The 236,983-nt window shown below is 46.4% G+C and overlaps 3 protein-coding genes across 7 annotated transcripts; 2 read left to right on the plus strand and 1 right to left on the minus strand.

Annotated features, from left to right (window-relative positions):
• The first annotated feature begins 7,174 nt into the window (after window positions 1-7,174).
• On the plus strand, window positions 7,175-215,706 carry GPC1 (glypican 1). Its single transcript, XM_059479216.1, has 9 exons — window positions 7,175-7,622; window positions 113,436-113,594; window positions 185,831-186,222; window positions 201,948-202,113; window positions 204,118-204,248; window positions 208,009-208,128; window positions 208,578-208,711; window positions 209,774-209,949; window positions 211,745-215,706. The coding sequence occupies exons 1-9, from the start codon at window positions 7,466-7,468 to the stop codon at window positions 211,966-211,968; spliced, it is 1,659 nt and encodes a 552-aa protein (XP_059335199.1). The 5' UTR covers window positions 7,175-7,465; the 3' UTR covers window positions 211,969-215,706.
• Window positions 215,707-219,133: 3,427 nt separating this feature from the next.
• On the plus strand, window positions 219,134-224,898 carry DUSP28 (dual specificity phosphatase 28). 3 transcript variants are annotated; one of them, XR_009419069.1, is made up of 4 exons: window positions 219,134-219,571; window positions 220,420-221,118; window positions 222,903-223,111; window positions 223,969-224,345. XR_009419069.1 is itself a non-coding variant. In XM_059479263.1 (2 exons), the coding sequence occupies exons 1-2, from the start codon at window positions 219,134-219,136 to the stop codon at window positions 220,552-220,554; spliced, it is 573 nt and encodes a 190-aa protein (XP_059335246.1). In that variant the 3' UTR covers window positions 220,555-222,174. The 3 variants fall into 3 exon arrangements, 1 of the variants encoding a protein (XP_059335246.1); XR_009419070.1 differs by having other exon boundaries at window positions 220,420-220,631; window positions 222,903-224,898; XM_059479263.1 differs by lacking the exons at window positions 222,903-223,111; window positions 223,969-224,345 and having other exon boundaries at window positions 220,420-222,174.
• Window positions 222,088-235,775, minus strand: LOC132077496 (claudin-15-like). Of its 3 annotated transcripts, XM_059479261.1 has the most exons (6): window positions 235,695-235,775; window positions 234,988-235,260; window positions 226,905-227,069; window positions 226,676-226,757; window positions 223,939-224,049; window positions 222,088-222,644 (listed from the first exon to the last, which is right to left on the minus strand). In XM_059479261.1, exons 2-6 carry the CDS (start codon window positions 235,205-235,207, stop codon window positions 222,545-222,547), a joined length of 678 nt encoding a protein of 225 aa, XP_059335244.1. In that variant the 5' UTR covers window positions 235,208-235,260; window positions 235,695-235,775; the 3' UTR covers window positions 222,088-222,544. The 3 variants fall into 3 exon arrangements, with proteins under 3 accessions (XP_059335244.1, XP_059335243.1, XP_059335245.1); XM_059479260.1 differs by having other exon boundaries at window positions 226,676-227,069; XM_059479262.1 differs by lacking the exons at window positions 234,988-235,260; window positions 235,695-235,775 and adding an exon at window positions 231,052-231,296.
• Window positions 235,776-236,983: the final 1,208 nt, after the last annotated feature.

The raw sequence follows: 236,983 nt of genomic DNA on the forward strand, positions 1-236,983 counted from the left end.
GAGCACCTTTGAGATGACACAGCCACACAGATGCATTCACTGTCTTTGTGCTACAAAATGCACAGGGTGAAAACCACACTGGCCCAAATCCATTCCAGCTGTTCCTCTGCTCAAGTGCAGCTACATCAGCAGTGAAGCTGGCACACATTACAGATGTGTGTCACCTGGTAATTATCTCACTACCAGTGCATGGGAAGGACACAGCTCCAAACTGCAGGTCAGATTTTCTCCCCTGTGTGTGGAAAGCTGCACAGCATTTGCTGAGCTGTCCTGCCAGCTACCTGTGCTGGGCCAGGCTTACCTGCTCTGACACCAGCTGCTGTTTATGGAGTGGGAGAGCCTCTGGTCCGAGCTGGAGCTGTTGGGTGCTTTCAGTCCAGCCCTGTCAGTGTTCCCTCACAGTCAGTTTCCCTAAAAAAACAGGTTATGTTGTACCTAACTGAATGTGAGGGGGAAAAAAAATACAAACTTGAGCAGAACTCAAGGTAATTTTTTATTAAATCATTGAAGTGCTTTAGTCTGTGGTGTTTAACATAGCAACAGCTGAGGATAAAGTGCCAGCTCAGAAGTTCCATTAGGGATGCCAGATGCCCATGTTGTGACTCCACACTTTTTATTTTCTTCACTTTCCAGTCTCCCCTATTTTCCCCTGTCAGAGTTAAACCAGAAAAACTTACAATATAACAACCTTGCATCCACAGTGTTCTGGTGTGACTGATGTTTGCACCTTCAGCAGACTTGAACACAGATTCAGGTTAGAGACTAAAATGAGGGCCAGATTTTGTGGCTTTGAATCCTTTCAATGACTGCCAGCTAACAAAGTATTCCTTTTTTTCCTTTCCCTTCTGTTAGTTTGTTCCCAATATGAGGTAAATATAAAACTAATTACAGCCTGACTGAGATTCTTTCAATTTCCAAGTGAAACAAGAGCATCCTTTCCTTTATAAAGAAATTTGGAAATGTTAATGTGGGTTATCAAAATGAGTTTTTCTTCTCAACTTTTTCTTCTCAAAGAAGTCTGGGCTGCTTATCCCACACCCATTTGCCTTGGAGCAGTGCTCAGGAACAGAGAGTGTTCCTGCTCGTGTTTTCCTTAGCCAGTGCCACAGACAGGTGGCAATGAGAATGAGGGGGGATTTTTTACCTGAAAAATCTCTTTCCAAACCAGTTAGCTTCAGGATACAACCTCTTGAATTATAAGAGGAAGTCTTCTGATTGCAACTTTTGCAGGAAGTGGGAAGGAATCTTCTGTACATCACCACAGGGGCATGCTGAAAGGACACATTTCTCATCAAGTTTTGGGGGCCATTTTGAGCCATTTCATACTATCAGAGTGTGTTCTGGGGTCCCCTGTGGCAGGAAGGAATGAATCTGACTCTATGTTCTTGGAAGGCTAATTTATTATTTTATCATATTATATTATATTATATTACATAAAAGAATGCTATACTAAAACTATACTGAAGAATACAGAAAGGATACTTACAGAAGGCTAAAAGACAATAATGGAAAACTCTTGACTCTTCCCAGAGTCCAACACAGCCTTACCATGATTGGTCATTAAGTTCAAACAATTCACATGAAACCAACCAAACAATCACCTGTTGGATAAACAATCTCCAACCACATTCCAAAGCAGCAAAACACAGGAGAAGCACATGAGATAATATTGTTTTCCTTTTTCTCTGAGGCTTCTCAGCTTCCCAGGAGAAAAATCCTGGGCAAAGAGGGTTTTTCAGAAAATATGATGGTGACAATTAAAGCTCTGCTTATCAAACATAAATCAGATTCCAGTGCCATGTCCATATTCTTTGCTCATTGCTGTGTATGTTTTCGGGAAACTTTACTGAAGTTTACTGAGTGGGAAAAGCTTTACTGAAATTTCCCAGAAAGGATGAAATGAACTTCCTGGGGCAGACCAAATTAACAGCAGTTTCTCTAACAAGTTTATGGCATTTATTTTATATTTTGGCCTTTAAGACTTCTTTCTGCTGGGAAATCTCTGACTCTTATATAATACAAGTACAGTCTAGTAGGGTGGAGTCATTAAGCAATACATTCCTTTAAGTCGCTGCTGTAAAATTGTGTGGTTCAATTCAAAACACAGCACAGAGTGGCAATTACCTGCATTAGCCCGTTTCTCTGACTGAAATTACTTAGTTGTTCCTAATATTCCTAGTGCTAGCCCCACTGGGGAAATGAAAATTCCATTTGAAGGGAATCTGTCTGTTCCACCAAAGGTCAAAGAGCAGCTTGGCCCAGCTCTGGCGTACACTGCTGCACTTGTGCTCTGTGCAGCCCCTCTTCCTCTGCTCCTCACAGCCAGAATTGGGATTTTCATTGCCCTGGGGCCTCACTCTGGCTCCCTCAAGACTTGGGAAGAATCCCCAGTTCTGTATATCCACTGAACGCTATCCCTGATTAATTAATCCTAGCACACAAATCCCAAAAGGTCTTGGTATTTTGGTGTCTTACAAAGTCAACCGAGATCAAGCTGGATTTATAGATGCCCCAGCAATTTGAAGGGATTGATCTGATATTTTTGGTGATCAAAACAACCAGGCACGTGCTGTTTGTGCACGTCAGGAAAGCTTCCTGGGGTAATGTGAGCAGAGGGGAGGAGGAGATGTCAGATTTCCACTGGAGGGAGAGCCAGTGAAGAAGTAAGAAGCTGCAGATAGCAAGGTGTAATCTAGTAAATCCTCTGAATAACTTAATTAGATTTGATTCAGCAAAACACATGTCCAGCTTCTGCTGAACCACCAGCCAGTGTTGGGGCGGCAGGGGCTTTCATGAATCCTGCAGGAAACAGCTACTGCAGGGATTAAAGGAACTGGGCAGAAGAGGCACTGACATAGTCCTGCTTTGATGAAGACTTTTAATCTAAAGGTGCCAGGTTTGTTAATGCTGCCAGAGAATCAAAAGTATAATGAAACTGGCTAAGGGGAAGGGGTAGAGGGTTTCATTCCATGAGGTTGGGAGGAGTGAGGGAGCTGTACCCCAGTCAGGCTTTGCCCATCTCTTTTCCTTCCTCTCTCCCCACTCTGTGAATTTTGCACTTGACACATAGGGGAAAAAGTAGAAACGCCACTGAATTCAAGGGAGAACGCCCTGTTCTTTTGTGGGGCATCAAAGATACAGGGCAATTTTGAAAAAATCTGTGCTTTTTCCTGTTTAGGTTTTGCTGTCAGACTCCAGGTTGCTGTAACTCAGCATAGGTCCATTTTGGAGCCAGCTGGAAGTCTGGTGGGCGTAATTGCATTGCTGCCTGTACAGTTCTTGACTTGCATCAAGGTGAAGAAGAGAGGCAGGTCCACTGCATTGCAAAAGTTTTGGAAAGTGCTAGAGAAACAAAGACATCCCTGTGAAAACAGAGGTTGTAGAAAGCTTCTCTGTTCACTTCTTGTTTGTTAAGGGTAGCTTTCCCCACTTGTGCCAGATGATTTGGCTCTTCTTCATCCTTCTTGCTTCATAATGCTTGGGTCAGCTTTTCAGTGGGCAGTGCTTTTGGTCAGGACTGTCAAGAGGTGATCTCCAGAGCAGGATGGATTTTCTGTCTTCTCCTGGCTATCTTGCTGCCTGGCTGTGTGCTTTTTGCCTCCTCTGCTTTTTGTCTACTCATCTTTGTGTTTTACTCTGCCTTTTCGTATCTTTCCCAGTTCTAGCTCTTTCTGACTGTTTTTGGACAATCTTTTGTTTACTTTTTGCCAAGTTCCATTCTTTTAGCTGAGGATGTTCAGAAACTGGATCTGGTCCTCAGATATAGACAATCCAATTTACAATGGATGCCAAAAATACATTTTCATCATGACACTTTGAAGACGTTTATTTCAATTTACTTAAAATGTGCCTAGGTCAAAACCTGCATGTGTATACAAACTTAACAGCAAAATGAGACATGACTCAGTGTCATATTTTCTGGAAAAATCCCTTTGCCAGGATTTCTTCTCCTGAGAAGCCTCAGAGAAAAATGAAAACAATGTTGTCATTTACTTCTCCTGTGTTTTGCTGCTTTGGAATGTGGTTTGGAGATTGTTTATCCAACATGTGCATGTTTGATTGGTTTCATGTGCATTGTTTTTACTTAATGACCAACCACAGTCAGGCTGTGTGAGGACTCTGGAGAGTTTTTTTATTAGTATCTTGTTAAGCCTTCTGAAAGTATCTTTTCTGTATTCTTTAGTATAGTTTTAGTATAGCTTTCTATAATGGAATATAATATAATATAATATAATATAATATAATATAATATAATATAATATAATATAATATAATATAATATAATATAATATAATATAATATAATATAATGTAACGTAACGTAACGTAATGTAACGTAACGTAACGTAATATAATAATAAATTAGCCTTCTAAGAACATGGAGTCAGAGTCTCAATTCCTCCTCTGTCTAGGGGACCCTGAAAATAGCACACCTCACCATCTAAGATTTGTTTGCTCAGGACTGGATCCTGCACAGACTTGCAGCTATCTTTTCTCTTGAAGAACTCATATCAGCTTGGGTTCATTTTAAATTTGTCTACTTATTAAGCTCCTCATTATGATAGTATGTGAGCATCCCAAAGGCAGATGGCTAGGTAAGAAACACTCTTTCTGTTTAGAGTTAAACGACCTGCTGGTGGTCTCTTGATGGCTGAGGTTTGCAGCAGAGCTTGTAGCTCAGCTGTAGCTGTGAGAAGAGCCTGGGAGCTGGCAGTGTGGCTGTGCTGGGGCTGGAGCCTGGAACAGCAGCTAGGGTGGAATCCTGTGCTCTCCCAGCAGCAGTGTGACCCTGGCCCTGCCACACGCACTGTCACCCATCAGGGGAACTGAGGGGTATGGGAAGAAGGGAAGTAGTCTGGCCTGTGAAATGATCTATAGCTCAGGTGATGCCTCCAAGGGCAGAACCCAAGGGCTGCAGTCCCCAATGAGCAGCTGTGTGAGTGCTCATAGCTTTGTGCTGCAACCTTGGGGTGCAGCCACAGCTCACAGCTCACTACAGGCAGAGCTGAAAGCAAGCACTCCGTATACAATGGCAATAAGTATCCAATCCCTGGCTTTGAGAAGGAAAAGAGGAAATTGGGAACTATTTTGGTCTCCTGTGTCACCCACCCCAAGTCATTCTGTGCAGCCAAACCAGATAAAAGGTTTATGACTCTGCCTTTCTTCTCTATCAAGTACTTTGTCTCTTTGGAGTTTGCATTCCTGGAGTTCATTCCCCTCAACAGACTCAAGTGAGACTGTTGTTTGTTACCCGTGTGTCTGCAAGTGTTTGATTTTCACTCTGGTTTTTCAAGAGGAGGAACAATGTAGATACAGATGCCTCTGCTGCTTGTTTTCTGCCCTTGTTGTACTCAGATTAGTTAGATGAGACCTCTGACATGGGTCTTCAAGTGAGATGTTCAAAGCCTGGGGAGAGGAAAGGGCTATGGCTATAAAATTAAAATAAATCCCCAGGAGTACAGGCTGCAATAACCTCGTGCCACATAACCTACTTGGAATCTCTTATGTGTGCAGTACTTTTGCATTTACAAAAGAGTTTTCATTTAAAAATAGGGTAAGTCAGGCTTCATCCAGGGCAGATTTTTCCTCACATATCTCCAGGAATAACAGTATTTCCACATTCCAGAAAGCTCCCAAAGCAAGCTCCAAGGTGAGGTGTATTTTGGGACTCTGTGAGCCTCGGGTTTCTGAACTGTGCATCACTGAGAGATGATGCCAGAGGCCAAAAGGCACAGTGTCATCTGTGAGAGAATTCAGATTTGGACTGTATGGGTGTATCTGACTCAAAGCTGTTAACTTTTGGTGGTAATGGTCTGTCACCTCAGTCATGACCTTCATTACAAAATTCTCCCTGCCTTTGCAGGGATTCTCCCTGTCCTCTCCATCTGCTTTGTCGTATGTCATAGATAAATCTAATTTGGAAGATTTAAGAGGAAATCATAGGGTAATTTCATAGAAAAGCAACTTTTCCCTACTGCCACCCTTCCACTCCCCGTGGCTCCTACTTTACAGTCACTTCTCCCATCCCTCAGGAGAACAAGATGTTCTGAAGCAAAGGGGTGAACAACACCACTTTCCCGTGTAGTTTGGCACATCTGGGTGACTGACTAGTCCAAAAGCTACAATCTCTGATAAAATTTGCTGCGTTTTGGGGGGGGCGCACTGTGATGGTGTTTATGTGTGGGGTTCCTGCTCTCTTGTAAGGTTTAAGCCCACACAAGTGCTCCAGCCGAGGCATGGGCAGATTCCCTCCCCTTTTTTCAGAGAACAACTGTTCTCCAAAGGCTCGGGAGCGATCGCTGGGTCTTCTGTCTGTCGGGAAACAAGTCAGACGCTGGCCAAAACCCTGCGGGCTCATTTGGGGAAGCACACGGGCATTGCCTGCCACACAGGTGACCACACACGCCTCAGTTCCGTGGGAAGCAGCTCTGAACGCGGCTGGCAGAGCTGCAGAGCACCAGGTTCAGGAGCTGACAGGCTGCTGTATGAAGTAAACTCCAAAGCTGAGAATCTGCCGTAGAGAATTTCCTCTCTTCCCACATGTGCTTTTAAAGGGGCACTTTCAGTCTGCCCAGGACCTTGCTGGGACTCTCCGGCTCTCAGCTTCTCCTCGGCGGTCCAAGTGTGCAATGGTTTCAGTGTCCTGCGCGGCCGTTTCCCAGCCGCCGGGGGAACTCCGGCTCCTCAAGCTCAGCCCCGGGGCTCCGCCGCAGACAAAGAACGAACGGAGGGTTCCGTGAGCGCTGTCCTTGCCGAAGGACGGGGAGCGGCCCCGCGGCTGAGCGCGCCCCGCTGGCCGGGGATGTTCGGTGATGCTCGGCGATGCTTGGTGATGCTCGGGGCTGCTCGGGGCCGCTCCGGCCGAGGCTCCGGCGGCTCCGGGCGCTGCGCAGCGCCCGCGGCGGGGTTGCGGGGCGGGGCGGGGGCTGCCGCGGGATTGGCGCGGGCCGCGTGATGCCACGTCCGGCGGGGGAAGCCCTGCCCGCCCGGAGCCGCCCCGCCGCCGCTCGGCGCGCAGGTGGAGCGGTGCCGGCACGGCACAGCCCAGCCCAGCCCAGCCCAGCCCGGCCCGGCCCCGCCGCCGGAGCAGCCCCGCAGCCCGCCCCGCGCCCCGCCCCGCCGCGCTCCGCCCGGCCCGGCGGCGCCGCAGCCGGCAGCATCGCGGCGGGACTGCCCGGGGATGCAGCCGCGCTAAGAACAAAAGCCCTCAGCGCGCTCTCGCTCCGGGGCTTTGAAGCGGCGCGGCCGAACTTGGATCTCTGCTCCCCCTTCGGCCCAGCCGCGGCGGCGTCCGGGGCTGAACTCGGCGGCGCCTTCTCCCCTCGCGCCGCGGGCAGCCGGGGCTCGCCCGCCCGCCGCCCTCGCCCGCCCGTCCCGCCGGGGCTGCCCGCGGAGGGACCGCACCCCGCGCCGCGGGACCTTGGCTTTGCCCTTCGCTCGGCAGGTGGCGGGGCCAGCGGAGAAGGATGCGTGTCTTCCCGTGGGGATTTTGGCTGCTGTGTGTCGCCTCCGCCCCGGCTCGCGGTGACAGCGGCAGCAAGGCGAGGAGCTGCGCCGAGGTCCGGCAGCTGTATGGAGCCAAGGGCTTCAGCCTCAGCGGCGTGCCCCAGGCCGAGATCTCCGGTGAGTGCCGCGGCGCCGCTGCCAGCCGGGGGATGCCGGGCACGGCTCGGGAGCCGCGGGCGGGAGCGCTCCGCTCGCCGCCCCACGCTGGAGTTTGGCTCGGGCCGTGGGCGGCAGAACTCGGAGCGAAGCGGAGAGGGTTCCCCAGAGCCGGGCGGGCTCCCCTGGCCCCTCTCGGCACCGCTGGGAGCCTGCCCGCGGTCGGACGGTCTCTGCCGGCGGTGGGGATGCGAACGGAACTGTGAGAGCGGGGGGTGGTCGCACCAAGTGTTCGGCGGTGGCTCTTTCTTTTTTCTCATTGTCTCGTTGCTTCTGTTCTGAGTGCAAGTGAAACGGGTTTCAGGGTTTTGATTGGGAAATCAGGATAATCGGAGTGTAATGGGTTTTGGTGTCTGAGCTGGAAAACGCCATGAGGTTGTGAGAGAGGAATTGATTTATTTAAATCTTCTGGGTGGGAAGCAAACGCGTAAATGGTATTTGCCACTTACTAAAAATGAAGCAGGAGTAAAATGACTGTGTCAAACGTGGAGTGCAGAGGAAACCCGTGCAACCTACATTAGAGCGTGTCCTCTTGCCTTCATTCCGGCTTTGGATGAATCTTGGTTGATTTCCTCCTCTTTGTAGAAACAACTGAAATAGCAAAGAATATTCAAGGTCTGGTTTGTGTTGGGTTTGGATTTGATTTTTTTTTTTTTCTCTGAAGGCTTGGGGAAAATATGCTGATGCATTGTAGAGTTTTTTAAATTCTCATCAAAGTTTTGATACACCAACTTGTGACCCATATTCAAGAGCCTTCTTCTCACTTGTGGGGATCTTCCTCCTTCAGACAAAGCATAAAACATGCAGGCGTACGTGCCAGAGCCAACCCACAGGGACACCCCAGTATAACTGCAGTTTGTACTGCACATCTAAGCTACACAATGCCTTATGTTGAATATTTCATCAGGTAATTTTTCAGAGAAACCAATTTGTTGTCTGACCAATGAATGGAGAAGGCTGAACTATATATATGCCTCATAAATGTGAATAAATTAATACCTTCTTTGTCAGCTTACAACTGAGAGTAAATTTCCAAAGTAAAACGAGCAGCCCTCAAAGTTAAACAGTGGGGAGTTTCAGAATCGTTTGAACATCACTATTAATGGAATAGCGCTTGAGCTGAGCAAGAAAGCGTCTTTTTATGAGTTTGCATCTAATTATTGCAGATGTGAATACATTAGCTGTGGTGTTTCAAGTGGGAAGTTCTTGGAAGGCTGAGTGTTTACAAACAGTGCTGGAGGTGGCTGCAGCCTGCACACGGGATAGTACTACGGGCAGGCAGCGAGCTCACGGCAGCAGCTGCGCTACCAGGAGCGCGATCGCAGGTCAGCAGCCAGCTAAACACCTTGTACCTGCGAATTGCTGAGTTCCAGGAGTGTCAGGACACGGATTTCCAGGATCCAGGAGCTCTGGTTCCTGCTGTGTGTTGGTACAAGGATGCACACTGGTGGTCTCAAGGCACAGTGGTTTTAACTTCTATCAAACCGGGCGCCTCTGGCTGTTTCTGTAGACAGGGAAACTCTGTAGATAAATGCCATGAAAACTCGAGGAGTACTGCATGGAAAGTAATTCAAAGAAGGTCCCACACGTAAACCTGCTGCTGCTGCCATTAGCCTGGTGTATAAAACAGCTGCCAGACTTGATGATTTTCATTGGTAATTACCTCCTGACCCATGCACGCTCAGGAACGCACTTCTGTGTTGCTGTATTACTTGCCCAGTGCAGTTAAAGCATCAGTGAGTGTAGATACAACCTTAGAAACCCCTGACAAAGCGCAGTGTTGTGTATCCTCTGTGCTTCTTAGCAGCTGTGCAGGTTAGTGCAAAGGCTGGTGCCAGTTTTGCTGTCTGCAAGAAGAGGAGTCTCAAGAGCCCCCTTGCAGTATCCCCACACGTACAAGTACAGGATCATGCAGTTGATAATTCCACATGTGCTCGTTGCTTCAGGCTGGTTTCAGTGGCAGCAGTTCAGCTTGCTGACCGTGGGGGTTGTCACCTGCATGGAGCCTTGCCAGGTGACCCCACTGACACCTGTGAATGCATCCCTGGGCACACACCTGAGGAGGGGCAGGGGTCTTGTGCCATGTCTCAAGTGAAAGGAGAGGGAAGGGTCTTAGGTTGTGCCAGGGCAAGTTCAGATCAGATATTGAAATGAAATGTTCACAGAAGGAGTAGCCATGCATTAGGATGAGCTGGTGGAGTCACTCAGAGCTGTGGATAAGAGGTTGTTTTGGTAGTGACTGGATGAAATTATATTGAAAGGTTCTTCCAACTTTGGTGATTCTGTGATTGGGGAACTTTTGGCAAAGTGAAGAGATGTTGATGAAGTGAGTTTAGTGTTGTCTCCAGTTGGACCTGTGCTGAACTTTCCTGATAATGGCCTTCTCCATGTTTTAAGAGCTTCCCCATGAACCATGTTTTTATTTTATTTCTGAGCTGTCTGGAGACAAAAGCCCTCTCCTTTGTCCCTCTCCTCGCTGTTCCTTCCCTCCATTGCTTGCCCTGAGGCAAAGGGGAACGTTAGTTTTTTAGCCCTGTGTCCTTGTCCCCAAAGCAGTGCTGACCCTGCTTCTGTCTGCCTGTCCCTGGCTCCAGGCACTGCTTGGTGTGTGTTGGTGTCACAGCAGGCCAGCCCAGGAGCCAAAGCCCACAGTGCACCCAGAGCTGCCCTGCAGAAGGAGTTCAGCGAGCTCCCACAGGCAGGCTCTGACTCACACTGACATTGGCTGTGTTTGTGTTGGGTTTAGAACACTTACTGCACGCTTTACACCTTCTAATCTGTATTCTTAGTTATGATTTAAGGGGATTATGAATAACCTAGTGTCTCCACAGCTCACCAGAAGGTAGTCCCTGCTTGTGGCTGCACGGATCAGAAGAGTCACACAGTTATTAGCTGGCTAATAGATAAGCATCTGATGCAGGGATAGACTCTTGGCTTACCAGACTTCTCATGAACCACCTAGACAGGGTTTCCTGGTTTTTTGCTAATGTTGTACAATGCCTTTAACATGTCTAAGCACTTTAAATGTGTCAGGTGCTGTTATTAAGTGTGTTTAGGGAATACACAAGGTGTTATATCTCAGTACTTTGAAGTCAATGGCAAAATTCCCAAACATGAAAGCAGTGTCTGCTCGTGTTAGCAGTCCTGACAGACAGCATGCACCCAGAGTCTTGGGTAAAGATCTGCCTACCAGAAAGTTTCTAATGCTGGGGGAAAAGTCCCCAAACTTGAGTTTGGGAAAGTTACACCACTTGCTCCCATGAGATGTACTACTAAGTCAATCACAGCTTTCCTGCGTGCTGGGGAGTGTTCCCACTCTCCTTTTTGATGACCCACACACCCTTTCTCTGATTGCTGCAAAATAAGGGAAACCAGTTTGAGAACTTCCAGTTTTTCTGTTTCCTCTTCATTTTCTGGAGGCAGCAGCTGTTCCTGCTGTCTCTGTGTTTCTGCTGAACTGTCTCATGTTCCACCATCACCCCACTGTGGGTCCCTGCTCCAGGGGTGCTTCTCAGTGCCTGTGTTAGGGGCTGGTTACCTCAGGCTCACAGTGTGCCTTCTGATGGAAAAGAGTGAGCCTACACCACCACAAAATATTGCCTTGTGGAGGGATATCCAGCTTTCTCTGACTGATGGGAGTGTGTCGGGGTTACTGATGTTGGATGGGTGACTGCTCCCCAGTGTCTGGAGCAGAGGTAGTTCCCTCATGAACTTGAGAAGAGCTGAGGGTTCTGATTTCATGTGAATGTGCTTGGCCTTTGTTCTCTGTTTGGTTTGGACTTCTGCTTTGGTTTGTTTATTCCTCAGACTAATTGTCTAGCCACTAGACCTGGCTTGCTGTTAGGTTGATCTTGTTGACATGGGCACTGGGTGCAGGGCAGCCAAGAAGAGGAGGGTACAGAAAAATCCAGCTGGACTTTGCCAGGCTGTCCATCCAGTCACACATCCCACGCAGATCCTTCCCTGGCTCCCCAGCTGAAAGGAGTCAGAACAATTGTTTTAACCTTTTAGTCCTTTTAGGCTGTGTAATTAGGTTTTCTGATGAAAATATTGTCAAGTGTATGTGTTTGAGCCCTTTAGAGAAGTGTTATCTAAGTAGAGAACAGGTCTGGCAATCAGCTGGGACTTGATCAGGCTCTTGGAAGGGGGTAATGGAACCTCATCTCTTGGAGGATATTTCAGCTGCTGGCCCTTCCAATAGGGGACAAGCCTACATCTATGGTTTGGAACATAAAATCTGGGGCTTCTCCTTTCCCAAGGAAAGAGCTGTACTCATGACTAAAAGGGGCACTCTAGTGCTTTTTGAGGTGGTCATTCCATTTGGGTTGTGATTTCTCAGGATCAGCTCCACAGAGGGCTCCCAGATACAACAGCATCCCGTGAATGAGCTGAATTCCTTCGGGTCAGATCAGAACGGCCTTTGTAGCCTGCTGGCTTTAGAGTGCTATTTCTGATGAGGCAAAAGACAGGGAACTGTGCCTTGTCCTCCATGTGGGAGGTGTTTTGGTGGGACTGTCAGGGGAGGCAGTGAGCAGTGCCCAGAGCGAGCCGGGCGATGTGTGCGCCCTGTACTGGTGCTGCTCGGGCAGGGGATCTGTGCATTGGGATCCCTGCACAGAGCATGTACACTGGGATCGCTGTACATTGGGATCCATCCCTGCACAGAGTCTGTACATTGGGATTGCTGTACATTGGGATCCATCCCTGCACAGAGTCTGTACATTGGGATCGCTGTACATTGGGATGGATCCCTGCACAGAGCGCTGCACATTGGGATCGCTGTACATTGGGATCCCTGTGCTGCACATTGGGATCGCTGTACATTGGGATCCCCATGCTGTACATTAGGATCACTGTACATTGTGATCCCTGTACACAGCCTATGCATTGGGATTGCTGAACATTGAGATCCCCGCACAGAGTGCTGTACATTGGGATTGCTGTACACTGGGATCCCTGCACAGAGCCTGTACATTGGGATCGCCATGCATTGGGATCCCCGCACAGAGCGCTGTACATTGGGATCCCTGTGCTGCGCATTGGGATCGCTGTGCTGTACACCGGGCTCCCTGCACAAAGCCTGCACATTGGGATCGCTGTGCATTGGGATCGCAGTGCTGTACATTGGGATCCCTGCTCTGCACATCGGGATCCCCGCACGGAGCGCTGCCCTCTAGCGGCATTCCCGGCCCAGGATGCTCCTGCCGGCACCCGCACACTGCTGAGCACTGCTGGCGTTATTTTTAAGAGAATCTGCTCTTCTGTCGCTTGTGAGATGGATGACTAAGCTCTCCACCACGTAATTATCCTTATCAGCTGTGTCTGAAAAAAACCCCTCTATTTCAACAGCTTCTTTTGTTGGTGAAGCAAAAGCCTGCTATTTCTTTTTCCAGAGAATTTGCATGGATGTATTGCTGGAGACACCCACCAGCACCACTGTGTGAAGCTCAGAGCTCACCTCATCTCTCCTTTTCCTGTTCCTGCCCTAAAAGTGCCCTGTTTTATTTAAGAACACGTGTCAGTCAGTGTCTGGGTTCTCTGCATGGGCCTGATAGGAGTTGTGTGGCTTTTGGCAGAGATTATAAAACAGTTGGTTTGATGTTCTAGTGCTTTCTGTAGCATTGTCTCACATGGAGGGGACCAGATAGATGTGTTCCTCTGTGTGATTTCAATGATTAAGTGTGCTTTGACTTAGCCAAAGGCAGGGTGTGAGCTGGTAACTTCCTTATCAAAAATGTGTATTTAAAGCCAGAGGTTTTCCCTTGTAAGTCACAACAACGGTAAGTGGAAACAGAGAAACAGAGTCCCTGGAGCACCTGCCCATGAGCAGCAGCTGAGCACAGGCTCTGTGCCCAACCCACCAGTTCCCCCTGGGCTGGGGAAGGGGGGTTGAGGATCATCTATTTTTATTGTAGCATCAGATTGCATTAGGCACAGTGTGGCAGGGGAAGGCAGGATGAAAGGATGGCTCCAGCCTCAGAGAGCTGTTGGTCTGAGCAATGTCCTGGCCCTGCTGTCTGCAGTGGCCTCAGCACAGTGCTGCAGTTCTGCTCTCTGGCAGCAGCTCCTGTGTTCCTCCCCTTGTCCTGGGGGCTGGGGATGTGAGCAGCAGGGTGGTTGGGGCAGTGACTGACAGCTGTCACTGGCACAAGGAGAGATTCTGTGTTTGCTTCCAGCATTCAGCTGAGAATTTCAGGGGAAGACCAGGGAAACAGACATCTCAATTCTGTGGAAATCCACAGGCTTCCTTGGGGAGAACAGCTTTAATTTCTGTTTGCTGCCCAGTTCCCTGCTGAACGCTGCATGTTTCTGTATATTGGGTTTCTCTCTTTGCCCCATGGGATGCTGCTGTGTACATGCAGCAGGCAGGTGGCCCCAGGGAGGGGATACTGTCAAAACAGCAGGCTGCTCTGGCACACAGCTGGCTCTGCTGGCTCTGCCCAGCTCCTGTGGCAGGGCAGGTGCTGCCTCCAGACTGTGCTGCTTCCCCCAAGGTGCTGAGTGCTCCTGGTGCTCCTGCTCAGGGGAGCCCTAACAAAAGCCCTGCACCGAGCTGCCTTCAGCGAGCTGTCCTGTCCTGTCCTGTCCTGGTGGAAGCACATCCAGCCCCACAGCAGCAGGGCTGGGCTCTGCCTGCCCTGGCACAGCACAGGGGCCTCTCCTGTCCCTGCCATGCCCTGTCCTGCAGAGGGCACAGAGCAAACCCAGAGTCACCTCCTTGGCTTTTCCTCTGCAGGTGTGACGGTTTTCACAGGGGTTCTTGGATGAGGGAAGAGATGAGAATCTGACTCCATGTTTCAGAAGGCTTGATTTATTATTTTATGGTATATATTACATTAAATCTATACTAAAAGAATAGAAGAAAAGGTTTCATCAGAAAGCTAACTAAGCTTAGAAAGAATGAATAACAAAGGCAGCTGTCTCAGACTCTGTCCAAGCCAGCTGACTGTGATTGGCCATTAATTAGCAACAACCACATGAGACCAATCACAGATGCACCTGTTGCATTCCACAGCAGCAGATAACCATTGTTTACATTTTGTTTCTGAGGCCTCTCAGCTTCTCAGGAGGAAAAATCCTAAGAAAAGGATTGTTCATAAAAGTTGTCTGCAACACTGCAGGAGCTGCTGCTCAGAGTGTTAATTCAGAAAGGGACTGGACGTGCTAATTCTGGTTGGGTGGCAGGAAAGTCACCATCAAGTGTTCTCCTCAGCTTTCAGCTGCCCCTTCTGAACTGCTGCATGGATCGAGTCTTTCTCAAAATCCTAAATCACTCCTTTCTACCTCTGTCAGTTAAGCAAGAGTTGGGCCTTCTTTTTCAGTTTTCCTCCAATATTGACTCCCAGGCACAGCTGTGAGAAGGAAGGAGAGGTTGGGTGGGCAGCTGGTGGGACAGACACCACCTGCATGAATGGTGGCTTGGAGCAATCCATAGCAATCCCTTCATCTTTAAATCTACCTGGGGAAAAGTGACCCTTTTGTTTTGCTGTCTGTGTCCTACCGATGGCTGTGAGGGTAACAGCCCCAAGGGGAGAGACCCAGGGAGGGCAGATGCTGAAACTTGCAGGAACCATCATAGCAGTTGCCTGAAGTGTTCTGTAGTTTGTTTGTTTGTTATTCCACCGTGTTTTGTAGTTGTTTGCACAACAATGCTGTAACTGCCATTGTGTTAGAAAATTTCCCCTCAAAGTTACAAAAAATAGATAAAATTCAAAACTCAGTGAAAGCAGAAAATTCCTTCCATTCTGTTAGCTGTGAAGGACAGACCCCCTCTCCTCTGATGTCTGTGTACCCTGACACTCTGTGGCTCAGAATATGTTTTATCCCTGACAGGTGAAACCTGTCTTTAAGTAACATTTGATTCCCAGGGAATCAGGTTACCTCCGCTGCCAGATTGTTCTGCAAAATATAATGAAGCTTTAGACTGCAGGCACTTAAAATTCTTGTCTGAACGTGACAGGGCTGTGAGCTTGGTCAGTCCCTTCTGCCTGGTAATGTGTTCCTGTTTTACTTGGAATTCTTCAGATATGGAAAACCTTTCTTAAAGTTCAAATAAGCAGAGTGCTGTGACAGTTTTTCCCAATGCTCTTGCTTCTGAGTTTTAAAAAATACACTCATCACAACTGTGTTGCCTGTACAGAAATTATAAAACGAATTTGATTTTATATGCCTTTCTGTATAGTGCAGCGTGAATCAGAAATACAGAATTACCCAGCTGTTACAGGCTCCTGTGCTAGCAACATGAGTAAAACCAGTTTTTCAATTGCCATGCATTCTTCTGAAGTATAAAAAAAGAGAAGAAAACAACAACAGAAGTTTTGCTGTGGTTTTGGGGAGCAGCATGGTAGTACTTGTGTAGACAGTCAATCTTTTATATTACTAAAATGCAAATATTCTATGACAAATAGTTTTGGCTTGCAAAAAATTAGTATCTTATAGGATTGTAAAACTATCCTGTATAATTCAGTTGGACAGGCATATTTCTAAAATACGAGTGTTTTAGAAATCCATAGCTGTAGTTTGTCACTATAGGAGACGAAATAGCACAGCATGGAAACGGAGCTCTCTCGAGGTAATAAAGGCATTTTTCATTTCTGACTCCAACATTTATGGATTTCCCAAAGTGACAGTGGATTGAAGGGTGACAGTGCCACCTCTCCAATGACACTGGACAAACCAACAGTCCATCAAATTTCTCCTCTTCCAGAAAAGAATGCAAAACAATGAGTTATTTACGTAAAGTGTGTGAGAAAGTTTGTCACAAGAATGTAAACATCTGAAGGCTTAGAAAATGTTAAAAAATCAGGGCAACAGTAATTTTCATTCATAAATAAATCACAATAAAAGCGCTGTCAGAAATTAGCATCAATTTTAAGTACTGCTACAAAGAGGCTGCTCCAGTCTCTTCTGCTCTGGGTTCTTGTTGATGCATTGAGGTTTGCAGTGATTCCATGGTGTCATTGATGCTGAGGTGAGTGCCCAGCACAGCAGGCTCCTGGGTGAGGGCTGCTGTCCCAGCCTGGCTGTTCCTCCCCAGATAAGCTCTGGGTGCAATTGGGTGCTGCACTGACTCCTAGTCCCCATCTGGATGCAAGTTTTCACTATGGAGCTGGGAGAGCCACTTCACTTTTCTTGTTCCAGCAGTTTCCTCTGCCATAAACGCTAAATTGGAATGAGGCAGCTTGAGTAAGACACGGGAAGTTTGGTTTATTAAACCCCCGTCCCTCGGTGTGAGAGCAGTGGTCTTCTCCCCTGATGGAGCTGCTCACTGTGCACAGCTGTGTGAGTTTAAAACAGTTGTAGAACCAGTTTAGATTTTTACAAACATCTGTTTGGCTTTGTGACAGAACACCAAACAGCCCCTGCTAAAAGCCCCTCTCTGTCTCCCCTTGCATTTGCGGGAGGTCTCAGAGAGGCTTCCATGATGAGGAAGGAGGAGGAGGAGGTTGGTATTTTTATTAGAGAGGCTCTCAAGGCCAGAGCACAGCTAAGGGACTCATCTGCTGTGCATTTGGGGAAGGGCTGCACAATGGTGGGAACCGCAAGTCCCTTGGGCTCAGCTGCAGGCTCCCCCAGCCTGTGCCCCATCCTGGCTGATGGCAGTGCCCCAGCTGCTTCTGGCTTGGGGATTGGTGTGGAGGAGACCTTGGGAAGAGCCTGGGGAGGTCAGAAGAGTGTTCCAGTTTGCCTTTTGCCAGTGCTGGGCTTGGCAGTGCTGGGCTCAGTGATCTTAGAGGTCCTTTCCAGCCTAAGCAATCCTGTCACTGGTGGCAGGTCTGTTCTGTGCCCCAAACACAAACATTTACAGGTGTGTGTGGCTGCATGCTGAGCTTGTGAGGGGTGATGCTACCTGGAGTGTGCCCAGTGCCCACAGACATACCTGGAGTGTGCCCAGTGCCCACAGACACCTCTCAGGCAGGCAAAGCCCTCTTTGGGGCACAGTGTGATCCCTGGGTTTGATGTAGCTGGTACCTCTGCCTGGTGTGGCTCTAAATGTGTCCATAAATGGAGGAATCCCAAAGCTGGGATCCACTGCTCTGCTTTCACAGTTGGTATCAAAGTGCCATTGGCATCCAGAGCTTGCCTCTGCCACCCAGCTGCTTTGTGCCACCTGGACAGCAGCACAGGGCACAACTTGCTTTGCCATATCCACATGTCCTGCAGTGCTCAGCTGTGGGGTCACTGGAGCCCCAAATGTCTCTGTGCCTTTTGTGTCAGGATGGCCCAGTGTGCTGACTGTGCTGCTCCTTAGGGCAGTGCATTCAGGGAAAAGCTCATCCAAACATTGATAGCACTTCTGCAAAACTAGTTAAAATGAAATTTTAATGGTGAATGGTGAAATTTTAACCTAGTGAATCTTCACAGGTGCCAGGAAATATAAATAAGCAAAGATTAAGCTATGACTTTATTCTTAAAATAAACAGAGAGCAAACACCTTTTGAGAGGGGGCACATTTTACTTGTAAAGCAGGGGAGAAAAGGCACTGTGTTTTAATGCAGTATCACTTCTCCCACTATCCTGGATCAGCTGTCTGGGAGCTTGAGTTCTGGTTTAATTAGTAACACTGCTGCTACTGTTTGTGTTGCACTGAAGACATCTCCTGTCACAGTCGTAAATTAAATATTTCTCACTGTTAGCAAAACACTGTGTGCCAGGTTTTAGGACTGAAACTCCTAAATATGTCTGCTGATGTATGTGTGTCCAGCAGCATGCTGTCTTGTGTTATCCTGCTGTCACTGATATATTTTGAGCACTTTACATCACTCTGGCTGACCTGGCTATCCTTTTTGCCAACTACAAAAAAGACTTGTGCAATGTCCCTTTGCAGGGTTCTTTTGGGGAGCAGTGGTTGCTCTGGGAGCCTGGTGTGCCTGCACATGCTGAGACCCCTGGAACAGCAAACGTCCACAAGTAGTGTGCAAAAATAATGTTGTTTTGTAAACTGGAGGCTGCAGGGTTTGTGTAGTGTGGAATGCATAAAAATACAATAACTGATAAAAGAAAATTAGGTATTTGTATCCTTTATTTAAAAATGGTGTGAAGTGCTGTGATGATGTTCACAGGGGTCCCAGGATGAGGGAAGAGATGAGGATCTGACTCCATGTTTCAGAATGCTTGATGTATTATTTTATGATATATATTATATTAAAACTATACTAAAAGAATAGAAGAAAAGGTTTCATCAGAAGGCTAGCTAAGCTAAGAATAGAAAAGAATGATAACAAAGGCAGCTGTCTCAGACTATGTCCAAGCCAGCTGACTGTGATTGGCCATTAATTAGCAACAACCACATGAGACCAACCCCAGATGCACCTGTTGCATTCCACAGCAGCAGATAACCATTGTTTACATTTTGTTTCTGAGGCCTCCCAGCTTCTCAGGAGGAAAAATCCTAAGAAAAGGATTTTTCATAAAAAGATGTCTGTGACAAAGGGCCTTGCAGCCTGTATTTGGTGGCTTTGGGAATGCATCTGGAGCACAATGGTCATTTCAGGGTATGTGTCCAGGAGAGGCATGGCAACAGAGCAGACAGAGCTGGACTGGGTGCCTGGCAGCAGGATAGGAGTGCTGGACACAGCTGGAACTGGGGAAATTCTTCTTTTGTACGTGGAAGGACTTTTTCACCCTGAGTGGTTGAACACAGGCACAGAGAAGTGTTGGGATTTCCACCTCCATCCTTAAGGATACTCAGAGTTCATGTGGACCAGGCCCTGGAGCATCTGCTCTAGTTTGTCCTGCTTTGAAGGAGGAGCTGGACTAAAGGGCTGCAGAAGACCTGTAGGCTTCAATGATTCTGTGATTCTGTGCAAATGCTGTAATTGTGCCAGATCAGGTGTAGGCAGAGGCCTTTTGTTAATGATGGTCTTCTGAGGAGGGAGGGATGAAAGAAAATCCTTCCAGTACTGCCATGTAGCATTAGCAAATTTTCAACTTATTTATTAGCTTATGGAATATGACATCTAGTGAAATCAAAGAGGAGCAACAGCATTCTCCTACATGAGTAAAAATCTGTGCTGGTACTCCAGAGATCAGTTAAATTTCTGCTCTGGCACATGTGTCTGGCATGACCTTGGGCAAGTTACTTAATCTGTCTGTATCTCCAATCCCCATCTGTTCATTAGTGTCTTTAAATTACGATACCTTGTTTTTGTAATTTATCTTTGAATTATCAAGTTTGGAGTACAGATTCTCACTATTTCTCTGCATTTCGCTATACAGTACTGAGCACAATGGGACCATAAATCTCCATCAGTCCTGTGATACATGAATAATAAACAGTAACAGCATCATTTTAGGCCACATTCTGCCCCTGATCTTGTGATGCATAGAGACAGGAGGGTTTTGTTGATGAAAATGCTGTGCTGTTCAGCCTAATGAAGATACATGGGCCTTGCTGAGCAGATTTTTACGAGCCTGTTGTTGGCTCTTTGGTTTGTTAGGGTTTTATTCTGTTTCATCATTACTCATTGATTGCAGGTATCTAAACTATTTGCTCGGCAGATCAGGGAATAATAAATTCCTTTAATCTGTGTTTCTTTCAGTTTAATTATTGTTAACTCATTACTCAGTGTTTAGTTCAATGGATAATGAACTCTGTTCACTGTGTGGTGAAACAGAGTTGGGCTACAGAGACAGAACTGCCTTCTCTGGTTCTTTTGAAGGCACAAACCAAAATTGCAGAGTCACTGAGTGTTTAACTCCAGGCTGCATTGAAGGTTACCAGCAGGCACACTGTGGTTGCATTTGCAGGCTTCATCTAGGTTAACATTATTTCTCTAGGTTCCCTGTCTGGCACTGCATTACATTTGTCACTTTATTTTTAGACAGTTAAGAAACTGGTAACTCCAATGTAGGCAGCTATTTTAGTCTTGATTATAAGACAGTGTCTAATAAATCATATGTAGTACAATCCTAATTACTGCAGACAGGCTTTACATTTGTGACTGTGGTAATGCTGTGTTGGACTGCTTCCTGCAGAGTTCAGCACTGGGCTCAGGCCTTCCCACTTTGGCTGCAGCAGGGGGAATAAATCCAATAAATCCTTCATTCACTTGGGGTGCTGTGGTCTCTAGTGCCATGCCACTGGGTTCTTTTAGGGCATTGCCCTTTCTCTTGTTCCTTTATCCTGGAGTTTTGATGTTCTGTGAGCCCACAGAGCAGGTGGGCCGTGCAGCACTGAGGAGGGCGCTGCTGCTGCTGAGGGCCCTGTCCCACCCCAGGGAGCACACGGGACTCAGGGTCACCCCTGTGGCTTTGCTGCCACATCAGCAGCTCAGCTCAGCCCCAAAACCAGCACACACTAGCACAAACTGAAATACACGTGTGTGGGTTTAACCCAGCAGGGTTTGGGGGAGAGTGATGCACCAGTATGTGTGGATCCCTTCATGCATCCCCTCTGCTCACACAGCAATCAGAGTAAAAATACCACCAAGGCTTTCCCCTCATCACCAGGCTGCCTCTCTGGAGCAGAGCATGCAGCCTGCAAACACAGCTGCCCTGGTAGAAATGTAACTTTCCTACCATCAGCTAAAATGAAGTAAAGAAAATAGGGGTTTTGGTGAGATCCATGCTGAATGGCTTCTGAGGGTTTGGCAGCATGTCATGGAAAGCTTGAGTATGGCTATATGTCAGATATCACTGTTGAAATGTTTATTTTGGGCTTGCTGCTGTATTCTGCTCAGCCATCAGGAGAAGACAGTTTGTAGCACTCACACTGTCTGACCATTTCCTGCACACATTTAATGCAATGAACTTTCTTGCACAGTTAACAAGGAACCAAAACTTGAGAGCCCCAGATGACTGAATTGCTGCTCTGGAGATATTTTTCCTCTCCTGGGGAAGGAGTTGTTTTTTGCAGTGTCCCCCACAAAAGCCCTTTAATACAAATGACATTACCCACATTTGCAGAGAGAGAAAATGGCACTTGCCAAATCTGCAAATCACAGTTGTGTTTCTGTCAGCTTTGGCAGCTACATGGCTTCTGGTAACACTAATGAAGGCAATCTGCTTTTAATTTAAAATCCTCCCTGCAGAAAAAAAAAAAGTAGCTGGCAGTTGAGGGATTCAGCAGTATCTTTGTGTGAAACTTCTCTTTCTTTATTTTCTATGGCTTGCTTTAGCCAAGGAGAAACTGTTAATTAAAAAATATTCCTAATGTAGCCAAATATGCAGGAATGTACTTATGCAACAACTACCTGTACCAGTTCTGCAGTAAATCACTCCTTTGTTTTCATTTGATGAGCAATTCTAATTAACCAAATAAAAATACTGCTTACCTTGCACTTAACTCAGCATGTTTGCTGCCTCTCAGTGATTGAGGGGCCAGGGTGGCAGGTTTTGTTTGGATGACTTTTGGGTTCAGCAGGGCCAGGGTGGTCAGATGGCACAAGGAGAGGAGCAGCTCCTTCAGGGTGGGAGCACCCAAAAGCCCTGCCCTGGCTCTGTGCCTCCTGCAGGAGACAGCATTGCTCAGACCACCTTTAAATGCAGTTTCTTTGAAGGCATTTTTCCTTAGTTCAGAAGGCACTGGACCAAATCATGGATCCAGCCACATTATTTGGTGCTTTGCAGAGCAGTAAAAGTCTGTGCTTGGAGAAGAGTGTGAGGAAGGTGCCTATGTGTTGAACATGTACAGAGTGGTGGTGATGTAGGCCTGCAGCAGAATCATCTGGAAATGATCCAGGTGTGTTGTGATCCCTTGGTCCTGCCCTGGATCCTTTGTGCAGTCCAGAGGAGCTGCAGGCAGGAGCTGCACCCTGGTGTTTTACTGGTTTTGTAGTGCTTAGGACATCTCTGGAGCTGTAGGTTCTACAGAGAGGGTTGGGCAGGAGATACCAGAAGGCTTCCTGACAATGTAAAAGTGATCAGGCACAATTGGGGTGCTGCAAGTGCAATATTTGCACAGGTCCCACTTAGCAAAGCACCATCAGCTGCAACCAGGCTCCCACATCTGGGAGCAATGCAAATTTTATTTTTTTTTTTTTAATTTATAAGGATACCAAATTTTCTCTAGCTTTAGGAAAATCAAAGTTAAATCTACTGTAGAGTTGTCTTGAACTTGTCTATAACTAGGGTGAGCATTTATATTGTACAATGATGAAAGCATTTTACGCTTTATTGGATTGCAGTAACTTCTTCAGCACTACATTTCATGTGTGCAGGAAGGAGGGGTTTGGCTTGTTTCACAAATATTTCACAATGATTTGAAACTGACTTGTTCCTTTTTTCATCACAAATGAAAAATGGCCAGAGCTGTTGGGCCTGTAGCTTATTAGCCCTGCACACAAAAACTTGTTTTGGAAGGGATGGGGAGCTGATGGAGGCACTGAGACACCCTGAAGCAGATACTGCTGCCCTTTAACAGGAGTTATTCTATAGAAGGAGTTATTCTAAGGTAATAGAAGGAGTTATTCTATAGAAAGACTTATTCTAAGATAATAGAAGGGGTTATTCTATAGAAGGAGTTATTCTAAGGTAATAGAAGGAGTTATTCTATAGAAGGAGTTAATCTAAGGTGATAGAATGAGTTATTCTAAGGCAGTAGCTGAAGCTGATGCCCTGTGAAGGCTCTTCTCTAGAAGAGAGACCAGACAGAGTTAAAGAATAAAGTAGGGATTTATTAAAAGCCCTCAATGGATCCACCTTGGGCAGTGCAAAAATGGGCACAAACTGCATGAGCGCTCCCAGGGTCTCTCCCTTTGATCAGTTCTGCTCCATTTGCACCTTGCAGTTCATTGTCCCATTCCAGCTTTAGCCCAGGCAGTCCCACCCTGCTTGTTTTTCTCTCTCCAGCCCACGGTGTTTGTGCTCCTGGGCTGAGATTTGGATCATTTGTCCTTGGTGCCCAGCTGGAGCAGGAATTGTTTTGTCTCCCTGCTCTGTGCACAGAGCTCACCATCCCCTGATAGGAACCCAGACCCACACACTAAAGCAGCACAGAATCTGAAAAATAGAAAAGCTAAACCTGAGGCATCAGAGCCATATTTTCCTTCCCAAAGTCTGGGTGTTCAGCAGGAGCTGTGACTGCCCTGTCAGGGATGGTGCAGCAGCAGCTGGTGCAGGGGGCTGGAGCTCCAGCAGTCTTCAAAGAGCTGAAAAGTTGGGCACAGCCTCTCAGGGCTCCACAAAAAGTGGTTTGCTCGACAGAACTGACTCCCTGCTCCCATCTGCTTTGAGGCTGTACACCAGGGACAAAAATCTGGCCTCAATGCTTCCTCCCAGGGGATTTATCTTGGAACTTTGAAACCTAACCTCCTGCTCCATCCCTAAATTTAAATCCAGGGTTTCTGACTGAAGACAGAACCATATGTCAGGGAAGCTCTGGGGCACAGCCGTCCCCTGTGTATTTATAATCTGCTGTTGCTCTGGGAGTTTGCTGTAGAAACAGGAGCCAGAAGAGGGCCCAGCTTGGCAGGAGGGGATTTTGGGATGTGCACTGGGGCTGCCAGAGCGCTGCCCTGGTAGGGGCAGGTGAGGAGCCCCCTGGGCTTGGCAAATGAGCACTGGGAGGGGACAGGGATGCTTGGTGTCTGATCCAGAGGTCACCTGAGGTGATCCAGAAGCACTGTGGGAGTGCCATGGTGATGTTTCCAGAAGCAGCCGTGCTCCTGGAGCCTGGCTGCACAAAGGAAGTCACTTGAGCAGAATGCTCACACCCCAGCACAGCCTGCTGGACACTGCAGGCCAGCTGCATCTGCCCTGGCGACCCTGGGGAGGCAGCAAGTGATCCAACAGATGGAGAAGATCTATCCTTGTGATTAGTGGGTGATGGGCTCCTCCTAAGCAGAGAAGGTCTGTTCTCTTAATTAATTAGCTGGTTAATAAGTTTGTGCAATGGCATGCCTAGCTAATGTGCAGTTTCTATGAATACACACACAAATGGCACTAATGGGTGCAGATGGCTCCAATTACCCAGGTTGGTTTCTGCAGTAATCACACATGCAACACATCAAGTTGGCATAAAAATTGACGTGGATTGGGTGATTTGTTTCCCTCCCCCATTGCATATGGAGGTGCCCTTGTCCACACACCCAAATTCCCTGGGCTGACCCCCCAGCTGAGGGAAGGCTTTGGAGTTTGGGCAGAAGAAACTTGGGCAGGGTGATGACAACTCTAAGTGAGGCTTCCTCTGCAGTGTCCTCCACCCTGTGCTTTGCACTGTGTATTTTGCCTGATGAAGGTGCAGAAGCTTCTGAGCAGGGCTCCAGAGCCTCTGAGCTCTGCAGGTTCCATCTGTGGTGTTTGGTGCCCTCCATGGCAGCTGGTTCTTGCTCTGAAGCCTAGGAGTGGTGTGTGAGGGGTTTTGGGGGGCCCTGCAGGAAGGTGGGAAATGTCTGATCAAGCTGCAGGCTGTGTCTGACAGTGCTTCCAGGGACACATTTAGGAAATGAGTGTGGCTGTGTCACCTCTTCTGTGCCATCTCTCTGAAGGCTGTCACTTCATACTCCCAAACACCCTCAGCTCCTCCAGAGGGGAGAGCAGGGGTACATGCCTGCCCAGTCCTGCACACACCTTTTGTGCATGAATATTATCTAATCTCTTTTTAAACCTGCTGGATGAGGTCTGCCCCACAAAGTCCCAGGGCAGCAAGCTCTGTAAGTTCATCTCCTATATAAAATAGCACTTCTCTCTTTTAAACCAGCAAAGCCCTTGAACTTGCACAGCTCTTCTTCACTTGGATGAATCTGTAAAAGGGCTTTTATTAATAAGCCTAATACCAGGGAGGAGTTACATTCAAAAGACAATTCAAGATTTGGGGAAGTGATTGCATCTTCTTTTCTATAAGGGGTGCCTGGAGTAAGGGGACAATATCAGAGAGCTGTAGTGGTGCAGTTTGAGAAGGGAAATTGAGCTGCTTGCAGTGACTTGAGGACCTGGAAGATCCTGGCTGGCAGCAGCAGTGGGAGCTGCCAAAACCTCTCTTTGCATCCTGGCTGAGGAGTGCTTACTGGAATTGGCTGATGGACTCCCTGTGAGCCAAGCGACTGAGGAGCTACTAATCCATGAGGCTGAGCTCTTCTTTAGGGAAAGGCAAAGACAATTGAGGGGAAATCCACATCAGAACAGAGCATTGGTGAGGTTGCTGAGCCCTGCTCCAGGTACAAGCCCTGAGCACCATCTGCTCTGGGGCTGCTCAGCAGGAGCAGGAGCTGGGGGAGCTGCTGTCACTCCTGCAGCCTGGATCCAGGGGGAAGCACCTGGGGAGGCTTTGCTGCTTTCCTGCCAGGGTCAGGATTAAATGTGTGAGACTGAAGTTCTTGTTCAGACTCAGATGTTTATTAGTTCTTATCTATGGTACAGTCTCACAAACCCTGAGTTCTGCAGCACTTCACTCTAACAAGCTAAAAATGGAGCCCCGTCTCTCTCTCTACAAGGCCTTTTAAGAATTAACTTAAGAAATTAAGAATCCATTTCCGTCCAATTTTTAAGTCCAGTTAAGAAATGACACCTAATTTGTTTTTACTTTTTACCCAGTAACCATCCACCCTTGACCAGCAATGGGGACTTTTTTATCCAATTACACAAAACCACCCAAAGCCATGGAGAACAAGGAGCAGCCTGTGCCATAAAACCTCCATCTTGCTTTATAGATATTACTATATTCTAAACCCTTAAACTCTTAAGTTTTCCACCATGTGATATCACACACTTCTATTCAAACTCCACACCCACAATCCCAGTGCTGTCATTCCATTTTGGAAGTTTCTCCATGGCCTCAGGTGAAATGCAGTGCTCTCCAAGAGCAGTCCTTGCAGATGCTGCCTCTGTGAAGCCCCTGGGAGCCCCATCTCTCTCTCTACAAGGCCTTTTAAGAATAAACTTAAGAAATTAAGAATCCATTTCAGTCCAGTTTTTAGGTCCAGTTAAGAAATTACACCTAATTTGTTTTTATTTTTAACCCAATAACCAACAACAATGTGGACTTTTCTGTCCAATTACACAAAACCACCCAAACCCATGGAGAAGAAGGTGAAGAACAAGGACCAGCCTCGGCCCTAAGTTTATATATATTACTATATTCTAAACCCTTAAACTCTTAAGTTTTCCACCATGTGATCTTACACACTTCTACTCAAACTCCACAACCAGAATCCCAGTTCTATCATTCCATTTTGGAAGTTTCTCCATGGCCTCAGGTCAAATACAGTTTTCTCTTGAGGGTCAGATTCTGTCAGCACAGAAGGTCTGAAATTCTCAATAACCAGGGTTTCAACAGGCACCCACAGAGAAAATCTGGTGGCTGCAGCCCTGCATCCCTGGGCATCTCTGGGGGATGGGTGTGTGTGTGTACCTGTCTCCCACTGCTCTGGGCAGGCTCTGGCAGAATGAAAGACCTGGGGATAATTCATGTGTCTGCATTTCTTTGTGCAGTGCCATTAATCTTTGCATCAGGAGGCCGCTGCTTTGTCTCCCAGCACTAAACCTTGAAGGCTTGTGATGGCAGCTAAAAAGCTGGGGGTACAAAGGGAAGTTTAAAGAAGCCTTGGAAGAGCAGTTTGTGTCAGGGAGTGAATAATCGGAGGCTCTGTGCAGTGTAATGCAGAGCCAGGCTCAGGCTGATGGCTCTAACGTGGTCAGTAGTGCAGAAAAGAACTGTGAGTACTTCCAAATCCTATGGCCAGCCTTTCTTTCTGCAGCAAAAACCATCTCTCTTGTGATCAGGGCTTTTTTCAGGCTTTTTGTCTCTCCCTTAGCAGGTACAGGCCCTGTTAAATATTTACTTTTCAACTAACGTTTTCCCTCTCTGGTTCATTTGTTTTGGGACACTATTTCTCGTTTTTTTTAAAGCTTGTTTTGTTAGGCTGCTAGGTAAAGCCTTCCTTTTTTGACAGCCTTTTTACTGCTTCTTTAAAGCTCTTCTTTGATGTGAGCTCAGAAACACAGATCTTACTCTTTTATCGCTTTCCCCTGTCAGTTTAAAACCAGTTATGAGCAGCACAAACTATTAAAAACAATCTGAGCTAAGCTCTCAAGTGACAGATACTCAGGGCCTGGCTCTTCTTTCCAGGCAGACTTTAGTTTTGGGGCAGCAGGAAAGGATGCTGCTTGGGAAAGAAACAGGATTGGGGAGGCTCAAAAAATCGCTTTGGAAAATTCATGTGGAAAAAGGAAGAGCAATGGGATATCCTGGTGAGTTTAATATTCCAAGGAACTCACTATCCATGTGGTCCTGCCTGTCCTGATCTTCTGTTTTCTGCACTAATTTAATTGATCCTTTGTTGGTAATTGAGTTACCTGAGTTCATTCCTCCTTCAGCAAGAAGGAATATTGGCCTGACACAGAGAGAGGAGTTGGAAAGGATAGCTGGGCCATGGCTTCAGGTCTCTAAAAACACCTCATGCCCTGAGCTCTGCTGAAACACCTCCATGAGTCCTCAGGTACCTGAGGTGCTGCAAAAGCCAATTGTGAGGAAAAGTCAAGCAGAGCAAAAGATCACTGGGGTCCCAGTGCGTGTTAGAGAAGGAACTGTAAAGAAGAACTCCCCAAGCTTTTTGTTGTTCTCCATGAGAGAGCAACTTCAGGGCTCTCTGAACAGCCCATCTCTGCACCCCATGAGGCAGAAGGCTCAGTAGGTACAAACTAAGTGATGTTTTGTCACTTGTCTTGTGCAATAATGGTGTTGCTGCTGGTTTCTTGCAAGCAATTCCAGCCTGGAGGGAGCTGTGTGCTGGCAGCCCTGATCCTGCACACCAGGGGCATCTCCTGGTGCTTCCACCTGCTCCAGCCCTTGGCTCCTCATGACATCCACCCAGGAACCTGCCAGCTCAGGACAGGCCTTGGTCCTGAGGGAGCCAGGTGGGAGCAGAACTGAGGAATCCCTGGGCTCTGTGAGCCTCAGTGACACTGCCCTGTGTTTGCAGCCCTCGCAACTGGCCCTGTCTGCCAGGTCTGCTCATGGGTAGAAACATCTTGGAGAGGAGCACAGGAGGGGCCAAGCACAGCCCTGGCAAAAGGAAAGCAGCTGTTAGAACTGCTGGGAGAAAACCTGGATACCTCCTTAAGGATTTTTTCTCACTTTGGCAGCCAACTCTGACATGGTAGTGCAAAGCACTGGTGGGGCACACAAAAGAAGGAAGCCACCATCACCTTCTGCTAACAAGGTGAAACTATTTAAAAATGCCTCACCTTCACCTCTCACAACACTCCCATGATTTATATTTTAAAAATAGTATTTTTCCAATATGTAACTATTCCCAAATAAATCTGATTTTTTTCTTTGTAGCTGATGTTGTACAATTATCTGGCATTGCTCAGAGGTCCCTGATGTGCTGGGAAAGCTGTTTCTCTGGTTCAGTGCTCAGAGGTGCCACTGTAGCTGTGAACAGCAGCAGCTGGGCTGAGCTTGGCTGGTTCAGGGCTCTGACAGGCCCAAATTGTGTCTTTAACTCCATCAGATTGAGTTTCCCAGATCCGGACTTTCAGTAAGGGGGGTTTGTGACTTTGCCCTCAGAAGATCTGCCAAGCCCTTTGCTCTTGCCTTTTTGGTCTGAATTAACCATTTTCTTATGGGCAATTTCCTCATCTTCCTTTTGCACAGCTGCCTGCCAGTCCTTCAGACATCTGCAAAAGCTCCATGTGTTTGTTTGCAGTAATGCAGGCACTCGAGCCACCAAATCCCACAGAACCCTTTATCTTTGGTACCAGCTGGGGGATGCTTTGTGAGCCTGTGTCATCCCCTGATGGAGATAGCATGTTCTGGTGGTTTGCATGCCCTGCCTGCTCCTTGGGCAGGGTTTGCAGAGCAGCTGGCAGGGGAAGGGGCTGGCCCAGGCTGCAGCCCTCCCCAGTGGCCACATTTCCCTCTCAGCTGCTCTTGTCTCAGCGTGGGGTTTGCTTTGTTTTGTTTTAATCTGCCCGCTTCATTATGTGCCTGAATTAGAGGCCTGGATCTCTCTTTGAAGATGTAGCTGCTTGTCTGCAGCCTTATGGGGGTACTTTGGCAGTGTGTCCTTCGGCCTCTGAAAGTTTTTCATTGTGAACTCACAGCAGATTGGGAAATAAGGTGTTTGCATGGTTTTTCTCCCTTCTCCTTTGCATTTAGCTGAGCATCAGTGTCACCCTGTTGTTCTAAGTTCTTCTGAGGTTTACATTATTGTAATGAACTTTCTCACACACTCTTCTGTAAATATTTATTGTTTACATTCTTTTCTGGAGGGGGACAAATCTGATGGACTGTTGGTTTGTCCAGTGTCATTGGAGAGGTGGCACTGTCACCCTCCAATCCACTGTCACTTTGGGAAATCTGTAAATGTTTGAGTCAGAAATGAAACTTTCCTCTTTTTCCCTTGGAGATTCCAGTGTCCACGTGGTTTTATTTTGTGTCCTATAGAGGCACATCAGGGTATCTGGCACTTGGGTTTATCTATAATTCCTGAAGGAGAGCTCTCTACCTTGTCCAGCCTGAGAGTTAACAACAGTGCCTTTTACAAAATGCTGCTGGGATGCAGCCTGTGCTAGGTGCTGACCTCTGCTGAAGCTGTCCCCACTGCAGCCTCTGCTTTCCCTTTGTTCATGCAAACACCAGCCTCTTGCAAAGGAACCAGGAGTCAGGACAAACTGGAGCAGCTTCCTGCATGTCCAGATCCCAGGTTAAGGGCTTCCCAAGCCAGCATCTGTCTGGGCTCCTCTCCTTTCAGCAGTGCTTGATAAGGCCCATGAGAGCTGCCCGTGGTGTGCAGTCTGTAAAGACTTTCCTCAGGATTGACAAGGTGAAAATCAGACTTGTCACACCCAGGGGTCAGGGTGCTGAGGTTTATTGAGCTTAGCATGAGGAAAGGATATGCACCAGTGGCTCTGGGGCTGGGAATCTCTGCAGCAGAGATGCAGCCAGGGGGTTCTGACTTCCCTGAGCAGAGCACAACCTCAGTCTTGATGCTGCTGTTCCATCCTCCATCAGGCAGCAAGGCTCAGGCCAGCCAGGAGCCTCAGGGCCCACAGCAAGTGGGGAGAAGCAGCTTGGGTGAAGCCTCAGGGATTCCCAGCTGGCCAAGGAGCAGCTGCCAGCATACAAAGGATTTTTAGAGTGGGATTTTCAAAGCCACCTGTGTTGACTGAACTGCTTCCATTAAAGCTTCTCTTAAAGCTAAACCACTGGGCTGGTATTATATTTGCTGGGAATGTCCCAACGAAGGCAGGAATGATGAATCTGACTCCATGTTCTCAGAAGGCTAATTTACTACTTTATGATACTATATTATATTAAAAGAATACTGTACTAAACTATACTAAAGAATACAGAAAGGATACTTACAGAATGCTAAAAAGACAATAATTAAAACTCCTGACTCTCTCCAGAGCCCTGACACAGCTTGGCCCTGATTGGCCAAAGAGTGAAAACAACTCCCAGCAGAATCCAATGGAACAATCACCTGTGGGTAAACAATCTCCAAACACATTCCACATGAGCACAACGAAGGAGAAGCAAATGAGATCAGAATTGTTTTCCCAGGAGAAAATCCTGGGTGTAGGGATTTTTCCAGAGAATGTGAATGCCACAGGCTGGGAACAAATGCTTTTGCAGTTCCCATCCAACCACAGTCCATTACCCTTGCTGCCCACTGGCTGGTCTCTTTCTCATCCACTGACACCCCAGATCCTCTCCTCAGGACTTCTCTCAATCCATTCTCCTCTCAGCCAGAAAGGGAAGGAGTGTAAAACCCTGACCAAATGAAAGCTGCTCCTCACCAACCACCCTGCCAGGGACTCTGCCTTGCTGAATGGAGAAGAGGCAGCCTGTGCCTTTGGGTCTGTGCTGTGAGAGGCTCAAAATCACAGTCAGGGGCTTGCAGCAGCAGAGGGCTGGTTGTGATTAGGAGTGAGCTCCCCCAGAGCAAGCTGTCTGTGGTTTGGGTGCGTGTGTGTATCCGGAGTGCATTTCCTCTGCCCTGCTCAGTGACACAGGGAAAAAAGAGTTGTCCCAATTTGGTGCACATGTCTACCAGTATGTCCCCCTGTTTGTCTACCACTATGGCCCCCGTCTGATCAGCCTTTGTGGTTTGCAGCTCTTGGCAGCTGCTCCTCTCCTGGATGGGATGGAGCAATGGACAGGAATTTCTCTTGTCTTGGGAGAGCCACATCAGTGCTGCTGATAGCACTGCCTGGCTCTACAGCACACACCTGCCCTGCTCCAGGGGCAGCAGGATGAAAACTGGGTTGAATTGGGCTTGGTGCCACCTTGGTCCCACCAGCTGGGTTGAATTGGGCTTGGTGCCACCTTCATGGTGCATCTCCAGAGCCAGCCATCGCTGAGGAGAGCTGAGGAGAGGGGATAACCCACCAGAGCAAACATCTGTGTGGCTTGGCAGTGCAAGTGCAGATGTTAGAGGAAGAGAGGAGGACAAGGGTGAGAATACTGTGATTATTTGCCCCAGGATGCTTTCCATGCCTTAAGAGGTCTGTGGCTTCAGGTATCTAAGGGTTTAACAGCCCTTTTGGACTTTTTCTCTTCAGGGTTGTGCAATGAAGAACACGATGGGAGTTTCAAGCACCTTTTCTGTACTTCACCAGGATGGAGAAATGTAGCACGATTTTCTGCACAAATTCTCTTATCCTGTCACAGAGTAATGAGATGAAGGGCTCTGCCCATCTCAAATATCAGGTCCCATTTTGTCAAGCGGGGCACAGGAAATAGCAGTGTGGTTTCTGCGCTCTGCTTCAATTTCAGCTCTCCTTGAATTTCATTCCCTCTCACAGATAAATCTGTTGCAGAGCAGCTCAGCTTTCTGTGTGCTGGGTGCTGGCTGCCCACAGCCTGACGGGGCCAGGGCACTGCAATCACACCTGGCAGTAGCAATCCTCAGGCTCTGTGCTCATGGCTTTTAAGGAACCTCATCATGTGCCTTCTCACCTAAATGGAAAGCGTTAAATGGCCCTCTGCAGCCAAAAGGGGAAAGGAAATAAGGATAGGCTCCTCAGGGCACTTCTGACACATGCTGCCTGCCTGACTTTTTTATAATTCACATTTCTTTCATTGAGGAAATAGTCTGTCTGTATGCTGTCATTTTGCCCCATTGCCTGCAATTTCAATTTCTTCATTCACTTTGTGCTTTTGACACTCCAGTTTCTTGGAATTATTCCTTGGGTAATGACTTCCGTTGCTAATTTAGTTCTAAGTGATCCCTGGACAGCCACAACCATAAATGCATGTAGGTGGCTGGGTGATTTGTCAGGGCTCTGCTCTAGGAGATGCTCAGTTCCAGTACTTTTATGAAGTATTTTAAATAGTTATCATCTCTTTTATGTCTGAGTTATAAAGCAGTCCTGAAGTATTGCCTTCTTCATTTTGGAGACTGAACTTGTTGATTTCTGTTAGCAGTCCCAATTCTCTGGCTGGCCTAAAACATTGCCATACTTTAAGTATTTCCTTGCTGGGGGTTTTGCATGGATCTGGGCTGCCTGTCTTTAATGCTTTAGCAAAACACAAATAACTCTTCTGGGAAATAATTTCACAATTAAGCATTTAGGAGATGGGCGCCATCCAGAGCTAACAGTTTTATCTGGAGACATTTATGCAATGTTTTGCAGACTTGTTAGGACCTCTGTTCCCACAGGTCATAAAACAGCATCTCCAGTCTTCTCCCTTGATAAGATAATTTATTTTCTCCTGTTTGTCCAGGCCCTAAAACATAGAAAAGTGTATTGCTAGTGACCAGATAGAAGGATGAACTGTTCATAGCTGGCAAAATGAGGTCCCACCTCACCTCACTTACCCAGGCAATTGCACCTGTGGAAGGAAGGAAGGAACTCATGCTGTTTTACTTCTGAAAGCTGCCATCATGAGTTAAATGATATTTTCCACTTTCTCATTGCCATTGCTGCTTTGCCATGTTGGAAGCTCAGCACACTGGGGCATATGAATGTTTCATATATGCATATATATATACATATATATATATATCTCCTCATCAACTTCTCCATCTGCGAAGCATATCCTAAGAGACTTCAGAACAGCCTCTCAAATAAAGTAACAGCACAGCATTTGCTCTTCTGTTTTGTGGTTGGGGAAATCAAGTTGCTGTGAAGTAGAATGATTTGCTCAAGGTTGCTCTGAGAACTCATCATTCAGAATTACATTTCCTATTTTCCTTGATTTTCATTAATATGGTTTCACTCTTTACTGTATTTTAAGAGCGACACAGGATGGGGAACAGGGATTGATTCAGCCAGGCTAGGAACAAAATAAAACTAAATTTGTGATATAGACAAAAATGTGATTTTTCTCTCTCTTCCTCTCCTCCTCCACTGCAGCTTTGGGCTTGCTTTAAACTCGTTTTTCTGAGGCTGGCAGCATGGTTCTTGCTGGCCATGTCACCCTACACCAGAGAGCAAAGTTTGCTGAGTGAATCCAGCTGTTCCCAGGCTGCTGATCCAGGAGAGGCTGACTGGGCCAGAATGTCAGGGGTGCAGTAAGGAGCCTGAATGGATAAAACCTGAGCCACAAACTAACATACCACAACCTTAAAAACCAGACATCATACACTTATGGGGGTGTCAATTCATATTAATTGAGAATCAGCTCTTTCATGGTTTCGCATGAAATTTATATTTTTTAGTCCTTAGTGCAGGCCATGAATAGAGATGATCAGAACCTGGTTGTGTCCCTGGTGCCTTGGCATGGTTGGTGTGAGGACAGGAGGGGAGTCTGCAGGTAAATGGTTGAGTTTCCCACTGACCCTGCATGGAGCAGGTACACATTAAAGCTGAAGGTTCCTGGAGACCCACTGCCTGGATGAAATACAAATTTTGTGTCTCTGCTTCTCCAGGAAAGGTGGCTCTGTACAAGGCTGGCTGCTCTGTCTGCAGTGAAGTGTGGGGAAGGCTGTAAAAACTGCATGTGCAGCCTGTAGAGAAAGGAGGGGACAAAGGTCCTTGTCAGCCTCACATAATCCTCAGTTCAGTTCCCCTCAGACTCCAGACAAAGAGATAATACACCACATTTTCCTGGAGCGTGAGAAAAGCAGATCTTATATCAACACAAGTGTTCAATTTGTCATGTATCTTAATGGGATATCCCCTTTGGAGGAGCCCAGTCCTTGCTTCTTCCAGCTGTTGAGGCAGCATGTTATGAAATATCATTTTTGTAAAACAAACAAACACAAAGCTGTGTGTTTCCCTGCATTCATATATCCACTATAATGTGTTTCAAATGGACCTCCAGGGCAGCACCTTGGTGGGAAAACATCTGCTTTTGCACATGGACCTCTAATGGAACAAAATCCACAGCTTGGAAAATCCTTCTGATAATGGGGGAAGCTCTGAAGCCCACAGGAGTCAAATGTTGGGTTGTAGGGAAATGACTCCGTGTGAATTGAAATATCAGTGTAAGAGCTAACAGATTTTTAAGGCCAGAAAGATTGTCTCCATCTCAGACTGTGCGTTGTGTCCCCTTTGAGAGCTAAAACAAGATTTAAAGTACAGTGGGCTGTGATTTTTTATTAATAACCTCATAAGGTGGGTTAAAAAAAAAAAAACAAACCAAAACCAAACAGCCAAAAAACCCTTGCCAAGTATTGTGAAGGAAAACAAGATAAAAATCAATAAAGTTAAGTGGTTGCCTGCACCTTCTCTTTCTTACCCAAGTGCTGATTGTGAAATTTTACCCATTGTTTCAGCCTGCAGTGGGTTTTATGAAGACAGGTGAGCCATGAAGCAAATCAAGCTTTCAGAAAGTTTGATAAATTCTGCCTTTTTTAATCACTTGGCATAGCTCTGGATGTAAAATTTACACAGAATACAGTTTGTAGGTTCAGGATCTAAGTAATCATTTTTCCAGAGCTGTAGAGGAAGCCCAAGAGAGCTGTTAGACATCCTAAAATAAATAAATATTGAGCCCAAGGGAGAGATGAGTATGTAATTACAGGAGGTCTGGCTTTTGTGCCCTCTCAGAAAGTTAATTTAAACTTTGGTTAGCTGAAAGCTCTCTGCAAGAGGCAGCACCAGAGCTGGTGAATTGTTTGGTGGGGCATTTTTATCTGTCTGCTTTTTGACTGAAATCCATTCAGATGAGGAAACAAGATGCTTTGGACGGGAGCCATTGTGGGGTTTAACCAACAGGTGGGGCCATGAACGACAGGAAGGAGGAGGAGAATAAAAGGCTGGCTCTTCACAGCCTTCAACAACTTCAACGTTTCTGTTTGCACAGCAGTTTTTGGTTGGTTGGTGTTCTGCTTGGGTTTTTTTGGTGCTGATTCCCATCCTCATGCTTGGGAAAAGATGAACATGGGATTGCTGGGGAGATTCAGGCTTCAAACATTCAGTTAAACAAAGGCAAGTCAGTGGCATGATGCAGGGGCTGAGGATAGAAACAAAAAGTACTTAGTAGAGATGAATTGTAGGTCAGGTCTGAGGGGGATGTGTTTTACCCAGTTACTCTTTGCTCTGTCTCACATCATTGTGAGCTCTCTTGCCCTGGCAATCCCATGTGCTTCCTTGGGGTTGCCCTTATCTCAAATTCAGTAGCACATAGGGAGGTTATAAAAACCACTGGGTGTTTATTTTCAGTCTCTTTGTTTTTAAAGATCTGGTTTTAGATGTGTCTGGCAATGTACAAAGTGATTCCTCATAAATCTTATGAAAGTCTTCTGACTGCAGAAGTTAACCCAGAGCTGAAAATATGAGTAGAGAATTTAGGGTTTTATTTTTTTCTCTTTTCTCACTGTTTTAAATCCCTCTACATTTGCAGTACCCAAGGATGTCCCAGGCACGCACAGGAGCCTGTACAGGTTGTGTTCTTTGGTCACTCCCTCCGCCTCTGTTCAGCCTTCCAATCTTTTTATATTTTGTCTGCTTGAGGCAAGTAGCAGCTGTAGCTTTAGCCCAGTGTGGAGGAGGTGGCAGTTTCTGTATATTGGATGTATAAATACTTGTGATCACTTCCCTAAACATTACAGCAAGCCATGAGTAAGTGGTGTCGTGACTCATTGCTGCTGCAGCTTTTGAAGCCGTGCCCAGGCCTGTGAATCACAGCAGAGCTGGGCTGGCACCGGGGCCGTGTCCTTGGGGCACGGAGCCACCGCTGCCCTGGGATGTCTCAGGATTTCAGCTGCTGTATTCTTCAGATCCTGAACTGCATTAGTGTGTAACTCCATACAGAGAGTTAGTTAGCTAGTTAGTTAGTTAGTTAGTTCGTTTGTTCCCGTTTTGGTCACCCAAAACAATTCCTCTCCAGGCCTGAGAACCAAGGACACCCACAGCTTCAGGCCCCAAAAAGTATAAACAAAAGTGAATGGGGGGAAGCAAACTGGGAGTAAATGACTTCATTAGGTGAAGGTGTAATTGGATTATTAACCCCTGATATGCAGCATCAGACTGGTGAAGCTCCATCTGCACACCGCTGCATGGAGCACGTTTGAAGGGTGACCCAGTGCTTCCTCAAAACTTAAATATCACAAGAAATGCTGCAGCTTTCCTAAGGCACAGCAGCCTGCTGTTCCTGGTGGCCTGGGGGGATATTCTCTCCTTCTTCCTAGCACCCAGCTCTGAGCCCTGGGCTGTGTGTGCTGTGTAACCCCTTTGGTGGAGCCTCTGCAAGGATTTTGCACTGCCCAAGGTGCACCTATTGAAGTCCTTTAATAAATACCTACTTTAATTCTGTCTAGCCTCTGTTCTAGGTAGCCATTCCAAGGCATCAGCTGCAGTGGGGTTTGGGATTTCTCTGGAGCTCCTAGGGCTTAGACCAGGGCTAACAATAAACCAGATCTTTCTGGGCAGCACTCTGCCCCCAGTCTAGAAGAGGTTACACAGCACACACAGCTCAGAGCTGGGTGCTGGGAGGAAGGAGAGGATGTCCCCCCAGGCCACCAGGAGCAGCAGGCTGTTGTGCCTTAGGAAAGCTGCAGCATTCCTTGTGATATTTAAGTTCCATGAGGAAGCATTGTGTCATCCTTCAAACATGCCTATGCAGTGGTGTGCAGATGGAGCATCACCAGGCTGTTGTTGTTTCGTTCCTCATGCTAATCCCATTTATCTTCTGGACAACAGAGCCTTGCAACCCTACACAGCCTTTAGAATCCCAGTTTCTGGGAATGTTGCACAAGGTTTGCCTGTAATTTTTTGCTTTAAGCTGCTTGGGTTTGGAGATTTTCCAGAGGTGTTCTGGTAATTTTGGATGTGAATGTTCTGTACCAACAAAAGAGAAAAGGACAGTGAATCTGCCTTTCTCTTTCAGCTACTGAAGAAAGTGGCAACAGTCCAGTACCTCAGCAATGATACTCAGAGGAGGATGTTATTTTTACCTTTTTGCATTTCAGAATTACCTTGGCTTTTGGAGGAGGTAGCTAAGTCATTGTAAGTAAGGACCTCAGATGCAAGCTGTACTTTTTGTACTATGTCATTTGTCCTGGACCATTTTTGAGTTATTGCTCATGAGGTTTCTTTTTAGTGCCTTTGATTGCTAATGAAACTACATTAACACCTGCTGCAGTGGGTTTTAACCTTAGACTTGAACACATCCTAAATCACAGCGAAATATCAGAAAAACTTGGTAAAAACCCTGTATCTCAACAGGCCTATGCAACAAAGCTGTGGGAGATCACTTCTTTTGCATTTTATAGTGCAGTAAATCATGTGAAGTTGCTCTGAAGACAAATCCAGAGGAGATGTTTGTGCTGTAAGGATGCTTCTCTTGTAGCTGCTCACTGTTGCTCTTGAAGGTGCCCTGTGCCCTTGGAGAAGTAGCCCACAAATCCCTGTGGTTCCACGCTGCCATCCCCCAGGCTTTAACCACTGAACCTGGCTGGGATTTTGGCACCCAAAGACACCTAAGCAAACCCTGGTCTTAGAGAATTAGTTATGGAATTATCTATCTCTTCTACTTTGTATGTAAACAGTCAGGACTGGAGAAACTAAAAAGTGCATGTTTTTCTGCACAGATGCTCCTGCCCCTCATTAATACATGCCCTGAATTCGCAGATTTTTAAGGCATTAATCCTGTAGCTCATAATGCTCTTGGATCTTTCTGCACACCTTCCTTGTTTTTATAAGTGAGGATTTTGAAAGAGTTCTTACATTGTGTGTTGGGTTTTGCAGAGTGCCTCCTTCACCTGAAAAACAGCCTCAAGTTAAATTCAGGGTGACTCTACTGAGTTGCATAAAACCTTCCTTTTAAAATGCACTTCTTCTAGGAGGCACTGGACTTTAAAACACTGGACACAGACACAAAGCATGAAGGGTTATAAATCTCAACATAATCACTGTACATAACTGTGCAGAAATAAGGGCAGCTCCAAATGTGTTCTTCCATGTAGTGTTTGTGACTGTTCAGTATTGTTTCTGCTTCACTTACAGTGAAATCTCTCTGGGGAAGAGGCAGTGTCTTCTGCTTTTCCACTGCAGGAAGCACAGCATTGTGGTCTATAAATAATAACAGTTTATATAGTGTTTGCCTTTCACCTTTCCATTCCCTTGCAAATAATTACCTGTACTGCTGTCTTTGCAATATTCTTTATATTAAGTATAGGGGAAAATAGCATTATTTAGAGAAAGGCAAATTGCAGCATAAGGGTGCAATACATTTAGTGTGGAAGACCACTACAATTGTTCCTGTGTCTGATTTCTAATAAAGGCAGACTAGATTTACAGCTAGTGATTGATGGTTAATAGAAAACTATTGCAGAAATCCTGTGGTTAAAGTGTATGATTTGCATAGATCTCCCTGGACACTTTCCAGGTTTTCACTTTAGAAGGCAGCATTACTTCCCTGTAATTAATTTTTCCTGGCATCCCTCATTAGAACATAACAAGGTGCTTTGCAGCAAATATCACTCATCAAGCTCATGGCCAGTACGGAATTGTGCAGCCAGCACAGACTTTGGCTCCAGGGGCTGCAGCAGGAGGTGATGTGGGTTTGTGGTGATGCTCTGCAGGGACATCCCACCCTGCCTGCCCTGCTGGGCCCCTGGTCACCATTGTCACCACTGTCAGCATGGCCACCTCCAGCAAGGTCACTCCTGTGCAGGGGGGAGCCCTGGCTCTGCACAGGCATCCCCTGCCCTTCTGAGCTTTGTGGGCTCCTGCTCAGAGGGACATTCCAAGCCTTTGTGTCAAATACCTGGAGTGAATATGTGTTGTCATTATATTGCAAAAGTTCCATATTGCTAGAGTTTCATACCCCCTTGATGTTTCTTGTGGTCATCTCCTCTAGGCACTGACTCTTCCTTGTCCTCACAGGAGCCAGCTGACTCCAGGACCCCTCAACCACCCAATCCACTCTTTTATAACACTCTTCTTCTTGGCTACAGCTGTGGCCTGTTAAAATCAGACCTGCTCCTCATCTTTAATAATTGGCTCATCTGTGACTCCTTAATGGGGTAAGATTACTTTCTATACTACCTTATAGTTTATCCCCCTACAAATATGAAAGCAAATGGCTGAATGATAAGTTTCTCCAAGTGTTTCCAGGCTTCTCCAGGGGGCTTGGGAGTTGAAGAGAGCTGATATGTAAGTGATTTATCTGCCTTTTCCACATACACAGCTTTGGAGATTTTTAGAGTTTGACCAAATGATGATATGCCCTGTATGGGTAATGCTGGAAATACTGAGAAAGTATGAGCTCATTTCCTTTTGCAATAATGCTGGAAGTGGGTGCCCAAAATATCCTTTTGTATGTGGAGTTTCTGCCTTATCAGAGAAAGTAAAACTTCAGGCAGTCAGACTTTGGAAAGCTGATCTGGAGCTCATGGGACTTCATGCAGTGCCTGCAAAATGGCACTGCACAGAGGGGTATTCCCAAGGCCAGCTTCAGGTATTTTACAGAGGCCAGCCTGTGTTTGTTCTTGCTCTCCAAGTTCTGGTCTGTCTGCATCACTTATGTAAGGAGAGTAGCCTCCTCAGAGAGCCAGGGTAAATATTTATGCAAGTAATGTGTCTTCAGCCTGGATTTAATGTGCACTGCTTTCACTTGGACTTATTTCTTACCTGTGAGAATGAGCAGTAGCAAGGAAATCTCTTCTCATTAGGTTCCCATGTACGTTGTGTAATGTGGCTTGCACAGTAATTTCAATGTGAGCATAAATTTGGACTCCCAGGCTTTTGAAATGCTGAAATTGCTGCATTTCTACCCACACAGAGCAATCTAAGCCCCCTTGGTTTGGGGAAGACTCCTGGAGGTGTTTGTCCAGGGGCTCTGTGAAGCAGCACATAAAAAGTGTTCTGTTAATTACCTCCAGCCTGCCCTCCAAGGACATTATCCCATCTCCCAGAAAGGAACTTACTCACTGTGATAGAGCACTGCAGCTTCAACATCCAGCCCCAAACTGCTGAGCCTGCACAGGGGACTCCTTGTGCCAAATACTCTGAGGTGGCTTGAGCCACTGAACAGCCCTGGAGCTAAACAGACTGTCTTGTTTTAAAATATCAGCCCAAATGAACTCTCTGTTCACCCAAGAGCAATCTCTCCTCACTGGCTGCATGTTATATCCAGTGGCATTCGTGGCAGGCACACAAAGCAGGAGAGAGGTATTTTACTTTGAATTCTTGGAACAAATGTTGGGAATTAGTGCTTGCAGCTCATAAATAAAATAGTTTTATTTTATATGCGACTTTATTCATTGGATCAAATGTCTAAAAAACATGTGAAAAAGGTAACTGGTGGCACATACCCAGCTTTCTGGGGGAAATTTCCATTAAGATGAATGACCACATAAAAATCACAGAGGAGGAAAGAAACCAAGAGAGCTGAGAAGTGACAGGAGAGAGGTTTTTTGAAGAAAGTTTGGAAGCAGTTGGAGGATTGACGTGGCTGACAGATAAGAGGCTGTTCCAGGCAGCAGAGGTAGGCGAGGGGGGATGCAGTGTTATGAATAATGTTAAAATAATCTGAGGGGACAGCACAGGGAGTGGTGAGACCTGAACTGGGAGAGGAAGAAACGTGCTTTGCATTGAGAACAGTGACCCAACTTCCACTGAGCAAACAGGAGCTTCCTGCATGTGCTGGAAGGTGATTTGTCAGCTGGCACTGATGGCAGATCACTGGAGAAGAAAACACTGCAAAATCCAGAATTCTGCTCTGATACTTTGCTTTTCTGCATTGCTGGAGCTGTGTGATGTGGGTGGAGAAGAGCTGGTGGCTTCCAGAGGGCACCTCTGTTTCAGGGTGGTCTCATTGCTGGTCATTAGTTGGCTGGACACAGCTCTGATAGAAACACACACACAATAATTCCAGAGATCAAATTCAGATCTGTCAGGGAGGATAAAACAAACCACCTCCCTCTCTCCTCCACCCATGAGTTGGGCAGCAATGAATAAAAAAACCCAGGTGTCAGGCACAAACCAAGCCAGTTGTGGTGCTTGCTTTTTTTTTCCTTTCCCTTATGCATGGCTAACTCCCAATTTCAAGTATTAAAATGCAGTTTCTAGTGCATAGGATGGTATTTTCTTGCTGCTATAAAACTTGTAGTGAACTATTAAAGTGCAGCAGCTGCAGCATTTCATCCCTGAGCAGCCCACACCTCAGTGTTGGGTGAAGTGACCTGGAAAGAGAATGTGTACTTTATCTTGTTAAATCCATAAAACACCAAGATGTTTTTTGAGACCAGAAGTGCTACATGAGTGCAGGATCTGATTATTTTGGAAGAGGCGCTGTGGCAAGTGATCCTGATGTGTATTAGCTCACCTGAGGGCAAAGTGGACTTTGTGAGGGTTTGAAAGAGTCTGTGCAGGAGACCTTGGTGCTGTGGGCAGAGATGCTGCTGCAGAACACCTGAGCTGGTGATGGTGCTAACTGAAGTGCTAACTTGGCTGATGCAGCTGCACAGCTGCTCCCTGTAGAACAACAACAGTGCTTCATTTAGTCTTCTCCCCTCCCAAAACTCTGCCTAGATGAAATGGGGTGACCCATAGCTAAATGTGCAGTGTGATTCTTATTTCTGTGTATCTCTTCCTCCTCTCCCTTCCTGCTTGTTTGCACCTGAATGTGGCATGTGAGTGAAATCCTGCCTGAGCAGACTGGAGCAGGGTTTGCTCTGTGGGTTTGCCAGGCTGGCTTTAGCTGTGTTTGTGCCTGTGTGATAATGCACTGGGCTGGCAGTTTCGGTGTTTGTCTGAAATCAGGTTTTAGAGATCTCTTCTTCTTCTCAATTACACCATTTTATTCACTTCAGCACTGGATTTTTTTTTTTTAATTGAAAATATTTTGGTTTTGAGACTGTTGTCTAACTGGCAGGAACAAAATGGCACTCCCAGCTAGGAGAGGAGAAGAGAAACATTTTTTGGCTCAATGAGTTGCACCTAGGAGCTTTTCAGAAAATTGCACTTATTTCCTTCTAACACCCAAAGCAGTGCACTTTGTGCTGACACATAGCTTGAAATGAAGGTGAATAGTACCAGATGTTGGTGTGGTCAAAAAATTAATTGTTATTTATTATTATTGATTATTTGTATGACAACAGCATGTGGTGGCTTGGTTCAGAGTGGGTGGTGCTGTGGGAGCTCTGCCACAGGGAAGGAGGCACCTGGGGGGTGAGGATGACAAGAGACACAGAAATCTCCAGATGTGACTTGCCCGAGCTATCAGCAGGGCTGGGAACAGAAATCAGTTCTCATGAAACTCAATAGGAACAGTAGGTAGGTGATAGCAGTTTTGTCCCTTAATCCCAGTGTAGTGCACTGGTTTATGGGTTTATAAGGTGACCAATCAGTTTGATCCTCTTTAAAGGTTCAATATCTTTTATCTCAGTGTCTGGCACTTTATGGGGAAAGCTGGAAATGGAACAGGAAAGTGACAGTCACTTGAATTTGTCCTAATCCCACAGGTTACAGTGAATCAGGGGTGGAAGCATATTGCCCATCACTGTGCCATGCATGACTGATCAGCTCTGTCCTTCAAATGCTATTAACTCCAGCCTGCTTCATCCATATTCCTGTGTGCTGAACACAAAGCAGAGCTGGCTGAGGGATTAGGGGAGAATTAAGTATTTGTTCTCTAATCCTGAATGTTTATAAATCAGTACTAATTACTTAAGGTGCTTTTAGAGAGTTTACATCCCAGTTCTGCTAATAATTTCATGATCCATCTGGCTAATAAAAATACTTAATTGCTGGAGAAGAAATAAAATCTGTGGCTGTGAAGTGTAAGCATGCAGATCCTCTGCTTAATGGGGACTAATTGCTGTTATTATGGATTCTGATAAGTTAAAATTAATAGTGGGGGTAGCCACATCCCACATCACTGTCTGTAAACATGCTGCAGAGATTGGGAGACAGGAAAAAGCTGAACCCAGGCCAGTGGAGCCCTTCCCATTTCTAAGAGTTAAATTTATGCTTTTGGTGCTTTTAAGGGTATGTGGGGATTTTGGGAGTGGCATTTTGGGGCTGGGGTGTGTGAGAGACTGGAAGGATTGATGTCTGGGGACACTCAGAGGTGCACATGTTGTGGGGAGGGGGCAGGTTTGGTTTTTTGGGGGAAGAGATGTTGAGTGATGAGCACAGGAATATGGAATTGAGAAATAGGGAGTTGAGGAGCAGGGAATTGAGGAACAGGGCATTGAGCATCCTGCAGGGTTTGTGTGGCAATGGCATTCCAGGCACAGTGCAGCAGGGCTGAGGAATGGGGTGTGTGGGCAAACAAAGCCAGACCTTGTCTTCAAAGGATCATCTTTCCGCTGATAAGGACAATGGTCTCAAAGCAAAGAAAAGGGGGTTTGACTGGAGCAGGAAATCTTGCACTAGGCATTAGCAGGGCTATTGATTGCCCTAGATTCAGCATTTAATCCTTCCTTTAATCACAAATCAATTCCACTGTGTCTTTGAGGGTTTTAAACTTTTCATCCAAATGCTGCAGAGGAGCAGAGTATCCTGAGCAGGGCTTTGGGGTCCCACAGCCCCCCAACACCCTGACATTGCTGCCACTGTTGGGCAACCAGAAAAGGGATATTTGGTGCAAGTCAGGCCCTGCTGTGTTTACATCTTTATCCTGGAAGGGAGGCCTTTGTAATACTTTGTCTCCTAAAGTCCTTAATCAACTTGGAATTTTGCTAGAAAGAGAGTTTGTTTTTCCTTCCTTTGATCTGTGTGCAGCTCACAGAACAGATCCTCTGACAGGGGTTACGCTCCTGTCTGCCTAACACTCCATTTTCTGTATTGCAATCATGCACTCATTTAGCTTGGAAAAGACCTCTAAAATCATTGAGTGCAACCACCAACCCAGCACTGCCAAGCCTCCCACCAACCCTGTCCTGAGCAGACATCCCCTGCATTTAGCCCCAAAACTCAGCTTTTGGGCCTGCTGAGAAACAAAAGGAGTGGAAAATAGCAGGGATATGTGTGAATGAACACGGCACACCAGGGTGGTTCCATCATTGAGAGGGACAGTAGATCCTGCTGGATTCCATCATTGAGAGGGACAGCAGATCCTGCTGGATTCCATCAGAGGGACAGCAGATCCTGCAGGATTCCATCATTCAGAGAGACAGCAGATCCTGCTGGATTCCATTATTCAGAGAGACAGCAGATCCTGCTGGATTCCATCAGAGGGACAGCAGATCCTGCTGGATTCCATCATTCAGAGAGGCAGCAGATCCTGCAGAATTCCATTATTCAGAGGGACAGCAGATCCTGCAGAATTCCATTATTCAGAGAGGCAGCAGATCCTGCAGAATTCCATTATTCAGAGGGACAGCAGATCCTGCAGAATTCCATCATTCAGAGAGACAGCAGATCCTGCTGGATTCCATCATTCAGAGGGACAGCAGATCCTGCTGGATTCCATCAGAGGGACAGCAGATCCTGCAGGATTCCATCACCAGAGGCACAGCAGACCCTGCTGGATGCTGCCCAGCCTTCCTTGGCATGAGGACAGTTCCATTGTCACTCCAGGGCATGGCATGGCTGAGCCCAGGTCCCTGTGTGCATCCTGCTGGCTGCACATTGCCACCTGCACAACACCTGCATGGTTTTTGGGGTTTTTAGGGTGCAATGGCCCAGCCTGCTGATATCTGGCTTTTAGGACCCTGCTTCCAACGGGTTGCTTAGCTAGCATTGCTCACACATTGAAATGAAAATGGCTTGGTTGTGCGTGTATGTCACAGAAGTGCTTTTAGCAGCTAAGTAATAATCTTCACACAAAAGAGAAAACAAAAGGGTCTGAGAGAGGAAAGAACTTGAAAGCTTTGGGGCTTCTTCTTCTTCATTAAATGTGTTTTGCATAACGGTTTAGGGTATAAATTTGACTGGAAGAACATTACACAAAGAAAGAACTGGAGTTCAAGGCTTCTGAATTTAATAACTTTTTTGTATAATTTACTTCTTCAACTACATCTACATTTTTCTCTTGAACTGTTGGAGTTGTTCAGTGGGGCAGCTGGATTGGTGGCCAAAGGCCCAGGTCTACAGCAGTGCCTTAAATGTTAACAGAGCTCTTGGGGGTGTCCCTGCCTTCCTTTCATCACTGATGCTTTGTGTGATCATTGCACTGCCAGTCTCATCTGAGCTCTCCTCCAGCCCCACCTCTATTTTTGAGCTTCTCCTGAGCAGGTTTAAGCCACTCTTTTCCAGGATGGTGAAATGTATCAGCCTACCTGCAGAAGGAGGCAGGGGAGAAGGGGGATGTGATAACTGTGGGTGTTAAAAAATGCTGGTTTTTTGGCTTTTACTGCCATGGCTGACAATGGCACATTGCTCACAAGCAGGATGGCCACTGCTGACTTAGAGTTGCTCCATTGTAGTAAAACTCCAGAAATTTCACACTGCCTCATGCCACTGGGTGTGTTTATGCCACATCTATTTGGTGAATAATTTATCACCTGCTTTTAAAACCTCCCTCTGGTCTCTGTCACCACAGCAGCAGGCGTGCTGTTTATTGGGCAAACAGGAGTGCTCCCATAAAATTATATTGGAGATAACGTGTCAGTGAAAGGAGAATTATAGGTGGGTGTGGGGGGCTTTTGCAGGTGTTTTTAGCAGCTGCTGGCACAGATGGAATTTGGACTGCTGGATCTCAGTTGCAAAGCAAGATCTCATGATGGTCCATGAGGATCAAAGGGCTTTCTGTGGCTGTAGTGTTACTTTTGGTTTACTTCTTCTCTGGTTTAGTTTAAAGAAGATTATCATCTCTGTCTTTTATCAGGTTTTGAAACAGCCTTTAAATGTCAGTCTTGACATCACTGGACATGTCCCAGCATTTTCTCATTTCCCACTTCTCTGACAGTTGTGCCTGTACTTGCCATATCGTGGTGGCTGGCACAGGGGACACTACAGCACATCCAAGGTGGGAATAAATGGTTTTGGACATGGGGAGGGTTTTTTGGACTTGGCATGGGACTTGATTTCTGTTTCATTGGGATTTTTATATCCAGTAATTACTTTTTTTTTACATAATTATGTTCCCTTGAGGTGTTACTGGCTCAATCCCTGAACCCCAGAGAAGGGGATTCTTTCAGTGCCTAATCCAGAGTCAGGATCAACAGGATTTGGTCATGGCTGTAGTGAGTTTGATACTGTCCAATCCCAGCACAGTCACCTCACCAGGGTCATTTTAAGAAACACCAAATTGACCCCAAATATTCTCATGTAGGTCAAGGCTTTGCATTCAGTGATCGTTTGTTATTTCCTCCTGAGCTCCCTCCAGTATTATTGGACAGTATTATTAAGTTGCAGGAGGAGAAAGTGGGCTCTGAGGATAGGCTGTTCCTCCCACAAAAATAAACAGGATGGAGAAAAGAAACCATCTTTAGCAAATAGCCAAAGAAAATGTGAAGGGTGATGAAGGCTGGAAGGTATGAAAGGCTTGGTTGTCAGCTGCTGAATTACTCTACTAGCATGTGGCACCGTGAGAGAAGCAATGTGATACATGAAAATAAAAACATTGACGAGCTGAGCTGGAGACTTCGCTGGGAAGCAGAAAGCGAAGGGCGCCAAATCCTGTTCAATTTTAATGAGATTTCAGATACCACTTCTCGTGTGTCACTGCTGGAAAATCAACACTTGAGACTGATAAAAGCAGAGAGCTGGGAGCTGACACCTGCAGCCAGCAGAGCTGAAATATTGGCCACTCTGGAAGGCTCCTTGGTCAGGAGCGGTGGAAGCAGCTCCTTGGGCTCAGCATCAGAGCTGCTCTGCTGCTGCTTTTGGTGCCTCTGAGCTTTGTGAGGGGCTTTCACCATGAGAAGGGGAAGGCTGGCAGAGCTGCTGTCCTTGCCCAGCCCTCTGTGCCCCAGTGCCCTGGAGCAGAGTGGCAAGGAGGTGTGGTATCAATCAGGATGATCCCTGACAAAGGGGAGAGAAATGAGGAGGACTCCATCTTGTCAGAAGGCTAATTAATTACTTTATTATACTATATCATTCTATACTATATATTACATTACATCTAAACTGAATCTGCCAAGCAGTCAACCCTGCACAGAACTGCCCAGAATCTGTGGCTGTCACCCAACAGCCCTGACACACACACACACACACACACACCTGGCCCTGACAGGCCAAGGGAACAAAACCCCATCACTGTGGGTAAACAATCTCCACATTGCATTCTGCTTTGGCACAAACACAGGCACAGCAAATGATAAGAATTGTTTTTCCTTTCTCTGAGGTTCAGAGAATGTGAATCTCAGAAATATTCTTGGGAAGAACTGTGCCTTGCTTTTCTCTGTGAAGAGGAATGTGGCTACAGTGTGGAACCCTAATTGTACGTGAACACAAGAGTGAAACTTTGGGGTTTGTTTTACTGCTGTAATCATAGCTTGGCCAACAGGTGGTATTTCAGGTTTTGCTCTTGTTTCTGGGTGGTGTGATTGGGCATGCCTCCATCTCCTTTTTGGGCATGTTTTCTTAACAGGGTGCTATTTTTGTACCAGGCCCATCCCTTCTTCTGGTGGTTGCAGGAGGTGAAGTGTTGCTTCAATCTTCAGGTGTAACAAGTAGCATAAGAGCAACAACATCATCCAAGTGGATGGGATTTGTGAAAACACCTCTTTTTTTAGTAAGTTTTGCAAGCAAGCTTTCATGAGGACTGAGAGGAAGGAGAAGGGGCACAAGAAAGCTAAACCACCTCAAAACATGACTTCAGAATCTTTAAAGTACCAGTACTTGTTCATTCCTTTGGCATGTATTAGAATAATATTAATCCTGATGAACTGAATTGGTAGTGCAGATGTCATAAGCACTTCTACAGGCATTCAGCTGCAATTTAGCATCAATTAAATAGATCATTATTTAAAAGTGGGTTTTAGTACATTAAATTTCCTAGTGTGTCCTCAGGCAGTTGCTGGAGCTGCTGGTAGCTTCTCTTATCACTCCATTTTTCTTTCTAGCCCTTGCTGCTGCTGTCCCTTCCTTGACAGCTCGTGCTTCCTGCAGCCACAGGACAACTCTGGGAGCTTGGTTTCTTTTGTCCATGCACAACTCAGTGCATCCCACGTTCTGTTAACATAATTTAGCTGCAGGAAGCTGCTGCAAGGGACACTCCTGCCTTTTTCCACACTCCCTCCTGTCACAGACATTGTTTCATGAAAAATCCTTTCCTTAGGATTTTTCCTCCTGAGAAGCTGGGAGGCCTCAGGAACAAAATGTAAACAATGGTTATCTGCTGCTGTGGAATGCAACAGGTGCATCTGGGATTGGTCTCATGTGGTTGTTAGTAATTAATGGCCAATCACAGTCAGCTGGCTTAGACACAGAGCCCAAGCCACAAACCTCTGTGATCATTCTTTCTGATTCTATTCTTAGCCAGCCTTCTGGTGAAACCCTTTCTTCTATTCTTTTAGTATAGCTTTAATGTAATATATATCACAAAATAATAAATCAAGCCTTCTGAAACATGGAGTCAGATCCTCATCTCTTCCCTCATCCTAAGACTCCTGTGAACACCAACACTCCCTCCTGATACTCTTTACTTCCAGAGGTAGAATTTTGAAACTTAGCATTTTTTTTGGTTGGTTTTGTGACCTTGAACACGTCCTCTGAGCCCCACAGCTGCTGATGGGAGCAGTGCTGAGCTCCTGGTTGTGTAGGCAGCACCCAGGAACTGGCATTTGTTTTTGTGCATTTTTCTGGCATTTTTGGTGGCATTAGTTCCTGTCCCTGCCTGGAGCTGTGTGGAGATGCTGGTTTGGATGCTGGCAGCCCTGCAGCCATGAGCACCCTGCCTTAGGGACTGCATGGCCTTGTCACAGTGCTGTGACAAAGAGCTGCTGTTCAGGAGCTGCCAGGGGAATGCCTGTGCCCCAGCTGCACAGCACACATGGGGATTGCTCATTTTATCTCCCCTTTCTTGGGGAATGCCCTGAAAACAGCTTCTGCCTTCAAAAATTGACTCTGATGATGTAAAGCGCCCCGGACAGCAAAGCATTTCTATACATCTCTGGAGCACGAATTAACACAACAAATCTGATATTGGAGAGTGGAACAACCTTTCCTTCCCCCACATAATGTGTAGGAACTACCCTGCAGTCAGTCACTGCTGGGAAGCAGAAGTAGCCCAGTGGTTTGGGAAGTGTTGGTTGGTGTTTCCATCTCCAGCAGCAGCAGCTGCTGCCTGGCTCTTTCCCCCGGTAAGGGCTGAAGTGCAGGGCAGCAGGGCCAGGATGTGCTGCACAGGGCACTTCAGGCACCTGCCCTGGCCTTGGATCCATCTCCCTGGGGCTCAGGATGCTCCCCAAGGAGCAGAGGAACGAGCTGCCCCTGCCCTGGCAGCTCCCACCCAGCCACTGAGCTGCATCCAGCTCCCTGCAGCGTGTCAGGACAGGCACAGCTCCATTTGTACAGAGTGCTGCTTACAAATGCTTCCTTCAACTTCCGCCTCCAGTTTGCCGCTCTCATTTACTCCCTCTGGAAGGCACATCTGTGTGTCCTCTGCAAATGACCTTTAGGACGTACCCTGGTGCCTGCAGAAGGCAGGGAAGGGGCTCTGTGGCAGCAGCAGCCTCTCAGCCATGGGGACAGACCCCTCTGTGCCTCACCTGTCTGGAGCAGTGTTTCTGTTTGCATTTTTCTCTCATCTATTTTGGACTCAGGAGTTTTATGGTATCTCTTCCCCAAGCTTTATGGTCTTTGCAGTCTTGGTGCTCTTATGGCTTTGTGCTCAAAGGTTGGCTGGGGAGGCAATAACTCCTGTTAAAAGCAGCTGGTAAATTGAGACAAGCTAGGTCCTAGTCCTTTCCTTGGACAGAAAGTAGGAGCTCCTCACCTCCTCACCCTCAGTGTTACTACATTAAGCAATTTTTCTGCAGACTAACAGAGGCTTGAGTGTGAGCAGATCATGGCAAATTTAAAATTTCTGAAGCAGCTGGCAGATCACTACCAAAACCTCCTGAGTACAGTAGAACCACCAGTCATTGAATTAATATGTCCCGTAGTGCAGTGTATTTTTGGTTTTGTACAAGATGCTTTTGAGAGATTGATGTGAATTCCAGCAAATGACTGAAGAGCTCTGAAGTCACTGTAGAGCATGGAAATACCCATTTACTAATGGGAGAACATTTATCACCAAACATCCACATCATCTTACTCCTTTCAATAATAAACCTCATGGGAGAGCAATCAAACAAATCTGTAAATGAAAATGTAGAGCTCCACTAAGTCTCTGATTTTTAATTGAAGTAAAGATGATGGGGTTTATGTCACAACTGAATTTTCCACACACACTCCCCAGGTCCCTTCTTTGTCCCAGATACACAGGCACTAATTGTAGGCCTCCCTCCTCCTTCTCCTGTTCCACATGCACTTTTCTCTCAAACTAGATCCCAGTAAGTAGCATTCTTCATTTGTACTTTGCTTGATTTATGGCTTCAGTTTTAGTCTGTAAGGAAGACCTGTGGCTGTGAAGTTTGTCATTTTCCAGCAGTCAGACAATGATACCTCTCCCCACTGTGTATTCCTGCATTTAGTTGTGTTTCACTTAGGGCCAATGTTATGACTTCTACACAATAAAGATTTTCCCTTTCAAGCAATCAGAATTCTTTAAAGTGTTTTTCAAGTCTTCTTTAGCAAAGCAGATGATTGGTACGTCCTGATGGTTTTGTTGGCTCTTCTCTCTGTCTGTCCCTGTTGGAGTTGGCTCTGTCGGACACTGTTTAACCCCAGGGCTGTTCAGCAGCCTGAGACTTTGATTTGCCATCTGGCTGCCACATTTGACTGTGCTTTCTGCACAGTGATGTGGCCTGAGATGCCTTAGAAATGATGGCTTTTTGTGTTGTTGTGCATGGATATCTAATCAGTCATTAAGTGATTAAACTCTTGTGACCAGTGCAGTGGGTTTTATTTATGCACTTCTTCTTGGCTTTCATACAAGCTTCTGTGATGTGTTTGCTGAAGTATTTAAGGGTTTTTTTGCAGCCCAGTGGTGTCATCCCTGCATCTCCCTCCCTCTGAGGTTCCTCCTCCTGGACCTGTGTAGCCAGAAAAGGGCTGACATCACAGCTGGTGCAGATTTCATGGCAGAGCAGTCATTACCTTCCCTCTCCTGTCTCTGTGCACATCAAAGAGCTGCAAGTCCCAGCAAGTGAGGTCCCAGGGAGTGAGGCTGGTTCAGGGCTCACCTGCAGCCAAATTGGCAAGTCTGGTTGGGTTTCTTTTGCAAACTGAACCAGGAGTCTGGTTGGACATGGAGGCAGAGCAGCCGCTGCTCTCAGACTGACCCACCTGGACCCAGCTGCTCTGGGTTCCTGCTGCTGCCTGGAGGGGCTGGAACAGGAGCTGCCAGTGCAGCTTCTGCTTCCTGAGGATGGAAAACTGACAGAGGGAAACCCTGGGAGCTGGGTTAGCACTGAGATGCCCTGTGAGACAGCACTGCCCTGGCTGAAACCATTGGGTATGGCCTTCACAAATCCTGAATAGCACAAGGGATCAGGAGGTCAAACCCAGGTGTTTATGAGGGCAAAGAGTGTGAGGAAATCAGTGATTTATATAAGTAAGTCAGTACCTAAGGCACAGGGTACAGAATTAAGGGATTTTCTAGTTTTATTGTTTGAAAGCAGAATTGATCTTCTCTTCCATTTCTGAAAGATGTAGTCAGTTGAGATGTTATTTATTTATTTTGACATTGGGCACAGGCTGTAATGCTCCCTGGAGACATTCAGCTGTCTCTTGATCTTCTCAGGTTTGGATATTGCTGTCACTGTGGTTCCTGAGTACCTTCCAACCACGTGTTAAGCAATATGACTTAGCATATGTCTCATTTAATATCTTCTCTGATCCTTCAGGATGATACTGGTCTGGATATGTTCTGCTAGTTAAGCTTTTTTTTTTTTTAATTTCTCATTTTAATGAGCTACAGATGTGGTCATTTAAGCCAGTGAAATTTAACAGGGGCCTCAACAATGTCAGTCTTTGCTGTGCATTTGGAGAATCCCTGTTCCTAACAGTCAATCCCGAGGGATGCTGAATGTCCACAGCTCCTTAACTACAGAAACAAACAATGGGTGCTTGACTCTGAAATTCAGCTCCCAAACTTTGCACCATCCCACAGCCAATTTGCTGAGATGCTTTCATTATGCAAAATTCATGATATGTGAAACTCATATTGTTCTGAGGGCTTGTTACAGATCATTGAGATGAAACCAGCTGTGAGTTTTTACCTTTGAAGGACTCCTGGGGTGCCTGTTCTGTTCACCAAATCCAGGTGTGAACAGTGCTGTGACACAGAGTGCAGCTTGAAAATGCTGGGCACAGGGAGCTGTGCTGTGGTCCTGTGTCTCTGCTCGTGTTCTTTTCTTTACACAGTCCAACAGCTTTCAAAGTTCAGCTGCTGGAGCTCCTGCAAACACAGCAGGCAGAAACTCTGCCCAGCCCAGTGAAGGATGTTTTCCCTCAGCCCTCTGGATTAGAGATTGCAGAGTTTGAAGTTGTGTTTGAACTGCTTGCGTTACAGTGTCAGAACAGATGATATCAGAAGAAAATCATCTCTTCCTGATAAAATTTGCTGCCTCATTGATACTCAGCTTGAAATGGAAGATTCCAGGGAGCTGTGCAGGTCTGGGCTCTGTGTTTGAACACGTCTGTAGCCAGATGTCTGTGCTGGGAGACACCGTGGGTGGGTGCAGGTTGCTCCACCTCTTGCTGGCTGTGGCGATATGGAGTCTGCACCTTGTTAATTTTGGGAAGATCCCTGAGCTGTTGGCTCTCTGGGGTTGTTCTTGCACCAGCTGAGTCTGGTTCTTGTTACAGAGTCAACGTCACTGCCAGATCTTCCCTGAAAGCACCCTGCAGTCAATGCTGCGCCTGTTACTCACTGAGGAAATAGGGGTGCTGGCCCCAGTCAGCCCTGAGACTGGGCTGGTGCCCTGAGGAGGGCTGGGGACGCTCAGGGAACACCACAGGGTGCTGGGATGAATGCATGGGGGTGTTGAGGCAAGGCTCTCCCTCAGGGATTTGCCTGGAGCCATTGAAGGAAGAAGGGGATTTGATGGGACCCTGGTGTGCACATCACTAACGATGGGGGCAGATGCAGTGCAGGGAGGGGGAGCCCGTTTATGTCTTGGTTCCATACAAAGGATGTTTTGTTTGATGTTTTCTCTCAGCTCTGGGGCTGTGTGAGCAGGCTGAGGTTCCTCTAGAGGCAGATGAGCTGGAGCTGGCTCATCTGGAGTCTGTAGTTGGTGCTCACTCACGGTGTGCTCCAGGAAGATGCTGGATTTCAGTCAGTGATTTTCCCCCTGGTTTGTGAAACACATTGGGGTCATCATGTAAAGACCCTGAAGATGACAACTGATGCTTCATCATGTGGAGGGGTCTAGGTGGCCACTAGATCTGCACCTGCTGTGGTGCTGCTCTGAGCCCATCAGATACTGCCATGGAATTGAACTGGAAATGAGCTGTGGGGTGGAGAAATGCTCTTCACTCTCCTTACAGAAATGTAGCCCAGACAAAACTCCGCAGGGGGAGGCTTTATAATTAAATAGCTAAGACTTAGCACCTGCTGTCTTTACACAGATTAATTTGTGTTTTGAAAATCTCAAATGACTTGCAGCTATTAGGTAGAAATCCCCTCCCAGGAGCTGTGGCTTGCACCTTTCTGTGTGTGTCCTGAGGTGTTTATTTAAATGCATCAGTACATCAGCTGAACAGACACTACCTGTGGGAATGTCCAGCCAGGCAGTTCTGCCTTTTGGGCTCTCCAGGGGTCTGGGAGGGCTCAGCTGTGTGGTGGTCCTTGCTTAATGCAGTTGTTCTTCTCTGCACCACCTAGAAATGCCTTCAGACACACGTGCCATGAGAACAGAGGTGCAGGGGGAAGGAGAGTGGCTGATTAATAATCTGTGTGCCTGGGACACCAGCACTGGCATGAAACTGTCCCAGGCATGGGAGGAACCCACAGCTCCTCCTCAGGGGCTGCTGCACCAGTTTCCCCTGATCCCATCAGTGCTGTTAGCTGTGCATTTCACATCAAATCATTCACTCAGTGTGTTCTGGATTGCTCTTTCCAATTAGTGGGTTTTAACTGCTCAAACCCAGACACCTCCAGTTTGAGTTGTGTTTGGCTTTTCTGTGTGTGTTGGTTCAGTTTAGCATTGTTAACCATGGATGGGGTTTATTTTTCAAAGAATGCAATCTAAAGCATGCACTTCAACTAATTGATTGGGTTTTTTTCTCTTCCCTTTTGGTTTGGATTTCTGGTTTAGGTAATATAAAAATATCTTGCCTCATATTTTATTGGAACATGTTTTATTTTGGAGAGCTCATGAAGTGCCATTCCCTAATATGACAGGGCTGTTATTAGGCAAAATTCCTGTTGCAGGTGCCTTGTTAAGGAAGCCCTTCTTGTCAGAGTAAAGAGCAGCCATGGGAAATTGTTGTGTTTTACATAAAGTGGCAATATCCACGTGCCTGGAGGCTGGCAGAGCACAAGGCACAGAGAGCAGCCCAGATTTATTTGTGTGTGTGACCAATGGCTTTGTCACAGCCCTGCTGTGGCTGAGCTCTGAGGGGAAAGCCTTGCACTGCTGCTGTAACAGATCCCAGTGCTGATAAGTCATGAGGTTTCATCACAAGCCCGATGATAGGGAGCATTTGGCTGCCAAGAGTGGGGCTTTGTGAGAAGTTTGACTCCAATTAAAAACACACAACCTCACACAATAGAAAACAAAACCTCTTCAGGATAAAGAGATAAAAGATACAACTCAAAGCACTAAACTCTGGAAGGCACATACAAAGGATATGTATAAACCATACAATGTTTTGGTTGTTTGCATTGTTTTTAGCAATTTCTTTAAGTCTTGTGGTTGGGTGCTTTAGTTGTTTTCAAGGTCTTGAAGGGGTGACTTTATTTTTTGAAGTTTGGGTTTGGTTTTTTGGGGGATCAGACTTTCTGAAATCACACCTGACTATGTAAAAACACCTCTTGGTGCTTTCCACTGGACCTATTTGAGAAAAACAGCTGAGGAATTAACAGAGCCAAGCAAAAGGTTTCAAGCTGATGGGCTCAGGACTTGGTTCAGGTGCCTTTTGCCTCCTGCCCCTCTCAGGGATGTGGTTTGGAAGAATTGGCAAAAACACTCCCCTGTGGCATCTCTTGCTGATTGTCTCTGTTTACTGAATAGAGAAATTCTCATTATATTCCTTCGGTTTTGATCACTGCAATCAAGTGAGGATAATTTTGAAAAGAAAGAGCAGCATTGTGCACTGCAGAACAAATAATGAGAGACTACTAGATGGGAATAATGGATGGTAGAAGAGAGAAGTTTTTGGGAAAAAAAGGATTCAGGAGCTAAGTACATTTAATGAAAGCTATCTTTCAGAACTCTCTGACACAGCCTTAAATAAAAGGCATATGAAGTAAGCAAGAATTTAATTTAAAAGCCCATGGAGGAATTGAGTTGGACTTCAGATTGTATGCCTAGATGTGACACTCTTCCTTCATTCTTTCAGACTTCCTTTTATTTCTGTCTGATCCTACCCTGAGTGCTGCTGGAGTGGGATCTGCCCACACAGCAGACTGCAGCTCCTGGTAGTGTCAGCATCCATCCACTTTGAGTCTGGCTGGGAGGTGGGGGAATCCCTTCCTTTTGGGGAGCAGATGTCAGTCTCCTGCTCTCCCACAGCTCCAGGAGTGAGCTCTGCCTGGCTGGTGTGGAGTCAGCATGAAGGAAAGGATCCCCTGCAAGCACAGATGATCAATGAGTGTGAGACCTCAAACTCCCTTGGACAGCATTAGCCATAGCTCTGCTCCCAGGGCAGCAAATGCCAGCTCAGGTTTCTGTGTCTCCTCTCATGTTTTTTGCTCAGTTACAACACCTTTGGAATGGGTGCCTTGGTCAGGAGCAGCCAATGCTTCCATCCTCAGCTGCAGGGTTCGTGTGGCTCTGTGTGGGACCTGGCAGTGTGTGTATGGCTCAGGTGACAAGGCCACTGTCCTCAGTGCAGCTCAGGAGCAGCTGGCACTGCAGTGCTGGGGCTGCCTAAGGGCCTGGAAGCTGGGAAGGAGGGACAAGGATTGTTAGAGATGCACTGTTGGCCTTTCTCAAGTGCTTTGCTTCAGATTGCTTCCCACTCTGGGCACCTGGCACCCACAGGTGCTGCTGGGCTGCAGTGGATTCCAAACCAGTGCTGCTTGCTGAGGTGCATGGGCTCTCCTGTGGAACAGGTTGTGCTTTGGGAAGGAGGACAACGTCTGTAAATGGGCAGAGTGAGTAGGCTGCGGGCCAGGAGAAAAATTGGAGTGCTGGTCACCTGCCTCACCTGCCTCACCTGCCTCGCCTGCAGGGTGCCAGCACCAGGACACTGCTTTCCCCTGGCACAGGGCCTGCAGGAACCTCCTGACAGCACCCCTGAGCCAGCAGGCCAGGCCAGCTCTGCTCAGTCTGTCCCAGATATCATCCATCCCCAAGGGTCCCATGGGAAGGGCAGGGCTGGTGGGAGCAGAGCTGCAGCCTGAGCAGGCAGCAGTGACACCAGGACACCGAGTAACAGGAGTGTGGCCCAGCAGTGGCACCAGGACAGCGAGTAATAGGAGTGTGGCTCAGCACTGTCTGTGCCAGCACCTTTGCCCAGCTGCCTCTGGGCACCAGGGACTGCCAGGGACTGGTGCCAGGCTGAGCATTCACCACTCATTGTGAGTGTCAGGAACTGTCCCATGGCTGGGAGGTGTGACAGGAGGCAGTCCCTGTGGGCCTGTTGGCAATCTGGAAACCAGTGGCTCGTTGAGTAGTGTCACTACCCCAAAACCAGGTGTGTTTGGAAATGAGAGCAGGCATGGAGTATCATGGCAGCCCTAGTGACACATCCAGCTCAGAGTTTGCACCAGAGCTGTGAGTTTGTGGTAGTGCTGCCTCCAACAGGGAACAGAAAGCTGGGGTGTGAGATGTCACTGTCACAGGGTTCAGGACATCGTGCTGCAGTCCCACACCTTCAGTTTGGGTTTGATCACTCATAAAGGGTTGCCACAGCCCTTGTGTGGAGTGCAGCCTGCTCATGGCTCTGTGGTGATGGTGAGGGCAGAGGTGCTGAGGTCTCCTCGTGACCCCCAGCCAGCCCTGCAGGACAGCTGGGATGGCCTGGCCCTGCTCATGGCCTGGGTCTGGCTCTGGGAGGCTCCTGGGCTGGAGCTGGGCTGAGGCACGGCCTGGTTCTGCCTCAGCTCCTGAGAGCAGGGCTCAGTCCCTGTATCCTGGTGCTTCTCCCAGAGCCAGCCAGCACTGCGCCTTATTGTGTGGGTCAGGAAAAGGTCCCTCCTCGTGGGAGAAAAGCAGGATTTGGCTCTTTTGCTGGATGGACAAATGCTCCATTTCTGAGGAAAGCAGCCACATCCCCACTGCCCACAGCCAGCCTGGAGCAGTGCCCAGCACAGGCCTTGAGGACTCCCAGGTGTCCTGTGCCTCAGGAAAACCCCCCCATTCCAGTCTTTCAGCACAGGGAGTGCTCTGCCAGCCCTGCTGTGATTTACAAGCTGCTTTGTGGGTGCAAAATTGCAGATGACTGCATATTATAACTGCACCAGAAATGGTGTTTTTTGGAACGGCCTCTGGCTACAGGGCTGAATGGAAAACCCTCAAAGTGCTGTGGGCTAGTTCAAAGAGGCAGGGCTGAGCCTGTGGCAGCCAGTGGGACGCTCCTGTGGGACCTCACTGGCCCAGGCAGCTTCCCCTTCCCTCCCTCCTTCCCCTTCCCTCAGGAGAGCACTGGGTGCCCTGCAAAATCAAAAGGGAAAGGCAGAATTCCTACCTGCCGGGTTTGGGGCTGGGGTTGGGTTTCCCCCCACCCTTGTAACAAATCATGCCCTGAAGTGGTGAGGCCTGGGATAAAATTACCTGTGATCTTAAAGACTTGAAGTTTTAAAAATTAAATTCTAGCAGCAATTGATGTGGCAGATGTAGTTTCTTCAAATAAGAGATGATGAAAAGTAAAGAAGGATGAATAGATTACTGTTTTTATTAAAGGTATTACAGAGGAATAAATTCTTCTCATGAGCAGGCTTTCTTTGCTTATTCCCATCCTCTCAATAAATCATTGCCACGGTGTCAGTTAATGCTGTTTGGGGATCTTACTCAGGAATGTTTTAGATTGGAAGAAAGAAATTCATATCACAAAGCAAACTGTCTCTGCGATCACCATAAGGGTTACTGTAGTTTAGAGAAAGTAAAATATTTACCATCTGATTCACATAATAGGTAAGATAAAGATTGATGCTAAGGTGGGGAGAACAGCCCGAGGGCACGAGCCACTCCTACCAATACCAGCCGGGATTAATGAACGGCTTTCAGCTCCTACACGCTTTTGCTTTGCTTTGTACTTGAAAGTCTTTGCTGCTGGAACTTCAGACTATAATTAGATTGACTGGAAAACTGAATTATCTGCAAAGAGCTGCTCAGATCACAAATGAGGTGCGTGAACTTTATTTGTCCACCCTAAACGTGTGTCACCTTCAACGAGCAGCAAAACGATTCCAGCATTTAATAAAATAAAAGCAAGACGTGTCTTAGGAAGTTGGGTATAAACACGCAGCAGCATCAGTCTAGAGAAGGACAAAGTGTCGTGGCTTCTTCACATGACAGTCTTAAATGAATGGTTTTGATAAGGGAACTTGAGTGGCAGCGTGGCTCAAAGAATAGTGTTTACCTGCCTCAATTGGTGCACTTGCTATGAGGATGAATGGATTTTATTGAGCATTGTTCTTTGAACTGATTTAAGCTGCAGAAACTCAACTTTTTAGGCTTGTTAGGGCTGTTTTGGTGATCAGCTCAGTTTCCTTTTAATGAGCCTATTTTTTATTCTGGCTTTTCTTTTGGATTTAATGCTCTCACAGTTTTAGTGCAGTGTGTAATAATGCTGGTAGACAAACGTGGAGGGTCTGAACAGCCCTGGCTCTGGCACTGTCAGTAAGGGCACCTGATGTTGCTCAGCAGCTGGAGAAGATGGACCTGTAATGGGTGTGTTCTGGAAGCTTTGCAGATGTCTCTTGACACTGAACTGTGGTGCTGAGCTCCCACAGGCCCTGGGGAAAAGAATGAAGCTGGAGGTAACTCAACTAAATGTTCTGAGCAGTCCATCTTGCAGACTGTGATCCCTAGGGGAGCTTTACCCACAAGTAATCCAATTTTTGTTTGAAATGAGCTTGAGTCAGCTGCAGAGCTGCAGTCTGCCCTGGCTTTTCTCTGACAGCAAACCAGAGGGGACCACCAACCTTTTCAGCCCACACTGCACGTTCCCCATCCCCTCTGCCAGCATCACAAACAGTGGGAGTGAGAAATTATTTATTGAAAAAAAAAAATCTTTTTGTGGGGTAAATTGTCAAAGGGGAAGCTGAAAAATAAGTTTTCTTCATTGTGTCCCTGTGTGGTGGGGCAGGCTGGGGTGCTGATGCTCTGCAGTGTCCCTCTGCCTGCAGCAGTACAGTGCCAGCACGGCTGCAGGCTTGGGCTGAGCTCTCTGACAAGATCTGGCAAATAAGGGCAAGAATTTTACAACTGAATAAAATGTGAAGTCTATAAATTTAACAGGGCTTGCATTTTGAATTACAATGGAATAAATTTTCCTCTTAAAAGGAGAAATTGTCTCACTTGTGACTTTCTCCAGTGTTTTACAAGGTTATGAAGGAAACTTCTGAGCATGTTTTGGCAGTTCACATTCTGTGGTCTCTACTCAGAAGATATTTTTTAATTTTCCTCTACAGTTAAGTTTCTCTTGGGGCATGTCCCCTGGCTACCTCTTTGAGTTAAGCACCTAGAAAGTTGGCAGCACACTTAAAACTTCAAATGCATTTGCAGCAAAGGCTCTTGTTGGGACATATGAGTGTGATCAGATGTGAAGCCGAGTTTGACTGACTTCTCTCGAGATCTGCTTACCTTCAGTTTCAGTGAGACAAGTTGTCGTCCGAGGAATCCTTTGAAGAGTTTCTCCTGCATGTTCAGATGAGGTACCTGCAGGAGGATGAATTACTTGGTGGCTGGGAGCCTGAGGTTAGCAGACATATCATATGTCACTGGATTTTTTCTTTTTTTTTTCAATAAAACGAGGGTGGAATGCAGGATCGAAATTACTTCATGTGCTTTTAACTTTGAAGTTCATGGGGTTTTTTTGGCTGCCATGACAAGTGCCCTGTTAATGAGCTAACCAGTGATGGCACTGGCACACACTGATGCCCCCAGCCAAAGGCTGAGCTCTGTGGAACACGGGGGACATGGCCTGTCCTCCCTAATGCAAACTGCAGCCTGGCCTGGGGGAACACAGGCACAGCACATTCTGTAGGCAGTTGGAGAAGGTGACAGTGATGGTTTTGCAGTAAGCACCAACGAGGAGGACAGTGAGTGCTGGGTTTCAGGAGCTGCCACCACTGGTGAGCTCCCCACAGCCCCGAGTAATGAATAACCCCATTCACTCCTGCTGCTTGTGGGCTCGGCATTTCCTATTCTCTTTTGCTCTGAGTTCAAATATCAAAGGTCAGCGTGAGTTCATGTTACTGTTTTACCACAGAAGTGTTATATGGTTATTGAAAAATAATAAGAAATACAAGGGCATAAGGTTCTTTTTAATACCTGGTTTGCTTCAAGGAGGCATCAGTTGTTCTTGGAATCTCTCTGGTCAGTCTGTGGCAATAGTTTTGGTCAGTATGCTCTTAACACTTCTGTAAATCTTCTAGTCGCTGTGCTTGCTAAGCTTTCCCACAGTGTTAGGTTTTAGAGTTTGCTTGATTTATTTCTTTTCTTTACCTTTTTTTTTAAATTTAATTTTTCCATCTAGTTTGCAATGCCCCTCCTCTCTGTGATAAAGCAGAAACAAAAAAAAGTGTAACTCTCATACTGCTCTGGTAATAAATTTTTAGTCTCTTATGAATTGCAGCAAATTTGAAGGAATTAAAATAAATGTGGAGAGCAAACACCTGTTTTCTCAGGAGGCAGCAGTAATTATGCTGCTCCTTCCTCTAAGTCCAGTGCCATAGGGTACCTATGGAAATACTGGACTATTACACCTGTGGAACATGCTTAGCATTAAAAGCTGAAAGAGAGAGCTGACCTCAATATCCACACGTTTCTGGCTGGCCTTTAGTCACAAAATCTGCTTCACTTAAAGACACCCCACCTCATCCTCCACCCAGCTGTGGTAGAAAACCTCAGTGCCTTGCCTAAACACAAGTGTCATTGTGTGGCTTCTTTGAGAGCACACTGCAGAGAGGAGTGATTGTGCAGAGGCAGAGAAGGGCTAAGCTCAAGTATTAAAGTCCTTGTGGAGGAGTGAGCTGAGTGCTTCATCTCAGTACAGCGCGTGGCACTGTGAACCCAACCTCTGACTGGGGTTCCCTAACGAAAATTGGTCACTTTAAAGCCTTTCTCATAAACAGCTGAAATAGTCCAGAAGAGGTGATGAAAACAGGAAGGAATAATAGTTCATGGGCAAAAAAGGCAAAGACCCAGAACTGAAAGGGAGCCTGTGTACTAGGGGAGTGCTGGAGAGAACAGGAAAGCTATGAGGAGAAGAAGAGAAAATGAGAGCAGGACTAAATGAATGAAAAGGTGGGTAAAAGATGGATATGGGAAAGGAGAAAAAGGTGTGAGCAGGAAAGTGTAAGAGTAGAACTACAGAAATAAAAGCAGAGAGATGGGCAGAGCCCATATCCATGTGTTGTACCCTGCAAGAGGTGCTGTCCAAGTTACACATCCCATGAGTCAGATGGGCAGGTTGTTGTTTCCAGCTGTGTCCAATGAGGATGAGGGCTATAAAAGAGTGGGTTAGCTGGTTGAGAAGAGAGCTGGAGCTTGTTGGCTGTGTTGTAAAGGAGTCAGTGCTGTGAGGAGATGTCCATGAGAAATCACCCAGAACATATGGAACTTTTGTAATAAGATAACACCACCAGCTTAGTTAGGTGAGGGAAGCTGGTTGTAAAATGGTATCCAGGTCTTTAAATAATTGCTTTCTAAGTGTTTGTAAAGTAGCAGCATGTAAAGGTCCCAGACCCATACTCCTTATAATGCTCCTTATTGTTTTGTTCCCCTAAGTGGAGTTCTAGATCTCCTGGGCCAATACATTGGGAATAGGTTTGTGTACAGAACACTCAGACATCTCCAGATGCATTGCCTAGTCCTCTGCTCTTCAGTTTGACACAGGCTTATTTTAGGAAATAAATGTTTGAAAACTAACCAACAAATAACACTATTGTGTAAAAATTCTCTGGAATGAGGGTTTGTTTTTATTTCTGTGGGTGTGGAGCTAGGGATCAGAGGCAATAATATTCCCAATTATTTAAGATTATTCATTTTGAGAATTTCCCCAGTTCAGCTGGGTTTCTAGTCCTTAAAGGTCACTGCTATGTCTTTTCCATGGGTTATTATGTGATCAAGAAGCTAAGGGCCAGTATTGTGTGTTGGCTTTGTCCAGGACTCTGCCAATCTCATTTCCCATCCTGGGCTTGACTTGAAGCTTATTGCAAGTCAGGTCACACAGTCCTGTCTCGTTTTTTCTGATGGGCCAGAATAAATCTCTCCCAGGCTGAGAGGTGTAATGACTGCACCCAGCTCGCTCATCACCTCTGCCTGCCTGGCTCTGTAATCATGCAGGACAGCTGATCTCCAGTGAATATTGGATATTTGCTTCCTGAGCTCCCAGTGTGTCCATGGTAGAAGTCCACATTTCAAGCTGCCCTCTCAAGCTGTGTGTCCCATTTCCTGTGGAAGTGCCCCAGTGCCAGGTTTATGAGCCTCTGCTGGGTGTGAGCTGTTTTTCTCAGCCAGTGGTTTGGATCAGATTTGGCTGTTTGTGCCAAGTACAGAGTGTCTGTCTGTGTGTGTGTTTGTAGGAAAAGCAGCTCCAAGCTGTTGACTGGCACTTCTCCCTTGTGTTTGTGGAATGACACAGAGAGCTGGGGTCAGCCCCAGGTGAGGAGATGTGAGGTGGAGGAAGACCCACCTCACCCTGCACTAAGTGGCCTTGACAGTGACTTTTATGGAGGGGTCAGAGAGCAGATGGACAAGGGGAATGCACACTCCACAGGCTTCAGAGGCACAACAGCATCCTGAGACCTGCAGGCCACGGTGATTTGGAGCAACACAGAGCTGTCTTTTCAACTCCTCTCCATTCCAGCTCTAAGCAGCTGTCTGTTAGCACTGTTTGGGGACACTATTGTGTTTGTAACATCTCAGCACCACCTTACCCCAGTGCTCAGTCTAAGTTTACTTCTGCTGCTTTCCATCACACTTTACATCTTTATGAGACCTGCTGTTCCTTCTCAGCTATTCCTGTGAGCCAGCCCAATTTCCATCCGGGATGTGCTGTGAGAAAGCAGCTCATGGGGGCTCTCCTGCATTTTACTGATCACTCTTTCAGCACTGGTTTGGTGAGCTGTGGCATGGGAGCAGACCCCTCACAAGAGGCTGCTCTGATGAGGTGATGCCACTCTGAGCAGGGGTGAGCCAGTGAAGATACATGCTACCACTCTGGCTCTATTTCTGCCTTGAATAAATAGTACAGGGGCAGTTCACTGACAACTATTTTGTATTGTGCTCTGTGATTAACTGCAAACCACTCTGCTGGCCTCTGCCCCTATTTATATAGAGCAAAGCAAACTGCTAAGAGCACTCTTTGATTATTATGGTTCTGAAAATGAGTGTGTGAGGGAGTGCTACATCCTGTAACTGCTGGCTTTTAGTTACCACCATGTTTTTGTCATCAGGCTCACTGGCAGGCACAGCTTTAGTCAAAGCCTTCCTGCCATGACAGCTCTTTACTCTGTCCCTTGGAGAGGGAATATTCTTCAGTCATCAGCACAATCCTGCTGTCATGCTGAGGAGCAGCCAGCCTACAACACAGCTGAAAGTCCAGGAGCTGGGCTTAGTTCCTGGCAAAATGCTTCAAAGGAGAATGAATATAAAAGAGAATGAATATATATATATATATATATGTATGTATGTATGTATGTATATAGATGATAGATAGATAGTAGATAATAGAATATATAGATAATATCTATCTATAGATAGATAGATAGATATGTGTATATATAGATAGATATGAGCATGTATATAATAGGTAGATAGCTAATAGAATATATAGATAATATCTATATATATAGACATATATGTGTAGATAGATACATGTGTATATATATTTCTCTAATAGATATATAGATAGTTGATAATAGAATATATAGATTATAGATATGTGTATAGAGATAGATAAATGTGTGTGTGTGTATGTATATGCCCACATTTCAGTGTAAGGAGGTCTCTTCCCTAGCTAAAATCTACACCATTCTGGAGTGACATGGGAGAAGTTGTGCCTTGCATCGCTTGAATACAAAAGTGCTGCTTGTGTTCAGGCACTGCAGCCGCTGGCTGGAATCAGAGTCAGGCTGCTGGTGCCACAAGCTTTGCAGTAGAAAGGCAGCTCATCTGTGCCCGGTAAGAGCTCTGATTTATGGACCCCACTGCAGTTCCCAGCAGCCAGCCTCCCACATCACACCAGTGCCCAGCTGGAGGTGTTACTGGGAGCCTCACATGGGAAGTCTGGGAATGGAAGAACCTGGAAGCCCAGAAGCCTGTGGGCATCAGAAGCAGACCCTGTGGATCAGGGTTAAAGCAGAGCTTTGCAGAGAGCTCTGAATTGGCCCTGGCTGTGTGTTTTGTGTCCTGGGTATCAGTAACATTGCTGCTAACATGCTGCCAGGGCAGATTTAAGGGGAAAATAGTTTTTAAAGCAGTGACTAACATGTGAAATTTCACTATTCAAAAACTTTATTGTATGCCTTATATTGTTCATCTCTGCTGCACTTTTCTGAGCAGGGCTCATGCCAGTGCAGGGTAACCTGAGCCAGGCTCCCCTCCCAGGCTTCCTGTGCCCACCCCAGGGAGGGCAGAGGGGAGATGGTGTTTGGTGTTCCCCCTTGGGCTGGACCCCAGAGGCTCTGCAGCAGCTCCTGAGTGCCAGCTCATTCCAAGAGAGGGGCCACTCAACTCAAACTCGTTGTATCAGTCCCTCTGTGGAGTGTTTTACAGTCAAAAATGGCTTGTTTGGTCTTTCCCTCCTTTTGTAAATTCCTCTAGGGTCAGCTTCTCCATGTTGGGTAGCCAGCCTTATTTTCCAGACATGCATGCAGCAAATGGCCCTGCTCTGTGTAATTACAGTGCTGTGGCTTCTTCTCAGGAGCTGGGGCACAGGACAGTCCTTTAGTGCAGAAAGTGTCCATGATGCCACACAGAGTGGAGGAGAAGCAGCCCAGCCCTTTCCACTTCATCTTTTCATCATCAGCAAAACTAATTCCAGACCCCCAATAGAAAAGTCTCAACCCTTTGTTCAACATTCCCTTTTATTATATTATTTTTTTTTAAAGCAAATCTTAAGAAACGTGCAGGCACTCACACATGCATAGAGTTAGATTTCAAGTCCTAACAGGAAATGTGTAATCTGCTTGAAGATTAAAGTGCCAAGTGCTTCTCTTAAGATTGGGAACCTGACACGGATGTGATTATGAATTAGAGATTGCTTTGTGGTATCAGTGAGGGAAAAAAATGAACGGAAAATAGAAGGGTCCAGACTTGTTGAGTTCTGCAACCATCTTCAAACAGATACGGGGAGCCTGGAGGTTTTGGATGTTAGGAGATATGTGGAAGTTAAGCCAGAGTGTTACAAGAATATATTTTCACTTTTGTTAAGCTTCTGTGATAGGAGAAAAATACTAATTTTTAACAAAATGTTGCAGAGTAGATGTCTGAACACGTGTCCTCAGAACTGAAGGTTAAAGGTGTACTGTGTAAGTCTTCAGAGAGGAATTCTTTAGTGCTGTATCTTGGTGAGAAAAATGAATCATCCCAGCTCTCAGAGCAGGAGTAACAAGAGAAGAAATCTACATCCTGCTACAGGCAGAACTGCTGCTTTTTGAGGAACAGAGCATAGCACCTGCCAGATTATCTGAAGTTTACTCCTACTGCCAGAAGACATTAAAAATAAACATTGTCAAAAAGCACTCCAGCAGAGTAAAAGTTTTGTACCTGGCTTACAAAACTGGAAGCAAAGAAGCAGAGAGGAAAGCCAGCAGATTAAGGTGCTCTGCATGGTGACAGCTCTGCTCATCACTCCTGGATGCTGATCCCCAGTGCTGGAGGTTTGCCCAGTGCAGCTGCAGCTCCTGTTCTGCCTCTGAGGGTGCCTTCCCAGGGAGAGCAGCTCTCTGAGCTTACCAGAGGTGTTCCTTTAGTTTAGGAAGTGTACAACTACCTTAAAATAACCCATTTAACTTTTCTCCCATTCTGTTAGAATAATGCAAAAAGTGTTTGGCTTTACAGTTCAGTAAAAATGAAGGGTTAGTTGGCTTTTCTGAGACCAAAGGTAACTTCAGGCTGCAGAGTGATTTTCCTGTTGTAGCTGGGCCATCAGTGCTCATCTGAAGCCCATCTTTACCAGGCTGCACTTCAGCCTGTGACATAATAATGTCACAGGATCCTAGAATGCTTGAGGTTGGAAGGAATCTCTGGAGGTGTCTTCTCCAACCACACTTCTCAAGCAGGAACATCTTGGTTGTTTAGACAGCACCTCCTGTGTTTGGGTTTGTGCCCATTGCCTCCTGTCCTGTCCCTGGGTGCACTGAGAAGATCCTGGTTCCATCTTCTTGGCACCCTCCCCTCAGGTGTTTGCACACACTGGTGAGACACCCCAAGCCTCCTTCCCTCCAGCACTGGTGCTGTGAGGCTGCACCTTCCTTCCTGCCATGGCAGGGCCTCGAGTGTGCTTGATCTTCTTACTAATCAAGATTTTGTGTGTGTGTGTGTGTGTGTGTGTGTGTGTGTGTGTGTGTGTGTAGTTTAGATATATAATATATAATATATAATATATAATATATAATATATAATATATAATATATAATATATAATATATCTAAACTATATCTACAAATATATTATATAATACATATATATTTAAATAATAAATATTTAAATATAATTCTATTATATATATAGTATATTATATTGAAATGTTATTTGTACATTATATATATTTTTAATATATTTCTATATTTATCCAGATCCATTACCTGGATAAACTGGAAAAAAACCTACTGTGATGCATAATTCTGTCACATGGGAGAAGAGAGAAAGAGAGGGAAGGGAAAAGGGAAGAAAAGGAAGAAAAAGCCCTCTTATGCATTTAGGATGAATTCAAGCCTGGTCAGGAAAGCTTGGGGCCAAAAGAAGCTTTGGGTGTGTTGATGCTACCCCAGAGGCAGCTGTGGGCGCTGGGGCAGTGCTCCTCCTCCCAGCTAAGAGGTGTTTGGGTTTGCAGAAGCCCCGTTCTGCTGATCATCTGCCTTCACTGCAGCACTTGCCCATCCCTCGGGGCTCTGTGGGCACACAGGTGGTGTGGCTGCCACGGGCACAGCCCCGTGTGAGCAGCACCAGGTACACCCTGCCCCTCAGAGCTGTCAGCAATACCACAGGTACACCCTCCCCTCAGAGCTGCACAGGTACCCATGTGAGCAATACCCAGGTACACCCTGCCCCTCAGAGCTGTCAGCAATACCACAGGTACACCCTGCCCCTCAGAGCTGCACAGGCACCATGTGAGCAATGCCACAGGTACACCCTGCCCCTCAGAGCTGCACAGGCACCATGTGAGCAGCACCCGTGTACACCCTGCCCCTCAGAGCTGCACAGGTACCCATGTGAGCAATGCCACAGGTACACCCTGCCCCTCAGAGCTGTCAGCAATACCACAGGTACACCCTCCCCTCAGAGCTGCACAGGTACCCATGTGAGCAATACCCAGGTACACCCTGCCCCTCAGAGCTGTCAGCAATACCACAGGTACACCCTGCCCCTCAGAGCTGCACAGGCACCATGTGAGCAATGCCACAGGTACACCCTGCCCCTCAGAGCTGCACAGGCACCATGTGAGCAGCACCCGTGTACACCCTGCCCCTCAGAGCTGCACAGGTACCCATGTGAGCAATGCCACAGGTACACCCTGCTCCTCAGAGCTGTCAGCAATACCACAGGTACACCCTGCCCCTCAGAGCTGCACAGGCACCATGTGAGCAATACCCAGGTACACCCTGCCCCTCACAGCTCTGTGTGAGCAGCGCCCAGGTACACCCTGCCCCTCAGAGCTGCCTTATAATTTTATCTCCCAGCACGTGGAGCACCTGTGTCGGGATGGTTTCTGCTTCCCTGAGTGCTCTTGGACTGTTTCCTGAGCAAAGGGCACCAGGCTGGGCTCTCATGCTCAGCTGATGCCTAGGGATTTTAGCTTTGGTGTTCTTCATGTATTTGTAATCCTGCAGTTCTTTAGTGTGTAACTCTAAACTCCACACACAGTGTGAGCTGCTGCTTTCCCATTTTGGGCAGACACAACAATTCCTCTTCAGGCCTGGCAATCGAGGACACCTCATTGATTCAAGCCCCAAGAAATGTAAAATAAAAGTGAGCTGGAGGGAGTGTTAGCGTTCAAAAACACATAATCACGGAGTGATTATATGCGGTGCTTTTTATTAAGAGCTCTGGGAATCGGGGTATATTTAACCCAAATCTGATTCCGACCATACATCCGAAATGATCATGTTTTATACTCTATCGTTACATAACTTTCATGTTAATTATTAAACTTATACTGTTCTATTGTATACATAAATTTAGCCCCTCTCTGAATTTCCAACATAGTTTCTCACTATTCTTCTTATGGTTATATAATAATTACATTTAATTACTAAACAATCATCACATCTAACAATTATATAATTTATCATACTGCTTACGCAGGTGCAGTTGATCTGGGAAAGCACAAAGCCTAACATTTTAGATTCTATCTTTAACTTTTTCCAGGGTTCCACTATCAGGAGCAAACTTGGGGTAAATGACTTCATTACCTGAAACTGTAATTGGCAGATTAACCCCCAATATGCAAATGGACCAAACTTACAAAGTGTGCAAACCTGTGAGCCATGGTCCATTTTTGGGTGTAGCCCCTGGGGGGCTTCATCTGTCCTTAATGTAGCTGAAGGCCCTTCAATAAATAGAACTGCTTTTTATTCCCTTAATTCTATCTGGCCTCTGTTTTTAGCTAGTCCCTAAAAGACATCACAGCCATGCTGGACATTGCAGCAGGAACGTGGCCAGGCCAGGAGCAAGGGCTCTGTCCAGGCTGCCCCATGGAGCAGCAGAAGCAAAGGGGAAAAACTGACAGCAGCTGTCAGGCAGTGCCCACTGGCAGAGCAGAGCTTCTCTAGCCTCTGGGGTACCTTTGGAAAATAAATGTTGTTACCACATCAGGCAAAAGCACAAGAGAGGTATTTCATCATTAGTTCTGCTGGTTACCAGGTTCCCTAAGAGTTCTCCTTCTCTCTTCTGTGCATAATTCATAGCATCTGATTTCTGTATTCCCAGTCTGCTCTTCCATGGGGGATTTCTGGGATCTGCCTGGATCAATGGGGTGAGAATGGATAAGCTGTCAGTGGGTGAGGTATGAGGGTATATAGTACTGCAGTAGTGCAGAGTCACTTGGAGAGGTTCTACCTTTGCAGTTATTTCAGAAAATAATTTCCAAATAGCCAAGGATTTACAATACTGCTTGTTTCTTTTCTTATGGCTTTCTAAATGTGAACACATGTGCTAGCCTCAAGGCCTCTTTCTCTGTGTTTGCTGGCAGTACTGCTGTGGGCTATGGGGACAGATTGACCACTAATTTTAGGAACTGGAAGAGTTCCAATTTAAAAACAACAACAACAAAAAACAACCAAAAAACAACCAAAAAATAAACAAAAACCACCCAGCACACACAAAAAGGTTAAGAGAATTAGGATAGCTATTTCTGAAAGAGCAAATGTATGATGGAAGGTCACAGGACAATTTCTGTTGATTTCTCAAAAGCATTAAGGCTGTCTGTACATCTGTGAGGAAGGAGTCACAGAAATAACATTTAACCAAGGAACTTGGTTCTCAGGCAGGTTTTGGCACTGGTGCTGCTCAGGGACAGGCAGTGCTGCATGGTGGCTGTTGGCAGCAGCAGGACACCAGCCCGTGCCAGAGCTGGGGATGAGGCAGAGCTCCCTCACACTCCTCTGCTGGGCAGGGGGCTCCTTTGGCCGCAGGGAGTTTCCCCCTGTGGTGGCACTGGGCTCAGCGTGGCACTGAACTGTCCATTGTTATGGCAGGAGCAGCCCCCAGATAAATGCACATCCCTGGATTAATTTTCTAGAGCAGTTTGTCCACCACAAACTTCACTTAGGGGCCTTCTTTCCCTTGGGGTGCCTTGGTTTATTTTGCACTTCTGGATTTTGCCTTTCCCTGTAGCCCTGTTGTGTTCTTGTCCAATTTCAGCCTGCAGCAATCCCAAGCAGCACCAAGCAGAGGTGGCTGTGGGTCACATCTGGCATGGGTATGATCCATTTTGGGTTCATTGTGCCATTGTGGCCAGGCTGCTGCCTCCCTCCCTTGCTGATGGATCACCTGGGGATGGGCTGGGCAGTGGGCAGGAAGCCTGGCAGGAGAAGGCACCTTCCATGGTCCCCAGAGGGCTGGAGCCCATCCCTGTTGCACTGCCTGGCTCAGGGCATGAGGATGTCACCACCACAGCCCCTCTGAATGGCAGGGGACAGCCAGCTGCTGGCTCTGTCCTCTGCTCCCACTGCCCTTTGGCATCACACCTGGGAAAAACCAACTTTCCCCCTGCTTCAGGTTCTGAGTGATGTGCCTGTTATTGCACAGGTCCCATCCCCCAGGATCTTGCACTATTTGTTCTCATAAGGGTAGGATGAACCCAGTCAGCCCCAATAATAGAAATGTCAGAGGCTGCCGAGGATTTGCTGAGATAAATGCTTATTGGAATTTCAACATGGCAGGAAGCATCAATTTTGATAGTAATTTCCTTTGTGGAAGAGTTTCCTTGGTTTTTTTTCTTATTCAGATATAATTTTGTACCATCTAGGCTTCTTTATAGCAAGAGTTTGAAATGTAGAATTTTAAAAAAGATATAATAAAAAACTTTATCAATATTGCAACAGGCCAATGAAAGTTTGCTGAAGCTGAGCTCCAAGGCAGTGTTGGAGCTGCTATCATGACTGGGTTTTTTCCATTTCTTTTTTCAGTTTGTGAGAGTATTTATTTACGGAAGCAGCAGCATAAATAATTACTGAAATTTGCAGAAAACATTTAAGAAAAACAAGACGTGTCACACTTCTTTTCTACCTTGATTGTATTTGTGAGAACTGTTGCATTAAAATAGTTTTTACTGTTGTAAGCTTGCAATATTTGTTATTCACTTAGATTCCCATTGCAAGAGCACCTGATTAGGGAGGTGGCTTCTTGGATTTTTTGAAAATTTATTTCTTATGGTTTGGTTTGTTTGGGTTTGTTTTTAAGAGACAGACTCTGCTCAGAAATATAAATCCTAATATCACAGCTCCCTTCCTGCAAAATAAGCACTTGTTATTTTATCACCTTACACATTTGGAAAGCAAGTACACAAAGTTTTGATGGTAATTTGTGATTTTGGGGCAACTGGAGAAGCAGACAAGGAGACAGAGTATCTGCCAGAGTGGAAAAAACCTCTAAAGATGAAAGAAAACTGATCTCCCTGGACTGGTATGTGCTAGTAAGTTGGGCTTAAGGCCAAAGTTGGTATCAAAGTATCACACTTCAGGACTAAACCCACCAGAGAGATTTTTAGGATGGCTCTATCAGCTTTCACTGGGTTATTTTTAGGGACTTTCTATCCTGTTGGAGAGAGGCTCAGGAGTTCCTTCTGCAAGTAAATGTGCCAGAGGAGCCAACTGAACTCTTGCTTTTTGTCATCTTCTTGAAGGACAACTTTTGGGGTTTTTTCTTTATCAGGCTGCTTTGTTGCTAACTTAACTGTACAGAAACAGCCTCAGCCCTTGGCAGAAGAGTTCCAGGGGAGTTCTGGAAATTCTCTTCTTGTCTCTTGTGATTTTTAATTTTGATTTTTTTTGTTGTAAGTACTTGGACACAGCTGTGGAAATTGAATTAAACAGCTGCAGCACAGACCCACAGCATGTGCTGTGTGGTGCAGTGTGAACAACCAGCTGTGGAGCTTTTGTGGACACTTCTCGATTCCTGGGAGCACGAAAGAAAAACAGGATCAGTTTGGAATCTTCTCTGCTCCATGCTGAATCTCCTGCTTGCTTTTAATGCATGGTTTCACTCAGGGGCTGTGGTGTCCCTGATGTACGGGGAATCAATGGTGGCAGCATCCTCATGCTTGTGTTTGCATTGAATCCCAGGGAGCTGGGAGCCATCCTTGCACAGTGATGACAGGATTTCAGTGTCACCCTTGTGGCACTTCCAGGGTGCTCTCACTGCCCCTCTGTGTGGATGTGGTTTCCAGCTGCCATGGGATGTACATCCCCCACTGTGCTGGTGATTCAGCTGCCCATGGATGGGGCCTGGGAGGTTCTGCCCTGTTTGCAGAGCTTTGTCCTTGGAAGAACAGCAAACCCCCAGGAGCTGCTGCTGCTTTCCCATCCTGATGTACGGTGCTCACATCAAACCTCTGTCCTGCTGTGCTGCCCCTGCCACCCTGGAGGTGCCCATGTCCATGGGCATGGCCCGTGTCACCGTTCCCTCCGTGCTGACCCAGCCCAGCGTGCCCACAGAGGGCACCTCAGTGTTTGTGCCACACCTGAACAAGGCTGATGTGTTCTGTGCTTTGCCACCCAGCTCAGGTGCCTGCTTGGATGTGAAGGTTAAGTTGCAGCACCAGAGGATTGATTTTTCAGAGCCTTGCCAGGGAGACATGCTAATGGCTTGGTTGGGGATTTTCCTGCACGTCTCTCCACACAAGCACACCTTAATCAAGTACTCACTTGAACATAAGAAGTGCTTTCATTAAGAGGGCTGGCATTTCAGAGATGCCCTTTGCTTAATTCCAGTTGTCTGCTTAATTAGAGATTTGAGAGTGCCGTTAATTGATTGATGAACAATTAAAACAGCTCCAGCTTCTCTCCTGACTAAGATGCATTCAGCAACTAACCCTTCTTGTCTTTCCCTCTGGGAATTTGCTGTGTGTTGGGTAGCCGTTACCTTGCCTGTTTTGGTCTGTAGCTCTAGAAACGCACAACACAAACACATTAGAGAGGTCTCTAAATAAACACACATTAACGTGCTGGGCTTATCGTGCACTCCGAGCCACAGCTATGCTCTGGGAAAAAGAAAGCTGGAATGGGAAAAAGTAAAAGCTGCAGAAGACGGGGATTTCTTTGCTAGGATCTTGCATTTGCACTTTCACATTATATTTTATAATTAGACTGAGGGTCAGGGGGCATTGTGACAGTTATGCCAGCTATAAATTGCCCTTTATCAAAACAGGAAAAAAAAAATCGGAGCGAGCATGTATTAATTAACTCTGGCCCGGGCTATCCGTGACCGCCAGCCTCACCCCAATTTCTGTTGCCGGGCATGTTGTAATAACCTTTTTTCATTTAATATTTAGAATCCCCGAGGGAGCTGGCAATTGGGAGACATTCAGCAGATGAAGGGGTGGCACTGGGGGATGTCTCGCGGGGCAGCGTGCGCAGAGCGAGGCCTGCTCGGCTCCTGCCCCGGCGGGGCCTGTGCGGGCACGCTGGGCTGCCTTCCCGGGAGCAGCACGTGCACAGGGTACCCCGGGCAACACAGGGGGAAAAAGCTCAATTAAAATTCAGATTAGATAACAGAGAGAGCAGCTGCTCTGAAGTGTGCTCTTCACAGCAGCCTTGGGGGCATTTATTTCTTCTTTCTCCCACACAGCTTTGTAACAGAGGCCTTTGCTGTGAAACAAACCCAGCTGGAAGGCTTGTGGTGGTTTTTTGGAGGAAGCAGTGGGCTCCTTGCCAAGCTGTGAGGAGCCTCTCCACTTCTCTGGGTCCTTCCTGCTCGCACTTGTAGCTCCGACCTGGAGCTGCCATATCCCAGCCTGCAGGGGAGAACTGGATGTGCCCCATGTTGGAAGTGGGGCTGCCACATGAGCACTGTGTCCTGCAGGAGAGGCCACATCCCCCCTTGGCCTTAATTCTCCTCAGCACCCCTTGGTGCTGTATCACTGGCTGGGGTCTCTGTACAAATCACCAACAGGACAGGACTGCTGGAAATGTGCCTTGAGCTGTTTGATTTTCCAGCATCAGCCTCATTCCATGGTTATGACAATGGAAAGATGCCAGCAGCTCACATCCCAGGCAGCAGATAAAGAACTTAATGTTACAATTTACTTTAAAAGTTTTTTGACCAATCACACAAAGCAAAAGCATATTGACAGGAGTTCTATCCAATCACTATAAGCACAGGTACCTTTGGTTAAAGAGTGCTTGCTTATTTCAAATACAATACCTGCTTGTAAGCCTTAAAACACAATGCACAGAGGTCTATGATTAAGCTTAAAGCTTCCTAACATCTCACTAGATAAACTTTTCTGTAGCTTAAGGAGTTATTCTAGACAAGCATTAATACACAGACCGTTGTTCTATTTGTCTTTGCTTTTCTACATTTTACGTAATTTTCCCACTGACCTATCTCATGGCTGCTGCTTAGCTCTAATCACAGTTCTGCTGTCTCTGAGGCCTGCCTTTTGCAGCTTTCCCAAAACCTTCTGAATGTATGGATTCCCACAGTGGTGCATGTTACTTTCAGCAGAAACATTGCCCACCTAGCAGGCAGGGGATGTGTATATATTCCTTTGTTGTGTGCAGGCCTTGGGTTTGCAGCAGGTTCTGCTGTGGTGGTTGAAGGCCAGAGGAGCAGATGTCCTGTGTGTCCATTGCTGTGCCATGGTGTGGAGCAGAGCAGTGACCCAGGTGGATGTGGGCAAACACAGGCTTAGGCAAACACAACACACATTTCTTGGGGAAAGCTTGTTGGAGCTGTTCTTTCTCACAGAAGGGCAGCAGACACAGCTGAAGGGCTGAGCAGGGGTTGGAGAAGGGGCAATTTTCTTCCTTGTGGCTCTGCATATTTCCACCCCTCTGTGTTTCATATGGAAACAGCATTTGCAGTTTTGCACAAAGCCTTGCTTCTGGAGGCCAGCACGCCCCTCTGGCTGGCTCCCCAGCAGATTAGAGGTCCTTCCATCTCTGACAGCAGTGTGAGACTAAGTGAGCTGTTTGTTCTCCCTTTTCCAGCAGGGAACACAGTCAGCCACTGTTTGTGTTGCTGCCTTTATCTCGGGTTCTGAGCAGATTCCCCGTGCTCTGCTGCTGCAGGAGGCGCCGTGTGGAGCAGCTGTCAGTTTGGGAATAGCTGTTAGCTTTGGACACAGCTTGTGAGTGTTGGAAAATCATCACCTCTGCCTTCTGCTGTGGCACCCTGGCTTCAGGGGTGGTGTCCCTGTGCCCTGGAACCTGTTCACTTTTGGGTTATGGCTTTTTTCCTGCAGTGATTCTGAACAATATGTTAAACCTGCTTAGGTGCTAGTAAAAGGCAACATGAGTCGTAGGAGACTTGATTAAAACATCAAGCAAGATCAGAATATGTTTCAATGAGTTTCCTTGTTCTCCCAAATGTGATTTAAGTTGCTTTTAAGTGAAAAAATAGATATATCTGCCATGCTAGGGAAAAACCTCTTAAATTTCACAATGTTCTTGTTAAAGAGAGGAAGAACATGCTCTCAGTGGTCAGAGGTGTGATGTTACAGTCTCTGTGTAAGGTAAGAAGAGCTGGCATTTAAAGGTGTTAATTTAAAAGCACAATAGAAGATAAGACAATAAAGCTGCTGTCTCTCCACCTCTCCTGGCTCCTGGGAGCTGGCAGGGGCAGAGCACTGCACACATGCTGGCTAATGATGCTTTGAAAGCCTCCCTGGCTGCTTTGATCCCCTCCTGGCAGCCTCCAGGAGGTGAAGCCTTCACCAGGGGCTTGCTCTGCAGCAAGGTGTAAGGTTAGCTGTGCTGGGTGCCCTGCCATGCAGGAGGTGGGAGAGCTCATGGGAATGTGGAGCTGCCTGTTTGTCAGTGAGATAAATTAATATTAGGTTCATGCCTGAAGTGTTGCTCATCTTTAGGGCTCACGAAATCGTTCTTTTCCAGTGACGTTTCAGAAAGTCCAAAGTTGGATGTGGAACCTGGTTTTGATGAGCAATACTTCCCACTTCTTCCTGCCAGGTAGCTGCACCACAGGCACAGCCATGGCATCATTACCTGATTTTCTTTCCTTTTCCTGGTTCTGTCAGGCCATCTTCCAGGCTGAAGGAGTTCTGGTTTGTGGGAGGCTGGAAGCACTGAAGGAGGGAGTGATGCAGACTGACACAATGCCAAGCCCAATGAATGCTCTCCTCAAGAACTGATGGATATTTGTGTTATTCAAAATATCCTGTCAGAATTCCCTTCTCACAGTACTGATATGATTGTAAAACTGTTAAAGCGTATTTCAGCTTTATATGTAGTCTTGAGGATCTTGTTTTTTCAAGCCCAGTTTTCTGATATCTCTGGTATTGTTTTCCCAGAGGGGTGAGTAAAATTGTCACCATTGCTGCTGGCATTAACACAGTGAGGCTGGGGTTTGAGTCTGGGAGGATGAGCAAAGTCAAAAGTTCAAAATCCAGTTCCTGTATGACTCGAAGCCATTCTTAACACTGCACTGGGAAAGCTTGCAGCAGCCTTGACATAATGAGTATATAGAAATCTTCAAACAGAGGAACCCAAATATGGCTCATTCAGCCCAAATTGAGGTATTTTCTCAATTTCAGAAGGACAGCTCAACAGCTTCCAGAAATCTGTACACACTTTGGTGTGACTCTGATTGTAGAATTTTGCACTCAAAAACCTTCCCTGTTCATTTCTGAAACTCTGAGCACCCTGCAGATGACTGCCCTTAGGGAATTAACTTTGTTTTAGCTACTGGAATCTTCTGTTTGCTCTTTCCATGTGTGCAATGGCCCATGCTCATGCTGGAACCCCATTTCAGTGCCTGGATTTCCAAAAATCCCCTGAGACACAGAGGGCTTCCTGTCAGTCCAGAGCTGCTGTGGGAGCAGCCCTTCCTGTGGCCCTTGAGTGAAATCCCCTGAGATGTGTCCAGCCATATGAATGGCTCTAATGTTTAATTCATGCTGTCAAAATGAATCATCCTGTGCAGACAAACGGTGCTGGAGCCAGTTCTGAAGGAGCTCCAGTGCTTCCCAGACAGACAGATTCCCCCTAAGTTCTGTGGAGTTTTCCAGGTGGGTGCTGGGTGAGCAGATGTCCTGGTGGGAGGTGGTAGCTTGCTCCTAGCATGGGATATTCCTTTTCTTCAAAAGGAGGGGATATTGATCTTGAACCACCTTTCTCTGTCAACAAATGGTCTCCAGTGCCCTCCTAGGAAGATCACAGCTATCTCAGTGGATATAATTTTCATCTAATTATCTGATGCCACTTTGTACCACGGTGGAGAGCTCAGTAAATGGTTTTCAACAAGCTCAAGCTGCAGCCTGTAGTGCAGCAGCAGTAGTGCTAACAGAGTCAGCAAGGGCTACTTTGGAACAGTTTTATTTATTTGGATTTATCAAGTGGCTTATGCAAAAGTAAGGAACAGTTTTACAAAGCGGTTGTCGCAGACTAAATACCAGATTCCCCAAACATCTGTTGCAAAAGCCCTGTTAAATTCTCATTCCATTCCATGGGGAAAGCCTGAGAAAAAAACAAGCAGACCTTTCAGAACAGCTAAAGGAAATTAGTTGCAGACTAAGGAGGAAGGGAGTTGAGGTTCCCAGGAACGTGTATTCTCATTTTTGCTACGGTGAGCTGTTAGCTGGAAAATTCCAGCTGCCACAGACAGGACTGGACAGAAGACAGGTCTATTAAGCACATGCATCTTCCAGAAGAAAATAATTCAGTTAAGCTGTGTGTAGACAGGCAGTGTGTAATTTGCTGGGACAGACACCTGCCCTCCCAGGTGTTCCAGGTGGAGCTGGGGTGGCCAGCTGTGTGCAGGTGTGGGTGCAGAGGCCCTGCAAAGGTGTTTGGGCTGCCAGGGCAGAGCTCAGCCCTGTGCATCTCTGCTTTATGCAGGTGTGGGCCCTTTGCTTGCTGTTTGGCTGCACACTTCAATCTGCAGCCCTCATCCAGCCTTTTCATGGTTGTACTTGTTTTGTCTTTCCTTAATTTTCTGAGGATATGGCAATAAAACCAACTGTTCCTTGAACTCAGATGGACACACAGAATGTGCAGAGCGTGCCAAGTGCAGGCTGGGTGGTGCAGCCCAGCCAACTGCATCTAAATGTTCTAAAATACCTCCTTTTTTAACCTGGATGTCCTAGAGTCATTTTTGGAATTTAATAAATAGCATTAGTCTAGTAAACTGGTCCAGATAGTCCCTTTCTCCAGCTTCCAGCTTTTAATCATAGTCTGTTTTCACATTAATAAAAGAGCGAGTTATGTAAGTAATTTCACTAATATTAGCCCCAGGCTCCTCACTGCTGAGAGTTTTGTGGTACAGAGCTATTCTCTGAATCCCAAAGCTATGTGTAATTGTACAATACACAATTCAGCTCACCATATGCGCTTCACATAATTGAGAAAATTTACTTAATTTTATCCACCATTATGCCCAGCTTTAAATGAGAAATGAAACTAATTAATACAATGGACAATTCCTCCTGCCTCTAATAAACCCTGTTTGTATTTTGTTGGTATATCAAGCAGGGTTTATTTTATTATGGAACAATAAATATGTCTGAGCATCCAGTCATTTGTCAGTGCAATCAAGGACAGACATAATTAAAAGGTAGAGCTGACTGACCAAATAAAGTTAAAAACCCAAACAAACACACATTCATATCTTCTCAGAAATCTCTGGTGGGTGTCAAGTCATGCCCGCATCTTGGAAGGGAGAGGTTGGGAGTTGCACAGCAGCTGCTGTATGGCTCATGTCCAGTGCTCATCTTGACAAGCATTTATATCATAACTTTCTGGCTTTGTTGCTTTGTTGTTTTTATATCTTTCATTATTCTGATACTGCAGAATGTCCTTCTAAGCAGAAGTGTAGCCACAAGGCAGAATGGGTATGATCACAGACTTAGGATTGAACAGATGAAACTCCTGTTGGTGTCACTGTCAGTCAGACCACGCCCAGCATTCTCCCTGCCAAAAGTCACTGCAGTCCATTGGCACAAGAGAGCAAAGTGTTGGGTTTCCCTTGACCCTTTGAGGTTATGTCAATGTTCAGTCACTGGGATTTGGAGGTACCTCCTGTTTGGCAGGGAAAACAGTGGAGATAAATAAACCTGGTTCTTCAGATGTTCTCTGTGCTTTGACCCACCTTTGGAGTGAGCACACGATGCTGTTGTTGCCCTGTGGATCACCCAGACCTCCTGGGGGCTCCTGTACAGCAACTTCTGCCTCAAACAGCTGCTCAGATCAACATCTGCCTTTGCCCCAGAGCATTTCTGCACTCTGGTGGAAGTGCAGTCTGTCCCACGGGCTGCAGGTGGGTCACATCCCACTGCCTGCAGCAAGCAGAACCATTTCCTTGTGGGACCTTTCTCTGTAAGGCTGGCCCATGTTCCTGTGGGACTGCAGGATGGATCAGGAGCTTCTCCCCATCTCCCTGTGTGTGAGAAGGGCTGGTGCTCCTTCCTTGCTCCCTTGGTGGGCGCTGGGCAGATGGGAGAGAGCAGATGTGCCAGAAGCCACCTCTGTTTCATGTGAATCTCCTGTGCCCTCATGACAAACATTGCACCTATGGGTGGGTGCATGAGTGATGTATGCTTGCAGTTCTTACTGCTTAATTAAACAATTTAATTAAGATATCAGTCAAAATACATGCCAGTGTTTACCTGCAGTGCAGGGGGAGCTGTTTCCGACTGCTGGGATGAACAATGCAGTCACTTTTCTGGTAACTGTAAGCAAATAAAATGGGTGGTTGTTTATGGTCTTTAAAGTTTTCCCCAATAAATTAATTTCCTGTGTTTCATTAACTCTGACCCATTAACAAGGGGGCACTGGGAATCTTCTCTGCCCAATCTGCTTTAATTTTACATGTCATGTGAATTTACCTCTCAGTTAGGAACTGGTATAACAAGATAGTGGAAATAATATCTTTGGCTGAAAAATGTTCAGAAGAGGTTCACTGTTGAGAAAACCCTCAAGTAATTCAGTGCTTGTTATTAAAGCAATAAGAAGCTTAAACAAGATTTCAGATCTATATTTGACCTTTAATTTAACTTAGCAAGGCAGAGCTGAATTAGCATCCTGCATCTAAACAGAGATTTTGATTTCCAGAATGATGTGTGAGCTTTGATATCATTCTCAAGTTTTGCAAACCATGATGTAGAAATGAAAAATGTGGGTTTTTTCCAGTGTGCCTGTTTGTGGAGTAAATGTTAATGACATATTTTCTCCTCTTTTGTGGGCTTTTACATGTGAGTGCTAGAGCTGATCCCTTGCTCTATGACTCTACTCACTTGGCATATAAATGAGGATTTATAACAGAGTTTAACTCTTCCAAATGGTTCTGGGGTCAGAGGTGACTGCTGCTTTATGGTATGGTCTCAAGCACAGAATGTGATGTTTTAGTCTGGCTAGGAGAGTTTATGGTATGGGCTTCCTGTGGTAACCCAATTTTTAGGAGGAAAATGATTTTGTGCATCCTGGTGGCTCTAAACAAGAAAAAGAGCTTTGCTGAGCAGTGCCTACGTGGCTGGCTTAACTCTTTGGTACCTCAATAAGGCTTAACTCTTTGGTACCTCAATAAGTACCTGATATTTGGGGCAGTGATGCATGCCATGGAGAGCACTCTGCATGCAGGATGGACTCCTCTGAGGTGATCTCAGCAGGTCCAAGGAGAGCTGCAGGAAGGTCAAGAGTAACTTCTTTCTTCTGGATTCATCAAGGCAGGCTCATGGCATTGCAGGTATAAATCTTGCACCAGTAAATGGAATATAGCCCAGTCTCAGCCCTCTGGTGCACAGATCCAGGAGGTCATGGCAGGGCTTCTCTGCACTGGACTTCTCTGCTGCAAGAAAATGTTGTTTCTGCAGAGCTGAAGTGCATGGGACAAAGTGTTGCTGGTTATGGGATCCGGATGTCTCCTGGCATGTTTGTGCAAGCAGGAGATTGAGTGAATTTTCTTTCTTTTCTCCCACTTTTTTCTGTTGTTTAGTGGGCAGAGAAAGTGCTGTGTTGCAATTCTGAAGCCAACCTGTGTCACAATCACCCACAAGGAAAACATTTGCACTTTGTAACTCACACGTGCGTGATTGCTCTTTTTTCACTCACAGGCACTTCTTTAGGTAGGAAGCCTCCAAAAAGGTTTTTTAACATAGCAGGAGGTCCTTGGCAGAATGAAGGGACAAGGAGTGAATTTAATGCATACTGGAAAAGCCATTATTCAGCTGCTGGGTAGCTGGACAGCTGATCCTTGCAGTGCCTCTGCAGAGCCAAGCAATGCTCCCCACACTGGGCACTAACTGGGAAATATTCTGGGTGTGTTTCAGTCCCATCCTTCCTCCACAGCCTCTTTCCCTGTGCTTTGGTTTTCTTATTCCTCTGTCGTCTTCTTCTGCTGTCATTCCTCATTTGCCCTTTCTTACCTGTTGGCTTATTCAGGTGTGGTGGTGGCACTCTAAAGCTGGACAAATTTTAGCAATTCTTGTTGGCCTTCAAACCATGCCCTGACAGCAAGCCCAGGGCAGAAGTGTTGAAAATTAACTTCCAGGACTTGTCAGTGCAAGGAGGGGGATTGAGGGATCTGAATCAGGGGGTTTGATTCTGGAATAACAGTGGGACAGTGCATGGCACTGGTTCCTAAATGAAAAGGGATTCTGAGCCAGCTTAAGTTCTGTAAGTGAGGAAGGAAATGTAACGGGCTTGGTGCATGCAGCAACATGGTTATTGTGTTGAGCTGATTTGTGATTTTTATTTTGGGATAAGAGAACTGATAGAAGGCAGCTAGAGGTGGCCTTTGCAGAGGGATTATCATCAGAATTTCAGATAGGAGTCCTGCCTCTGTCTTCATAACTCCTCAGTTTAATTTGCCATCCTTGTGGAGTTGCTGAGCTCGTGTTTAAGAACTCAGGAGGATGTGAATGGTTATGTAGCCAAGCATGGAGAGGTTCTAAAAATTACTTTCCCAAGAAAATCCCTTAAATATCAGGAGCAGCAAACCCCACAAGGAAGATCACTTTTTTTATGATTACTGCAGCTTATTTGGGTCAATGAAGAATGCCTGCTTTTATTCAGAGAAAGTGTGACTGGGGCATAAAAAAACATTACAGGGACTGTTGAGGGATTTTTAAGTTCCTTGTGATATGTGAGGCACACCCAGGAGGCTCTCAGAACTTTTTTTATTATTCTGCAGTTGTTTTATGTTGTGCTTGGTCTTTGTGTGGAACACCATAACTGTCAATGCTCCGAGCTCTAATTGAGTGGAAGGCAGTCACTGGGCTCAGCAGGGGAAATGGTACTTTACAGGTGGTCACATTAAATGATCCAGTGGCCCCCTTCTGGCCATAAAAATGTAGGATTTTTCCCCCCATTATCCTCAAATGTCAAATATGCACCGAGCTCTTTGTTGGCCTTTAAATCAAGCTACAGAAGTTGTTGAAAGCAAACCCAGAGTTTTACACCAGATTATGAGAAATACGAAGAGAATGAAAACAGGAAACAAAGCGTGTCTAAAATAAGCCAGTGTCCAGCCCAGGCAAGCTAAATCAGAGTGTTACAGTGGCAGAACATAATACAAAGCACAGCAAAGTGTTTGATGCTCTGCAGGGCCTTCTGCTTGCTGCCCTGCTCTGATGTTGTGCGTGACAGTCACAGCACAGTCTGTGCAAGGACAAACCCAGGAGTGAGGAGCACCCTGCACTGCTGGGACAGCTCCTCACCTCAGCTCTGGGGCTGTGGCTGCTGTCACCAGCCCCTGCTGTCCCTGCAGCAGTGCCCAGGGCTGTGCCATGGCTCCACACAAGCTGCCACAGCCTGTGCTGCTCCAGGGACTGCAGTCAGGGCTCTCTGAGGGCTGGGGCTTTTGCAGAAACACAGCAGGAGGAGACTCCACTCAGCTTTTGTTATGTACAGGTGGGTGCAGAGAGAGTGGGAGTCAGCCTGAGGTTGGGGCTCCTGCCCCACATGGAGGTTGGGAGTCTTGGGGTTCACCCTCCTCTGTATGGGGTTCACAGAGGTCCCAGGATGAGGGAAGAGATGAGAATCTTGACTCCATGTTTCAGAAGGCTGATTTATTATTTTATGATATATATATTAAAATAATACATTAAAACTTACTAAAAGAATAAAGGATTTAATCAGAAGGCTTGAAAGGAATAGAATGGAATTATAAAAAAAATCTTGTGACTGCTCACAGCCTCAACACAGGTGGCTGTCATTGGTCATCAAGTAAAAACAATTCTCTAGATCACATTCCAGAGCAGCAAAATGTGGAGAAGGTGAAGCTTGTCACCTTCTTAGGAGAAAAGATCCTGGCAAAATGATTTTTGATAAAATATGTCTGTGACACTACTCCTTGGGTCCACTGACACTCCTTAAGTAAGAGGGGGCTTTGGTTATGGGACTGGAAACATAAAGCCTTTTACAGGGCACAGAGCTGCATTAAAGATCAGTTGCATTTTTTAAGCATTTTTTAATACTTAGTGAAGGTGAAGTGTGTCCATAGGGGTGTCCATGTGGAGAGTGTGGCTCTGTGAGGCTGAACAGCAAACATCAATGACATCATTTCAGCCAGGTATGATTTAGCCACAGCAACAACAGAAAGATGTGAAACTGCATGCTCTGGATCGTTGTTAGCTCCCAGCTACAGCAAGGGCTGACCTGATCCATCTCCTACTGTTCTTGCTCACTCACTCACATTTCCTGGCTTTTGTCCCCCATGAATCTCCAGGAAAGCTTGTTTCCTGTTCTGTGCAGCTCCTAGACTGGGTAAGAAGATGTAATCCTCTTTTCTCCTTGCATCATCATTATTTTATTGGAAGCCATGAGGTGTGTCCAGGTGTGTGTGTGTCACAAGCCATGTACTGTGCTCACACCACTGAGCTGGCCACTTACCCACAGGGGCTTTAGTTCTTGTGGCACTGAGTGGTTCCCTCTGGACCTCCCATCCCAAATGGCTCAGCTGGTATTTCTGCTGGTACTGACAGGTCAAAGGCTTTGCTGCTTTGAAGTGGGCACTGAAATAATGCTGAGTGCAGTCCAAGGTGTGAGCAGAATGATACTTCACTGCTGGTTGGGTCTGCAGACAGTGGGGACAGCTCACAGCATCAATTCCCACCTGGGGACAGAGGGGACAGCTCACAGCATCAGTTCCCACCTGGGGACAGTGGGGACAGCTCACAGCATCAATTCCCACCTGGGGACAGAGGGGACAGCTCACAGCATCAGTTCCCACCTGGGGACAGTGGGGACAGCTCACAGCATCAGTTCCCACCTGGGGACAGTGGGGACAGCTCACAGCTGTTCTCACTTGGGTTGCTGCCTGGCTGGGATGGGTCCCTGGTGCTGCAGATGGCACAAGTTGGCCTCTTGCAGCTGCTGGGGTAGGAAATAATTTTGCCTTCTCCTTCCCTAATAACTTTTCCACTCAAGAGAGGCTCAAAAAACTGAAAGGCATCTTTAACCTGCTGTTAAAAGCCCTTTGCAGGCATTAGGGCTGCCCCTGTGTTGGGCTATTTTGGCAAAGACTTCTCTTTAAATATAATGGCATTACCTTGAAGGCTCTATGCTGCCCTGATGAGAGACAGCACACAGATATTTCAGGCAGCTTTTAGAAACTGGGAGGGGAGGCAGGAGGAGAAAATGCTGCACAATTGTTTGATGTGCTGATCAAAAGATAAACTAGAATCAAATTAAACCCCAAGGGTTTGTACAACCTTGCTTATCTTTTATGCAAACCTTCCTCTACCAAAGGAAATAAAACACAGTTGCCTTTCAAGGCAGATGGAGTGCAAATGATGAGCAATTTTTCCCTGTTTTATTCCACTACTTACATTGTTGTTTTACAATTTCTCCTTACCCCTACCACATCATTTCTGATCATTAGGAGTGTGGTATTTGCTATTCATTCTACCACTCCGAGTCCCTCTCTTGTGCTGGCTGGAGAAATGGAGCTGTTTGTCTCTTGGTTTCTCATCAAAAGGCCAAAGGTGGGCAGGCAAGGAGCCATTATTCATTTCATTCCCTGAAATCAAGGGAGAATTCAAAAAACGGACCCTTTCAAAAGGCACGGACAAAATCTCAAAATATATCCAGGTATCTTCTGAAATTAAACACCTCTCAAATGTTCTAGGTCACCTAAAAAAGCAGAGGAGAGCGTGTAAGAAGCAGTTTGTCTCAGGTATGAACAAGCCCCAAAATATCTTAGAACAAAACCTGCCAGTGCTGCTGGCAAACGTGAGGCCTCTAACAGAGCAGGAGAGCTCTGCTCTTCAGCAACAAGCACAGCTCAGCTCTGCCCTGCTCTGTCGGAATAATCCTGGGAACAGGGGGTATCCTGACCTCTGGGACTGATTCTGTCACTTTGGGGTTTGTTTTCTTTGGCTCCTTTGGCAGTTTTTGAGCCAGCAGAGCTCCCCAGGGCATTGGTAGGTGCACATACACAGATCTCATGTGGGAGCACAGAGCCTTGTTTGGCCTCAGCTGGACTGAAATCACGAGTGAAGTGTGCACAGACCCTGCCACAGCTTCAGGAGGTGCCAGCCACTGTCCTGCCCAGCCCAGAGGAATGGCCTGACTGACTCTTTGTCCCCATCCCTGCACTTGTTCAGCAGCACCAGAGGCATTTCCATTTTTCTTTCCAGGGTGCACATGCTGGCTGCCCTGTGCTTACCTCGTGTTTGCTCCCTGCTGAAGTGTTTATCTGTGGAAGTGAAATCAAGAAATTGGCCTGTGCCAGGAGAGCCAGGCTGAGTTCACAGGGTGGTTTCTGTCTTCAGTTTGGCTTCCAGCAGGTCTGCTCAACTCATGTTTCCAAATAGCAGGAGTCAGTGTTTTCCTTGGACAAAGGACAAAGTCAGGCAGCCACTGCTTCAAATTTCTGCTTCTTTATCTTATCATGAAGGAGTGCAGGATGGTTTTTAGAAGGTGGCTATTGCCATAACCACTATGATCATGTTACTTGCTTGGCTGTATTCCTGGCCTTTTGTCTTTGGAGAGCTGACTAAGGAAATGCTAAAAAAGCTACTGGTGGTTGAATCCACAAAATGACAATGCTGGGTGCACAGGCAAGGTCTCGGGGCACTGTCTCATTTTCATGATCCCATGTTTATCCTTTCTCCTGCTTCTCACCTCTGTGCACCTGTGCAGGGTGACCCCACTGTGCCAGCAGTGACACCTGTGACATTTGGGAGCTGTGGGCTCTGCTGGAGCTGCCCAGGCTGGGTGGCTGTGATGTCCATGGGGGTTTTTACACAGGGTACAGGACACAGCCCTTGCCTGGGCTGTGGTGCTGTGGGGACAGGCAGAAGTGCATCCTTGGGTACAGCACTTCCTAGCATCTGAGTTTGTCAAGTGTATTTAAAAGAGAACATCAGATGAATGGAAAATGATGAGGGAGGCAAGGCACTGAAACTCCTCAAGACTATCAACTTTAAACCAGTTTTTATCTTTAAATTTCTTTTTTTTTATCTTTTAAATTTTCACTGCCATGGCAATCTATGTACAGATGGTGATAATATGGAAATGCTGACATTCACAGAACCTTTTTCTATCACAAAACTTCCGTATAAAGATGGAGTTTTGAGATTCTGGAGCTGGATATACTGCATTTTCATGGCCTATGCAGATGGCCCTTCCTGCTACATGCCTGTCAGTCATAGCACAGGGACAGACAAAGAACAGACTGGTGGTTCAAGGGCAAACAAGAGATGCAGGAGTTGTAGTTACAGCTTCTGGTTCTGTTGCAGACTTGCTGCACAAACTTGAGCACGGCAGTGCTGCAGTTGCATGGAGCTTCCTTCACCTGCCCTTTTCCTGGAGTGTCCAATGAGGCTGGAAATTCTTTAAATGTGGAAAGACCTTTCCCAGAGCTAAGAAAGCAGCTCTGTCCATCCACACAGCATGCAGCCAGAACCCACATTACACTGATGGCTATTAGCAGTAATTGCTAATGAGGAGTGAGCACTTCCCCATCTGCCTCTCCTCCCAGGGTCTGCCCACAGCAAGAGCCTTGGAGCAAGTCCTGCAAGGACCAGCAGCACCCCAGCTCCTTCCAACCATCTCCCACCTGTCCCTTGTTCCTCCAATACATGCAAGGACATCAAAAGTTCTTCTTTGGCAGTAGCATGGAGGAGGCTTGCTCAGGGAGAGCCCTTTGGGGGAAGTCTGTGGCAGCAGAAGATGAAGCAGTGCAATTCCTGCATTTGAGCAGCCCTTACACAAACTCCTCTGCAATGAGGGTAATTAATGGATGCCAGCTATTAGCAAATGAGGCCCAGTTCAACTGCTCTGGCTTACAGCAGCCAATTCCCTGAATCAGAGCTACATCCATCAATCACAGGCTGTTGCTTTACTTACCGTAATTGAAGGTTGGATTCAGGCCTCAAATCCAACCCAGCTCATCTGACTATCCTTGACTATCACTGTTATTAAAACTGTATCATAGAAGTCTTATCAACCCAGGTGTTCCTTGAAACAAGCACAGGAATGAATTTTTAAAGCAACAACAAACACACACGACTGATGTGCTGAACTTCCCACACCCAGTGACTCTCTGCTGACCTTACCTCTCAGCTGGGACTCACATGGTCAGCCTGCTTCTCCTCTGGAACAGGCAGCATATTGAGATGTACAAGAATTGTGCTCCTGTAGCCTTCAGTGATCTGTCAGAGTCGAGCAGACAGGCCAGGAAGGCATGATGGAAACCAGGGAGTCTGCTCACCAGGAGAGAATAAAAAGAAGGCCACAGGGTGGGAGTTGTGGCAGAGCTCAGGCTTTTGGGAAGGAAGCTGGGGAGTTTTGCTCTAGTGTGAGTGGTGTGCCAGCTGCCAGTCTGCTGCTTCTAGGTGGAAGGTGCAGAGAAAGGTGTGCTTGAGAAGGAGGGCATGGCAGCTACCCAAGGCAGGAAGGCACTGTCATCTTTCCTTTTGGGCTCACTGTGTGTTGTGTTCCTACTGATGTTAACCAGTAGCTTTGCAAAGTAAAGAATCCACTTCTTAGATGGTGTTTTCCAAGAAAGAAGCACACACTGGTTTCAGTGAAGTATTTAATGGTCTGGAGCAATCACAATTATCTATCAGCTGTTGTCCTCTTTGGGTGGGGTGAATACAGAGCACAAGCCCTGCAGTTTAGCTGGGTTGTGTCCTGTCCAGGCTGCAATGAATCCTGAGGTGTTGCAGTCCCTCAGAATGGCACTGTCTGTCTTGAAAGAGGAATGCCAATTCCCAAGGAGAAGCTGTGTAACCAGGATTCAGCTTTGCCACTGATTTGTGGACTATAGGATAGTTGCTGGCTTCAAGCTGGGCTGTCAGGCTTGGTGGTTGCAAACAGCAGCAGGATGTGGGGCTCATCCAGCTGCATTTAGGTTGGAAACATTGAGCCTTCTATGCCCAAGCTTGTGCTACCAGGCTGCCTGCTGTGTCTTCTCTGCTGTCGCGTTGTAATGGAGTTTGACAAGGATTTTTCCCTCTGGAAAACTCGGAAGAACTTGGCTTCCTTGCACATTCATGGAGATCATTTAGTGACACCAGTACCAGGGCCCTGGTGGAGTTGAAACAGCAAGTGAGTAACAGACTGTAAGTGACTGCAGCGACGCTGCCCGTGCAGGGAACTCTTCTGTGATTTTAAATAAAAACAGTTTGTAAGTTGTGGTTCATTGAAACAGTTGATCCTGAAGAACAGTTCTCCTCTGGAAAATGACTGAGCACAATAGATGTGCGGGTGGCCTGTATCTAGTGTGGTTTATTGAAGTTGCAGCCAACATAAGCAGTTGTTCCTGTTACCAGAGGGTGTGTGTGACCCTGTGCAGGCTGAGCATGAGCTGTTTGCTGTGCTCTTTCTTGCATCTTCAGCTGAAGGTTCACCTGGTTCCTCACAGGGAACAGTGTGACTGCACCAGGCCTGCTGAGTCCATATTTAATAATTAGTAGTTTTTGGCAGTGCCAGGGAGCAGAAGCTCTCCCAAACTGAATTTGCAGGGTGCCAGTTAGGGGAAGGACGTGTGTGTCAGCTGCATGCATGCACACAGCCATGCACATCATACATACAGGCATCATATCATATCATATCATATCATATCATATCATATCATCCATGCATATCATACACATGCACTTCTCCTCCCCTGGTTCAGTGCAAACCTGCAATCACTGTCAAGGAGATCTGCCCCTAATTGTTTTCCAGTTGGTGCACACATGGAGCACAAATCAGTGGCACAAAGGAAGCACAAGGCAGACTGAACAGCTGGGGAGGAAGGCAGAGGTGTATTCAGCATGGATCAACTCTGTTCAGCACGTGGAAATTGGGGAATGCAAATGGCAGCTTTCCCAGTAGCCAGGGAGTGTTTGGGACTGGGAATTGAGCAGGCAGGCTGTCTCACTCGCTGCCTCTGGGTTGGTTTGGATGGAACATGAAGACACCCAGGCTTAGCTGCACAATGTGCCTTTTCAGTGATAGGGGCTGTGAAACCATTCTTACCATGGCCAACCCAGAAGACAGTGACAGGCTGAAGGCAGGGAGGAGGAGGATGATGATGAAGTATTGGTTCTTGAACTTCTTTAGCTGCCATTGTGGTGAATCAAAAAGGTGTTTTCCTAGTTGGTGTTCTCAGGCATGGCTGCATGTGCTGCTGGTTGGAAACTGCCAGGGAGACTATCTGAGCAGGATTTATTCTCATCTCTAACCCAGTGGAAAGAGACAGTGTCTCTGGAAACATGGATGTGTTCAATCTTCAGGTCTGCCATGGGCTGGAAGCACAGGGTTGCATCTGATTTTGCATGCAAACTGTTCTAGCCCTGTCCAGACCTTGGATGGGAGGTGGAAAAGAAATTCCAGATATTGTTGGCACATACCAAGGAGTCTTGGGGGAAGAGCTAGACCACAAAAATGAAATTAGTCTCAAGGTTCCATTTTGGGTATTGTGGCTTCTGCAGACAGGTGGTAGGAAAAGGCAGCATATGCTACAGTCTGAAGTGCCTTAGGTGGTTTAGACAGGGCTTTTCTGGCACTTCTCTTTCTTGTGTTGTTGAAGGTGCAACTGAATTAAAAGTCCAATTACTGACTTAAATGCTCTTTCCATGTAAAGTAAATTCTTTATATACAGACAAAGCAAAGAACTGATACAAATATTCAGATATACAGTGTGCCTGTCACACACAAGAACCCCTGTCCAGTGGACATCTGCTCTCAGAGCTGTTCTGCAAGAGAAACCTAAACAGCAAATGGCAAACTATCCCTTCTGCATCCTATTGCACCTTTTCTCCAAAGGAAACTTAGAAAAACTATTAATATCTTCTACTGCCAATGGCAGATATCTTCAAAACAACCTGGGTTCAGGAGACAGCTGCTGTAATGTCAAGAATGCTGAGTTTATGACTACTTAAACCCAGCTTGTTCCTAGCTGTGTGCTATTGTACTGCATGTGCACTATCTTTGCAATGTGTTGTAATACCTACTCTAGCTTGTAATTGTCTATTAAAACATTAACAGCAGCATAAAATTAATACCCAGTGTATCTAGACTCCACCTGAGGGCTTTTCATGCTCCAAGGAATAGGGGGAACGGCAGGGGTGTGGAACTGACACACCAGAGAGCATTTCTGGTTTCCAGAGAGCATTCCCTCTCTCTCCTGGAGGAGCAGCACCCAAGGCTGCCCCAGAGGACACTTGGCAGGGGCTCTGTGGGTTTGCCCCAGGGCAGGGGCTGTCCTGCTCCTGTTTCCATCAGATTTGCCCTGGGTGTGAGGAGGGCAGCCTGGGCAGCCAGCAGTGCTGTTCCTGCTGCTTTCCACCCACTCCTCTGCCTCTCCTCCTGGCATGGCAGCCACAGACAGCAGCGTCAGCCACTCCTTGTCAGGGGGAGATCAAACCCAGCCCTGCTCCTGGCAGGGGCTCTGCCACCCTGGCAGGGCACAGCTCCTGCACTCAGTCAGCAGATAGGAGCATGGAGCATGGACTGCAGGGACCTGGCAGTTGTTGGGGGAAAGTTTCAGCCTTGTCACAGAAAAGCCACTGGGGGCTTGCAGCATCCACCCAGGGTGCAGTGGGGAGCTGAGGGAGGGTGGGTAGGGAAGCACACTCTGGCTGGCTGGGTTTGTCTCTGTGGGGTGGGTGATTGCTTCCTTTGATCCCACAGCTTGGTGTTCTCTCCCGCTAAGCAAGGCTGGCTGCTCAGCTCGCTGCCACGTGATCTGGGCACAGCAGCATCCTTATAAACCTACTGCTGTCCTTAACGATACCATTTAGCTCCCTGGTGTTTTCAAAAAGGCTCCATGTGGTGATTCTGCTCCCATCTCAGAGGAACATCTGCCGTTCTGAATAAATATAAACCCAAAGCCTTTGCTCACCCCAGGAGCTACAGCACCCTTGCAAGGCTGAGCTGTGCAGCTCTCAGCACCATCCTTGTCCCCTCTCTGCTACCCACTGCCCTGGTGTGTCCTGGCTTGCAGGCACAGTGTGAAGTGCTTTGTAGCCCCCTTCATGCTCAGTGAGGTTCATTTTTACCTCATCAGAGGGACCCCCAAGTTCTCCTCTGTCAGAATAGCTGCTGCCCTCTGACGTGAGGGAGCCGGGGAACTTTCCTGCAGGGAAAGCAAGCTCCTGCTGGGAAGGCAGGCTCCTGCAGGGAGCTTGCACCTGCTGGGGTTTTGGAGAGGCCCAGAGGAGTCACCTGCTCCACAGTGACTCTGGGGAGTCACAGCTCTGGCTGCAGCTCACTGGGGAGAGCTGGAGCAGGTGCCTCAGGTAAAGCTCAGCTGTGCTGCTGCTTTGTCCTGCTGCCCGTGGCTCCTGTCAGCCAGCCAGGACGTGTGGAGCAGAGCTATCAGAGCTCTGTGATGGCCTTGCTGAGCCCCTCCCCAGGGACCCCCCTGTGCTGCTCTCAGCCCCCACTGCAGCCCTCTCCCCTTCACCTGGCACTGCCCCACACCAGGGACCCAAGAGTGCCACAGGCCCAGCCTTGTTCTGCCCCCGGGCCTGCAGCTGGCACCAGGTGTAGCTTGGTAGTCAGTGTTTTCTTCCTCTGTGGCTTCCTCATCACGCCAGATGAAAGAGAATTTAGAAAGAAATCCATCTGGATTTGAAACATTGGAAATGTGAGGGAAAGGGTGCAGAAAGATGGCTGCTCCTGACTAGCACATGCTCTCCATTTGCTAACAGATTTTCATAGTTACTTCCATTGCCTTAACTTGTTCACTTCACAACAGGAGAGACACTGGATTTAGGAAATCAAATCTCAGTGCTGTTTGAGAGCTAGGCTCCTAAAGATGCCTGGAGTTAGGCACTCAAAATAACAAAACATTCTTGAAAATATTAATCAGATTATTTTAATAGTTCAGCTCCCTGGGGGATGATGGCTGGAGTGGACAGGAAGATACCCAGACTAAGGTATGAGCCTGATCTCAAGAGCCAGGTTTAAGGACTGCCACATTTCAGGGCCACTCAGCTGCTGGTCGATGGCAGTAAGTACATGGTACAAACAGCACCAGTTTGTGGCATTCACATTTTCTGAAAAAACTCCTTTGCCCAGGATTTTTCTCCTGGGAAGCTGAGAAGCCTCAGAGAAAAGGAAAACAATTCTGATCTCATTTGCTTCTCCTGTGTTGTGCTCATGTGGAATGTGTTTGGAGATTGTTTACCCACAGGTGATTGTTCCATTGGATTCTGCTGTGAGTTGTTTTCACTCTTTGGCCAAGCAAGGCCAAGCTGTGTCAGGACTCTGGAAAGAGTCACCAGTTTTCATTATTATCTTTTTAGCCTTCTGTAAGTATCCTTTCTGTATTCTTTAGTATACTATAGTATTCTTTATTATAATATAGTATTATAAAGTAATAAATTGGCCTTCTGAGAACATGGAGTCAGCTGCATCATTCCTCCCTGCCATGGGGCTCCCTGCAAATACAATACCAGTTTCCACAGATCCAACTTCATAGTCTTGAGCATGCTCTGGAAGCAGACCCTGCTTCACAGGGGGACACATCCCTCTCACAGCACAGGTAGGAAATTTTGGGCAAAGCAAAGAGGAGCCCACATGGATGTCCCTGCAGTGTGGTCCCAGCTGGGGCTCTGTGCTGGTCTGGTCCCTGGGTGTGAATGTGAGCAAGGGTTTGTCAGGGTCCAGCCCTCAGCTATTGATGCCACTTCAGCTGATGCTGAACCAGATTTGCAATGACTGAAAAATACAAGGGATAAGCACATGAGCTGAAAAGGCTGAGGGTTAGTCAGGCCCTGGGGGAGAAAATATCAGTGACCAGTGGGAGATATAAACACCAGACACTGCTTAATTTACTGGCACAGAGGTTCATGGGCTGGGAGCTGAACCAAAAGCAAAACCGTAGCTGTGCTGCAGGGAAAGACAAGGGCTATAAGCTCTTGTAAGAGCCTCCCACAATCTTACTTTCATCAGTTAGTATAAAGAAAATATACAGCCTAGCTGACAGCAGCTCTTTACTGCTCGGGGAAACAAATAGCTACTGCAACTGGGAATGACAGACAGAGCAGAATTGTGCTTTCCAGGCTGAATAGAGCTGTTAAGCAGCATCTGAAGGGCTTGAGCAGAGGTGATTAAAGAAGATGCTATCTCCCAACCCCAGCAGACTACAAAAGGTGTATTTTCAGTGGCTAAATCCTGAAACAATTATGGCCTGGAGTGTAGTCAGGTTATTTCTTATCTTTCTGATGGCCTGCTGGCAAAATCTGTTTTCTTAAATGAGGTTTGTAATGTCTAGTACTTCCAAGGGAAGATGGTATTGCCGCTGCAATGTGTGTGGTAGTGAGGATCAAAATAAACATAGCAGGCATTGCTGGAACTGCGTGGGCTTGTAATTAATATCCCATTCCTCAGGGAAGTGATATTTTCATTTCGGTTGTGGAGAGACTTGTTGCTGGTTACGCAGGAGTGCTCAGGGTTGTGCCTGCTCCACGTTCCCCAGTGCTCCCCCAGCACAGGCAGGTTTGATATTTGCATCTGAATTGCTGGGTTTGCTCCTGCAGGGTTCTCCAGAGCTGCTCCTGTGGAGGGGAGGTGGCTGCAGAGGAGGCTGTGGTGATGCCCCGTGTCTGTGTGGGAGTGTGGTGTGTGTGGATGGGAGCTGACACTCAGCCCAGGGCACTGCTAGGTTTCTATGGGTGAGCTTTGATCACACATACAATAGGTTTTTTCTCATCCTGGCCCTTGACCATCTTGCCTTTTGCTGGGCCTGTCCAAGATGGACAGAGTGCCATAGTCTTTCACTGGAATAATTTGTCTGAGACAAAGGTGGCCAGGTATCAGCAGGCAGCAGGACCCTTCAGGATCTTCCCTGAGCCTGCCCAGGGCTGAGGGCACAAAACACTGCTGAGCTTTAGGTCTGCAGCTCATCCTGAGGGAAACAGTGCCTTTGCTTTAGTGGGTCTCTGAAGATAAGCACAAATTATTATTGTAAGCTTTAGTGCAATACACACTTACAGAAAGGCTGCTTCGTTAAGGGTTCTTCTGACATCCTGAGAGCTCTGCTATGAAGAGTTTGTTTTTTTTTAAAAGAAACACCAAAGGGATTCCCATTGTGCCTTGCAGAGACACTGAATCCATGGCACTGCAGCTGATGGTGTTTATTTCTTCCCACTGTAACATCCAACCTCACCATTGCATTCAGGCAGTTAAAATTCCCAATTGTCACACTGCTTACTTATGAGATGGGGGAGAAGGACATGATGGCAAAGAAGTGTGAATGAGTGAAGTCAGAGGAAGAGAGAACAGACTGCTGAGAAGAGCAAAGCCTGAAAGGCAGAGCATGTTTTAACACTGAGCTCTCCCAGCAGCAGGTCCCCAGAATTTAACTGGTAGGTGGTGAAGCCACAAGGCATTGTGATCCTCTGGAGTGCCCTTCTGCATAATCCCTCCTGTATGATCCCTGTGCATTCATTCCTTTATAAGGCAAAGCCTCCCCTTGGGCAGCCCATGTCAGCTGAGCAGGAGAGGGCTGAGGGAAGGGGGCCAGGGCTGGTTCTGTGCTGGCTCACAGAGCTCTTTGGGCTTGGGGCTTTCTACCCCTTGTGCTCAGGAGCTTCCTGGCCTGCTGCATCAGGGGCTTAGAGAGAATGTATTTTCCCTCCCTCCATTTGGTCAGATAGTAGAGACTTTTTCAGAGAAACATCAGAATTGGAATAGTGTTGTGAGTTTCTTGGGGTTTTGTGTGAGTTTTTGGTGTTTTTTTTTAAATGAAGAGGGAAGGAGTAGGATATTCCAAAATGGCAGCTATCCTGAAAAGTATCCTGAAACAGTTCTGCTGGATTGCAGGCTGCTCCATTTGGCTTCTCTGATTACAAATCAGTAATGAAAGTGAAATTTGCTAGGAATTGAAGTAGATAATATGAATAAGGGACACACTGAAAGCTGTCCATGTTTTGAATGTGATGAGGCTTTGAGATTATTTTCCTCTCCTGGTACTGTTCCACTGTTCTTGTTTTCATGTGAAATCTTGGTAACTTTGAGCTGCCTCAGGAAGTATACACTGGCTGGTCCTTGTGACCCTTGGGCCCCTTCTGGAAATATCATATGTCAGGCTGGGAAAAAACAAACCCTATAATTCATCCAGAATCTTCTGGCAGGCTAAAGCATGGAACTGGAGTATTTTCAGGACTTGTGAAGGAAGCTTGTCTTTGGACAGTACCTTTATTTACAGTCTGAAGGCCTCAGCTAGCAACTAGGTGGGCATCTGGCACAGATCTTTCAAAGCCCACCTTGGAGGAGATGTTGATTCAAGTCAGTAGTGTCTGTAAGGCATCTGACTTGCAGCACACCACACTTCTGAAAAGCAGCATTTGATTCTAGCTGCTGACCCAAAGGCAGTGGCTGCGCAGTGGTTGTGATTAAAGTAATGGAGCAAAAGCCTTGGCCAGTGCTTGGACGGACCTCTCTTGTCTGCCCAGAAGATGACGTGAAAGCTCTTCCCATCTGGGCTACCCTGCTGTTAAGCACACAGGTGGGTTACAGGAGTTGGAATCATTGGGAGTCCAGTCCCTCTGCTTTGAAGGCAGTAGGAGTTGTGCCATCAACTTCAGTGGGAGCAGCTTCAGCCTCAGGTGGCCAACAGCCTGAAGTTAGAGCAAGTGCTCTGCATCACACTGAAAAGGATCTGGAATTCTAACAGCAGCTCCTCTGCAAGGAGATCTGATCCATTCCCTTTGTTCCCCCATCAGATGCTGCCTCAGAAATTGGTAGTTCATTGTCACTGCTGCTTTAAAGCAACTGCTGATCAAAGTGCAGGTTTTGTTATCTGTGTGCCCTAGTGAATATCTCAAGGCAGATGCAGAGCTCTGGAAGCAGAGGGGAAGGAGCCAGTTGCCAGTGGGAGGCCATGCTGGGATGGAATCAGGGACACTTCCTACATGTGCTCTGTGAGCCAGGTGATTGCACTGTTGTCTTGGTTTGGAAAAGGCAGGAGTCTGCTAAGGAAGGCAGGAGTCTCCCTGAAATGGAGAATGTAAACCCTCCCCACCCCTCCCAATTGCTATAAATTTTAAATTAAGGGGCTCTCAGGCAAAAGTATGGGAGCAGGAAATAACAGTTCTTTAAAAGGGAAAAAGAAAAAAAACTAAAAGGATAAAATAAACAATGCAGTACACTACACAGAACAGCACTGACAGAGTCAGAACCCAACCTGACTCCCTGTGGGTCAGGGTGTTGGTGGCAGTCCCATTGGAATTGTGGCTCAGCCCTCCTGCAGTGTCAGGGGTGGTTCTGCTGGAGCAGGGATCCTGTAGAGAAGGATGGATTCTTCCTCTGAAGATCCAGTGGAAGGAGAAGCAGCTGCTGTTCCTCTGGGAATCCAGTGGAGAAGCCGTGCTGGTGTCTCAAAACCTCTGGATTATATCTGGGTAGGAATGCTTGGCTCCTCCCTCTGGGCTCACATCTCCCAATGGGATGCTGTAGTTCTTATCAGCCATGCAGTGACATTCAATAGCTGTTATGAGCAGATGTCCCCTCCCCAGGGAGGTGTGAATGTGGTCACTCAGAGAGAGAGATAAGGCAAACTGCCCACTTGACAAAGGTAATCTGCCATACAGATGGTAATGGAAAACATCTTGCATGCAATCTTCAACAGGTTTGCTGCAAGGGATATGACGACTTTGAGGAAAGCCAGGATTTTGTCTCTCAGGATCCATGGAGTTTGGAGCATAGCTACTGCCCTTTTACTGAGCACAAATGTGGGAAACCAAAGATGGGAGTGAAGGGGGTCAAAGAAGGAGTGAGTGGATAGTCTGTGGGAACAGACTGGAGAGGAAAAAGAAGAGGTGACAACTGAGCTGCCAGTCCACCACCTGGTCTCCTTTCTGCAGGAGTGCAGTGTGGGCACAGCTGTGTGTGTGAGGACGTGTGGAATTACATGTTCATCATCTGTTGGTCACAGGAGATCAGTCATGTACCTTTCATCAATGTTACAGGGAAGTGTTGTGGCTGAATTTCAGAGATGGGGTCTGAAAGATACCTGGAAGACAGTGAGTTTGTTTTATTAAAGGGTGAATTTCTGTACACCAAGGGAAGGAGGGCAGTCTGGAGTGCTGAGGGAGCTGAGTGAGCCAGTCATACTAAGAAAGGAGGGAAGGGGGGTATTTCATGCAGGGGAGGGGTACCCACAGCTGTCCTCCTGCTAGCAAGGCTGAATGATGGGCATCACAAATCCCAGGGGGCTCTCAGCAGGAATGGGACAAACATCCTCTGCTGATGGTTGGAATTTGAAGTAGATCAAAAATAGACAGTGTATGAAGTGTGTTAATTAAGGGGGTTTCAGCTGTCACAGGGAGTGAGGATGCAATTAAAGGTGCAGATCTTGTTGCACTTTCTTATTTCTGATGCTGGGTAAGTGCAGTTTCATGTCACTCTCACACACTGACAGGTCTGTTGTCCTGATTCCCAGATGGGGGAATGATCTCTACCATCTATATCACTGTCTGACACCCTGGCCAGGGAGATGGGCAGGTCATCACATCCTGGGAAATGAAGAATGAAAAAATCATGAGACCACATGGTTTCAGCAGATAGAGCAATGAGAGAGTATCAGTGGAGTCTATTTAGAGCCGTTTGCCCAGCCTGTTTCTAAGCATCCCCAGTGACAGCACCTGTTCCCATGAGATTTCCACTTGGATTTTCTCCAGTGCAGGTGCACTGAGGCTCACTGTGACTGGCAGGAGCACATATGGCAGGAGAGCAGCAGTCCCTCAGCAGTACCCTGAGTAAGCCTGGAGGCTGGAACATGACTTACTTATAAATACCAAAACCAAGAGAATTGCACAATTTACTTCCATGAGTGCTCAGAGGATCAAATCCTCTCCACTTTCCTACCAAACTGGTCAGCAAAGGCCACTCAGTTAGCTGGTGGGAGGCAAGCAAGCTGCACAGAATTGTGATTGCTCTACAGAACAGTCTTCTGCTCTGGAAGACTGCTCCACTTCCAGGGGGCACTTGGTTTTATGTCAGTAGCTCAGAAACAAGCCCAAAGGCAGGCAGGGGCAGGGGAAAGCATTCTGCAAGGCATTGCTGAAAAATGTACTGGCTGTGGTGGTAGTCACTGTCACTTACTGGTCAGACTGGTATTCAATTTTCCCTCATTGCTTTCAAAAGGAGAAAATGCTTTTGAACTGCATTCATCATTTAGGCAAATACGGGCCAATCTGCTGAATGTCTGGAGGCCACATCTTTAGGAGTGCCAAGAACATTTCCCACTGGCATAGCTGAATCTGGAAGTGGAGTTGACTTCCAGACTTGATAAACCTCCCAGGGATGGTCCCTTTTTTCTTGTGACAAGAAAGAAAACTTTGGTGACAGTACTATTGTGCCATGATGCACAAAGGATGTGATTATTCAAGAGCAAAAGCATCTCAGTGAGTAAGAGAACAGAGGGATCAAAAGGAGAACTTGCTGCTGTGACTGGGGTCCTGGGTTTAGACCAAGTTAAGTACCTGGGACCTGATGCACTTGGAAGCAGAATGGATTTTCCCAGGTGGGAAGAGCATAATTACTTGGATACACAGTATCAGGAGAACTAAATTCAGATTTTAAAAGTTGTGTTTTTCACTGACTCGCCCTTCTAAGGTGGATGTAGAAGACCTATTGCTTGCATTCAGGGGAAAGATGGTGAAGGAAAAAACCATGCCGTTTGCATTTAATGTGAATCTACCACTTCTTAGCAACACTCAAGAAAAAAATACCCAATAACCAAAATGTTGAGAACGGACCTTTTTCAAATGATAAATTCCTGAAATTGCAGAACTTTTCCTTGAGCAGTCTTTCTGCATTTAGCTGAGTGCTTAATGAGTGACAGTTTCTCAAAGATATTCCCTAATCATAACCATATTCTAGGGAGACCAGTTACACCATCGTTATCATCTCATTCTCTATGAACATGTTATGTCAGGTTAATAATGGTTGCAGCAGGAGAGTGTGATCCAGCCCTCTGAAGCACAGCCCTGGCTAACATTCCTGTAACTGATTCAAGGTACACGAGTAATCTTACTGAGTTCATTTGCCTCTTAATTTCTAAGCACCACCTTGAAAAGCAGATTCAGGCAGTATAGGTAGAAAGGCTGCTTTGTTCTGTTTTTAAGACATGGCAGGAGTTCAGATCCTCCTTCTTGCAGCATAAATACTGTGCTTGCTGCAATTTTTAGCAAAGATGAAGCACATTCACTCTAAAGGGAGAATTTCTCTTTTATGGCTTTCACAAATCATAATGGTCAAGGTAGTGGGGTGTCTGCAGAGACAGCTGGTGTTGCTGTTCCAGTGCTCTGAAGAGTGCATTGGGATTTCAGGGAGCTTGGTGGCAGCTGCCCTCAGGAATCCTGCCTGGTACCTTGCAAGCACTCTTATCCCTGTCACTCTGCCAAGCTGTCCAAGGGGAGGCTCATTAGTGCTGGGATGGGGAGCTCTGAGGAAGGCACGAACCTTGCAAGGTGTGAGAAGCTCACAGGTGGCCCAGTTTCCCATATGCCAAGATCACAGTCCAGGAAAAGAGGGTTTGAAGCATGGTGAGGGTAAATGGTGCCATCTGTTTCACCAGAAAATCAAATTGCCTGGATAAACTAGTCTGTTCTTTGGAGAGCTGCTCTGTTCTTTAGAAGCTGTGCACCAAAGACGTTGCTATGAACACTCAGGCCATTCACAGTGATCCAGCTGCAGACTGAGGCTTGTAAGTCTTCCAGCTCATGGTTTTACACTCATTTTTTTCAAGCTGTGTAACTCTGCCCCACTGAGAGCTGGGAGTGCACTTGAGGCAGTTCCTTCTCGTGCTGCTTGTGGCAGGCAGTGACAGCCAGGCACGATGCCCAGGGGCTGCTGTACCTTTCTGCAGTGTGGTCCATATGTGTGAAAGCAAATCTCATTCATGCCCAGGCATGCTGAACACTTAGGATGCTTCAGCCAAAGCTAGCTGGAAAATAGTAGATGCATTCCTCTGATGTTCTTAAAAATGCAAACAGCAGTCTGTTTTTCTTGAGTAGCTGAAAATGCTGTGAAATGCTTTGTTTGGCTCTGTCTGGGATAAAATGTCCCACAGGGATGTTTCTCCTGTCCCTTTCCCTTCCTCACAATCCCTATGAGTGGTCCCCACCATATTTCTTGTTCATGCTTAAATGTGAGCCCTAATGGAAGTGTCAGGCAAGGAGGAAACAGGCAGGTGAACACACAGAGCTTAGGGTTGAGTCCAGCAAAAAGTAATCTCTTATAATCCCTGGAAAATGTTCTTTCAAAGCAAAAAGGTGTAAAGAAATCCAACAGCTCAATCCCATGAGATATAAACCCATCTTTGGCATTAGATGGGTGTGCAGGTTTACTCAGGATGTCAGGGCTCCTTACTGCATTAAGTTAACAGTGTAGGTACAAATGTTCATGGGTACATCCAGAGGAAAGTTGAGTTGTACCTGTTGTGGGAGTCAAACTACAAGTTTTTAAGACTTCTGTTTGAAATCCCCTGCTAAATTGATAGTTTTGGTCCCATTAACCACACAGAGACATGCACAGAAACCAAACATCAAACAGCACACAGAAGTGATTTTTGTTTCTATCATAAGTACTTCTACAGCCTCAGAAGTAAGAGGGGAATTGAAAGTGGGGGCAGAAAAAAAGATCTTTAAACGTTTTCAAAAAAAAAATCCTTGCTCTAAAATGTCTACTGCCAAATTTCATCACAAACTAATTCCTTGCAGCTGAGCTGCAAACCTCTATGAAAATAAGGGTTTACAGTGGAAACACTGACTAACTATAGCTGTGCAGTGCCATGAATAATGACGCCCTAATTACGCCTTACGATTTACCAAGACCTGCTTTCTGTATAGCTGTTGCTGGTTTGGGGAGCAAGATTTTTTTTTCTTGACTGTGGTTTGCTTCTTTTTGTTCATATTGTGTTGGCACATAGTTTTTGAAAAGCTTTTCTCTGAAGGGAGCTGGGCAGACAGCTATGATTAAGTATGAAATGATTGGTTGAGCTGTTTGTCAAAGTTATAAATAGGATACCACACAAACCCAACACTAATCTCACTGAAAGACAGATACTGGCAACATTTCTTAGTCATCTGTTCCTGACGCTCAGGGGAGAACAGCTACGCTTCCATTAAGTTTTCAAACAGAAGTTGCCTAAAATACATTTCTATGGTAAAATTTTGGGCACATGCACTGTAAGCCACACTGAGATCTAGCAGGGTGTTGGAGTTTTAAATGTTCATCCCAGTTTAAACATGTCCTCTGGATCCAGCCCTCTGTGTGAAAGGCGATGGTTTGATGTGTGTGGAAACAAAGATCTGTTCATGAAGCAGTTCTGGCAGGACCAGACTGATGTCCTTATCCCCTCTCACCCCTGGACTAATTTTAAGGGCAGAGGAGGAGATCCCTAGGGATGTCCTCTGCATCTTCAGGTTTACAGGCAGCTTTCTGTAATCTGCTTTTGGAAGATCAGATGGAGGCATAAAAAGAAGAGCAATGGCACAGGTTTCACTTATGTGCAACCAGAAGGGAAAGGCAGCATATTGAATTCCTTCTGCTGCAGATCTCTCACACAGCAGCTTCTGCAGGCTCCAGCCTGGATGCTGCTCCTTGTCCACCCCAGTTCTGCATCAGCTGCACCCATTCAGTCAGACTGGAAGTCTGCAATTCCGTGTTCCCACAGGATGACCCCATGTTGGCCGTTTGCTTTCATGGTGCCTCAAATTGTAGGGAAGGGCTCCACATTTGGCACTTTTACTGCTGGCCAGAACATTCATGAGACAATTAAAGCAAAGCAATAGCTGAAGGAGAGCCAAGCATTTCTGGGGCTGAAAAAAGCTTCAAGTTGCAAAGTGAAAAAGCCCACAGCAACCAGAACTTGCCCCTCCAATCCTGCACCTTCCCACATCCCTGCCAACACATACAGCAAGGAATTTTAGAGGAAGTATAAGCACTTCTAATTTATGGCATAAGTCAACAACTCCTCATAGGTGAAGTCTCTTAATTTTTTACAGAAATCTAAAAAAGGAATTATCTTGAATTTGTGATGTGTAGACAATTCAGACATGCATATTTTTATTTTTAGCTTCAGTAAGTGTACACATGTCTATGGAATTTCAGATTAATGAGCTTCATTTAATCTAAACTCTTTAATTTTGAGGCATGGACATTTTGTAAACTCTCAGAATCAGATTCATGTTGAAAAACTTTGTTTAATAACTACTTAAAAAGAGGGTTTTTTGCAAATTCAGGAGTCAATTTCATTCTTACCAGCAGACAGAGGGATTGAGGGGTTTTTTAGCTTCCTGATTTTCCCTTGGGAGATCTTTGTTTAGAGAGTAAGACCCTCCTTGTGTGCAGAGAGCAGCTCACCTGGGCGAGCTGGCAGCCAGTGTGGGCTCATCAGGGTGGGCAGCAGTGCCCTGTGCAGCCTTCCCAGCCTTCTCCTCTGGTGTGGTACACCCTGCTCATCCCAGGGTGCTGCAGGGGTGGCACAGGGACAAGGAACAGGGGGTGCCTTCCAGGAGCCCAGGGCTGAGCATGCAGCTGAAACCCAGAAAGATGATTTTCATGGTTTTCACACCAGCGTCAGCTGCTTGAGTTTTGCTGGGGTTGAAAGGAAATGTTCTCTAATTGCTGACTCCTCCATGAGAGGTTAATACAGGTGTGTTCTTTGCATTGGAATGGCTGGGACCAGCCATGAGCACTCCTCATTCTTGAGCAGTGCTTTTACAAGCTTGCTGAAGCTCTTTAGTCTCTATCTCAAACCAATCCCAAGGGCAGTACCACTATTTTCCTTGCAGAGCTTTAGCAGGTGAACTGGAAAAGCCTTTTGGTTTTGTCCCTTCCTCAAGTTCCTGACATGGATTATATGAATTATTGCCCCAAAGTTTGGGGTTTTCTAATGGAGAATAATCCAAAGGCCTTCATCTCTAAAACTTCTTAGTCTGAACTACATCTTTAATGCTTAGTTTACTACTCAGATTCCTTTTGCAGTCAGATCCTACTGGCAGTGAGTTGCCAGGCATGAGGAGGAGCTTACAGTGTCTCCAATAGATATTTTTTTCTGAGAAGAAGCTAGTAAAAAAGATTCTGCTTAATGAATTGCTTTGTCTCTTATGTAATAACATATTTATGTTGTTATGAAGCCTGCAGTGAAGCTGCATCTGATAAGAGTGATAGGTTTCCAGTTTGATCTTATTTTAGATTGCAGCAAACTGAGGATAAAAAGACTCTTTGTTCCAAGAAGAAAAAACAGAACCAAACATCTGGTGAGAAGCTGATGTGCTCAGGACAACTCTGAAAGAGGTTGATAGTGATGGATTGCGACACCCAACTTCAGTAGGTCCCCACAAGTGTTATGTGAAAAGACAAGATAATTCTTTCCTTGTCTAAGATTCATTTTAAAAGTTTTCTGTTTTTCAGGGGAAGGGGAGAGGGAAGAGTGTAACAGTGCACTCCCTGTGTGTTTCTCCATGATTCTTGCAACTAGTCTAGCTTGGACTGAAGGCTTCTTTCAGGATTGGTTTACTTGGAGAGTGCTAATTGTAGAGCATGTCCTGACTCCCAGTGGGAGCCTTTCATAATGGACCATCTCCTGGAGCAGTCCTGCTCAGAACACCCCCACTGTGTGTCCAGTGCCCATCTGGGGAGTGCTGGATTCAGTGTGTGTAGTCAGTTCTGCTAGCTGGAGGTCTTTCACTGCTTGTGGTACATGTGGATTTGGCCCTTGTTCTTTCATTCCTCTCTGAACCACTGGAAAAGATATTTTCTACTGCAAATTATAAAGCATTTCCTACTCTGTCCTTAAATACAGGCTTGGATTGTTTCACCCTGTGCTGATTCCTGCTGTGTGTGCACAGCTCAGAGGCAGAGTTAGGCCCATGTAGCTAAAGGCAGGTCCTGAGAGAAACTGGGGCAGCAGAGTGATGGGAAGGGTATTCTGTTTCATTCAGAAAGACACTCCCAAAACCCAAAGGAGCAATGCGTGGGTGAAGTGCTTTCATGCAGAGCTTTTCACTGAGAATCAAGTCTGTTGTCAGCACTTGTGACATTTTCTCTGTTCCCTTCCTCTGGGCAGTTTGCCACTGTAACATACACAGATGACATTAGGATTTGCAGACTGTCATTTCTGAAGGCACTCTTATCTAATCTGTACTTAGTATTTTTCCAGGACACGGAGGTGGCTCTTTCTCCTCTGTTAATTAACTTTTTTTTTGCCCATGTTTGCCTGTCTTATAAATTCCTCTGACACCGGGGTCTAGGATTAAACAAATTGATACCACACTTCCAGTGTGTGTGAGCTTGACACTGAGCTGACAGCCTCAGAGCCTGAAGTATTTTGACACATGAACAGAGCAAATACAGAGGGAAGTGCTGCTCAGCCTCCTCCACATGCTCCTGCCAGGCTCCCTGCTTGAGCAGCCCCTGTCAGTACTAATGGGGCAGTCCCAAAGTCCTCCCACCCATCAGTGGCTTTCTGCTCGAGGTGCCAGTTGTGACATTTCTCACAAGTACCTGTATTTATTCACTGTGTCAGGCTCTCACTGTAATGCAATTACAGAACAGCACTAACCTGGTAGGGAGCCAACTCCAGGCAGTAGCCAGATTAAGTTGTCTTATTTGGTTAACAGTATTTTGATAGTTTATTAAATCCTACTAGGAGTAGAAAGATAAGAGTGGAAAGAACAAATCTTATGGATTATCTGCTCTTGGTTGTTCACTCCTGTTGGTATAATCCTGGTCTGAATGATGAGCTGTGGGAACAAGCCTTTAATGTTTTGCTATTGTCCCATCTTAAACATGTGCATTGCTTTATCAGAGTAAGCATATTCTTTAGCTATTTTTTCCAGTTTGCTGTTTTTATCACTGATGTGGAACATGGTGCTTGTTTTCTTTATCTGGAACGAAAACATTAGTTCATCTCAGATAGCACAAGCTATTTGATCAGCCTTCAGATGGCAAGGCATTACAAAAGCTGCTGACATGGGACAAATCCAGACCTGTGGTGTGCAGCTTGGAAAGGCTTCATGCCCCTGTTTTCAGTCCCCTGAGATAACCAGCTACTCACCCAGCAGCAGCAGAGAGACAGGATTGATTGTGCCAGAGACAAACCCCTCTCTCCTTACTGAGGCCAGGAGGCAGCAGGGATGTGTGTGGGATCACCGGTGTGGATGCAGTGGTGAGAGAGAGAGAGAGCCTCTGCCTCCTGTGCAGTCCTGTGTCAGCTGCGACTGCCTGTGGTGGCCTTGGGCCAGCTGAGATTAGCCTGGGTCTTGCCACGTAGCAGGAGCTGAGGTCCATGAGTGGTTCCTGTGGGTGCTGTCCTCTCCACCCTGCTGCATTAGCTCCCAGGCCAGCTCATCCGAGATGTCCCTGAGTCCATGGCAGGGCTGGTTTCCAGCTGCACCCTACCACCTCTGCTTCCCATCCTCAGAGTGCATCTTCCTAGGAAGTGCAGGAAAATAAGGACTTCATTTGAGCACAACTCTTCCTCATGACCATATGCTTCCTCCTGTCACCGTGATATTTTCTGAAAAATCCCTTAGCCAGGATTTTTTCTCCTGGGAAGCTGAGAAGCCTCAGAAAAGAATGAGAACAATAATTATCTGATTGCTTCTCCTGTGTTTGGTGCTTTGGAATGTGGCTTGGACATTGTTTACCAACAGGTGCATGTTTGATTGGTTCCATATGAATTGTTTTTAATTAATGACCAATCACCATCAGCTGTGTCAGACTCTGAGTCAGTCATGAGTTTTTATTATTCATTCTTGTTAAACCTTCTGTCAGTATACTTCTCTTTCTTTAGTAGTATAGTTTTAGTATAGCATTCTATAATATCATATCATAACATATGAAATCAGCCTTCTGAGAAATTGGAGTCAGATTCCTCATCTCTCACTTTGTCCTGGGGACCCCAAAAACTCAACAGCAGCCCCCTCTTTCTGGGCCAGCCCACAGCCCTGCCCCACCTTGCTGTCCTCAGCCTACAGTATCACTGGGACCAGGGAGAACATGGTTCAGTGCATTTTGATCACAGTGTTTGCTGTATGATACTTGATATTCAGGCCTGCTGTGACTCCCCTGACATTATGTGCAAACTGAAGCCAAAATGATGATACTCTTAATACACAATCAGAAAATAGAAGATATTGTATTTTGCCAACAGTTGACTGCAAATCAAAGAAACAGGCTGCACAGCTAACATCTGCCTTTGCAATATGAGTAAAGATCCGATTGTCACTCTGCTTAATAGAGCAGTCTGGTCTCTGGTTCAGTGTGATGGCAGCAGCTAGAGCAGGGGAGGAGCTGTACAGCTGGGCACCTTACAGGTGTTATGGGGTGTAGGTGCTTGGCAGAGCTTGCCAGCAGGTGGTTCTCAGTGAAAAGGGCATGAAGAGCTCTTTAGGGTGGTCAGCCAGGACTATCTCCTAGTCCAAATGTTTTTTGGGTACCTCTGTTTCCTCCTAGGAGTTATCTGAGGCAAGACTGGGATTCCAGGTAGCATCATGGTACTGGTGCTGGCTGTACTGTGTTCTCTGTAAAGATGTGTATTTGAAGATGAATGGGGACAGGAGCACTCGAAGCAGGATAAGCTGGCAGGCATAAGGAAAGGAATTTACTTTCATTGCACTACCTCTTTGCAAGGTATTTTTAACATCTGTACCACCTCCAGGCTCATGGTTGTAGACACTCTGACATGGTTAAAAAAAAAAAAGACAACCCATATTCTAAACTGGTGTTTTGTCCTCAGTTCCTGGCTGTGATGCTCATTAGCCTGGATGGGATGTAGGTGTGAGGAGGGACAGGCCAGCAGAACAGCAGTGCCTACCAGGGACAGCAGGAGAGGGCTGGAGCTCCTCAGCTGCCAGGTGCTCTCAGGCTCTCTGGCTGCCCCTGGCCAGGGGCTGTGTCCTGGCATCCCTGCCATGCCTGGCACGCCTTGCACTTGAGCAAACCTGATTGCCTGAGACATGGCCACCCAGAAACCCCCCAGGAGGGAGCTTGGGCTGGAGTTGTTCCTGGCATGGGGGGCTGGACTGAGGCTAGGAGCATGAAATGAGCTGTTGGAACAGTTTGGAGAGCGAGTGGGAGGAGGGTTGCAAATATGAGGGAAGAATTATGATGGATTTATCACAGCCTGAAATAAATTAACCTCTGGGAGGAATGATTTTGTAATAATTTGCATTTAGATACTCTGACACAGCCACATAACCCCAAACCTTCTGCAAACATTGTAATTAATTCAATCTCCAACATCCTGTGAGAGGGATAGAAATAGCACTATTTACGTGGTTAAAGGAGCCAAGGACTCTTCTCTCAGTATTGCATTTTACACCCCTGTGACAGTCCTTCTGTCTTGTTTCCAGAGCCTCCTGGTGGGGTGAGAGGCAGGAGCAGTGAACAGCTGGAGAGCTTTCCTGGGCACAGCTAGCTGAGCTCCTGGGTGTTACAGCACACAGCCCGTGGCAGGGAGCCCATGGGCAGGGCAAGAGGCTGGGGCACACAGCAGAAGAAGCAGGAGCTGAGCCCTGTCAAAGCTGAGCCCTGTCTCAGCTCCTAGTAGTGGTGGCTGTGGGCAGGGCTGTTCCCCTGCAGGGACCCTGGGCCTAACTCCATCCCTGAGTGGGAAGTGGTCAAGTGATTTAATATTCAGCACTCTGAAGTGCAGTAATGAATTTAATAGCCAGAATGATCTGCTAACCCAGCCAGCTTGAGAGGGTGTTTCAAGGACAATCCAAGCCTGTAGCTATGCAGTGGGATATTCTCTTGTCATCAGCCTCCTGCCTATTCCTTTCCATTCCAGGACAGTTAATCATAAATGAGATCCTTGTTTGATGCTGTTTTCCTGCCTGCTCTACCCTGTTTCCATTCCATTTCCATGGGACTGTGGGTGGGTTACCTCCCACCCCAGCTTCAGCAGCTTTTGCAGGACAGCTGGCTCTTCCAGAAAGACCCACATTGAACCTCACACTGTGACTCTGGAAGGCGTGGGCAAGCTGATTGTTTTCAGAGCATCTCAAGGTGCATCTTCTCTTACTTACAGATGTGTTGTGTAAATCTAGGGTTCTCTGGGCATGACCCAGAGCTGGCCTTGGTCACTGGAAGCATATCCATCATCCTCCAGGAGATTTGAGCAGCCCCCTCTTTGCTGCCAGTTTGTTTTTGCCATGCCTGTCTGCTTTCTGCAAGGCTTTTGCAGGGGTGGGAGCACATGCTGTCCAACAAGTGGTGAGCAACAGGTCAGCTGCACACAGGGAGAACTTGTGTGGCACAGCAGCAGGCAGAGGACGCACCCTGTATCGTGGGCATTTACTCCTTGGAAAACACCTCTGGCTCTCTGTAGTTATCTGGAGATATCTCCTGCCAAGTGAACCCAAAGATATTTATAGTGCAAGCTTCAGCAATAGGACAAAGGCAGGTTGGCAAACAAAGGGACTTTGAAATATAAGGAGAACCAAAATATGCTCTGGAGCACATTTATTTTGGAATCAATAGGAAAAGGTTAAATAATAATAGTGAATGTTTCCAGGGTGGGTCACGTTAAAAAGCAAAGAAAGCAGAGCATGTTCACAGTGCTGTGAGACTGTTCTCTGTGTGGTGAGTTTGATTTATAGAGATAAATAATAAAAACTTTGCTTCCTACTGAGATAGAGTGTGGTGGCGCTGAGCACCACTCAGCACCTGCTGAGTACCTTACAAACACCTGCAGAAAGCTGAGATAAATGCTACTTCAAAAGGGATTGAAGCTGCTTGGAGCTCAAGAATGGAAACAATTCTATATTCAATTCACAAAGTTGTGTAAAATTAACCAATTTCAGCTATGGGTGTGATTTCTCCCTGCTTTCTGCCTGTGTTTCCCCAGTCCCCCTGAGCTGTGTGGAGGCTGTGGTGTCGCAGCAGGGTTGGGGCCATCCTGCTCAGACACGCTGTGCCTCGCCCGGGCTGGGAGCGCACAGAGCGCTGTATGGACGTGTCCCAGTTTAATTAACACAGCTCTCCCCACTGCTGCTCCTCAGGGAGCTCAGGCACGGGGCTCTTCCTCCCCTCCTCTACTCCTGGGGGCAATCCCCTCACCTTCCCCTTGGTTTCTACAGCCTGTGCAGGGAGCCTGCCTGGAGGGCAGCTTTGGTGAACGCATGGTGTCTCCTTGCAGGGACGTCCATGTTTCAGGCACACCTCCTGCCTGAATCCTGCTGGCAGCAGGCTGGGAGATCAGAGATCCTCAGGGCTCCACTGATTTGACTCAGTTTCCCACAGCAGGGTGTTTGTAAAGGGCTGTTGGAGGCTTTGCCTGAGCCTGCCAGCCCTGGCGGGTAATGGCGCCCAGAGGAAATGGCGGCAGTGCTCGTGTTGTGGAGTGTGAGGCCTCTGAGCATGGCCAGGACCTCACCACCAAAATTCACCATCAGCTGAGGAGGTAAAGGCACTTCTGGAAATGGCTGAGATCCCCTGGGATCCATTTCTTTGTTGATTGGCTTTTTCAGAGAGGCCAGGCCCTGTAAAGGCCTCACTTTGTCCTGAGGGCATCGAGGCCCTCATGGACAGATGCATCCCACAGTAAAATTGCTGTGCACAAAACTTCCGTCCTTGCCAGAAATCCTGTGGCAGCAGAAATGGGATGGAAAAGGTTGGACAAGAAAAAAGTTTTTATAATTTGCCGTGACAGGAATCAAAGCCATGTCTTGTCAAAAAATTCCAGCTCCCTTTTCCTGCCTGTCTGTCACATGTCAGCAGCCCTGACGCTGTACAGATAAATAGAGCTCTACAGAAAGGAGCCCAGGGAACGACTCAGAACAATCCAGTGAGGGAAGGAGAGGCTCAGGCAAGCCCTGAAACTGAGCTTGCATTTGGTGTAGCATGTAGCCCCACATTTCTCTTCACACAGAAAAGCAAGGCACAATTTTTCCCAATATCCTTACCTCATTTGCTGTGCCTGTGTTTGTGCCAAAGCAGAATGCAATGTGGAGATTGTTTACCCACAGTTATGGGGTTTTGTTCCCTTGGCCTGTCAGGGCCAGGTGTGTGTGTGTGTGTGTGTGTCAGGACTGTTGGTGACAGTCACAGATTCTGGGCAGTTCTGAGCTGTGGAGTGCTTGGCAGATTCAGTTTAGATGTAGTGTAACATAGTGTAATATAGTATATATTAGAATAATATAGAATAATAAAGTAATTAATTAGCCTTCTGATAAGATGGAGTCAGATGCATCATTCTCTCCCCTCATCAGGGGTTGCCTGTGAAATTCAGTAGTGGCAAGCATGGAGCCACATGATATTTATATTTGACTCTTGAGGTTTTACATTGAAGCAAGTTGCTGCTTTTCCTGCTGATTTAGGCACTGGTGGGGACAGAGAGTGGGCACGAAGGGAGACAGGCAGCCCCAGGACACACCACCCTGACACTCCTCTCAGCTGGCAGCACAACACAGGGCTGGAGATGGGAGTTTGTCTCCTACAGAAGGTGGTGAGCAGCAATTTCTGTCACATAGACAGGAGGCCTGGCAGTGCAGATGCCCACGGTAACCCGTTTGCCAAGGACAGGCTCACCCCACACCCTGCAGAGGTTGCTCAAGGGTCATCTGTGAGCAGGACAAGGGCCAGCACAATACAAACTCATCCTGAATGGCTTCTGCCTAAAATGCATCAACTACAGAACACTCCTTTGGTCTAAGGCTGCTAATGAGATAACTTTAACAAGGGTAGGACACATACCCAGTTTCAGAGACCCTTTACCACCCATTTGCTAAGAGCTTTACATTGGAAATAGCTAAGGACTTTGTGGGTAACTCTGGAGGCTGTGCAGGTTCAGGATTTGAAGCTGTTTAGACACACAAGATAAAACAAAATTTTAAAGATGTTTGGGCTCAGCTGTGACATTAAGACAGCAGTCCTGTAAAAGTGCCAGCAAAATCATCGGCAATCCCAATCAAATTATCTTAAATATGGTAACTGCTTGGTAATTGGTTTATCTCAGAACATGCTTGGAACAAGAGGGGTATTTTATTTAATTTTTTAAATAAATGTTTGATTTAATTCAAATGAATTCTTATTGCTTGGGTAAGGGGAAACATAGGGTGTGTTTGCATGTGGATGTGTTTTTGTAAGGACTCATAAGAACTTGAGCAATTATTTTTTAAATGTTGCTGACTTTGCCTAGGTGAGCACTTGCTTCTCCACAGTAAAGAAATTGCAGAGGGCAGGAGAAGCTCCACACTGGAGAATTTTTCAATTTGACTGCTGAGTCTTCTTACCTTTCCTGTCCTTCCTTATAGCAAAGGGTGATTTTCAATCAGTGATTGTCAGAGCAACCTTTTTGGGGTGCTCCTGTCTCTTTCCAGGAGATAAATTTTTCACTGAAAATTTCAATACATGTGGAAGGGAATTAGCCACCCAAATTCCACTGACATTCATCACATCTCTGTCTCTTGAAAACTTTCCACTAGCTTCACCTCTCTGCTTAAGGAAATGCCTTCTCAGGCTACATTTGGTAGGGCAGGGAGCACTTTGGAGTTGTTTCTTTTTTTCCTTACAAAGCAGTTTCAAATGGCTGTGCTAATGTACATATTAAGTCTAATGAGTACAGCTGTCATTTAATCAGACTTTCATGTCTTCTGGGATTCTAGGCAGAGATGGATTCTAGGACAGACTTTGAGCAGGAGATTTTCCCTTCTCCTTGCTCCAAATATGATTTTTTTTTCCCTTGCTTTTTCTTCCCTCACAGTCAACAATGAGAAAATTTGTGCCTGCATTGATACCAACCACTGTATCAAAGCAGAAGAACTCAAATTAGGTGGTAAATTTGACAGAAAGACCTGATGCAGATCCAGGTTACCAGGGAGCTGGGATATTTTTAAGCTGAGATTGTCCAGCATTAAGTTCTCCCTTTTCCAGACCTGGCCATTAAACAGCATTTTCTCTCATTTTAGGGGAGCACCTGCGAATCTGCCCACAGGGCTACACCTGCTGCACCAGCGAGATGGAGGAGAACTTTGCAAACAAAAGCCGAAGTGAATTTGAAGCCATGATGAAAGAGGCTGGTCGCTCTGTGCAGGCCATCCTAACAGCACAGCACAGGAGCTTTGACAGTGAGTAAAACCTGCCTGCTTCCTCTGCTCAGGATCCACACACTGCTCACTTTTCCAGGCACTGTTGGAGCCAGGAGTTGTGTTTGACACGTTTTTCTCTGCATCTCACTCAACACTTTGTGTGAAGCATTGAGTTGCTGGAATTGTAGGAGTTGTACCTCTGGCAGGGTTTCTGTAAGACCAAGGCATTTTGAGATCTCCATTTCAGAGCAGCCACTGGAGGAGCCTGGCAGACCCTGGTGTGCCTTGGCACTGACACAGCTGGGACAGGCGTGCTGAAATCAGCTCCTGCCACAGCACAGTAGCATTTGGGGCAGTGATGTAAAACCTGGCACTGTGCCTTGAACTGTAAGCTGAACAATATTGCAAAGGTGACTGGATAGGCCTCAGTAGGTGGGGAGAGTTTAAGGAGACATGCATTTTTCTTGTCCTTTCCATGTAGGTTGCAAGTGAAAATAAGGTGAGTACGTATTGGATCCTGTAACTGTCAGTTTCATACAAACATCAGGAAATGTTACAGAGCAGGAAAGCTCTTAGAGATTGTGGTACATAAGATGTTGTGGAGAAACATTCTCTCCAAAGTCCAGTATCCCTCCTAACCTAAGCAAAGGCTAAGGATGGCTCTCCTACTTTTATTGTTCCCTGAAAAATCCATTTTGCAGTGCACAGTGAGCCTGGAGGTCTGAAGGCCACTGTAAATAAATGGTTTACTGACAAAATTGAGATGACCTGTGATTCAGCAACTGTATCCATTATCAGATTTTGAAGACGGTCAGACACTTAGAATCATGGCACTCCTAACTTTATCAAACAGTCATCATCACGGAGTTACCGTGAAAAGGAGTTGGGAAAAGAAGCTGTAATAGCCAGAAAGGTGGAACTGGAAATTCAAGTAGTAAATAATAGATCTAAAGAAATAAGCCTGACCTTCAGGCTTATAACCAAGATGATGAAGTGCTTTTACACTAAATAGGAAGAAAAGGCAGTGCATCTCTGCAAAAGGCATTGTGTGTGTGGCCGAGGTTGGCCACAGCAAAGGCATTCCTTTATAAGCTCAAAATTAATTGATTTTCACCTGCTTTAAAAGGTGACAATCAGGATTTTTCAAAGAGCCTGACAATGGTGGTTGCTCAGACTGATGTCTGAATGGGACCTGATGTAGCTGCTGCTGAGCACAGTCCCCAAGCTCTGAAATCCAGCCCTCCACAGGGGTTAGTGCTTGGCACCCTCTCTCTCCACTCCCTGTCACTGCACTGGCTGCTGTATCTGCTCTTTATTTTCACCACACCCACTCCAAAGAGCAGAGTTCTGCATCTGACATGTAAGGGAGTGCAAAATTTGATGGAAGTGTTGAGGATTATACTAATAAGCAGAAATTTCCTAGTGGGGAACTGGCTTAGTCTAAGTGTGATGTTTTGGTGGATTAATAATAATAACAGTAGTAAGAGTAACAGTAAGCAAAACAAAGTATATAAAAGGGGGATGCTTGTGTTGTCAGTTAGAGCCATTTGGTTTTATTCCCCAGTATTTTATTTTATTTTGGTTTTATTCCCCAGAATTTTACTAAGATAGAGCTTTATTTCTGTGGTGCATACCCAAGTTTCTTCTAAGTATCAAACAAAGTAAATGTTCAATAAGCCAAGTATTACTTTTACAGACCATAATGCACAGATCATTGGTGTTCTGTAGTGGGAACAACCTCACTTGAGCCCACAGGCCAGGAAGATGTCTCCTGCTCCCATTATACCCTTTTCATGTGCTTAACTACCCTTGTAATCAATGCAGAGTTCATAATTTATGCAAGACATGATTAAAAAAATCATCATATTGTGTCTCAGTTTCAAGCATGATTTTACCTTTAAATAGTACTATTAATTTTTCTTTAGCTACTGCATAAATGGTTTGAAATTGAGGGAGTTCTGGTGATGGGACAATGGGATCACCTCAGCTCCTGAAACAATGCCACAGAAACTGCCCTAGCTTCCAGGAAATGTTATTAATCTCACAGTTAACAACACTTTTTCAGGTAGTGCTGCTTAGAGCTGTTCAATAAAGGAGTTTTTTATGTCACATGGATGAGTTCTAGTCTTGCTGGCACTGGATGCCTGATTTTGTTGGATTTCCTCAGCAGCAGCTTGGAGTGCAGCTTTTGGGGTTTCAGAGGTATCAATGCACAGCTTGTCCTCACATTAGTGATTTCATTTGGCCTTAGGAGGAGGCGGAGAGGCTCCACTGGATGGGGATGTCCAACCCTTTCTCAAAGTATTGTAGCCTGGAGATCAGATTATTCATGTATTCTCTGCTAGCAGGTGTGGCACACTGAACTTCAGGCCTGGAGCTGTCTTATTTTTGGATTGATCACAGCAAATCTCGTGCCTGTAATCTCACTGCTGATCATGGCAATCATCTCTACTTGTAAATTCCCCAAGCTCCAGACAGAAAATAGCAAGGCCACAGCAATCTGCCTCTGAAGTAATGTTCTCCATGCCTGTGGTCAACATTTTGCTTTGGAGAGTAATTCATCCTTGCAGGTTGTGGTCTGTAAAGCCCTAAATTGTCAGCACGCCTCTGCTCTGAGCTGCAGCTTTGTGTTGTTGCAAGGAATTACAGAGGCTGTGGTTTCAGTCTCCCTGGCTGCTTTTGGGCAAACATTCTGTGTCCAAGAGCTGAGTGCCCTTTATTTCATACAATAGAGAAAATGCACGTGTGAGAGACAGATGAGATGCAATAGGTGCAGCCCTTTATTCAAAATGAAGTGTGTGGAATAGGATCTACAGTCTGAGTGCTCTCTCTGCACAGCAGAGGACACATGGCTGGAGATGCCCTTCCTCCAGGATCTGCCAGGGCTAAATTTAAACAGCCTATGCTATTGCTTAGCTGCTTACCAGCACATTTGTTGGTTTGCTTTATGTTACTATAGTTAGCAGAATTTGGAGACATCAGTTGCAAGCTCTACATGTGGTCATAGGCTTGCTGTTAACCTTTTAAGTGAAAAGGTAGCATTTTGCTCTACAACCAATTAGCTTTATTAAAAAAAAAAAAAAAAAAAAAAAAGAGCCAAAAGCACAGACCATGAGTGATGGGAGCATATGCTTTTGATAACTCAGTGCTAGGGAGGATGTTGTGGTCAGAGTAGAAGTATTTCATTTAAAGGATTAAAGGCACAAAATCTTTGTTAATTCTGATGGCCCAGGGCTCTTGGTCAGACAGGGAGGGAAATGTAGGTACTTGGGAGCAGGGCCTGTACCAGAGTCCTGCTGTTAGGTTGGTTTTGGTTGACATTTATTTGCCTGAAAAAAACCTATATATAGCCTATATTTAGAAAGAAAAACATGAATAATAAAATTAAAAACAAGCTAGGGGTCTTAATGGGAGCTGGAATACAGCCTCTGTTGAGACTCATCCTAAATACTGTTTTAAAGGTGCTTCCAGCATTGATTGCAGAGTGTGCTTCTTTTCAAACTGGTATCTTGTCAGTGAATGGGGAAATTTCAGTATCTATTATTAAAAAATTAAATACCTTGACAAGGAGCTTTGTCCATGCAGTGGTTCAGGATACAGATGTGAGCTGGCTGTGCCCCGTCTGACAGCTGCAGAACAGGACTGGCTCTTCAGGTGTGCTGGGACAGAGTTACAAACATTGCTCAGGTCTGGGGGAGATTCCTGTGGAAAATGAGCTTTTTTTGCTTATTAACAGCTGCATGTCAGTGTTGCTCACAGTCATCAGAATTCTGAGCTCCTGTCCTTCCCAGTACAAATTAAACTCGTACTGCCATACTCTGTTGCAGCAAGGAGCCTGGAAAACCTTCTGGGCTGTTCAGGAAAGGCTCTAGCAGTGATTTGTGGTGCGTGGTCAGAGCAGTCCCTTCCCAAGGCCGGGCAGTCAGGGGTGGCTGCAGAGGGCTGCAAAGAGGGAGCAAGAGCAAGCGGTGCTTGGAGTGACACTGAGGGGCTGCAAGCAGCAAGGAACAAGGCTGTTTTTCTAATCTTTGTGAAAGCTCAGTTGTTGAGAGTATAATCTTTGTCTGTCTCTCCATTTTCTCCCTTTTCCTCCACTTAAATCACTTTTTAATAATGCTGCAATGTTGCGCCAGTCTTTCCTTTTGGTGCACTTAGCAAGCAGTCCCTGTGTGACTGCTGACCTTTAGCTGTGAGCCAGGAAATCTGTCCTTTCAGAATTGTTTCATGTTTTCAGGAAATATCAACAAGCCAAAACAAAAAAACCTTGGCTTTAAGTCCACACTGCACAATCTAAAAATGATTTGTAGCTCTCATAAAATCTGTGATTTTTAAGCTGTGACAATCAAATGCAGATTAAAAATTTTGTGGTTTATATCTGGCTGGTCATTGGAAAGCTGATGCCATGTAAAAGCTTTCTTAATGCTCAGTCTTGGTAGCTGGAAACTGCATATGCAGAAACACAGACCATGCAGATAATTAACATCATTTGAGAGTTAGTTTCAAACAGTTACATATTTCTTATGAAGATTGTTTTAAATGTTACAAGGTGGGAAACGTCCTAGAAGCTGTTACACACTGATGGTTAAAATTTTACAGATTTCTAAAGGTCCCTTGTTTAAAGTTCAACCAAATGTGTCTTTGTCAGAGGAACTGAGTTATATAACCCTCAGTACCTACAGCTGCAGCCCCTAAGAGCACTGTTGGAGAGAGGCATATATAAACATTTTTGTTTTACATTCTTATATACTGTGAATGCTTAAGGAGTCTGATCAGGAGGTTGTGGAGTAAGCCCAGCAGGCAGAGCTCTGTTCTCGACTACAAAATCCAGACCTGAATCTGAATTTTGCTGGCATTTTCTCAGTTGATGGGACCATGGACCAAGCCTGATGACCTGAAATTTTAAAGTATCTGAATTTGGTGGCCCATGCATGAGAGATGCAGGACTTCTCTGTGCAGGAAATGATGGACACAAGACCTGAGCAAGGGTTATCTGGGCCATCAGGGCTGCAGTGCCTGTGTCCCCAGATGCGTTGTCCCAAAATCACTGCTCCACACTTGCCATGTCCTGCTGCCACTGCTCTCGGCCCTGGTTGTTTCCTGGAGGCATCACATGGTTTGGTGAGGTGCTGTCTAAAAGGTACTGTTTATTTAGAAACAGGGAAGAAGTGTTGTGCCTTAAAATGTGCAAATGCTGATGTGATTAGAAATCAGCCCCTTTGTTTCAGAATCTGTGGAAGGGAGCACTTGTGGAGTGAGCAGAATTGCTCCAGCAGTCACGGGCTGCACTCTGTGAGCTGCCTGCTCCCTCTGCCCCTGGCACCAGCACTGGCTGCTCCCTAGGGCCAGGAATTTGAGTTAGGACTTCAAATGTATTGCTTTTGATCCAGAAACCCCTAATTGCCCGTGAACACTCTTTCTTGTGGTGACTCCCCAGGCCAGGGCTCTGCCCTGAAATTGTGGTATGTGGCTCAGTTGGTGGCCTTGGCCATGGGCTCAGCACTGTGGGAGAGCTCTGACCTCTGCAGCATCCTTGGGCAGATGGGAGGCAGCAGGCTCAGCTGTCCCTCTGCATTTGTGCTGGGGACATGGCATGGCTTCCATAGCTCACCTGAGCTTGGTCTGTCCTAGCATCAATCTTGCATTGGCTGCCTGCTGTCTCCCAGCTGAACATCCACTATGAAACAGTGCCTGTGCATGGGCATGTTTTTCCAAATGGAAAAGAATGAGTGGGCCTAGAACATTTCAGCTCCTGAAAAAAAGCTGGTAGAGTCAGGGAGACTGAGTTAGGGGAGGGACTTAAGGACAGGAAGATGTTTGATCATCTTTTTTTAGTGGCGTGACAAAGGAATAGGAGGAAAAGAAACCTGGGAATGAGTCTCTTTCACTGAGCTTTCATCACCTGCACTGCATTTTTGTGACAGGCCAGGGGCAACCTTTTTGGTAAAATTGCACTACTAAAACACCATTGTTTTGTGCCTCTTTCTGCACAGTGCTTGGGCAGCATCATTCAGAAAAAGCCCTTTTGTCCTACAGCTTTACCTCTGGGATGTGTTATCAAAAGGATTTAGAGTCCATCACAGATGATTCCTCTGGCTCCCATCAACTTCCTTGCCTTAGGGTTGATTTGAGGATGATACAGACAAAGAGAGCACCTCCTTTAAGCTGAAATAAAAAAGCAGAGTCTCAGGTGGATCCAGGATAGAGGAACAAATATGGGGGTTCCCTTGGAGGTGTCCATAGGAAAAAGGCAGCAAACAGCCATGCTCACTTCATACATTGTTCCCTGCAAGGAACCACCTTAAAAACAGCCCAGCACAAGACAGGATTGATGCTAGCCAGGCTGTCACTCCCCCACAGTGAGAGTACAGAGAAAGGAGATGCTTTCATGTGTGGTGCTGAGCATCTCATTTGGTATTTATGGGTTCCTGGAATGGGGTGTGGTGTCTGCAGAGGTGCATTCCTGGGCAGACAAGATTAATCCTGACAGGTCTCTGCCTCGGGGAAGCAAACGTTTAGGCTCACCTGTAACAGCTCCAGCACCTGGAGTTTTCTCTCTCCTTACAGCCACTTCTCCTCACATACAATCTGGAAGGCTCTGCTCTGTGCTGCAGGGTATATTGCAATGTTTGTGCAGCACTTTGCTTAACAGATGGCATAGGCACAATATTTTCTTTTATTGAAAGAAAAGAAAACAAAACTGGAGTGGCTGGGATGAGAGCACTGCACTGGGGTGCCTCATGCAAGGGCCTGCACACCCCAAGAGATGAGCTGCTTCATCCTTGCAAAAGTCAGGTTAGGTGAAAAAGGTACATCAGGCATCTGAGTTTCAGCAGCTGTCACCATGTTCTGTCACACACTCAAAAAATCTGCCTCTGAGTGCTCAGAGAACAGTGAAATGTGCATCTGCTTGGGGGCATAAAGGAAAGCACCTGCTCTTCTGAGATAGGGATAACACAGGCATATTTTGCAAGAAATTAGTGATGCCCAGATAGTAATCTCAGAAGAAGGTGTTGGCAGAGTTTATTTTAACATTCAGGACACAGTGCATGAATCTCTTTGAAAGCCTCTGATTTCCCAGAGCAAGCAGCCAAGCAGGCTAACTTTTATCCCAGGTGCTGGTGTTGCCCCCAGTGGCTGCAGAGCCACACTCCCAGATGGCTGGATGGAAGTCAGGGCAGGGAAGGGGAGATGAGCAGCTGAGCTTTCTCTGCAGAAGAGCCTGAGTCTTGAACCACTTTGTGCTCAGCCATTTTCTACCTGGTTTGCTGGCTTCACATGAAGCAGTTGTCACCCTTCATCTTTCTGATGCCCAGTGTTTCTCCTAAGAGGAAAATAATGGGATTTCCTGGGCTGCTTTTATTGCAAAGAAGTTTAGGTGCTCTGAATCAGCTCTTGAGGGGATATTTTTGCTCCAACTTGATGTTTGACAAGAATTTAGTCTCTGTTCCCAGCCAGATGCTGTGGATATTTGGGAGCATGGGGGGCTCCAGCAACAAGATGCTGTCCCCACCTAGAAATCAGCAAACACAATGAGCTGGGAAATATGCTACTGAAATATGTGGCATGTCCTGACATAGGAGCTTAGTTATTTTGAGTACTTCAAGGTATCTGTTCTCATTTAAGATGATAAAAGTACTTTGTTCTGTCTCACCAGAAGGGCTTGCAGCAAACTGTTGATTCTGCTTTATTAATTATTGCCATTGAAGCAGCCTAGAGCCAAGAAGTGCTGTAACGCACTGCAGGGCATCCTGCCTGTCTGAGCCTCAACCTATGATCCAAGGACTTGGTTTGAAAACAAAAATAAACAGACAAACATCTGGTTTGGAGAAGTGGAGGGAAGAGATGAGTGGAAGGTCATAGCATAGGTTTGTGCCAGAGATGGGAACAGAGCTCAAGTCCCTGGGTGTTGAGTGAGGTGCAGGAGCACCTCTAGTTCACAAAACAGTGATTCTTTTCTAGTAAGACACCAAAAAACATCATGTCATTCCCTGTCTTACAGGGATATCAACTCTGTTCTCAGCACCCCAGCCTAAGAGGGAGCAGGCACTGCCTCTAAATGCTCTCTGGTCATTGGTATTTGTGTTTTTTCTGTGTAAGGCCCCTTCTGAAGTGGAAGTAATGATCCAAATCATGAGGGAGGTCTGCAAACAGCTTGTCTTAATGGGGGCAAGTGTATAGGAGTTTTTTGGTGTCAGGTAACCTGCTGTGATTAGAGGAGTTGATCTGGGTTTTGGAGTGTAATGTGTGTACCAGTAGTGCCAATAAGAGCTTGAAGGTGATGGCTGCCTATGAAAAACAGTCTGAGAATTGATTGTCTGCAGGGAGACTCAAAGATAATCCTTTTTTGTGATTACAAGAGGCTGAATACCTTCCCTGATGAACATTTCACCTTTGTATTTTCTATAGCTGCTTATGGATGTAAACTGTTCACTTATCCCCCCCCCCCCCATCCTTATTTTGTTTTTTCCCTTCAGGCAAATACAGCTTCTTGCATTTAAAAGCACAGTTAAACTGGTGTAATGTGTGCAGAGCTTTTTCCAGTGCCTCACTTCCTGTCCAGACAATGTTGGGGTATCTTAATTCTATTTCTCGTATTTTCAGAAATTACCCATGGTAGAGGGAAAGAAAACTCTCATTTTACCCAGCAGTTCATAGCTACTTCTGAAGAAGCCAGATGGTGTTGCATAATTCTCATTAAACCTGTAGACTTGGCCAAGACACCAATGGGCTGAGTTTGTTTCACTGCAAAGAAAAGTAGAAATCAGGAATCCCAGCTTCTCTCAGGCCTGATACTACAAAATGTGAGTGCAGCATCAGGTGCTCTGAGGTGGTGACCCAGGCAGGATTAACAATGGGTTTTACTTCAGCTTGGTTGGGATCTTTAGGAGAGTGCATGGGAAAAAAGATTGAGGGATTTTAAAGATTTGTCTTTAGTAATACTCCTCCTAATCCACAGCTTTCCCAGCAGGATCTCCCCTTTGCAGGAAGTTGTTTGACATTGCTCAGCAGTGATTCCTGCTGACCAAGGGGTAACATCAGCACACTCTTCACCCCCAGGCTGGAGAGAAACAGTGAGCTGTTCATTAGTAGAGAAAATAAAAAGGATTCAGTTTTTCTCTCTGAAGCACTTTGTTATTGATTACCCACCTTTGTTTTTGCATGTAGTGCTGGAACTCGTTTCAGTTTGTCTTAGCTCCATCTCCAAGCTGTACATTTTCACTTTAGTCACTATATCTGCCTTTTATTTTTCAAAGCAGTACAGTTAAGATTGTGAATCCATTTAAACTCAGTGGCTTAGAGATGCTGATAAAGGCAGAGGGTTATATAAAGGAATATATATTTATATGTATGTATGTAATAGATGTGTGTATTTCAGTTGTGTTCTTTTGTAGGTGTTGCTGGGAATGAATATTATGGTATTTTTACATGTTGAGAGGTAACAAGCTTGTTAATTGGATGTTGGAATACCACAAATATCTAGTTAAATGTGAATGCTAAATTGTGGGTCTCCAGCTGTTCTTAAACAGAAAGGAAGCTCCAAATGAAGGAGACATCAGATACAAAAAAGAGGAGCAACCTTACTGTGAGTTTGAGGGGGATTCAATTTTTTGGTTTTCACTTCCAGTAGGGTTTATAAAGAAATGCAGCCCATGGTGACTGTCTGTGCTCTGCAGGGTCCCAAGCTGTATGGTAATGATAAAATAAACAAACCCCAGCACTCCCAACCTCCCTCCCAAAACCTGAGCCAGCTGTGAGCTGGGGATCAGCCTGTAGGTTAATCAAGGCTTGGGGAAATATGTTTGTTACAATTTGAGTATAGAGTTTGGATTCAGCTTTTAGTATTCTGGAGATAATTGAGCAGCTTCCTACAGCCCCAGCAGTAGAGCAATTCCCTTGTAAAATGTAGCCTTGTTTTACTGCTGCTAAAAATGAATCAATTAGTCCTCAAGGAGTAATGAATGCCAATAAAAGTATTGTGTGGCAGCATGTAGTAAACTTCTTGTGGAGGAAATGGCTGGAATTGACTTTTCTGAGAGCAGGATTTCAGCTCTCTTCTGATGCACCCATCCGTGCCTGTGACTCTGCTCCTGCCCTCCAGGTCATTAAGAAAGGCAAGGACTTAGGTGGAAATAACCAAGAATAATGGATAGCCTCAATTTGCTGGCCTTGTGCTTTATTTGTGACATCTGAGGGCAAAGTGGAGCATCCTGTTTGTCATGGTGCACTGTAAATAAGGACTTGTCAGTGTCTGCTCTCCAGTTCTGGCTCACAGGTAATAATGAGAGGGGTAGGGTTCCTCCTCCTGCTCTGGTGCTGAGTGCTTAGGCTGGAGCAGGGGCTGATCCTCCTCCTTCCCACCTGCAGGTGAGCAGCAGAGCTGTGCAGTTGGCTGTAGCCATGACAAATACAGCCAGTATTTTACATATCAGCCTGGATTGCTGCAGCTCTGAAAATACACGGCTGAGCTTTGTCCAGCTTGATGAGCCCTTTGAGAGCAACATTACCTTGTTTCTGCAGGATGGCCTCCTGTGCCTTTTGTATCTGCCATGCAGCTCTCAGCCAGGTTGGAGAGGACAAGGCTGAGCTAAGCCAGCCCAGCTTTCCTCTCATCCCCCTTCACTGCAGGTCACAGTGAAGCCCATCCCAGTGGTGCCTCTGCCTTCCTGGTGCTGCCACCACCAGGCCCCTGAACTGCTGCACAGCCCAGCTTCTGTTCGATCATATCAAACACTAATCAGCAGATAAGAAACACTAAATATTTTTATGTTTCCGTACTCCATATCAAGAAAGCCAGAAGGCAAAACACAAGAACTGAGATTTTTTTTTTTTTTTTTTTTTTTTTTTTTTAGTTAAATTTGTGCCTCCCTCTCTGGCACAAATAAATTACTGATATTTACTCTTCATGAATGTGATCCTACACTGTTTTTTTCCCTCCCAGGCCCCATGCCTCTTGCAGGACACGAGAGATGATGTCTGCTGAATCATCACCATTCATTAGGTAGCATGGTGCATTATTTACTGTACATCAGCCAAATCCTACACTCAGAAATAATTATTAATTTCCTCATAAGCTAATTAAAGATCATATCATAAAGCATGTGCATCAGGAAGCTGAATTAAGGTTTCATCAGCAGTTTGAATTTTCTCAGATCCCTCAGTCTGGGGGTGTTTGGCTTTGCAGTAATAAGGCAGCCTTGAGTGGAGTCTTTAAAATCTCATGTAAGGCCCCATTTGCAGCAGGAGGTGCCAGCCTGGCTCCCTCCCTGCCATCACTGCCCACTCCAGCATGCCAGGGCCCAGCAGCTTCTGGGGGAAAGCAAAGCAAGGGCAGCTGGTCCTGTTGTAAAGCACCAACTCCTTTCCCTCATCTCAGCCTCACACACAAGTAATGTTTTTGGCTGATCTTCCCTAACATTCATCTCAAAGCAGATTCCCAGCATGAAAGGTTGGTGTAAGATGTGCCAGGTAGGTTTGTTGTGAGGTGTATAATTACACTGGGAGCTTTTCAGTCTGCTCATCTGGAATTTGCATCGAGTATGATTAGTTAAGTGGAGACCTCTTTATTTGATTACCCCTTTTTTGTTGTTGTCTAAAAGAGAAAATGACACAGTTAGGCAGGAAAAGCTTTAGAGAGGGCTGATCTCTTTATTATATGTTTCTTTGGTGTTTGGCACAGTGTGGTTGAGAGCTTCCAGTTCTATAATAACAGTTATAATGAATGTGCATTGCCAGTGAAATTGTACTTCAAACATCACAGGTGAACTGATACAGACTCAAACTGTTACCTAGGAAGAAAATAGCTTTTCTTTGTTGTTGCCTTTAGACTGAGATAAGCGTTTCAGCTGGAGAAGGAACAAGTACTCTTTTACATTTTTAAAGTTAATGCACAGAAAGTCTTCACTTGATTAGCAGAGGTTCTGCATAGGATGGCTGCTTCATTGCTAAGAGTTTAAGTGAGCTATAAATATATTTTACGCCCTTGTACAAGTTCAGAGGACCATGAAATATAATTAAAAGATTCTGGGCGCTGCACGCATAGGAGCAACATAGGAAATAAACGTTCGACCTTTCTTACCTTTGGTCACCAGTAAGCAATTGCTCTCTGTGCTTCTTGCTGCATTAGTGCTTTGGCTTAAATACAAGATTCAGATGCCTACTGAAAATGTTGAGTGAACATTCACAATTCAGTAGTTCTTCTGTCTGGATTTTTCTCTTCTCTGGAAGGTGCAGTGAAAAATGCCAAGCTATTAGAAGCTAACAATTACTTTTAATTATGCAGACCAGCTTTGGGTATGAATGAGAAAGAGATTTGGAGTCTATTGTTATTTCCTTTTATCTCTGAAAACGAAACAAGAAATGCTAATCAAGACATTTTATACAACTGAAGCCCAGTGTGTCTGAAGCAGTTCTGTTCTATTCCTAGCCAAGGGAAACTCCTTGTATATGTATCATACAGAGTAGGATCTGCCTGTGGATTAACATCCCTGAAGATTTACTGGGAAGCTGACTCACCAAACAGACTTCTCTGTAAAACTGAGCCAAGTTTTGACACTGAATAAGTTGATGTAACTGGGTTAGGACATGGCCCAGTGATTTTCAGGTTTCCACTGGGGAATACAGCTGTGACAGACTCATTCTGAAAGAAACCCAGAAAATTAAATACACAGTAACAAATATAAATTTTATCTCTTGGGGCCAAAGGAAATAGAACAAGTCCTCGTCTGCTGTGTGTAAAACAGAGGAAGAAGACAGTGGCTGTGGAGCTAAGGGAAATGAGTTTGCAGGATCTGATTGTCTGTTATTTGAGTCTGTAGTCACTGAGCTGGGAGCCAGCCTGTTGGACTCAGCCCTGCAGTGCCATAGCTGCATGCCACAGTCTCCTGAGCTCTGTGGGATCATTTTGTTGGCTCATCCCCCGTGCTGGTGGTGCAGGCTCAGAACTGGGAGCCCTTTGGTCTGTGATGCTGCCATCAGTAATGCTCCTGGAGGAGCTGGCAGTGTCTGTGGCAGCAGTTTGAAACACTTTTACTGGAGGTGTCCACAGTGGACTGTCATTAGGCACCTGCTCAGGCATCTTCAAAGGGAAGGGAGGAGGCAGCCAGCATGAAAAGCTCCCTGTAAGCCTGCCCTCACCACCCAGATAAGAGCAGCCTCAGGGAGTGTGCCCAGGTGAAGTCAGGGTGGAATGAGTCACCCTGAGAAATCAGCTCATCAAACCCAAGTGCTGAGTGAAGAGCAGAAGTACAGCTGTGGGAATAGATGTCTTTATTAGAGCAGAGGTAAGCCCTGAGCAAGGCTTTCTAAAGAATGGATCTCTGACTTCTCTCTGCAACAGGCAGAGATTGACACCACCAAAAAAAATGCCATTGATACAAACTGGCCTTTTCTCACAGCAGCTCCTTCCCTGGTGTCTCTGCTCTTCATTGCAAGATGAATAGAAGATGAATAGACACACTCCTAGTCCCATGGCCCTTCTTATGGAGTGTAAAGCCTCCCTTGTGTTTAAATAAACATACACATGGCAAGGATCTGACACAGAGACTGTTGAAGTTGCTGGAGGGGCACTTCCATGGCCACTGAAGTGGACCCCATGGGGATATGGTGTAAAACCACCTTGAGACATGGGTGTGAAAAAGCTGGAGAGGCTGAGTTTTACCAGGCTGTCCCTCCTGAGTGCAAGGACTGAGAATTTTGTTGCTGTGCAGAATCCACATTTGCAGAACAGAAAGAATCTCTGCAGAAGGTGACCTGGCTTGGAAGATGGGGGAAGCTTATCACCAAGAGAATATATAAATAATGGGTAACTTGCATACCCTCCATTGAGGCATGTTCCTGAGCACAGAGGAGGGAGATTTGGGCAGACAGCAGTCAAGAGAAAACAGCCTGATCAGCAGCAGTCATGTCTGAGCATCTTGGGGATAGATTGGGATATAGAGGCAGAGAGGGAACAGGGATGTTTCTTACAACATGAAAAACACATTTGAAGAAGCCAGGAGTGAACACTGTCAGCAGACACAGTTTAGGTTTAGTCTTTTTCCATTAAAAAAAAGTATGATGGGTAATTTTCATTAAAAGGGCTATAAAGATTGGAATCTCTGCTGTCATAAAACTTACAGGTCTCTGTAGTGCAATATATTTTAAAAAGGCAGGCACTTGAGAGAGCAGGTGATGCTACACAAACCACAGACCACAGCAAGGATAAAATACTTCCCAATCATAGCTGAGTGATGGGACACAGCACCTTGACTGCACGCTTCCACCTTGGGAATTGGGCTGTAATATTTGTTGTGCTCTGTACTAGAAGCTTCCCAAGCAACCCAGGAAGGAAGCAGCCACCAACAGCACAGTTAAATCTTTTCAGACCTTTTCTGCAGTCATAGCACTGCAGTAAATCTTGATAATTATTTCACTGGAGTTTTGTCCTCTTTGTATGTAAGGCCAGACATTTATCTGTAGAGTTTCACATTTAGGGTGTTTTGTAGTGATGGTAAACTGAAAATAGAGTACATATTCTCCATAATTCCAGAGAGTCACAATGAACTGAAACAATTTGGAACCTGAAATCAGGTACTGAGTTCTTTTTCTTCCGATAATAGAAATTCACTGTGTCAAGTTAAGCTGATAAAATACTTCCATTTCAGATTGCTGCAAACAGGCAATTTGGACAAGGAAGCAGTTTGAACTCCTATTAGGAAGAGAATTAGTTTTCAGCATGGTCAGATTAGCAAAACCAGTATCTAAGGACCAATTTCTAATTTCTTATTTAAAGTAATTGCTGATGTGCTGAACGAGACCTGTGTTCATACTCTGAGGGACTGCAGTCGTGGCCATGCTAGCATGTTAACAATTAAGGCAAAGTGAACAGTACAAGCCCCAAAACACAATATAATCCTTTATGGAGGCAGTTCTCACCTTTATCCCTAAAGGAGTTCTCGGCTTCATCACTCCCCCCCTCAGTGCACATGGCTGTTGTGTTTCTTATTTATACAGAATCCCCTTTTCACATTCTAGACCACTTCAAGTTTATACAAAAATCCACCTAAAGTATTAATTTGAGACTGGAAATAGATAGTATGGTTTTTCTCAGCTTCCACTTTAGGGAATTTAAGTGGTCAATTTTCAGGCAAAAATCTGTGCCTTTAAAGTAACAAGCATTAAAGACTGTTTTTAAGACGCTGAAAGACATTGAAAATGTTCAGGTAGTTAGCTTTGGATGATTTAATACTTGGCTTAATTTAAATCCTGGAAAGATTGAACTAATGCATATCTTAAGAAGTAATTGCTTTGAGCAAGTGGAAAATATCATCTCTTCTTTATTCAAAGGAGTGTGTCTGTGGCAATTAGGATGGAACATTATTTTGGGCTTACTGTGGACTGCTGAGTGACCATGGAGGAAAAAATCACATCTTCCTGTGGTCACAATTAAAAAAATACCCACTTGTGCTGTCCTGATGAATCTTTGGCCACCAAAGGTCATGGTAGCGTTGCATCAGGAGGCCAAAGTGCTCATGGTGACACCCCCAAGGCAGGAAGGTCAGGAGAGCTGCATGTGTGACCACCCAAAGGTGCCCATGGAATGCCCAGCTTTGACACAGGGAGGTTTGTTTCATTATGAAAATTGTGTACTATTACCTTGTCTTAGACTGGTTTGCTGTTTGCTTTTTTGGGAATTTTGATGCTGGAAATAGACGCCCATGTTTGGAAGCAGACTGTGTTTAGACAAATTCCCAGGCGTGGAGGACAGGAGCTACACTGCTCCTGTTGTGCCATGTGGGTAAGTGGCTGATGTGTTTTGTGTGTCTGTTGCTCAGAACAGGGCAGGGACCTGGTGGAGTCCCCCAGGAATGGTGGAAATTTCCTTTGTAAGTGTCCATGCTGGTGAGAAGGGGGTGTACAGACACTGCACACTGCCCAGCCCTCACCTCTGCACTCTCTGCTTTGCAGGAACAAATGCAGAAGAACAGGTGCTTCTGCAGAGCAAAGTCAGGTGCAGAGGGCAATAAAAGTCTGTTTGCTGCTCTGTAGGGAAAGAATCCAGGAGTGCTGAGCTAAATAGGAGATTTGGTCGTTACTCTGGCAGTTTTATGTAGAGCTTTGTGAGAGAAAACTGAGCTGGAGTAAAGCAGAACACACCAAAGTGCTTTGCAGCCTGTGTATGCCAACAGTGCTGAAAGTTTTTCAGTTATTCACAGACAGAGGAGAGCAGGGATGAGGTTTTACCTTACCTAATACCTTCATTGTTGTGCAACATAAGACTAAATCAAAATGGGAAAGCTGGTCCAGAAATGAGCCCCCCAGCCTAGGTAGTGAGACACTTAGGAGTGGTTCCCTGCTTCATTTAAGATGTCCTTTGTGATTTTAGGGACACAGTGGAGGCTCTGAGCCAAAAAAGCCATGGGGCAACTAATCCCATTTATCTCAGTGGCAGGTCCCTAAATATCTGTGATGTTCTGAGCCTGAGACTGTAATAGGACTTTCCCAGCTCCCACAGGTATTACAAAGATAGATAGACCAAGGAGGTGCTCACATCCTTGAGTAACAGCAGCCATGTAAGTGCCTTGAATGCACTTTATTATGCACAGAATGAGTAGGCTAGAGGAAAGATAATGTTATGTGCTGAAAACAATTTGGCTCTATTAAAGAGGAGCATTTGAGAATTAAGCAATACCCTGGAGAAATCATTTTTGTAGACAAATCTTTACCTTGTCTTTCTTCACTCTCATTCCTCTTTATTCCAAAATGAAGTGACTTCCTTTTCAGAAAGCCCTGAACCCAGAAATTAGACTAAGAACTTGCTGCACATAACGAGGGAGATACCAAAGCACATCATCATAACTCTGAGAGGTAATTTCCAGAGCTAGATGGCCCTACATTTGCAAATGTTCATCCATCAAAGCCATTCACTTTCTGCACTTCCCAGGATTTTCTGGGTTACTGGAACTTTGCAGCACAGCAATTGGTTCTACTCTGCCTAATTCCAGGGCAGGGTAACAGAGCTGATGTTCTCCAGTGTCATCCTCAGTGCTCTGCACTCCCACCAGAATCAATGGACATCTGAAGGAGGCTCAGGATGGCCCAAGGTAGGTGCAGTAATGACCATTAAAGGATGTTTCCTAGGCTTTGAAGTGCTTGCAGTGATGGTATTTTGAAATGGATTTCACTCGACATAAGCATGCTGGGAAGATGAAACTGTGAATTGCTAGGAAATACAGCTTTCTATGTGCCTAGCATTTTAAAGTTATTTTGGGTTTAAAAACGACAGATTTACACATTAGGAAGGAAGCTGTACACAGCCAGGCCTCTTTACATAGCAGTGCTTCATGGGACACTTCTCTGTCTTGTTTCCATGTACTCTGAGAAGTGATAAAATGAAGAAGACATTTATTTAACATTAATTCTGGAAACAAAACAAGGACACTTTAGTATTTTCATGTACATTTACTTTTTGGGCTCTTCAGACTGATGGAAATTCTATACAGTCCTATTGCACTATTGCCTTATAGAATGGAATTTTATGCAAAGATTTGCAAAGCTCCCACACCACAGGCTATATAGACTTTTTCTTAATAGATGCAGAAATCAAGCCACAGTGAAGGTGTCAAAAAATAGCCCTTGAAATATTTACTCTTCCAGCTTCGAAAGTAATAACATTTCTACTGCTGCTAAGCCCGAGCCTGGCAAATATTTTCCTGTCATTAAAATAAGCATTTCCCAATGCTATTTCCTTCCTGTCACAGTGAGTATTGGGCTATAATTCTCCCTGCTGCTGCTTTGCTCTGCTCTGGGAGCGGGTGGAGGAGTCTAGACGGGACGTGGCTTTGAAGGCACACCCTCAGCCCCACTGTCCTGGGAGTGGATGGGTTTGCTCAGTGCTGGTATCTCTTTCCCTGCTCATTTCAGGTTACATAGCTTTGCTTTTAGAAATAGGCTCTTGGAGCCAGCGAGAATAGTTGTGTGCTTGAGGCAAACAAGATTTAACTTTAAAAGAAAATAATAGCAAATAGAGGGGTTCAAATGGATGGCTGGGTGGATGGAAGTACTGAAAAGGACCTGCTGCAATTAGTTGCTCACAGATTAGAAATTTTATCCTCTGCAGCCCTCATTGTAATCCCATTTCTTCTTTCACATATTTCAGGAGAGGTACCATTTAGTTTACATTAGCATGAATGATGAGTGCTAATCTGAGATGACAGAGCAATTTAAAACTGGCAGGAAGTTGCTGAGGTAATATCTAAAATATGAAATGTCTCATTCATTAGGAGAGGTGAAGATGAGGAGCTTAACTGCACCCTCCCTCAAACTGGTTTTATGCCAAGGCTGTAGAGCTGACTTCAGTTCAGATTAGAGTCAAGGTCCAAATATCACCTTCTTCACAGTAGCTCAGCAAGGTGGGTATAGAACCAAGTGCTGTATATACATGTCAGTAAAAATCAAGCAAAAAATGTTAATAGGGACTTCAGCCTTTCTTTTCCTAGTGACAGGTAGGATAATTTAGAGTGATCCAAGAAAAATTAGTTCTCTTAAGCAAGGCAGTGTGCTTGCTGTCTTCAGAGAAAAGGAATGACAGCTGTCCTTCTCCTTGAAAGCACAAGTGACACTGTGGCACAGCTGGCATAATTCAGATTTTTAGGAGGATATGCAACTTTTTTCATTACAGGCTCCACTAAATGATCTTGGCCAGAAATGTATGACCAGATGGCATTAGAGCTGCTTTTCCTGTAAGATTACAAAGTGCCACTGTTCACAATCTCAGCAGCTGAGAGATTATAAATCGCTAGTGCAGGCGGTCATTGCTTTTTCAAGCTCATTTTCTCGGTGCATGGGGAGTCTTTAGGTTTTTTGTCATCACACCTTCAACTTAAATATGTCAGGCTTTATTAGTTGCCTGGTTTGGCTCTCAACCCCCACCTTTTCTTTGTTGTGAAATTGGCGTGATGCTGTATCCTCATCCTTTACTCTTTCTTGTGCCACATCTGTGGTCTTTGTCCACGTTGGCAATGGTCCCTGTCCTCAGGGTGCTCTTCTGATCTGGGTGTTGGCTTGGGTGAGTGTGTTTGACACCTGAGAAACAGGCTGTGGTGTTCCTGTGGGACACACATGCTGCTGAAAGGGTAGAAGTGCATTTCTTGCTGTTTTCTTCTGGTCTTTGTCCATCTTGGGCGCTAGGGCTGTCAAAGGAACAGTAACTGCTCTGGAGCCAGGAGGTGAGTGAGTGGGATTGGGGAGTGTGCTGGGTGAGAGGAAGGGATGCTCACTAACCCTGGCAGTTTGTGGGCAAGGAAAGCAGCATTGGGGAGTGAACCTTACTGAACAGTATTCTTCACATCATCTTTGATATCAGCTGCTGTTTTAGTAGGGATATCTATCAAATGAGCCCAGTCTACAACGATCCATAAGATGTGGATCTTTGTTAGACCATGGAAGGCAGTGGTGAAAAAACTTTACTATTGTAGACTCCCAGCAATGTCCATTTTTTGAAAGTCAGCTCCAGAAGTGTAGCATGATCCTAGAGACTCAAAGAACCTCATTGGCTGAGTGAAGGAGGATCTGTGGATGCAACCTGTCTGTTTGGAGGGACGCCCACTGTCCCTCTGCTCTTCCACTGGCATTCCAAATGACATTTGAAATTTTTTATGGTGGGTGATACAATTAGTTTGTCTTACAGGTTTAAGAGCATCAGTATTTTGCAAGTGCAATGTTTGAAAATATCTGCCTCTGCTGGAATCCTTTGAAATGGAAACGATAAAACACTTTGGTGCGGGTCCACTAACCTCTTTTTAGGTACAGAACTCACTAAGTCTTAAGAAAATGGTTTTAGAGGATCTGAAATAAGTTTCTCATTAAGCATTCCAAAGAATGCTTTTCAGATATGTATTAAAAGACATCCTCTATCTATATACACATTTATTTATTGCCTGTAATTTTCTCTGCACCGTAACTCTGCTTGCACGGTGCAGCTGGGCATAAATCTCATTTTTAGGAGCACTGCTCATGTTATGTTTCTTGACTTTCTATAATAGCAAGAAATGGGATGCTTTGAGATAATCTAAACAAAGCTTTGTGCAATATAACAACATCTAGAGGCATGACAAAGGGATCTTTAAGGCTGGGGAACCTAATGACTGAAGGCTGGTGGTCACTGTGATGTGAAGGTGACCTGAGCTGGAAATCAGTTGCAGTTGTTGGTGCTCCAGAGCAAGGTGCAAGGCTCATAGTGTGAAAGAGGATCAGCTTGGCCAGCATTCAGGGGAAGGTGCTGTCCTGTCCAGCCCATGCTGCCTCTCCTTAACTCCTGTGGTATCCAGGGAAGAACTGGCTGGGTGGAGGAACAGCTCACCAAGGAGGGAGGAGGACAGTGAGAACAGCCTCTGGAGCCTGGCAGAGGCAGGGTGGGCAGGGATGTTGTAGAGGGGTGTCAGAATCTGTTCAGAGGTGGATCCAGGAAACCAGCAAGAGGGATTGACTCCAGTCACAGCACTGCTGAGCACGTAGGTACTGCAGGGTTAGCACTATTGCATTATTATTGTTATTGTTGTTGTTGCTATTATTACTGCTATTATTTATTGCTCTGAGCACTGCTGAGCAGTAACACACTGTACTGTGTTCTGGGCAAGAGGGGAATGCCAGACTCTGAGGGGATCTGGCCCCTGTCTTCACCCATGCTGGCTCTGTGTATGACCTAAGGCAGATTTTAAGCAGAGAGAAGAAAAGCAGCCTTTAAATTTGCAAACAGTGATTAATTCTAGCTGTATTTGAACTGATTATGGATGGAGAAGGAATCAAAGCTGGGATTAGAGGCTTAGCAAGCATGAGCACATCCTTGGGCAGCTACTGCTCTCTTACAACTCTGTAGCACATGAATGTCAGTGTGCTGGTGTAATGCCCTTGTCCCAGGGAACCTGCAGAGTCCCAGTGGCTGCACCCAGCAAAAAATCATCTTGGTGCTCTGTGGCTGCTGGAATCAGACTTGTTTATTTCCTAGTAAGATTCTGTGTTACATTTTATTATCCTCACCAGATAAGGCTGATATTTGCCTGCTGTTGAATGTGAAGGATCGTAATTTCATGCATAGGTGAAATTTCAAAAGGCTAGAAAGGTTCCTTGACAAGGTGACATTTCTTGGCTGTGCCTGTAGTCCTGGGCCTGCTGTATCTTTGCAGTAATATTTCTTGCATTACCTTTAGAGCTGATCTCTCCAATATTAACTTGGAAAGGTTGTGGCCTCTTTCTCCTGGACTCTCAGTGCCTCTTTCTATTCCAGTGCTGAGCTACTGACAAATCACCAGGACAGGCAAGGTCTGTCTCTCAGGACATACCTTGGAGCCCATGTTACTGAAATGCTGTGGCACTGCTGCCTGGCCAGGGCCATGTGGCTACTGTGTCAGAAAGCACACAAGCCACTTTTTGGGGACACATTTCTGGGTTTGGCACATGGGCATTAGTTGTTTCCCAACCCAGTATTTGTTGGGGTGTAGAGGTTTCCAGGCTTCATTTGCCTCCTACTCTCATCTTAAGAAAATTAACAATTGTCACATTGGTCTTTGTTCTTTGCAAATAGTTCTTTATCAGAAAAGTATTAATAAAAACTTAAAAAGAAGTTTGCTTTGTCAGGTACTTGCCAATAAATGTTGTGTATTTATTTTTACATTTGAAGAATATTAGCACTCAGTGTTTCTTTGTACAGCATCTCTCTGAAGTTGGCCTGAACATCTTAAAACATTACTTAAATAGGATCAAGAATATTGAAAATAAGATTTGTTTTAAGCTTTCTATTGTTGCCTCTCATACCCTAGCATGTCTGTTTTTCAAGCATCACTTTATAATCTGCACTAAGCCCTAAAGGATGCTTAGTTGTTATGGTTTGACTTAATATAATCTAAAAATGGCTAGCAATAAATCCAATCATTTCCATGTAAAGGAAACATGGGATTGGACTGGTGGAACAATTATACCTCACTCAGGGGAAGAGCCAATAAATCCAATATATTTGTTCAACTCCAAAATATCCACCTTAATTTGGTGCAAAGGGGGAAATTAAAAAGCACAAGCCTATATTTTGAAGTACAGTACAACAGTCGTGGGAACCATGTCTTGCATTTCTGAGAGTGGGGAAGGCTGAGAGGAGTGGGATTTGACGTGATTAATGCTGTCCCAGGGATGGGGAAAGCTGAAAGGAAGACAGAGCTGTCTCCTGAAGGCTGTTGATCTCTGCTCTGGGCTCCTGGCCAGACTGGCTGTCCGCTGAAATGACTGTAATTTCCTGAATTACACAGAGCCAAACTTCCATTTTTGAAAAGGACAAATTGGGCCATAGGACAATCACTTGTCTTTACAGCTCATGACAAAGTGCTCCCAACTTAGAGGTTGGCCTCACCTTTCCTTGATTTTATAGAGCTCTTATTGGCAAGTACTAGTCTTGTTATGGTTTAATCAATATTAATCTCAGTTGGAAGGATACTTCTGGTTGCTAATTGAGATCAGGTTCAATTCCATCTCGTCATATTTGCTGTATAATTATTATATGCTTTACATCATGTCAAAAGAGCCCTGGCTAATAGCATTGGTATGACATTCCCATATGCCAGCACAATGTACAGCACAGAAAAAGCTTCCATGAGCTTGTTGCTGTCTCTGCTCAGGGTATAATTCTCTGAAGTTCTCCAAACTGTGGAAAGGTTCACAAAACCTAGCAGCAGCTCTCCTGCTTCTGTTCAGCACATGTTGATCCTCTCTCATTTATAGTTTAGTCCTTCCAACACTTAAACATGATGATATGGCTGGATATTTCTGGAATGTGTTAAAATAAATTACACCCTTTTCGGTGTGTTTCCCTTGACTGAGAAAGAATTTGCTGTTAGGAGGAAAGATCAGTGACCAACAACACCTCTAAAATGCCTGTGATGGGAGAGATGTGAGCAATAATACCCATGTGAAACCATTTTTTCTGTCCTTTGAGAAAGGCAGGTCCCAGTGGGGAATGCACTGAGCAGCACACACAGCAGAGATCACCCACTCCCCACTGACCATCTGTGTATCCCAGGCCATTTGATTGTGCACAGGTGGTAAATTCTAAAGAATTTTGGCGTGTCAGGAGCATCTGTTCCCTGGGCTGCACACACACTGCAGGACTCGCTCCCCTGTCCCCACGCTGTCCCAGCTCTGGCCCTGCAGCATTTCTCAGGATTGCTGCCTTTGTGCAGATGGCTCCAAGCCCTTCCCTTGCTGTGGAATCAGGAGCACACAGTAGAAGTGGCTGTGCTGGCAGGTCTGGGCACCCACAGGCAGCTGCAGGAAGCCCAGCTGGAAAGGCTGTCCCCAGGAAAGCACAGCTCTGTGTCTTTGTGACATGGGTTGCTTGGAAGTGCACTAGACTGATTAAACTCCCGTTCCTGGCAGCAGTTCCTGATGTTAGTGGGATCATTTCAGCCTCTGGAGATCAGGACCAAGCCTGGGAACGGGACATGGGATGGGAGGAGTGGGTTTCTATACTGGGATCAATGCCCTTGATGGAAGTGTGCAGTGTTCCCATAGGAAAGGGAGTCAGGTCTGGGAACTATAGGAGTTGGTGAAAAAAATAACCATTCCTTCCATTCCTGCTCAGTGTCCCACACTGACAGTGAATGGCCTTGTACAGATTTAAAAAAAATGTGGGCAAACATCAGTGCACTGAAAGGTTTCAGTGAGAATTGGAACATTTTGACAAGAGTGTGATTTGTTCCCCTCTTTGGCACAGCTGCCTAACTGTGATTGTGCCAAATGCCAAATGTGGCCTCTGCCAGGTTGGCTCCAGCCAAAATGGGTGAAAGTGACCCAAAAAAGGGAGCAGAACTTCTCATCCCTGCAGAGCTGGGTGCAGCAGGAGGTGTGCAGGAGCCTGTGGCCGTGGTGGGTGGATCAGGGTGTGAGTGCCAGGGCTGGGCAGCAGCTGGGGCAGCTTTTGGGAGAGAGAGCCACGGGCAGTGCTGCTGGGCTTGGGTTTGATGTTCAAGGATCTCCTGGGGAACCTGCACAGCAATCTGGCCACAGTTTGGGGATGTACATGGGTATTTTTAGAGTTTATATTGCAACATGTGCAAATTTATTAGAGCTTGTTAATTAAAATCACTGTGGTGAGTGCTCGTTACTATATCTGACCAAAAAGCTTGCACAGACAGTTAAAAGAAAAACCACCAACCCCACGTTAGAATAAATAAGGGTTACAACTAAAATGGGGTATCTAAAAATAGTCACACTGCAAATGAATTTAGGCCTTTATGTGGTGCAGTTGCTGCTTTTTCCTGCCTGTCATTTTATGAGTTTCTTTAAAGATTTTCTGGTTCCTTCTTTGTCGTATATATTTTTTTAATTCATATGTCCAGAATCCATTTTTATTTCCGTGCTATTGATCCAGATGTACAGCACACAGCATTGATTTCTGCTTGTATGTAATACATACACATTACCAATGGCATCCACCTCTGGCAATAGTGAGATCCTGGCCAACTGTGGCCTGCAGAAGGATAGGAGTGATTTTCTGGGATCAAATCTAGGTGTAGCAAGGACTGCAGAGTGTGGAGTGAGATTTAGCTCTGCAATGTGCAGGATTTTGAGAGTATCACAGCCAATTTCTAAGTAGATCTGCATGATAAACAAAAGAGGGTGGTAAATTTAAACTGTGAAGAATAAGGAAGAGAATGTAAACGGATTAGAGCATCGGGACAAAGAAATGGCATTGCAGAAGAAGCTTAGAAAACTGAAGAGGGTGTAAAGAGGCCAGAGGATCCTCCCTCCAGCATCCTCCCAGCCCTTGAGTGTTTCTGTGCTCTTGGTTCTTTTCTGCAGCAAGGCATGAGGAGTTTTTAAGATGAGATCCAGACTTCATTGCTCCAGCACAACTGATGGCCAGACTAAGAGGCAAGGGAGAGATTTTCTTTTCTGTGTGGTTGGACTGGACTCGCCCTTCCTGTGGTGGGGATTTCAGTTGTAGCTTGTAGAGCAGGCTGGTTTTACCCTCACAATTAATAACTGTGGCTTAATCCTCTTTACCTTCTTGTTACTGATTATTGACACTACTTTTTTTCTGTCAAAAGAGCTGTTTGGAGACAATTCCCTGTGTAGGTTTGACAGGCTGCTCCTAAGTTACCATCTTCCTATACTTCTTTACAAGTCAAACCTCAGGTCAGACAGGGCGCTGGCATCAGGCTGGCAGAGCTGCAGCTGCTCATTTACCTTCTTCAGAATTTGTACAACATTCACAGTTTTCTTCATCTGAAATTTGTCCAGTGCTTTATGGGTTACTAAAAGTAACCATAAAAGTTACAGCAGTTTTAGCACTTGCAGATACTGAGTAGCTGAAGGGTTTGGATTTTTTAAATGTGCTATTTCAGTTGTTACTGCTTTACTGCTGGAATGAGAAATTTGGTCATCACCCTGTGATAACACTGCATTCATCTGAATTTTTTCTAAATAGTGAGGAAATATAATTATTCTCCCCCTTGTGTTATCTTTGGCAAGTCTGCTAGTTCTGCAGAGAAATAGCTCCATGTAATTGTAAAAGCTCTTTGCAGTATCCTTAATTTTTTTTTCTTAATATTCTTTCCTTGTCCATTTTGCTTCTGGCTCTAGAGCCTTCTTTGTTTTATTCTGCACTTGAGAATGGGTCTGTCTGGGCTATGGAGTATTTTTCAGAGGTTCTCCAGAAAGAGCACTTTGGCACAGCTGTTCTGTTCAGGTTATGTTGTGCTTTTTCTACAGGAAGTCCATGTTAATTAATATTTTTAATAAGCAACCAGACAGAAGAGACAAGAAAGGAATTTTCTCACTATCAGCTTCAGGAGGAGCAGAGAAGATGGTTTTCTAAGGTCTCTCCTACCCCAAGGTGCTGCTGCATTTTGACCCTAAGTTTGAAGTCCATTCTGTCAGTGGTTTTTGGTTCTGGAGTGCAGAGATGTGATGCAGACAGGCTCAGCACTGGCTGTGTGTGACCCTCCTTAGAAACCTCCAAAAGACAATGTCCCTGAGGGAGCTGTGTGTGACCCTCCTTGGACACCTCCAAACGACACTGTCCCTGAGGGAGCTGTGTGTGACCCTCCTTAGAAACCTCCAAAAGACAATGTCCCTGAGGGAGCTGTGTGTGACACTCCTGGACACCTCCAAAGACAATGTCCCTGAGGGAGCTGTGTGTGACACTCTTGGACACCTCCAAAAGACAATCAATGTCCCTGAGGGAGCTGTGTGTGACCCTCCTTGGACACCTCCAAATGACAATGTCCCTGAGGGAGCTGTGTGTGACACTCTTGGAGACCTCCAAAAGACACTGTCCCTGAGGGAGCTGTGTGTGACACTCTTGGACACCTCCAAAAGACAATGTCCCTGAGGGAGCTGTGTGTGACACTCTTGGAAACCTCCAAATGACAATGTCCCTGAGGGAGCTGTGTGTGACACTCTTGGAAACCTCCAAAAGACAATGTCCCTGAGGGAGCTGTGTGTGACACTCTTGGAAACCATCAAAAGACAATGTCCCTGAGGGAGCTGTGTGTGACAGTCATGGACACCTCCAAATGACAATGTCCCTGAGGGAGCTGTGTGTGACACTCTTGGAAACCTCCAAAAGACAATGAATGTCCCTGAGGGAGCTGTGTGTGACACTCTTGGAGACCTCCAAAAGACAATGTCCCTGAGGGAGCTGTGTGTGACGCTCTTGGACACCTCCAAAAGACAATGAATGTCCCTAAGGGAGCTGTATGTGACAGTCTTGGACACCTCCAAACGACAATGTCCCTGAGGGAGCCCTCCCCCTGACAGCAGGAGAGGCTGCTGTGCCCTGTGGAAAGCCCCTGGTGCTTGGGCAGAGAGAAGGGAGGTGTCCCTTTGTTTTTAAGGCATGCATGAAATATGAAAGGTTTTCCTTTTCTTGAGGAGTAAGAAGCTAAGACAAGCCCTAATCAAAGCCTCCAGGACTGCATGACCACAGAACCTGGGAGAGGTATGGCTATAAATACCAGCTCTGTGGTGAAGCTCAGCACTGCTCCATGGGAGGAGCTGGGTGGGGAGGTGCTGCAAGCACAGGTGGCCTTGTGGTCCTGGGCAAGTCTTTGTCTTGAGGGAGTGGGACCTTTGGAATGAAAATCTGAGAAATGTCTGAAAAGATGTCAAGTATAGGCTTGTCTTGCAGCTATGGAGTGTTTAAAACTCCTTTCTTCTTATAGTACCCTGACACACTCCTGACATTTCATGCTGGACTACCTCACCTGTGCTGCAGCAGAGCAGGAAAACAGGCTGGATGCAAGAGAGACAATGAAGGTCTGTCACATCACCTGGGAGCTCACTGCAGATCCACATAGGCATGTACCCAGTAGGGAGTGAGTTTTGAAGAAATAAAATGAATTCCAGAGCAATGGGAGAGGGAGGAGAAGAGGTGGAGAAAGGGAGCAGTGAGGGAAGAAAGCACGAGCCAACTGTGAGAGGAGCAAACATTACTTTGAGGATTTGTGCTTTATGCCTTTTGTGGGGTTTTCTACATTGCCTTCAGGCAGTTGACGATGTGCAAGAGAAATCAGGAGATCAGAAGTGGTTGGATAAAAGTCTGCTCAGCCTCCTTCATCACTAAGCACACTCCTTGCTGGAGATGAAAAACAAACATTGGGTGCACAACCTGCTGTTTACATGTCTGGTGGATCTGTTCACACAGGGCTCTTCTTGCAGCCACGGAAAAAGCTTTTTTCATGGCTTCTTTCTGAGGTTTCTTGTTATTTTCACAGAAAGGAGAAATGTGCGATCTGAGAGAATGACTGGGGGGCTCGGGGCTGGAAGGGCAGGGTCTCTGGGATGGCAGATGGCTCTTACAGCAGCACAGGCTTTCTGAGAGCAGTGCAGAGCAGCCCCAAAGCAAGAAGGAGCTGTGGGTGCTGCAGGCAGCCCAGTGGAAGGGCTGGGACAGCCAGGGCACCCTGCCCGTGCCATGAGCCATTGTGGAGTGCAGTTCTGGGCTCTGCAGCAGGGTATTTCCAGGGTCACTGCATACCTGTGTGCACCATCCTGGTGTCACCACATTTCTCCTCACAGAGAAAAGCAAGAAACAGTTCTTCCCAAGAACCTCAGAGAAAGGAAAACCAATTCTTATCATTTGCTGTGCCTGTGTTTGTGCCAAAGCAGAATGCAATGTGGAGATTGTTTACCCACAGTGATGGGGTTTTGTTCCCTTGGCCTGTCAGGGCCAGGTGTGTGTGTGTGTGTCAGGGCTGTTGGGTGACAGTCACAAGATTCTGGGCAGTTCTGTGCAGGGTTGAGTGCTTGGCAGATTCAGTTTAGATGTAATGTAATATAATGTAATATAGTATAGAATAATATAGTATAATAAAGTAATTAATTAGCCTTCTGATAAGATGTAATCAGATGCATCATCCTCTCCCCTCATCAAAGCTGCCTGCAAATTCTGTATCCTGGCCCATCCTGGGGCTGGGCTGTGTCTTGAAGCAAACAGAGATGGTGTTGTGATGCAATGGGTGGTGTTTAGAAGTTGAAGTAGTTTCTTAGTGCAGCATTTCAGAGCATGGACTCCATCCCTGTGAGGTGGTGTTTTTGGAGGAGGTTGCTGTGTGCCAGGCACAGGTGTCCTGTGCAAGGTGGGCAGGACTTCCAGAGATGTGTACAATAAATATACCCTAAAATTTAGAGCTACTTATCAAAAACAATTGAGAAAGAAGAAAATTCAGAGGTAGGCAGTGTTCCCTTCAGCTGTGTCAGCATTGTTTCAGTACTCCATGGCCTGGGAAGCATTTGCTATCACTGATTGTTAGTGTTCCATAGCAGCCTTTCATTGTCAGATGGATTTTCAATCTTTATTCACTGCTCTGAACATGTTTCTTGTTCATGCCCTTCATCACACTGTCTCCTGAAGAAGAAATCCCAATACTACATGTATTTTCAGAGTTGAAAAAAAAATACTAGTAGCTGGAAATACAATGCTGATTTCAACTTCTAGTCCTGTGAGACATGAGATGAGCAGGTGTGAGGAAGCTTTGCTGACACGAGGCTGGGTGTGCCAAGCCTGGTGCACTCAGCCTGCAGCCCCTTCCAAGGGTGCCAGCAGGGACAGCACAGCCCTGCTTTGTCCCTTTAGCTGCCCCTTGGCACCCACAAGGTGCCTCAAGCACCTTTAATTTAAGCCTGTAAACACTGCTTTTGGTGGTCATTGACAACAGGCACGAACTGATGGAATATTACTGTGAACACAGGGAAAAACCTGCATCAGGTTTCTGTAAACATATTTATCTTTTCAGCTGCAAATTAAACATTACAAATTTAATTGCAAATTAAACATTTGGGCCAAGACCCAGAGTTGTTATTTGGAAGTGATGCCAGGAGCTGTGGGATGTTTCCATCCTTGCTGCCTGGGCTGCCTGTGGGGCTGCAAGGCTCCACTGCTGTCTCAGGAGCTGGGAGCATCCTCAGGAATGTGCTCTGACCCAAACCCAAAACCCAATGGTTCCCATGAGGGACTGAACTGTGGGTTCCTCTCACAGGCTGCCCAGACTGAAATATCTCAGGTTTGGTCCCTCCTTGGAAAATGACACTTTTGGCAAAATGCTTTTCTTAAAAACATTTTCCCAGCCATACAAGTTTCCATAGAAAATATTGGTCATCTTTTCCTATTTCAAAGTAATTTGCCAATTATAGTAATCGATACTTGCTATTTAATAGAAGGTAATGGTCACACCAGCCTTAGGCTACATACCCACAGATTGTCTTTAAGGGCAATATTTCTTTGTGTTCTCTTAGTTATAAACTAAATAATTTTTCTTTGTTAGTATAATGATTAACAATACAACAAATTTCAATTATGACAGCAAATCATTACGGTATATTGAGATAAAATCAAGCTAAATAGTGTTGTAAATAAGAATCCATAATTTACCAGAATTGCATTGCTAATACATTATTGGATTTTTCCCTTAGTCCCATGGCAAAAAGATAGAGATTTTATTAAATGTCTTTTTGCTTTTGAAAACTTAAAGTTCACGCTACTTTCATTTTCCACTAATAAATTCAAGATGTCCATATTAGTTTAACCTGAAATGAATTTAGTTTATTGCTGAAACTGAAATTCCCTGTGAACATCTCTGTGGATTAGATATATGTTGGTTATGTTCTTCTATGATTAAGTTTTTATTGATTTTTTTTTAAAGTCAGCCAGTTTATGTATGTTACTCCTCATTGCCCACCAATATTCTGCCATACTGCCCTTGACATGTCAAAAAGGATGATATGTATTTAATTTACTTGGTTTCTCAGTAAGTTATTAATGGCTGTTTAATATCCTTGAAGGTATGCTAATTTGGGCTCAAAAATAGATGGTGTTTTTTACAGCAGGATTCAATGCTGCTAATCTGCAGAACAGACACTGTGGCCTGCTATTTCCTTGTCCATTTTATAAAGTGCAGCCCAGAGCAGGTGCTTTGGGTTTTGTTTCTTTGCTGCAGGCTGGGTGGTGGTGCTGCAGCAGGACAGGGCACGGGGCTGTCTGTGACCATGGGGCAGAGCAGGCTCTGTATCCTCCAGTCACATTTGGGCCATGGGTTTGAAACACTGGCCAGCCTTCATGTCACTAGGAACAATTCCCATTTTAGGGAAATAGGTAATTATTTTAATTTTTTTAAATTAAAATTTAATTTTTTAATAGGTAACTATTAAAGTAAGCAATGATCAATCTTTTGGAAGGGAAAAAAGATGGCTTATTTTGTTGATGAGATGCTGAAATCCAGACCCAGAGAAGCTGGATCAAGTTTAGGAGATTTTGAAGGAATGACCCATCACAGTATTGCATACTTAAATGCAAGAAATACCAGACAGAGTCAGACTTTTCTCTGTGTTTGATTTAGATAATCCCTGTTTATCCCCAAAGGCTGAAATTATTTTCTTTCCAAGCATGTGAAATAGCTAAATTATTTTTATCCATTGTGTCATGACTCAGTAGCAAGAACTTTCTGATCATTTTCTTTCATCCCCACCCAGCAAAATTCCCAGCTTTGCTCCAGCACGGAGCCAGGCAAGGAGGCTTTAATCATAACAGGGTCACACCTTGCATTTTGCAAAAGTGAAACACTGCACTTCTCCCTTGCTGGCTGTGTCACACAGTGTGAGCCCACACCCTCTGAGCATGGGGCACTTTTGGGTTGGGTGGTGCTTTTTGGGGGTAGTGTTAGTTTGGGGTTTTTCCCTGCTGGAGGGTGATGTCAGAAAAACTCAGTGACTTGAGCAGATCAGTGATCCTAATCATCTTCATCACATTCAGTGATTCAGAGGGAGGGGGACTGTGTCCAAAAGTACAGCAAAATCCATTTGGCTGGGAAGAAGGAATATTAGAAATGCAGATATTGTTTTCCTATGGTTTGAAGGTCATTTTCACACTGCATGGAGATTTTCAAATGCATCCATGTAGAACACGCCTGTTAGCATTTTGCTGGCATAACTTCATATTGATTGTCCTCTGCAAAGATTTTTAATAACAGCAGCAACGTAAATTCACTGAATGGGAATAGAGGCTAATTAAGAACAAATGTGCTGGTCCTGTTAGGAAGTTATTTATCACTAATTATGTAGCCTTCATCTGTGACTTGCTATAAATACTCTGGTCCAAGCTGATGCTCTAAAAAGGCCGGTCCCACCTGTAGGTGTGTGGGTGCCTGTCCTGCAAGGGCAGCAGGAGGAGGAGGAGGAGGAGGAAGAAGAAGAGGGCAGGGGCAGCCCAGCCCAGCCCAGCCCCTGGGTGGGAGTGGGAGTGTTTGCCAGAGGAATCCAGCTCTGCTGGGAGAACTGGGGGAAGCTCCAATGTGAAGCAGAAAGCCTTTTGCAAACTTTCATGTACTTTGGCACTGTAAACCCCTGGGAAACGTGCACAGGTGTGCCTCAGCCCACCATGAACACCACCAGGTGACTCCCTGATATCTGAGTTTTGACATCATGACACTTCAGCTGTTTTCTCTCTGCAAGTCCTTTGCATGGCTGAGGAAGAGGGCTTGATTTGCAACAGGTTGATGCAGAGGAGAATTTTAAATGTGCCCATTTGAGCATTTGCAGTGGTGTTAGCATTTCTGTGTGCATCAAGAGATCCTCTGCTTGAGGAGCCCTGGCACCAGGCAGTTCAGGGCTGAGAGAAGCACCCAGCAGCACCATGTGTAGGCAGGAGCACACTGGCCCCTGTGACAAGGGAACAGGGCAGTGGTGCATGTTTACAAGGGTTGGGCACTGCTTCCCAGCACCAGACCAGTGTTCCCCACCCTCTGGCAGCTCAGGCTGTGGTATCACACAGAATCCTGAAACACAGAGTAAACCCAAGCAGTGGCTCCTAGCTCTCATCCCCTTTCCCTTGGAAAGGTGCCTGTGCCACCTGCCTGGCTCGCCCTGACACAGGTGCAGTTACCTGGTGCTGCTGCTTCTCCACCTTTCACTGAGCTGTGGGAAAGCCCCAAAACGTTCTCAGAGCTTCTCATCCAACTCAGGAAACTGAAACTCACTCCTGGTGCTGCAGAGACTGGCATTCCTTGGAGCTTATGATCCAGAGCAACAGTTGTTACTTGCAAACAGTTGGTGCTAAAGCTCAGAAAATGAAAAGAGCCTGTGGAAATCATTAGGGTTCTTCAAATAAAAGGTTGGTTCTTAAGAACAATGATTAATTAAATAATTGACTACTGTTTCTTTGCCTGTAACATGCATAACCATCCCATATCACAAATTATTAACTTAAACCAGATTTTCTAAGGGAATCAAAGCCCTTGTTCAGTTTTTCTTATGAATAGGCTTTCTTTCTTGGGAAGTGATGTGTTATTACAACGTGCCTTTTGCAACCAACTGCTCTATATTTGCTTTGAGGGGAGAGATTGTATTTGCTGTTCAAGGCATGGTTTATCCTCGTGTCTGTCCTACCTGCTCCAGGATTTCCCACTGCAATGGGCAGGATTGCATTTCATGCTGGGGAAGGCACCCCTGGCAGCCCCAGCAGCTGAGGGGAGCTGCCTCACCAGATGGATTCTCCAGCCTTTCCCACCACAGCTGTCGTGACAAGAAGCTAAGTTTGGGTTTAACAATGCTGTTCTGTGTTCAAGGGATGATATACAGTCACTGGTGCAGTAACAGAGTGATATCATATTGTCCAGTGAAATCCCTTAGCAACTGACTCAATATTTGCAGGAAGATAGTTGGAATGGTGAAAGCCAAGGCTGCCCAATGAGTGACAGAGCCCCAGCTTGCAGAGCTCTTCCGTGCAGACTGTTCTGCACATTGCATCCTCACAGCTTCTGGGATGGGTTTCAGAAGTAATGATTCAATGGTACCTGTAGATAACAAATTGATTATTTCTTTTTTTCTTTTTTTTTTTTCTTTTTTTTTTTTTTTTAACTAACATTTGTGTAGTGCTTGAAGCTTGGCTGGCAGCTGCTTGTAGCATTTGAAGCACTCTGGAGCTCACGTTTCAATGACATAAATTGGGCAAGGCTGAACACTGGAGGCTGGGACAGTGAAAAGCTCAGGTCTGGAAGAAGTGTTCAGTGTATGCTGCTGACATTTGCCTTAACAAAGAAGCACTGTTCTATCAGAATAGCCCAGAAGACCATAATAATGCTGCTCTGATGTGCAGGCTGCTGTTGTACAGGGTTTCTCTCTCTGTGCTCTTCATGTGTTATTTTTTTTTCTTTAGTGAAGCCTATAAGGGGAGGGGAGCAAATTTCACATGAATCCACTGGGACCTCAGCAACTGGCTGTGTTTTAGCAGGCTGTTAAGATTTATTGCACAAACCCTTCTGAAAGCTCTGAGGAGATTTGCCATGCATTTTGGTGTCAGAGGAGCTGTGGGAACAGAAAGGTTGGCATTTAGCTCTAAATGACTCCCATAAAAAATGAACTGTTCTCTCCAAGTAGATGAGAGCTCCTGCACTGGCTGAAGGCATTTGGTGTGTTCATCACCTCATGGGGTACTGAGCAGGACTGTTAATGTGTGATGAGAGCCCAGCCAGGGTCACACAAACTGAACGAGCAGGGGAGCTGAGCTGGGGAACAGGAAACCTTGGAGTCAGCAGCTGAGGCAGCTACAGGGGCACAAGCTTTTTTTTTTGAATACACATTACATTACATTTAGTTCTTTTTTGGAGGTTTTGCCCTCAGAAATGTTCAGGAATGGTGCCAGAATTGTGATACATAAATCCTATCCATAAATTTTCACCACGAACTGTCTTCCTTGTCTTTCCTGTCATCTGCTTCTATATTAGTGCTGTCAGCACTTCTGCTTTCCTTGACCTCCATTTTGTTTTCTTTCTGACCTACTCTTCTTTATCTCTTCTCCTCTCCTAAGCTTTCTAAGTGCTTGTCATTCTTTTTTCCCCCCCCATCCTTTCAAACCAAATCCATGATACAATTCAGCTTTACCTGATTTCTCTGTGGTGATATCTGGCTGAGGCAGCTGTCAGTAATCCCCTTCTATCAGTGTTCAAACTCTTGGATACAGCAACCGGGCTAGAGTTTTGTATTCCTGAGTTTATATTCTGTCCAGTCACTTGGACTTTGAGCCCTTTCCTTATCTACTGGTTCTGAAAATGCATATTCCCCATTATTATGGGCTTGCTTGCAGTGTCACAATCTGGAATCCAGGAGGAAAAGTAATAAATAAAAAAAGGTCAAACATGAGTATTTAACTATAAAACTGAGAGTAGAAAAAAATACATAAAACTTTAAAATGGACTGTTTTCTAAATGCTTTATTCCTGACCTTATCTCTTTCAGCTATATGAGACTGTAATTTGGTTCAGATGTGCCTGTTCTGATACTGGAATTTGATGAGGTTTTTAATAGCATCACCATATAGAGGCTTGAACTTTGACAGAAAGGAAGGTTTTGATCTTATCATGAGGCTGGTGTAGTATGGGAGATTAGTTCCTATCCAACCCACATCTTGCTAGATTGTAGAAATGTTTGGGCACATTCAGTATTCAGGCTTTTTAATCAATTGTCCTTGATTGCAGCCTCTTTAGAACTCATGCAAGAGTCATCTGGAGGAATTTAGTTTACTTTTAGTGTAATGAAAGGGAAAGCCAACCAACAGATAATATTTTTATTAGATTTATTTTGTTTCTGTGTGTTTTCTTCTGATTTCATATGATGTTGTTGAACCTTTGGTGTTTTTCAACAGTCTGACGTTTTCTATCAACCCTTTAGCTGGCTTAGGTTGGCAGAGGTACTGGACATCAGCAAAGCTAAGCTGAAGATTGGCCCTCTGATCTAAGCAGCTCCACACAGCTACAAAAATTCCTGTTGCACACATATGGGGAGAAGGCATATTTTTAGTCCTGTCCAGCTGAATACCAGCTGCTTTGATTTTGCTCCAACTTCCCAAAAGCAGAGAGGGTTGAATGATGAAGCAGAAATAAAGCAAGGCAGGAAGGCTTGGTCAACCAGAAGCACCTCAGGCATTCAGTTTGTCCCTGCCATGGCCTCTGAAGAGCCTGTGCTGTTGCAGGGATGTTCAGAGAGGGGAATTAACCTGTGCTGCCCCTGGCAAAGCTGTGCCTGTGCCTTCTGCCTTGGAGCCACTGCCCAGAGCAGGCACGAGTGGGGAATGGCCTAGAAAGAGCCCTCTGAGGTGTCCTTCCACAGAAACACCATTTCTCAGTGGGAGAGAGGGTCAGTGACTCCCATGGGCCATCCTCAGTGGCTGGGCTCACAGAGGAGCTGGGGAAGGCTGTGCCATTCCCTTCATGGCCACTGATGTTGGCATGGTCTTTAGCAAGCTGGGCCTTGCCAGCCATGGCAGCTGCCAGGCAGTTTGGTGAGCCCAAAACAGGCTTGTGCAGGCTTATCTCTACTAGCTGACGTCCTCTCTCTCTTCTCCTAAATTTTTTACGGATATGTTACGAGCAATTGGATTATAAGTTTCTGGTTTGGGAAACATGCTTCACCCTTAACTAGAGTTCCAGGATCCCAAGTTCATCAAGACATGTGTCCCTGTGCCCTTTTCTGTGTGTAGCTCTACTGTAATTTGCACTTTGAGGACTTAAATTTGCAAACCACCCCCATACTAGCTTCTTTTGCCATGTCCTCTCAGCTTTTGGTGAGTCCTTGGCATCTCCTCACTCCCAGGGCCACTCATCAGCTCACAGCATAGCCAATGGCAAACTCCTCATTTCTCCTTCTGGCACCAGATCCTTTCCAAGCCATTGTCATTGAAGTCACATTGCTCTCTGTGCAGCGAGCAGGGGCTTTTCAGGTTGCCACAGCATTAATATGTGCCTGAAGCTGAGCAGATGGAGCAGGGATGTTTGCACAAATAAAAGCAGCATGGCCAGAAAACAGCAATTTGCAAGAGCTTGCAGTGTGTTGTGGTGAGTCTCACTTTGATGGAAGGAGAATTATAGTGCAGAGCAGTTTTCAAGTTGGACAGGAGAAGGGTATTCCTGAACAGTCCAGGCACAGTCACCAGGTGGGTTCTCCATTAACAATGTACCCTGTTTGAGGTGGCACCACCTGATGGCTGTGAGTGATTCCTCTGCTCCTGCTTGTTGAGGGAGGAGGTGGCAGACTCGGGGAAGAGAATGGTCTGCCTAAAACCAGGCACACTGCATGAAGATGGAAAGCTGAGCATCAGAGATGAGAAGTGCAGTCCCAAATGTTGTGCACAGACAGCACTGAACCTGCTCACTGAGCAGTGTCTACACAGGTAAATTCTGAGAGAGTCCTGACAAGTGCCAGTGCTTCCCCAGCCTTGTTTTCACTGAAAGCTGGTTCTGTGGGTATGAGAGCACAGCTGTGTCAGAGAGACAGGGAAATGCTGCCCAGCATCCAGCCTGCATCTGGAAGGGCCAGTCCACCATGGGAGGAGCTTACAGGAGTTTTACTTGTTCTCCCTCTGCAGAGGGGTGCAGTGGTCTAACAGCTTAAGCCTCTGCTTAAAGTTGTATTTTCAAAAGGTTTGATTTTTAAACATCACATTTCTACAATAACTTCCAGCTTAAAACCAGTTTTCTTGCTTGAGGATTCTGTGAAGTTGAAAAGAGAAGGAGAGGAGAGCTCATCCTTGCACAGAGCATGTGGTTGGTTGGTTGGTTGGTTGGTTGGTTGGTTGGTTGGTTGGTTGGTTGGTGGGTTGGTTGGTTTGCCCTGGCCACATGCTCTCCATGTCTGCAGTGACTGCAGCCTGTGCTGACTGGGAGCCAGGTGTACCCTGGGCTGTGTCAGTGGCACAGGGGTCCCTCAGAGCTCCCAGGGCAGGGCTGGGGACAGGAGCAGCCTCTCCACATGGCACCTGGCCCCAGGGCACAGGGGGCACATGGGCAGCTCCCATGGAAGCCTGCACACCTCCTGGGCTCTGTATTTGGCCAAGTGTTCTTCTTCACTCCATGCCTGAGAGAGCTTTTCTTGGCACTTCTGTCCATCCCTCTCTAAAGATACTGGGTCATTTGGGGGGAAATCCCAGTTTTAAGACCAGCCACAATGAAGGCAACTATTCTTGGCTGTTTGAGAAATAACATGGTTTTTGGTTTGAAGCACTGTTCCCTGGAGCTTCTTTTTGAAACTAAAAATAATATCTTTTCACTAAGGATAACAGTGCACATTTCCAGGAGAAATATAGGGCTGGTGTGTTTGTTCATTTTCTTAGAGAGTAAAGCTGTGTATTTAAAAGCCTGAATAACCTCCCTAGAGGAGCCCTGATTCCAGTGAGGTGACTCCAGGTTTTTAAGCAGAGGTCAGTGCAGCCTCCTGAAACAAGAAGGGGTCTTGTCAGCCTTGTGGCTGAGGACCTGGTTATTTTTGCTGACTGTTCCCTTCCATTTTGGGGGGTGTTTTCAGGACAAATAACTGCAGTTTGCCATGGCACAGCATGGATGGGGCAGCCTTCCCTCTGTCTGGAAAAGCAGGTTGGGGTGCAGTGCCCAGGCTCACAGCCAGCCAGGCCTGGGCTCCCCTGGCCTTGGGGTCCCCTACAGCATTCCCTGGGGCTGAGAGGGGGGTGGGCACAAAGCCAGGCTGGGGGCTTTGTCCTGGACAGGCACAGCCATGTGGGTGCCCACTGCCCCTACCACACATGGGGGGTGTGCGGTTAAATGGAGAGAGGTGATCTGAGGGGCCAGATAGTGCTCATGGAGCAAAGGAACACTGCTTCAGCTGGGAGGGGAAGGGAGGAAAAACCACACAGACATTCCTTTCCCTACAGGGCTGCCAGTCACCAGCTCTTGCTTTCTTCAGGGGGAAATAGTGCACCTTTGGATTTGAATGATTAAATTACTACTTAGTGAGATCCTATGGGACTTGGGTTGGTAACATTTCCTAGCATAAAACTGTCTTGTCGAGAGATTTTTATTTTTGCCCCATTGGAATTTTTTCCTTTGGCATGCCATGTCCAGCTGCTTCTCCAGATGGAGGCAGGGGAGCAGTTGCCAGCTCCCTCTGGGATGAGGGGAGGGATGGCAGTGATTATGCAGGAGGCAGCAGAGTGCAGCTGCTGGGCTGCAGGCACGCGAGCCTGGGCTGCCCTTGCTGCCCCTGGATGCTCACACACCCTGCTGGATGGCCAGGCTGGTCACCTGGCCTGTGTGCCCAAGCCCAGCTGGCAGGCAGGGATTTTTGGAGGCACAGTATTTTTGCTGGCTCCCCTGGGTTATTCTGTATTCCAGCTGCTTTCAAAAAACAAAACAAAAAAAAAAGAAAAAAGAAAGGACACTAAAGTTCTCTAGAACTTCCCCAGATGCTTCTCATGTTTTCTATAGTATGATTTCTGATGTGGGGAAGTCCATAGGATTCAGTCTGTGTGGGCAGTACATGGGTATTTTATCTAGAACTTTATTTTATCTAGTTTTCTGTTGGTTTTTGGGACCCAGCAAGGCACACAGGGTCCAGCAGACCTCCCTTGCTCATCCAAAGCCATGTGGCCATGGTCAGTTTGCCAAGGTAGTGCTGTTCCCCTTCAACTTGATCCTGTTTCATCCTTCTGGTTCCCAAAGGGCCAATTTCAAGGTGAAGCTTCCTCAGAGTTTGCCATCAGTTTTTACCTGTCTAATCTTCCCTGTTTAAAGGCTTGCATTTCAAAGGCTGCTAATAGCCTTTCTAGCAGAGAACTCTGATACAGTTCTATCATGCTCTGTGTATCCAAGCTGGCTAACACTGTTATCATTCTCAGCACCTTTTGGGAACAGGAGCTCCATTCCTCTGAGGCTCCCAGATGCACAAGAAATTCCACTCAAAATTCTGCCTTTGCATCTGGGTACGTGAAGTTTGTACTGAAACCCAAGGCACAGAGAAAGGGATGAGGGCAAGACAAAGCTTGCAGTGATCAGCCAGTCTTCAAAGTCAGCAGGCTTTCCTCTTGCATCCCTGATTGGGAGGCTGGAGCACACGGAGCTGCTGAGCAACAGTTTTGTGTGGGAGCTGCTGGGGGAAGAGCTTGGGTGTTGGGACCAGTCTTGCAGATTTCCCTACATGAAATCAGTTTTATTCATTTGTGTCTCCCCATTACAGTCTGTAGATTGAAGATGGCTTCAGCTGGAGACATGCTTTAATTACAGAGAGGCACCTGAAGCCTTTAGGACTGTGATGGAATTACTCTCCATTTCCAGGTCTCTTTCCCTGGCATTATTTTCCCTTTGATTTTGATTTCATGATCTGCGCCACATCAAATTTTGCTCATCCAGACTTTATGGGTGCCTTTCCCCTTTGATTTAGCTTGATTGCAAATCAAACATGTCTGTGGTGTCTGCCTGTAGTGGTCTCCTGTTACTCCAAGCCCAGCCTAGCCTGGATTTCCCCTCTCTGGCACTGCAAGCAGGAGGTTCAGGACACATGAAATCCATCTTCACTCTCAGGCTGCCACATTTTTAGTGTGTCTCATCTCCTCCGCTGACGCAGTAGTAGATTCTTTGCAGGTCACTGTGATTCATCTTCCAGTGTTGCACCAGCTAGAGAAATCATTCCTGGGGTCAGGCAAGATTCTCACTTGCCTGGGATCAGCCAAGATCCACAGAGATCTGCTGAGCTGCACCCAGCTGGGAGCCCTGGCTCTGAGGCTGGAGTGGCATCAAGAGGGTTCAGTGTGGTTAGTGTATGTGGGTATGGACACAGATGGTACAAGAAGCTCAGAATTTCCTTTAGCCAAAGGCACTTGACAAACAGGACAGCTTTTCTCAGCATGTCTTGTAATATTTATTCATTCTACACATGTGAGATGTTCCAAACTTTCATCTCCAAAATAGCAGGAACAGTATGAGTAGCACTGCCAGCCAAAGGAAAAATAAGTAAATCCCCAAAGAAGTGATTTATAGGATGTAAATCACTTACAATAATGAATGTAATCCCGTTGAACAAGTTCTTCATTGTAACAACTTAACAGGCATCTGTTGATTTTTATATCAGATCATAAATGCAGTCCCTGCAGTTTTATAAAAGCATTTATTTGCAAATGATGTTGAAAACTGTTTGACAAAGTAAGTCTCATCTTCTAAACAGAGGGCAGAGCTCTGCATTCTATTTCAATGTGGAGGTATCAGGAGCTGGTGAGCCTGCCCTGGCTGGCTGTGAGCAGAGGGGCTCTGGCAGTGCTGCTCCTGTGCTGTGACAGCAATCAGGACACTTGTCCCCACACTGTGCAGCTCCCGTGCAGCAGCTCCATGAGCTCAGAGCCAGCCAGCACTCCCAGCACAGGGGATGTCTGTCTAGGGGGGCATAGAAGTAATTAGAATGCTGAGAGCTACAATTAGAAGTTAGATATTTATTTTGCAGGCCTTGCTGTGATGTGCTAATCCCTTTCTTAGTACAGAAGAATATTTATTTTCTTCTGTACTTAGTGTTTCGCTTTGAAGTTGTTCAATAACATCTGCTGGTGACCACAGTGGATGTTACAATTCTGGTACATCAATTGCAGTTTAGGCTTCATTCTGTTAGAGGCCCTGGGTCTCTGTCAGTTCTCTGGTTCAAATCAACTCTTTTCCCTCTGAAGACCCCAGCCCTTTAAGGCACTGGATAAAAATCTCTGACTTTTGGTACTGCACTAATTAGTTGTTTCAATGAGTGTTAATTACCTGCCTGCCTAAAACACTGTTTACAGTGTCAGAAAAAGCTTTCAGTAAAAAGAAGAAAAAACAATTTAAACAATATAAGAACCCATGCCCAGTTCCTAATCAAGCTAAGCACAGGCAAGATCTGAGAGTTAGGAAGGGGCTGACACCCTTATGGCTGTTGTGTCAGTTTGCCTTGCCACACTTCACCAGGAAGCAGAAACAGAGATCTCAAAAGAGCGAGCAGGAACACAAACATAAACAACATAAGGAAAGCAAACTGGATGTGCTTGGATAAATGGGCAACAAGCAGTGATTTTTCTGCCCATTTCTCTAAACCCAAACTTTTGAATAAGGTTTTTGTGCAAACCAGGAAGCCAGTGGTGGAATTTAAGTGTCTGAGGGTGTGAGAACCTGAAGCCACAGCTCAGACTTCCATTTGCCTCTGAGGTGTGTTTTTCATCACCATATTACATCATCAGTCTCAAGAGCATTAATGATTTGCTTGTTTGCCTTTTCTTAGCCTTGAGCTTTTTCTTCATGAGTTCGTCTTGCATATCTCCTCTTTTTGTACTCTCCTGTAGTTGTCTGCTTATGAAGTTTGTAAAAGGTGACATTTTGAGTATTAATGAAATTGTATATTCACATTCATCATATGATAATGGACAGCATTTAGGATCTGGTGGATGTGATCCAAAATCCCACTGAATTCAGTAGGAGCATTTCTTTCAGAGGGTTTTCAATCAGACTATGAGCTGTCAATGTGGCCTGCCTTTCAAGAGAAATGCTGAGTAGGTAACTCATTTCATTCCACATGTTACACTTTCTTCTATGTGTTGCTTTTCTTTCCTTTCTTGAGGTGCATAAAGGATGTTCATTGTGACTTGGTGAATATTTCCTCCTGCTGGCTTTGTGTGAGGCAGTGTCCACAGTGCAAATACAGTTGGAGTGGAGCAGAGTACACGTGCTTCACACGTGGGATTTGCTCATTTCTCAGGGCAGGTTGAACATTTTTCTTCTACATCTTTTCCTGTGCTGCAATTAAATTCAGATTTTGCTGCAAAAAAATAACCTTATCTGGAGAGTTCATGTGGTGTTGAGGGAAGCATCTGAAATCTGCTGTTAACTTAAATGGGTTCCTCCTTGAATACAGAGTTGATCTACAACAAACTGATTCATCTCGACAGACTGACTTGTACAGCAGCTCATCATCCAAGTGGTTCCCACTGTGGCATCGCTTGGGTTTAATTAGAAAAGACTGTTTTGAATGGTGCAGAGTGGAAAATGTTGGCTTAAGTAAAAGCTCAAATCCCAGAACATTTCTGAAAAATTCAAAGATCTGGGTTGGCATCGGAAGATTCGTGTGCAAAGAAGTGTTCCTGAGGTTTAGACCTCAGTGATCATCTGTTAGACTCCCAGGAAGGAAGCTCTTTTAAGTCTTTAGATAGAATTAGTTTTCTCAACTGGGTACAGGGAATGAGTCCCAAAGAGAAGTCTGATGCACAAGCTGAATTATATTAAATACTGTGGAAAGTAAGTGATTTTAATGAAAGCAACCCAGAAATGTTATTCCCTACTGTGCAGCCCTGTGTGCCCTTGGTGTTCAGTGTGGACAGTGTTCATCTGGCAAAGGAAAAAATTCCAGATTTCCTGCTGACAGACGAAAAAATACTAAATGTTGCTGTAGGCAACTTGCCACCACACATTATTTCTTATGAAACATGTTTTTGTGGTTGGATTTTTGAGTCATAGCATTTTTAAGGCACACAGAGGGTGTGTCGGGGTGGCAGGACGGGTGCTCCGTGTGAGGCTCCCAGCACACTGCCAGGCTCCTCACCAGCTTCTGGGCTCTGTTTCTGGCCTGTCACTTGCCTGTGGCTCATGATTCACTTGCTTTAAGGGGTATTTTATAAATCCCCCACAACAGGTGTCTAAAACTAGATTTAAGTATAATAGGGGTTTGTTTTGGTTTGGTTTTACTCTGATTGGTTTTTCTCAGTAGCTTTAGGCTTAGCAAGTCCCTTAATTATGCATCATCACCTGGAGGCTCCTCTGAAGGTTACCACAATGCTTTAGTCATGGCTTTGTATGGAACATATATGCATTATGTATGGAAGCAGCCCCAATTCCTGACTCTTGAAGCCCAAATACTTTGTTTACTTATCTCTTTGCATCTATGTATATAGTAAATCAAACAGCATGATATGTATAAAGTTTAAAAAGAGGAAATAACATGAAAAGCATATCTCATGGGGAGATGTGACTTAGTTATTGACATGGCCAAACCTTTCTGTGTATGTACAAACCTCACTGAGCACTACCAGTACCGGGACTGTCATCTCACCACTGCCCTCCTGCCAAAGGACTCACCTTGGCCAAACCACACTTGCAGCTTTGTGTGTAAGGGATGTCTGGGTACACAGTCATTCTCTTTTTCACCCTTCAGCAAACACCTTTCATTCCTGGCTCTCCAGTTTCTGCTTTGCCCAGACAGGTGGGGCGGGCCTGTCAAAAGCATCACGTTGTGCTCTTGGGGAGCGGGGCAGGGAGGCAGCAGGAACGCTGAGCAGGCATCACACATGCACAGCCACAGCCAGGCAGGCTGCAGGGCCCAGCAGCCTGCGTCAGGGCAGGGATTAATTATTGAGGATACATAAAACAATAGCTGCAATTAACATTCTTCCATTTTGAAGGTCACTTTCAGTTGATCTTCTTTAACTTCGTGTATTGGCTGGGTTGTGAAAGGCAGTGTGAAAGGGGAGTGCTTGGGAAGCCTCTGTGGTGGTGGTAGCCAGGATTTTGGAGTGTCTTCAATACAGAGTTGTGTATTGTACATTCAGTGATCTGCCTGAAGGGAAAAAGATCCACTGGAAGTTTGCTGTCTGCCTTCAGCTGCTGCCTTCTCTGCTTTTGTTTGCTGGGTGTTAAAGTCAGCCCTCAAAAAGGCTTTTTTGTACAGGTTAGTTCACTGCTTTCCTTCTGAAACTCTTTCTGGAGCAGTGACCTAGTAAAAAAGAGCCAAGTCTATGTGGTGCATGAGCTAATCTAATGCCTTATCAGTAAGGTGGCAATTCCCATGACTTATCCAAAGTTTTGTAGCTGAATGTTAAAATGAAATAATGAAAGGTACCTTTAAAAAGTAGGGTAAAGGAATGAGTGATTTCCAGCACTGTTGCCCAGTCATTAGAAGTTACTCTCATCAGCTCTAAATTTACATTTCCCTTGACAGAAATACACACAGGTAACAGATGAAAATGGTTGATTTGTTGTTTTGGATACACTAGCAATTAATTTCAGAGAATTCCAACTATTTTGTTCAGACCTGCCTGCAGTGAGAGGAGACAAGCATGTTCTTATTTTGATTTACTGTCATTTATGAGGTTTCAAAGGGAGTGGCTCTTTATTTTCCATTTTCTCTTTTCCATTCAAGTTAGCCATTGGTTCTGGAGTGTACAAATCTTGTATAGGAGCCCATTTCCCCCTAAATAGAAAATCACTGCTGTTTCATACTCTTATAGTCAGGCACTGCCATGGTACTCTCCATCTCCCAGCCTCTGGAACCTTCTGGAAGCAGCACCACTTCTTTATCCTCTGGAAAGGATAAGTAGAACTTAGGATCTTGCCTGTGCAGCTCCTAGAGAGCACAGTGCTGGGCACAGCCAGTTAAAATCCAGGTTAATGCAATGGTCCTGGACCTGTCTGCTGGGGAGAAGGGAAAGAGTGCTCGCTTCTCTCCAGGCCTGCTGACAGAACAGCTCTGAGCACCCAGTCCTGAAGGAGGTGGCTGGGCAAGCCCAGTGTGCCGTCAGCAGCTGCAAACAGAAAAGACTGATCATGTTTGAGGGGTTTGGGTTGATAGAAGAGGGCACAGATTGGAAGGAGTGGCATCAGCGAGACCAGAATATGCGCGTCGGCCTTTTGGAGAAAACAGCCCCTGGCAGCTTCTCTGGCTGGAATATGTTTCAGCTATTCATGGTACTTAGAGGTGGCAAATACTCACTAATAAACAAATGGGAGTTAATTTCTTGGAGGGACTCGGTTTGGCTTGGCAGATCTCTCTGTTGCTTCTGAATGGCTGAATCTCTTTTTTTAGAGTCGGGCAGGAATTTGGGTTGGTTTCAGCTGACGGTTCTTTCTGTGGCAAGCGCTCTGCAAGCTGCCCAGGGAGCAGCAGGGACTGGGAATTACATGTGTCAGCCCACCACCAACCACCACTGTGGCCAAGGAGGGCCTGGAAAATATAGGTTTCTTTCATTGGGCTCCAGAGGGACTTGCCAAAAAGCCACACTTTTCAGACAAAACATGGAGAATTACATCAGTTCCAAGGCATGCCATGCTGAAACCTCCAACACAAACCAGCTGACTTAAGCATGGCAACATATCCAATTGCACCACGATTATAGAGCTGTCATCAGCTGTGGCAGGCACCCTGAATACTTCTGTAATGGCCATGGGCACCAGTGCTCCCAGGGCTCAGAGAGAACAGAGGCTTGTTGGGGAGGGCAGAGAAATGTTGAAGAGGTGTAGGGTGAAGAAACACATTTCTGCGTTTCTTGGCACTGTTTGCCGAGGGTTTGGTGTTTTTTTTAATTTCTTGGCACTGTTTGCCAAAAAAACATGACAAGCACATGGTCTTTAAAAAAATTAATAAATATCCTTTGAAAGAAAATAAATACAGTTTAGTAAATAGTCACTCTGTTGCTGAGGAAGACTCAGGACCAACAGGACTGAAGAAATGCCTTGACAGAGGTTCAGATAAGCACCTTTGGAAGCTTCAGATCAGAGTCAGTGAGTGCTGTATAAATATGGGATGAGGAGACAGTCCTTGGCCCTAAAGATCCTAGTGGCAAAAGTTCCTGTGAAGGACAGACAGAAATCACAAAATCACTGAGATTTTTGTAGGATTGGTATGTTTTAAAAAGAGCTCATCCGTGCATGAGAGGAATGACATGGATACCTGTGCAAAACACGCCTTCCTCCCGTTCCTCCTGGATGCCCAAGTGTTTCACATGGGATTGCTTCAGAGTTACAGTTGTGACTCTCACCTCTGGTGTCTGAAATACTCCACTGCACCCAAAAGAGAAGGAAGAAACTCCATGCTCCCTGCTAAACCCCTGAACAAGCATTTTGCCACTGGAGCTGCTCCTGTCTGGTTTCAATGAGCCTGGCTGGGAGGTTCTGCTCTCCAAGGCTCCTGCTGGTGTCACACTCACACTTTGCTGGGTGCTAACATCAGTTTGATGTAAACTAAGGCATGTGCTTTAGCACCCAGGAAGGTTAACTGCTGGAACATATTTCTGAGAGGAGCAATGGAGTCTATTTCTCAGAAACCCTTCTGGAAGATGTGTATTCCCAAAATGCCAGTTAGGGTGCTTCTTGTGATGCTGCCTGTCTCTGGCACGAAAAATCCCTGGTCAGCCTGCATGGCCCACAGGCACTTCTGCACTCAGGCTCTCTCCAGGTGTGGCATTACCACACCCAGAGGGTAGATGGGCACTGGAACAGGCTGCCCAGGACAGTGGGCACGGCACCAAACCTGACAGAGTGCAGGAAGTGTTTGTACAACGCTCTTGGGCACATAGTGTGCCTCTTGGGATGTCCTGTGCAGGGCCAGGAGTCAAACTCTGTGATCCTTGTGGGTCAGCCTGTTCTGTCATTCTGTGAAGAGGATCACATCTGTTGTTGAGGACATCTTCTCAGAGATGCTGTGCTTTCTAGAGTCCAGATTAGTCCATGAGACAGGCTGAGTCTAAGGGAGCTGTGTGGCAGGGTAAGAATAATTAATGCTCTGAGAGACCTTCCTGTGACAGCTTTGGAGGCAAGAATAGGATCTCTAATGGTTTCGGTTCCTGCACATTGAGCATTCAAACCCATGCTATCCATACAGCAGGGAGGACTAGTTGCAAGCCTGACCCCAGAGATCCTTGCTCTTTATAAAATATGTCACAGCATCTCCAACTTTTACCATATCAGCTTTTATGTGAAGGAGATCCTTTCCAAGAGCTCCTGGGCCCTGTGGGGTTTGGCTCACATGAACTGGTGTTCTTTGAAATTGTTCTGCTCTAATCAGCATTGCAACGTTTCTGTGATGTGTTGATTTCATCTGTGGAAATGCAATTTATTACTGCCACCACCTTTGGAAGAAACAGAGGCATTGTTCTGAGAGGTGCCCCATGGATCAGGCGAGTTTGGGAATGCAGAAGATGTCTCCTGAGGTTTATTAAGGAAAGGGAGTGGAGCTATTGAAGTGATGAGCAATGTGCTGTACCACAGCAATGTCAATTCTGTATCAGCACCTTGTGGTTAGCTCCTGTCCCAGATGGCAGCACTCAGGAGAATGAGTGCAGTGAGTGGACCCCATCAAACCCCCAAGGAGCTGCTTGCTCATTTTCCTGCCTTGCAGAACATGTAATGTTGTACTACAGTGTGAAGCTTTGGAGTAGAGCACAAGCTGGGTGACACTGCCCTGGCTGGCACTGCTCCTCAGGAGGAGCAGGACGGGCACAGGTGGGGCTGCCCAGGCAGAGCTGAATCCCACAAGTCAGAGTTGGGCCATTTTCTCCATGGGTCTGGCAGATTTCACCTCTATGGAAGAGGAGCTGCTTGGTTTTGTTTGCACCTATGTGTCTGCCATTCTATCAGATGGGAGAGAGGTCTCAAGGTGACTCAGCTGATTCTGTGTTTTTTAGGGTGTTGGTGGGACCAAAGTTCTCCATAGATGAGGGATGATTAATAACAAAACTGAGAGTATTCTTGAGTATTTCTGCAGAAGCAGCTCGTTGAATGACACAAACCATGTTTTGCTGGTTCTGTTGCAGAGAAGGAAACCCCTTTGAGCTGGTTCTGTTGCTTTATCAGGCTGTGATGTTGGTTTGTGAGTCCTCCACAGGAATACTGTCTGCAGATTGAGTAAAGGACATGGAGTGTCAAGCATAGAGGCATAAAAGTCATGTATTTTTAACTCAGTTAGTTCATGCAAAGTCTGGGATGGAGGAACTGTTTGGGCTTTGTGAAAGAGTAGCCTGCATTTGAATTTTAACTCTGGATGAATTCACACTCCTTTACTGAACTGCCTGCTGGCTTTTGGCATCATGCCCCTGGGATCTCTGTGCATGTTTATTTCATTAATAATTTGAAGTTGACTTTAGCTATTGCTGCATGGAGGCATCAAAGCACAAAGACTAACAATAAAATTATTGTTGAGCTTCTTTAAAGATCATATAGCAGGCCCTCAAATGCAGAATCTTGTTTCTTAAGATAGAGGTATGCATATGTAAATTATCTGGTTTTATATCTGTAAAAAGTTTTCATGTGATTAAGGTAAAACCTTGGCTCAGGGGTAAAGCATCTTACCAGTTATTGCTGGAGATGTATGTCAGCTGTACAGTTTCTAACATGTTCACACTGGTCAGGTTTGAAGTTTCCAGCTCATTTCTTCAGGGTTAAGTTTCTTGAAGTGTTGTCATCCTCCCCAGTGAGTTGCCCCAGGGCAAGTAATATTTTGCAGTATGTGGGAATTGAAGTGATATGCCTTTATCCAGTGTTTTGTTAGCTGCATTGTTTGTATGCATTGGATTGCCTAGGAAACCATAATAATCTTGTTAAAATAAAGCTTTAATCTCTCTGTGGCATCGGGGCTAGTTCAAAAGCCACACCAACACTGGCAGCTCGTCACATGGCACATTAATTTAGGGCATTTCTCTTTCTGGGAGGTGGCTGAGCTCTGGCACTGCCCAGAGCTGGGCACAGCAGCAGCCCCATGGTCGCCGTGGTGCAGCAGGGCTGGGCTCCAGGGCAGAGCACCTGCAGCCTTGTGCAGCTGGAGAGAGCCCTGGGGCAGCACCTCCTGCAGGATCAGCCACAGAGACTCTGCACAGCGAGGACACCGAGCCCCCTGCAGCAGGCACCAGCTCAGAGCTGCCTCTCTCAGCCTCTCTGCACCCACCAGAGCTGGGAGTGGAATCACCTGCATTTCCCTGTGCTTGATTGTGGCCAGCTCACTGAATGCACTTTTATAAGCTCTGTTCTGCTCAGTGTTTCCCCAGTTACATGTGCTGTTAATGGTTTTTAGCAAAAGAGAAGGCTGCCTTCTCCTCCAGCTCACTGGGAGATCCCTCTGGTGGAGGCTTTCCAGGAGGGAATCTCCTGTGGCCTCCATCATCTCTTCCACAGCACTGTCCCAGTGGCTGGGGCTGGTCTGGCCTGAGCCATCCTCCACTGCTCAGGATGCTGAGACTCTGGAGTTGGCTGCTCCTCCCCTCTTGCTCACAACTTCCAGTTTTGGATTGCATCAGGTCATTTGTATATATCTAGTTAAGAAATTACACCAAAGTATTGACCTCTGTGGACATCCAGCAGCTCCTTCAGACAGCTCCAGCCTTTCTTCTCTTCCCTGGTTCTTAATTTGCACTTCAGAGAACAGAAGGCAACTGAGCTGCTGATGGAATAAAACCTGTCCCAGTTTGAAGATAATCAACAAAGTTAGTCCATGAAATAATTTCTAAGATATAAACAAGATCAAAGCACTATCAGATGTGGACACCAAAAGAGTAGGCTTTGATAATTTAATCTACCAAATTACCAATTTTGGGGCATTTGATTTGTTATTTCTTCAAACTAGAGGCATGATGCTGCTGCTCTTAGTTTTTAATCTCTTAAAAATAGAAGAGATTACTGCCAGAGGAATGTGCTGCTCAGGCAGAGTGATGCTGGTTAACCCTTTCTGTAAATCATTTTAATTGCAGTTTGCTTTTTCTGTGACAATAGAACCCTGTGCTCAGTGTGATTCCAGACAGGTGAGCCCATCAGAGCTGCCTGTGCAGCAGAAAAGATTCCTCATGGTCTTGGCAACTTCTTCCTTTGGTTTATACATTTCTGTCTCATATTTTCCTGCTCTTACTCCTGCTCTCAGCCCAAGCAGGTCCATCCTGCATTTTCACAGTCATTTCATTTCAGGAGAACTGGCTGGGCTGGTGCTTCTCCAGTATCCTCTGGAGAAAAGATAATGAGTCTGGCACTGATAAAAGCTGCTCACCTCATGGCACTGGGTGGAGGAGGCTGGATTATGTGATGGGCAAGTCTGTGTTTATGTATTTCTGATGGGATTAAAGAGCCTGTGTTTGACCTGGACAGTTCCCATGCTTTGGGCTGTTTGAAAAACCTCCCTGGGGGAAGGGAGGTGTCTTCAAGGGGCAGAGAGTTTTCTATTATGTAAAATAATACAGAATAAGCTCTTGTGGTTATAAGTATGTTTTACTGTCTATATTTGCACAGCCCAAATTAATTCAGCATGTTTTCAGGCCAGGAGAACCTAGCTGAGCCCTGCCAGAAGTCAGCAGCAAATTTGGTAGTGGATACATTCTTTTCTTTCAGCAATGAATACATATTAAAGCTCAGGAGAGCAGCCTCTGGTGGGGGAAATTTCATCCTGAAGGGAGATTTGGAAAAATCCCTAATTGTGGGGCAGAGAGCCTGCAAGAAACAATGAGATGATGCATCTGCTGCTGCTGCTCTGCTCTCTTCTGAAAGCTGGTGTTGAAACACTTTTTCCTCTTCTGCTGGCTGACAAGTGCTTATTATGGCCTGATTTTTGGTGAGAGAAGGTTTGGAAGCGAGTATTTTTGTTTCTCTTTATCAGAGCAGGCCCTTCCCCAGCTCCCCACACCCAGCACCTTCCTCCCAAGCACTGCTGGCATTTCATCCCCTGCACTTGGTGCTGATGAGGCAGCAGAGTGTCACCACACAGCTGTGGCCTTGCAGAAGGACAAGCACCAGCTCACACAGAAAAAGGGAATTACTGTACCCTGCAGTGGTGCAGGGCACACCAGGAGAGCCTGGCCTCCTTCATCTCATTCAGTCATTTTGGACTCAGTGATCTTGAAGGTCTTTTCCCACCTTAATGATTCTCTTTTCACCTGTCTACTGATTAACACAGGGCAGAAGAAATGGGGAGATATCCTGGCGAAATGTGATCCACTTTCCTCTTAGCAGGAGCAGGACAAAGCTGGAACAAACACGTGCTCAGGACAGCACCTCTGTCCTTCCATCACTGAAGAGTGTGTGCCACCCATCCCATTTCCCATTCATTTAACCACATCACCAGAACTGGAAGCAGGGAAATGTGGTGTTTTGGAGTTTTTTAATTTAAAATATCCAGATAGTTAACAGGCCTTTGGAATTTGTCTCACCCATTTGTTAAACACACATAAAAATAACAACCCTGCTGTTTTTTGAGGTCCCAAGGGAGCTGCCTGAGCTAAGCCCCAGCACAAGGAAGGCAGTGCAGGAGGAATGCCTGGAAGAGTTTCACAGCAGGAAGAAGAAATGATTAAGCACCTCAGCTGATGGTTGCTGGGCTCTGGCAGCCTGCAGCTCCGTGCCAAGCTGCTGGGTTTATATCAGAGGAACTGCAAATTGTGCCTGGGCTGAATGATGGAGCTCTGCTGCAGTGTCATCCCTTGGTGGGGTGGGAAAACCTACTGCCCCATCCTTCTTGAGATAAGAGAAATGCAAGCCCAGCCATACCAGCTCAATTAGCCTTCAGTTTTCCATATAGCCATACAGTCAATTAACCAGAGATGAAAACCTGAGAACATTCATTTTTCTGTCAGGATCCTCTCTCACACAGCTGTGGTGCTGTGAGAAGCTTCCCTTTGTTCATGCCTGGAGGGGCAGCCCCTGCTGGGTGTCTGGAGCAGCCACAGCTCTGTGTTTTTCTGGCTGGGTAGAGCAGGGAGTGCCATGCTCACTGCACTGGCAGTGGCACTGTTGCAGGTAGCATGTAAAGCACTACAATTAGCTCCAGAGGGGCTGAACATGTGTTTTACAGTCCCATTAATAACAACCAGCTATTTGTTATTGCAGCATATCAACAGGGCTGCAAGCTCTCAGGTGTATCCAGGACATGAAATTATAGATCAGAGGTGTGCAGAAAATAGGAAGAAGAGAAAGGAATTATTTGTAAAATTTCCTGATCTTACAAATACATGAATTTTCCTGGGGGCAGTTTGTTATCTACTATTTGCTGTGTGCAAACAGCAATGTACCCTTGGGACACTGGGGACCTCTCACCTTTCATGCTTGCCACCAGAAACCTTTTCTGTGTGTTGCTGAGGGTGGATGTACAAAGCCACAGCACTTTGTTCAGCACTGCCTGGGGCTCAGCAGGATGAGCCCTGATGAACAGGGAGAGACTGGCACCAGCAGCGTGGGACAGTTAAAGTCAATGCTCCTAAAAATTGCCTTTCAAAAAAAAACACTTCCAAATCGGTCTGAAGTGATTTAGAAAATGTTTAATGTTTCATGTTCAACCAACAGCTGAAATACAAAGGCTGAAATACAAATATCACCCCTAAATAATTCCCACAGGAGTCGTGACACTGAAGAAGCACAAAACCCACGACAGGCAAAGGCAAAACAAAAGAAAAATGCAAACAAAGACCCCCAATCCCACCAAGTTCAGTTCTCAGAACTCGTTTAACTTGTGTGACCTCTCCCTTTGACTCCTGTAAGACAATCAGCATGCTGCAAATTAAGCACAGGCACAGATGTTGTTCCTGAAAATGTCTATTTGTGGAACAAATTATTTATAATGGGAAATGGCATCTGTGTCAATTGAAGAAAGCACCAGGCGAGGATAATGGGTGCTTTATAGTCTGAGGTGCTGTGGGGCTCAAGGTGAGCTCCCCATGGGTGGGGGGTGGCTCTGCAGCCCTGGGGAGGCACAGAGGAGTCACAGCCTCCCTGCTCCTTTCCTCAGGATGCTCAGTCTGTCAATCTATGGCCAAGTCTATCACTCTGCTAATTTTAGTGGGAGCCTTTTTTGCTTCACCAAGCCCCAGGCCTGCCTTCTGCAGTTTAAGGAATATTTTATATGTAGAAGTAGAAATCCTATGTGATAATCCTGAAATTCTTTTAGGAATTACTGGCACTCAATTGTAAGATTATGAAACAGCAAAGAGGAGGGAATAAAACTCTGGAAGTATAGGGAGAGAAGTTTCATATTTTAAATTCTAAAATATTTAAGGTCTTTGATTCCAGTAAAGTTTAGTTGGGGTCCTCTGCATGCCTTCCTGACCTCATCTATAGAGTAACTCCTGAAGTTGCAGAAGTCTCTGAGCCTTAATATTAAATTTAAATATTTAAATTTAATATTAAATTTTGCAACACTTCTGACTGCAAGCAGCCAGAAGCTGCTTGTGAGCCACAGGAGGGGAAAGCTTTTGGTGCCATAAAATCATTCTTATTTCCTCGTTCCCAGAAAATAGGGCTGCAAATGCAGTGTTCACACATGGGCACTGCCAGCAAGGGCTGTGAGATTAACCTTCTGTGCTTGGGGGTATTTACTGTTGTGCTGATGAATTCTAATAATTAATAGCAAAAGCTTTAAGAAAAACAGGAATTTTGGTTTGGAAACAATGTTTATGTGTGCACTGTTTAAATCAATAGCTTTTTCTTAGTAATGGTAGCACAGTGGAGTAATTGCAAAACTCACTATTGTGACGAATTGATGTTTTTCATATCAAAACAAATGGAAATCTCAAAGATGACTGGATTAAATTGAAGAAGCCAATATTACAGCATTTTTATTTGCTTTTATGTGTGGAAATTCAGTGTCATCTAATTTTTGCTACTTTTTGTGCAATCTCATATTTGTTGAAACCACCGCTTTCCAATCTTCTTCTCCTTCCCCAGGGATAGCCCAGTGTTAAAACCCTAAAACACACATAATTTTTCAGTAAAAGCAATTACTGGTTTTGCTTTGTTTATGGTGGAGATCAGCAGTACTTGATAGCCTACCTAAATTATCACAGATTCGATTTTTATGTAGTGTGAAATTATTGGCGAATCAAACTCCCCACCGTGGCAGATGACTCAAGATTGCAATAAATACTCTGGATGAAGAATTCTACTACTAAAGGATGTTCTTCATGCCCTCCTCTTACCTACTAAACACTTCCTCAGGATCAGTGGGTGTTGTAGAAGTCAGAAAACGTGCAGGCAGCTCTGATCCCTGAGCCCTGCAGTGAGGGAGACGTTCAGGTGGTGCTGGTTGATGTTTCCTCACACTGGGGCAATAAAAAGGAGTTTTGTGTTGGAAAAAGGCTTTGAAGTGAGACACCCTGGGATGGTGTGCACTCTTATCTGTGCAATAAATTTGTGATTTTTATATTCAGTGGCACATGGTTACTGAAAGGTGTCTGAATTGCTGAAGAAAAGTCATTTAATTGAAGTCAAACATCAAAATATAAGGCAGACCCAAATATAAAGAAATTAAGTATATTCAGCTGATCTTATTCTAGCAAGGGGTTTATTTTTAACTTTATGATTATGTATTTTTATAGTGTCACATCAACATAAAGGGCTTTTCTTCACAGCAAGAGCAGAACAGAGGAAGTTCAAATAAATGAGATCCAGTGTCCTTCAAGGAGGCAGTGGTAAACAAGGAAAGATGGAAAAGTTCAAATATAAACTAACTATTCTTGCTGTGGAGAGAGAAAAGAAGCCATGGATTATGTTTGAGAAGACAGCTGGTTAAAGACCAAAATCAGTATTGTTGTCCCCAAAGTCTGCCACAGTGATATTTGAGAAAGCCATTCAAGCCTCACGTGGCACAGACAGACAAAAATAAATCTGATAGAGCAAATTCAGTTCAAAACCAGACTGCAGAAGGCCTTCAGATACATCAGAGCCTCACTAGGAAAAGGAAAAAGATGAGGGAGAAAGGAAGAAGAAGAATATTGTAGGGAGAAAGTTCCACAAAAGTAAAGCCAGTGGCTGTGGTTGTGCAAGTGGCACTCCCAGGCGGGCAGGGCACTTGCCTGGGGCCTGTGTGGGGTTCTGCCCTCTTGGGAGCCATTGTCCCACCTCTGTTAGCACTGCCTGTGCCTTGGTGGCCTCAGGAGCTTCAGATCAAGTTAGTACAGAGCACGAGTCCTGTGGTTCAAGCTACACCTGTCTGGCAGCTGATTGTCACCCTGCTAATGAACACCAAATAGTTTTCTTTTTAATAACAGTGCTTTAGCATCATGGTCCAAGTGTCAGCCTGAGCAAACCTTTAAAACAGCCTATTTTAAGGGGATTAGAAACAGGAGTGCTGTTAGATCAGACCAGGTGATAGAAATGCCAAGGGCTCAAGCAGTAATTGGACTTAGTTCAAGCTTTCAGTGACAGAACTGTAGTTCCAAAGTGCACGCTCCACTTTTGATAGTGTGTGTGTTTTTCAAGTGCTCTCATCCCAGTTTCTGTCCCACAGCCCTTGCATGCAGAGGCAGAGGAGCAGAGAGGAAGGGCATGGCTTGCTCTGCTTGGGATTGAACCCCCATTTTTGTCTCCCACCTTCAGGCTGAATCACCAGGATTTGTGGTGTTGGTGCTGTGGTCAAGGAGCCCTCAGGGACCAATTGCCCCATACTGAGGTGCAGAGAAGCTCCACACCTGTGCAAGGGAGATACAGGCTAGAATTAAGGAGGATGTTTTTCACAGAAAGAGTGGTCAAATACTGGAATCATCTACCCAGGGAGGTGGTGGAGTCACCATCTCTCAATGTGTTTAAAGGAAGACTGGATGTGGCACTTGGTGCCATGATCTGGTTGAGGTGTTAGAACATGGGTTGGACTCGATGATCTTAAAGGTCTCTTCCAACCAAAAAATTTTGTGATTCTGTGATTCTATTCACAGGCAAATGCAGGTGACTTCTGTTCCCAGTCACTTGCATTCAGGTGCTTTCCCCTGAAAAGTGTCAGGAGGAGTGGAACGGGTCCTGCCCAGAAGGTGCCTGTTAGACTGGAGAAAGTAGTGCTGTGGAATTTAAAATTAAAAAATCAACATGAAAATGTTCTGCTTTAATATTGTTACAGATTAGTTCATTCTAAGGCAGGTCTTTAAGGAAACAGCTTTTGCTTTCTCATTTGTTAAGGATGAGTTGGTACAGTAGTTTCCATGGGTACACTAGGGTCATTTATTCCATAGATCTCTTATAAATAAGTTGCAGCAGCTATTTGGCATCTTGTTCAGGACTCATTTTAGCTTCTGGATGTGCAGCACCATTCTGCTGATATTTTATGACCATATTTGCTATTATTTTTTAACATATTGTCCAAGTGGTTCCATGAGCACTAGAACTAATGAAATCTGTTTTTCTAGGGCTTTGTATTTCATGCACAATTGACTTGCATGTCAGAGAAGGTGCAGGATCCCACTGAAGCTGTTCCTGAACTCCGTGTGTTTGTAGTGGCCGCCCCTGCATATTCTTGTAGGAGTCAGTGAGACAAAGGCTCTCTGAGCCTTTCCCATGCAGAAGTTCTTGGCTCAGAGGGTGCTGAGGCCCTGGCACAGTTGCCCAGAGAAGCTGTGGATGCCCCATCCCTGGAAGTGTTGAAGGCCAGGCTGGATGGGGTCCTGAGTGACCTGATCTCTGGTGGGTGCCATCCCTATCCATGGCAGGTGGGTTGGAGCTAGATGATATTTCAGGTCCCTTTAACCCAAACCATTCTGTGATTTTATGACTCAGGACAGCACACTGAGGGTGTCTGTCTCCTCCCTGGCCTGCACTCCTTCATTTCCCAAGACTGGTAGGGGTGTGTTAATGCCCATCTCATTCAGACTCTTTGGCAGTCCTGCTTTGAATCCACCAGCATGTTCAGGCCCACCCTAGAGGATGGACTAGCATAGACAAGAAACTCTGCTCTTTTTTCCCCCTTTCTTTTAACTTGTTCAGTCCACTTGCACAGATTTCCACGTGCACATCTGGGCTGGTTCCAGAGATGTTACAGACACATTACACACTGCCAGCTGTGTGAGACTGCACACAAAAAACCTCACCAAGGAGCATCAGCCTCTCTGTCACCAGCTCAGCAGCTGCAAACACCTGCAAGGACCTTTTCCCTGTTTCCAGCCCCACAAAGCAGCAGTGCCACTGCAGAACACTGATGAAGGGAGCTGGAGCAGGAGCAAGCTCCCAAGTACCAGGAGTTTCCTTCCCCAGGCATTTGTTATGGAGGGTCCCATGAGAGTAGCATGTTAATTTAATTAATTGAGGGGAGACACAAGCTTGAGGCCTCCATTTGTGTGATGTAAGCAAGTAGAGATGCGTGAGTGAAAGAAAACATCTCTGGGTACGTGGCAGAACTTCCACAGGGTGCAGAAGGAAGGCCTGGGCAGGTGGATCATGCAGGGCAACTCCTCTGTTGGTTGTGTAGGAGGATGATAACAGCCAAGGATCAAGGCAACAGGGTCAGAAGCTGTGAAGGATGAAGGTTTGGTTATTTGCAGTGTGAAGTGGGGTGGGGGAGAGTCTCCTCATAGATCACTGCCTCACTGATATTGGCACACAGATGCCACCCCTTCCTTTTAGTTCTTGTCCTTTTCTGTGTGCAGAATGCAATGCTGTGGGCCCTACAGAGTGCCAGAGGGACACAGAGGGACACAGGGAGCTTGGAAGGAACTGAGATTACCCTGCAATTTGCTAATCAACAGTTGAGCTACTCTTTCTCTCCTCAAAGAGATTAGAGCAGCATAAACACAAAGTTGCCGAGCATGAAGCTGAAATGGGAATTAAAAGAGAAGGAAATCAGCTCTGTAAATTGTTGGTTCTGTACAGCAGTTCCAGGGTGTAAATGGGGATTTGGGAAAAGGCACTGTGACAGCATGTGGCATCAAGGTCTGGTCCTCCTCCAGTCAGCTGCTTCCACATCTGTGGTTTTTAGGGCTGGGAGTGCTCTTCTGCTCCCCCAAACATTGGGAAATGTCATTCAGTTTGCTTTCTGCTATTTAAGCTGCACAGAATTGTACTTATGTCCTTTTGAAAAGCTCACACAACCCAAAATTGGTTCCTCCAGACACAGATTGGCTCACTCAGAGACATTCTCTGGGGAATATCCATCACCTCACCACTTGTATTTTCTCCTGAGCACACCAGGAATTGATATGGCTGTTTTACAGTCAGCAAGTTGAAAGCAGAGTTCAGCTGAAACAGCTGGGTGGGCCATTGATCTGAACCCAGATGGAGCATCCTGAGGGAATTAAAGGCAAATTGTCGAATTACCCAGCACCACAACAGGCATGGAAAAGTCAATTTATAGGATGGGCTCTCCTTACCAGAGAGCCTTAATGAGGGCACTGCTCAGGCTGCCTTGTTATCTATTGCCTCTGCCCAGGGCTGACACTGAGCTGCATTTATTACAGTTGTTGTTTCAGTGGTAGTATAAGATAACTCTGTAGGTTTCCATGGATTCACTGCCAGGCAGAGGAGATGTTCAGGTCTCACTCACTGGTGTGTTTGTAAAGAAAAAGCTGGATCTGTGTCACCTGGAGAAGCTGTTACTGAGCTGGGCCATGCCATGATCTGCTTCACCCAGTGTGAGCTCCTGGCCAGAGAGCACCTCTGCACATCAGCAAACAGTGGTGCAGCACTCAGCTTTTCATTGACAGGAGATACATAATTACTGTCCTAATTAAGTAATCACTGAGCTTCTGGGTTATGGAAGATCTCTGGAGATGCACTGAGGCACAGCAAGGTCACAGGAGGGTATCTGCCTCAGGAAGGGGGGCAGTGCTGGAAAGAGGAGCTTGGCCAAGCCCCAGTGCTGTTTGTAGGAGGCTGCAAGTGCCCCATCCCTGGTGGGCCAGGCAGGAGCCAGGGGTGGCCCTGGGTTGGGTTTGCTGGGCCTGTGATCTGAGCCTTCTTTTCCCACAGAACAAAATTCACTCTGGTTTTTACCTTGATCTTGAGAGTATCCTGGGCCAATTAGTGTAATGGCAATTAGTGAGGTGCACCCTGGCTTACAGAGAAAGCTCCAAAGGTATCCTGTGTGCCTCTGCCCCAAGAATGTTCTGTTCTGGTACCCTGGATGTCTTGTTGGCTTTGTTTCATGTCTACCCAATGGACTTGGTTGTTGTTTTGGTTTTTTTTTTTTTTTTTTCTGATTTGATCATCTTCTGCATTTATTTTAGTCCTCAGCATCCAGGACAATTTTTAACAGGAGGCAGGCTTTCCATAGTTTGGCTGTTTAAAATAGTATTTTCTTTTGTCTGTTCTAAATCTTCTGCCAGATCTGAGATTATTTTGATTGGCTTCAAACATTTGTGGTTAGAGGAAAAGGTGGATGACAGCTGCTTGTCAACCTCTCTGCATCCCTAGAAATTCATTAATTTATCAAGGTGTTTAATGAGGATTTTAATCTATATTCATAGGGGGATATTTTAAGGAGCTCAGGGTTTGTTACTCATGTCCAATTCACTGGTGCAATGTACTTCGGATAAAAACCTGACAGGAAAAAAAAGAAAGTTTTATGTTGGTTAAGTGAATCAAGCCCATGCTTTTAACAAGTATCCATTTCTCCCATCATCCACATTTGGACCAGAGCCAGAGATGCTTCAAAAGCAGCAGAAACCCCAACTCAGGCAGGAGGAGCATGCCAGCATCTCAGGGTAACCAAAGCCTTTTTTTAGTTGTTGTAAATGAATTTTTAAAAAGAGGAGCACGTGTAATTTCCTCTCTGCTTTTTCCCAAGTGTAGCTGCAGCCAGAGTTCAGTTAACCATTCCAGTTCCCAGCTAATGTTTTATTTAAGTTGCATTTTGATCTCTGTTCCATAATCTGGGTGTCAGCCAGGGATGGGTGCAGATGTCCTCAGTCACTGATGTGTCCAGGGACAGTCCTGAGAGGCACAAGGCACCCAGGCACGTTGGCTTTTAAGGTTTTATTGTGCTTTGAAATGATTTATGTTTGATTGACACAAATTTCAAATATGTGTGTAATGTGTAGATCTCAGAATGGAATTTGTGAGGATGGGAGATGAGACATTTCTCAACTCTGCAGACTCTTTCCCAAGCCATTGTGTTTCCTCCACATGAAGTTGAGATGAGTTTTAAATGTCCATTGGCAGTGTGGAGGTGACTGCCAATATCCCAAAGCAAATCGATTTTGTGGCAGATTTTCCATGCTGGGACTTATACACAAGTAATAAATCATGCCAGTAATATGTAATGTGTATAGTCCACAAACTAAAGAAAATATGTGTGTTAGAAAATATATTCAGACATAATAGTAAAAGATCTAAGTACTGGACGAGGTATTTTTTCTACCTCAATGAAATTAAGCAAAATCAGCCAGCAGTAATTCAGTAGATGTACAGTACAGCTCAGGTGGCTGTAGGTTGTGGTATCTCAGTGTTTAACTCATTTTGCTTTTGAGCTGATTCTCTTCATGAAGCTGCAGCATCAGCTCAGGGGACAGGACACTGAGCTAGGGCTGGTCTGGTGCCACGTCTGCATTTAGAAAGAACTGTTCCCACTTAGGTGCTTTTCTGTGATCCAGCACTCCCTGAGTGCTCAAGCACCTCCCCTTGGCTTCAGCCAGCCCTACCTGGGGTATTCAGCAAAGCTCCCAACTCAGAAAATCCACTGGTTTTATCCCAGGCTGTTACAGCCACTATAGGCCTAGCAACCTTTAAAAAAACCAACAAACGCCTTGAAGGAAAAGGTTGGATAAGCTGAGCTTAAATCTCCCTTTAGGATTGCTTTTTAAGTGACTTTGTATTTTAAAACAGAAATAGGTAAATGGTGCTAGGGTCTTTTGAAAATCTGTCTTTATCTAGATTTTTGTCTTTGGATAAGGTGAAATTAGAGGTGTTTAACAGAGCAGATGCCATCTGATGGAGCAGAAACTAAAATTTGCTAATGAATTTATTATTGTAATATCTGCCAGAGAACATGAATTTCTTTTCCTCAACAACTGGTAAAATTTGCTTCTTTTGAAGCAGTCACCTGGGGAAAGAAATACCATGTGGTTATCCCTAGGAAAAATCCCCATGCATTGAGGGGGGGCTTTGTTACCCACATCCTTCTGACTGTTCCAAATTTCTAAAAGTGTGCTGTGATTAACTATTAATAATAAATATAGATATTTTTATCATTAATAAATATAATAATATATTACTATAGTATATTAATATATTGGTAGTATATGTTTCTATTAATTACTAATGATACATATAAATAATATTAATTACTATTATTTTAGAGGATGTGTGTATACGATATCCCTATTTCATCTCTATTAAAATAGCCATTGAGACTAATTTTAGATTCCAGGAACAGATGTGCATGTCTGTATGTACATTCTGCCCACTCCCAGCTGTCAGAGGTACACCTGTGCTGCATTCTTCAGGCTGCCTCTCAACATCAGCTGTCTGCAGCCATCTCTACCTATTTCTTCTTTTCATGCTGGTTCCATGGGAGCAAAATATTTTCACAAAGAGGCAAGTTATTTTCTGAAGGCACTGAAGGAGAGAACACTAGAGCTTAAGGGCTTTATACAGACTTAGATAAACTCCTGCAATAATAACAGGGGAACTTAGCCTGTCTGGAATATTATCCCCACAGCCAGTAATTCCTGTACTCCTTTTTTCCTTTGGGAAAGCCCACATGTCACATACTGAAGATTTTTAGAGATTCAAGGACCATGTGTCTTAGATACTCTAGACTGCAAAAATGCAGTGCCAAGCATAGATCCAAATGATCTAATTAACCCAACAATAAATAGTTTGTCTAGAGGCCATTCAGAGCAGAGGGCAGCACTAATGAAGAAGATAAAAAGCCAGTTCTCACTGCCACAGCTTTTGCAAAACTCAAACAAGGAGTTTTGATCTGTAAAACCATGTAATGGGGATGCTCAAGCACCTCTGTGAATGCAGAAACAAACCATGGGGTTGTTTCCTCTGCTTTTGTTGCAGAGACAAATACATTTAATTCTAAAGAAGTGATAATTCACCAATATTTTTCTCAATTAAAATAATACTGCAAAGAGCCTGACTGAATGACAAATTGGTTCATGGTATATTTAATAAGGAAGGAAGAAGCTGAAATATATATATTGAAATGTATAAAGGCTTCATTACTTTTAGCCCAAGCAGTGCAGATGGGAGCAAGGGCAGCACCCTGAGGTGTTGTGCAGGTTAAGGTGCAGCTCTCTGGAGCTTGCTGAAAGGGGCATGTCTTGGTTTGAACAGCCAGGTGTCTGCTAAGGAAGGCAGGAGCCTGCCCTGAAATGGAGAATGTAAACCCCCTCCCTAGGAATTGTTATAATTTTGAAATTAAGGGGCAAAGGTATGGGAGAAGGACGGTTCTTTATTAGGCAATAAAAAAAATCTAAAAAAAAACAAAACCAGAAAACCCCAAAAACAAACAAACAAACAAAATCCTAGTAATATAAAACAACCCTGACAGAGTCAGGATAGGGGAGGTGTCCCAGCCCCATGCCAGGGGGGCTCAGCCCTCCTGCAGTGCCAGCTGTGGCTCTGCTGCAGCAGGGATCCTGCACAAGGGGGGAGTTTTCCTCTGCAGCTCCAGGGCTGCTGCAGATGGGCCTGGGCTCCCTCTGGCCATGCAGGGCAGCAGAAAGCTGCTCCTCTGGCAGTGCAGGGGGCAAAGGCTGCTGTGCTGTGCCAGGCTCAGATTGGATCCAGGCAGGAATGCTTGGCTCCTCCCCTGGGCGGAGCATCTCCCCATGGGATGCTGGCATTGGATCAGCCCTGCAGGGACACTCAGTGGCCATGGACAGCAGAGATCTCCTGCAGGGAGGGTTGGCTGGGGGAGAGACAAAGAAAAAACTGCCCCAGGGACAGCAGAGAACTGCCCCAGCTCTGACAGGTGGGGGTAGAACACAAACCCCCATTTCCAACCTGAGACAGGGCAGAAAGTCAAACTCATCCTCACTGAGGCTGGCTGGGATGGTGTTCCTGGGAAAGTGACAACCTTTGTGAGCACATCCCAAGCAGATCCACTGCTTGTCTCGTTCCTGCCACATCTCTGCAGCTCCTCACCAGCTCCAGTGCTCAGCTGGAATAAAGGAGTGAAAAATCCCTTTGCTCTAGAGGTGTGCTGTAATCCAGGTTCTATATCACACCTTTTAAAACTGCCAGCAACCCTCAGTATTGTTAAACATCTGAGTTTATTTTACCCTTGGAGAAATGGAGCCCTTCAGGTCTTACTGAGTAAACCTGGAAAGGAACAGGCAGTATTAGCAATTAATTTTAGTGCCTTTATGTTCCTGTCAGTGATAGCTGTGGTGCTTATTGCTTTGCCTTTAAATGCAGGCTTTCTTGGAGGAGAAAAATGAGAGCTAAATTTATCTCACAAAATTTCATTTATCCAAAAGTTCAGCTTGCTCTGGCTCAGTTATCCCAACTCCTACTACAGTCCAGAGGGAGAGGAGTGGCTGTAAAGAAGAGCTCAGCTCATGATAAAGAGGGAGGTGCCTGCCCTTCCTCAAGTGAGGACTGAGCTGCCAGGTCAGACTTGACTCCCAGGTTATGAATCCCACCCACACATCTCCCCAGTCCTTATCTAACAGAGAGGTTGCTCTGAAATCTGTTTGATAAGAGCCTGCTGGGGCAATATTTGCAGTTCATCATTTGCTGCAAGTCTCTGGTTGTAGCATAGGTATATTTAGAAAGTGCCATGCTTAAAATCCCTGCCCAGCTCAGATCCCAGGAAAACACATGGGTAAAATAATCTTCAGATTCACATCTCTTGTATTTGCTTATCCCACCCTGGATGCAAACAGAGCAAATCCCCTACACAAGGGCTTCCAGTCTGTGAGGAGATTTCCTCACAGCAGCACAGCTCTTCATTCTCTGCCAGGCAGGCTGGAGAGCAGGGTTGGAATTAGATGTTTGAAAACCTTCTGTGAACAGTCTGGCCTAGGAGCAGCAGTGCAGCCCTGCTGACCCGCTCACAGCCACACAAACTGGGCACACCTCAATGCCACCTCCTGTTCCATCACCCCACCCCTGGAGCACCAGTGCCCTCACCCCACACTTTTCCCAAGTTCCCAACATGGAAATTCCAGGCCTAAGCTACCAAAAACCTACCAAGCAGCTGGCAGAATGTGTTGTGGCATTTGATACCCCAGGGGCTGTGTGGTGCCTGAATTCCTCTCCAGGCAGGTGCAGGCTGCTTGCTCCAGCTCCCTCCTCACCCTTACACTGCCAGGCAGGAGGGAATGCTGGAGCAGGCTCAGGTGCTCCAAGGGAGGGGAAATGATGCCTCCGGTTTTAGTTTTTATCTTTTTCACATTCTGTGCTGCTTTATTGTGTACTTCGGAGCTTCATATTAAGGAATGGTGAGCTCTGTGCACAGAGCAGGGAGACAAAACAGTTCCTGCTCCAGCTGGGCACCAAGGACAAATGATCCAAATCTCAGCCCAGGAGCACAAACACCGTGGGCTGGAGAGAGAAAAACAAGCAGGGTGGGACTGCCTGGGCTAAAGCTGGAATGGGACAATGAACTGCAAGGTGCAAATGGAGCAGAACTGATCACAGTGACAGACCCCGTGCCCAGTTGTGCATTTTGGGACCATTTTGGTTCATCTTGGGTGCAGCCCTGGCTGGGCTCTTGTGCTGCCCAAGGTGGATCCATTGAGGCCTTTTAACAAATCCCTGCTTTATTCTTTAGCTCTGTCTGGTCTCTGTTCTAGGTCAGCCTTCACAAGGCATCACTGACTCCTGTTAGTGCTGCAGTCTATCACAGGCTTTGCTGTCCTGCCCCTCCTACAGATCATTTTGTGTTCTTTACCCCCAGCTCCAAGTGTCTCTTGTCTCTGAAGATTTGTTGAACTTGAGTTCAGGGGTGTCTTAAGGTTTGCCCAGAGCTGTTTCCAAGGGTCATGAGGATGGAAATACTGAGTACTGGGATTATCAAAGCCTGAAGTGGTTTCTTCACCAGCCATGTTTTAGAGAGAGCTGCTGCTGGGGCTGGAGAGGCTCTCTGTGGCTGTGCTTGTGACACCCAGGCTTGTTGCTGTCACCTTGGGTGACACCCTGTTGGGCCCTGGTGCTTATCAGGACAAGCAGAATATCCAGCTTCCCCCTGTTCCTGGAGTAAGGGCAGCTCTTTCCTCTGGGGAGCTTCCCTGCCAGGGAACATCCTCCACTCCCTTGCTGTGATAGCTGCATCCAGTCTTGCTTCACTTAGATAAAAGCAACCTGTCTTGGAAAACTGTACAGACAGAGGAAAGGCAGTATGCAGAAGAAGAAATAGCTGCACATTATTACATCTCTCTGCCATTGAACACCATGAAATGAAAATGTTGTCCAGGTCCTGGCAGGAAGAGTGCAGATGCTTTGGAGTGGCTGGAGGTGCTTCCTCCCAGGCAGAACTCCTCTCCTCACCAGCAGAGCCCTGCTCCAAACAGCATTTCCATGCAACAGCATCTCTCCTTTGCAGGGGGAGGTTTTTGTTGTTGTCTCAAAAAGCTCTCCTTTTCCCTGCCACAAGAAGCAAGCTGTCTGCTGTATGTCCCAGTCTAAACCAGTTTAAGAAAGACCAGCTTTTGCTCTTACCCAAAGGCAGCTTGAGTCAGAGATTGCAGAGATTCTGTCAAATCCTATATCCAAAGCTGCTTTCACTGTTGCTCATGTCTGTTCTGTCAGCTAATCCATCTCAGGAGACTTCAAAGACATTTGCATCTGTGCCTTTAGTAGTTAATTAAGCTGAAGAAGATGGAAATTAGTAAAGGAATTATCAGGTGAACTAGCAAAGGGGGAGGCAGCAATACACTGTGTTGAAAGATGAGCTCCTGGCCTGGAGGGAGGTCCCAGTTGTGGCTCTCAAGACAGGCCTAGACCCCATCCTAGTTAACAGCCCCATTAAAAACTGGCACAAATGGTAGGAAATGCAGTCATGAGATTAATTGGTGGCATAGTGCTGGGAAAAGTTGTCACTATTGAAGAGGATAGTGGATAACCATGACAACCAAAATAATAGAAATAGGATGAAATTCAATATTTCAGAGTTAGGCATACAGCTAGGGATTAATTGGTTGGAAATAGCAAGGGGGAGAATTAGGGATGTACCAGTTGGTGGCAGAAAGTCTGTGAAATGCTAATGTGATGTGTTCCTAAAAAAGGCAAGTGCAGTCCTTGCAGGATTCACAGTGTTATTGCCAGTGAAGGAAAGGAGTTGTTCTTTGTGCTTCTGACCACCCACACCTAGGAAGAGTTAATGCCAAGCAGGAGAGGTGCTGGTGGAGTGATCCAGAGGACTGGAGAGCCTGTCAGGTGTAAAGAGGGGAAAGTACCTTCATTTCTGTAGGAAGGCAACATAGATGCTGAGAAAGTGTGAGACTTGGTGAGTAAATGTCTCAAAGAGTGAACTCCAGGGGAAAAAGCCCAACAATTGAACTACAGCACCATATTGGCAAAGACCAAGTGGATAAAGAAGGAACTTTGACCAGAAATTGAGAAAAGAAATCCTCCTATCAGACGAGGTGCCCTGGACCAACCTTCCAGCAGGACTGAGGTCAAAATCTTGAAGTGCTTTTGTGCTGTGCACTGAGCAGCTTTAGGAGAGTACAAAACTGATCTTCCATGGCAGAGCTGGCACTCTGTGTCTCATTGACCCACAATATCTCTTCAGTTCTGTGTTCCCACCCTGTTCTCAGCTCACACTCCCAGGACACACTGTGCAGAGGAAATATCAGTCAAGTGGCTCTTTGGAGCAAATCTTAAAAGTTTTGAAGTTGTATTACCTGAAGGCATCATAATTCTTGCATCCTAGCACATTCATAATTCTTGCTTCCCAGCACATTCATTCACACCACTCATTCTTTGACTTCTAGGGAAAAGCTGGTTTTATCTCCATTTTTGGGGGCTTTTGGTTTGGTTTGGTTTGGTTGGGTTTGGTATTTTGCAGTGTGAGTCTTGGTTTATCTTGATGCCTCTTTGGTCACAGCCACCAAGCAGGGGCGTTGGGAGGGATGTACATGGGAATGATCCAGAAGAGAGCAGAGAGGGATTGTGTTCTCCAGAGGGGCTCAGGACTGAGGACACAGCCCCAGAGCAGCAGTTTTACAGGAGTGTGCAGCCGTGAGGAGAGAGGGAAACGGCACCAGCATTGCTGCATCCAGGGCTGTCTGCTCGTGGAGCTAAGTCTCTCACTGGGGTTATTTCCTGTGGAAGGACACAGCCAAGGTGTGAACAAGAGTCAGTCACTCCTCTTGGATTGATATCAGCTCTTCAGCACAGCCATGGCTAGTGCTTAAATTAGTAATAACAATTTTATAAATAAAGTGTCATTGTACTGGCTGAAGTGAATAAAATAGGCATTAATGCATTAGATTTGGATTTTAATGGCTTAAACCTGTTGCTGAGTTATTCCCTCCTAATAGTAGGTTAACTGAAAAACAGCATTAGAACCACCTGGAGAAGCAAACTGGTGTTGGGAAGTGCAGCAGGGCATTAAAGGGAGCTCACCCAGGGAAAGACTCTTCCTCAGACCAGCAGGGCTGGCACTGAGCAGGAGCTCTGCTGTAGCAGACACCTCCATCTCCTTCTTTCCCTGCTCTTGCTGGGGCTCAGGACAGCACAGAAGCAGCTGTATTTCCTCTCCTGTTTCAGTCCAGTCCTGACACACCACAGTTTGTTCACAGAGTGTTTGCCCAGCCTTCCTCCCGAGCTCCATGGCTCTGGCCCTGCTTGAATTCCACCACAGGCTCATGTGCTCACTCAAAACTGAGAAATTGATCCTCCAGACTGAGGATCTGATACTTCCTCCTCCTCATGGTGCTGCCCCACCTCCATCTGTCCTGGCAATTCATGGCAAGGCCCTCGGACCACAAACAGAGCTCACCAGGCAAAGCTGTCTGGGCAGCAGGAGGGTTTTAATTTTACCCATTGCTCCAAAAGTTCTGCAGCATTTCCACAAGAACACCATTGGTGTTCCTCCAGTCTCAACTCTTCCCTGTTGTGTGTAAGACATTTTGTACTATAGCTTTCTGCTTAAAATTCTAATAATATTGAGATTGAAATTCAGTCACCTTTCTCCATTTCTCATATTTCCTCTAGCATGCCTCTCAAATTTGATGGAGCTTGAAGGAAGCCAGCTCTGCTGCCTGCCTAAAGGGCATTTGGGTCTTCCTTCAGTGATCTCTTTCCCTCCTGCATCCATTCCCATTCCATCATTGGATTAGTTGAAGAAACCCCAGAGTGTTCCAGATGTTGAGTGATCAAATGGTAGCAGAGAGCTTGGATAGATAGAGGGGGTCTGAGGAAGGAGAAACTCAAAACTTTCTCTCTTCAGAGAGGAGCTGCCGCTCCCTGCTGTGCTGTTCACAGCTTCCCAATTTGAATCCAGAGTTGTGAAAATGTGGAAACTGTGAAAATATGAGCTGCGAACACTGGGAAGCTGCGAAGCAGGGAAATGGGTGGGGATTTGCAATCTCTCTTGAATGCAAAGGTTATAGATTCTGGTTGAAAACTTAATTCTCTGAGAAGTAAGTTTTTGTCACTACAACAGCAAGAGAAAGCCAAGGTGGCAGAATTGTTTTGGTTGTAGAAACCTTTCATTTCTTTACTCATAACTTCTGGCATCTTTGCATTTGAGGCAGAGTTCTTGAGACCTGGCCTCTGCCAAAAGACAAATTTCCTTTGAGCAAAGCCAGTTGTCTTGTTTCTGAGCTTGGAAGTGAGAAGCAATAATAATAGTAATAAAACAGACTTCCATTTCATTTTATTTTTCTTTTGAATACTTTGCAGCAAAAGGGTGTGAGAGGTGATGTTTCATGTAGGAGCAGCCTTGGTTGAGGAGCCGTGCCTTGCATTGGCCCAGGGAAAATTGAGTTTGACTTGTCTGAAGTACAGGTGTTGGAAGCCACCTGCTGGGCCTGGCAGTGTTGTGTCCCTCAGCTGGCAGGGCTGAGGAAGGACTCACCTGGCAGTGGCTCCTGAAGGAAACTTTTTGAAAGAGGGGAAAGCCAGTCATAGATTTAGCAGGTGACTTGCAGGGAGGTGACTCTGGCTAGTACTGTCTAATTCCCAAGGCTCCAAGAAGCCAAGAACAGCCATAAGCTTTTCAGCACAGGTCCACAGAATCTGTAGCTGCTTTCTTGTGACTCAAAGTGGAAGCAAATCCATCCTTTCAGAGGGAAGGACCCTCTGCAGAGCCACCTCAACTGTGCTGCTGCCCCCAGGCATGGCAGGGCAGTGGTGCCTCCTGGAGCCAGAAGGGCTTTAGAGCTGCAGCACGGGCTCCTTGGGAGCCTTTCCCTGCATCCCTGCCATTCCAAAGGTGACAAAGCCCTGTGCTGCAGTGCCACTGAGCCCTTTCCTTCCATCCCTGCCATTCCCAGGGTGACAGAGCCCTGTGCTGCAGTGCCACTGAGCCCTTTCCTTCCATCCCTGCCATTCCCAGGGTGACAGAGCCCTGTGCTGCAGTGCCACTGAGCCCTTTCCTTCCATCCCTGCCATTCCCAGGGTGACAGAGCCCTGTGCTGCAGTTCACGGCTCGAGCCTGCTGCTGGCACAGAGAACGTGGTGGCACCAGAGCTCAGGGGCTCAGGGCTGTGTCCCGCTGTGACCTGGGTGATGCTGTTCCATGGATTCGTGCCCTGCCTGAGCTGAACACTCCAGTGGTGCTCTGGGAGCCAGGGCAGGCCCAGCAGTGGTCACCAGGCGGGAGCTGATGCATGCAAAGGGACCTGCTGGCCCTGTTACTGGCAACTCCTGGTAGCAGCAGTGGAGACTTGCAGCACCCCATTACCTGAGGGTCCCCCACCCTCCATGGCTGCAGATAATGGGCTGCTCCCCCTCAAATAAATCATTCCCTCCACCTGAAATCAAGGTAGAATGGCAGGAGCCTGAACTGTGCCTCAGCAAGTTGTCTTGTCCCAAGGCCCTGCACATCCTTGATCTGTGACACGTGCCTAAACTCATTACAAGGCTGGACATCAGCAGGCAGGGTGTTCAGAAGATGCAGTGCTCCTGGGAGATCTCAGCTGACACTGTACTGAGGAACAGGGACATTGCATCCCTCCTGACAAACCTCACTTTGTGCTACCTTCTGATGCTGCAAAATGGACATTTAAATTCCCTGCCAGGTCAGCCATTCATCACAAACACGTGTAGACTTAATTGCTAATTAATTTTCCCTGACTACTGTAGATTTTTTTCCCCTCAGTGTGTGAAATCTAGAAGAACTTTGTTAGAACCAGCCACAGATGAATTGGCTGTAATCAGTGTTCCCTCACTTGGGTGAGAAGTAACAGTTCATCAGCCCTTAATTAGCTCTGACTTTTTTGAGAGCAGTCTCCAATTTTTTGACAGGGAGATATATATCTTGTTTCTCTTGTAGCAAAACAAAGAAAGTAATTTTGCCTTGAATTGACAAATTGGGCTGTGTTTGTTGGTGTTTTCTTCCTCCTGATGGTGAGAGCAAAGCTGCATGTCTTACCTTGATTGCTGAGCAAATTGTTCAGTTGGTGTCTCTTGTCACACAGGAAAGAACAGTGATTGTACAAGGAAGGGAGTTTGAGCTCAGTTTAATTAACTTGTGAATGGGCAACCAGCAGTGTTTGTGTGATATATTAAGGTAGGGAAGAGCTTTTAGATTCCTCTCAGCATCAGAGAAACTTTGTGTTTTGTTTCTGTCGCATGTGAGTGCAGCATCTCTTTTTATTAATCTGATGGGATCAGCTTTTGTCTTTTTCCCCTATTGAGAACCCCCCCATTGCAAGGTCATAGGTGACTTTGATGCCCTGATACCTGGTGTCTGTAGGGAGAAATCCAGTTTTGGTGGGGAAGGTGCATGATCAGTCATTTGAGAGATGGAGGGATCCCAGTAAAAATGGTTGGAGATACAAACTTCCCACCCAGTCATGTGGAATAAGAATAAATTTCTGCCCAAAGTACATTCGAAAACCAGTTTTTATTCAACTTTCCAGATAACAGATTTTTACTTTCTACTTCTGCATAAGTAATTAAACCAGACTTCTGCTAACACCTAGTTTGCTCACAGTCTTTTAAAAACAAAAAATCTCTTCGATCAAATTTTAATCTCTTAAGCAGCACATTGTAGGGGGCTGGAGAAGGCCAGGCTATTAATGTTCAGTGTTGCTTTGTTAAAATAGCACAGGAATTTTCAGTGCTAGCAACCTGTGGAGCAGATACAGAGGGTTCTTTTCACTTGGTCAATTTACCTGTTAAGTTTTAGCTTCATTCAAATCTGAGAAACCAGTGAGAGGTTATTAATATAGGAAAGCTTGTAGGGCCCTTCTCAGTCAGTGAATATGAGCAAGATTTATGGATCTGAGCTTTACTAGTTCTACAATTTTAGAGATCTTTAATTGTAGTCAGCACCATTCCCTCAAAAATTTGTTTAATAAAGCTTTGTACATGCAGTATGCATTTTTCAGGAGCTTCTCTTTCTTTTCTTATATGTCTAGCACCATGAAGTTAATTTATGTACCTAAATACGTGCTGTTTGATTTTAATTGAATAACAGTTTCTTTCCAACTAGAGCTTATCACACATCACCAAAAAAAATTAGTAGCCATTTAGATTTAAAGAATAGTTTAATCAGGTTTGCTTCAAAAAGACCCTAAAAGTACAAGTGTAATGGAAATTAAAATTATTATTTAAATTATTTTTCCTCTGACTGACTTCAGTGATGATTAAAGTTGTTTATGTAAATCTATTAATTGGATCAGGCCAATCCTGGTACGAGTTCCCTACTGTGCGGTCTCAGCCTGAAGGTAGCAGGCAGTTGAGATGATGGGAATACCTAAAGATGCTGGTAAGGGAGGAGTCAGATCTGTCATTCCTACCCTGCTGTGTGTAGCAAGAGTCACATTACTGTCACATCTGAGACCACCGAACCAGGGGTGTAAAAGCATTCTGTTATTTATGCTGGAACAAGAGCAGGATGCACACCCAAGTAAGCAAATGGGATGAGAAGCCCAGATAATGTTGGCCTTGGTTAAAAAGCACTGCCTTGGAGTCCCCAGGAAGATGTGCCTGTTCCTGACATTCACCTGGGCTCTGGCTGTGCCCAGAGTCAGCCTGGCTGCCACCACCAGGGATGTCCCTGGGCAGGCTTGGCATGTGCTGGCAGCCCTGCTTCATCTCACCAGAGCTTTGGGAATAACAGGTGGCAGCTTAGGGTTTGTGTAAGCAATGCCAGCTGTGAGGAAAACTTTTGAGTGACACTGTGACACCTTGAGGATTCAGAAAGAGACCCCAGCTTTGCTTCCAGGTGAGGCTGCTAGAGAGGCCCAGACCCGTTCTCCAGCGTGAAGGGGCAAGGGGAGGTTCCTCCTTCTGTCTTCATGGCTAGGGCTCAGACCCGAGAGTGTGGGTAGAGCTGGTTGGAGGAGAAGCTCTGTTAGGGCCCTTCCCTGTTCTCAGGGTATTCAGTTGTGCTGCCCAGTAACACAGCCTGCTGGATTCCAGCTTGTCTGGCTGATGCATCACCTCTGCTTTTCTCATCTTTCAGGTTATTTCCAGGATTTGTTGAACAAGTCAGAGAAGGCCCTTTATGATGCCTTTCCAAGCCTGTACGGAGAGTTGTACACTCAGAACGCGAAGGTGTTCAAGGACTTGTACAGCGAGCTGCGCCGCTACTACCGCAGCTCCAACATCAACCTGGAGGAGGCCCTCAACGAGTTCTGGACACGGCTGCTGGAGAGGCTCTTCAAGCTGCTGAACCCCCAGTACCACATCACAGACGAGTACCTGGACTGCATGGTCAAACACGCCGAGCAGCACAAGCCCTTCGGGGAGGTGCCCCGGGAGCTGAAGCTGAAGGCGACGCGAGCCTTCATCGCGGCGCGCTCCTACGCGCAGGGCTTCCTGGTGGGCAGCGACGTGGTCAGAAAGGTGTCCCAGGTATGCTGCTGCTCCCCTCTCCTCCATCCTCACCTGTTGGGAGGGGGGGTGTTTCCCTTGTTTTCATTGCAAAGCAAGCAAAGGCTTTCCAGTTCTAAAAAAATAACTACTCGAGTATTGTAAACCAAAGGTGACTCCAGCAAAGGGGAGAGATGTGACCATGGTCACAAGGGTTTGCAGGATGAGAGAGAGGCGAGAATGTTGACTCCATGATCAGAAGGCTTGATTTATTATTTTATGATGTATATACTACATTATTACTATACTAAAAAGAAAAGGAAGGAAAAGTTCTCAGAAGGCTAGCTAAGAATAGAATAGAGAAGAATGATAACAAAGGTCTGTGTCTTGGCAGAGAGTGAGAGCAGCTCCCCTGTGAGTGGTCAGTAAATCCAAACATCCACATGAGACCAATCATGGATCCACCTGTTGCATTCCACAGCAGCAGATAACCATTATTTACATTTTGTTGCTGAAACTTCTCAGCTTCAGCAGGAAAAATCCTAATGAAAGGATTTTAATGAAAAGATGTCTGTGACAGAGAGAATAATGCATCTGACTCCATCATAAAAGGCCAATGAATTACTGTATTATACTGTACTATGTACATTGTATCTAAACTGAATCTGCCCTGCATTCACTCTTGCTCACAGCTGCTCACCCTGCACTCACCTCTCATTCTCTGGTGACTGTCCCATGACAGTCCCACACACACACCTGGCCCTGATGGGCCAAGGCAACAAGGCATCCTCACTTTGGGTGAAGCATCTCCACATTGCATTCTACTTTGGCACAACACAGGCACAGCAAGCGAGATCAGAATTGTGTTTTCCTTCTCCTCTGCTTGTCCCACAGCTTCTCTCTGCTCAGAGGGCATGTGAATACCACACTCAGGGGTTACCCATCAGTGGGAGGGAGCAGCAAACCTGGACTTCTACAGGCACTGCCAACAACACTCAAACACTGAGATGTAACTCACCCCAAATCAGTTTTTGCCTCATTTCAACCCCTGCAGCAGAGATGTCGCTCAGCCAGGCTGTGAAGCCGCTCTGCTGCCTGCCCAGATCCCTTGTGCTTCCTGATGTGCCCCTAAATCACACTGCCTTGTTTTCCTCCTTGATGGGGATGTGTGCAGAGCTGGATGGCCACAAGTGTGCTGGGAATACAGGCACAGGGATGTGTTTCAGAGGCTGGCACTGGGATCCTGTGGCTGTTTATGTAGCCTGTCTATTTGTACAGCTTCTGTGTACAGAGAGGGGGAGTTTGTAAAGTGCATTGGGATCTTCAGGGATGAAAGGTGCTATATAAATGTAAATTAATATGACTGAATCCAGGGTTGCAGAAGGAAGGAAATTGTCTCTATTCTTTACTGCAGAAACAGCCTTTCAGAGCCAGAAGAAAGTGATTGTCCTGAAACAAGATAGTCAGGCTTTCCACACAGGTAGCAAGGAGAAAATCCATCATAAAAAAAAAAAGGCTTACATGCCTCATGTGGAGATGGGAATCAGCAGGTGTGAGAATCAGGGTGTGATGAAGCTGTGGATGCAGAAATGCAGAAGCACAATTCATCTCCTCAGGTGTGGTGACATGGAGCAGGGGACGGTCCCACTTAATGCAGCAAATCCAGGCTTTGATCTCAGGAAGAAACATTAATGTGGTAACAGTGACAAATGCTTTAATTTATCAATGTGGGACTATAAAACTGTTCAGCTACCCAAAAGCCTTTGTACATCTCATTACATCACACTCTCCTGGTACTTAAGACAGATAAAAGAGGAGAATGATGTAATTTCAGGGGGACAAAAGCAAAATACTTTTCATAAATCCTCTGAATGGCAGAGATTTCCAGCTCAATGGGCATGATCCTGCCTGTAGCTGAGGCTGGTGGTTAAACAGCTGGCAGGGAAACTGCAGGCATGGCATCAGCCAAGGGGAAGGACCTGAGATACCAACACGCAGCAGATTTTTCCCCCACCTTCATGTAGGCTTCTGGCCCACTGGATTTTGATTCTGGTTGCCCCTTTCTGAATTTTCCTTCTCTTGGGCATCACTTGTCAAACAGGATGTGGGGAACATGACAAGTCACAGATCCTCCTTTTCCCTCAGCTTCCCCCAGTCCATTCCTTCAGGATGGGGGTTTTCCAGGAGGGTCCCAACCGTTCCTCTCTCACTGGAGCCCTCCCTGACACTGCAGTTAACCCAGTGTGTTGCTGTTGCATGAACTGAGTCAGAAAACCTCAGCACAGCCTTCTTGAGAGCTGATTTCATAATGAGGACCAAAAGTGGCTCATTTTCCGTCTTCTTTACTGCCATTTTAGTTGTGGATTTACACTTGTGTCAAATAGATGTGAAGTGCTTGACTCAACCCACAACTGGTGCCTTGGTTCTAGTCATTTTTCATGTTGTACTGTACTTGTGACATCAGAAGAAGGTCAGAAACTGGAGTTCAACTTTCCTGTCAGCTGGTAGCAGCAGTCTTTAAAAGTATCTTTTTGAGTTGGAATTTCATATGGGGCACTGGTGAGTGTTTTGGTCCGGAGGACTGAGGAGGCCTGTTGAAATGAACACCTAGAAATAAATTAGCTAGCTTTGGACTTCAGAAAAAATAGATTTTATTTATTTATTTATTTGCAAATCCCAGGAAAACTATAGATTTCTATTCCTGGTTTCAGCTTCTGGGACACTTCCAGTTCAGTGTATCCCCTGGATTCTGTCCCTGTCTCGGGTCCCTGTGCAGAGGCAGTGTCACTGGGCACTCCAGAGAAGGGCTGATGCTGTTTGCCAGAGCTCCTGGCTGTCTTTAAGTGGAGGAGAGCCTCCCTGAGTGAGCTACAGGCGTGGATTTCATGAGATCTCTTTAATCCCTGCTCCCTCTTCACTGTGCCCACAGGGTGTTTCTTCCCCAGCCTTCAGCTGCCCCAGTCTCAGAGGCAGCCCAGGGATAGGAACAGGAGCCACGTGTGGGAGCAGCCCCTCTGAGACCTGCTGGGCATAAATAGTTTGAGGGCAGATGAGGAGAAAATGGCAGAACCATTTTTCATCTTTACTGCCATCCAAGCTTTCAAGGCAAAGTCACCCTGAAAGACTGCAGGCTCTGACACCAAGTCCTAAAACTTCTGATTGGTGCTTGCTGCACTGACCTGGCCTGGCACAGAGAGCAGTGGCAGTGCTGCCATCTGGGCTGGGACCGGGCTGGGCTTGGTGTGGCTCTGGCAGGGCAGGATGGATGTGCAGGCTGGCACCCTGCCCTGACACACAGTGAGGGCAGCACCTCTGTGTTCATGGGCAAGTTCTGTGTTCCTGTAGCTGTGCTTTCAGCACAAATTGCAGGATTTCATCTAAGTTGCACAATGCCAAGTGAGTTTTTCATCGCTGGCATTGACGCAGCAGCCACAAAATCCCCAGTGCAGGGCACTTGAGGAAGGAGCTCCCCCAGGGATGCTGCGTGCCAGCGTGAGGGACAACACATCTCCCAGTTCTGTTTAGGATCCTGGTCGTTGGCTGTGAGATTGGCAGCTGCCCAAAACCAGCATTTGCTCCAGCTCTGAGCATCATGCAAACAGGAGAGGGCCTCGTGCTGGTGGAGTCACTGCCTGCCAGCTGCTGCCCTGAGACCCTCCCTGCCTGCTGCCCTGAGATCTTCCCTCCTGCCCTGAATCCTCCCTCCCTGCTGCCCTGAATCCTCCCTCACTGCAGCCCAGAGATCCTCCCTCACTGCTAACCAAAGCTCCTCACTGCTGCCCCGAGCTCCTCCCTCCCTGCTGGGAGCAGCTGCTGTGCACACTCCTGGAACAGACGTGGTAGAAGTGACCTGGGATACTGCAGGAGCAGGAGAGCAAAGCTGGGACAGAAGGAATGGCAAGGGCTGAGAGGTAACCCTTGATAAGCAGCAGCAGAAAGCCCTGAGGGAGAGGCAGGGTGACAAACAGTGGTGGCTGTGACCCTGGCTGGGTTTGTCTCGTGATGCTCTCACTGCTCAGCCCCCCTGGGTCAGTTGTGCTGCAGAGTGCCCTGGGGACAGGGGCACACAGGGCACTGCCCAGTCTGTGCTGCATTCCTGCATCCCTGGGCACTCAGGAGAGCTGCCCTGGCAATGCCAGAATGCCCAGAGCCCTCCAAGCCCCCTGGCAGCCCTGACAGCAGCCTGTGCCTGTCAGGAGAGCACACACATGATGTTCCATTTCCAAAGGCAGCAGGAGGAAGTGATTTGAAATGAATTTTGCTCATCAGTCAGAAAATGAGTTATTATGACAATCTTTCCTTTGATGGGTCTTCATTGGTTCTTGTTTCTAAATTTTAAGCTTTCCCAAGGTAGTGGAGATTGATGTGAAGCAAGACCAGCTACATAAGCAAGAAACATTTACTCAAATAATCAATTTTAATAGCTGTTTGCATTTCCTTTTCTCAGTAGATGTTCTTAAGGCTAATTCTCACTTGAGTTTGAAACAAAATACAATTATTTTCTTTATAAGCTTTTTCACTAAATGCTGTATTTAATTTCACCAATGAATGTACTATCAGTACATTTTTAGTTAGCCAATACTATGTTTCACAATCTATTTCAGTCTTATTTTTTTAAACTTTTCTGTATAAGGTGCATGGCAGCTTTTCTATTTACCACATGAGTAATTTTTAAACACATGGTGGGTCAGTCTGGAAACCAAATTCCAATTAAAAAGTCCTAAAAATAGATTTTTAGAAATGTTTTTAATGGTTAAGTGAAAGTGCTGATAGGACATATGGAAAATAATGTTTATCTAAACATGTTTTGCATTTCCAACAAGTCAATAACATAACAAAGACAGTATGGTCCTCATGTCCTTTAAGACTGCAGCCGTCTTTCATACCCACTGTTTTCCACAGCTTGAAAGGACATATTTCACTTCTGTCTTTCAGCTTTCAGTTGCTTTTCTGGTGAAGTAGAAATAAAATTGATCTTACTGAATTAAACAAAGATAAAATCTTCTTTTCCCACCTATGAAACCTCTGTGCTAAAGCATCTCAGGAGCAGTGAACTCTGTTGCCATGGCTTGGTGGGACATCTCCATCCTTTCAGTGGCTGATCTTTTTTTTGAGAGCATCAGCAGCAAGCACACAAATCCATAAATAACGTTATTTCTTTTAAAGGATTTCACTTCTGTAAAAGTATTCATCATTTATCTAAATTGGCTTCCTCTTGATCCTGAGAAGTCAGTGTTAGTGTTTGTAAGTAGATGTTATGAGAGTGTTGTTCCACAGCAGTGTTGAGTGGCAATACCCTCATATCCCCACTTTTATTTCCTTGTCCCTGGCTGTTATCCCAGCTCTGGCTTTGGAGCTGTATTGTGGCAATGAGCTCCCTGAGTGGGGAATAATGTGCTGTGACTCCATGATTTCAGAAGGCTGAACAAATGCTTTATTAAATTATACTGTATTATACTGTACTAAAGAAAGACCTGTGACCCTTACAGACAGCCACAACACAGCTTTCACCTAATTGGTCAATCAATCAAAACACCATCACCAGAGTCCAATTAAGAAATCCCTTTTGGTAAACAATCTCCATAACACATTCTACATGTGCCAAACAACAGATGCAGCAAGTGAAGATAAGAATTGTTTCCCTTCTTTGTCTGAGCTTTCTCACAGACTTTCAGCTTCCCAAGAAAATCTGGGAGAGAGAATTATGTCTCTCCCTGTTCAAAGAATATGTGAATGCCCCCGAGCTGTGCAGGTTTGCATGGCAGAGATGTGTGGGTTTGTGTCCTGCAGAGTTTCCCTGTGGCAGCAGGGAGCAGCAGGACCCCAGGTGCTGGTGCCAGCAGCAGGAGGGGATGTGGGAGTGTGCAGCTCACCACAGCCAGGTACCAACAGCAGCTGCTGGAGCAGCTTGGGCTTTTCTTTGGTTTTCCTTCCTGTTGTTGCAAACCACTGGTGAGGCTTTCCAAAAATGAGCTGTCAGTGCCTGTGCTGGAGGTCTGTGGTGCTGCAGGCTCAGCAGCAATCCACTGGGTGCACAAAGCCCCAGGGAGCCTTTGCAGGACTGGCTGTGCTCAGGAGGAGGGCAAGGAGGGCTGAAGGGCCAGGTGGGAACCCTGCAGTGCTGCAGACACCCCATCCTGTGACCAGCTGAGGCTCCAGGCTGAGATAAACCCTTGACCTTGAGGGACAGGTCCTGCAGCAGCTCCTGGACTGGCTGCCTTTTGTCCCTGCAGCCTCTGGCACAGCTGCCCAGCCCGGCCCACAGCTGGGTGACCTTGAAGGGTGCTGGACCTGCCCTTCCTTGCCAAGGGAAGTGTCCCCTCTGCTGAAGTGCCTCGTGTTTTCTTGCCCAGTCAGCTGTCCCTGGCAGTTTGTATGTGAGATTGCATGGCTGAAACCATTTTAGAGCTAAGTTCCAGTCAGCCCAATTCCCCCTGCAAACCCAGGAGCTTAATATCCTTTTCCCTGAGCTGGCTGTGCTGCCTGCATCATCACCCTGCCACCAGCTGCCTTCTTGCTTTAAACACCTTGGTACAGCAGCCCCACACACACCACTGCTCCTTTCCAGCACTGCTGGGGAGGGAATTTTGTAATAACATTGGAATTTGTTTGGATAGATTCAAATCAAGCTGGATGAGAAGCATGCAGTCTTGAATACATCCTTATGTATTTCACATATTACTTTTCAGTATTTCTATCCCTTATTATGTTTCAATCACAACCCTTCAGGGATAAAAACCCATAGGTGTTCTGAATAGAATAGAAATAATGCAGGAAAGTAGATATATGTCTCCCATATTTACCTGGTGGTTAAAAGTCAATTGAATCTAGTTTTCAAAGGATTGAAAATTGTACCAGCTGGAAATACCTGTGTTAAATGAGCAGAGCAGGGAGTGTGTGGAACAGGCAGGTGTTGGCTTGCAGTATTATCCTCTGGAGGGAGAGGACATGGCAGCAGTCTGTCTGTCTACGTGGATCTCTCTCTTTTTAATATCTGAAGGCACTTAGGTACTAGACAGGAATCTAAAGACATAGACTCTCCCAATTAGCTGTGGGAGCCATTGTCACTGCCCTCTCCAGGTGCCCTCACCACTGCCTGGAGGGAGATAGGAACAATGTTCCTCCCTGTTTTGCTACCCCAGTTTGCCTCGATTACCCCAGCCATCATATTTAATTTTTTTTCCCTGAGTCTGCAGAATGGCCGTGTGGCTGCTGGGCTGGCAGGGCTGGACCCAGGCAGTCTGTCTGGCCTGAGGCCCAACAGCAGCTCTGGTGTGCTGGAGCATGAAGGGCATGGATTTGGCATCAGCCTCCATCCTCCCTGTCCCTCCCACAGCGAGCACTGATCACACAAGGGTGACAGCAGGAGGGGCTCTGGACTCTGCTGGCATTTTCTGTGTCCCCTGTGCCACCAGAGCCAGCACAGCCACCCCCAGCACGCTGTGCCTGTGCCCTGCTCACCCCTCATCCCTGCCAGGTTTGGGAACTGGATGCATCCTGAATGATGGACTTGGTGAGGCTCAGACCTCACTGTGCTCCAAGGACTCGTGGCTGTGCATTTATGGAAGGAAGATGCAAAATAATGACTGAAGTGATTATACAATTCATTAGACTTTGAAAGAATCATATTTCTGTCAGCCCTGCAGCTGTTTCTTTTAGAGTTTCACTCTGAAAAATGGGAAAGCTTGGTTCATTTAACACACATCAAGGTGCTAATTACATCAGGGCTGGCATAAACATGCACAAGGCAGCTGCTGACCATGTGCTGGAGGGAGCAGGGTGTGCTCCCCACAGCAGCTCCTCTGCACCAGCCCAGGGCTGGGCACACCTGCAGCTCCCCTCCTGTCACCAGAGAAACTGGCCACTGACTGCCCAGCGGATGGAGCACATTTCCAGTTATGCATGTGGAGGGGCAAAGAACATCACAGCCCTTCTGGGTTTTGATCATAATATTTGAGGGTCCCTCCACGAGGAGACTGTAAAAGTGAAATGTTTTCCAGTGTGAAATGGGCACATTGCAGACAGCTCTGACCACAGAGCTGGCCAACTCCCCTGTGAGACACAAACCTCTCCTCAGAGTGCTGGTTTGTTCTAAAAGAGAGCAGGGCTGGCTTTCTGAGCCCATTCCTGGGCTGCTGGGCATCCCACAGGAAGCTCAGGAGCATTCCTCACTGCTGGCCCAGCAGGATCAGCTCCTCTGCTTGACCTGTTTCTGTAGCTGCTGTTCTTCACACTGACAGCTTTATCCCAACTGTAGGATTCCAGCCAAGGGATTTGGGGTAATTGGAGTGCCTTTGAATACCTGCCTGCATTTCCCAGCACACACAGCCTGATCCGTGGCTTGAAGAGCTGACCTGCTTTCCCTTAGACACTGCCACAGTAAGGTTTTTTCACAGCTGGCAGAACTTCCCTCTCCTGCCTTTACAAATCCCATGAGTGAGGGTGCCAGGAATGGCTCAGCCTTTGTGGCTGCTTCAGCCCCAGCCCTGGGGAGGTCTCCAGCTCCAGGTGCTCCTGCCTCCAGTGCCTGCCTGTGAGACCTGCCTGTGTCTGCTGGCTCCAGAGCATCCCTTGCTTTGGAAACCTACATTTTCTGATGTCACTGGGTTTAACTGCTGCTTCTGGAGGTTAGAATGGCCATTCAGATAGCAAGGCCTTCTACCTGGGAAAGCAGACCTGAGAGTCAGTGCAGGCACATTTTGACAGATATCTGACACATCTGGAGCTGTTTTGTTTCACCCCAACCAACCCCACACCAAACCAAAATCACAGGTCCCAGTGCCCACCTTGGGTCTGCACTGCTCTTGGGAGATGAGAGCCAGGCAGGGAATGGGAGAGCAGCCACGGGGCAGGGACATGGTCAGTGTGGGAAACACCAACTCCACAGCACAGAGAGCTCCCTGCAGGCCACCCTCACACTGCCTTGGGTGAGATTTGTAGAGGTACTAGAACCCAGAGAACATCACCTCCACCAGCAGTGCTAAGGACCAGCTCAGCCTCATCCCTCCACCAGCTGCCCTGCCCCTGTCCCTCTGACATCTGTGGGCTGTGACAGCACTTCCAGCAGCCTGGAGTTCTCACCCAGGCTGGCCTGGCTCTCCATCCCCACATCTCTCCACTCTACCTAACCCTGCTTCCCCTGGGAAGCAAGGCACAGATGGCTCACAGCAGCCTGGGGGGAATGTGCAAGGGGAGAAGGGGGGTAGGAAAAATACCAGCAAGAGCTCAACTTATTTTATTGGTGTTAAATGCCTTTCAGATGTACTTAAAGGTCCCTGAAGGCCGAGGAGTCCAGTCACATTGCAACTAGGCTGCAGGTTCTCATTTGCTTTTAAGCCAGGCTTCAAAAGGAGAAAGGATTTGGGGTCGGATAATTCTTTTATTCTTCTTTTTTTTTTTATCTTTCCTTTGTTTGAAGCCACTACTTCAAAAGCAGCATCTGCAGCTTGGCTGCAGGCTCTGGGTGCCAGAGGAGCTGCCCATCTCCTGCTGGGCACAGAGAAGCCCTGCTACTGGCCCTGGGCTCAGTCCCATGCCTGGAGGGCATCCTGAGCCTGAGAGCAGAGCCCAAACACTCTGTGCTGCTCTGGCTGGAGCTTGGTGCTTGCCACTGGGGAAAAGATTGTCCAGGTGCCTGTGGCTTCCTAAAGCTCCACTTTTCTCCAGCTCTCAGGAAGCTGGGATGGGAGGGAAGGATCATTGCTTGACCCTGTGACTGCAGGATGTGACAGAGCTGCTCCCAGCATTAATATCTCTTCACTTCCCTGAGGCCTTCCTCTCTGCATCCCACACTTTGGTCCTTCAGACACCTTTTCAGGAAATAATTAACTTGTATAAAGAAATGTTTTTTGGGGTGAGGAGGGTATAGCAGCTTTTAGCTGTGTGCAAGTCAGATCATCACTTCCTTGGTCCTTTCATGCCCCAGTACAGCCCAGGGTATTTTTGGAGGCTTTGGATATTTTTGAAGCACTAGACATTAAGGTAATAACAGAAAATGCCTCTCCTCTTTGCCCCTCTGTTCTTCTGTGAGACCTCTCAAATCAGGTCCCAGTTCAGAAGAGTAAAATCCCTGCCAGTGTTGCAGGCTGAGCAAAGTCTAGGGTCAGGAACTGCACCCCTGTTTGCACCAAATCTTACACTGCAAAAAGAGCCCTGCAGGTCAGTGGGTGTTATTTGGAAAATCAGCACAGAACCTGGGCAGGAGCTTCAGAACAGACCACGGTGGGGCTGAGGGAGAAGTGTTCCATGGCTCTAGATCTGCTCTTGTTACCTCTGAGCATCTGCAGGTGTGCAGACGTTGGTAACGTGGGCTGAACGTGCAAATCACAAGTTTGATTTGTTCTTCACAGGCACAGAGGAAGGATGGGAAGGTTTTATCCTCTGTTCTGGAGAAATGCAGCCCATTTTGGCCAGAGTGCTGCTGTGTCCTGTGGGCTCTAAAGGCCTGGCCATGGCCAGAGCTGGCAGCACTCAGGTGTCTCTGGGCCCTCATTGCAGGGCTGTCTCATGCACTGGAGCTGTGTGCTTGCCCATATGCAAGTACTTTGTCCTCCCCTTTTGTTTATAACAATTATAAACTTTTGTGCCTCAGAAAGTTTATAATTGTTCTAAAGCTGTGTTTAGGTGCTGTGAAGGGTAACTTTGCTCTCCTGAAGTGCAGAGGGAGAGAGTTGGTGACTTCTTGTTATCCTCCTGCCTCCTGTGTGTCTGTGATTCTCTGCCTGGAAAACATGTTAATAAACTACATGGCAGGAGCCTCTTTTTTTTCTTTGTTAAAAGCCTTTCACACTGAATGTTTTCTAAATTGGCTAGGAGGTGGCAAGGAACCCAGTTAGTGCCTAATCCCCCAGCCCATCCTCTCAGCAAATGGCTTGTGAAAGTCATTAATTTCACTGTAATTGATTTAAACGTTGCTCAGGAGGAGGAAAAATTAAGGAAACCAATGCCACTCTGAATAGAGAATTATGTGTTCTCAATTTTCTGTCAAATTATCTCCCCACGTGCCTGTTGTGTGCTGGTTGCTGAGCAAACACTGTGCCAGGGAGTCACACAGCAAATCCCAGCTCACAGAACCTGAGGTGAGCTCCAGCACCAGGGCAGGAGGCAGGAGAGCCTGCAAAGGGTTTGGGTGGCTCCACCACCAAAACATGGGCACCTGAGGCTTTGGGAAGTGGCCATGGAGAAGCACAGAGCTGGAGCTGCTGACAGCCTCCTTGAAATGGCACTGCTTGTGGTGGAACTGGGCTTTTTATGAGGCAGCTACCTGTTCCCCGTGCATGTCATTGCTACTACTGGATCCCCAGCTGTAAAGTAGTTTTAATTAAAATTATTTATTGCTCAGTAAGATTTCTCCCCTATTTTGGGTGTATCTTAGAAGATAACATTTTTTCCTTATCACTTCATCACTGGGCTTACACTTCAAAGGACTGTATCTGTGGATGTCACTGTGATCAGAATAGAGGATGTGGATTTTAGCTGAGCAGTGACGTACAATCAATGTATTTTTAAGCTGAGCTTAGCTTTATTTTGCATTTTTATTTATACCTCTGACAACTGAATGAATGACCTGGCTCCAAGCCATATCTCTCAATAATAATGATCTTTTCTTCAGATTCTTGGGAAGTGGCTTCTCCACCATATTGTGGATGTTCTCTTGACATCTTAATGCAGTTTCTAGGTCACTGAGCTAAGAAAAGACTATAGGTGCCACTAAAGCCTCCTTAAAGGAGAACCAGCCACAGGCTGGGCCAGCTTGATGGCACTTAGAGAAATCAATTATTGTCATGTACTCCTTCACGCTGTGCCAGATCAGTTAAAGCTGGAGCGGTGTGATCAGGTTTCACTCCCTCTGCAGGACTTTCCATGCTCCTGCCCTCAGACCACCTGTGTGAATGGATGTTGCTCATGGACCCATCAGGTGTTCAGGTCTGTATGGGAAGCTGAGGGACTCCCTGCAGGTCTCACCTGGCACCCACTTGAGCAGGGGTAACTCAGTGTTTCAGGTTCCTGGGAAGCAGGAGGTGAGGGGTGACAGCAGGAGCACTGGGAGGTGAAGATGTCTCAGTGTGCAGGTGGAGGTTGGTCTGGCCTTTTCCAGCCTGGAGAAACTGCTTCACTGCCTCTGGGGGGGAGTTCACCTGGGAGGAGCTGCCAGGGAGGGAGGGGTGTGTGTGTGTCCCCAGGAGCTCCTCTCCCCACTGCACTGCTGGAGCTGTGTGCCCAAGGGAGGCAGGACAGCTGCAGTGCCCCCTGCTTGTGTTGTTGGATCCTCAGCCCCTCCAAACTGGGGCTGGCATTCCCCTGTGTGGATACTGCATGGATGAAAAAAACCTGGAAGCTCACATCAGCAAACTAATCCATGAGCACCCCGAGATGTTTGAAGGACTCTGTTCCTTATATGCTGCAAGTGCCCCAGAAGAAGAGAAGGTGCAGGATCAGGGCTGGGAGGGTTCTGGTAGCCTCCAGCCCCCACTCTCTGCTGCCCTGTGTGGAGCAGTAGTCCATGGGCTGGGTGGAACAGTGAGAAACTGAGCTCTGGCCAAGCAAAACATAGAGAAAATATTTGGTGTGGTTCCTCTTCCTGCTCCCTTATCCTTCTTTTTCTCAGTTCATCTCTGCAGCCTGTGCCAAAGGCCTGCTGCTGCCAACAGGACAGGCTGGAGTCCTTCTCTGGGGAAAGGGAGTGGAGCCTGGTGTCTTGCACCTGCACAAATTAGTATTGATCCTTTCTGCCAGGAGATGAGGCTGAACACTCGACACCTGCCAGACTGAACAGAGCAGTGCTGGTGGTGGATGGTCACCTGCTCGTCCTCAGAGGAGGCTGTGGGGCCAGGCCCCACTCCTGGGGCAGTGGGACACTGCACTGTCCTCCAGGAGACAAAGCCACCTTGTGAGAGGGACAGAATGCCAGTGCACCCTCTGCCATCCAGAAACTGAGGTGCACAAGTACTTTTTTTCCCCCCCCCCATGCTCTCAGGAGTTGAAACTGAGCTCAACTGAATGCTGGCTGCACTCACTGCCCCAAGGCAGGTGGCAGCATCCCAGAGGAGCTGCAGAGGCATGGACACGGGGGTGTGGCTGGTGATGGGCACTGTGGCTGGTGGCAGTGGCATGGGCAGGAGGACAGAAGACAGCTCTCTGCAGCACAGGGCCTTGGAGTTACTTTTTTAAGCCAAAATCTGTCTCTTGCCTCTCCCAGTGCCTGCCATGGGCTCTGGCAGGGTATCAGCAGCTTTGTGTCCTTGCTGGTGGCTGTCCTCTGAGCCTGGGGGGGCTGACCCACAGCACAGGGGTGCTTCCTGCAGGCAGAGCTGTGTTCCTGTTTTCCAGAGCATTTCAGCTCCCTCTGCTCCAAACATCTGCTCAGTGCAACCAGGGCTGTGTGTGGGAAAGGCATATGGTGGGGTGCTCTGGCTGCCCTCAGTGCTGTGGGAAGCAGCACATTTCAGGACTCAGCTGTGCCCCAGGTCCCAGTTTGTGCAGTGGGAGGTGACAGTGCCCATGGCCACAGCTGGATGAGCAGAATGAGCAGCCATGGGCTGTGCCAGGAGCTGATGGCCTGGGCAGGCTATAAGATTGTGTTGTGAGTGTCACCGTGTCATGGTGGTGATTGCTCTGCCTGGGGAAGGGGAGGTCACAGCTCCTTTCCCATCTGCATCCCCGCTTTTTGTGTGAGTGCTCTGCTTTCAGAAGGTCTGGAGCTACAGCCTGTGCGGGCATGCACTGTGCTCTTACCTGGTGTCTTTTCAGCCACTATTCAGCCGTGGTTATTGAAACCCTGAGGTGAAAAATGAGCTGCTCCTTTGTTTGCCTGTCCCTGTGCTTTGTTGCAGCGCTGAGGTGGTTGCACTGTTCTCCTGTGTGAAGGTGCAGTGTGTGTGTGATGCAGCAGGACAGAGCCTCCATCTCCTGGTGGCACAGGCACATGGCAGCCGGCTCTGCCTGCAGGAGCTGTCCAGGACAGGGACCCAGAGCTGGCCCAGGAGGCTGAGGGAGGATTTGGGATGTGGGGGGTCCTGCCAGGCTCAGCCCCTCCATCACAGGTTTATCTTCAGTCCCCTTGGGTTGCCAGGCCAGGGAAGCAGGCTCTGCTTGGGTTCTCTCTCCAAAACTTAGAAATTTTTGCCCTCATCCTGAAGAAGATTCTCACAAGGCTACGTTAGTACACTCCTGCCCAATGAAGCCTCAGCACCATCCAGCATATTTTTCCAAGTTTTACTGGAAGTGAGGAGCTACCACACAGGCAGCTTCAGGAGGGGGTACCTTAAGGATTTTCTCTGATACAGCCTCTGGTACTGGGTTCAGCAGGTTCACACTCTCCCAAGGGTACAGAACTGAATCTGGAGTCCCCCAGAATGCCACATTCAAAGTATTTTTCACAAGTAGTAAAGAAAATTCTCAGCATTGCAGCTGCAGCTGGAGGCCCAGGGATTTCTCCTTTCAAGATTTGCCCCTTTTCTCCCCTCTGGGCTCCTTGTGAGTGTCAAGTATCTGGAACGAAGGGAGACTTCGTACAGACATTCAGTTTCTGTTTTGTAAATGATTTAAAAAGATTTACAAAGGAATTGCAAATGGATCTGAGCAAAGACAGAAAATGACCACAAAAGAGGAAAGAACATGACTGGGTGAGGTGGAGCAGTGCCAGCAGCCCTGCAGGGCCTGCCAGGCTGTTATTCACCCCTCAGTGCACTGCCAGCCCTTGCCCACGGCAGCTGGGGACACTGGCCCGTGGCTGATGGGCTGGGGGGACACTGCTGTGCTGCTCAGGCTGTGGCCCTGCTCTCTGCTGGCTCTGTGGTTTAATTTAAGGTGGCAGAGCCACCTCCAGAGTCCTGCAAAGAGCCAGCTGCATGCGCAGGGCCTGTGAGCTGCTGGCACAGCGTTCCTTGGCCCAGGCCTGCCTGCAGTTCCTGAAGTGCTCACAGAGCCAGCACGTCCCAGTGTCAAGTGCTCTCACATTTGAATTGTGCAAGTCTTCTCCCAGGACTATTCTGCTTTCCAATGATACCAGCTGGGAAGGTTCTGTGTCCAGGGCCTCACTGAGCATCCCCCGGGACGCTGGAGGTGCAGTGTGTGGGGAACCTTGCAGAAGGGCATGGTGGTGGCACTGATGGCATACATGCACCATGTCAGGGTCCAGGTCACAGCTGGTGGACAGCCCGAGGTGTCCTTGTGGCCACCAGGCCTGGCTGAGCGGGATGGTGCTCTCAGGTTTTTCCCAGAAGCCTGGACTCAAACACAGCCTGGGACACTGCAGCTGCCCCGGAGCTCCTGTCCCTCAGCAGGGAGGAGGAGCAGGGGAACGAGGGGCACTGAGGGGAAATGGCTGGGGACAGAGGGGCACTGAGGGGGAAATGGCTGGGGAAGGAGGGACACTGAGGGGGAAATGGCCGGGGAAGGAGGGACACTGAGGGGGAAATGGCCGGGGAAGGAGGGACACTGAGGGGGAAATGGCTGGGGAAGGAGGGGCACTGAGGGGGAAATGGCTGGGGACGGAGGGGCACTGAGGGGGAAATGGCTGAGGAAGGAGGGGCACTGAGGGGGAAATGGCTGGGGAAGGAGGGGCACTGAGGGGGAAATGGCTGGGGAAGAAGGGGCACTGAGGGGAAATGGCTTTTCCTCGCCCATTCCCCAGGGGGATGTGCTGCCTCTCAGAGCACAGCCAGCTCCTTCCGCCCAGGGAAGAGGGCAGTTCACCCCATGCCCCTGAGCAGGCTGTGCTGACTGTGTCCTGTCCCTCCCTGTGCTGACTGTTCCTGCCCCCCCAGGTGTCCCTCAGCCAGGAGTGCACCCGCGCCATCATGAAGCTGATGTACTGCCCGCACTGCCGCGGCATGGCCAGCGTGAGGCCCTGCAACAATTACTGCCTGAACGTCGTCAAGGGCTGCCTGGCCAACCAGGCCGACCTCAGCACCGAGTGGAAGTACCTGATGGGTGAGATGGCCTCTCCCTGCTGCAGCTGCCCCTCATCACCCCTGGCTCCCTGAGGCTGTGTTAGGCGAGCAGAGGGGGCGGTGGGAGGCTCAGGGACGTTGTTTGCACTGGTGAAGCTCTCAGAGCTCCTTGTGCCCACACAGAATTGCCCAGCAAGCTCCTCTCTTTGTCCCGCTGAGCCCTGAGGGAGCCTTGCTGCCTTGTCTGGGCTCAGGGAAGGCAGCACCAGAGGACATGGCCTTGGCTTTGGCCTTGTTTTGCCTTGCCTTGGCAGCAAAGCTGCCAGCTCAGCCCCAGCTGCAGCCCCCAGGCTGGCTCAGGGTTGGCATTAAGGACAAAACCCCACAAAGTCAAGGAGTGCCACCTGCCTCTCGAGGGACACTGCAGCATGGATGGGGAGGCAGAGCAGGCACTGCTGGAGAGGTGCCCAGGCCAGCTGTGCCACAGCTAACTGGAAATGCTCTGTGGGAGCAACTGGGAGCCTGCTGCAAAGGAGGGGAGGAATTGTCCCTTCCCCAGGGCTTTGGTGGCCCTTTGGCCTTTCTGACCAGAGCCAGCCAACTGTTCCTGTCACTCTCTCCTGGCAGGATGACAGCCTCTCCTAGAACACTGCTGTACAGCTTTCCTTGATTGACAGGGAAGCAGTTCCATGTGCATTTTGCATTTATTCTGGCTTCCTCTTCCCAAGAGACGCTGTCAAGGGGTGACAGCTAGGAGGAAATTGGAGCTTCTTTCAAATTGCAGTTTTACATTTCAGTGTCAGAGGTCACAGACTGATCAAGGATGGGAGCAAATTATGGAGTCAGAGGCAGCAGTTCACTGGTGGTGTCCTTCCTTCACCCTTCTCCAGGCCCTTCTGTGTAGCCAGAGATGACTTTGTTACACTAAAAACAGAGTTTCTCTTTCAGTTTGACAAATTAGGGCAGGTCAAATTAAGGGAGATTTTTATAGTAAGTGGTTCAGATATAATTTTTCACTGTTTAGGGCTGCAACCTTTGATTTAAATGTTTGTATCTCAAGATTAGTGCCTCTTCAAGGCACTATTTGTCTGAAATATACAGTCTCAAAGATGACACCACAACCCCTGAGTGGCAGCAAAGTTAAACTGCAAGCTTTTCAGTGTTACAGGAGATTTTATTTACCAGAATACAAAAAGTTACCAAAATTCACCCCCTTATATTGAGAGCATATAGGCTGTCCCTCCTTCAGACCCAGCTGGAGCGTTGAGAATTGTCTCTGGGGGTAGGCAGAGATTGGTAATTCTTTGTAAGCTGTGGGAAATGGATTTACAGAAAATTCTATACAGTAATGCAACCATCCAAAATCCAGCAGTATCCAAGCACAGTCCCAAAGCAGCCATGCAAGCAGGAGCCTCCAGGGCAGGTGGGAGTGCTGGGACAGCAGAGCTTTCCAGAGGAGCTGAGGCAGCCCTCAGTCACTCCCTGTGCTGTTTGCCAGTTAATTCTGGTCTGCTTGAGTACCTGTATAGCCTGATGTCTCCCTGGCTGTTGTCCTTCCAGAGGTGAAGGTGACAACAATTACGGCTTTTCTCCCTCCTTCACTGCCACAGAAGCCATTTCCCACATCCACTGTCCCTGGCACCTTATTGACCCCAGTTCTCCCACTTTCTCCTGGCTGCAGTGCTTTGCTGGAGACATGCACTGAGTTAGGAGGGTGAGGGCCAAGTATTGCTGTTTCTTAATAATTCTACATGAGTTTTGTGGTCTTCCTTTCTGTATCCCCCAGGGAAATGCTGGTTACTCTGGGTGAACACTACCCAAAGTGTATTTACCATTTGCAGGAGGTTCCTTTGCCACAGAGAGTGGTTGTCCCTACATAAATTAGGGAAAACAAGTGTGCACCTGAGCAGTGGTGAACATGGAGAGGTGTCCCCCAGCAAGGAGACCTGCCAAGGGCCCAGCAGCTTGTCCCAGCCAGCATGAGCTGATCTCTGCCTTGCTGTGCCCAGAGTGGTGGTGAGAGTGTGCCTGCCTTGCTCTGCAGATTCCCTCATGGGGGTGGCCGACCGCATCGACGGGCCCTACAACGTGGACACTGTCATAGGCACCATCCACATGAGGATTGCTGAAGCCATCTCCAACCTGCAGGAGAACAAGGATTCCATCACAAGCAAGGTAGGAGAGTGTGCCTGGGCCTGCCTGAGACCACATCATGTGCCACTGCCACGACCAGGTGCTCTTTTGTGCTCACTCTTCAGCTGAACTGGTGTTGCCGGGCTTGCAAGGGTTGCAAGGTGAAGAGAGAGGCAAGAATCTTGACCTCATGTTCAGAAGGCTTGATTTATTATTTTATGATATATATTACATTATTACTATACTAAAAGGAATAGAGAGAAAGGTTCTCAGAATGCTAGCAAGCTAAGAATAGAAAAGGAATGAATAAACAAAGGAGCTCTCTCTGATTCTGTCCCAGAGAGAGCTCGGCCTGTGATTGGCCCTTAATTGTACAGATGCAACATGGACCAATCCCAGATGCACCTGTTGCATTCCACAGCAGCAGATAACCATTGTCTACATTCCTTTTCTGGGGCCTCAGCTTCCCAGAAGGAAAAAATCCCAAAGAAAGGATTTTTTACAAAAGATGTCTGTGACAAACTGGGAGAGAGGAAGAGTGAGAGAGAGCAAATGCCCTCTCTTTTAATGATAAATTGCCTTGGTTTCCGACCACCCATCTGACACAGGCAGAGTTGTTCTCTCCACCTTTGCAGGTGCTCCCTGCCACATCCAGCCAGCCTCCTTTGGCCACAGGCACAGGAGGTGGGACTGTATACACAGTGATGAGGGGGGTGCATGTGCCATTTGCTGTCAGGGCCCTCTGTGCTGAAGAGTTTTGAGCTGTTTTGGCTGAGCTGAGGCGTTTACACAAGTGCACAGTCCCCAGTGACAGGAGACAGCTGCTCTAACCTGCCCCGAGGGGATCTCCTGCAGTGGGAACACTGGGCTATCAGGTGGTGCCAGGGGACAGAGCTGCAATCTGGCAGTCCATCTGGAGAGTACAAACCTGGCTCTCCTGAGGCTCACCTGTCTCCCAAGAAGTATCATGAAGGTCTCTTCTGTTGGTCTTCTATTTTTAGTGTATTTCTCCACTTAACCATAGTCACCTCTGTAGCTGCAGGTGAGAGAAGCCTTGGGAACAAAAGCAGCCCTCCAGGGCTCCTGCCTTCTGCCCTGACACTCCCCAGGTCCTGCAGCTATCCCACAGTCAGGGCAGAGATGCAGATGAAAGAAGTGGGACAGGTCCTAACTGTGTTTTGGATAAGGGAAGGGCCAGAAGTGCTGCTTGGCAAACAGGAATTCACTGGCACACATCAAAGCACTAACAGCTGAGTGCATCCAAGTGCTGGGTTAGGTTTCTTTTCTGACATGAAAGGCAATGTTCTTTCTTCCCTCATTAGGTGGGACTAAGGCTTTCCACATAAAAGCAAATCCATGGTGTGGGAAAACATAGCATCATCTGCAGAGAAAGGTGTTTCCAAGGGGAATACAGTAAATCTGGTGACATGAAAGGGGCTATGCAGTATAACTGGTGTTTGATTGGAGCAACCAAACAGGATTGATAAGCTCCTCAGTATGACCTGGTGACCAGGTGAATGGAGCACTCTGCTGGTGGCACAGCTGGCAGAGGGCAGGAGCTGCCAAGCTCTGAGTTCTGGTTTTGAGCATGGCAAAGCTATCAGATGGAGGATGGTATTGTCAGCTGAGTTCAGGGCTGTCCCAGGCCAATCCTGGCAATCTCAGAGGCAGGGACATGACCCAGGCCAAGGGCACTGCTGTTAAGGTATCCTCCCAGTGTGAGCAGTCAGGAGGCGTCTGGCAGCCACTCTCCCACCGTCAGACACTGTCCCTGCAGCCCCTGGGAGTGGCAGGTCACAACCCCCAGGTCCCTGCTTGCCTCCTGCACACCCCACTCACACAGCCAGACCAGGTCTCCTCACTGGTTCCACCCCAGGTTTCCCATGGCAGTGTCAGACCTCTCCTTCCATAAAGCAATTTATTGACAGCACAGTAACACAAATAAAGCTTGAGCTGGTGCCTCTGAGGCCAACAAAGGAACCCCATGGCTTTTATCCCCTCACAGTCCAAGCATGTAGAAGTGTGACCTGGCTCTCTCAGTGCCACAGGTCCTGTGCCCTTTGTTATGCCAAGGGTGGGCAGCTTACAGCCTCTGGCTCCTGCAGCTGCACCTGCACAGGGTGCCCTCCTCCCCACAGAATGCCTTCTTGGAGAGGAGCCAGGAGTGGCCCTTACCCCAGTGCCACCCTGTCACAGACTGTCCTGGGAGCTGGGTGAAGCTCTAAAGAAGCACTTGTGGTACCAAGCCTTGTGCTCAGGGCAGCACAGAGCCCTCCCTGCTTCCTCACACTTCCCCTCCTCCCTGTGGCTCTCATGAATTTCAGGCAGCAGGAGCTGTCAGAGGCTGCAAATGCATGTTTGCTCTCATTGTTCAGGGACTGTTGGCCCCTCAGTCTGCTGCAGTTGTTTTCTCCAGCAGCAGTTTGCATCTCTCACCTGAAGCATTTGGAGTGGCAAGAGGTTCACCTTGGTTCAACTGTGCTGGAACTGCCCCTCTCCTGGACACCTCCCCAGATTTTATCTCCTGGGAAGGGGCCAGCAAGATAGAGCAGTGAAACCAGGGTTTTGTTTTGGTAGAACCAAGTTGAAAATGCTCTACATGCACTTTTCAGGGTGGGTTTTTTTTTGCACAGAGCTAAGAAGACCGATGAACAAACAAAGTGGCTTGGTGCTGAGCTGCTGCAGTCATCTGATCCATCTGGCCAGCAGGACAGGGCACCCAGGAGGGCCTTTGGAGGCTGAGTGTCCCTCAGACAGTGTCCCCCTCACAGCCAGGGGCTCCTGGCCAGGTTAGCACGTGGCTGAGCCAGCACCTTCAGCAGGTGGCACGAGCTGTGCCAGCAGAGCTCTGCCTGGCCCTGCCTCCTCTGCTTCAAGGGGACACCAGGCAAGGTTTATCAACAACTTGTGACAGCTCCCTGGCACCACAACGAGCTTGGAGCCCTCTTTTCAAATCGGGTGGGTTCCTTTGTAAAGGCTGGCCCATCCTGACTCAGACTGACAGTGCCAAGTCCCTCCTGGGCTCTGGTGCTTTGTCCCTCTGAGCTCTCCTGGCACCAGTGGGGCTCAGCTGCCCAGCCCTGGTGATCTGCTGATGCAGAGGCTGGGAGAAGCTGGATTTTCCACCCTTCACCTCACCCTAGAGGCCAGGTAGGAGAGTTTGGACCTTCCCAGTGCTTCTGCTGCTCTCTGGCCACAAAGCCCCCCCGGGCAGGTAGGTAGGGTGATAGGAGGTACCTGAAGAGAGCACATAAATCAGCCCTGCTGCCTCATGTGCCCCTGAAGCATCCAACCTGACAGACTGTGGCACGTCTGCTGTCCTGGCAGTGCCCTGCTGGAGGCACACTGATTTCCCAAGTGGGGATGTTGATTGCAGGAGCCATGGGGATAGTCCCACATCAGTCTGTTGTCTGTCAGTGAAGCTCCCATGCTCTGTAGTCTTGAAGCCCACAGCACTGAGGCAATGAGTGTGAGCAACTCCCATCTTTTTCTTCCAAGGATTTTATTTTCCAGTCATAAGAAGAACAGATAAAATTGCTATAAATAATTTAATATCAATATTGGCGACTCATCCAAAAACATGTGTTACTGCTGAATATTTTGCTTGATAGTGGTAACCAAAACCAGTTACAATGTGCTGAAAACACATCTGCACTAGAAACTAAGCCAGAATCTCTGAGAATCTTGGCAATAGGAAGGATAAATATCCTTAAGAAGGGAAAAAAACCCATAACTGTGGAGTGTTAAATAATTAAAGGAATGGCATTGAAATATGGGATAGAGAGTTTGGTTTGTTTTTCAGGTGTTCCAAGGCTGTGGAAATCCCAAAATCAGCACAAAAGGCTCCAGTAGTGAGGACAAGAAGAGACGGGGGAAGGTGACATTGGAGGCCAAGTCCTCTGCCCAGGCCCTGGAGATGCTGGTGGGTTTGAGCTGGAGCTGCTCTGGGTCCTGCAGGCTGGGTCACACCGTGCTGGGGCTGGAGAAGATCAGATCATCAGGGGCTGCTGTAACCCAGCACACCTGCTCTTCTTGCCTCTGCAGGGTTGGGTGTAATAACCAATAGATAACCAATTTGCTGATAAGCAATTTCCCAGGGATTTGGTGCCAGACTTACCTGAAGAGGCTCCTAGACTGATGGTCTTCTCCTGGTTGGTCTTGTGGTACTGGAGCAGTGCTTGGCATGTAACCTTTAGCCTTGGGCACTTGGCTTGGTGATTGGTCTTTAGGGGAAGGTTGATGATACGTCCTATTTTGCATGAAAACAGATTTTGTGATGGTAAAACAAAAAATATGCAGAATCCTTGTACTTTCCTCTGCCCTGGGGCACCCCAGAGCTCCTGTGGCCCTGAGCATCCCCTTTGCTTACAGGTTTTAGATGCCAAAGGGAATCTGACAGCTCTCAAGACATACTGGATCACCCTGCCCAGCAGCCTGTGCAGCAAAAAAGTAATGGCCAGCTCAGCTTCAGATGACAGATGTTGGAATGGGATGACCAAGGGCAGGTATGGAGCGGCTCGCAGTGCCAGGAGCACCAGCCTGGCTGAGAGGAAGGGTTTGAAAAGGCACTTACACATCATCACAGCCAGCCCTGCTTGTTCAGAGTGAGCAGTCTGTGCCTGTCCATAGAAACACTGCATTTCCAGAAATGCTCATACCTGGGAATGGCAAGCCTGGTGTGGTTTTGCTGTGTGTTGAGGGTTAAGCACTGAAATGCACTCAGCATGAAATAACTGTGCAGTTTTCTACCAAGGAAGCAGTTCTGCAGTTCCACATGCACTCAGAAGGCAGCAGGGCTGGATTTCCCACACAAGCTCCAGAGAATTGCACACACATCTCTCTCTCCATACCTGCTCTGAGGGGGGACACCTGGGTGACATCCAACAGCTGCAGAAACAGGTCCTACCCTAGCCAAGGTTAAAGGATGGCTGAGGGGACACCGGCAGCTGCTGGACCTTTCTCCTCTTTTCTCTGCAGTCCTCTTGGACTTGGCTTTGCCAGCCTGAAGTCAACACCTTCAGTTGTTCCATATTTCACATTGTTGCCAGCAGTGTCCCAGATCTGCAGGAGCAGGAGGACCAGGGCACTGTGGAAGGCAGCAGTGCAGCTCTGGTTGACAGCTCCCAGCTAATTAATCTTCCCTGGGAGGCAGTCAGGTCAAACTGGGCTGCTCCCAGGGGCTCAGTCTCCACAGGGCTGAACCAAGCAGGGATTAAAATGCTCCTCAGCCTCCCATATGGACAGAGATTTTCCATTGGGGAGTGTCACTGTGAGCCCATTGGTACCAGCCTGAGAGCAAGCCCTGTGCCTTTCCTGCAGGAAATCCCTCTCCATGCTGGGACAGGGGTGCTGCAAGGCCACCCAGGCACCTCCTGCAAGCTGAGACCCCTCTGCTGGGGTCTGGCCATCCAGAGAGCTGGGCTGCCCAGCAAACACCAGCTGCAGGGGCTGTTCCAGAGGTGGCACTGGCTGCAGCCTCTGGGCTCACAGAGCCTGGGTTATCCCTGGTGTCTGTAGGGAGAGCTGAGCTGGGGGCAGACATCTAAACCTTCTGCCTTCCTTCCCAGTTACCTGCCCGAGGTGATGGGGGATGGCCTGGCTAACCAGATTAACAACCCAGAGGTGGAGGTGGACATCACCAAGCCGGACATGACCATCCGCCAGCAAATCATGCAGCTCAAGATCATGACAAACCGCCTGGGCAACGCCAACATCGGCAACGATGTGGATTTCCAGGACACCAGTGAGTGCAACACAACCACAGGGGTGCAAGGGGGGGTCAGGGGGGGCAAGCAGTCCTGCAGCCTGCACAGTGTCCCTGCAGCCTGCACAGTGTCCCTGCAGCCTGCACAGGTGTCCCTGCAGCCTGCACAGTGTCCTTGAAGCCTGCACAGTGTCCCTGCAGCCTGCACAGTGTCCTTGAAGCCTGCACAGTGTCCCTGCAGCCTGCACAGTGTCCCTGCAGATGCTGCTCCTGGGCCTAGGGGCAGGGAGGGTCTGTCTTTTGGTCTGGCTTTTGGCTTGGGGCTGCTCAGGGGCTGTGTGAGTGCAGACAATTTGTGGGTTGGCTGGAGGCTATGCTGCTCCCAGTGCCTCACTGAAACCTGCAGGGCTGTCTCCAGTGCCAGCCCTGCTGACAGGGCCATTGCTCTGTCTGCTCCAGAGTTTGCAGCTGCTGCAGCAACAGTGACTGAAGCCAGCAGGAGGTCAGGTATGGGCTTGTATCCCACGCTGGGGGATGTAGAGAGGAGGGGGTGGCCAGGGTAGGGCTGGTGGCCAGAGCTCCCCAGGGGAGCAAGGGGAGAGGGCCATGCCCACCATAAGGAAAGCAGTGTGTGTGCAGTGTGTGTGCAGTGTGTGCAGTGTGTGTGTGTGTGCAGTGTGTGCAGTGTGTGTGCAGTGTATGTGTATGTGCAGTGTGTGTGTGTACAGTGTGTGCAGTGTGTGTGCAGTGTGTGTGCAGTGTGTGTGTGTGCAGTATGTGCAGTGTGTGTGCAGTGTGTTTGTGGGCAGTGTGTGTGCAGTGTGTGTGTGTGCAGTGTGTGCAGTGTGTGTGTGTGTGCAGTGTGTGCAGTTTGTGTGCAGTGTGTTTGTGTGCAGTGTGTGTGCAGTGTGTGCAGTGTGTGCAGTGTGCAGTGTGTGCAGTGTGTGTGTGTGTGCAGTGTGTGCAGTGTGTGCAGTGTGTGTGCAGTGTGTGTGCAGTGTGTGTGCAGTGTGTGCAGTGTGTGTGCAGTGTGTGTGCAGTGTGTGTGCAGTGTGTGTGCAGTGTGTGTGCAGTGTGTGCAGTGTGTGCAGTGTGTGTGCACTGCGTGCACTGTGTGTGCAGTGTGTGTGCAGTGTGTGCAGTGTGTGTGCACTGTGTGCACTGTGTGCAGTGTGTGTGCAGTGTGTGCAGTGTGTGTGCAGTGTGTGTGCAGTGTGTGCAATGTGTGTGCAGTGTGTGTGCAGTGTGTGTGCAGTGTGTGTGCAGTGTGTGCAATGTGTGTGCAGTGTGTGTGCAGTGTGTGCAGTGTGTGCAGTGTGTGCAGTGTGTGTGCAGTGTGTGTGCAGTGTGTGCAGTGTGTGTGCAGTGTGTGCACTGTGTGTGCAGTTTGTGTGCAGTGTGTGTGCAGTGTGTGTGCAGTGTGTGTGTGTGTGCAGTGTGTGCAGTGTGTGCACTGTGTGCACTGTGTGTGCAGTGTGTGTGCAGTGTGTGTGCACTGTGTGCAGTGTGTGTGCAGTGTGTGCAGTGTGTGTGTGTGTGCAGTGTGTGCACTGTGTGTGCAGTGTGTGTGCAGTGTGTGCAGTGTGTGTGCAGTGTGTGTGCAGTGTGTGTGCAGTGTGTGCAGTGTGTGTGCAGTGTGTGCAGTGTGTGCACTGTGTGCACTGTGTGTGCAGTGTGTGTGCAGTGTGTGTGCAGTGTGTGCAGTGTGTGTGCAGTGTGTGCAGTGTGTGCAGTGTGTGTGTGTGTGTGCAGTGTGTGCAGTGTGTGTGCAGTGTGTGTGCAGTGTGTGCAGTGTGTGTGCACTGTGTGCTCACCCCACGCTGTCTCTGCACAGGTGACGACATGAGTGGCTCCGGGAGCGGGGACAGCTGTCCTGATGACGTCTGTGGCAAAAGACTTTCTAAGAGCCCCAGCACCAGGCAGCCAGAAACACACGCCATTCCTAAGCAGTCCGGACACGGCGTCCATGGGGCCAGCAGCAGATCTTTGCCTTCTGCCTCCCTCCTCCTCCTCCTCCTCTGGGTGGCTGCCTTCGCCCCGCAGCACTTGTGGCGGTAACTCGCTGGCACAGCCAGGACACAGACTGCGGCTGAGGGCTTCACTTTGCCAAAACCAACCAACCAACAACCAACCAACCAAAGGACGTATTTAATTCACCTTGGCAAAAAAAAAAAAAAAAAAAGAAAAAAAAAAAAAGGAGGAGAAAAAGGTTTTCAGAAGGTTTCAGTTGTTTGCTATTTCTGGCAGTGCTCGAGCTGTTTTCTTCTTTCTAGGTCTTTCCCCAATGCTGGGCCCTTCTTTCCATACCTCATTGTTTTACTTTTGTTATTGCCACAAACTGGCTCCTGGGGCTGGAGCCAGCCTCTGCAGAGAGCTCGGGGGAGCCGGGCCGAGCCCTCGCGGGCAGCTGTGCTGCTGCTCAGTGGAATATGCAATTGCCCCGCCCCTGGCCCGCCGGGATCCTCGGCACGGCCCGTGCTGCCTCAGGGGCTCGCTGGGCTCTTCCTCTGTGCTTCCTAGCTGGGCAGAGATGGCCCTTCACCTCCGGTGGGGTACACAGGAGTGTGAGCAGCTTTGGTGGGTCGAACTGAACGAGTTTGGCAGCGGCTGTTGGACCCGAAAATGCAGAACTCGCTTTTCTTTGGAAAGGTCACAAGTGGGTTTCTTGACTAGAGCTCGTAGCTGAGGACAATTTGAAATGTAGGTTTCCTACATCTACGTGACTGGGAATGAGTGTTAGGGGTTGGGGTTTGGGTACTTTTTCTTTGCATGCTAGTTGGAAAGCCATTTTTTACCCAAGTAAGGATGGTCCAATTTGTACCTGCAGTGCAGTACCATTGTAGGTTACAGAGAGATGCAGATGTGCACAGTGGGATTCTCTGTGTGACAGACACTTGTGCTGCCTCCTCCTTCTCTGGCCCCAGCCATAGACAGGAATGCAGGTTTTTTCTTGGTAATGAGAGAGACCAGGGACATTTTACTCACTGGAGCTTTGGGACTGGTTGTGCCCCTTCAAGCAGCTGCCTTAGGGCAGACAGGGGCTGCTGGGGACCACCATGGGCCCTACCCAGGGCACTGGCTCGGGGGAATGTGAGAAAAGGAAACATTTTGTTTGGGATTTCTTTTTACCTTTGGTGTTTGTTTCAGTTGTACTGTAGGTTTTGAATGGATTCCCACTTTCCCTGTTCCTTCCCCATCATCCAGTTCACCTTCCCTAGCCCCTGCAGGCACGGGCTGAGCCAGCAGGTCAGACACCCCTGGCAGCTCTGTTTGGGCTCAGGGGAGGGCCAGGCTCACCCTTTGCTCCCATCCCACCACTCACAGCCTTTGGGTGATGTGGCAGCTGCCCTAAGCCCAAATTGCTCAGTGGGGCGGGCTCTGGGCCAGGTTTGAGACTGGGGGTGGTGGGTGAAGTTACAAATGTCCTCCTGTAGCTGTAGGAGTGTCTGTGCTTGTTTAGGCCTGTGTGTTGGGGCTTCCAGAGGCTGCTGTGCCTGATGGGCAGCAGGCCTGGGCTGCAGCCACAGGTGTAGCAGAGGCTGGTACAGCACAGTCCCTGTGACTGCCTGGGCCAGCAGCACTCACAGCTTGGGTTTGAGCTTCAGACAGGTTTGTGCTGGGCTGAGAGGGAGGGCACAGCTGGGCTGTCTCCTGCTTTTGCACAGCATCTGAGCATTTCTGCTCTGTCTTGCCAGAGGAGATGTGCCTTTGGGCTGAGCAAACATTTGGGGTTGGGGTTTGGCTGTAATGGAGGTTTTTTCCCCCTTTTCTAAGAAAAACCTCCATTTTTAACATTAGCAGTTCCTGAAGTGTGCAATTTAAGGAAAAATGAGGACATGAGCAAGGTAATGCTGAAAGCCAGTTCATTCCCTGCCCTCCCTGGGGCACTGAGGGTGCCTCAGAATAGGCAGAGCTTTTAGGCCAGCTCTGGCAGCCTCTCCAAGGCACAGTGATCAATGTCACATCCTTTCTGCCTTGGCCTCACCTCCCTGAAAGGCAAAATCCCTGACCTGATCTGGTTGGGTGTCAGAAATGAACACTGGGTGCTGGACAATGGCTGAAGGACAGACAGTGCCACTGCACCCATCAGAACCCTGCAGAGGATCAATGTAAGCAGTGGTTTTGTCTAGATTTATTTGCTGCTAGACATATGGCAAATTCACATGATTTTGACTGCTCTAAAGAGTTCCTCTCTTTTCTTTTTAAATTTTTAAATCAGAATTGCAAATACAAATTTAACCTTCAGTTCCAACAATCCCCACAACCAATTCTGCAGAAGCTTTACATCCAAAGGGAAAAAAAAAAGCTGGGGGGGAGGGAGGAAAAATTAAAACATTGTATTCTCATCAAAACACAGCTGGGTTGGGGCTTTAACACATGGATGCTGAGGTCAGTGGTTTGCTTTGCAGAATGGGAGCTTGAAAGTCACTTCCATTTCTGTGCAATTACTTTTTGCTGTTTGCCTGTTATCCTCAAGAGCTTCTTATGGGCCCCTTCACATTTTAATGTGAAGCCAGGAATTTACTGATTATCCAGTTAGTATTTTAACAGTTTAATAGCCCCAACTAGTGGTTCTGTTACAAGATAAAAACCTGATAGTGCAAATTAATAAGGCAAAGCCTCAAAGAAACAGTAAAATCTGTTCTGCAGGGGAAACCCTTCCTGAAGCCTTCACCTCTGGGCTGGGGTTGAGCTGCCACTCCCCATCCCTCGTGGCCCTGGGGGTGGCAGCTGCCACCTTGCACAGGCCAGGCCAGGTGAGCCAGGAGAGCAGCCTGAGGTGGGGCAGGGCAGGGGCTCAGCCCCTCTGTGCCCAGCAGTGCTCAGTGGTGGCCCTGTGGGTTCATTTTTACATCTGCCCATGGTCAGCCTGCACTGCTGCTTTTTGCTGCTCCCTGGTTACTCGGTGTTGCTGCTCTCCCTTGCCCTGAGGGTGTTTTCCCAGCTGCTGCCATGAAGTGCCCTGGGGTTGTTTGGCTGTGCCACCTTCCCCAGGAGCTGCAATGGCTGAAAGCCCCTGGGATATCAACTCCAAACTAAAGCAATCTGAAATTACTGCTGACTAAACTACCACTGGTAGTGTGGCTGAACAAGCTGAAATCAACCCAGGTCCAGACAAGTCCTGAGCCTGGTTGGGCTGGTGCAGAACCTGGGGCCTTTCAGTGCTTCTAAATGACATTTCCTGGGCTGCTGCCTGCTGGAAAACACTGTGACACCTCCCCATGGCTGCTCTGGGCTGGCTGCATGGGGGGATCTCTGAGCAACTGGGCTGGCTGGGACAAACATCGGCTCCCATGCTGTCAGGATGGAAATATCCATCGTGTTCTGGTGTGAACAGGCTCATACTTGGCAGGTGTATGGAGGGGGTAGTGGTGTAGGAAAAAATCTTTACAAAGGCCCAATCCCTGGGAAGGGGAGAACCATAAATGGTGGATTTCCAAGTGTCTCTGTCTTTCAGCCTGCTCTTTGTGCCATAATGTGTATGTTTTAAACAATGGTGAGGGTCTCAAAAGGCTTTGAGAGCACAGCTACTTCTCATTTACAGATGACAAGCTGCCTGTTGTTTTCTGGTGGGCTTGGTAGGGGCTAAGGTATAGCAGAATATCTAAAGTCCACCTTTGCTTTAAACAGATGCATTTCTATCTGCAGGAGTAAGAATTATTTCACTTATCAGCATAGCTGGACAGTTATCTATTTCTTTCTGTTACCAAGGTACTTGTAACTCTCTTGCACTGTTTATCTAAAGTTGAAATATGTTCTTTGAATCCTTGTATAAATAAAAAGGCTGGAGACAAATCTGGATTTACAGGGCAATTATTTCTTCTCCATTTAAGCCAAGTCTGGCTTTTTCTTTATTTTTCAGTTGTTAAGGCACAGATAAAGGCCAGGTCAGGAGCCCTGAGGAAGGAAACCATGTTCAGGCACAGGCTGGGCTGATGGCAGTGTTGGCAGCAGGGATTTTCCTGCATTCCTGCACCACTCAGAGGAGCGGCTGCTGGGTTCTGTGGATGTGTGTTTGTGGGAACAAGGTGAGCCTGGCTTGAGCCACCACAGTGAGGATCCTAAGTTGTCTCTTTCTCATTTAGAAGCACAGAAAGTCACGGCATAACAGTGCAAAAATCAGAAATGCCCTTGGTATTGGTCATTACAAGGTATTGTGGTAATTACAGACCAGATGTTGGACAGCTCACAGCAGGCAGAGCAGCGAGGGGGATGTTGGATCTCCAGCACGTGCCTGAGACTGGACTGGTGCAGCAGAAGGGTTTGTGCTTCAGCTCCATCCACTTCCAGAACAGGGGGAATGCAGCTGTCAAGGTGAGGTGTTGGAAGCTGCTCATGAAATGTCTGAGAGACTTGGTAACTGAAAACTAAAGTGTATCCTTCTGCCTGGAAGCAAATATCAGCTACATTTAATAAACTGACTGATACCCTTGAGTGAGTAGGTATTTCTTTAGGTTCCTCTCCTGCAGCTATTTGCACCACATCCACACATTTATATAAATATAACAAGTGCAAAAATATTGGTCTTCTCCTTGGAGGTTTTGTGCACACCAGTTGCCTGCTTTGCCTCCTCAGTGTCTAATTATGATCTGAAATAACAGCCTCTTACAGCTTGGTGTTTACTAAAGGTGTCTGAAAGCATTTCTGCAGTCCATAATGTCACTGAACACTGCATGTTGGCCAGTTCACTGCTGGGAGCTTGCAGGAGGTGGAGGCTGTGGTACAATCCCAGCTCCCCCTGGGCTGCAGCCTCACATCACTGCTTCCCCAGGCAGGGCAGCTCCAAGGGCTCCAGGAGAGCCCAGCCCAGCCTGGGAGCTCACCAAGGCAGGGGGGCAGGCACTCTGCAGGTGCAGGGCAGGGGGACAGGAGACAGCCATGGTGACAGGGGCTGCTGGCACTGCACCCTGGCTGCCAGGGCCACCAAAACCAGGAATACCCAGTGAAATCTGGATTGAGGCATCAAACCCTTTCTAACGAGGGGTGATGCTCTTACCCTGCAGTTCAACATCTTCTTACAGAGGCAGCAACTGCCTTCAGTGCCAGAAGATGGCATTTGTGTTTAACTTATCAATTACTCTGTGTGTGGTGACAACTGCCCTGTTCCCACCTCCTCCTCTCCACAGAGACACGGTGCAGGGAGGGCTGGGGGGAAGGACCCCCCCTTGGTGGCATGAATGACCATTCTGAAGTCAGCTGCAGGCAGGCAGCCTAAAAACATCCACAGCCTCAGAGACAGGGAGCTCAGCTGCAGCCCCAGTGGAGCAAAAGTGACAAGAAAGGTGCCCTGAGATGGTGTCACCCAGGTAACACCTGGATCAGTGCTGGGATGGGCTGCAGGAACTGGTAAATCAGTAACTCCCACCAGGCTTGTCTGGGGGATCCCAGAGCCATCTGATGCTACTGCCACCCACAGAGACCAGTGAGGGTTCATGGCACAGCCATGATGTGATGCCAAGTGAAATCAAGTCATGGTTTTGGTATGAACTGGAGTGTGCCCATGCAGCACCACCCAGGGACTCTGCAGGGGCCCAGGAAAGGTCACTGATGGGTGCAGGCAGAAGGGTGAGCCCCTGTCAGAGGAAGGCAGGGCAGCAGCTCTCCCACAGTGTGGGGCATTGCCGTGTGCCTGTCCCACAGGGGAGTCCATGGCAGTGACTGCAGAGAGGCTCCTTGCCTGAACGCCCCCATCATGGCCTAGCAAGAAGGGGTGTGCCATGGAATGCTAAGCTGGGCAAGTCACTGCCAGGGAAGGTACAATATCCCTGGAAAGAGTCGCTGTGGAGGGGCCCAGGAGCCCTCCCCATGCTGCTGGGGTGGGCAGCATCAGGGGTCTCCTGTTGAGCTTTCTCCTCCCCAGCCTGAACTGAGCCTCCTGGGGCCCTGCAGCAGCCATGCCCTGAGCACAGGAAGAAGAGGCAGGTGAATCAGCCTTCATGTGCTGGGTAACAGAAGGGGACAGCATGCCCTTGTGCTTGTATGGGAGAGCTGAATCCCTTGGCCTCAGAGCCAACTTCTCACTGACAGGCTGCTGTTGGCACAAATGATGGCAGGTGTGTGGCAGGTCCAGTTCTCCTCCCTCCATGGTCGAATAAAAGCTCCTCCTTGTACCTCACTTCTCATTCCTGAATGGGTGGCATTGCACTTCACAGCAGTCTGTGCTCTGCTGCTGCAACAGGTCAGGTTCATTTTTGTGTCAGGTTCATTTTTGTATGAATCAAATGCTCCTGTTTGGCCTGAAAGCAAAGGGTTGAAGCAGCTCAGCCTCCAGGAAGCAGCTGGCACCTGTGACCAGCCCTGCAGCACCTGCCCACACTGGCCAAGGTGACCTTCACCTGGCTGGGCTTGGCCCATCCCCACCCATCCTGTGCAGTTCAAACCCACGGCAGCACACTCAGGTGCAGGATGCTCTCTGCCCTGGCAGCACACCAGCAATACTACTGAAGTCCAGAAAGATCAGCACTATGCTATCTGGCCAGCCTGGTAAATCATTTTCTGGAGCTTTTGTTGTAGGAAAGGGGCACCGAGAGGCTCTGGAAAATCACAAATCAATCACAGAATATGCTGAGTGGGAAGGGCCCACAAGGATCATGGAGTCCAAGTCCCGGTGCTGCACAGAACATCCCCAAGAGTCACACCATGTGCCCAAGAGTTCAAACACCCCCTGAGCTCTCTCAGGCTCAGTGCTGCACCCAGTGCCCCGAGGAGCCTGTTCCAGTGCCCAACTGGACCTTCTGTGGGTGAAGAACCTTTTTCTAATATGCAACCTAAACCCACCCTGACACAACTTCAGCGTTGCATCACTGCACCAACAGCACTGCCCGCAGCAGCAGCAGCAGCATTGCCGTGCAGAACACGGCCGGTGTAAACAGCAGCAGCAGCAGCATTCCCCTACAGAGCATGGCAGGTAAGCAGCAGCAGCAGCATTTCTGTGCAGAACACAGCAGGTAAGCAGCAGCAGCAGCAGCATTCCCGTGCAGAACACGGCCGATAAGCAGCAGCAGCAGCATTCCCCGCAGGAATGCTGCAGAACACAACCGGTATCAGCTGCTCTGGGGGTAGCGACTGTACAAACCCACTGCCTTTCCAAGTGAGCTGTAGCTCCGAAAGTGCTTTCAGCTTTCCCAGCGCAGGTCTCGGGATGCGGCCGGCGCTAGGACCTGCCTGGAGCCTGTACGTGCCATCCCGTAGGGAGGGATAAAAATAGCAGGGTAAGATTACAATGCGCAACACGCCGGCAGAGCGCGGTGGCCGTGCCGGCACCGGGAGCCCCGCGCCGCCACCGGGGCCGGTGGGTGCCCCGTGCCCGCCGATGCCCCAGCTCTGCCCGGTCACGGCCTCGCTGCTGCTGGGCACGGCCAGGGCAGCGTGCGACGAGGAGCTGCTGTTGCGGGAGGGGGTGACCTTGTGCGTGAACGTCACCCGGCAGCAGCCCTTCCCCTCGCTGCGCGGCGTCCGCGCCATCCGCGTGCCCGTGCTCGATGACCCGGCCGAGGACCTGGCCCGCTACTTCGAGCCCTGCGGCGCCGCCATCGAGGCGGCCGTGCGGGCCGGGGGCCGCTGCCTCGTGTACTGCAAGAACGGCCGCAGCCGCTCCGCCGCCATCTGCACCGCTTATCTCATGAGACACCGGCAGCTCCCGCTCAAGGACGCCTTTGAGGTAATGTGTGACGTCCGGATTCGTATTTACAGCTCTTTTGGGGAAGAAACGCAATGCTTCTCATGAGTAATTTCTTGTAGAATTATTTTGGCGCTTCCTCCTGCCCCTCAGCAGTTATACAGAGATTCAACATTTCATTAAACGGTCCCCTGTAAGTTTTTTCATGCCCAGCTTGGTCTAGTAAGTTTTCAGTGTGAGGTTTCTACATGTAGCAAACATACCAAGCTGGTTGCTTAGGGAGCATTTTCTCTATCATTTGCACAGTCACGGTAAGCGAAGACAGAGACAAAGTGAGTGGGTGCAGGAATTGCTGTGCAGGGTTTGCTGCTGTGTGCCAGCTCCTCACAGCAAGGAACATCCAGCCAGGGCTGCAGAGTGCCCAGGAGCTGCTCTCAGCCACAGCTACGTGGCTGTTAGGGATGATGTGTCAGCTTTCCTGGGAAGCCCATCCAATACAAACTGCTTGTGCTCTCTGGGTTTTGTCTTCACCCATTTGTCACTTTAGACAGCCAATTTGCTTAATTTAGACTGAGGTGTGCAGAGTGACCACGTTTCACACTATCACCTTAAGCATGAGCAGTGTCACTGCACTTGGTGAGACTTTCCCATTTCCAGCAGATCAACAGCTCTGTCTGGTGTCCTGTCCATGAATCCATTCTGTAACCAGGCCTCCTGGCAGTCCCTAGCAAGCACACAGTGAAGTCAGCTCACCAAAATAGCTGTTTGTTACTCTGCAGCCAAATCAAAACCAAAGTAAAGCTTCTCTAAATTTTAAGTTCAAAATTCATTTGCATGACTCCCACAAATGCAGGGTACCTTGCTTCTACTGTGTCTCTCCTGTTCTCTAGGCTGTGAAAACTGCCAGACCCGTAGCAGAGCCAAATGCAGGATTTTGGTCTCAGCTGCAGAGATATGAAGAAGAATTGAAGATACCAAAGCACTCTGATCCGCTGAGCAAAGGACTTGAAAATAGCAATGTGTGAAGATACTTTAAAGAAAGTGAAGTGACTTGCTACAGAGTTAAAAAAGAAGGAAAAAAAAATCACTTTCTAAATCACCTGTACGTAAAACATTTTACCCCCATAAGTGAGATGATGGTTCATTAAATTCATGCAGAGCATTTCTGTTGGTAATGCATGGAAAGAGGGCAGATAAGCAGGGAATAACAGCAGAAACAGAAAATGGTTGGAAGGACTGTAAACAAACAGAGAAAGGCCTGGAATCTTCAGCAGTTATCTCCCCCTGAATGACACTGAGTATGGTAACAATGTACTGAACAAAGGAAGGAGTTACCACACAGGGATTTTATTCCTGGTTTTTAATTAAACTTCCCAGTGATGCCATTAGAAGACATGATGCCAGACCAAGGAAGTTCTGAATTTCTCTCTCATCTACTGGATCATTATTCATGTTAATGAGCTGACACAGCCTTTGGTGGGAAACTGACAGTGGTTGATGCTTTGTCTCTGTGATTTTTCTTATGTTCAACAAGAACAAAGCACCTTCAAAATTACCTAAAAATCCAGAGGACAGAATATACAGTAATGGTAAGGAGTTCTGCTCCCATCATGCAGGCTAAGTGCCTTTTCAGCTTTTGAAATTGTTCTCTAAAACACCAAAGGAATTATTTTTAAAACTGCAGATGATAGTGGAGGGACGAAGATGACACTGGCACTCTAGAAGCAATCACCACTCCTTTTAGCTTTACTTACTCATGCTAACAGGGCCCAGTTCATGCCTTAATGTGTCAGTTTACAAATCAGCTGTTCCTGCATGCAAGCAGCATGGCCAAATCATTTCTGCTGAGGCTGCTTACAGGCTGCCCTCTGAAATGATCTATTGGGCATGAAACTTCCAGATCAGACTGCTACGTGTTCATCACCAGCCATTCAAAACAGACTTTTGTCAAACTGCATGAACACATTGTAATTTAAAAGGGACAAGTTATGGAACCTGAGAACCTCAGAGTGAAATTCCACTCCACCTTGCTGAAAGCATAAATACAAAGTAAAATTAGCTCACTGCCATCTGCCTGAGTGCTCACACAAGGTAAACATATGCTCCCAGCAGTGGAGTCATTTAAGGCAGAAATTCTAATGATGGAACAATGACAGAAAATCAAAACACTTGGGAATTACATGAATTAGAAAATTCAGATGCAGTACAAGTTTCCAAAGTTAAAGACTGCTCAAAGTTAAAGTAGTGTTATTTTAAAAGCTGAAACCATAGGAATAAAAATTAAAATTTCAGGCTATCATTTTCTTAGTTACCACAAGGCATTTCTGCACCAGATGCTTTCTCCACTCCCAGCTGTGTTTTGTTCATTCTGTATTGTTTATCTTATGTGTCTGCATTACAGCCAACAAGAAATTTTTTGCACATCTGCAGGTTTGAAGGTGATTTTAGCAGATTCTGGAAACATTTTTGTAGCTTTTATAAATTTTGACTATCATATATAATAAGAATTTCAGTATAACATAAGATGCTTATTAGAGAATTCCACTTGTCAAAAAATCTGTTTGTCTGTGGAACAAAGTTTATTTCTTGTCAAAAGCTTAAGCTGCTAAACAAAAGAAGGAAGCTAAACATTAATGAAAACAAAACACATTTCTAACTGTGAGGCATATGAACTTGCAGTCAGATACAGCTATCAGTTCCACATGTTTGAGTCAGCTGAAATAGGAACCATTGCTCTTGAGTGTCAGCATATACTGCCCTCCAGTTAAATTTTACCAGGCTTCTCAGCATGCAGAAACCTTCATGGCACAGGATTTCACATCACAGCATCTTCTGTAGAAAGCTATTTACATCTGAAAACCATTGCTATTTACATTGAAAGCCATACCTCCTCCTGGTACTGCTCCAAACTAAGGCATAGGATTGCAACTTGGAACCAGAATAAAGAAGTAGTTCATTCACTTCCTTACTGGAGTTCATAAGGCACTGACACTACAGGTGATGCAGGGTGGGAGCTCAGACATACTCCTTGTTGCTTATGATAGTCTCAGAGTTCCTGGGGTACATGTGTGGCTGAGAAGGTCCCTGGGCTGCTGAGTATGCATAGTTCTTGGGACTGTAAAGCAAGAAGAAAACATACAAAATAAGAGGTATTATTTTGACACATGCCCATGGGTTCAGATACTTAGAAGTTACTCAGCTTTGTATCCAACCCACCCACAGCACATTCTCCACAACAGGGCAGAAATCAGAGGCCTCCTGTTCTCATTGTTGTGGTAGCTAAGGGGGAATGGATGGGGTCCCTGATGGGCTGCCCAGCATCTCTCATCCACACTCTGCATTCCTAACTCCCATGTGCTCTTCCTTCCTCCAGGCATTTCAGCCAAGGCCCTCAAGCAGAAGCCCTCAGCACCTTTGTACAAGCTGCAGGTTTTCATACAGCAATCAAGATGACAAAGAAAGAAAACAGAAGTACCTTCACCCTACCCCTGTCATTCATCATGTTGAACTTCTATTTCATAGATCAGTTGTACCTGATTTTCAGGACATTTCAGGGCATTTGGTACTTTGTAACAAAGTAAGGTGAGCAAGATTTAAAGTCCAATAGGGCTGATGAAATATTACCATAAAATTGAAATGGTTTCAGATTAGGCAATGGAGTACCAGAGGAACTCTCATTTACAACATTTTGATATAATTTTCCTAAGATTAAATAGACCAACAGTGAATATGCTTCTTCCTTGCATATTATAACCCTCTCAAGCTCAGCTAGTACAACCTCCAAGCTATTTGAGCTGTGGCAGACATGGACCTCTGCTATTTCTGCCTCTTTCATCCCTCTCCTTCAAAAAGAGGCCTTCTGTATGTGTCAGAATTTAAGACTGAAACAAGAAAGGAGGGAAGGTTAAATATTGAGGCCAGAAATCTCACCTTTCCTGATGTAATGTGCAACAAGACACTTTTATAAAGAACAAGAAAAGAACCATGTTTCTAGTGATCAATTCCATGTGCTTTGGGAAATGCCTTTATACTTTCTGCAGACTGAACAGTGAATATTTTACTCACAGTGAGTACTGCAGACAAACTGGATAATTCATTATGGGGGTTTATACACTTTTCTTTTGGTGACAGTTTGCTCTTTCACTGCCCATTTTCACCATCAGCAGTGCCCAGAATTACCAAGTACAAGTTAAAGGTGAGTGCTGATGGTGATGCACCAAGCACCCTGTCTGGGGGGCACAAGTGTTTGGTACAGCACCCCCTGCCATCAGCAGTCTGTGACATGCCATAGCAGTGTCTGTAATTTATAGATATTTATACCAGAGGGTGACAGAGAGACAGAACAGTGCACAGGTAGAAAGTGGTGTGTGATTGACAGCTACTACTTCATCTGGCAAATCCAAGATTACCTGTAATTCTGTTTTTCCTTCCCTCTGCAGGAACAGGTCAGTAGGATCCCACCAAGTATATAAAGGACAGATCCAGTCCAGCCTAAGTACAGACCTTCTCCTAGTTCATACCTGAAACATGATAGAATTTATGGAATCAACTTATAACAGGATCACAAAACCATGCAAACAAATTCTTAATTGTGTAGAAATCAGCTAACTGAAAGCCACTTCAACAGTTAACAGAGAACAGATCTGGCTTTGTGTCTGCTCAGTAAAACTCTTATTTGTATCGAGCTGATCTGCCAAATTACTGACAGGACAGAGAGTACTAAGCAACATAAAGATAAGTAGCAATGAATAATTTAATAATATTTAACAAATTATTGATAATAAATAATAATGACAATCTTCTGTGCAATCCACAACACTTATTTTGCCCTTTTATTGGCTGTGTCACTGAAAGGATTTTGTGCAACTGAATTATTCAGATCTTGCTGTCTATATGCTGAGAGAAGGCTGACCACAGACATCAGTTTTCTATGGACACAACACTAGGTCACTTAGAAGTATGAAGTTTAGTTTTCAAACTATTTTCAATGAATAGGGTTGAGTAGGGCTCATTTTCAAACTTAGATACCCTAAAGGATATTCAGCACCCTCTGTGGTTGTATGCCTGAAAGGCATTTATGAATGTCCCAGGCTGAAAAAGAGTAGCTCCCTATTTTACTGTACAAAACTATACCTTTCAGGAAACCCCCTAGTCCAGTCCAAGAAATTAATTGATAATGAATTTGTCCCAAAGACTAGACACAACTGAGTCTGGAACAGTCTGGCAGGAGTCTCATAAAAAGAGGAAAACCAATTTTCATGATCAGACAAAAACTATCCACAATCTACCTGTACATCTCTGGTCTGAGACACCCAATATAAGGGCAAAAAAAGTGTCCTGGACTACATTGAAGGTACCATGGAACCAGAGATTTGTGTTTTCTTTCCACTTTTTCCACTTGGAAACACAATTATTGAAAAGTGTCAAAGGTTCTGACTCTGGAGTTCATTGCTAACAGGAAGGATTCAGAGTTTACACAGGTTCACAGCTCTCTGTGTCTCATTGCACGTGGGAGCCACAAGGTCTCCACTGCTTCAGGTACTTCCAAACATGCAACAAGCAGAGAGTGATTATCAAACAAACCCAGGAGCACAAATTGCACATTGCCCCAGTGCCTGCAATCATTTCTGCTCACCAGTCACCTACAGACAAGAATGCTGTAGATGTCATACCAAAGCAAAGCATATAGGAGATACTGCAGGAGAACTTAGTTTGCCTTCAGAACTGTAGGAGAAACTCCTCTAAGAATTAGCAGACGTCAACATCAGTAATTTGCTGAAGTCAGACCAAAAAAATGCAATCTGACAAACCAGATTTGCCAGCCTGTTAAGAGTGAAGATCAATACTGGCATGCCAGTTAATTTAAAATTGTCCCACAGGCTGCATGTTCAGCTTTACCAATGATCAAACTTAATTCATCAGCGAATCAATAACTTAAACATGAAGTTGAGATATTAAAAAAAAAAAATTCTTTAGCTACTGAATGCAAAGCATCTGGTAACTGATTAACAGGCAGTGATGATGAGCCCCAAAGCTGCAGCAGGTAACTATCAAACACACCAACTATCTGACTAACCGAAATTCCTTATCGGCTGTTGTTTCAGCTCTCTAATCCATTTATTACCCTTCATATAGTTCTCCCAAGGGGATATAAAGCAACAAATGTAACTGCACAAATACAATTTATTTCCAAGCACTTCATTGAAAATCCAGGGAAAACTGACAAACAACAAAAGCAACTGCTTAAAGTACTTTGATTTATCACAAAGCACTTCACCTCTGACTTCCCTGAACTGATTCTTGGGTGGGAACTTTACAAAACACTTCAAATATGAGCCTAGCAACTAACAATTTATAGTTTACTGATCTATTATTTATATACTTGGTAGAAGTATATTATAGATGTCTCATATTCCACAGACAATGTTTCCCTCTCCTTCCCCCCTCTCTGAAGGAGAGGCACAGTCACCTCTACCCTTATTCCTCATTCCTAAACAGGGCACCTAGATAAGGTGCCATAAGCTGCCATTTGGTTTTGACAACTGTTACTTTTATATCAGACAAAGAGCAAGGGCTTTTATACCTCAAAACTTCTCTGTATGCAACTGCACTAGCTGATAATCCCACAGATTTTGCCTTAACTCATAAGGCAAACAAATGTTGAGCTGTTAATATACAGACATATATGACAGGCAGCAGATTTCTCTGCACATCTCTAGTACAAAGCTTGAGCTGCTTTGCAGGTGATTTTCCCTTGCAGGTACATCTGAGGTACTTTATTCTAGTCAGAACTTGAGTTTTGTACATATTTTGGTCTAAATGTCAAAGCTGATTAAGAATTTTTACCTTTTCTTCATAACATTGAGATACACACCTAATTGAGTCTGTGAAGAAAATGCAAACACAGTACAAAACCCCCTCAGATGTGGGGCTGGTATTCCTCTCACATTCACTAACCCTTGCAGAAAGACCTGTCCTCCCTCCCCACCAATATCTCTGAGGTGAAAAGATTCCCTGAATACAATTTTTCCCTCCTGTAGGACTGGATAATGGGATCCATCCAGGTTCTGAAACTCTGGAGCAGCTGAGGTCAGTGCAGCTGTCCAACACACGATGGGGTTTGGTATGACAGACACATTCACTTACTTGGTTCCAGCGTACAGTTGGTCAAAAAACTGAGCAGTAACCATTGCAGCATACCAAGAAATAGCCACCATGGAGCAGAGACCTACCAGAAAAAGTTTAAAAAGCACACAGGTCAATGATTCCATTAAGGGCTGTAACAGATTTAAAACAAGAATGTTTATTTCATTTAGTCTGGCTGTGAAAGCCATACAAAGTATCAATAGTGCTCTCATTTCAGTTTCAATATTACCTCCTAAAACAAAAAGAAATCCTCCTGTGACAGTAAACTTCATTTTTCCATCTTCATCACTCAACCCAATGTTTGTGCACTTCATGCCAAGCAGTGTGAGTACTGCAGCTAAGAATCCCAAAAGGATGGAAGTAATCATCAGGGCACGGCATGCCTGAATGTGAGCTGAGACAGAAAAAGAGAAAACAAATCAGGATCTATACAGAAATGACATTAATCTTGTGCTGAAAGAAATAAAAGTTATTAGAGGAAGTGACAAAATTAACAGGTACAGTAATAAGTGAATCTTGTCAAACTTTGTCACATGGCTCAGAGAGCCTCCAAACCCAAGTGTGTTTAGCCTTCAAGTCAAACAGATTTAAGAGTTAACTATGGCTACACTTTACAAGCTCAGTAAATCTTCTTGTGTCTTTAGTAAATCCTGAAGAACTACAGCAAGCCACTCATCCCTTACATTCCTGTGGAAATGCCCAGTGGTACAAGTGGCCATTTGCAGGAGCAGGAAGAAGTCTCCTACTCACAAGTGTTTCTGAATTCCTGACACGTGCACTGCTGAGTGCACAGGACACATCTGAAATCCAGGGGATAGTCAAGCTGTGCAAGGCTCTGGCACTGCTGAGGAACTGGAGAAAGCTGCCAGCTTTGCTGCTGCCAGGGAGAGATGGGAAAGAATGGAGCTCAAGTTAGCAGTGACTTCACACTCCGTGTAAGGAGCAGGGGTGAGTGTGTCAGAGAGCTGCAGAGCTCCTCCCTGGGACACTCTCCTGTGCAGAGGTTACAGCTGCTGTGGGCACCTTAGGGAGTCTGCTGTGCTGGAATTGTGTGTCCTTTATGCTCCTGGTCTTCACATCTAGGTATCAATTGCACAAAAACCAGGACTAGATTATTAATCAGCCTAAAAAAGAAAGTCCCCTAATGGGGACTTTGGGGTCCTTTAACATGGCAGCCTGCCAGGTCCAGTGGCATTTCGGCACCTTTGTTGTGAGGTAAACATGTCAACCGTCACAACCTGGCAGGGTCACAACTGCTCACTTGATTAACTTCTCTTCCAACCTCAATGATTTTATGACTCTACAGTTTCAATCCTATGTCAAAAGGGTCAGACCTGATTCCAACTGGACACTCACATCACTAATGCCAGCATTCAAGCTCTTGTTCCCTGACCCCCTCCACATCCTCCACAATAACCTGCTGGGCTAGTTCTGTCTGTCTCCAGACAACAAAAATCAGATGCAGAGACAGAAGGCAAAGTGATTCTCACACTCCAACTCAGCCTAATGTGGCTTAAGAGTACTGGTCCTACCAGCTTAAGAGCTACCAAAGGTAGCAATGAGCACCCATGAGATAAATATACAGAATTAAAGGCTAAAATCATTTGAGGAGTTAATGCTTTGTTAAGCACTAATTTTATCATTTCCATGGAAAAAAATGAAGACAGTAATAAAAGTGGAAAGACCCTTCAAAATACCACAAATAGTTCAAGGTTTTTGCTTGCAGAGGATACTGCTAATGTCAGTACTCAACAATGCTGCTTTCAGGTTTGGGATCTTTCACTGTGATAATCAGCCAGCAGGGTCCCACAGCTCACATTTCAGCTCCTGGGGACTCCTGCAGTGTTAGATGGGACTCCCCATATCTTTCCAGGACACACAAGTATACCCTTGCTTGCAATCCAATAGGAAAGGATTTCATACAATTGTACCACAATAGCATAACCTCAGCAGCCTTAACTGAGGACCTTAGTTCACAATTCAGAAAACTCAAATTTTTATTTTAAACTTAGCTTATTTAACAAGATGCAAAGTCAGTGCATTTTATTAGTCCACACCAATTGTAAGAAATCATTTCCAAATCCTGTCATTGGAAAAAACACCTATGGAACTTTAAAAAGAAGGGGAAGAAAAAAAAGGGGAGTTTACAATGCTTTGGCAACTAGTTATATCAAATGTTTGACTTAGTTGTGACTAGACAGGCAGCGCTAGCCAGATGGACTTGCCAGTCATGGTTTCAATCTTGTTCAATATTGCATTTAAAAAGTTCCTCACTTCAAATATTTGTCATTTAGACAAATGGTATAGTGAACTCAAAAGCATTAAATTGGTTTAAAAGAACCAAGCCTGTCTTTTCCCATACATAAAGCAAAATCCAGAACTATTCCATATAGCTCAGTTGCCAATAAGGAAACTTTCAAGGAAAATCTTCATTGACCATCTGATAAGAGGTAACAAAGACACACTTTTGTTTTTCCTTTTTGCCCTCCCTCCAGTCCCTGACGTCCTGGCAGCAGTTTCAGTTGAGTTTCTAAACAGGAATTTGAAACACACCTAAACTGACCATGGTAATTTTTAATCTGCCTTGGTTCATGTCTGCAAGCACTATGGCTGCTTCTCAGAGGTCCCACTGGCTGCTGAGCCCTTATGCCAAACCCATTCTCTGCCTCTTTCCTGCTTTGTCCAGCTGTCCTTTCAACTGTTACTGCCATCCAGTGTCTTCTGACTTCTCTTTTTCAGCCTTCCTTTCTAAAAATGTTTTATCTTCACAGTTTTGCAAGGTTTCCCTTCTGCTTCCCCTTGCCTTTACCCCTCAACTATACTGCTGGACTGATCTCTTCAACAGAGCAAAGCTAATCCCACAAATTCACTTCAGAGCCTGTCCCAGTCATTCACTTTCTGCCCCCACTTTGCTGATTCCATGTTGTTATCTATAGATCTTGGGAGCCCTGCTGCTGCTTGCCTTCTGTTCTGTTTGCTTTAACACTTGTGGTGCTCTTCTCTGACCCCCACCACTTTTTTCTCCAGATGCTGATGTCCTGCAGGCCCATGGCCCAGATCTGCAGATACTCACCCCATATAAACACATCAATGACAAGATGCTGCCTGGAGTCACTGGCACCAAGCTACAAACCAGCCCTTGGAGTGGTTTTTACAAGAACAAATAAAATCACAGAATCATTAAAGCTGGCAAAGATCTCTCAGACCATCAAGTCCAGCTACTAACCCAGCAGTGCTGGTGCACACTGACATAGGTGATCTGCAGAGAATAATGTCTGATGGGATGATCCTGCTGTTACTGAGGCTAAAAAGCTTAAATAGGGTTATGTTCCTCTTCATACACACACACTCTCTAAAAGCAATTGTTAGAAAAGACTGAAATATGAAAAGAACAGATTAATCCCAAAATACTCAACACAGTTTCAGAGAATTGCTATGCAAGTGTTAGAGCTGGTCAACAACAAGCCTTTACTTCAGATTGAGGGGGAAAGTGAATTTAACACCTCATTCCCACTAATCCCATATTACACATTCTACAGATTAGGAGTATCCTCCTACCTATTTAGTTTAGCCACTTCCTAGGGCAGATTTAGCTAGAAGGAAGGCATTTTTATTCCAAATAGGTATCTACATACTGAATTATTCAGGATTAATTAAAAAATAGCTTTATTGTCTATAAACATGCTTTACTATCCACAGACTATCACCTAGTTGGGCATTTGAGGACAACCACAGTTATGATGAAGACTGATACAGAGGACAGGGGCCAGCAGATCTGAATTTCTTGATATTTAAAACCACATCCAAATAGACTTTAGTTACTGTCAGTTAACTAACTGACAGTAGTCAGCATTAGTTGACAAGCCTAAAGATACATTAATTTATAGCATATATTCCTTCTATAACTTATAATATGTATAGCATATTATCATGTATTTCTCGAATTATCTACAATTTTCAGTCTCAAGTCACAAAAACCACTACCACTTCTCAGCTAAAACCAGTATTTCCTATTACATGAAAAACTCCAGCCACAGTACATTAGCTATGAAGTATTACAAAATAAGGTCTATACAATAATTCCAAATAAATAAATATTTTAAAATGTCTCCTACTAAGACATCCCATGAGATGCTAGAGATTACAACCCACTTTAAATGCTTGTTAAATGCTTGATCAACCGACTTCATTTGCCTTAGTTTACAGCCACACATTGACACATTCTGCTGCTTGGGAGATTTTTATTACTTCAGCCCACAAAGTCCTTCTTGGCCAGTTATTTTTCCAGTACTAGCAGATTACTAAAACAAAAGCCTTACTACTTTTGGCCAAGAAGTTTTTAAGCAATACAAACAAGGCTGCACAAAGTCACCTACCAGGCAGTGCAAGCATAGAGTCAAAATCCCTGCAGTTGGAAACTCCAGTGCTGTCTGTTGCACAGCTCTTCCACAGGTTTTCAAACAACGTAGATGTTGTGATCACAGAACCATAGATGCTGGAGACCTTCCAGTAATTATTTGGCAAAGTAGCTCCAATAAATGCCAACCCACCCAAGGACAAAATAAAACCAACAATTTCCAGTGTAGCAGTCATGTTTTGAGTAGTAACAGTTAAATATCCTTATAATTAGATTACAATCAAGTGAAGCTTTCAGAAGCCTCCTTGCTGTTTTATCTCTGGGTTTCGCTCCAAAATGAGTCTACCTTTGCTCTTTGCTCTTTCCCCACAGATAAGGCTTGCTGGGCATGACAATAAGAAGTGGGAGCAGTTCATGATAAAGATATAAGTGTGTAAAAAAAGTGACCACATTAATTCTTTTTCTAATAGGAAGTGAAAAATGAGCCTTTTCTTTTTCTCAGTCTAGAAACTCCAGTCAGTATTTCTACGAAATACCTTGTAAGAGTGATAATATAGGCAAATATTTTATTGCTGTCTCTTTTCTGAAGTCAACTAGATTTTACACTAGATTAAGATTGCTTGCAATTTTATTTTTGCTGTCAAATCAAAAAGCTTTTGTGTAATATTCTCTTGAGGATTCAAACATAAAACAGCTTGAGGACAGAATCTTTATACTTCTGCTAGAAAATGTTTTTGGAGTTATGGTCATAAGTAATCCACAACAACTGTACTGCCAGCTTCCTTCAGGAAAGTAAAGTTTATGCATGAGTGGTTTCCATTAATATTTTACTCTCTATTGATCTATAGCTAAACACAGTCAGTCTTAACAACCATCCTGCTTACACTGTACAATTGTACAGTGTATTAGAATTGCAATAATGTATGTGCCATGGAATTGAAATGTAAGGAAATGAAGAAGCTAGTGTGACAGACCTGTCTCAAAAGGAATCAAATTATGAAGAAATACAGCTATAAGAAAAATAATACATCTCAGCAAATTGCATCTGTTTGTTAGAATACCTTAGGATTAAAAAAAAGCCATTCTAGGCAAAGCATATGTTAAATTCAGTTTAGTTGCTTCTGCTCTTGGCTAGATAGAATTGTAGCCTCAATTCACATCACCCACTCATGTTAATACTTTAAAGTACTTGTGGATCCAAACGTGGTTAACCATCTTTTGCAGTGATAACCTGCCCTTATCTCCAGGAAATGGAGTCAGAGTTTCTTCATAAAATAATTCTGCTATGATGCAACATGGTAACAGTTCCACAGCATTTATGTAAACACTACAAGAAGGGTTAGACTTTGAGAGAGCCCCAACTTGTCCCTAACAGGTATTTGTTGTTTTTCATCAAAATTCACTGTCACTTTGAGCTGATGCTGTGGGTTGGGGGGTTCAGCTGCCAAAGGTTACAGTGCCACTGTGACATTTTGGCTCCCATGGCATTCAAGAGGATCACTGCCATTGATTTAAACAAGGCCAGATTTGGCAGTGGGATCCTGTGCAATCTTTTAAGGAAACCAGGTAGTGTGTGGTAAGAATTGATCTCAGGCGACTGTGACAGAATTCCCTCTTTCTGCTTAGTCACTGCAACTTGAAAAATGATGGCATAGTGAAATGAACACACTGTACCAGTACCTGGAGTATCTGCATTTCATTAAAAGCCCTTCAAAGAGTTTCCTGCTAATTTCCACATATTCTGGTGCTATGCTGGTGATCTCAGCAATCACTTCTGCTGACAGCAAAAGGTGAGAGAGCAGGGACCTTGAATCAAGTGGCCACAGCTGTTATATTGCTGGCAAGGATAGAAATAAAAAATGAAGAGTATAATTTTAAAAAATCTCTTCCTAGTTAAGAAATGTATTTCAACAGGCAGTCATAAAGCACCACACATATAAACAGAAAAGATTAAACTGCAGGCCTGAAGTGCATGAGTTTTCCTATGCAGAACCAGACATTTTGATAATTCCCGTCAGGAAATTACTCTCCAATGTGTTAAAGACCACAAGGATATTATTCTGTAAATTTTGTAAACTGTGCCTTGTCAGGCAATGGGCATAACAGCCAGTGCTGCTCTGCAGGAGGCTCTGCATCAGCAGGGCTTAAGAGCTGGTGTTGACAGCTGCACATCAGCACCTCCCACAGCTTGGGAACCAAATGCTGTCATTGTTGGCCCCATCTCATCACTCTGATTTCCAGAAACTTAAGGCATCCTGGTACCTACACAGAGGAGGCCCTGGAGAGGAGCTGAACAGGCACCAGGATGGTGTGAAAAGCTGACATTGCCTCTGATGCAATGAGCCATGTATTTAAAATCCTTGGAAGCATGTGATTAGCCTCCTTTTGAGCCTACAAACTCTGGCCTCATTATGGATGCTGATTCTTATTCTTAAACTGGCCCCCTCATGATGAAGGCAGGTGAGGCCCCCAAAGTGAGGGCACTGCAGAAGAACCACAAACATGCTGCATCTTGAGAGTTAAATTCTCACCCTTTAGAGATCTGCCTTACAGTTAGGCAGCTCTGACTCCAAGGAAGTCCACATCTGTGTCAAAGAAAACAAAGTTCATAGTCTGTGACACGTGGTATTTTTAAGGTTTAAGCACTGCACGTTCAGAATAAAACTGCTGGAAGAGTCCAGACAAATAGCAGTGACAGCAATCAGGAACCTATAAAGCACGGAAGTCTTGAAGAAATTATATTAACAGCACTCATAAAGTGACTGCACAAAACTGAAAGTTGTAAAACAATAAATACAAGGTTCTGTTCAAGACAGAAAGCTTAACAAAATACTATTTCCAAAAGTTTCTACACTCAGTCTGCTGAGCAGAGAACTTCAATGTCAGTCCTTCCTAGTCTTTTACCATAAAGACAGTGTTTACAGAAAGATACTTTTAAAATCCAGAACGATTCAAACTAATGCTCTCCAGCCCCTACTGAGACATTTCTTCTCTTTCTAGCTGCAGATAAATTACCCTGCTGGCATGGTTGACCCTAGAAAACACAGAAGCATCCATTGCACAGATGTATTTTAGTTTAAGCTCACCACCTCTGAGAAATTCTAGAAAAAAATCCAGATACACAGGTTTAGCACAAAGTATCAAATCAGTTCTGGAATATCTAATAATTGCTGTCTCACACCAAACCACAAATACCAGTGTTCATGGAACTATGATCTGCTTGTATTGAAAAACTAGGCTGAGTGAAAAGATGCTGTTTCTTCCAAAACTATATTTTAAAAAAATCTCAGATTTACTGCACATCACCCATACCTCTATGTCAACACACCAGAAAGGGTAGCAAAGCCACAGCAGTGAGTGAGCTGAACTGTAGGGTGAAACACTGGTTCCATGGTGGCCCTTTGGACTGGATTTGGCCATACAAGACATGCAGCCCATACTGGGCTGTTCTGACACCTCCAGGGCATGGCTGCTCCCTGACATCCCATCACAAAGATGCAGGGACACAGGTGACATTGTGCCACCACCTAGAGCTCACACATGTGCACCCCTGCAATCCTTAGGCTGAATTTTGGCTGCAATGCTATTTTTGGTATGTCATCATAGCAGAGACAGGTTTTGGTATACAGGGATTTTATCTTGCCCTAACCCTTCTCATTCTTTTGTATACACAGGGCAAGCACACCACATGGAGAAACAAAATTGAAAACTGGAGGTTTTTTAATTCAGTGAGAGACACTGATGGAGAAAAGGCAAATGGAAATAAAGCCCAGAGAACTATAAAGCCCAGAGAACTATAAAGCCCAGAGAAGTATAAAGCACAGAGAACTGCAGTGCCCTCTGGGACAACTGCACTCTGTGCCCCCCAGCCTGCCAACACCCTGTCCAGAAAGAAGGGACAGAACCTCATGCTTGGATTTTATGAACAAATGCCAAGACCACTGAGTTCACTTACGGTCTGAACTCAGCATGTAGAGAAATTTCTTGCACTGAACTGATCCAACAGCAGTTGCTGCACAGTCCATCCAAAGACCTTCAGAAACCCAGTCTGCAGAGACCAGCTCTGTTGTGGAGTCCAAAACTTTCCAGCTGCTGGACATGGTGGTAACAAGTAATGTAGTGAATCCTGCTAAAGCCAGCAGCAATGCACAGATCTGTAGACAGGATGATGCCATTGTGACAGGAGTTCTCCTCAAAGATGTTCCCCACAATTTCTGGTATTAGAAACCTGTTAAAACAGTTCATACACACACATGGCATTACCTTTACACAAGCCTGACCTTTGCAAAAACATTTTAAAAAGGCCTACCTATAACATAATGTATCACACAAGGGAACTGAAGAGGTGGAATCTGTTCCACCCTAAATGGAAATCCCATCAAGTAACTGGAATAATTTAATATTCTATACCTTATTTTTTCTTAGGAAAACTTTTATTGTTGTTCACATTTACCACAAAAAAATGCAAACAGAGCAAAAGCACAGGAGACAACCAAAGAATTCTCTAATTTTAATGTGGAATGTTTCATCCATTTCTTACTTGTTTGCTAACTCGAAATTCATTTTAAAATGAAAACTATCAAATGCTTTAGTAAATGGTTCATCTCCCAATTACAATATCTACCAATACAAATTAAAAGCAAGATAAATTGTGATACTCACGTTTATGGTATGTTTCTAATCTGTTTTCTCTACCTCCCTGCAAGATAGTAGTGTCAGCACTTTGTGAGGACCTGTTTGATCACCCAAACAAAAGTTTTGTACTCTTCAGGACCTTTGTCCCATTCTAAAAATCAAGGACCCAGGGTCAAAGATCTGGCCAAATGTTACACAAAGATCTGGCATGTCGAAAGGGAAAATTACTAGGAAATAATGTAAATTAGTACCAAATATACTCAACTTCACCTGGCATATAATTTGCTTTGTCAGGGCCACTGAGCTGCCCAAGCACCATCAGAGTGCAAAGCACTGCAGAAACATTGCTACACCTTCCACTTCTGCTTTACCTGAAACTTTTTATGCATTTGTTTTAGGATGCATCCTAAAGAAGAAATATGCAGCTGGACCCCTGTGCAGGGGATGACATTAAGAACCCAAAGTGTTTGTGACTGCAGCCATGGCCTGAGGCAGGACAGAGCTCCTGGGCTCGTGGCTGAAGGAGACTGGCAGCCTGGGACAGCTCTGCAGCCATTTACTGCTGCTCTTCCTCCTCTCTTTGTCCTCCTCCCTCATCACCCTTCCTGACTCTTTTCTACCACACAAACCCCATAGAACTGTCCAGATCATCCTTTATTCCAACAGCACATCCATCCCCTTTCAGCCCATGCCATGGACACCCTGCCCCACAGGACCTGACTGTACCAGCTGTCACACAGTGCCCTGGTTCTAAGTTTGAGGTGATGGCACAGCTGATAGCAAATATGCACTGCAACTGTCCAAAGGAGAATGACAATAAACCAAAAAGGAATAAACACACAAAGTCCAGAGCATCTTCCCTCACAAAGTACCCATATAGGCTATATGCAGGTAAGAGCTGTAAGGTGATAAAAACAAACCCTGGGGGAGCAAAAAGGATCACTGTAACAACATTAAAAACAGCACAGCCAAAATGTATGAGGTTTGAACACAGCACAGGAAGGGTTAGCAAAGAAAAATATTGAAGTCACTTAAATAAACAAATTACTCCTGCTAAGGTCTTTGGAAGCAAAAATGTTTGGTAAAAGTCTAAAATGGAAAGTTAAAAACCTCATTTACTTCTTTTTTATTTTGTTACATAGAAAAACAGAGAAAGAGCATTGATTACAACACTGGCTCCCCTTTATATATATACATTTCTAACATCAGCAATATACATCTTTGAACCTACTAATCACTTCTTAGCTCATGCAAATTCTGAGCTGACCCATGGCCACCAGCACAATCAGAAAGAGATAAAATGCAAATTTAAATAT

Source organism: Ammospiza nelsoni, chromosome 10, assembly GCF_027579445.1.
Source record: "Ammospiza nelsoni isolate bAmmNel1 chromosome 10, bAmmNel1.pri, whole genome shotgun sequence".
Taxonomy (NCBI): domain Eukaryota; kingdom Metazoa; phylum Chordata; class Aves; order Passeriformes; family Passerellidae; genus Ammospiza; species Ammospiza nelsoni.

Coding starts and splice junctions, on each gene's coding strand:
- DUSP28 (XM_059479263.1), top strand. CDS start 219,134: ATGCGCAACACGCCGGCAGAGCGCGGTGGCCGTGCCGGCACCGGGAGC. Junction 219,572..220,419: donor CGCTCAAGGACGCCTTTGAG/GTAATGTGTGAC, acceptor CCTGTTCTCTAG/GCTGTGAAAACTGCCAGACC.
- GPC1 (XM_059479216.1), top strand. CDS start 7,466: ATGCGTGTCTTCCCGTGGGGATTTTGGCTGCTGTGTGTCGCCTCCGCC. Junction 7,623..113,435: donor GCCCCAGGCCGAGATCTCCG/GTGAGTGCCGCG, acceptor CTCTCATTTTAG/GGGAGCACCTGCGAATCTGC. Junction 208,129..208,577: donor CCCAGGCCCTGGAGATGCTG/GTGGGTTTGAGC, acceptor CTTTGCTTACAG/GTTTTAGATGCCAAAGGGAA.
- LOC132077496 (XM_059479260.1), bottom strand. CDS start 235,207: ATGGCATCATCCTGTCTACAGATCTGTGCATTGCTGCTGGCTTTAGCA. Junction 227,070..234,987: donor CTACATGCTGAGTTCAGACC/GTAAGTGAACTC, acceptor TTTCTGTCTCAG/CTCACATTCAGGCATGCCGT. Junction 224,050..226,675: donor CAACTGTACGCTGGAACCAA/GTAAGTGAATGT, acceptor ATCATGTTTCAG/GTATGAACTAGGAGAAGGTC.